The sequence below is a fragment of the Microtus pennsylvanicus genome, chromosome 4 (genome assembly GCF_037038515.1).
Source record: "Microtus pennsylvanicus isolate mMicPen1 chromosome 4, mMicPen1.hap1, whole genome shotgun sequence".
Taxonomy (NCBI): domain Eukaryota; kingdom Metazoa; phylum Chordata; class Mammalia; order Rodentia; family Cricetidae; genus Microtus; species Microtus pennsylvanicus.
This window is the reverse complement of record NC_134582.1, coordinates 24409623-24656379: the sequence shown is the minus strand read 5'-3', so window position 1 is coordinate 24656379 and position 246757 is coordinate 24409623. Positions and strand designations below refer to the sequence as shown.

The 246757-nt window shown below is 50.8% G+C and overlaps 5 protein-coding genes across 10 annotated transcripts; 3 read left to right on the top strand and 2 right to left on the bottom strand.

The window, feature by feature from the left end:
* The first annotated feature begins 56643 nt into the window (after positions 1–56643).
* Arsi (arylsulfatase family member I) lies at positions 56644–63137 on the top strand. Its single transcript, XM_075968551.1, has 2 exons — positions 56644–57281; positions 60930–63137. Exons 1-2 carry the CDS (start codon positions 56971–56973, stop codon positions 62332–62334), a joined length of 1716 nt encoding a protein of 571 aa, XP_075824666.1. The 5' UTR covers positions 56644–56970; the 3' UTR covers positions 62335–63137.
* A 6477-nt stretch (positions 63138–69614) lies between these two features.
* Positions 69615–132157, top strand: Camk2a (calcium/calmodulin dependent protein kinase II alpha). 4 transcript variants are annotated; one of them, XM_075968549.1, is made up of 19 exons: positions 69788–70148; positions 85163–85257; positions 91874–91933; positions 96806–96860; positions 97638–97703; positions 97809–97881; positions 100691–100793; positions 102447–102530; positions 102633–102727; positions 103419–103541; positions 103872–103955; positions 105319–105361; positions 109079–109119; positions 115004–115036; positions 115989–116037; positions 123271–123346; positions 125834–125928; positions 130181–130409; positions 130660–132157. In XM_075968549.1, the coding sequence occupies exons 1-19, from the start codon at positions 70087–70089 to the stop codon at positions 130661–130663; spliced, it is 1470 nt and encodes a 489-aa protein (XP_075824664.1). In that variant the 5' UTR covers positions 69788–70086; the 3' UTR covers positions 130664–132157. The 4 variants fall into 4 exon arrangements, with proteins under 4 accessions (XP_075824665.1, XP_075824664.1, XP_075824662.1 ...); XM_075968550.1 differs by lacking the exon at positions 115004–115036 and having other exon boundaries at positions 69615–70148; XM_075968547.1 differs by having other exon boundaries at positions 69926–70148; positions 102447–102727.
* A 9025-nt stretch (positions 132158–141182) lies between these two features.
* Slc6a7 (solute carrier family 6 member 7) lies at positions 141183–157782 on the bottom strand. Its single transcript, XM_075968546.1, has 14 exons — positions 157561–157782; positions 152963–153146; positions 151251–151382; positions 150897–151131; positions 149802–149940; positions 148516–148650; positions 147570–147673; positions 147323–147447; positions 146558–146670; positions 146355–146486; positions 145965–146064; positions 145709–145809; positions 145057–145224; positions 141183–142636 (listed from the first exon to the last, which is right to left on the bottom strand). Exons 1-14 carry the CDS (start codon positions 157591–157593, stop codon positions 142424–142426), a joined length of 1914 nt encoding a protein of 637 aa, XP_075824661.1. The 5' UTR covers positions 157594–157782; the 3' UTR covers positions 141183–142423.
* A 2170-nt stretch (positions 157783–159952) lies between these two features.
* Cdx1 (caudal type homeobox 1) lies at positions 159953–180669 on the bottom strand. Its single transcript, XM_075968544.1, has 3 exons — positions 180091–180669; positions 164443–164588; positions 159953–163974 (listed from the first exon to the last, which is right to left on the bottom strand). Exons 1-3 carry the CDS (start codon positions 180533–180535, stop codon positions 163759–163761), a joined length of 807 nt encoding a protein of 268 aa, XP_075824659.1. The 5' UTR covers positions 180536–180669; the 3' UTR covers positions 159953–163758.
* Positions 180670–190121: 9452 nt separating this feature from the next.
* On the top strand, positions 190122–228314 carry Pdgfrb (platelet derived growth factor receptor beta). Of its 3 annotated transcripts, none has more exons than XM_075968542.1 (23): positions 190122–190523; positions 204615–204660; positions 205520–205840; positions 207908–208174; positions 208849–208976; positions 209057–209231; positions 209731–209923; positions 210457–210572; positions 211830–211953; positions 212526–212737; positions 215356–215450; positions 216416–216548; positions 217014–217118; positions 217407–217517; positions 219310–219469; positions 220868–221028; positions 221761–221879; positions 222102–222224; positions 222858–222969; positions 223481–223580; positions 224342–224447; positions 225365–225597; positions 226476–228314. In XM_075968542.1, exons 2-23 carry the CDS (start codon positions 204621–204623, stop codon positions 226633–226635), a joined length of 3294 nt encoding a protein of 1097 aa, XP_075824657.1. In that variant the 5' UTR covers positions 190122–190523; positions 204615–204620; the 3' UTR covers positions 226636–228314. The 3 variants fall into 3 exon arrangements, with proteins under 3 accessions (XP_075824657.1, XP_075824656.1, XP_075824658.1); XM_075968541.1 differs by having other exon boundaries at positions 190389–190523; positions 212523–212737; XM_075968543.1 differs by lacking the exons at positions 190122–190523; positions 204615–204660; positions 205520–205840 and adding an exon at positions 208551–208552 and having other exon boundaries at positions 207908–208206; positions 226476–228313.
* Positions 228315–246757: the final 18443 nt, after the last annotated feature.

Below are 246757 nucleotides of genomic sequence, written 5' to 3'. Positions count from 1 at the left end.
AAGCGAGGCAGACACATGCTAAACAAATAACCATAACATACACTGAAGAGCAGGATAGCCTTTTCTTGGGGAAATGGTATAGTATTTGAAAGCCACACTGAAGTCACCCTATCTAGGTTTAAATATTGGCTTCTTTATTAAGTGATCTTGGCCAGTTCTATAACTTCTCTGTACCACCAAGAAGTGGAGACAATTACCCTATCTACCTCATGAGGGGGGATAGAATTCTAAGGAGAAATGTTTAGAAAGCCCCTTAATGATAGAATGGAGTACCTCAGCAATTACTGTAAAATAACAAGAAGGAGAGACGCCTCTCTTCTTAGTGGAGGTAGAAAGATTCCCAGAGAAAGTGATTGTCATGAATATTTCAGTGCGGGTGTGTGGGTTCATGCGGGTCTGAGAAATGAAGACTCAGAGACACTTTGAATGAACATAGCCTCTGCGGCTGCAGGGGGCTCAGTCTCGGTGAACTGAAGCACCTTGCCTTCACCTCCCAGCATCTTTATTTTTGCTCATATTTACACTTTAGCTAAAAGATTTCCATATCTCAAAACAAACTGATAGAAGTTTCCGACAATACAATACCAGGTGCAAATACCTGACTCGTGAGGTACCACGGCTTTCCAGGTTTCCCCTGAACCAAGTTTTGCATAGGCTTTGTATTCATGGGAATCTCCCAGTCAAGATTCACATAGGACAACAAAAGTAACTCAAAAGAAGGCCTAGGGGCTGTGTGAAAACTCCGGAGCCAGGCCAGGTATAACCAAGCTGGGTTTCATGACTAGTGAGGGTTACTTGCTCTCCTTTTGGCACCAGGCCATTGGGATATTCTGCAACAGATACCCTTTTTTTTCTATACAAAATTTAATTTTTTCAAAGGTTATACAGCTTTTTTTCTCTCTATCTGACTTATAATCTTACATAAGTAGGCCAAAACAAGTAAGCCAAGACCACGAGCAAGAGCAACACCTACTACAATAAGAATTCTATTAAAATTATTCATAGGGTTGAATGAAGCTATGGTATCTGCAAGGCTTTCCATAATATCCATTTCCATCATATCAGGTAACTTTTTTAAAGAGAAAGAAGGCAAGAAAGAGGTGGTTTTGAGGCGTGTCCACAGGTTGGAGCTGTTCAAAAGACAAGCCTGCTGAAGCTGAAGAAACGAGCCACAGGGTGGGCTCCTGGGAGGGAGCTGAGTGAGGAGTTTCAGCTTCGTTTGGTGGGGAGTGCTCTGAGATGCCAGAGGAGATGGACCTGAATCCCGCTTGGTGAGAGGACCGTCATGGAAGATTGACTCAGGAGTGCTGCATGCAGAGCAGGGAGGACGGTGGAGCTGCTTGGCTCTTGGGAAGTTTCGCGTGGAGTGGAGAAAAGAAGTGTGTGTGTGTGTGTGTGTGTGTGTGTGTGTGTGCGTGTGTGTGTGATTTGAGGAGGTGTGTTTTGAGTTGGGAGAGACCTAAGTTGGTTTAAAAACTGATGCAGACTCGGGAGAGAGCTGCGGGAGGCGGTTTAGGTGGAAAAGCTGGGGAAGGAACTGGGAAGTGATGTTCAAGGGCAGGTGGGAGGGAGGGATGGGGTGTGGGTGGAGGGTTGGTCTGAGAGAGGGGGAGGGAGGACGTCAATAGAGCCCCAAAGCCGGAGCCTGGATAGAATGGGCGCACACATGTGGATGTAGGTTTGGCAGTGGGATGCTATGGGAGATTTCATCTTGAACTTCTATTTTTTTCTTCAAAGTGGGAGGCGAGGTCTGCTGAGAGTGAAGAAGAGGGGGTGAGGAGTTGGAAGGAGGGAGAACAACCATTCAGAGTGTCAAGAAGCTTGCCCACAAGATCCTTGCTAGCCTGCTGGATCTGATGACCCAATAGGGCCTGAGAGTGGCCAGTGTGCTGTGTCCTAGCCTGTCTTGATGAACGATGTCTGTGGCCAGGGCTCACCTGCCCAGATGCAGGCAAGGAAAGCACTCAGAGAGTTTTTTCAGGGCCGGGGTTTTGTCAAATGGCCAGGAGACAAAAGCACGTGGGAGGGTCTAAGGTGTTCCCAAAAGACCATAGTGCCCTACCCCTAGAGCCCAGGAACTAAGCCAACAGGGGAAGGATGTGAAGGGATTCAGCCTTAAGTTTGGAGAACTAGAGACCAGGATCTAAGAAAGCTGGCAGTGGGTGAATGACAAGCCTGGGATTCTGCTTGCTTGTTCAGCTGGTTGTGTGATGGGCATGAAGAATGAACAGATAAGATCCAAAGACCTGTACTATTTCTTACTACCCTCTCCTCCCATGTTTCTCCTCCTCCAGGGCATTCTCACCCCAAATGATAAAGAAACGGTGATGAGCGGTTCCTCTCTGTATGATGTGAATATCATTGGTTAATAAAGGGACTGCTGGGCCTATAGCAGAGCTGTAGGGGAACAGAGCTGGGGGAGGGGACTAAACTGAATGCTGGGAGAAAGAAGGGCGGAGTCAAGGAGAAGCTATGTAGCCCTGCTGGACACGGACACACCAGAACTTTACCCAGTAAGCCACAGTCTCGTGGCAATACACAGATTACTAGAAATGGTTTAAATTAAGATATAAGAGTTAGCTAATAAGAAGCTAGAGCTATGGGGGCCAAGCAGTGGTTTAAATAATATAGTTTCTCTGTTATTATTTTGGGTCTGAGCTACTGAGCTGGCAGGAACCGACAAGCGGCCTCCCTCCAACAAAACACCGTTGAAAGGGCCTTGTGATGTTGTGTGGCTGTGTACAGTAGGCTCTGGTCAGTAGTGGTGAGAGCCTTGAGAAGAGGTCAGGATGCCTTCCACCAGCAGGAGTGTGAGCAGAGAAGGAGCTGGGCGTGTATCCCCAACTGACCCTGGAAGGAATGGAGAGCTAGTATTAAATTAAAAAAACCAAACCTACCCTAAACCAGAGCGCTCTAATACCTCAGTCTGGCGGCAGGTTGTTTTGTTTTGTCCCTAATAAAATTCATTGTCAGATGCCTCTTTGGTGGACAATTTCTTTATTTCCTGGGTTTTCTAAATCATATCCTTCAGTGAATCGCCTGAGGACCCATGCACAAAATTAAGACCCATAATATATACCATGGCAACAGTTAAGGCGGAAGCAAACAGCGACGCACATTAGAAACATTAGCCTTGGAGCGTTTCTCTACCAGTTAGGAAACGTTGACTTTGTTCATGGAAGAAGCTAGAAGCTTCCAGAGCACTCAACTTTATATCCTTGGGCAAAGCAGCCTGCCTTAGTCACTTCAGGTTCTAGGCAGGTCAGGAAAGAAGGGAAAAACCAGGCTGGTGGGATGGCTCAGTGGGTAAGAGAACTCCCTGCTCTTACAAAGGACCAGTGTTTGGGTCATAGCACCTACATCAGGTGGCTCATAACTGCCTGTCAATTCAGCTCCAGGGAATCCAATAGCCTCTTCTGGCCTCCTTGGGCACCTCTGCTTATGGACACATACCCACATACATAATACGTCATTTAAAATAATAGTAATCATTTCATTTATAATTAATTAATTTGAGACAAGGTCTCACTGTGCGGCACTGGCTATCCTGGAACTCACTATGTATACCAGGCTGACCTCAAGCTCACAGTGATCTGCCTGACTCTGCATCCAAGTGCTGGGATTAAAGGAGTGCACCCCTCTGCTCAGCATAACACTACGTTTTAAGATGAAAGTTCGTTCAGCAGGTGGGTCTTTCTACACTCTTCCTAGCAGGAATGGTTCTGCTGCTCAGGGGGTAGGTAGCAGGACCAGGGACCACTGAAAAGCTTTTATGAGCCAGTTCTGCCGTATGGCCTTGGGCCAGTGTCTCCTGTCCTCTCTGCTCCGAGAGCCGCCCGTCTGGGAAGGTTGCTTCTGTCATTACGCCCACTCAAAAGATAGCCCCGTTTCTCTCCGCCTCAAGTCGCTTTGGCTGTAGTTTTCCAAGTTCCTTCTCTCACAGGGCGATTTCTGTTTGTTGCTCTTCAATCAAAAGTTTTTGAAGGTCATTAAGTTGTTACTAAAGTAGCAGGTTAAGCAACTCCAAGATGTAACTAGACAGTTAACTCCTCTCTCAACACCCCCACCCTCGGAGGCTGCCTTCCAGCTATAGCCCTTCCAGCCCAGCACACCTCTGCCCTGTTCCCTGTTTGTGACGCGGATGCACTGAGCCGGAGTTAGCCGTCCAGGCCGATAAGCATGCATCAGTTCAGCACTGCAGAAAACATCTGAGCTAGTTACTGGCCCTGCTAGTGGATGAGGAAAGAGATGTTTTGAGAGGTGGAGGCCTGGGCCACCGCTGCTGGTATATGGCAGGATTTGGGCAGCTACCAGCTGCCATGGCCTCTTAACCTGACCCAGGCTGGACCATAGGCATAGATGACGGAAGTAGGACACAAGCCATATGATTAGCCTAAAAACCAAGTGCAAGAAATACATACTTATGGACTGGTCTGTCTGTCTTTCTCTCTTTCTTTCTTTTTCTTTTTTTTTTTTTTCTGAGACAAGGTATCTCCCTGTAGCTCTGACTGTCCTGGAACTCATTCTGTATACCAGGCTGGCCTTGAACTTATAGTGATCCACCTGCCTCTGCCTCCCGAATGCTGAGATTAAAAACATGCACCACCACTGCCAGCCTTGGACTGAAGTTTTAATTCTACAAGATGTAATCAGTGGGCAACAGGCAGATACACATTCTATTTTAACAGGTAGAGCCAATTTAATTGCCCAAAGCAAGTTCTCCTCAGCATAATTTCTTGCTTTTTTTCCCTTTTTTTGGTGTGTGTGTGTGTGTGTGTATGTGTGGTTTTTCTTTTGAAGATCATCAGAAAGGGTCCATGGAGAGCACCTAAGCTAGCTCCATCCTTTCATGGTTAAGGAACCTAGGGGCAGGAAGTGAGTGGGTAAGGTCCTTTGCAGGTAAGGAGCAGAAGCAAACCAGTTGGCCTATCCCCAACTGCTGTCCTCTGTTTTTTATTCTTGGTGCTTTCCGTCCTCTTCCATTCCCTCCTCCACATAAGTGACCTCACAGCGTATCTTTGCTTATCAGACTTCCCTAGTGGACCCATTGACCACAGGCTCAGGACCCAGCTGCTGTTTCTTTTTAGAGACAGGGTCTCATGTAGCCCAAACTTGATGCATAGCCAGGGATAATCTTGGGCTTCTAATTTTCCTGCCTCTACCTCCTAAGTGCTAGGATTAGAGACACGTGCTAATTTAGTGTGTGTGTGTGTGTGTGTTGAAAGAGAGAGAGAGAGAGAGAGAGAGAGAGCGCCTCATATGTGTGTCAGAGGATAACTACTTTCTCATTGATACTCTTCCTCCACCATGTAGGTTCTGGTACTTAATTCAGGGTCCTCAAGCTTGGCAGTAAATGCCCTTACTTGCTGAGCTATCTTGTCAGCCCCAAATCCCAGCTGCTGCTGCTGTTGCTTCTTCTCTTCCTTCCCCTCTCCTCCTTCCTTCCCTCTGCTACCTCCTCCCCTTTTTCGTCTTCCCTCCTCCCCTTCTCTTCCTCTTCCTTCTGATTTTTGGTTATATGCTTGTGTGTGTGTGTGTGTGTGTGTGTGTGTGTGTGGTCTGTTTGTTCACATGGGTGCAATGCCCAAGAAGGCCAGAAGAGGGCGTCAGATCCTCTAGACCTGGAGTTACAGGCAGTTGGAGCTGATGATGTGGGTGCAGGGAGCTAAAGTCAGGGCATCTGTAAGAGCAATACATGCTCTTAACCACCGAGTGGTCTCTCCAGCTGGGTCCCAGCTTCTTAACAGTCACTCTCTGTGTTCCTGCCTGAGCCAGAACCCAAATCCTGAGAACATGGGAAGGTGTTGTTCTCAGAACATCTCACTCCCTTCACCCCATTTGGGTAGAATTGCCATTTTCCTTTCTGAAGCTGCACTGTTTCTTCTTTCTGCTTCGAAGCCAAATGTAAATGTCACTTCTTCCACAGTGTTTTCTCTGAGGCCCCAAGCTTCCCACCGTGGCCAGTCATCTCTGCTTGGTCTGGAGAGGAGGCCCCTACCTCTGGGCACTCCTTTCCAGACACGTGCTACCAAAGGACTAGCCAGGAGGGGGCAGTACACAACCAAAGAAAGGTCTTTGAAAGGTCAAGGTCACTAGGGTCTGCCTAGTCAATTGCCTGATGGGGAGGGCGGTGGGCACACGGGGTTCTGCCCCAAGGCCAAGACCTCTGGTAAACTGGGTCTCCTCCCTTGGATCTTGATTTGTTTGTGTCTCTGTGCAGTGGCTGGGTTGGGCTAGTTCAGTGTTTCAGTGTAACTTCAGGAGAGAAATAGATGGACTTATTTAAATGGAAGTCATTATGTATTTATTTTAATGCGTATTAGACAAAAAAGAACCAGCATATCAAACCTGTTATTTTGCAGATATTATTGCTTAGGATGGTGCTAAATAGACATTCAAGTAAAAAAAAATCCAGTGATTCAATGTAAAAGAAAGTACCAATTAAATAATAGTGCACACAGAAAGCCAGCAGTGAATGGCTGTGATCATCATGGGTCTACCTTCAGCTTCTCGATGCTGTGATCCTCTGCAGGGACTGATCTGCAGGGATGTCTGTCTTTGGTGGGGGTGGAACGGGGGAAGGAGTTGCCTGAGGAGCTAGGGATGGTGTAGAAGGGCAGGAGCTTAGCAGCTGTACCTGCTGTGTCCCCCCCCAGACCCTCCTCCACCTGTGTGTGGAGGGGTGAATGCTCGCTCCCCTCCTCCTCCTTTCTCAGCTTCCCTGCGGTTACCAGGGAGTGGGAGGCTCAAAGGGGCTGCATTCTGGAAGCTCATCTGCTCCCTCATTCTCACTCAGCACCCTGCTTGGCATAAAGCTATTCAGGGCGATGATTAGCAGAGCTGCGGAGAAGCACTGGGGCTGAGGGGAGGGAAGAGGTAGACAGCATTTTCCTGAATGCATGCACACCCAACCTGGAACGACCGTCCAATGATTCCCAAGCTTGGCTGTTGGGTGGAATCTCCAAGCTACCCAGTGGAGATGCAGTTTCAAAGTCCCACCGTGGCGGTTCTGATCCCGGGTCCCCTGCATCGGCATATTTAGCAGCTCCCTAGGCAATTTGGAGGCTTCCGGGTTTGGAACCACTACGGATCATCAGCGTATCTCCTTCGTGCACTAGAGAAGGATCAGAGAGGATCCAACTCAGCAAGTCAGGAGCACTTACCCAGACACAGGGCTATCCACTGGCACATGGAGTTTATTTCCATTTTCCTGGCATCTGGCCTGGTCAGGGACTTTCTCAGCCACCTGCTGAAGAGGCCAGAGGGGTAGTGAGAAATGGTGATGGGGAAAGGTGTTTGTGGGGTTGCCAGCAGAGGCGGTAACTAAGAGGTATAGCTTTCTCATAGTGGCTGCCAGGCTACCAAAGGCAAGAGTCAGTGTATCAGTGTGTGTATACCACTCAGGACTGGGTTTCACTTGGGATTTTTACAGTGCAGAATTCAGACTAATAAGTAGGTGGCAAATTCTAGGAGGAACTAACTCTCTCTCTTCCTTCCTTTCTCACTCTTTTTTGTTTGTTTGTTTGTTTGTTTGTTTGTTTGAGACAGGGTCTCACTATGTAGTTCTGGTAGTCCTGGAACTCACTGTGTAGACCATGCTGGCCTGATCCACCTGCCTCTGCCTCCTGAGTGCTGGGATAAAAGGTGTGAGCCACCACTGTCAGCGCTAGGGAACTTTCTAACAATGATCAGCAGCCCAGAAGACAGTTAACCCGGGACAACTGACCTGCTCCCTACCACATATTAAATCATGAGATGATTGACATATTTTGAACCAAACAATAGTAACAAGGAGGCCGCTGACGGATCCCCATGGCCCAGACTATGAAGAAAGATGTTAAAGGTAACGAGGACCTTCTTGCTGATTTCTTTCTCTGTTGCCCAGAGAGGAGCACGGACTCCTTTCTCTGAGGGTGAGGAACCATTCCTATGGGTGGACTCACACTTCTGTGGCTCATGGGTGTGTTCATGAAACAGAGACAGCGTTGCTTTCAGATTCTTTTCTGCTTCTTTGTACACGACATAATGCATAATGAGCCTTCTCATTTTCACCCCACGTTATGTTTGGAATTCATCTGTGATGATGCACAGAGCTCCAGCAAATAATTTATTCCCAGTATCCAGTTGATTGTGTGCTAGCCACAGTTTATTAATCCATCCTCTTGTGGGTGAGCATTGAAGCCGTTTTTAATTCCCCACAATAAGAACCACCCCACTGTGACTACTCCCTACGTGTGTCCTGCATGGGCCCGGAGAGGACTCACGTGAATGTCTTGGGTTCATCCATGTGGCCCAGCTGCTTCTGCTGGTGTGTGACAGGTTTCAAACTGTTTGGCACCCTGATGAGTCAAGTGATTGTGCTTCTTGCGGGTTTTATTTTTTTGAAGCAGGGTTTCAGGTTGGCCTTTGAAATCCCTACTTGCTCCTCCCAAGTGCTGAGATGACAGATGTGGCTCTCATTCACTCACTCATTCATTCATTCATTCAAGTTTTTGCTGTTGTTTGAGACAGAATTTCTCGATGTAACAACACTGGCTGTCCTAGAACTCACTCCATAGACCAAGTTGGCCTCAAACTCACAAAGATCCACCCGCCTCTGCCTTTCAAGTGCTGGGATTAAAGTACCTGTTTGTCTGTCTTTCTTATCAGTCTTTTTGACTAGTAGGAGATCTTATCTTGGGTTCTGTTGCCAGGGTATTCTGCCAGTTTGTGTCTTGACTTTTCTCTTTTTCTTTCCTTTTAAAAATAAAGACAGCCGGGCGGTGGTGGCGCACGCCTTTAATCCTAGCACTCGGGGGGCAGAGACAGGTGGATCTCTGTGAGTTCAAGGCCAGCCTGATCTACAGTGGGCATTTCAGGATAACCATGGCTGTGTCTCACAATAAATAAATAAGGAGAGAAAAAAAGAGGGGGGGGCAGAGAGAAGGAGGAGGGGGAGGGGGAGAGAGAGAGAGAAAGGAAAATGAAGTCTTATGTATTCCAGTCTGGTCTTGAACTTCTAATTATAAGACTGTATCCACCTGTATCCACACACCTCTTTCTTTCTTTCTTTCTTTCTTTCTTTCTTTCTTTCTTTCTTTCTTTCTTCCTTCCTTCCTTCTTTCTTTCTTTCCTTTCTTTTTTCCCTTTTTCTTTTGGTTTTTCAAGACACAGTTTCTCTGTGCAGCCCTGGCTGTTCTAAAACTTGCTTTGTAGGCCAGACTGTCCTCAAACTCAGAGATCCTGTCTGCCTCTCCCTCCTGAGTGCTGGAATTAAAGGGGTGTGCCTCCACTGCCCAGATACTGCTTGTTTTTGTACACAAAGCATTAGTGTCTTCATATATATATATATATATATATATATATATATATATATATATATATTATATGGGTGTTTTGTCTGCATGTATATCTGTACACCACATATATGCCTGGTACCTCAGAGGCCAGAAGAGGGTGTCAGATCTCCTGGAACTGGAGTTATAGATTGTTGTGAATTGCTATGTGACTTCTGGGAATTGAACCTAGGTCCTCTGGGAGAGCAGCCAGTGTTCTTAACTACTGAACCATCTCTTCAGCCCCACGAATGTCCTCTGTTGTGGTGTGAGACATTGTGATCCTCACGAAGCTGGGGCCATCTGACCGTGTGGTATAGTCAGGAGTGGAGCTGAGTTACAGGCAAGTGAGCTTGGGTGAGCTGCTTTTCCTCTGGGTTTTAGCTTCCTGACTAATGAACCAGGGACAGGAACAGCCCCCAGCTCCCAAAGATGCTAAGAGGCTGTAAAGGGGAGGTCGAGGGAGCGCCAACACCTCCACAGAAAGCAGGGTTCACACAAAGCCTTGAGAGGAGTTGCTTGCTGCCTGAGAGCCACCCATGGCAACATCGTCATCTTGATTTGCCCTGATGGGTTCAAGGGTCTCTTCTGAACTCAGTTTAGGAGACACAGACCCATTTGGACAGGCAATGGTGACCTCTCTGGAAAGCAAGGTAGGAGGAAGGTGCGTTCATGACCTCTATATAACCCACTTGCTCAAGCTCCTTAGTCACCTGTGGTGGCATGCTTGAGAGAGTATCAGGTGGCTCCAAGGAAAATATCTGGGGAAAGAAAAGGGCACATATCTGGTCACTTCCATCCTATCCATGCTTGCCCTCACACACCCTTGTCACTTCTGAGCACAGCACACACCGTATTGGGGCAGGAACAAGCTGGGGATAGGGTAGACAGAAGGCTCTAGGGTCAGCAGCCTTGTGGACAATGTTGCAGAACCTATGGTCAATAGGTTTCCTGGACCCAAATTAGACTGCTGCTACCACCTCTGGGTGGTCAGCCTACTCAAAGGGAGGAGAATGCCGTACTTGGTTAGCGAGGAAAGTTGTTTCGAGTGGGATCTATGCACAAACTCATCACAGAGATGAGTGACCTCCTGTCTCTCACGTCGTCCCCTAGCCTCCCAGCAGGAAAGCCGTGCTGCCAGAGATTGTAAATCTGTGCTATATAGCATCCGTGGGGTGTGTTATAGATTCACAGTAAACCTTGCTTATTTTTACCCTCTTGTCTTTTCTCTTCTGAATTTAGTAACTGGAATACAATAGGCATCCAAAAATGAAGCATGGATGAGTGGGATGGGTGGTGAATGGGACCCCTGATGTCCCTCCAGGTTTAAGCTCTTATACCCGGCATTTCTAGACTCATCCCTGCCCTCCAGAGTATCTTTCTCTTTCAGCATGTCACTAGAGATGGATAAATCTAGGCCTTCTTGACCCTGGCGTGGTGCCATCATGGGGAAACTAAAAGAACCAGGCAGCTGAACAGCCTAATTGTCATTTCCACCAGCGATGGTTACCAGGGAAACTTGAAAACTGTTAGATTGAGGAGGGGCCTCTGGGCAATGTGAAGCTGCAAGACAGAATCTCAGAATGGGGAGGGGGAGCTTCCCACAAGTTCTTCAAGAGTTTAATTTTTAAATTTTCTTCAGTGATAATCTGAAACAATTAGGTATTATTTTTGGATCATTTTGACAATCTACCTTATATATAAAACATCTCTTGGTCATGTGATGTGGAAATCATGTTGCTGTTTGTATTACAATCATATTAGCACCAGAGTCTGCAATGGATAGATTTCCCCTCCCACAGTAAACTGAGATATTGATGCTAATCAAATTGAGCAACTTTGTGTGCGTGTGAGACTCTGTGAGTGTGTGCATGTGTGTGTACGTGTGTGTATATGAGTGTATGTATGAGTATATGTGTTTGAGTGTATGTGTGTATGTGAGTATATATGAGTTTGTGTGTGCATGTGTGTGTGTAGAGTGTATGTGCATATGTGTGTGCACCTCTGCTAATGTGTGCAGGGGTCAGAGGTTATCACTCTTTACCTTACTTTTTTGAGGGAGTGTCTCTCCCTGAACCTGGGGCTGCCTCTTTGTTTTGTTTTTGTCCCAGATAGGTTTGTAGGCAGCGAGCTCCACTGATTGTTCGGTCTCTGCTCCTCACAGAGACAGAACATGCCAGGTTTGTTCCCTCGGTGCAGGAGTCCAAACTCAGGATGACTTATAACAGACCACAGTGCTACCTCTCTAGCCACGTTCTTATTTTTTTCTAATTTTATTTATTTATTATTTTATATGCATTGGTGTTTTGCAATGAGTGTCAGGTCCCCTAGAACTGAATTATAGACAGTTGTGAGCTGTCATATGGGTGCTGGGAACTGAACCCAGGTCCTCTGGCAGAGCAGCCAGTGCTCTTAACCACTGAGCCATCTCTCCAGTCCCATTCTTCTTTCTTTTACTGGATACATAACAATGTACAGTTATGCATACTAGTGGGTGTTATGTTACATTAAGTAGGTATTCAGATTTGGGTTCAAGATCTTTAAGATTTCTGAACATACTCTGAAAGAATTCTTCAAAGAGAGTTTTTCTAAGGCTCATGTACATTATTCAAGTTGAGAAATCTAAGAGAGGACAAGAGGCCCCCATGTGAGGGCAGGGGCCTCCATTATAGTTGCTGGGTAGCACATACTTTTCACCCCAGCCCTTGGGAGGCAGAGGTAGGCAGATTTCTGTGAGTTTTAGGATAGCCTGGTCCACATAGTGAGACCCTGTGTGGTGTTTTGAATAAGAATGGCCCCTGTAGGCTCATATATTTGAATGCATAGCTACCAGGGAATGGAAGTGTTTGAAAGGATTAGAAGGATTAGGAGATGTGGGCTTGTTGGAGGAAGTGTGTCATTTGGAGGTGGGCTTTGAGGTTTTAAAAACCCATGCCAGGCCCAGGCTTTCTCTCTGCCTGTGGATCAGGATGTAGCTTTCAGCTACTTCTCCAGCACCGTAAGTGCTGCTATGCTCCACATCATATTAACTGGCAAACCTCTGAAACTGCAAGCATGTCCCCAATTAGATGTTTTCTTTTATAAGAGTTGCCTTGGTCATGGTGTCTCTTCACCACAATAGAACAGTGACTTAGACACCCTGTTTCAGCAAAACAAAACAAAACAAACAAACAAGAACAAAAACCAAACAAAAATCCCCAGGGCTCCAGTTGCCTTCAGTCTAGGATACCATGAGTGTAAAATGGGACTGTGTGTGTGAAAGTTTTCTTTATCAGCACGTTCAGCTCCATTTTCCAAATGCGGATAAGGAGCCTTGCGGAGGGGAACTGATGTCTCCACCGCCATCACCCAGGCTTCTTGTCCTCTGTTGCCAGGGGCAGTGGGTCACTAGCAGTAATGCTGGATTCTATTTCTGGAAAATTAAGAATAACAACCCAGGAAGAGCCTGTCAGCATTTGGGCAAACATATTACATTTTTATTTGTTAAAGAGATTAAATTAGCAAAACCAAACAAATAAATGAGCACCCTGCATTCCCCACGGCCATACCTCTCTTCTTGAGCAAAAATAAATTCGTTCTCAGGTGAAGGGTCAAGGAAGAGGCACACAGTGTCAAGACACCCAAGTCCTTCAGGGCTGAGTACCTGGGCTACATTTTGATATGTGGAAATGCCACTTTATTGCCGCGTACAGTCACTTGGAATGTGGCTTCATGGCCGAGTCACCTAGGGTATGGTGAGGGCTCCAGAAAGCAGGGGCCGTGTCTGGTCACTGCCAATTCTCACAAACTCATCTCTGGCTTTGCAAATACATCTGAACAAAGAACGAAAGGGCAAATTAATGAAGTCGCATTCTTTGCATTTAAATATTTAGAATAGTGAAGTCATTCAAGAGACCAAGGCAGGAGAGTTTGAGGCCAGCGACGTCTATATAGTAAGTCCTAGATTATCCTGGATAATAATAGCACGACCCTGTTACAAAACAACAAACAGATCGGAGGGATATCTCAAAGAAGGTGCATTTCTCACATCCAGGTTTATGTCAGTGAACAAGGGAACTCCAAAGTGATTCCTGGTCCAGATTTCAGGGACCAGGGAGTGGCCACCTGGAAGCCACAGATGGCCTCAAGAGACCGGTGGCCTGATTTGTTAGATCTTCCATAGGTCAGACTCTGTGCTACTTGCTGGGGGGTACCAAGCAAAAACAGTCCTGATCCCCAAGAACTCACAGTAGTGGAGGACTTAGGCTCTAGAGTCACCAGATCCAGTGCCAGCTCCAAACAACATGTGACCTTGGGTGTGCCCTGTCTTCTCTTTGAAGTAATACCAGGAGTAGTTAACTGCTAACCCAAGTGAGAAACAAGATATAACCCTAAAGCACAAAGCACCAGCCCAGAGAGCCCGGGACTGGGCCCCCTGAAAGATAGACTGCACACTTCCATCTGCCCTGAATCCCCAAAGGGGCACGTGTAAGCTGGCTACAGGAAACAGCTGGGGCCCATGCCTCCCATCGGAAGAAGCCAGGTTATTTATAATGGTTTAGCTATTGCGGTTGTTGGAGTTGCTCCCGTGAAAAACACTGAGGCTATGACTAACCTTGTGCACTCCTCTTGTGCTTGTGAGTCAGGGTTCCTCCAGGGTGAACACAACAATAAACAGCAGGAAGTAAGGGATCCAGGGAACCAGGTAATAGCTCTAGCCTGTGTGTGTGGACTTGCACACCTGTGCACACATGCTTTCTGTGGTCATGTTAATCTTATAGAGAATCAAGGGGACCTTGGGAGGATCCCCAGAGAAGCAGGTGAATGAAGGAGACTGAAGGTAACAGTTCTTTGGCAAGTGACAAAGAAGCATTTCGAAGTAGTCACTTTAATGTTGTTTAAATCATGAGCACTAACAAGACGGGATGCGTGGATATTATCTGGGAATGGAGTTACTATGTGTTAGGAAAAGACCACCAATCTACAAGTGGATTGTTTTCCAAGTTACTTGCTCCTTTCCATATTCCTCCCAGCTCTGGATAAGCATCTGCTGAGCTACAAACCCTGCCAGCACTTGGTATTATCTGGTTCCCCACTTTCTTGCCAACCCAGTGGGTGTAAAATGATATTTCATAATTATCTTAATCTTCACCTCCCTGAATCTTAATAGGATTGAACATCTTGAGCCAGACTTGCTAGCACAGGCTCCTGGAACCCTAACATTTGGAAGGTGGAGGCAGGAAGAGCAACAGTTCAAGGCCAGCTTGTGCTACGTTAAGGGGGAAACCAGAAGTCTGGAGAGATGGATGACTCAGTGGTTCAGAGCAATCGCTGCTCTTGCAGAGGACCCAGGTTTGATTCCCAGCACCCACATTGCAGCTCACAGTCATCTATATTGTAATTTCAGTTCGAGGGGATCTGACAACCTCTTCTGCATTCCAAGGGCATTGCATGTATGCATGCATTGGTGCACATACATATATGTTGGGTACTGCACATAAGTTGTACACATACCTGCCAGCAAAGCACTTGTCTTAGTTCGTTTTTTTTTTAATTGCTTTGAAGAGGCATCATGACCACAACAACTCTTATAGAGAAACATTTTATTGTGTGTGTGGGGCTCACTTACAGTTTCAGAGGTTTAGTCCATTATCATTATGACAGGGGCACGTGGTGGCATGCAGACAGATACGGTGCTGGAACTGAGAATGCTACATCTTGCTCAGAGGCAACAGGAAGTCAACTGACTGTCACACTTAAAGAAGCTTGAGTGAAGGATCTCAAAGCCCGCCTCCACACTTCCCCCGACAAAGCCACACCTCCTGATAGTGCCACTCCTTCTGGGGGCCATTTGCTTTCAAACCACCACAGCTCTCCTGTACATAAAATAAAAATAAAATACTGAAAAAGCTCAAGTCAGATGGGCAGTGGTGGCGCACACCTTTAATCCCAGCACTCGGAAGGCAGAGGGAGGTGAATCGCCAAGTCTGAGGCCAGCCTGGTCTACGGAGTGAGTTCCAGGACAGCCAGGGCTACACAGACAAAGCTTGTCACAAAACAAAACAACCCAAATCTACAGAAGCTCAAGTCTCTCGCTCTGCGGAATATTCTGCTGCGTGCTGTAGACCTGTAGTGCCACAGAACAAGAGGAGAGGAGCAAAGAAACAAGGTTTTAGTCACAGCAGAGTCAGACCTCACTCTGGCCTTACTCAAGCAGGTATCTTTTTAAAGCTTCAGTCTACCATTGAGGATCTAAGTTGAGTGCAGTGTTAATCCGTTCATTGGAAGGTATCTAAGGCATCGTCTGAGATAACGGGAGTCAAGAATAAAGACATTTATTTTTTTAAAAGACATTTTTATCTGGGTATGAAGACTCACACCTGTAAACCAGGGCTCAGGAGGCTGTGGCAAGAGGATTGTCATGTATTCGAGGTCAGCCTTGGCAACACAGTGGGACCCAGGATACCCAAGGCTACAGAGTGGGACCCTGTCTCAAGTAAATAAAAAAATTAAGTTAAACAAATGAATGGAGCTGAAGAGATGGTTTAGTGGGTAAAGGGCCTGCTGGGCAACCATGAAATCTAAGTTAGTATCCTAGGTATTCATGTAAAAGCTAGGCATTGTGGTGTAGACTTATAACCCCAACACTGAGGACGGGGCAGAGATAGATCCTCGGAGCTCGCTGGTCAGCCATTGTAACCAAAACAGTGAACTCTAGATTCAGTGACAGACCCTGCTTCAAAGAATAAGGTGGAGAGTAATGGATAAAGAGAACAGATGTCAATTTTTGGCTTCTACACGTACACTCAAGTGAGTACACATACACGCATATGCGCACACACATATATATCACATACACACACACATATATATATCACATACACATAAACGAATAAAAAGATAGATAGGACCAGTGAACTAGATGGCTTATTGGGTGAAGGCACTTGCCACCATGTCTAATGACTTGAATTGAGGACCCACGTGATAGATGAATAGAATTGATTCCTGTAAGCTGTTCTCTGGCAGGCAAGCTAAGACATGTGTCTTCCCCCTACATACAAACCATAAATAAATGTAAAAAATAAATAAACAGGGAATTGAGAGATGGTTCATCAACTAAGAGAACCTGTTATGCTTACAGAAGACCAGGGTTTGGTTATCCTAGCACCTACAAGGTGGCTCACAACCATCTGAAACTCCAGTTCTAGGGGATCTGATTTCTTTTGACCTCTGAGGGCATCATTTCCTCACATGGTACACATGCATACGTGCAAGCAGACACACTTAGGACATATAAAACAAATCTTTAAAAAATTAAACAAACAAAGACCATTAAAGAAGGCTCTGGTGAGTAGGAACAGCCAGCTGACATCCTGGAGGCAGAGAGCATCAGTTCCTAGCTAGGGTGAAGGCTTTCTTCCTTCATCATCTCCCATCAGGCACCTCTCCATTCATTAGCTTCGTACTGATGTCTGTATGCCTTAGGCCACCGCAGTAGTTTCTAGAAATCCAAATTCATGCCCTTTCAGCTCTCAGGGGAAGATGGCGAGTACTCTAGTTTGGGGCTTTCCCTAGAAGGCCTGTCACTGAGACTGCTGGGTCAGCAAGCGACTATGGGCTGGGCTGTCCTGGTCCAGCCATAGTGCCTAATGCTGAGGTTCTCAGTTCTTCTCCCTGGACCTCTAGCATCACATTCTGCTCCTGCTCCAAGGTAAAAGGTCAGCCTGCACAGGATTTCCCTAAGCGCACGCTATGAGGCATTTGCTACATGATAGCGATGGAGTAGAATCTTGGGGCAGGTGCTTGTCAGGTCTGGGAGCGTCAGGCACTGGGCCAGGTGTTTTACAAACAGGATCCGTTGGCTTCCTGTAGTAGCTGTGAAACCAGAGCTGACTGCTACTCACAGGTAAGGAAACTAAGGCTTTGTGAGCTTAGGTCTGTCACCCAAGATCCCTTAACAGGCAAGTGGCAGATCCTTCTTCAAATCCAGGCAACATGTGTATAGAGCCATGTTTGTTGTCAGCTGCAGGAACACTCCTGGTGATGGTTGAGTCACGGGGTCTGGGAAAAAAGAAAGAAGCAGTCTGGCTTCTTTTTCCTTTCCTTTTCTTTCCCCTCTCTCCTTCCCTCCCCCTTCCTTCCTTCCTTCCTTCCTTCCTTCCTTCCTTCCTTCCTTCCTTCCTTCCTTCCTTCCTTTCTTTCTTTTCTTTCTTTGAGACAGGGTCCTTACTTTGTAGTCACGAATGCTTAGAACTCCCCATGTAGACCAGGCTGGCCTTGAATCCTCAGAGATCAACCTGCTTCTACCTTGTACAAGTTAGAATTGAAGGCATGTGTCACCACACCTAGCCAGTCCCACCCCTTGATTCAGATCAGTGCCAATTTGTGTCCTGACAGCTGTTGGAGGATTAGAATGAAGTGAAAGAATCTCTACCCTTCTGGAAGGAACTTTAGAGGGTAATTCACTGTGGTTTAGTAGGTGATGCATGCCAAGATGGGGCTACAGAGACTAGGCTTTCTAGAATGTTCTTCGAGAGAAGCCTTAGGGTACCTGGAGACAAGGCAAGGAGCATAAAACAGAGGCAGTAGTAGGTAGCACACAAGCCACAGTCACAGGGGATGGAGAGGTCAGAACACAGGAAATGGGACCAGACCTGTGTCAATTACCCCAGTCTTCACATTTAGGTTTCTGGGTGAATGAGGCAAAAGGGCGTTGTCAAGAAAATAAATGCCAAGAGCTTAGTGGGGTCGTGCACACTTTTAATCCCAGCACTTGAGAGACAGAGGTAAGCAATTTCTCTGAGTTCCTGGCCAGCCTGGTCTGCATAGCGAATTCCGGATCAACCAGAACTACCACAGTGGGGACACTGGCCGAAACTGGATGGGAGAAGAGATGGGGCAGGTGTGTGAAAGCAGGGGTTGGTCCTGATGAGCTTGTCTTTGGTCTCTCTGGAATTGGAGGTGTTGCTAAGCCCTGACCTTCTCAACTTCCCTGGAAGGAAGGCATATCTTGCTGCTGCAGCCCCTCCGCCCCAAAATATCCTGGGCAGGATGGAGCAGGATCTGTTTTGTCAACGCAGCTTGCAATAACGACTCTCATCCAGAGAAGCAAGCAGCTGCTTGACTATTAATAGGCAGGGGCCTGAGCTGACGCCTGCTGGGAGGGCTTCCTGCAGCTCTACAAAGGTGAATCTCTTCTTCTGCCTGGCTGAGTCTTACTCCCTGCGGTGGGACAACTGGCCTGATGCTTACTTCACAGAAGGCCAGTAGTCACCTCGGGTTTTTCACAGGACAGCTACATGACCTTGCCCAGCTGGAGTGTTGCTTTCTCCCTGACGCTAAGCGTAGCTGAAAAGGGAAGGGAGCATCTCCCCAGTCCTGGCCAGAGACACAGGCGCTCCTGACAGGAATGGGGATGCCTGGTTGGGCTTACCACAGCTGTGCTGAGTGACAGGTCAGGCATTGCCCTCTCTGGAGATCAGAACTGTTGTAAGGTCTAGGAATGGGTTGGCTGGACTTGGTGTACCACGCCTATAATCCCAGCTCTCAGGGGGCAGAGGCAGGTGGATCTCTGAGTTTGAGGCCAGTCTGGTCTATATAGTGAGTTCCAGGACAGCCAGAACTACATAAAGAGTCCCTGTCTAAAAAACAAACAAACAAAAACAAACAACAACAAAACAAAACAACAACAACAACAACAAAACGAGTTGAGGCAGGGATTATTGCGGAAACAGGACGGTCTATCATCAGGGTAAGACAAGAGAAATGGGGCAATCTTGTTCCAGGATTGGGCTGTAGAGAGCCTCTTAGACCAGACCTGAGAGTAAGGTCTAGGGAGGTCCACCGTCTCCTCTTGCCACTGCCATCAGAACACATGGCCTCCCTGGTCAATCTGATGTCCCCTCTGAAGGAGCCTGTGGAGAGAGGGAGCAAGTTAATGGAAACCCACTGGGTGCCCTGAGCCACATCCAGGCCAACTCCTACTGTGCTGAGAGCCCATGGCTCCTGTCCAGGCAGTTTTCAAGATTACAGGCTGGCATTGTTACCTGCTTTCTCAGGTGGTGGCTTTGGATGGTGACCACTTCAAAGAAGCCCCATTTAAAGCAGGGCCTCCCTCAAGTTTCCTAAGGGCCTTGTCCTGGCTAATGAGATCATTTAGAGCCTCCTCGTTAAGTGGGTTTAAATAGAGTTTGCCTGTAAGGCTCGTGGTTGGGCCTTGGCTCTGGCTGCTCTGTAGTTAATGTGTGCTGTGTGCTTTTGTACTATGTGGGCACTCAGAAGGCTGGAGAGCACAGGCTCTGGCTCACACTGCCCAAGGTTCCAGCCCCCAGGTACCCCAGGGTGTGCCTTCACAACTGTTACCTAACTATGCCTCTGTGCCTCAGTTTCCAAACCTGTAAAAGCTGGGTCATTACTGCTGAATCGCGCTGGAGAGCCCGTCCACATCTTCCCAATGTGGTGAGAAAAGTGCTGGCCTGCTCTAGAAGGCTCATAGCCACATTTCTGACACCCATCTCTCAGCGTATGAACTCATCCTCTTGACTACCTTTTTATTTTCCGTTTCCCCAGACAGGGTTTCCCTGGGTAGCCTCTGGCTGTCCTGGGACTCGCTCTGTAGACCAGGTTGGCCTCAGACTCAGAGATCCGCCTGCCTCTGCCTCTGTAGTGCTGGAATTAAAGGTGTGCACCACCATGCCCAGCTACGTCCACTTGACTTTCACACGTGCGCCTTATCTGTCTCGGAATGCCTCACCCTGGGCTCTCACCCCTCCTAACCTCTCTTCTCCTTTGGGTCTCAGACACATCCTTCCCGGCGAGCCCTTGCTATGCTTCATTTCAGGTCTGGTCTGTCAGAACAGTAGAACAACATGGTAGTGCCTAGCACACACATGGCAATGCTGGGCCAACTTGTCAGCGTTCTAGGCTAGACTGTAAATCGCATGAGGCCAGGGATTATGTCAGCTTCTCGCTGCATCCCTAATGCTGCTTGGCAAAGTTTCTTTGTAAATCCGGTGGCTGGCTTGCAGTGAATTTAAGGTGGAGGCTGCCTCTGTGTCTCCTTCCGTGTGCTTCTCCTTACAGTCATTCTTTACCACCTCTCTGTTCTTGACACAGAATCCTGTTCTCTCAAACGCTGTCCTAAGGGCAGGGCAGAGGAGACCCCCGCTCCAGATGCTCTGAGCTTACCCATGGGGCCTTTCCCTAGGAGAAGATGTAGATTTACAGCTGTCCACATTTGTGAAATATTCTGCAGGTTTCCAGGCCCTGGATGCTTCATGTCTCTCGATGTTGGACTGATGGTGTTAAATGGGCCTGGTGGGCAGACACGTAGGGAGGTCTAGAGGTAACACAGAGCTCCATTATTGGGGGGGGGGAGGCTTGATGATCTGCAGGCTTCCTGGCCAGCAGGAGTTGAGCCAGACCATTTCCTAGTAGAACTATAGGGAAAAGGAAGGAGAAATGAGAGGCAGTGTGGGAAAGTCAACCTGGAAACGGCAATTGGGAGAGATCACCACCATGGAGGCCAGCAGTTCAGGATCAAGGCTGTAAGCAGCATGAACAATCTGCCTACCCTGTGCTACTTGGGGAGGGCCTGGTGGCTCAGAGGGGCCACCTGGGATAAATACATGCCTCTTTCCTGGGAGTGATGGATATATACTCTTCATGTCTGTATCCTCTGGATTGAAGAATGAATCCTAAAGTCTTTCAGCAGTCAGTCCTCAGAGGAGGGTTCCATCCCCTGGGTGCTTTGCAACTGAACGATGCTTTGCTACCGCTAATAAAAATAGATATCATTTGTGGGGCAATTCCATGTACCCGGCACCGTGCTAAACACTTCACATCCATCATTTCAAAGACTGTCAGATCCATGGGAGCAGGAACGGGGCCTGTTCTGTCTCGCTGTTACATCCCTAGGGCCTAACACAAGGCTGACACAGTAGATACCTAATGCATATTTATTGCCTAAACAAACAATCCTGCCTATTATCCATGTTTTATAGACTAGGAGCTGAGTCTAAGACAGCAAAGTGACTTAGGTTACTAAGCCATTGGGACAGGAAGGCAGGATTTAGACCCAGGCCGGATTCCAAAGCCTATAAATGTAGTTATGTTCTGCTCTGTCTCCACCTTTGCTATTTGGGCTGGTAAGTGGCATTATTGACATCACCTGGGACACACAGGCTCTCAGATCTATTGAATCTGTGTCTACACAGCAAAAAGGTGACTCAGATATACATTAAAGTGTGAGAAGCACTGGCTCCTGGGCTATTCCACCTCCACAGGCTCCCAGGGAGTCTGTCCTTGGCAGCCAGGCAGGCTCCATGCCTCATTCAAACTGCACTTGATAGTTGAGGCCTTTGTCCTTTGCCACAGACTGCTGAGTGGAATTGGAGGGCTGGTAGCTTTGACTTCAACCTTTAAAATGATTACACTTAAAGATCAATAGTGTATTTCTCCTTCCTTCCTTCCTTCCTTCCTTCCTTCCTTCCTTCCTTCCTTCCTTCCTTCCTTCCTTCCTTCCTTCCTTTTCTTGAGTTTCTCTGTGTAGCCCTCCCTGGCTGTCCTAGAACTCACTTTGTAGACCAGGCTGGCCTCAAACTTAGAGATCCTCCTGCCTCTGCCTCCCAAATGCTGGAATTAAAGGTGTGTACCACCACCGCCCAGTTTATTTTCACCTTTTCAATCATGCATGTCTATCAGGCTTCTGCCACCCACAGGCACACAGTCCTAGGAATTGAAGCAGGGTTTTCTAGCTGGTGGTCTTGTCTCTGAACAGGACCACCTTAGTATGAGATCCTGTGGGGGAGATGTTTTGATTCTCCCTTCTTCTGCATCCAATTACCGAAGGTGTGAGGTTTCAGTCTACACTCTGTTTATTACAGATTATTTAATCCAGTGATTATATTCAGAAACAATTCCCCCGATGACTTAAGAGGCTTTGCCTGCTTGTGTTTTTACAGCTTATGGGTTTTAGTCTTTCAAAACATTGTAAAAACTGCTTATCCAGCAGAAGAAGTCGAGAAAGCGGTTTATTTCACCCAAGTTCCCTTCAGCTTTCTCTGTCCCTGATCAGCTCCCCAGGCTGTTGACCTCATTGTGTCACCATGGCCACTGCATCTCTAGTCTCTTGCTGGAGAATTCAAGTCCCAGTCTGCTCCAGCTGTGCTGGACTTCTGCATATGAGTTTACCTAAGCCAACTGCCAGCTCCCTTCAGCGCACGGAGGTTGTGTATCAGACATGGTCCATTTTGTGTGGAGGGAAGTCAGAAATTTGTGTAGACGCTCATGAGGTCTCTGCTTGCCTTAGTCGCTCCTGTCTCAGAGCTGCCACGGTCACCCTATCTCTCTTGCAGGATCTGAGTTTACTTGGATTTATGTTGTCCGCCAGACAGTGGCCTGTGTTCAAGTCAGGGAGACAACCAGTGGTGCTCACGGCAGACATTCTGCTGTTTGGAGTGTGAGGTCCTTTTACAAATAGCATGGCAAAGAGCTTCTTCGTGCCAACAGACTCCGACGTCACTGTCATTTTGCAGACAGAGCTTGATGCCTGCGCTCTTTTCTAGACCTCTGAAGATGCTCGGGCCCTGCCTGTTTATTCTATGGATCTGCAACTCACGGGTCGGACAAGATCATAAGATAGTAGAAAAGACCCAGACAACAAGAGAAGATGCATCCTTGGAGATGGTTAAGTCTCTGCTCTCCCTCTCTGTTTCCTAGGCTTACAGAAGAGACATGACTGGCCCAAGGAGCTCCTGTCAGCACTGGGACTGTGCAGCAAGGGCTCTGATTCCACGCCTGCCTGCCACAATCCCTCTGTAGCCTCGGCTTTACAGACATTTCGAGAAGTGTTTGCAAAGCCAGAGATCAGGCAGGGCAAACAGCTGAGAAGAAGCAAGGAGGCTTTGGATCTGAAACTTGCTTTATTTACCAAAATAAAATCATAAAACCCTGTCCTCTCTCTTATGGTTATGTTTCTCTGTCTCTGTCTTTCCTCCAGCCCAGTTTCAACCATATTGATGTTACAGTTTGAGCCTGAAAAGACAGAGGACTTTTATTCTTGGAGCAGAAGGCTAAAGAGCATTGATTTGATTGCATTTGACCACAATCTCAAACAGTAATATGGGAATTTCTTACCTCGCCGCTGAAGAATGCATGAATTCATTTGCTTACTAAGATATGTTTGTTTTTATATGTTTGTATATGTATGGATGTTTTGCCTACATGTATGTTTTGTATCACATGCTTGGAAGCCAGAAGAAGGCATAGGATCCCCTTAGAACTGAATTACAGGCAGGTGTTGGCCACCGTATGGGTGCTAGGAATTGAACCTGGGTCCTCTGGATGAGCCTTCAGTGTTTTTAGCCCCGAGCCAGCCCTCCAGCACACTGGCAGTAATTCAGTGAGCCGTGTTTCTGTGTCGGCACTGAGCTGGTCTGAGGAGTGACAGTCAGTATGTATAGGGATGAGTCTGTTCTCTGGCTACGCACAGTCTATGAGGCGAAGGCTTCACCTGCCCCAGGTGGTAGAGCCACCTGCCTCTACTCTCCCAGAGGCAAATCTGGCAGGGTCTTCACTGAACCAAAGCAGCCAGCATGGCGCCCCTCTATATGATCACCTTAGCAGTGGTGGGCATGAGCGCACTCGCGGTTCCCAGTGCCAGCACAGAGAGGAATTTAGAAGTCATGCTATTCAATCGATTTATTCCGTGTGTGCACATATGAAGTATGTAAATGTTTCAAGGCCCAAAGACCCCAAGGGAATGACCCAAAGTATTCAGTGTATCAGGCGCCCAAGTAGGACCTTCATCTGTGTCTCATGATGCCCTTGAGAACTGCATCAGAAAGGGGAGGGGTGGGCAGAATGAAAGATTGGAGGATGGGCGCAGGGGGCAAGGCAGCCCTGGTTTCTATGGCAACAAAGAGAGGCTACCTTGGTGGTGGCTGAGGTTACTGTCATGGAGAGGTCGTGAAGCCAGGTCCTAAAACTGAGCTATGGCCATGCCTGATGCCTGGTCTGATTTCTTGCAGAGAAATGAAAAAGAAATATGGTTGACAAATTTATGGAGTGCTTGTGTGTCTCTCTCAGCCGTCAGCAGGCATCCCGCCTTCTGTGGGAAAATGGTTGCACATCCTGTCCTTCCTTACAGAATCACCAGGTTAAATGGTGACTGCTGTTGTAGCAATCACACAGATGCCATCTGAGAAACATGCTAAATAGAGCTAGGCACCAGACTCAGCTCTTGTTGGGGTCACAGCACACACCACACAGCACAGTGTGTGTCCTTGAAGAGACCTTAAGGAGACTGGGCCACACAGGATTCACTTGCCTGAGGTCATGTAAAGAGCCAGGGCTAGGTGGGATTAGAACCTGGGTCGTCCTGCCTAGAAAGCAGGGTCTGTTCTGATACCATCCTCACTCTGGCTCAGCAGCCAGCTCCATAAGGCCATACACACAGTCTGGAATCTCTAACCTTGTACGGAGTAAGCATGTGCTGTTTCCATAACATTCCATACTTGGCTTGGGGGATCAAGGGTCAGCACTCCAGAGCTCTTTCCTCACAGGCAAAAGTGTCAACCACAGGCCCAGTTGTCTCCTAACTTCGTGCTAACACAGGTGCATTCTTCTTGCGGAGTCCCGGGATGTCTTTAGGGCCACTGCAGTCTCCGGAGTCTTGGCCTTGAAGGTTTTTAGCTTCCTAATGCAGAAGGAGATGAGCAAGGAGAACCCCGAGTTAACCCCAAATCAACAGACGGGTTTTGCCATTGTGCAAAGAAGAAGAGGAACCAGCTGCACTCTTAGGAGGATGTTTGAGAGTTCAAGTTCCTTTGCCTAGACAGCTGAGAAGCACTTTTTCCCTGGTGGAGGGATACACTGTGTAGTGAACACAAACTTGAGCATGCTGGGATGGCACTGAGAAGCACGAAATCACTTCTTGAGAGAAATGAAAAGTTCAGCTCTGTTTTCAGGTCTTTTTTAAAATAATGTTTCCATTTGACTGAATGTGTATAGACATACACACGTATATGCACACATATACATACTTTGTTTTAAAGAGCAAGCCTTGGGCTTGGAGTCTTTGGCAAGCCACAATATCTAGTTAGAATTTAATGGCATTGTTTTATTGTATTTATTTTTACCTTTACCTCTATTTATGGTAGGTGAGACTGGTTTTCCGTTTGCAACACTGACATAAAGTTTCCATTTTAAAGACATGTACTTAAGTTAAAAAGCGTCTATTTAAAGAAAAACCCTAAACGAATAATAATACAGGTGCCATGCAGACATACCTACAAGGTACAGAAATGAGCAGAATTTGCGAAACACGGATACAGGCAATAATGGAACAAAAAAGTCATATAGTCTCCGAATCAAAGACCATTGAGTTTTAGAAGCCCAGGATTCTAGAACCCCAGGACACAAAACCTTAGCACCATAAACCCCAAAATAAACCAAATAATATGTGAGATACTATAAAACAGTCTCACACAAAATGCTGGCATGTGGGGGAAGAGAACCTTGACGCCATCTGTCAATTCAATGCCCACATCTTGAAGTGGGGAAACTGAGGCCCTAAGAGGCTAAGAATAGAATGAATTAGCACACAGAAAAGGGCCTGTCAAACAAGCCACGTTCTTCCAATACTAGATAGTTTGTAAAGCTTCCCCACCCCCCCAAATCACAGTTAGAATTGTGACTGAAATGAAACTGCTTGACCTCTATCCTGTCCTTGTAAATTCCTCAGGCTCCCTGAGTGTGACAGTTTTTGAAGCTCTTGTGTCCTTGGCCTGGCCTCTACTAGGACAGGTGCCAATCTGAGGAGGGTTAGCCTGCTGAGTTCCCACCAGAAGTGGCTGCAGAGGGAGGAGAGGCCTTGCTTGGGGGTCCTCAGAGAGTAAACGAGTTTAGTTCACTGGGTTCTTTTGCAGAACCAATGTATGCCAGGAAGTTTCCAGGGGAATCCAGTCTGCGACTTGAACTCGACTTTTTTGGGACCTCAGATTCTCCTGTACAATCGGTGGACACATAAACAAGTCTTTTTTCTGCCCCGTGGAGCTGCAAGCTGGCTTCCAGGGTCTCTTCTATAAAGCGGGGGGGGGGGGCCTTCATTTCACTGGACTCCTGGTCTATGTCAGGACCATGAGGAGGGCAAAGGTTTGAGAACCATAGGTGTAAAGAAAGGAAAACACATCACATCTTGTTGGCAAAGCATCATCTAGCTCCTTCAGGAGTGAATTTCACTTCTCCACAGACCTGGAACATAAGGCTATTCTTGGTCAGCAACACAGGGCCCAGAAAACTGGGTCTTCAGGGTAGGCACCTGGCTGGGCCGTGCGGCTGTTCTGTTTTGGTACTTCTATGTATTCAACTTTTAGAACTGCTGGTCTATCCAGAGGCACAAACAGGGCCCCCTGTGGGGCTCAGGCCTCATGACACTGTAGGGTCAAAGGCAGGCTGGGCCAACAGTTGCCATTGCGCTCACTCTCTGTAGGTTCTTTCTCTGGCCCTCATCGAGATCTACAGGAGGCCCAAGGACCGGGTGTTGCCCCTTCTCATGGTCTGCGTCTTGTCTGCCAGGCCCAAGTTTTCACACTCACTTCTGCCGTGTGTGCACCCTCTCTCTCCCCCACTAGCCATTTCATGTGGCTCTGGGAAGGGAAATACTGTGGGCAGTTACTTCTCCGTAGCTGCTGAGCTGAGGCTACAGCAGGCCTCTCTCCCTGAGGTTGCCCGCAGCCTGTCTCCACGGCTTCCAAGGGCCCCGGCTGTCTGCAGTGTGGATTCCTGCACAGGTTCCAGGTGGCCTGCCGACATGCTGACCTTTCCCTGCCCACCGGCCCCCAGACAGGCGCCTGGGGAGGAGGGAAGAAAGGACCACTTCTCCTCTACCAGGCCTCTGAAGCATCTCAACCATTCTCTCCGCATTAATCATGGAAAAGACAGCACTCCCTAGCCAGGGAGGGAAAAAGCACCCTTTTCATCTTCCCAAAATACAAGCTCAGCCCCCATCATCTCTGAGCTTACTAGTTATCCCACCATCTCAGACCCTGACAGTCTCTGGTCTTTTTCCCCTGTGGGACTCAGGACTAAGTTGATGCCACTTTTCCGAAAAAAACGGTCCATGGCCCATCTTGCTCCTTGTACTTCTTGGAGGCCAGTTAATGACTCCCTGGCACAGCACCCAACTTCCCACCCACCCTACCTGGCATCACCCTGGACGAGACTAGAACTGTTAAGTATTTCCTCATTAAAGCCCTGGCAGCTGGACGCAGGCCTGCCAGCCAACACCAATAGTTCCCACCGCCCAGGAATGTTTGGACAGATTTCTGCTGTTACGAGTTATGAAGTTGAAAGATTTTTATGGCAAGGGGACCGTGTTGGTGTTAGGGAACCCATTTCTCTGGGGGCTCGAGTCTGCCTTAAGATCCTGGCAGCAGGAAGTGGAAGGGAAAGGCCCAGAAAGAGAAGCTGGAGGCCAACCAAGAAGCAAAACTAATCAAGTTCAGCCCAGCTGCTTGCTGGGCTGTGTTAGGGGCTGAGCTGCGCGAGGGAGGGGATACTGAGTGGGCAGTCGAGGCCCAGGTGAGAAAACACGAACTTCACAAACAGTAACACCAAATTCGGAGAACCCTTTCAAGTCAAAGGAGCCGCTATTTGGTCTCCGTTGTTTTCTGTTTTCCAAGCCGTCAAGCTCAGAGCAAGATCAAGGGCTCCGGAGCAGGCTTGGGGGAACGGAGATTTCGTCTAAATGATGCAAAATGTGACATCTGTGCTTCAGTATGCGGAGGGCCCCTAAGTCGCAGTCGAGTTTAGAGGCATCTGTGCCCAGCAGTACTGAAATTATCAGTCTCTGTGCATATCGATAGGCAAACGGAGGCCCATTCGTTCATTCACTCACGTTCTCGTTCATCAAACAGATGAGCTGTGTATGAAGTAAGGACCTTCTCGGGAGTCAATGAGGCTCCATTGCACAGCGCTGATGACTACGGGGGGCTGGGGAGTAAGCATGGCAGTAAGTAAAGAGGACCAAGCTGAAGGCAAGGGGTTCTGGGCAGGCGCTGGCACGGGCTGGTGGGTAGAGACTGTGGCTGCAGAAAGTGTGACGTTTCAGTTGTGACATCTCACAACTCAAGCAGGCAGCCAGTAGAGGGTCCTGGGAAGAAAGTTCTCCGTGAAGTCTCAGCCAGGGCAAAGATCCCACAGGGAGCAAGCTTGCGGACCAGGCAGGGAGACTGGATGGCAGACGGAGTATGAACAAGATGCAGAGACAGGAGCAGGTGAGGCCAGCAGGCAAATCATATCTGGCCATGGGGATCTCTTCTAGGTCAGCTGGGAGCAAGGGAGAGTGTGATGCTGATGTAAGAGGTCCTGAGAGGACCAGATAGGGTTCACTAGAGCATCTCTTCCCACTATACTGAACTGCATCTTTCCTGTCTGTGTGCTTTCACCCCATCTCTGTTATTTGTCAAAATAAAGGAAAGGATGGGGGTGAATAGAGCTACCTACCTCCTTGGCTGTGGAATTAACAGGGTTATAGATTAATTGCAGTGTACAACAGGACTTAACAAGGCATCAGGCCCAGAGAGGGAAGGGCCTACCCAAGGTCACAGAACACACACATTCAAGGAGGAGCAGGGACCAGTCTCATTTCTCCTCCAGGCTCTTGTCATCTGGCTGGTTCATAATAATAATAATCTGATTGCTGGAACCCGGAGCAGGGTGAGCAGTACAGAGTAGAGGAGATGATGAACAAAGAACCAAATGGCGTTGATATGGAAGCCAGGAGAATGGCCAGGAGTCCCGGAAGTTGTTCACTATCACACAGGTATCAATGGGTACCTACTTTTATTTTAGAGAAATCTGGACTTGGCTGGGCATAGTGGCCTACGCTGAGACCTAAGCTGAGGCAGGGAGATTGTTATGAGTTAGAAGACCATCCCGGGCTACAGAGTAAGACTGTCTCGGGGGCGGGGGCATTATCTATATTCAGAACTGTTCTATAGAGAAGTTGAAAACAACCCAACTATGTCTCACCCTCCCAAACTTAGTCATTGATGAGTGTTTGGTGTAGCTTAGTTCTGACAGACCAAAAGTGAGCACAGCGAAGCTTCCACTAAAGCCATTGTTTTAGGTTTGCTTTCTCTCTAAGGAGAAACAGACTCAGACAAAGGAGGAATTGGCCTTGCAGGCTAAGTCCTAAGTAAGTGATGGAGCAGTTGCACGAGACGCCATGCTTAGAAAGGTTTAAATTTCTTTATAATTTGTGAACAAGAGTGTGCCTTCCTTTTGCACCAGCTCTGCGAATTAGGTAACTGGCCTTCCCAGTAGCATGTATGAGGACCCCTATACTGTGAGCTCTTGCATGTGACTTTATCTCTCTGTGCCTCAGTTTCTTGGGCTGTCAGGTGGGATAACTAGAGCATGCTCCTTGCAGGACAAGCAGATGAGATGGGCTTCTCAGGAGCCCTCAGATAAGCATGGGTCCTCTTGGGTCATTGCATCATTTTTTCACCTGCTTGACTTGCTCCTCTCTGACAAACTCTCCTTCATGCTGGCTAGAAGAGCCCCCAGTGCCAATTTCCCTGTGTACTTTCTCCTGCACCCTAGCACATCTACAAGGCCCTCGTTCCACTTTAGCTTGTGATATGAAGGTTTTCTTCTTCCTTCTGTACTGCGACTTCGGTGAGATTTCATAGGCCAGACACTTTTCAAAAAAGGTTTGGCTTTTTTTTTTCAAGAGCCAAGAGACTGAGATCGGAATGATCTTTGGGTATAGACACTTTTTAAAAGTTCTTGCACCAGTGGATGAAGGACCTGCTTCACAATCATGAGTCCCTGAGCTCAGGTCTTTAGCGCTCACAAATTGAGTACATCAGTGTGTTGCTGTATGTGAGACACTGGGGAGAGACAAGAGGACCCGTGGGCCTTCCTGACTTGCCAGTATAGCTGAATCAAGGTTTTCCCAGGCCAGCGAGAAACCATGTTTCTTCAAAAAGGTGGGGAATGATTGAGGAAGGAACTCAACGTCAACCTCTGGTCTCAATACTCATGTGCACCCCTACTCTCAATACTCATGTGCACCCCTACATACACACAGAGCTATTACAGCTGGACAAGGAGGTGCATGTCTGTCACCCCAGCGCTTGGAAGGCGGATCAGGAGCTCAAAGCTGGCTTTGACTGTATAGCGACGTTGAGGCCAGCTTGGGATACATGAGACCCTACCCCAAATATACAGCAATCGCCACCCCCGAACTCAAAATGCTTCTGTTAACTAGGAAGTAATACAGGCTGATAATCTCAACCATTCAGGAGGCCGGGGCAGGAGGATCATCTCCTGTTGTCTGGGTTTGAGTGGCTGGTGCACTCACCACCTAAAGAAACCTTGCTCAGCTCCCTGCCCTGGTAGGATCCCCCCCCTCCCCCAGCAACTGTGATTTTCAGGTTATTTTTTTTTTAATTTTTATTTTTTTATTTCACCTTGAAAGAACAGAAGTGTCCACAGGTTCCAAAAACTTATTAATCTTCACAAAACTTCTATGTTCCAACCAACATGTGGCCTGCTTCTCGATGTTTGTAATGCTGCCCTGTCCCTCTCGGAGAACTTCAAAGGCTGTTTCTTTGCTGAAATAAACACGGGATGGATGGAGGAGAGAGCAGTGGGGGCCTGTGGAATGGAAACGAAAATCACGTTTTTCTTCTAAGAGGATCCAGGCCCAGTTGCCGTACAGATGGCTTCTGATCTGAAGCACAAACGTTTCAAAGGTTGAGGATAATGACTGGGGGTGTATATGGGCGGTGTTGACAGCTCCCTGCACCCCCATGTATTCCAGGGCTGGCATCTGGATGGCCTTGTGTACAGGTCTGTGTTAGTGGGTAGGAAAGACTATGTCTATATGCCTGAGCTAGGCTTAGGGACTGGCTAGGTCCAACCTCAGCTTCCTCAAAAAGTAGCTGTGTAGCTCAGGCTCTCTCCCATGCCTCAGTCTCCTTGCCTGTAAATTGGGAGAATAGTTTTGGTGAGGATTAAACCAGTTAACACAGGCTCAGCTGCTCAGAACAGCCGCAGACGCATGCGGAAGCCATACAGGTAGCGGCTGCAGTAGTCACTTATGAAAACACACGGACAGCCCCTCACCCCCGTCAAATTCCTTTCCTCAAGGTCTCATCAAACTAGACAAGTTCTACATTCTGGGCCTTCCATTTGGGAAAACAGATTCACTGGAAAGAAAGGAGGCCCTTGGTCCAGGCAAGGCCCTCAGGGGAGAAGAGCAGATGGGCTCCGTGTGGCCTTCTCCTCAGGACAGAAGATGTGAGTGAAGAGTTACAGCATCTTGGGATTTCTGGTGCTGTGATAAAACACCACGGCCAAATACATCTTGGGAAGAAGAGCGTTTATTTCATTTTTCACTTCCAGGTAACAGTCTGTCACCGGGGAGATCAGGGTAGGAACTGAAGCAGACAGGAACTGACGCAGAGGCTGTGGAGGAGTGCTGTTTACGGGCTGGCACAGCCTGCTTTCTGATGGCACCCTGGGCCACCAGCCCGGGAGGGGCACCATCCACAGTGGATTGGGTCCTTCCACGGCAATTAGCTATCAAGAAAATGCGCCACAGGCTTGCTACGGGCTAATCTGGCAGGGACATTTTTTCTCAACTGAGATTCCCTTCTTTCATGTGACTCGAGTTTGTGTCAAGTTGACATGAAACTAGCCAGCACTCACAGAAAACTCCACACCTCCCTCCTCCAGTGTGGAGCTCCTGAGTAGTCTCTAATTAGATAATTATCCCAGGCCTTCATGCATAAAATGGGAAAAAAGGAAGAGTCTTCGGGAAGAATCTGATTTGTACTAAGTAAGATCTTCCTGAAAATGGCTCCCTTAGACGTACTACAACACCTCCTGGCAGGGTTATGCCAGAAGCTCAAGCTGAAGGAGAAGGTGGGTGAGGGGAGAGAGAGTGACCAGGGTCAGGAGGGGGTGACTCTGGGTTGTTGAGGGGAAGCTTCAGAATCTGGGAATAGGGCAGAGCAGTGGTTAGGAGGGACTCCAGAGCAGAGTACATGGTTGGGAGGAAAAGGGAAGGACTCCCCAGGGAAGGGCCAGGCAGCCAGGAATCAGCAGCACGGCAGGGAAGGGACAACTCCCAGAACAAATCTGTGCAGACATGCGCATTATGCAGACATGAGGTGGTCCTGCTTCCGTTGTGTGGTCCACTGGCAACCAGCAATGGAACATTTTGGTGGAAACAGGCAGAGAAGACCAGGTTGAGGAGGCTCAGCCCTACTCCCGAACTGCCCTGGACCTCACCAAAATGACTCAGGACCCTGTGTGGCGCTTCCCAGCTCCTCCCTGCCCTACTTATCTCCTGATCTTCATTTGCTGGCTGCTGACTGCAGAGCAGAGCTGGCTCACTATGTGAGCTGCCTGTTAACTCTGGTCTTCCTCAGGAGATGTAACATCTGGGGAAGAAGCCTGAGGCGTCAGGATCACATGCACAGCCCCTGGGCACAGCACCGTGCCTCAGTAGAACTTGCTGCAACAACGACTGTACAGGTAGATACAAGAGAAAAACAAAAACAAAAACAAAAAAAAACCAAACAAAACAGCCCGTGCCTCAGTGGCGACAGTGAAAGTGAGGGGAAAATAGATGTTTTGGTGACTGCTGGCTCAATTAGTGCATGTTGACACAGTTTCCTACTCCCTTCTAAAATACGTCAAACACGAAAGCATGGAATCCAAGCCTAGTGGTACATGTCTGTAATCTGTGAACTCAGGAGGTAGAGACAGGAAGATCAGGAGTTCAAGATCTTCCTGGGTGTATAGCAAGTTTGAGGTCGATCTGGACTATATGAGACTCTGTCTCCAAAACAAAAATGAATATAAATAAGCAAGATTTAAAAGACACACACCAAAACCCAAGCCAAACAAAACAGACCAAGTACTTGATCAGTGCCTGTCCTACCTTAGGCCCAGGGGCCGCATCCTGAACAAGGCAGAGACGGCATCTGACTTTATGGGTTTGCATTCTACTGAGGGAGCCTGGAAAAAGGTAAACTATAAATGAATATTTATCATGGCTACTCAGGGGAAAGAAAGCACCAGGGCTGTCTATCTACAAATGGTGTCAGGTGGGTGGAAAGGGATGGCCTTGCTGAGTGCCGAGGACCTGAGTAGGCTGGGAAACACATCCTCTGGACTCTGAGAGCCAAGTTCCTGCTAGAGAACCCAGTGTGTACTTGGGTCAGTTGGGAACCTTGACTAGGGTAGGTCAAGGGTTACCTCGACATGTTCTGAAGGAGCTGGCTGTGGAGAAGTAAGTTGGAAGGACGTGCATCCCAGCCAGGCTCTGCCTTCCATCAGAAGCCCAGAGTCTGGGAAGGGAGGAAATTGCCCAGCTTGTTAAAAGGCAGAGCAGGAGACAGACCCAGGGTCCTGGCACTTGTCCAACTCCCATCACGAACCCTGTCTAGTCAAAAGTCAAAAACATCCTAAAAGGCAGCCCCTCAGAGAGATTGTGCAGACTAGAGGCCCCTTGCAAGGTAAAGGACAAAACCAGAAGTGGTGGCAGGACAGGTACTGAATATCAGTGACTCAGGGGTGCCGACGACTAACGCACGCAGGAGGACCAGGAATGAGGAATGGGAAGTGAGATAGTAGCCTTGAGGTACTACTGCTGTCTGACTCCCTGAGGACATCACTTGCTTTCCTACCAAATCAAGATTGATGAAGACTTAATCAAGCTTGCCATGTGTCAGCCACATAATGAATTAATGTGCTGCTTTGAAGTTTCATCTTTGCAGGAGAGGGAGACGGCTCAGTGGATAAAATGCTTGCCAAGTAACTGTCAATACCTGAGCTCAGGTCTTCAGCGCCCACCTCAAAGCCATGTGCCCTGTGCATCTGTGACCCCAGTGCTGCTGGTGGGGGCTGGGAGGGGGAGGATGGACAGGTGAACCCCTGGAGTGTTGGCCACCCAACTTAACTGAACTGATGAACTGCAGGTCCAATGAGACACCCTGTCTCAAAAACAAGGTGGAGCGTGGTTGAGGAAGAGACCTGATGTCCACTCAGGCCTCCACACACATTGCACGTACTTTCACGAACAGATATGCACACGCCCACACACACACATACACACACACACACACACACACACACACACACACACACACACGTCAAAGAATAAATCATCCTTGCAACAACCACATGGAGTGGCAAACCACTGTGCCACTTCACAGAGGAGGAAACTTAGATTTGGGGCACTAAACAACCCTATTACGGGAGGGCAGGAGAAGAGGCGAGTTTATAGAGAAATTCAGGCCCACCTGGGAGGGCAGAGCGTACAGTCTGCGTGAGTTTAAGTTGTATACCTGTGCAGAGCCAGACCGCATGGGCAGTGGCTAAGCCCATCTCACTCAGAAGCATGAGAAGCATGAGGGATGGGCGGTTGGTCTGCAGGCAAGAGTACCTAACTGGGTCTGGCCTTCCACTGCAAAGGCCCTTCCATGGTCCCTGGCTCACACAGGTTTCCCAGGAATATAGCTGTTACTGTTAAAGTGTGTGTGTGTGTGTGCGCGCGCGCACACACACACACACACACACACACACACACACACACACTCTTCTTATTTCATCAGTAGAAAGAGTAAGGCTTAAGAGAAGGAAAGTCCCCATGATCATGGTGGAAGCTGAAGGCTAAGTCCTGGTGGCCTCGTGCCTGGGATGCAGCTTCTCCCCATTTCTGAAGCTTCCATGGAGAAAGTCTGAAGTCAGTGGCCTATGTCTTCTGACTCCTGGTGCTATGGGTTACATTTAGTGTCCCATTGCCAGAATTTCTCCCTGGGGAGATGTAAACATCTACCCCACTTTCAAAAGTTCCCAACAGGGGCTGGAGAAATGGCTCAGCGGTTAAGAACACTAACTGCTCTTCCAGAAGACCAGGTTCAATTCCCAGCATCCACATGACAGCTAACGACTGTCTGTAACTCCAAGATCTCACACCCTCACACATACATGCAGACAAAATACCAATGCAAATAAAATAAAAAAAAATAAATTAAAAAAAAAGGTCCCAACAAAAAAAAATCAACGTAAGATTCTACCAAGTTCTCGCTGGGGAACTGAGGAGTTTATTGGGTTTACTCACATGAGTGAGAATTACTTCCCAGAGTATGGGGAACCCCAAAACAGCTGCACTGGAGAGTCTTGACCCAGGATAGATGATAGCTTCCCTATAGCTGGAGTTCCCCAGCCTATATACTTTTAAACCTCCAGATGCCCTATGCATACTTAGGACAGAATTGCATGCAAATGACTAGGAGAAATGGATGAATCTCAGGTGAGGGTACTTCTCTGAGGGAATGACAGACCCATCGGTGAGGTTCTCTTGCAAGTACGCACAGCTGCATAGCTGGCCTGACAAAGATGGCGGCTGCTTTGCTTAGAGGACTGCATCCCGTCTGTCTCTCTCCCAAGCATCTCTCACAGCGCCAATTCTAGCAGTGTCTGTAATCCTAAGATTATCTGGAAATGATGGAGTCTGGCCTATGAAATGAAAACACTATTTTATTGGATTGGTGGCTGCAGGGGCTAATCTACCGTAACTAGTGTGATTATGATCTTTACAGAGGAGTAAAGCTGTGATACTAGGTCATGGTCTCACGGGAAGGACAGGGCACAACAGCAGAGGCAGACGGAGGAGAGGCAAAGCCAAGGCCTGGATTCCTCGTTCCTTATTGAGTCCCACTGTGTGCAAGCCTGCAAGCCCCCCCCCCACCCCAGCATGCCCAGTGGGAGGCAGGAGATTAGTGAAGACCATAGATGATGGGTGCGCTGTTGCCCAGAGAGGAAGCAGAAAGCGCTGCTATTGGGGAGGAGAGAGCCATGGAAGGCCTCATGGCAATATGAACAGAGCCCCCAAAGATGGGCAGGGCTTTGCTACGCAAAGATAACGCAGGCAGTTAAATCGATAATATCTCACTGCGTGTTCCTATGTGCCATTTGCTGTAGCCTTGTCATAGCTCCGTGTGCAATAGAATTACACTTCTGCTTCCCTTCTATAGCTGAGGAAACAAGCCCAGAGAGGTTAAGGACTGGCCCCAGAGATCAGGGCTGGCAAGGCTCTCATCCAACACAGGAAATCTTCTCATTATAACCCTGGGTCGGGCAGAGAGGGAAGTGCGTGTGGTTCCTGGCAGGTGGGAGTGAGTGTAGAAGCAGAACCCTAGGGGAGGAGTTATCAAGGGCATTTGGGGGAGGTGGGTAGTTTTCCAAGGCAGTGGGTTTGGGGGAAGGAGACAAAGGAGAAGCCAGTTTTCTCCAAGGAGCCGGAAGGCTCTGCTGCAGTCTTGGCTTGGCGGGTGTTTCGTGTTCTAGCACAGTACGGTAATTAAGGCTGTGGGTTGTACTGGGGGGGGGGGGCTGTATCTTCAGTGTGATTCTGGATGGCATGCTGCATTCAGCAGAAGAGCTTCCATTATGCTGCAGTAAATAAACATCTGAACTTCTTAACGGCCCTAGCATCCAGGCTTATGCCTCTCTGGGGTTACATAACCAGCGCAGCTCAGCTGAGGGCTTTTTCTCCTCTGCGCTGGCCTCACTGGGACCCAGTGTCCTGGAAGGAGAGTGCGGGACAATCTCACACTATGAATTACACGTTCTAACCCAGAATCAATGTGCAGTTGAGGAAGGGCTGGACTTCATCATGTGACCTCACCAGTCACAAAAAAAAGCCAGAGATGGTGTCTTTCCAAGAGCCACGGAGGCAAAGAGCTGGAAGAATCCATTGAATAACACTAATGACGCCCATGAGGTCCAGCTACAATAACAAAGAAGCATACAGTAAAACCTCACCTTACCCCGGCTGATTTGGGGCAGGACTTATTCATTGCCCCTGGACCACCAACACCCCTCTCCTACCCAAGCATGTGTGGATGCAAATGGGGGCTGGAGCTCCACAGGGGACAGCTGCTTTGTGCTTTGAGACAGGGTCTCTCACCGGCCTGGAGGTCACCCTGTGAAGCTAAACCGGCTGTCTGTCTTTCCCCAGTGCTGGGATCACAATCAGATGGAACTTAGGTCCTTGTACTTACAAAGCAAACCATCTCCCCAGATCCCCTCTTTCTCTTTCTCCACAGTGGTGAAAGAGCAGCTTGCAGCTCAGTTCTCAGGATAGCAGCAGTTGCTAGCCAGTAGTTACTGGCATAATTAGGTTCTTGTTGTTTTTACTGTCAAACTCCATCTGATAAGGAGCTGTGTTTGCAATAATAATAAGTAACTTCTTTTGACCAAGGGGTTGTAACATAGCCAGGCACAGGGGCAGGTGGATCTCTGAGTTGGAGGCCAGCATGGTCTACAGAGTGAATTCCAGGATAACCAAGGTTACACAGAAAAACCCTGTCTTGAAAACCCCAAAACAAACAAAGAAATAAATAAAAATAAAATGGGCTTTAGTTAGAAGGCCTGGGCTTAAATCCTAAACTCTGACCTTGGGCATAAAATTGAAATTCTTGAATCATCAGTTTTCTATTTGTAAAAATGGCAGTCACCGGAGTAACCGTACCACAGGGTGGTTGGGAAATGCTGGCTGACCTTTTAGCAGATGGCTTGACCCATTAAATTCTCAGGTGGGAGGACCCACCCCTCCCTGGCCTCAGTTTCTCAGTTCCTAGGCAGGGTTCATAGACACAGTAGATTCAGACCCTCAAAGACTGGGACAATTAGACTCCATAGGTAGAAGGGGGTCCCAGAGAACCTGGGAATTCCTCCCTCCCTTGCCCTGTGCCTCCCTGCAGGTGCTGTGCTTGGCTCTGGCTCGCAGCTGTGTTTGCTCTGTTGAGCAAAAGCCTTAATCATAAACAGGAGAAAGGGGGTCACCCACCCCCTTAGCTCCTGAAAGCCTTGTCCTAGAGGTCTAAGCAAGAAAAGGCTCCTTGTGTCTGGGTGGGGTGAGCTATGCATTCCTTAGGTCCATCTGCTTGACAGATTGGCTCCTGGCACGCAGCTCAGGGTCCTTATGAAACAGCGAGGCACAGGGCAGCCTTGGCATGGTCTCTGTTTCTCTAACGCCTTGCTGGGGCTGTGAGGGCTGGGGGACACAGCTGCCTGTGCAGGACACGGGGTTCCACCTTGGGAGGTAGCTAAGCCCTGCCCCGCTTAGTCCTGCTTATGGTGTTTAGGAGCTTGCTCTGGCAGCTCTGGCACCTCAAGCTACAGAGGCATGGAGTTACATTTAGGAAGAAGCATCAAGCGCCTTGCCCTCTTTGACCTTATTCCTATATCATCCTCCCCTCCCATGAGCCTCTGACCCTCTAGGGCAGTGGTTCTCAACCTTCCTAATGCTGAGACCCTTTAATATAGTCCTTCAAGTTGTGGTGACCCCAAACTGTACATTTATTTTCGTTGCCACTTCATAACTGTAATTTTGCTACTGGTATGAATCATAATGTAAATGTCTGATATTCGACCCCCAAAGGGGTCAAGACCCATAGGTTGAGAACTGCTCCTCTAGCGGGCCGGTCTACACCCAGCCTCCTCCTGTTTGTCTTCCTGCCTTGCCATTGTTCCATCTGAAACGCTGCTGCCTCTTCCCAAGGCTGGCTACTGCTTGTCCACCTTCCCATCTCCGCAGAGCTGCCACCGCCTAGCCTCCTAGTTGTTCCATGTACAGCGGCCCACACAGCATTTTCCACCATCTCTGAAATTTCTTCTTATGATCTCTTGATCTGTCCTCCATTTCCTCCTCTGACAAAGTCCACTCTGATGGTTCAGACCATGTCTGTGGGTGTCTGTTAACATCAGCAATTGTTGAATCCTTGATTTCTGGAAAGCTTTGTGCTTGTTGGCACGCACTTAATAAACACACATTAAATGAAGGAGCAAATGACCGAACTAAGAGAGCACAAGAAGAGACCCCGGGCAGCGTGTTCTATTATCTTAATCATAACCACCAATTCCCCAACACTTTCTAGGGGCCCTGTGCTGTGCACATGGCATATAAAGCTTCCAACTAGCTCTGCAATTCTGAGGAGGTGACCCTGGCCACACTCAGCAAGAGGCAGAGTTGAGGCTGCAAGTCCACCAACCACTTTGTCTGTGGCAGCTTGCGCTTTTATTCCCTGCCCCTGACACCCAGAGGTAGGAAACAATTTGTCTAAAGAGGGGTGGTAGGGTGCTAGGGAGGCTTTTTACTACCTCACACTGTCCTTTCCAGTCCGTACAGTGGCTAGAAACGTTTGCTTTGTACGCCCTCGCAGAGAGCGTGCAAGGTTAACAACAGCTGTGCAGACAGTAGAGGTTACTGGGGTCTCTGAGTCATGGAATCCTTAAGACCTAGTAGGTCAGCCCCCAGGCCTTCAGGCCACGACCTGAATCTGCTCATCAGGCTAGGACTTTCATCCCAGCTAGCTGGAGGACACCCCAGGCTTACCAAGACTTACAGGAAGAGCCTGTGGCTGAGCTGTCGGGCTCCAGGCTACCAGGAATGCTGCTGACTCACAGAACAGGACCTCTGTGACTCAGAGGCTGCATAGGCTCAGCCCCCTGGAAGGGGCATGTGAGGGTCTCAGTCCAGTACTAGACATGCCCAAGGGACTGTACACATAGGCAGTACAGTATTGCTAGCTCAGAGACAGCAGGCACCTTGTCCTCCAGGCCTTCATTTCTCTGTGCACAGAGCACATGCATATTCACAAGGTGAGCCCTGGAGTGCTGGTATCCCTGATGAAGGTAATAGAATTGGTGAGAGACAGGCAAGGCAGGACCACAAAAACCAGAATCAAGTCTGGACTTTATAGGTGCCAAATCTCTGAGCTGACAGCCGCAGATTCTAGCTCCATACCCGACAGCCATTCACCGTGAGACCTTGTGTCTGAGTGGAGCGAGCTATGCACTCCTCGGGTCCGCCTGCTTGACAGATTGGCTCCTAGAGTGTAGCTGGGGGTCCTTATGTAACAGTGAGACAGACACAGGGCAGCCTTGGCGTGGGGCTGTGAGGGCTGGGGGGACACAGTAGCCTGGGCAAGACTGTGATATGATGTCATCTTTAGCGCACCTACCCCTCACCCCCTTCCTGCATCTATGAAGGCCAGCTCCTAGTGGACAGAATGTCCTGTCACCACTTGGACTCTTAGCACCCTCTATTCTCTGCCGAGCAGGCCCTGGCCCCCATCCCTGTCTCCGGATTTCTTCAAGGGCCTGTGCAATGCCACACAGCACTTGCAAGCCTTTCTGAAGCTTCCGTTCAGCATTCATCTCCCACAGATATTAAAATGATGGCAAGCATCTACAGCTGATGACATAAGAAACGTCTGAAATACATTGTAAAAAAAAATCAGGAGACAGAATAAAATGCATTTCTCTCCATATATACCTCTCTATAAGTAGAAACGCACAGGGAACAAAGTCTAGTGGGGTATGTATATATACATGCATGTTAATTATGATAATCTCTGAGTCATGAAAATCATGTTGATCTTTACTTTTTTTGAGGTTTTAAAATTTGTGTGCAACAGGAACATTGCTTCTATAAACAAATAATCGAGCTTCTCTTTACTGAAGAATTCTACCTGTCCTTCTCTGACACTGAGATCTGAGCCGGTCTGGTTGCCCCTAAATTTAGTCATATTTAGTCCCTTCTTCTCAGCCGGGCGATGGTGGCGCACGCCTTTAATCCCAGCACTCGGGAGGCAGAGGTAGGCGGATCTCTGTGAGTTCGAGACCAGCCTGGTCTACAGAGCTAGTTCCAGGACAGGCTCCAAAGCCACAGAGAAACCCTGTCTCGAAAAAAACCAAAAAAAAAAAAAAAGTCCCTTCTTCTCACTTCACGGCCCTGACTGAACACCAGAGGTCACTGACTTGAAGGACAGATTTGTTTTAGCTCAGAGTTTCAGAGTTTCAAAGGTCTCAGTCCACCATCACCTGACTCTATTGCTCCTGGGCCTCAGTGAGGCAGTCCATCCTGGCAGAGCAGAGCCACCTACTTCCTGGTGGCCAGGAGGAAGAGAGAAAGATGGGTCAGAGAATAAGCCATGTCCTTCAGAGACCCACTTCCTCCCACCAGGCCACAGAGCCTCATAGGCCATTTAATATGAACTCAGAGTGCTTTCATGATCCAGTCACCCCTCAGTCACACCCTCAGCTGGAGATCAGGGCTTTATCAAGAACATTTTATACACAAACCATTAACGCTAAGTAGGCATCATTATCCAGAGAAGGAAGGAGCTGTGCTCTGAAATGCCTGAGTTAATGCTCTTCCTGATGGGATTTTTACAGTTTGGGGGCTGGCAAGATAGCTCAATGGGTAAAGATGATTGTTGCTGCCAAGTCTGACAACCTTAGTTTTAACCCCAGGACCTACAAGGTGGAATGAGAGAACCAAACTCCCGAGACCTCCACATACGCACCAGGGCATTTTTACACCTGAACATGAGTACACAATAACTTTTTTTTTTTTTTTGAGACAGGGATTCTCTGTGGAACTTTGGAGCCTGTCCTGAAACTCGCTGGCCTCAAACTCAAAGAGATCCAGCTGCCTCTGCCTCCTAAGTGCTGGGATTAAAGGCGTGCACCACCACCGAGCGGCCACAGTAAAATTTTTAAATGAGTGAATAAATGTTTTAAAAGCTAAAAGCAGAGTTATACATCTTTGGTGCCCAGTAAGGTAGCACCAGTTCTTACAAGTGCATCAGCACCATTTATGAGCGAAATGATCTAAATCTAAATAGCCACAGGTAACCAGACCTACCACGCTGATGGAGTCCCGTTAAGCTTCCTATACTCTGTAGTTCATGGAGCCATCTTATTTATAGAGCTCAATTTTCAGTCTCTTTGGGCCTGTGATTCCCCTGAGCCATCTACTTTCAATGAGACCTGCCATCTCATCTCTAAATCCCACCCCTAGGCTGTGTTCATTGATCAGGATGGACACTTGACTCAAATTTGTCCAATCAGAGTTCCTCTCTGGGGAATTTAAATTTTTTACGTGGCAAAATGGATAGAATCTAAAACTCGACATTCTAAGGCAAATAATTCAAGAGCATTTAGTGCGTTTATAACACATAGCTTTCACATTGACCTAATTCCAAAACCTTTCTGCCATCTCAGAGAGAAACCTTGCCTAGCCCTGCTTCCTCCAGCCCTGGGCAATCCCTGATCCACACTCTAGTTCTACGGATTTACAGATCCTGTGTTGTTCACACACTATGTGAACTTTTGTTGTGGTTTCTCTTACTTAGTGTAGTATTTTGGACATTTATCTGTTTTGTAGGTGCAACAAGACTATATTTCTTTTTATAGCCAAGTAATATTCCATTGTATGTATTTACTAATTTGTATATTCACCCACAGAAAGGACATTTGTGCTCTTTTCACCTTTGGGTTATTATAAATAGCTCTGCTATGAATATTCATATAAATGTATCTATTTAAGTCTCTGTTTTCAATTATTTTGGGTGTTTACCCAGGAAGGGTGTTGCAGGATCCTATGCTTACCTTTGGTAAGTACCTATGCTCACTGTCAATCTGTTAAGCACAGTGGTTGCCCTATTTTACGTACTCACCGGCAGTGGGGCATTTGAACTTGGGCTTTCCCGGCACTCTTGAGGGCAATTTACATGCAAGAGTGGAAATTATTCCCAGAGCTGCAAAGGCAAAAGGTAAGCAAGTCCCAGGCACCCCCGAAGTTTGGCTTTGTCCTGTGTCTTGATTACTCTGTTGGAGAATCCCCGTTTGTCTGCCTGCTGGCCGGGTTATTTCTCAGAGTCCTAATGGACTCCCTCCTGGTGTTATGAGGTCTTGATGACTCAGGCTGTGCTTGACGGGGTTCTGGGGAGACCCCAGAACACTGTTGGCTGTGGCGTCTCCGTGAAGACCCCCACAGCTGTATCCTTTTCAGTTCTTCTTACGCCTCCTCAAGCCTGTAGCCAGGACCCCAGGCAGAACCTAGAAGCCAACTTGAGACCTGGCAGTTCATATGACTAGAAGGAAGGCGGAAGAGACTTGTGGTTAAGGTGGGTGGGAGATGCCTGGGGTTCCCCTGAGGACAAGGTGGAACAAGGAAATCAGAGGGAGGCCAGAGGCCAGGCGGAGGTGTAGGGGGGTGTGTTGGGTGGAAAGGAAAACCCAGCAGGAATGCCAATGTTTAGATGGCCTTTTCTGAGGTAATTGAGACAGCCTGGCTGTGGCCAAACATGGTTCTGAGGAGAAGTAACTCCAGTTTCGTTTTCTGGGTGAAGGGAAGGAATGGAGGGTGATGGAGAAAGGCAGCTGTGGAGGTCAAGACCAGGCCACTCTGCCACTTAATTCTCCGTTCTTACCTCTGACCTTCAGCCCCATCCTCTCCTCTTCCAGAAGAGAGCACAGTTGTTTCTCTTAATAGGACTTGGGAAGCACAGAGCCTCAGGAAAAGGGTCCTCAGAATGTGTGAAGGGGCGCCCCGGCTGTAGGGAATGGGGGAAGGGCTTAGAGGGCAGAAGAAGCAACCAGTGTCTGGAGGAAGAGGAGGAGGAGAAGCTTGGGCCTGCCTTTGATAGGAAGTGATTTCAGAATTATCATCTGTAAAGAAAATAGAAAGATAATCTTCTGTTCCCCCTTGCATGGTGAATTGAAATTCTCGCTAGTATTTTTAAACCGTGTGTGTGTGTGTGTGTGTGTGTGTGTGTGTGTGTGTGTGTGTGGACAACTTACTAGATTTGGTTCTCTCTACCATGTGGGCCCAGGCAACTGAACTCAGGAGTCAGGCTTGACAACACGTACCTTTATCTCCTTTACTTACATACACAGCACACCCTACAAGCTACCTCGCAGGTCCTCTTTTTTGACTTTGTGAACCTGAATGCAGAAAAATGGGCTCCACGTGGGGCCGTGCTATGCGGTCTCTCTTGTTTACCCTAGTTCCCTAGGACCACCTTAACCTAGCACCTCCAGGCGGGTGCTTTCCATGACAGAAGCCTGCTGCCTCACGGTGCTGCTGACAGGGTCAGAGGTGAAGACAGCATCGCAGGGTTGAAGCCCTCTCAGGCTGGCCTCTCCACTGGCTGTTGGCAGTTTGCTGGCAGTCTTCCTGTGTTCCTCGTTCCATCGTCACGTGGCGGTCCCCCTCTGCCTCTCTGCTTCTGTGCTTTGGTTTCCTGTTTTTAGAAGGACGTCAGTTGTAGCAGACCAAGGATCTATCCTGAAGGCCTTTTTAAAACCTGGTTACCTCTGAAAACCCCTTGTTTCCTAATAAAGTCCCATTTTCAAGGGCTTCAGGTCCAACGTTTCTATCTCTGTGTAGTCCTGTCTGTCCTGGAACTCGCTCTGTAGACTAAGCTGGCCTTGAACTCACAGAGATCACCCTGCCTCTGCCTCCCGAGTTAAAGGCGTGTGCCACCACTGCCTAGGATATTTAAAAAAGTAATTTATTAATAATTTGCTTTTATTTAATGTTCATTGGTATTTTGCCTGCATGTTGGTCTGTGTGAGGGTGTCGATTCCCTGGAACTGGAGTTACAGACAGGTATGAACTGCCGTGTGGGTGCTGGGAATTGAACCCAGATGCTCTAGAGGAGTAGTCAATACTATTAACTGCTGAGCCATCTCTCTCCATTGCCCCCACACACATATCTTTTATAAGGGAATATAATTTAACCTATAGTATCATATTTATTGTAAAACGCTGTCCTCCAAGCGGAATAGCAGCTATTTTTGTAAGATCAGCTGTATCTGCTTGCAAAGTATCACAGACACTATCACAACAAAACAAACAAATAAATAATTACCACAGTTGGGTCTTGTTGACTTTGGAAATGCCATTCCCTCATAGGAGGTGGTCATTCGATCCTCAACTGAATATCCAGCCACTCCTTCCTTGCAGTTTTGCCCTAATTGTGCATGGTCTTGGGGTCTCAAGGAGGGTCTGGAGTATATAGGCTAGGGGAGACTAGGGGAAGGGGACTTTATCTGTGCAGCCATTAGGAAGCCATCACCCATGCTGGGAAGAGACTGTCCAGGGCATCTGTTTTAGGGTCACCTTGGCTCCTACTGTAACCCCTTACCCATGCTCTATAACTCAGACTAATAGACTCATTGATTACCTAGGGTGAACTTTGGTGGAATCAAACTTTGATTTGTCTTTGGGACATTCTGACGAGGTTGTGAGCATTGCATAGTCCTCCTCTGGGAGAAAATTCTCGAAATCCCATCAGGAAAGAAAAACCCAATTATGGCACATTTGTAACTGTATCCATTCTATTAGAGAGACTCCTTCTGATGGGAAATAGTTGCCACTTTGTCTAAGTAGTATCTCTGAGCACTGAGCCTTCTGCTTCCAATTTTACAGGCCGGATAACTGAAAGAATTTTCCACAGCCTAGTGTCTGTCTCCTCTGATTTCATTTCTCTTCTGTTAACGTGATGGGGCAAGACAGGGCAAAGATTCCCCCATCTTGGATTCTCGCTGAGGCTTTCTATGTTTAGCGAGACTCAAATCTCCTTGATGGAGAATTCCACGGAAAACTACCCAATTCTGTTCTAGGAACTGAAAAGGCCAGAATGTCCTAGTGCATTTATCTTAGCTTCTGTTACAACTGCTCGCTTCAAACTGCCTGCTCTGTGAAGCCCCCGCTGCAGCTGCTGAGTGAGATGCCTGGCTGAGGTCTCTGCCTCTGGACACCAGGGGACACACCTAGGTCCCTGAACACTTACATGTGTTCCCATCCAGCCGGCATAAAGACTTTCAGTTGGCTATACACTGTCTGAATGGTCATCTCTGATGGGTTTGGGTCCTGGGATCTTGGTAGGATCTCCAAATGTTGTGGGTAGACACCAGAGATGACCAGATGAACATTCAGAAAGTCTTTCTTCTTTTCTTCTTCTTCTTCTTCTTCTTCTTCTTCTTCTTCTTCTTCTTCTTCTTCTTCTTCTTCTTCTTCTTCTTCTTCTTCTTCTTCTTCTTCTTTCTTCTTCCCCTTCCCCTTTCTCTTCCTCCTCTTCCTCCTCCTCCTCCTTCTTCTTCACAGAGTTTCTCTATGTAACAGTCCTGGCTGTACTGGAACTTACTCTGTAAACCAGGCTGGCCTCAAACTCAGAGGTCCACCTGCCTCTGCCTCCTGAGAGCTAGGATTAAAGGCATGCACCACCACCCAGTGAAAATCTTTATTCTAACAGGCTGAGACCACACTTAAGTGTTTGGGTATACAAAGGGGTTTGGAGGAGACAGATGGCTAGAATAAAAACTTTCAGTTGGTTCTACACTATGTCTGAGTGGTCATCTCTGGAGAGCTCCCTGTAACATCACTTCTATTACTAGGCATTGAAGGACACACTGGCATCACCATCTAAGCTCAGATCCCGCACCTTTGTGTTGCTGTACAATGTAAGTCATTTTACTGGGCGTCAAGAGTCCCTAGAGGGCTGGAGAGCTTGCTCAGTGGTTAAGAGCACTGGCTTCTCTTCCAGAGGATCCAGGTTCAATTCCCACCATCCACATGGCAGCTTACAACTGCCCCTAACTCCAGTTCCAGGGGATCTGACACCTTCTCATAAACATATATGCAAGCAAAACACCAATGCACGTGGAATAGAAATAAAGCTAAAAAAGCAAAACAAAACAAAAGTTAAAAAGTCCCAAGAGAGAAGAATCAAGCCTTAAGCATACATGGGTGCATTAGTCAAGGTTCTAAAGGAACAGGACTATTTATATATGGGATTTATTATTCAACTATGTCTTCTGACAAAGGCCAAGGGTCATTTGTTCAGCCCATAAGACTGGATATCACAGCAGTACCAGTCTGGGGCTGGAGTCCCGGAGAATCCCTAGAGAGCTGCCAGTTTTCAGTCCATGTTGACATTCTGAAGAATTGGGGTTCCAACACCAGCAAAGGAATGCCTCAGCTTTAAGGTCTGTCTGGACTGCTTATCCAGACCTTCCCCCAAAAGAAGCAAAAAGAGGACTGGGATAAAACTCAGTAAGAGAACACCACCCCCAGGCCCTGGGTTCAGTTCCCAGTGCCACCAAAATTACTTATAACACTTTTAAATGAAAACCCAGAACTGAGCCCCTTTTTGGCAAATTTTGAGTCTTTTTTCCCCCTCTTTCTATCATTCCTAAATTAGTCACTGGGGCCTGGGACAATGATTCTCTGATGGTCCAAGCCTGTTCCTAGAGTTGACCCACCAGTGGAGATTGGAGTAGTTTACCAAGGAAACTCTCTATTCTGTTACCAGGGAAAAGGAAATGTTTGTGACAAACAACAAGTCTAACAAAACTCTGAAGGACTGGGAAAACCTTCCAAGCCTAGGTCTCCTTGCATGTTGCTGATGCTTGGTGACACTAACTAAAAGTTCAGTCAGCTCTTGCTTCCCTCTAGGAGCAACTGTGAGGTCCTAGGGAGATCAAAAGTCATGGTATTAGCTTATACCGAGGTACTGCCAGGCAGGCCCTGCGTGAGGCAAAGCCTTCCCGTCTTTATTTTCACTTGCAGAGCCATCCATCCTGCTGATAAAAGGCAGCCTGGGAGAGGTTACAAGGCTCGAACACTGTCACAGGGCCAGGAAGGGTGGAGCTGGCATTGAAAGCAGTGCCCTCAAGCATGAAGCTATATATAAACTGTAAATAATTTTACAGGCATAAGGGATTATTAGTAACGGCCTGGGCTGTTAATAATAGTAATTTTTTTAAAACCCTGAAAGGGAAATTCAAATAAATTCAAACAAATGTTTGTTTAGCACCTACTATGGGCTCCCCAGGGGCTCTGAAGGAGACACATAACTAACTGGGAAACAGGTTCACTCTAATCTGTAGAACCATAAACAGGCCCCAGGGGGTGTGGAAAAGGAAGGCCAGGAGGGCTTAGAAGGCACTCTTGGAAGAAATGTGTGTGTGTGTGTGTGTGTGTGTGTGTGTGTGTGTGTGTGTGTGTGTGTAGAGGTTCCTTAGACTGATCTAAAGAGTTCTTAGATAAGGGTTCAGTTCAGTCTTTCTATGCAAAACAACTTTCACACCAGCAGGAGCTTCAAAAGTGATTGACTAAGTAGAGAGCAGCAGTTACCATGGGAACAGAGGCATGCTACATCTCTGTCATTTGTGAGCATCCCTGGCTTCTAGCTGTCTAGCCGAGGCAAGGAGGCAGCAGGAGAGGTGGGGTGGGGGTGGGGTGGGGTGGAGAGGGAGGCTGGGCTACAACGTCCCTTAGAAGAAAAGATTGCTGCCCTGGGGCTGTGAGTCTTTAACGGGGAGGCGGGGCTGACACCTGGGCCTGGGAGGATTTAGCAAGTGAAAGTCTCTGTCTCCTAACAAATGCGCTGAAGGAACCCTAGCAGGCCTGGGAACTCAGGGAGGGACTGAAAAGGACAGGCTCAAGAGTGGCTTCCAGGTAAGCAATTGCTCACCGTGAATGTTAGCGTGCAGGGTAGCTTTCCCGGCCTGTATCAGTCAGTCCCAGGCCTAGTCAATCCTCCAATGTCTCAGAGGGGTGTTGGTTTGTCATCCTTCACATGCAGAGGGGACACTGTAAGTGAAACCTCAGTTGACAGGCCTGGCAACAGGAGGCACCGTGAGAGTCTTACAAAGCGGCCCTGGGGATGGGTGAGGCCTAGGGTCAAAGGCGAGCTTTGACACTGTTAGCTGTTTGAGTTGGGATGAACCGCCTACCTTTTTTGTGTTTCTTGATTTGCTTTTCTGGGGGATATAGGTGATAATAATTTTGCCTAGTTCCTAGATCTGTGTGAGGATCAAGTGAGGTGGCTGGTTTATGAAGAGTCATGCAGACATTCAGTTCCTGGCACATTCAACAAATGTTAGCTATTCAATTACCATTGCTTGTGTGTGTGTGTGTGTGTGTGTGTGTGTGTGTGAGAGAGAGAGAGAGAGAGAGAGAGAGAGAGAGAGAGAGAGAGAGAGAGAGAGAGACCGTGTATGCACATGTATGCATGTCTGTGTGAGTGCTTAAAATCTGTGTTGGTATGCTTGCAAGTACATGGGTGTACTTGTACATGTGTGTACCCGTGCATGTGGCGGTCAGAAGACAGCCTCAGGTCTGTTCTCAGGCACCCTCCTTTATGAATGTATGTTTGTACGTCCTCTTGACAGGCTCTCTCACTGGCCTGGAACTTACCGAGTACACTGCCTGGCCAAGAAGCCCCAGGAATCCACATTTCTGCTTCTCCAGTGCTGGGATTCTAAGCATGTGCCGCTATGGGTGGCTTTTTTTTTTTTTTTATAAATAGGTTCTGGAGACCAAGCCCAGGTTCCAGTGCTCGCAAGGCAAGCGCTGTACTGACTGAGCTCTCTCCCCAGCTGGTACTATTGCTTCTGGATGTCAACTGGGTAGGTATTCAGAGTCCTCTGCCCCTTGTAGGACCTCCTTGTAGCTTGTGCTAACAGCCTGCTTCAAGTAAGGTCGGTGACGACAATGAAAACAGAGATGACATCTTCCATGTGCCCAAGAACTGTTCTGTAGGGGGAACGTGGTTTGTACTGAATGCCAGCCTTCAGCATTTAATTATAGGCAGTTCAACCCATTGAAAATTTGGGGGGAGGAAAACAATGGGACCTTGGCAATGCAATACCTTAGTATTCTGTGTGTGTGTATGTGTGTACACACGTGTGCTCATGCACACAGGTCTTTGTTTATGGAGGTCAGTGGTCAATATGAGATTTTTTTGGGGGGGGGTTCTGAGACAGTTTCTCCATGAAACAGCCCTGGCTGTTATGGAACTCACTTTGTAGACCAGGCTGGCCTCGAACTCACTGAGATCTACCTGTCTCTGCCTCCCAAGCGCTGGGATTAAGGGCATGTGCCATCACTCCGGCTCAACATCAGATATTTTGCTCAACTACTTTCTACCCTATTTTTTGAGACAGGGTCTCTCCCCAAGGACCTGGAGCTCCACAGTTTGGCTGGGGAGACCTGGAGATCCTCCTGTCTCTGCCTTGCTAGCACTGAGACCACAGGTATGTGCTAGCATGACAGTTTTCATTTTTTGAAACTATTATTTTTATTTTTTAAAGTGAGTTACCATCTAGTGATAACTTAGGTTCTCATGCTTTATAGACTGAGTCATTTTCCCAGCCTGGTATTCTTTTTCACTTTTCTGAAATTGTGAAGCTTTTGGGCTGGGGGGCTGGGACAGGTTGGGAACTGGGGGACCAGAGGACAGCCTGTCAACCTCTTTTTTTTCTGGGGGAGCCTTTGATTTGTCTTGATAACCCCAGTCTCTGTTTCCCTGGGATTTTACCTTTTTATGAGAGAGAGAGAGAGAGAGAGAGAGAGAGAGAGAGAGAGAGAGAGAATGTGTGTATGTGCACAAGAAAACTTTGGCTGACCATCGAGGATGGTGGCTTCCAGACATCAAAGTGGGCAGAGCCCCGGATGGATGGGCTGGAGGCAGGCCTGAGTCCCTTTAGGCTTTCCTTCCGAGGCTGGCAGAGGCCCCGGCGGCGGGAACTTCTAAGAGTCCAGAGAACAAGTCCTTTCATGTGGCCTCCCTTTGAGCTGGCCTCTGGGTGGGGTCGGGGTCGGTGGGTGGAGGGTGGGGTGCGTTTGGAGAGGTGAGGCCACAGTCAGGTTGGGAAAACAGATTGGGCAGTGGCTGCGAGCACAGGGCGCCCATTGTGCAGTGAGCCTTAGCTTTCAATAACTGGCTCTGAAGAATGTTTCATTGAATACCGGAGAAAGGAGCCATTGAAATGCCTGGGGCTGGGCTCCATGAAGGGTTAAAGACAGGGGCTAAGTAGCTGAAGCTTTTGCTGTTCCTGACTTAGATAGGTGCTCCATACATGGATCCTGACCATTAAGATGGGACTCAGGGAGACCACTCCGAGGGCAGGAAGCAAGGGTCAAGAGAACGTGAATTCCCCCAGAAATGCTAACGGGTGTCTTCTTATAGGGGACGAAGCCCCTTTCTTCCATGAGCCACCTTGTCCAAGTAATATTTAGTAAGCATCTGGCCCCCAAGATGCCCTGTGGGGTTGCCTTCTGGGGACAGTGGCGTGCACACGTACACACGCACACGCACGCACGCATGCACACACATGCACAAGGACTTTTCTGAGAGGCACTTACCAGGTACTCCACCACTCTCTCCATGACACAGCCAACATGGCTTAAACCATCCCTTGTCTTTCTAGTGTTCATTAACTATTGCAATTACCATTGTCCTCCTAGAGAGTGTGGACAGTGTAGTAAGAACAGCAGTCACTAAAGTAGGTGACCCTCTTTGGAGGGTCTTTCTCCAGAAGGAGTTGCTGGTTAGGAGGTCATGGCTGGGCTGACAGAGGGCACCAGAATTGGGGTGCAGTAGCCTTAAACTCAGGACACTATGCATTGTTCCCAGCTCTGGAGGAGTGTATAACCAGAGGTGTGTGGACAGTTTTGAGCTGCGGGCACCTGTATGGAGGCTACGAAGAACAGGAAGAAGGTAGATGACCCGGATGGACGCACAATGCTGGCTTGCTGTGAATAAACGCCATCGCCACAATGGTGCAGCTTCTTGGTGGCCACAGAACCCTCGGAGGACTTTACTGTCCCCAGAGCCCCAGTCTGCCAGGAGGATGCCTCACAACTGAAAGGGAGCTTTGACTTACATATTAAACTTACAATATTAAACATTCTGGATTAAATTCCGTAAAAGAACAGACCAGGGGCCTGGGGGATGTCTTACTTGGTAAAAGTCCTTGCCATACAAGCACGAGGATCTGAACTGGATCTCCAGGACCCGTGTTAAAAAAGCTGGGCATGGCGGTGCACTCGTGATCTGCTAGGAGGCAGAGCCAGCAGGATCCTTGAGGATCACTAGTCAGCAAGCCTAACTGCTTCAAAGAACAAGGTGGATAGTGTCCTGAGGACACACGCCACACACACGCACACAATGAGGCATTTCAAATCCCTGCGCAGTCAGTTCCTCTGTGCTGGGTGGCGACTGGGTGAGGTCCCTGGGTCTCTTTGCTATAGCACCATGGGCTCCAAAATTTCCGGACTTTTGGAACTCACCTGTCTGATTTTGTTTATTCTTGTATTTCTCTCTAATGCATTTCTGGGTGCTTATGTTACTATAAAATAGGCAGTCACCTCCAGCCACTTTTACATATGTCCTCTGACCTGTGTATGATACTCATGGACGGGGAATAAAATGATGTCCTTGCAAGAATTGTGTACAAAGTAAGAGGCAGGGGCTTAGAGCAAGGAAGGCTTGAGGGGTTCCCTTCCCAGGTAAGGGATTGGACTCTGTGATATTTCTGCTGTAAGTCATGTAAGTCTCTGATTAGTCCAGCCTTTCAAATGCCCTTCGGTGAGTCAATGTCAGCATGCATAATTAGTGGATGGTGCCTTTGGCAAGGACCATAACCAGAAAGCTATATCTAGCTGTGTATAAACCAAGATCATTTTGGCTCAAAGGTGGCTAAATATACATATCTATCTATCTATTCACATGCATGCATGCTGTGTATGAGCATGTGTACACACAATGACAGTCACAAAATAGACTCATCTTGTCTTTTACTTTATTACCTCTGCACCCTGAGAAGATGCCTTGGAGACAAGGGACTAGGATAATGACACTATTGAGCTGGAAAGCCCTTTCAAAGCCCATTCATAGGGCTTTCCATTTTGATTCAGGAATCTCACTTCTAGCCAGGTGGGCATCTTACTCCTTTCTTGCTTAGATCCGGGAATGGGGAACTCACTTTTTTTTTCCCCCCGAGTCTAACTTCATGGGTGGAAATGAAATCTCTGACAGCTAGGAAGTAACAGAGCGACACCCCTGCCATGTCTGATCTGCATTTCGTGGGAAGATGTTAAGTTTCTTGCAGTGTTTTGATGTGGATGTCTTGTAGGGGGTAAGGGATAAGAACATGGGAATTATGTGAATGGGAGGCCGCTCTTACCTGAGTGAGGTGGGCATCCATGATGGCAGCCATAGGAAGTAGCTAGGTCTGGAGGCATCAGAAGGTGCCAAGTCTGTCTGGGCGGTGGTGGCGCACGCCTTTAATGCCAGTACTTGGGAGGCAGAAACAGATGGATCTCTGAGTTCGAGGCCAGCCTGCTCTACGAAGTGAGTTCTAGGACAGCCAGAGCTGTTGCACAGAGAAACCCTGTCTCTCAGAAAAGAACAAAAAACCAGCAACAGCAACAAAAAAGAATGTGCAAAGTCTGAATTAAAGATACCTTAATATACTGTGGTGTGTGTGTGTGTGTGTGTGTGAGAGAGAGAGAGAGAGAGAGAGAGAGAGAGAGAGAGAGAGAGAGAGAGAGAGGAGAGAACTGATGGACTTCGTCCCAGGAAAGAGGGCAAGCACCCTGGGAAAGACACAAAAGATAACCAGCTCATCTTGACAGCCACATGACCTGGATCTGCATTATACTCTGTGTTTATTTCCACCCTGTGGTCTCTGAGCGTTTGGAAAAGTCTGCTCGAAATGTTCCAGCCTGGCAGCTTAGTAATGGTAGTCAATGGTATTTATTTCCCCAGAGCTTTGGTGGGGAACGATCACTTCTGAGACACACTCTAGGTTTTAGGGATTACCAAAAGACTCCTAAAAGAAATATGAATATTGAGAAGCAAGAATTGGGCCCTGGCGGTGATCTGCCAGCCTCTCTTCACTGGCCACTCACCCCGTTGCTGGTGTCCTTTTGTTAAGCAAGCGGCCAGCATGCTGAAGAAAGTCATCCCTTAAATTGGCCTGGAATCTGTCTCCTCGTGACTTTACCCACCAAGAGTCAGTTCTCTAGAGCAGGGAGCAGAACTGTTAACCAGCCACAGCCACTGAATGCTGACTCTGAGCAGGACACATCACGGAACGTGGTAGAGTGTCTCATTGGTGTGAGTATCCCATTTCACAGATGGAGAAACTGACAGGCAGGAAAAGCAGATAACTCGTCGAGGCCAGACTTCAAATAAGTGGCAGGATTTGAACTTAAACAGTCTGATGTTAGAGCCACGGTCTTGTCCCCTAAAATACGGTCTTATATGACAGCTCCATGGAGATATGCAATCTGTGATCCTATCCTTTTAGGCCATTTTGTGGGGACAGAATAAAACTTCAGCCTGTTCGCCCTGCCGTCTCTCTTTACGTGTGAGCAGGGGGAAGGCCGCCTTGGCCAGTGGTCTGGGGACAAATGTAGAGACTGCAAAGCCCTGGTCTCTGTGACCTCTAATGACCTGCCTGTCTCACCTTGTCACCCAGGACAACCTCCCTGAAGCCTCCGGAAACACCATTTTAGCAACCCTCCCCTCAGGAGGCTGTACTTTTCCTGTCTGTCTTCAACATTTCTTTTGCCAGAACAACAGGCTGCTTTCCCTTCTGATAAATCTGGTCACCCTAAATATGGGGCTTGGAGCACACAGGAGCGCTGGCCCCACGCAGCCCTCATTTCCAAATGCAGATTCACATTGGGCTGCTATTTTGGAGGTCTGGTTTCCTTCCACACACAGTGGTTTTCAGTAAGAGAGGAGGAATCTTGGCAGGGAAAAGGTGCTAGGCGGGAAGACGTACCTGGGAGTCTTTGTCCCTAAAATCCCGGCCCTCAAGATGATCACATAAAGGTCACACAACAGAGGGAGATTTGGCATTGTACATCCCTTTGTTGGCCAGTGGGGTCCATGTTAAACAGCTGAAGTCCTAGGAACGAAGAAGCAGCCTAAACACCAGCAAGATGGCTCAGCAGGTAAAGACCCTTGTCACCTAGCCACAAGCCCAATGACCTGAGTTTGACTCCCACAAGCTGTCTTCTGCAGCAATCTCCGACCCATCCATATACATACTCATAGACAACTAACTAAATAAACAAATACAAATGAAAAATGGAAACTTATGCCGAGCCACATTAGGGTCCCGGTTCCCCCAAAAGTACATTACCACTGTTGTGTCCAAAATGACAGTCTGTGGCTGTCAGGGAAATAGAAGGATTGCTGGGGGAGACAAAAGCGTTCTCTCAGCATTCCTTAGAAACCTGTGAAATGGGTTTTTGTCTGCCAGGAAGGGCCACTTCCTTCTCTCCCCTGCCTGTGATGAATGGAATGGGGCATCTGGTTCTCTACTGGCATATGCCTCCGGTAATATCAAAACCCTTGTTAACTTTCAGGCTCCTTTGGTCCCTATGAGCGCAGACTGTCATGCATATCAAAGCCACTGGGCTCTTCTGGCCCACAAGCCCCATTCTGGCTCTTCTTACCTCCCTGATTCCTCCTCCACTATGAGAGCTCCCAGGCTGTTCCAGTCCTGCCCCCCCCCCACACCCTCTCCCATCCCAGCAGGCTTCTTTGATAACAAGTAAGGCTTGCTTCTCTTTGCCCCTGAGATGGCCCTGGCAGTCACCCGTCTGCTGGCTTCAGTGCCCCCACCCCCACCCCTGTAGCCATGGAAGCTTTGGACTCCACCAAAGGGCTCTGGCTCTTCTTTTTCTACAACCTGAGAGATAGGCACGCAGGGGTTTCATATTTACAATAAGCCTTTCTTCGCTTCGTCTGTGAAGTGGTCCAGTTCACCGCACCCGCTGGCTTACAAGCCAAAGTTACACACGAGCACATGGTGCTCAGCTGGGTTCGCTGTGGCCTAGACAGGACTTAAATCAGTCGCGCTTAGCAATTGGAACAACTGTCCCTATCTCACCTGAACACTTGGCTTGACTCTGCCAGCTTACCTTCTCAGATGGGAGTTGGCCTAGGTGATCCTCATTCACGCAACAGACAGGGTTGAGCTCCTACTGGGCACGGAGGGAGCTTCTGGGTAGAAGATGCATACAACATCTCTGCCATCTAGACCAGGGAGTGCACCCTACCAAGCACCCTACGACTAACTGGAAAGTGGTGTGAGGAAGGTGAAAAGTGGAGGGAAGGGAAGCTGGCAGAACCTGAAGGGAGCTGCCGCTCAAGCGGTACCTTGTTAGCTCCTGGTCACCTCAGGACCTCGGTCTCTCCATCTCTAGAAATGACCTAGTTGGCTTGGAAAATAAACCCTTCTAGGGGTGGCATTCTTATGCTAAGACTCCATGATCAAGGAATGTCTGGCCGGAATTGTTCCACTGAATTCCAAGCAATCCCCCCCCCTTCTCTGGGTAGTCCTGGCCAGGAGCAGGCCTTGGAGCTGGCGGCCAGCCGCGCGGAGACTGGGCTCTCTGCCCGGGGGCGGGACCCTTTTCGGCGTCCCACCCCTTCACCTGGGGCTCAGCTAGGCAGATGTTACAACTTTTTTGCCCTCTCTTGGGCTGTGTCCCTTCCCAGACCCGCCCAGCCCGTGTCTCCCTCCCCTTCCCTTGTGGGGTCCTGCCCACCTCCCTGTGGGGAGCATTGCTTTGCGGGGACTCCGGGCGGGGTCAGAAGCTAAGCTGGGGGAAATTGGGGGTCGGGGAGGGAGGAGAAAGGGAAAGCAGAAGTGAGAGAAATTAAGAGGCGGGAAGGATCGAGGTAAAAAGGCAGGGAAGAGTCCCGGGATGGTGGAGAGCACTTTTGGGAAGCCGCCACTCCACGACTCGGGCTGGCCGGGCTGAGCTGGGGGAGAGGGAGCGAGGGCTGCGGGAGGCGGCTCGGCGCGAGCTTGACCTTCCCGGGACGCCCAGCTGTTCCACCGCGGATCCCAGAAGAGACCCCCGGGGGCTCTCACTGCGTTCAGGAGGACGGACAAACAGGCGAGTGGGTGGTGCGCCCCTGGCGCGGGAGGCTCTGAGGCCCTGGGAGCCCCGCGTGCCCAGCTAGGCGTCACGATGCATGCCCTCTCTGGATTCTCCCTGGTCAGCCTGCTCAGCTTGGGCTACCTGTCCTGGGATTGGGCCAAGCCCGGCCTCGTGGCCGATGGGCCTGCGGAAGCCAGCGATCAACCTTCGGCCGCTCCACCGCAGCCTCCTCACATCATCTTCATCCTCACCGATGACCAAGGGTACCACGACGTGGGCTACCACGGCTCAGATATCGAGACCCCAACGCTGGACCGGCTGGCAGCTGAGGGTGTCAAGCTGGAGAACTATTACATCCAACCCATATGTACACCTTCTCGGAGCCAGCTCCTCACTGGCAGGTAGGCATGACTCAGACTCTCCGGACTGGGTGCCCAAATCCCCAACTAACCTGGCTGGTAGGTTGCAGACCCAGCGGAACAGCCCTGTGCACGTGTTATAGGCTAGCTTTGCGAGTGACATCCGTTATCAATAAGTCCCTTGCCTTCTTTGGGCCTTAGTTTCCCAACCCTCATATTCAATGCTTCTGATGGTGTTCGAGACCTACTCTGTAGTTCTAGGATAACTCATGTTCCACACGTGTGTTCCTTTCTTTATCAGAGGACTCTTTTACGCTTATTTTGAATACTTAGTGTATTGACAGATGGGGAGTCAGTTAAAATGGAGTGAAGGGCAGTTTCTATCTTGAAAGGGTGAAAGGTAAATGAATTATGTGTAACTTTCCTATCTCTCAATAAACGACAGCCTCTGTCTTTGATCCTGGAAAGATTCTGGTCCCTTGTCATCGATGGCTCCGTTGGGAGAAGATGAAGGAATCATGTGATGCAGACCCCTTAGCCTGAGGCTGTTTGATTGCTTCACTTCTCCAAGTCTCCAAGTTTTTCATTAGAGACTCCTCCCCAGTGCTGAATCCTCTTACAATGAGCTGTTCCCTGATGGGACTGGAGATTACAAGAGCAAAAGAGCTGGGCAACAGGAGGGAGTTGTGGAAGGCAAACTCCCTTCACTTGGGAGAAAATCCTTGGACTGGGCTAAAGTTAATTCTCCTTGGAAGGAAGCAGTGGTATGTTTTGGGATCACTACTGAGATCCCAGGACCGGAGCCCATCTCTCCCTGTTTCCTGGGTGGGACAATGAGGCGTGGAATCAGAGAGAGAGAGAGAGGCCAACTTAGTGTCTCTGCCCAACTTCAGGCTCTTACAAAAGAGAGGGTTGCGAGGTCAGATGCTGGGCTGGCGTCACAGAGCTGGAAATCAGCTGGCGGTGCTTTCCCTCTTTCCATCTGTGTCCCGAGTTTAGATCCGGGGACTGTGAAGAAGAGCAGGAAGAGGGAGAGGGGTAGGCGGTTTTGTTGCAGGTGTCACTTGGTAGTGGGGTAGACCCTGGCACGGGACAGGGACTAACCCCCTAAAGAGGGAGAATAATCTGCCATTGTGCTTCCCTCCCTGGAGCAACAGGACTTTGGGTAGCATCTGAATGGGCAGCCAGGCTCTTATTGGTGAAGTGAACTGAGCATCACAGGGCCAGCTGGTGTCTGCTCTTGTCTTGCAGATGCTTACTCCATGGCTTCTGTAGCCAGTCCTGTTCGGTGGACCTGGAGAGACCCAAAGTTTCTCATGTTACTCCCTGACAAATGAACTTTGGCAAGGCTTAGCTGGCCCACCCACATTACAAACCAGTGCTTCAGGCACCCCGCCCTTATGCAGAAACGCTCAGCTGGGAGTCTGGGCCCCAGGACGCTTTTCCCTCAGCTGGGAGTCTGGGCCCCAGGACGCTTTTCCCGTCAAATCCAATCATTTCTCAGCTTGCCTGAGGCCTGGAGAAACTGTATCACACAGAGATTTTGAGCATGAGTTGGGTAGGCCTGAGTTTAAAACAGTTCTAGTTGCCAGTTGTCTGATTTTGGGTCATATATTGCACTGGTGTGTGTGGGGGATTCAGTTTCATTATTTGTAGGTTGGGGATTGTGATAATGTCCCATGTATATTTCACAAAAGAGGTGTAGGTTGGTGAGATGGCCCAGCAGGTACAAGTGCTTGCTGTGTAAGCCTGGTGACCTGAGTTTGATTCCTGGAGCCCACTGTGGAAGAAAGCTGACTCTGGAGAGTTGTCCTCTGACCTGACGAGTGCATGCCTTGGAATGAGTAGACCCCAACTCATGAACACACACACACACACACACACACACACAGTGAAGGGAGAATTAAATGAGTGTGTGGCACGCAAAGTCTTAAGAATGGTCTTAAGGAAAGACAGGTGTCAAATACCAAGTACTCAGGCTAACTTAGCTGCGTAGGGGTAAGGAAAGGTGTGGGAATTCTAACTGCCTTGTGACATTCCAGTTGGTTTATTGACTTGCAGCTTTTAAGACACCTTAAAGCAGATCACACAGATCTCTAGCCACAGCAGCAGAAGATACAATGTAAACGAATAAGGGAAACCCAGGATTCTGCGACAAACTTACTGCAGTCATCTGCCTGGGTGGCAAGCCTTGGACTCTCATAAAGCCTGGGAGTACCGTGACTCTTAGGGATTTCCCATTCCAGCCAGCTCACTTACACGAGTAAACATCAACTGGTCCCACATGTGAGGAGCTGGGCAGGCGACTTTGCTTGAAAACACTGCTGCTCAGACCTTTTGGACTCATGTTCAAGTCTCAGCGCTGTCCCTGACTGCTGAGTGACCTTGAACAAAAAGCCCTTTCTTCCTCTGACTTTTGTTGTTGCTTTTTTTTTTAAAAAAAGATTTATTTATTTATTATGTATACAACATTCTGCCTCGATGTATGCCTGCTCGCCAGAGAAGGGCACCAGATCTCAGTACAGATGGTTGTGAGCCACCATGTGGTTGCTGGGAATTGAACTCAGGACCTCTGGAAGAGCAGCCAGTGCTCTTAACCTCTGAGCCATCTCTCCAGCCCCTGTTGTTGCTTTTTTTAATTATTTATTTTTATTTTATGTGCATTGGTGTTCTGCCTGCATTGCATGTATATCTGCGTGAGTTACAGACAGTTGTGAGCTGCCATGTGGGTGCTGGGAATTGACTTTAGAAGAGCAGCCAGTGCTCTTAACTACTGACCCATCTCTCTGGGCCCTGTTGTTACTTTTTTCTTTTTCTTTCTATTTTTTTTTTAGAAGATGAAAAACCTAGAAGAGGACTTAGTTCACTCTGGCTCCCATACCATCCGAATTCATTCATTCACTTGCTCAGCCAGCCAGCCATTCCTCAAGTAACTGAGCGAGCTTTACATATCACTGAGGTGCTAGGAATAGAAAGACAACCCTATTCTACATCATTGGGCCCAAAAGCATATACAGCTATAATCCCAGGGCTGAGCAGAGAGCGAAGATGTGCACCAAATCCCTGGTGTGGGGGGAGGAGGAAGACCCACAAACAAAGTACTCGCTCTTTGAGTGAGTTGTAAGAAACTACTGAGGGAATAATACTGCCGTGGGTTTTCAAGGAGTAGGGGTTTGCTTTGGAGAGCAGGACTTGGTGTATCCAGGCTCTGCTCTAAGTTTATAGCTTAGAGCTCAGGGATGGGGTCTGGAGCCTCTGCTGGGATACCCAGCCTACACTTCATAATAGTCATGTCAATCATTGAGCTTCAGTTTCTTTATTTGGGAGGTAGGAATAAAAATGTGTACTTCTTAGTTTGCAGTGAGGATTTGGTGAGCAGGATCCAAAGGGAGCGCAATGCTGAAACACACGGGCAAGAACCTGGTATTAGCTCCTAACTGTTGTCATTAGCGAGCCCGGCTCAACTTTTGGCTGTGTGGTCCTGGGTGGCAGCCTAACTGTTCTGAGCTGCAGTTAGTCCATTCCATCAATAACCTGGCATAGCTACTTCCACTTGTGTGAGGATTTGACAGTATCTGATACTTTTGTTACTGTTCTTGCTGGGGGCACCAGACCAAGGACCATCTCAGGGTTGGGAGCCGTGGTCTACATCTCACTTGTATTTCCCATGTATCCATTCTCTACCACCAGGTACCAGATCCACACAGGATTGCAACACTCCATCATCCGCCCACGGCAGCCCAACTGCCTGCCCCTGGACCAGGTCACACTGCCCCAGAAGCTGCAGGAAGCAGGATATTCCACCCACATGGTGGGCAAGTGGCATCTGGGCTTCTACAGGAAGGAGTGTTTGCCAACCCGCAGGGGCTTTGACACCTTCTTGGGCTCCCTCACAGGCAATGTGGACTACTACACCTATGACAACTGTGACGGCCCAGGGGTCTGTGGCTTCGACCTGCATGAAGGCGAGAGCGTGGCTTGGGGCCTCAGCGGCCAGTACTCCACCCTGCTCTACGCTCAGCGTGCCAGCCACATCCTTGCCAGCCACAGCCCTCAGAAACCCCTGTTCCTCTACGTGGCCTTCCAGGCAGTACACACACCCCTACAGTCACCTCGAGAGTACCTGTACCGCTATCGCACGATGGGCAATGTAGCACGGCGCAAGTACGCGGCCATGGTGACCTGCATGGACGAGGCTGTTCGCAACATCACCTGGGCCCTCAAGCGCTATGGTTTCTATAACAACAGCGTCATTATCTTCTCCAGTGACAACGGTGGCCAGACTTTCTCAGGAGGTAGCAACTGGCCCCTTCGAGGACGCAAGGGTACTTACTGGGAAGGCGGTGTGAGGGGCCTGGGTTTCGTCCACAGCCCCCTGCTCAAGAAAAAGAGACGGACGAGTCGGGCCCTGGTGCATATCACAGACTGGTACCCAACACTGGTGGGTCTGGCGGGTGGTACTACCTCGGCAGCTGACGGACTGGATGGTTACGATGTGTGGCCAGCCATCAGTGAGGGCCAAGCCTCACCACGTACAGAGATCCTACACAACATCGACCCCCTCTACAACCATGCCCAGCATGGCTCCTTGGAAGGTGGATTTGGCATCTGGAATACAGCTGTGCAGGCTGCTATCCGGGTGGGAGAGTGGAAGCTGCTCACTGGAGACCCAGGCTATGGTGACTGGATCCCACCACAGACACTGGCCTCCTTCCCTGGCAGCTGGTGGAACCTAGAGCGGATGGCCAGCATCCGCCAGGCTGTGTGGCTCTTTAACATCAGTGCTGACCCTTATGAGCGAGAGGACCTGGCTGGCCAGCGCCCTGACGTCGTCCGCACCCTGCTGGCTCGCCTTGCTGATTATAACCGGACTGCCATCCCTGTGCGTTACCCAGCTGCGAACCCTCGGGCCCATCCTGACTTTAATGGGGGTGCTTGGGGACCATGGGCCACGGATGAGGAAGAAGAGGAGGAGGAGGAGGAAGGCAGGGCTCGAAGTTTCTCCCGGGGTCGTCGCAAGAAGAAATGCAAGATTTGCAAGCTTCGATCTTTTTTCCGGAAACTCAATACCAGGCTGATGTCCCACCGGATCTGATGGCTGGGGGTGGCAGGGAATCTCAGCTCCTCCTAAGATACTGTCCCGTTGCCACCGGATCTGATGGCTGGGGGTGGCAGGGAATCTCAGCTCCTCCTAAGATACTGTCCCGTTGCTGCTTCTCAGGGAGAAGGCCAAGGTCAAGTCTCCTCTGCAGGCATGTGGAGGGAGGCCACAGAAGGGGCTGAATCATGTGGGGCTTGGGGGAGGGCACCAACCCGGCTGGGATGCCTGGGTCCCAGTCCTGCCTCTCTCCTGATGTGTTTGTTCTGGACCTAAGGTTACCTATAGCAGCCTTCTGCCTCAGTCTCCTCACCTCTAAGACGAGCTCTGGGAACTTTATGGCTCCAGTGTATACATGTGACTGGGCTCGTGGCAGAGTTCCTTGCTGATCTTGCCCCCTTCCGGATGACGTGAGTCCGTGACTTCTTTCCAGGTCTCTGTGGTGCTCTTGGACATCGGCTGGAGAATAGCCAGCTGCTCTGTTAAAGGACCCGATGAGGATGGAGAGTTTAGGGTATGAGAATCTTTACATTCCCAGAGCCCCCAGATGTGGGAGCTAGTGGAACACCCTCTTTTTGTCCCCAGCGTCCAGGAGGACCTGGCTGGGTCCTGAGGAAACAGCTGTGAAAAGAGTCTTTGAACCAATCATCTCCTTTGGCCTTGGGCATGGTCCTTTACCCCAGGGCCTTGATTTCCCTACTTGCAAAGGGGTAGGGAGATGCTAGTCCTGGCTCGGCCTACCTCACAGTGCTGGAGAAAACTGGCCACGCTAATGGTTGTGGAGGAGCCTGTGAACTTGATTAAAGTGCCTTTTCCCACAGGCAAGAGATGCTGGTCTCTGTGTGTGTGCACGCATGTGTGTCCTGGGGGCCTCGTGTGAGCTCTCTGTTAGCAAAGGGAATGGGAAGAAAGGTGGGAAGGGAGTCCTGCCATGGGTTCACTGTGTGGCTGCAGGCAAACCCATGACCCTCTCTGGGCCTCAGTGTTTCTCTGCGTACAGTGGACGATCCAGAAGTCTTTGCTTCTGGTTGTTCTGGGCACCACTGTGCACGTTTGCATCTGGGGGACCCAGGCTCAGTAGTGGTGAGGAGGGGGTGGTGTTTGTAAAGCCTGCTTGCTGCATAACAGCGCTCCATCCGCACACTGCGTTCTGCATATCTCCCTTCAGGTTCCAGTCGGCGCAGTGTGTGTAGGCGAAGGCCCTGCTGTGAATTTTGAAAATAGTTATTTTTGTCACTGGCAAAGGAGGCCTGTTAGGACTCGTCAGCTTGTGGATGAGCGGGATGGGTGGGGTGGGGTGGGGTGGGTGCAGTGCCGTGGGGGTTTGGGTGGCTGGTTGCAGGACTGCATCACCCCAGCAGCGACTGAATTCTGCATGAGGGCCTGGCCTGGGCTGCAGGGAGGAGGTGACCATTGCATTCTAGGCGCCTCCTTCCAGCCCTGTACTTTTTTGCCTTCCTCAAGCGTTATTTTTAATGAAGTGTAGATGTGTGTGTTTGTGTGTGGGTATGTGCGTGTGAGCAAAGTGCCTACAGAGGCTAGAGGCCTCAGATTCTCCTAGAGGCGGAGTTGCGGAAGGTGGGAATTGTCCGACACAGGTACTGGAAGCAACTTCCGCCCCCAGAAAAGCAACGTGTGCCCTTCACTGCTGAGCCATCTTTCCAGCCCAGCCCTGTTCTTTTTGCCTTTTCTCATCTCTCCCCACCTGTATGTTTTCACTTCCTTGGTAATGTTAATGCCCAGATGGTAGACAGGGTCTGGGACTGGCAGAGGTCTCTGGGCTCCTATAGCTGTGTCATTTTTGCCTGTTCAGGAGCTCTGAAGAAGATGCTTACTAAGGTGGTGTCCTAGCCTAGTGTGTCCAAGAAGGGCTATTCATAGTCTGCCCACTGCCCAGGACATTTCAGGCCTGCTGGGGCCTGTTCTAGCCATGCCCGCTGGCTTGTCACACTGGCACCCAGCCTAGGCTTCCCTGTAAATCCAGGATTTAGGAAACTATACGGATGCTTCTTTGAGGACTACTCAAGGTATTTGACAGGGATTTCCAATGTCCAGCCCCATCGTCTATTTCCCTTCTGCGGACCCCTTTGAGGCCACAATAGCAGGACCATACATGGCTCCTAAGCTCTGTTCCCTGTAGACAACCTGGCCCCAAAACATAAGGAATAATTGGTGCTAGGGCTGGTGTCGATTTCTGAAGTCTTGAAGAGCAGGCTTGACTCAAGCCCTCCTCTGCTCAGCCTTATGCTCAATGTAGAACTCAACAAACTCTGGGTTCTCCTCAACCCAGCTGCTGCATAGCCCAGGAGCCACTTGAGCTTCAGTCTGCAACTCGGTCCCCAGGAACTAGCGCCTGAGAGGCTCGGCATAGCAGTCAGTGTGCCTGCTACCTGTTCTCAATATGGTCCGGGCCCCCTCAGTGAGCACACCTGAATCTGTACTATGTCAGTTCCCAGTTGACTACTGTCTTAGACTTACTATTTCTGTGGTAAACACCATGACCAAAAGCCAAACAGGGGCTTTTGAAAAAGAGTGTATTTTTCACTCACAGTTTCTTATAATAGTTCTTCATCATTAATTCAAGCAGCAATTTAAGCAGGGCAGCAACCTGGGGGCCAAAGCTGATGCAGAGGCCACGGAGAGGGGTGCTGCTTACTGGCTTGCTCCTTGTGGCTTATTTGACCTGTTTTCTTATAGAACCCATGACTACCAACTCAGGAATGATGGCACTACCCACAATGGGCTGGGCCCTCCCCCATCAATCACTAATGAGAAAATGCCCTACAGCCTGGTCTCATGGAGGTGTTTTCTTAATTGAGGTTCCCTCCTTTCAAATAACTTTAGTTTGTGTCAAGTTGACTTAAAACTAGCTAACACAGCACCTCTAGGTTTTTGTTTGTGTCACCCAAGCCCCCCTGAAGAGGAGTGGAGAGGCACCCAGAGGCAGTCCCTAGGTCAGGTCTCTTCTGGGGCCTCTGTTTCCCCCTGGGCTGGATTAGATGGAGCAGACCCATTAGCTGGAGGAGGGAGGTTCAGGTGGAAGCCTGTATTAGCTGCATTCTAGTTATGGAGTCCTTGCCTCTCGCAACCAGCTCCTCAGAAGCCAGGAGGAGACTCACACCTACCTGCTGGGGCCAGGGCGGTATCTCCTCTTCTTCTAGGCCCTTCTGACTTCCCTGGAGCACAGGCTAGAATCTTGACAAATGCCAGGAAGGGGCAGCGCTCAGGGAACCTGAAACCAGGCTATTGCCCTGACTGCCACTAACTTGTGCACCCATGAGAAGGCTGCCTCTATTGTCTGTACCTTGGTTCCCAGCTCTAAGGGACATGTGGACCCTAACAGTCTACTCAGCTCTATATGGGACCTAATCACACAAGCCAGGAGTGGTGTGGTCACACAGACCTGGATTTGATTCCTGGGTGTGCAGTAAGTAGTTTCATGGCTCTGCAGAATGGGACCGCTCTACCTGGATTTACCACTTCGCTGCAAGCTCCAAACAGTGTCACGGAAAAATGCTTAGGACAGGGCCTGGCTCTGATGTAGGAGTAACTGCTTCGTGTCTTTGGGTTCCAAGAATGTGTGTTTTGTCCCTGACCTTTCCAGGAGGAAATGAGACCTCTGGGAAAGCTCTGTTTCCAGCTGTCCTGGCATAGGAATGGAACCTCCAGCTGTGGTCTGTGCATCGCTATTCACCTCACGGGGCATGGGACACCTCAGGGAACCCGGCTGCCTCCTTCCCCTTCTCTCTCAGGCCTGGCATTACTGCCCTAACTCAGTCGCTCTCTACCAGACCCTCACAGCATCCCTTCTCTCCTGGCCCACTTTCTACTGAGCCTGCCCCCCACTTTTTGCTGCCCTTAGTGGGACAGGCCCCATGGGGATCCTTCAGATGGCACGCTTTCTGTGGTGCGTGCTCAGGCCCTGCAAGACCCCGTGACATTTAGCATATGCATGAGAAACACACGAGGAGCTGTCACAGTGTCATCAGGGCTGTAAACCTCCCTCCCATCATTCCCCTGTCTCCTGGAACTCAGCCCAGCCCCCTTCTGTCCCTCCCATTGACACAAGGCACTGTCTGTGTACACGGCCAATCTCTCTATGGCATTGTCGTGCTGGCTCAGCAAACTTCAGGGTTCCCACACCTGGCCACCAGCCCACGGCACACAGGCCTGTGCTTGAGTACTGCACACGTGTTGAAGATGGGGGGCACGTGCTAGGCTGTTACGCCTACTGTGGCCCTGGGGAGTGAGAAGTCTGGCATAACCAGTCCCCCACCCCGATGCCATCATCAGCTTAGTCTCATTGCCACGCAGGCATGGCTGACTCCCTGATGCCCGTTGCCACTAGGCACAAATGCCAGCTTTGTGGGCACAGAGAGGAGGAGAATGAGTGGTCGCGCCTCCTCAGCAGAGAGGCAGTTGCATTCGGTATGCAGGTGTCCAGCAAAGCCATGCCTGCAGCCCTGACCTAGTCTCTAGAAGGCCCCAAGAGGTAGGCACACATGCAGTTGTAAGACAGACCTCCATGGCCAGCTTCTCCTGTTCAGCTAGTTTGCCACCATCAGGTGGGCCCAAGGTCCTGGGACCTGCCTCTCCCCTAGCTCTGCATGCATAGGAGAGAAAGGTATCAGTGAGAGAGAAAAGAGGTAGGGAAGGGAGGGTGCTAGGACGGAAGACATGAGGGAGAAAGGGAGGAAAGGGAGCCTGAAGTCGAAGAACAAAGAGACATGGTGACCACAGTGGTGTCAGGACCCGTGGTCCCTGTCAGAGGCAGGCAGGTATCAGGCTGGCCATGCTTCACATGCTCCCTGAGTCCCTGGGGTTTTTCTAAACGCTCTGCTGGCCTCTGACCCAACCTCTGCATTTCATCTGTGGGGAGCGACAGGAGCAATGAGCAGGCCAGCACTGGTCCGAGAGGATGGCCACCTCTGTTCACAGGGATGCATTTCCATGGTTACAGCCTTAGCAATTCCCTTTAGTGTTTTACTGGTTTTAAAGCAGCTGCCATGCCCTTGGGCCCTGATAAGTGAGGGTCCCAGTGGCCTCAGTTTTTTTTTTTTTAGTTCTTGATGCTTGTTTTGCAGGCATTACTGCAAATAAGGCCAGCACCAGGCAATGTCTAACATGAGCTAACCCCCAGCGATGTTTTGGTGAACAGTGTCCCAAAGTGCTTCCATGGTCGAGGGAGGATTTCAAGGAGAAAGGATTTCTAGTTCCTTCTGTAACAGCCGCTGTGCTCATCTCATTTGAACCACAAAATAGCCTTACAGGTGAGGGACATTGTTTACCCAGTTTTGCACTTGAAGAAGTTCAAGGAACCTTAAAAATCACAGCAGTGGCTGGGTGGTCCCAGTGGTTCTCCCGAGAACAGGCTAGAGCAGCCCTTGGGTCAAGACTCCTTTGGGGAGGGGGTCAATCAACCCTTACACAGGAGTCATCTAAGACCATCGGAAACCACAGCGATTTACATTACAGTTCCTAACAGTAGCAAAATTACAGTTAGGAAGTAGCAATGAAAATAATTTTATGGTTGGGGGTCAGCACAGCACGAGGAACTGTATTAAAAGGTTGCAGCCTTAGGAAGGCTGAGACCCACTGGGCTAGAGGATCGGAGGCAGAAGGATGCCAATACAGCTCCACCCCACCTCTGCCTTTCTCCCGTGCCTCTAGCCCTGGCCACGGTGTTCCATGCCTGCTTGCTACCCACCAGCTGTGCGGCCCTGCGAGCACAGGCCTCTCTGCTCTGCCTCCGAATTGCCACGTTGGCGGCAGAAGCGGGAAGCGTATTGTGCACAGAAACAAAACGGAGTGGTTTTTCCTTTTCTGAAGGTGGTAATGGTGCAATTAGTGGATAAGCCATTACCCCCTCCTCCCTGGCTTGCCTCCCTCCTTCCTCTCCACCTCCCCCCTTTTTTTTTTTCCTGAAAAAAGTGGCTGAATTGAAGAGCTCTCCCTCAATCTTCCACTGACTCTCAGGAAGAGGGATAGACCCTTCCATGTCTCCAAGGTCCTCTACCCTCAGTTGGGTCAGGCACTTGTTGGTGTTGGAGAATAATTAAACGTACCACTATGTCTACCAGTGAGGCAAGTAATACAGTGATTTATGGATTGTGAGAGGCAAGTTGGAAACGGAGAGAATTTGCATTTCTCTGCCCTTGTTCACTGGGAACAAATGCTGACCTGAGACCCCTGCACAGCCACCTGTGAGAGAGACCCAGGCACCTTTTCTTTTTCTGGATGGAGGGGTGGGGTGTTAAAGATCCAGCTGCATTATGGGAGTAGCCATGGACTCACTTTAAAACTTCCATTTTTGCTTTCTACAAACTGAAACCCATTCAGGTTTGTCTACTTCCCAGAGCCCATTTACAGCCTAGGCCGTTCCATCTTTATGGGGTTCTTCTGCAAGGATGACTTCCTATTTTCTAGAAAATGATATGGGGGTTCAGAGAGCTTCCTCAGAGACTTGCCTGCCAGGGTTACACAGCTAGTAAGTGGCAGAGCTGGGACTTGAACTCAGATCCCTGGTCTTAAACGCCGTGCCTTGGGGTGTGATTTGGGGCTGCAGGTGTGAAGAGGTGAGGCCATCAGGGAAGATGACTAGAGTGTGGGAAAGAAGGCACCAGGGCAGGATACACCCATGCCGCTGACCCAGCCCTGGGTGAGCCAGGCCATGCTCGCCTCATTCCAGTCGCCTCTCTTCAATCCTACCTTGACGGGAAGCACAAGCAGAAACTGGGACAGTAGCCCCAGGAGACCAAGTCTGCATGGTCCCTCTAGGGGTATGGGTGGGGAGAGCTGGCAGAAGAGGTCTTGGGAGGGTGACAGCTGCACAGTGGTGACAGCTAGGGGTGAGAAAGCAGCCAGAACCATTCCCTCAGAGTCCTGGGTCTGCTCCCTACTTCCCCCCCAAGCTCGAGTGACAGTGTGATACACATAGTGGCTGAAAAGCAGGAAGGGCAGGCACAAAATAGGGACAGAGGCAGAGGCTAAGTCAACCAGACCAGTTCTCAGAGGGAGCAGAGAAACTGCAGAGACTACAAGGGGGAAGGGAAGGAGAGAGAGATGAATTAGCCATCATTCCCCTGTAAACCTTAGAACCCAGCTGTTTCCAGGGCAACGGGGCAATACCTGTCTCTCTAGAGGAGATGAAGTTGCCAGGGTAACTACATCCTGTCTTTCTCAAGGACCATCCCAGAATGTGGCACCCACTAGCCGTTACCATAGCAACTGCCTCTTTGCCCCACTTAATCCCATCCCGTCTGTTAGAAGGGCCCTATAGTTGGAGGTGGGGGAGGTAGGAAGAGAGAAGATCACTTGTGAACTAAGTTTGTTCTCTTCCCCTTCTCCATCCCCCTCAGCACATCAGCCTGGGAAACAGGGTTCACTTACTCCTAGGTCCTCACAGTCCTGCAGTATTGTGTATACGGGGAGGAGGGGGGTGGCCAGGGCAACCCAGGAGCAGGTTTTGAAGTGGAAGGCAGGCAGGTGTTGGGGAGGCAGTTACCGGGGCAACGGGAACAGGGCGTTTCGGAGGTGGTTGCCATGGGGACCTGGATGCTGACGAAGGCTCGCGAGGCTGTGAGCAGCCACAGTGCCCTGCTCAGAAGCCCCAAGCTCGTCAGTCAAGCGGCTTCTCCATTTGCACTCAGGAGCACGGGCAGGCGAGTGGCCCCTAGTTCTGGGAGCAGAGCAGCAGCGTCCCAGACCTAGTTCCCAGCCTAAAGCCTCACTTGCCTGCCCAGTGCCAGGATGGCCACCATCACCTGCACCCGATTCACAGAAGAGTACCAGCTCTTTGAGGAACTAGGAAAGTGAGTCACACCTCAGGGAGTCTTGGAGGGCATGGGGGATCAGCCTCTCGGGCAGGGGGCGTGTGCCTATGTGGCTAGAGTTCTCCCGTGCTTGCAGAGGAAGGTGTACTGCATGATTTGGGGGCACCGTGTGTGCACAGGGTGTCCAGTCAGGCGTTGACACATTTATGTGTCCATCCAGCCTGGGTGTGTGTGTGTGTGTGTGTGTGTGTGCCGAAAGGGTAACAGATTGATGGTATATGCAACTACGTATGTAAGAGCACATGACCTGGGTACACAAAGATTCTTAGAAACTTGGCATTTTAAAGGGATTTTCCCACTTGGCGGTGTCCAAGCTGCGATCTTTTCTGTTGTTGAACTTAGATACCTGCATCAGCAGAGAGTTCATCAGCTCCCACCTGGAGACCCTGACTGTAGACACGGTGCCAAGTGGCACATCCCCTTTCCCTTTCCCAGTCCCCTACCAGGAGCAAGGGCTTTGGTATGGAAGGGGTTAACGTGAAAGCGATTGAGGTGTTGGGAGGAGGGGAGGAACAAGCGGCAAGCTGGGGGGGGATGCCACTGTGGCAGCGTTGTGCACAGAAAACAGTAGGCAAAGTTACCCCTCCTGTCGTCCCTCTGATGTTGAGAGAAGGGTAGGAAGCAGAAAAGAGCAAGGTTTCCGAGAGTAGATCAGCAGGCTGCAGATATAAGGGAAGGTTTCTAGATGTTCCCAGATGGGCTTGTGGGGGTCCTGGGAATGGACGGATCAGGAGTTGGGGAGCAGTTTGGCAGAGTGCCCTACGGACACAGAAGTCTCCCTACTAGCCCTGTTTGGTTCCTGCTGTAGCAGCAGGAACATGAGACGAGGGGCCTGGTGAACAGATGTGTGCCAGTGTGAGATCTGGAGGTACATGTACCAGTGAACATCTTTGGGGAGAGGCTATATATGACTTCCATGGGAAGCAGATGGAGTTGTATAAGAACTGACAGTGGGTGCAGTGTGTGAACTGAAAAGACACACAAATACCGGTGCAAGTAAACCACGAAGAGACGTGCAAGTGTGTTGCGTGTGTGGAAAGTCTAAAAAATGTCAGTGTGCCCTGCAAGAGTGCATGTGCCCAATTATGCAAGGGATGCTCTCGATTAGGTTGCAGCAGAGGTACAGACATGCATCTGCGTGCAGATGTGCGGCAGGACAAAACTGTGTGCCTATCAGTGAACATGAGTGTGCATGAGATGTATAAGGTCACAGATGAGAAGTGTGGACAGAATGTTCTTGAGTGTGCATGTATCTTGAGGAATATATACAGAAAGTGTATGTGTGTGTGTGTGTGCATGCGCACGCGTGTGCCTGTGTGAGGCCTGGGCTCGTGTGGGTGTGTGGGTGCTATGGGCATGTGTGAGCTTATGCTAGTGTCTGCATATGTGTGGGAGGCAGAGCTACGGCTGTGGATAAGCATAGCCCCAGAACACACACACACACGCACACACTCACTCAACTATCTAGAGACCTACACATACCCTAGCTCCCTTGTGCAAATGTGTGTTCTTGCTTGTCTCCAGACTTCCTGCTGTTCTGTGTGTCTTTGTGTTGGAGATGGGGGCAGGAATATACTTTTTAAGGCTGCTCTGGAGGACTGTCTCTTAACTTTATCTGGGACCCCTCTCCAGAGCGTGTCTGGTGTTTACCTGGAACTCAGGGCTTCCTGAATAGACGGGAGCTACCTTTCCGGTGTCCCTGAAGCTGGTTCTGTCAGGAATGCGTCACAGAACACAGTGAAATGGAGTTGCGTTGTGATTCCTCCAGGGAACAGAACCACACCAAAGTGCTCTTTTGCCCTGAGAAGAGATGGGGGATCATTAGCACTGGGCTCATTCGCCTGACTTGGCTTTCTCAGCCCCTCTGCCTGCCTGGATGTGAACAGATTCTAGGGTAGGGGCAGAATTTTAAGGGATAAGGAACAGTGGTATGGCCATGGCAGGAAAACCAAGGGTGGCAGGGATGTCCGGGCCTTGCCCAATCATTTTTAGACCTCTTCCTTCCAGAACTATTGGTGCTCTTAACCTTTTTTAGGTCATTTATTCCTCCAGGAATCCAATGGAAGTCTAAATAGACACTCCCTAGAAAAAACGCACAAACCTTCACAATGTTGCATGCAGTGTCGGAGCTTGTGGGCCCTCAGGGGACCGTGCAGAAACCTGCGCTTGAGGATGCTTGTACGAAGGAGAAGGGGCTGTGGTGGGTCTGTTTTGTGGCTTGGGTATCTCTGTGACCAGGGCCAGGGCACCCTGTGGAGGATGAGCGGGTGGCTTTTGCTCTGCACCTTAGCCTTAGTCTGAACTAACGCAGGGGTGTTCAGGGAGGGGCTGCCCCATATGACCCTCAGCCTGTGACGTTGGGTGGACTGCCACTCCTTCTGGCCTGTACGTTGTGAAGATTAGATAGATGGTGTGTGGAGACACAGTCTCAAGCCTGACACACGATGGGCCTCTGGGGGGCGTTGTTGCAGGGGTGGATGTTACCCTTAAGAATTGGGCAGGCCTAAAGGAGGAACAGAGCCTGCTCCATGTTTATGTTTTGTGTAGAGGGGCTCTTGTTTAGGAAGATATTGATCAAGGTCTCCTTGGGCTTTTCTTATGGGGCAGAAGCGATGAAGAAGTCTGCTTGAAGAGTTCACCGTTTGGTTGATGATCCTGCATCTTCTAGCTAGGATACTGGGTGGCTACCCAGATTCTGAGCCCCCACCCAGAACTCTGCCCACATAACTATCCAGTCACCTTGCTCAGCTGGGCCTGAAAGAGACTTTGGTTGACCTCTGTCAGGGCTCTGTGTTGCCACAGCCTTGAAGAGGGCTAGCACATCTCGAAGACTTACTGGCATTCTGCCCAGCGAAGACTGGCTTGTCACCAGCTGCCTTTGAGGAGGAGCCTAGGGTGCAAGCAGAGATTTCCTCTCCTGCCTGGATGTAGGTTTGAGTCGGGGTTTCTGAAAGTTCTATATGCTATCAGACTGATGATCCCCTCCATGCCTTGTCACGGAAGCATATGCATTCAGATAAGCTAAGACGTTGATTCTGGGTCCCCTAACGGGTTAGGGGGGGCTGTTTCTAGGGACCCAGAGATGGGCTCACTCCCCTCTCTCACCCTGGGATGAAAGAAAGGGAAGTACTTGCTTTGAGTAGACTGAGGTGCTAGCTGCAGGGCCAGGGTGGGCCAGGGTAACCCTCAGTATTCCCTTCCATTCCCTCAGCCTTCTCTGATGTCCAGAGCTGATAGAAAAGCAGAAAGGGTGCTAGTGGTGGGGGGTGGGGTAGAGAGGGACAAGGGAAATTCTAATGAGCTCAGGCAGGCCCGTGGTAGGAAGCTTCTTCTAGCCATTGCCTCCCCAGGCCTCCATCTGCCCAACCTGTACAGGTTAGCGAAGCAGAGCCTTGCTCTGCAGGCCTACGATTGCTGCTCTGGACAGGAGAAGCCCCAGGAGGAGATTTTACTTGAGAGAGAGAGAGAGAGAGAGAGAGAGAGAGAGAGAGAGAGAGAGCGAGGAGGGAGGAGAGAGCAGCGTTCAGCCCACTCTTTTCTCTCTAGAAACAGGGATCTGAAGTTGACTCAGGCGGTGCAGGGTAGGGGAGGCTGGTGGGAGTGTGGGTGGCCACAAGGTTGACAGGGACTTGGGGGCTGGTCTCTGAGCCCAAACTCCTTCCTCCATAGCTTTTCATCCTGTACCACACTGGGGTGGGCTGATCTGTGGGTGGTGGCCTGGCTTCAAGGCAGCTCCCCGTACCGGGCTTTCTAGGTGCTGGATGCTCAAGGCCTCTTTGGGACGCAAGTTCCAATGCTCTGTAGCACGTGTGCGGCCATTCGTCCTTTCCCTGCAGCGCTGGAAGGAGAGTGGACGGTGTCATGGTGAGAGGACACTAAGGCACCAGGGCCGCACTTAGAGTCAGGGTTATTCTACTCCTGAGTCCTCCCACCAGCAGCACTGGGGCTCCTGGTGCCTTTTCATCCATTGGCTTGTGCCTGAAGGAAGTGGGCAGAACCTACACATCCATTTTACAGATGAGCAGACTGGTGCTAAAGGAGGTGGCAGGAGAGCTCAAGGGTCTGGTCCCTGGAGGTTTCTGAGCAAGGCCCCGTCTGGGGCTGTATCTGTGAAGAGCTTTCCTCTTGCCCATGAGCCGGGGAAAGGGGCAGTGGTCTTGGTGGTGGTCTTGGTGGTGGTGAGGGGGGTAAGGATGAGCTGGTGTTCATTTTCTGGCCACGATTCGGCCCGGAGTTTACTGGGATACCTGGGGTGACTCACTCGTTCTTTGTGTGCTTCCGCTTTACTGTCAATAAAATGGGGGTCCTCTCTCGGGAGATGTCTGAAATGCTGCCCTCTGTGACCTCCCTCGGTGGTGGAAATCGGGCTGTGGAGTCTGTCCGTGCATATACAGATGGAGACACCTCATGGAGGGTGGTGTTTGGTCCCAGGCTACAGGAGGCTACAGTGAGAGGGACCGGAGGCCAAAGGATGGGAAATGGGGAGGCAGGGCCTGGACGGCAGGGAGAGGCACAAGGACAGGGGAAGGGACAGCCTTTCCCGGCTTCTCTGCAACATCAGAGCAGCAAGCAGGCACATGTTCTGGTGCATGCCACAGCCCTCCACCCCCACACAGGCGCCCCCACACAGGCTGAGACACACTGACACTCTCCAAGCCTCCTCCCTCCCTCCTGCCTCCCTCTAAAGCACGGTGACACTGCTGTCAGCAGCCCCTGCAGCCTGAAGCCGCAGCCCTCTGTGTGGTGTGAGGGCAGCCCTCTGGGCTGATGTGCACATGCATGCGTGCACACACACACACATGCACACGCACGCACACACTGGCACAGAACATATAGTATGAATTTACCTTCAGTGCAGGGATAGCAAGACAGCACCGTGTGGGCTTCTGGACTCTGCCTTACTACTTACCTTTCCATTTCTCTGGTCTCTATTTCTTTCTCTCCCACTTCCTTGTCTCTGGGCAAACCCTCTGCCCCTGCTCACAGTGTCCCTGAATGCACACTGCCCAAGCCCTGTCCTCTTCTGATCATTTCCAAGAACTAGTAGGAAGAGCCCACATCAGGCAAGCCAAGCGTCACCCACCCTGCTGAGCAGCAGATCCTTGGTGTCCACGCTGCCCATAGTATCCGGCGGTGCTATAAGACCTCTGGGACTACCGAGCCATAGAATGTTGAGGGTCTTTGTACCTTGGGGTCATAGAAGGGAGAAATTTTTCTGTGATCCTTGTGGCCTCTTCCACACATGTTTTTCTGTCCCACCAACTTGAATTATTCTTGTCGTGTGTCACACACAGGACTTGTGTGGCCTCTGCCCTCATAGAGTGTGCAATCTGGTACAAAGCCGAAGTTAAATCTCTCCTGGAATTGATTATTTAGATGCAGCTGGGTGCCGGCTGTGGTGACACATGCCTGTAATCCCAGCACTTGGAAGACAGAGGCAGGTGGATCTCTATGAGTTCCAGCCCAACTTGACCTATATAATGGATTTCAGATCAGCCAAGGCTACATAGTGACACCTTGTCTCAGAATACCCAACAACAACCTAACAAAAAAAAGGGATGGTTACCCCAACCTTCAGTCCTCAAAATACAGTTGAATAAGGACTAGAAGCACAAATAGGGAATTTGAGACTTGAGATTCTGCTAGTAAGGGGCAGGGCTATTGGAGAGGATGCCCAGAGAAGGTGGCACTGGGATCTGGAGGCTAAATAAGAACTCTCCAGAAGGAAGAGGGCGTGAGTGAGTTCCCAACCACAGTGCAGATCAAGCAAAGTCACTGAGGTGGGACAGTGACATGCATCTTCCTGGTGGTGGGGGAAACCTGGGGTTCCACTCTTTTCTGGTCTGCACAGTTCATTCCCAAACTCCTAGATGCTAGGTCCTAGGAGGAGCAGTAAAAGCCTGTGTCCGTAGAAGGGGAGACTGGCAGGGTGGTGGAGATTGGAAGCCATATAAAGCACTGAGAAGGGGGAGAACTTGGTAACAAGAAACAGAGCCCTCTTTAGGACTTGGCCTCTCTTCCTGGCTATCAGAGAATAAGGGGTCCCAGAGGGTAGAGAGTCTGAACGTGCAGAGAGAAACAGGCAGATTTAATCTTAACAGCAGAGAGAACTTCTAAGGATCATAACTGCTCCTGGTGCCAGCATCCTCTGGAGATGATAGCACTAAGGCAGGAAGGCAAGCTCCTATCACAGCCCTTGGCCTCCCTGGTACCCTCCTAACCAGTGCCCCTGCCCTCACTTGGTAACATGCTTGTAAGAATGGTCCGAGGGACAGCAAGGGGCTGGGATACTCTCCATTCTGTTGAGAGTAACACAGGGCCCGAGGATACTGCTCTATAGATAGAAAACTATGGCTCAGAAGGTAGTGTCTCACAGAACTGGGCCTTCCAGTCTCTACTTCCACCAGGACATAACTCTGCCCTGAGCCTCTTTTACATCAGAATAAGTCTCTGGGGTGTGCACCATGGCAGGGGCAGGCCAAGTCAGAAGAGGTGGTGAACAAGAATGCCTCTTTGCCTTTCTCCTGTCTTATTCAACTCTGGTTTGGCCACTAGGCTATATATGTGTATACACACACACACACAGTATTGGGGATATATATATATATATATATATATATATATCCATCCCCATTTTCCCTTTTTGTAACCCATTCAAGAAAAGGCACGTGCAACTAAAACAGGGAATATGTTGGAACTTCTGTTGATTCAATGTTCCCTTCAACAACCAGAATCTTCCGGTTCTGAGGCCTTCTGTGTCCTCCAAGAGACTTCTGCTGGGTTGGTGTTGGAGCTGGGGGGAGGGTGCAGGACAGCTTGTCCCCACAGCATCTTCTGGAGTCTGGGAGTGGGCGGTGCACCGCCAGGGACAGGAGGAGCGAGGCGAGGTTTCGCGGTAGCAGGTCTTGGGATGTTCTGGTTGTATTATGCTGTGGCGGGCGACCATCTGCTCACAGAGGTGCTGTGGAGACAGGGAGAGAGGGCACCCGAAGCCGAGGGCATCCTGGGCCGTATCTCTTCTCATTAGTTTGCCGTCTGGAACTGGCATAGCTCAGTTCTGCTTGCTGATCATTAAGAAAGGATGGCATTGTCAATAAACAAACAAACAAAAAAAATGAAAAGAAAAAGAGGGCTTGGGCATAATTTCATCCACCGTTAGCTTCCCTGGCAGGAAGGATCTGCTTAAGGCTGCCCAGGGCTGAGACCTGTGGAAACACCACCTCACGGAAGATTTCCTCTTTGCTTCCAAATGGCCTCTGCCGGCCACAGTTTTTTAATGATCTTGAGAACTGGAAGATGTTTGCATAAGTTACGGCCACCCTTCCTGCACACTGCTCTCTTTTTCTAAAGAGACTCTTGCCTATTTCTCACTGACTTAAAGCACAGCTGTGGACCTAAAGCCAGCGCTCTCCCCTACCCCAACCATGTAGGGTATCAAAAAGCAGTGGATGGAATCAGAAAGCCTGGTCCAAGTTTTCTCAACTCCGTTTCCTTACCTATTGACCTTTGTAATAAGATACACTGGGCATGCCAGTTTCCCACCTAGCCACATAGGTCCCACACTGTCATCTCACAGGTGACACCAGGCTGGTGGCCAACCGTAACTCTTTGCCAGCCTATAGATATTTTAACTGTACCTGCTCTGAGTGCCACATCCCGGGCAGTCAGATTAGCTTGCCTCGGCTAAGTTACTGAGAACAATAGGACTAGGTTTGAATTCTACCCCAGACAGTAGGTCCATCTGTACTGTATCAGGGTCCTTCTGAGATGACCTCAGCTTGACCCAGAGAGGTGGTAGGTTTGCAGATCTTGACAGAGGAAGGTTTGGAGGAGGGACTGGTCGGAAGACACCTGCCATGTAGCTAGCATTTGAGCAGGAGAACGAAGAGCTCAAAGGATGGTACTAAGATTCTAAAGGCAGGAGGAGTCCATGTTTATAGATCTCAGGGTAATGGTTAGAATGGATCCAACCCTTTGTGGGAGTCATGGGCTCCTTTGTGAAGCTGAAGAAGAATGCAGTCTTTGCCCAGAGCATCCCATACACAGAATCGTTTTAATGACATTGTAAATGGGCTCACCAAAGCCTAGAGCCTTCCTGGCGGCCCAGCTAATAGCCAGGCAGGACCGGAGGAGGAAATGGCAAGCGGACAGAAGCAGAGAGAATAAGGAGTGGCGGTTGGTTGGGAATGGGCAGGAAGAAGTACTGTCGGTGCGGATGAACCATAGAGTCAGGTGTTCAGGGTACCCAGGACCCATAGGGTGGAGCAGGCGAGGCAGATTAGGCCCAGGGGGGGTGCTGCCAGGGCTGGGGGAAGGGGAGGTACTGGGTGGGCGAGCCTGGCATAAGCATTTCTTCCATGGAGCCTTGGGGGCGGTGACCAGATTGCGGTGGGTTCCCGGAGTGTGGGAGGTGGGAAGACAAGGCAGCGGATGTCGGACATTTGTTCTGGAAGTTTGGCAGCATGAAGGAAGGGGGAATCAGGCAACCAGGCTGCTGAGTTGAGAGGACGGTGGTTGCTTTACTTTATCGGGGGAGGGGTATTTGTGAAAGCAGCCAGTGAAGGGAAGTCCCGAGGACTCTGAGGATGCCAGAGTGCAGGGCAAATCCGTGAGAAGGCTGCACCCAGAAAGCCCCCCCGCACAGAAATGGTCCTCTCTGCTGAGACCCCGAAGAGCTCCGTAAGAAGGGAAAGTGACCTGTCTTGGGTTTTCCAGGAGGAAGTTAGTGTTAGGATCCGTCATAGCCCTTTTTCACATAGGGAAACTGAGGCCCGCCAGGATAAGCCAGCTTGTAATCAAGCTGGGCAAGGATTCGGGACTTCTCATTTCCCTTGGCGCTGCCCCCCGGCTGCCATGGCAACCCTTCGAGGGGTTCTAGGCCAGAGATGATTGTAGGCACCTGTGGCTGGCAGTCAGCCACACCCAGGACACCAGGACATCAGCTCGGCTAGTCAGCCAGAAAACAATTTCCCAGTGCGAGCCGCTCTTCACAGCCCGTTAGCACGTTCCCACATTCTCGGCAGTCGGGCAGTCGGCAGTCGAGTAGACCTGCTTTGCTGGGTCTTGGTGCCGAGAACGCAGGGTGCTGGATGAGGCCTCACTCCTGATGAACACACTCAGGGGGGCCTCCTTAGCCCTGGGGAGAGGCCCCTTCCCCCTTTGTCAGGCCCCCCTCCTTTTCCCCCAAGCTCAGCAGACAGGGTCCATTTTGTTTTCGATGAGGCTGTTTTCATCCTCTTGATGTAATGAAGCCCATACAAGGCATCCTTTCTTGAGCATTTACTATACTCCAGGGACTCCTGCTGAACACATTGTCTGCCTCATTATCGCATTGAATCCTTGAAGCAACTGCTCAGGGTGGGGACTCTATTGCCCGCATTTTATGGGGGAGGAGGCAGACAGACCAAGATGACATCACCGGCTAGCAAGGGGCTGAACGGTGATGGTGGTTTGAACTCGGGTTGGACCGCTCTTGCTTAGAACTGCATTTGCCTGCATGATAGGCAGGAGCCCTTGACTAGGGTACAGTACCGAGGTCAGACAGGTCTCTGTGCCATTGAGCCGCAATCTTCCCTTAGCCTTGCGTTGTCAGTGAAGAAACTGAAGCCCGTGGGGCCCACCCCATCCAAGTTCTGAAAGTTCCTCTCTCTGATGCCTGGTGTCTTTGTCTCTCACACACACCTCTCCCTGACTTTATCTCTCGATTAGATGGATAAATTGAGAGTGACACACCTGTGCTGCATCATACCTAGGACCTCGTGGTATCACAGACCCAGCTAGAGCCGGGTGATTGTTAGCACCCGTCTCCTTGTGCCTGGGAGCAATGTTCCACTCCCCCCCCCCCTTTGCACTCAGGGACACTGTCTACCCCTGCCCCTGCACCCAGAACAGTCATGTTCTTGGGCTAACAGCCCCCTCCCCGATCAGGAACCCAGGAACACTTCCATAGGTATTCTCAAGACCTTCCCGCCTCCCCACTCCCGCATCACTTCTTCCTCCTCCGGGACCACTTCTTCCCCCTACCGTCTCCATCTTGGCCTCCTTGATGCTCCTGCTCTGCCTGTCTTTCTGCTGCTAGGCCTTGGCCTGCCTGCCCACCTGCTGGCCTCCACTCAGCTCAGAGCCCTCCTCCATTTGCCAAGGCTTCCGGGGCTGCGGTCACTTCTCATGCAAGATGAGAACGAACAAACACGCTTTTTTCTAAACAAAAGATGAAAGAAGCAGAAATGAGAGCCGCCGGCTGGCTGCCCCGCTCTCAATTTGGCTCCCTGACTCTTGTCTACCCTGTTTGTCTGATCCCCCCCACACACACACACTCTGCGCACGACAGGAAGGGAGCCTTCCTCTGTGTAGATGGAACCCCATTCATCCTCTACTGTGTCTTATGATCTGTGGTTTAAGTGCTCTGAAATGACCACCTCGCCCAGTCTCTGGGAGCACTCAGAGTGATGCTGCCACTGCCCTCTTTAGGGGAGAAAGAGAATCAGAGGCTAAGTTCCAAGTCACACGGTCAGTAGGGGGCAGCCTGGATGGGTCCTCTGTGAGCTATAGTCCCAGCTCTTGAAGGCTCTGCACCCCTCTCTGCCTTTAGAGGAGCCAGGAGGAAAGGCTCGAGAGCCCTATGTTCCCTTCACTGCTGCGCATTCCTTCTCGCGTGGAGCTGCAGTTTCTGGATCTGTATGTGAAGTGGGGTTCATAATTCTGATTCCTTAAGGTTGTTGTGGTATCAAGAGGAGTCTAGCAGTACCTGGACTTGAGAGCATCTTTATCCTGGAGCCAGGAGCTGGGCCCTGACTTGGGGAGTGTACCAGAGGAAGGCTATGCAACTCTGCCCAGGGGCGGCATACTAAGGATGTCCTCTGTGGGGCTCAGCATCCCTGCGTAGCCATTTCTTGGTTCACAGAAAAGCTGTGCTGTTCTTATTCAATAGATCTCACTCCTGGGCCCCTGCTCCTTGGGTTCCGCAAAGCTTCCTGCACCCAGCCCGTTCCATGGCCCTGTCAATCTGATTCCAGGGGGAGAATATGAACTAGGATAGGAGACAACTGCCTGCAGAGGAGAGAGTTAAAATCCCCCCCTCTCGTTTTAATGTTGCAATTGATTGCATCCTCCTGACTCACCCTAATGGAGGTCTAGCTGTGAACCCACCGTGGGCCAGTTACTGGTGAGCAGGGCAAGGCCCTACCATCTCTAGGCAGCTCAGAAGCCTTTCCGGAAGAGGTCACCGAGACACTTACTTCCCTTTAAGACTTCATAGGAGTCAAGGTCTACAGCTGGGCAGGAACCTCGTAATGGCTCTCAGGCCCATTCCCCTGCGTAGGTGAGATGGAAGCCTCTGAAATACCTGTTGTCTCCTCGTCCTCAGATGCCCATTTCTGTCCCCAATGCTCCTGACTTCCTGCCTCATTTCTGTTCCGTTCTCTGTTGTTTAAAATCCCTGCCTGACCTTGCAAGTTCTGTTTATGGAGGTGCTAGTTAGTGGTACTGACACTGGGTACCAAGTGCTACATGTTAGATTCCCGGTGCTGTGTTGGGTACTAAGTGCTAGACATAGGAACTCGTTAGTTGGGTAGGGAAGACAAGAGAGTGGGTAAGCAGCTCCCACAAGGGCCAGGTCAGGGGCGGAGTGGGATCAGTAGGCTGATAGAATAGAGTGCACATTTAGTCTGGTTTTTGGTGCAGGGCTCCTAAAACTCTTGCAGTTTCCCGAGTAACAGGAGTGACTGGAGTATTTGTTGCTGTCTTTGACCCCAGTTCCCGACACAAACCTCTTAATTCCCCCTGGGATTTCCAGATGCTAGAAACATCTTTGGCTCTTATGGGGTGACTCATGGTGGGTTTCAGTATGGAGGTGGCCAGCAGAAAAACCAAGCTCTGATTGGACGCTTGGAATCTTCAGCCTCATTCTCCATTCTCTGGGGAGATGAGACTGGAAATCAAATTACTGACTGGTCACAGTAACATGGCAAAGTCGCCACAAAGACCCTACGTGCAGGGGTAAGGACACTTTCTGGGATAGGGAGCACATCCGAGTGACAGCAGTGGCGTATCTCAGCTCCGGGAGTGGGGGTGGGGTGGCGCTAAGCTCCAATCTCCCAGGCTCTGGCCTCTGTTCCTCTCCCCAGCTGCTCATCTGTATTCTTCACCGTGTCTTAGATTGTATAACAAACGCGCAAACGTGCTTTCCTGAGCTCTTGAAGCTATCATAGAAAATCCTTTAATTTGAGAACAGCAGTAAGAACTTCCAGTTGTTAGCAAAGTTGTACAGGAGCACGGGCGACCTGGGGAACCATTTCCTACAGTTTGCACCTGAAGTGAGGGCATAGTGTTATGGAATGGAGCCCTGAACCTGCAGCTCTGCCCCAACTCTAGATGACAGCCTAAATGACTTGCAAGACTTTCCACGGGCAAAAAAAAAAAAAAAAAAAAAAAAATGGCCGGGCGGTGGTGGCGCACGCCTTTAATCCCAGCACTTGGGAGGCAGAGGCAGGTGGATCTCTGTGAGTTCGAGACCAGTCTGGTCTACAAGAGCTAGTTCCAGGACAGGCTGCAAAACCACAGAGAAACCCTGTCTCGAAAAACCAAAAAAAAAAAAAAAAAGACTTTCCACGGGGGTATAGGCAGCAGGAGGACAGGTTAGCATAAAAGAAGCCACCTTTATTTGGTGGCCAGTATGTGGGGAATGGCTAACAGCAGGTAAGCTTTTCCTATGTGGGGGCTTCATGTAGTATAGTGGAGGCCCTGTAGTAGAGGCAGTGTCTCAAGGAGGTGGCTGGGGTGTCTCTGCTTTCTTATTGGTGATGAGCAGGTAGAATGTGATGTCCCAGGGAAGAACCATTACTGTGTGATGCCTTCGGTATACACGTGATCCTGGCCATTCCTTTCTTCCTTGTCCTTTTCTGCCCACTTACTTCTTGCTGCCCTGTGTTGAGGCAGCTAGAGTGTGCTCATCTGGGATCTATGCCAGGCTGCAGGCTTCCTCGGGGTCCACTCGCCATCGCCCCTGCTTCACATGTTAACGACAAGAAGAGAGACTATGACCCGGCTTTCCAGATAACAGGGTTCACAGGAACCATCTAAGCACCTTGTGGCTTGGGCATGCCCATCATCTTAGGTGTAGGGGTGGAAGTTTGGAGGCTATCAGGAACTGAGCATGGCCAAAAGGAAGCTGGGCGAGTACTCAGTGTCGCATTAAAAATCCAGAAGCTTCTGTGAGGCCCAGGTACAGCTTTGCTTGTGAGTGCAGTGTGAACTCGAGCAATCTACGTGGAGCTGCACCCTGGAGCTCAGCACCTTGATCCGTGCTCCACACAGGAGGCCTCTGGACTGTGGTTTTTGCACTGTATCTAGATGATTTGTCCAGATGACAGCACACTCGCATCTGAGAAGTCGTCCCAGGCTCTTTCTTCTGGTCATTGGTGTGAGGATAGTGATGATGGTGATACTTTTCTGTGGTCTTTTCTGTGGTGTGAGGGGTTGGCAAGATGGCCTTCATTATGCACAAAAATGGTAGCTCAAGCTCAGATCCAGCCCTCAAACTAGTTGTCTTTGGCTCTGTGCTCAAACTCTTTTGAAATAAAGGAGCCAAACACTGCTACATATGCCCAGCACTGGGGGCACAGGAGTGACTTGGGAGACATTCCACGGGTGTACAGACAGCAGGAGGACTGGTTAGTCCTCCTTTATTTGGTGGCCAGTACTGTGGGGGGGATGGCTAATACCAGGTAAGCTTTTTCTACATGGGGCTTCACGGCACCCTGAGAATCTGATGGACAGCCAGCTTAGCTAAAACAGCCAGTCCCCAGTTCATGAGAGACAGTATCTCAAGGCAATAAGGCAAGGAGCGGCAGAAGACTTCTGTCATCCTGGTCCGGCTCCACAGGGCTTGCACGAGCACACACATCACAACATACATGTGCGCACACCACACACACGTACAAAACTGAATCTGTGTCAAATTGGCATTCCCTCTTATCAGCAAATACAAAAAAGCTTGGTAACACACCACATTGACAAAGGCAGAGAAAATTGGTTTCCATATATATATATGTATGTGTGTGTATATTATATATATATCACTAATACAAAAAATCTCTAAAATAGTATATATATTATATTAGAGATTTTATATATATACTATATTAGAGATTATATATAAAATATATATACTATATTAGAGATTTTTTTATATATCTATGACAAAATTGCCTGACAAGCAGCTTCAGGGAGAAAGATTTAATTTGGCTCACAGTTTCAGGGGGTTTTACTGTTTTGTGGCTAGGCCGACACGGCAAAGTGTCTTAGTTTGTGGAAGTAGCACACACAACAGTCTATTCACGTCACAACAGATCAAGAAGCAGAGAACATGTTGGTATACACGTCTGATCCCAGCACTGGGGAGGCAAAGGCGGGTGGATTTGAGTTCTCGGCCAGCCAGGGCTACACAGTCAGACCCTGTCTCAAAGGAAAAACTAAGTTAACAGCAGAAAGGAGAAAACAGAACAGTATACCTACCTGGTGCTGTGTGTGAGGCGAGGTCTGCAAGGAAGGACTCCAGGCCCCAGCAACGGAGGCCATGGTAAAGAGGACAGTTTGCGGGCTGGGGCCTTGGAGCGGAGGCAGGATGTTTCCAGGTCTACATATTTACCTTCTTTGAACCTGTAGCTGTGTGATGTGTTACTTGTTCTAAGAACAAAGTTCTAAAGATTCTCCGAGACCCAGATTCTGTGGTTCTCACTCCAGGCTTCTAACGTTTTATAACTTGGTGACCTAACTTTTATAGACCTGGAGGGCTCATCTTGCATGAGACCAAGGATCTGGGCCCCTCTCTGGATCTTCCTGACCAGTGCTGCTGTAAGCCAGGCCCTGCAGCTCTCGTGACATAGATGGCTCTGATGAAGGGGTCTCGCTTCTTTCACAGTTCAGCCGTAGGAGCTCTTGGTAGCCTGTGGACACAGGTCTCAGGCTGTGCCATACTGTTCTCTGTCTTCCAGGGGAGCTTTCTCCGTGGTGCGCAGGTGTGTGAAGGTGCTGGCTGGCCAGGAGTATGCTGCCAAGATCATCAACACCAAGAAGCTCTCAGCCCGAGGTTGGTTCCGCGCTGCCTGCCCACTGCCTGTTTTCCACTCTGCTATCGCTCTCGCCCTGGACCCGAACCCCGAGCTTGACTTCTGGGAGATGCTGCTGGCAGGCTAGGAAGCTCTTCCTTCTGAGAGTGTGATGAGAATAGATCCTTCCTCAGGAAATCCAGGCTAGGGGTTTCAGTGTCTCTCACATAGGTCAAGCCCTCCATGGTATTCCCTCTCCTTTCCCCTCTACCATGTCCTCCATGGCTTGCTGCCCAACCTCTGCCTTTGCTGTAACTGTTTAGCCTTCTATGAGCAGCCCCTTTGCTCTTCCCAGGTCTCTACTCAGGGTCACATCCTCGGAGCAGTATTCTTGCCTTCTGCTCAGTCTGCATTTTTCTCTTTCCACTGTTTTTGATTTCCACGTAGCTGTCCCCCGGGCTCACTTCACTATGTGCCCCACTTTGGCTCCTTGTTTAATCCCTGGTTGAGTGGACAGGACTCACCCACTGCTCTGGGCTCAGCACCCAGGACAGCGCCCTCGCCAGGCCTCTGTGCTACCTGAGAACTGTCCGTGGCTTTTTTTTTTTTTTTTTCGAGGCACTGGCTTTTGAATAGGTGCTCTGAGGTGCGGCCTGCTTTTGAAAAGAACATCCAGCTAATTGTAGCTTCAGAGGCTTTAGGAACATTGTCTCCCAAACTTTAGAATGACCCTGGCCAGCAGCAGCACCATGCCCTGAGAGATGGCCCGTGTTTCAATCTAAAACAGTTAAAGTTACATCTTTAAGGTGCCTAGAGGCACTGGAGTTTGGGAACTCTGCCCAGAAGAGTTCTGGTCATTCCTGTGTGCTTAGGACAGTAGTTGGTGACCAAGTCAGTGTATTGATAAGCCAACCCCCCCCCGCCGTCCCCCACAATAGATGCCTTGAAGGCCGGTGTAAGGAGAATTCTGTTGGGTGAGATGGGTGCAGAATCTTGGGAGAGAGGCACAGTATGTCTAAGAGTTTAGTAGGCTGCCGCTTTGTCTGGATGAGGGCCCAGCAGGTGCATGGCTTATGAAGGTCCTAGGGATGCTGTACCACGGTGATCACGCTGCTCTCTGCAGGCCTCCCAGCAAGCCCTGGACTGGGCTGTGGTTGCTGCCTTTTGTCTCCAGCTCTGTCGTCTGGCCCACAACGCTCTATTTACTTACTTCTTTGCATCCGGCGAGGAGGAGAGGCTCTGAGGATCCCCAGCTGGCATGACTAGTGTGAAAAGGCCAGGTCTGCAGAAAGTCTGGGGTTGGAGTCAGAGGCAAGGAAGCAGATGGGCAGGAAGTCCGAACAGAGTGCTGCTTCCTGTTGGCAGCCTGCAGGGCACAGCCTTCAACTGTTACGTGCCTAGTTGTGCCCCAGTTCCCGAGACCCTGGGGATAGGGCTTGAGTGGTTCTCAACCTTCCTGACGCCGATACCCTTTAATGCAGTTCCTCGTGTTGTGGTGACCCCCCCCCCCACACACACACAGTTATTTTCGTTGCTACTTTATAACTGTAATTTTGCTACTGTTATGAATCACAACGTAAATGTCTGTGTTTTCTGATGGTCTTAGGCAATCCCCATGAAGGGGTCATTCGACCCCCACAAAGGGATCATGACCCGCGGGTTGAGAACCCTGGGCTATAGTTTAGGCAGGTCAAGTTTTGCCCTCCAGAAGAGCATCAGGAAGGAAGATGAGAGAGGAGCATCATGCTGGCTGCGGCTGCAGTTCTATCTTCTCAGGGGACACAGACATAGAGGCCATCACTCCTGTTTGGGAAGGTGACTAAGCATTCTTGGACAGTAGAGACTGTCACTGTTAGTGACAGGCAGCTACTACCTAGGCCTTCTCTCTCTGACTCTCCGTTGAGACCGTGACCTCCTGGGAGGAAAGGAAGCCTGACTAAGAGGCTAGGAGCAGGGGTATGTAAGGGAACTTTCTCCAGGCTGTCTGCTGCCACCGAACCCTCTCCCCAGCAGGGAGGAGAGCAGAGACTCCTTTAGCAAGTCTCTTTGTGTCACTCGCCTCCACAGGGGGCATTAAAGCTGTCACATTTGGCGCTATTCTCTAAATCTCCCCTGCTGGCTCTTTGGGATGGCTTCCCGCAGCTCCCAGCAGGAGCCGGACCCACCCGGGGCTTCTATCCACCCCTCCCAGCAAGCCCTGGCTTCCCCTAGCACACCCCACATGGCCTCTTCTAGCAAGTAGTTCCCAACTCCGGGAGGTATTTTTATATGTATTTTAAAATTAGTTCTTAAGAACAAAACCTTCATATTCCAAGTGTCATTCAAAGAAACCACAAGCAAATAAAATGAAACGTAGAGATTTTGCCTGTTTACATCCCTGCTGGTCCTGAATTCCAGTCTTGGAAACAAAATGAGCTTCCCCCTGGAGTTGAATTGTCTCAGTGAGGCTTTTGGACCGCAAAAGTCCTGGCATAGTAAATGACAGCCATGCGCTCTGGGCTAGACCCTCCCAGGTGCTCGATGGACCTCTTAGGGACTCTGGGCATAAAGGTGGGGTTGGTGCAGTGCTCAGGGGTGGTCTTCTAAGACTCTAGGCTCAGACTCCTGGCACAGGCTCATGTGCCATGAGGTTCAGTAAGATGCCTGTTACAATGCTTTTGGGAGGCTCTGAGGTTCATGAGTCTGTCTTCCCCATACTCTCCTGACACCTCTGGTCTTCAGATTATTTCTCTCATATCCCAGGATGGGCGGGGAGGGGCCTTTTTTGCTCCCAGTGCCCTCCCCCATTCATCATTCCCTCCTGCTACAAACCTGTGCTCACCTGTTTGCAGGAGCCCTCCTGTGTGCTTGCATGGCTCTTGTCCTGCCTGGCCCGACTGGGACTGTCTGGCTCCTGGCACTAGGCTGTCTCCAATTTGGCCTCAATACCCTGAGGTTGACCCAACCAAAGCGGGATGAAGGTCCCCAAGGTGTCATCGTGGGTCTAGGGGCTATGTTCTCAGGCACCAGGCAGGGTGTGGAGACTCTAAGCTTCCTTGGATGTCTCATCGCTGTGGGCTGGGACTGAGTCATACACCGATTATCAGTGCAGTTATTCGCAGGAACTGACAGGCAGTTCTGCTGCTTGCCTGTGCTAGGGGTTTAGACAAGCCTCTCGGAAACGCCATGCTAGGCCCCTAGAACCTGGCAGTAACCAGTGGGCAAGGTTGTGTTTCCACTAGGCCCATTTTCTTGGGAATGAGATATGAAACACACCTATACACTAGGTAGAGGGAGAACTGAGGTGTGTTACCAAGAGAATCAGAGAGAAATGGGGCACACACCTTTGAGTTCAAGACCAGACTGGTCTATACAGTGAGTTCTAGAACAGCCAGGGCTAAAGCATAGAGAGACAGTCTAAAAGAAAGAAAGGTCAGACCTGGTGAAGGAGAGTGAAGGGCAGACGGACCATTCAGAGAGCTGGGGAAGCTCTCTGAGGAAATGACTTCGTCCTGGGATCTGTCTGAGGAGGAGGAAAGCAGTAGAAGAAGGCCCAGGGGAGGAACACTCTAGGAAGGGGGCACAGCAAGCAAAACACCCTAAGATAAGAAGCATGGTATAGCCAGACGGTAGTGGCACACGTTTTTAATCCCCGCACTTGGAAGGCAGAGACAGACAGATCCCTGTGAGTTTGAGGCCAGCTTTGTCTTCAGAGGGAGTTCCTACAGAGAGAAACCATGTCTTGAAAAACAAACAAACAAACAAACAAACAAACAAAACAGAAATATACGCCAGGCCAGAAAACAAGTCAGTGTAACTGGACTTTGTGGCTCAGATGATATAGCCTCGAGTTGGACCATAACACGTTGGGAAGCTGTTAGTCTGTTGGATACCCAGGAGGAGCAGCGGTTTATTTATATACCCCCCCCAAAGGCCTTAACCACCAGAGTCAAATACCTAGGATGAGGAGTTGCTCAGTCTAGAAGCAAGGTTCTCAGAGCTCTAAGTTCTGAAGAGGGGACTACTCCTTTATCACCAGGTCTCCTTTCTCTTCCTATACCCAACAGAGCAAGAACAATCAAGAGAACGTGGCCCTGTAGCACTGGGCCTCTCGGTGCTTTAGCAAATGAAAACTTTATCAACAGGGCTAGAAAATCCTGAACAACATTCTGTTCCCATGCAGCAGATGGGTATGGCTAACAGGGAAAGGCAGCGTGCAGGGCAGCTGTGCCATGCCTGCGGCTGGCGGGAGTCTTAAAACCAAGGATTTGGCAGTTCCAGCAGGGAGGTCTGGTAATCAGACAGGGTTGACGGGTTTGTGACCAGTGTTTGGTCCCACCCCCTGTCTAGTTTGTCAGGGGGACGTGTCACGTCATGTGCAGGAAGAGGCACAATTCCCCATTTAGACTTGCACCCTATCGCTCTGAATGTGTTGTCTGGGCCAGAAGATCCCATTCCTTCTAATAGGCTGGGCAGTGCCTCTGCAGATCTCTAGTTCTGCTGTGGATGAAGGTGAACTGTGGGGGGGGGGGACAGGGGCTGGTTGGGGTCCTCTCCTCTGCTAGGAATCTGAACGCCACTTCTGAGTGTGCTGAAGGAGACTGGGAGGGAGGGAGGAAGAAGACGGGTCTGTGGAGCTGATCTAGCCTTGCACCCCATCCCTACTCCCTGTAGCCTGCAGCAGGTTGTCAGCTGGGGAGCTGAGCCTATCAAATCAGAATTGGACTTAATTGCATTGCTGATGGGAAAGCCGCATTTCAACATTGATCGTGGCTTCTGCAGTCCGCAGAGGGCAGCCAGCAATTGATCTAGAGGAGCGAGCAGGGGAAAGAAGGGCTTTCTCTGTCCTCGCCACACCTGCTCTGGAGGGGCCATCCTGTGGTGAGGTTTTAGTCCTGGGTCAGCCTTGAACTGTAGCTTAAGTGTCCTTCTATGTGTTCCAACCTCCTCATTGGGGCACAGGCAGGCCAAAGGGAGAGTCCTGAGTCAGGTTACAGAGAACAGTACAACACAGGGTTTAAAGTCCAGCTCCAATCACACCGCCTGGACTGGGTCCTTAGCTTCTTCTTCCTCTGTGAAGTCAGAACAGTGACAGTATCCCCTAAGGAGTGCTTGAAAGGTAAGCAAATGCTTTGCCCTGTGCCTGGCATCAAGTAAATTCAGGTTCAGAGTCTCCAACTAGAAAATGCAAACTTTGAGGATGGATGTAATACTCAAAGTGGAACATTCCAAACTAGGAAAAACTGGGTTTTATGCACAACACCATGAAAAAGTCATATAAAATTGCCTTTAGGTGCCGACTTTGGCAGCACATGTACTGAAGTCAAATTACCCCTAGGATGCATGTATATTTCACATACATGTACTCTGTGCTTAGTTTATAGTCTCTTTTCCAAGACAACTCATTTTGTATATGCAGATAGTCCCAAAAGCCCAAATCTCAAACACTTTTGGTCCCTGTTTCTAAGCATTTTGGACAAAGGGTGCTCAACCTCCATTCCACATTTGCTAGCAATTTCTCTTTAAATGTTTTGTTTCTTCAACGCAAGCATTAATTAATGAATTGTGGACAGACAGCACAAAGGGAACTGAAGACTGCACAATGGCCACGGCAGCCCCAAGACTGCCCCTGGCTTGGGCCACGTGTCCTTATCTGTGAAATGGGGGTGGTGGTGCCACAGACCACCATGGCAGGCACTGACCAGGTGGTAGCTATGATTGTTCTCAGCAGCCTGAGGCTGAAACCACACAGGCTGTTGAGTTTATACAAGCTCTTACAGGTGGCTGGGGGACAGGGAGTTTTGGACAGAGGTCCTGGCAGGTAGGTGTGCAGCTCTGGGCCAGCCCCAAGGGAGGGACACAGCAAATTCTACCTTGTAAGTCTTTGGAGATGCCTGTCCCAGCTTCCAGTGTTCTATGAAATGGAGGGGGCTACTGGGGTACAGCTCTTCTGAAAAAAATTACATTAGGAAGCTTGCCTCATCCATCCCTCCGTCCGTTTGTCCATCATTCATGCATGCACCCATCTATCCGTTCCATCCATCCATCCATCCATCCATCCATCCATCCATCCATCCATTTGTGATTTCTTGAATAATTAGCATGTACCAGACCTTCAAGCAGATACAGGTGGTACAACAGAGACCCGGCCCAAGGATGTAGGTTCTATGAGACATAAACATTGCCTGGCTCTCTGTAGCCTAGAGGAGGGTCCCTACAGGCTTAAAGTCAGGGTAAGCTTCTAGAAACCAATGACATCAAGGAACAGTAGGATTGAGTCATAGCTGGTGATACGGTTTGCCTGCCCAGGGAACTGGTGGTTCCCAGAGGGGACCCAGGAAAGCCAAACTCTGCAGTGCTTGGAGTTAGGGTTTGAGGGCAGGCCTAGGATGTTACAGGGAGTTGTACCCGGGCTCCAGACCTCAGGGTGTTTGGGCCCTACCATACAAGAAGGGGTTGGAGAAGGCTGTCCTTGAAGAGCCCTGGATACTGAGGCCTGGACCGGGAGAGGGACTCATCTAGGTCCCCACCACCTACTTGCCTTTTCTTGGAACTCAGAAGCCCTGGTATGTAGTGTGCATTTTCCAGTTCCTGGGGCCACCCTTTCAGAGGAAAGGATGGTAGAAGCAGGGTGGGAGTCTAACATTTCTGGGATTCATGTGGGAATCTGTATTTCAGATCACCAGAAGCTGGAGCGTGAGGCCCGCATCTGCCGTTTGTTGAAGCACCCCAATATCGGTGAGCCCCGGGAGCGTGAGGGGGTCCTGGTACAGTGTGGGGTAGCGGGGAGCAGCCACTTTCTTCTCTGGGGACGGAGGCTGTGGAGGAAGATGCGAAAGGGGGCGTCTTGTTCAGGACCAGCTTGCTTTGGGGGAAGGTGAAGAAAAAGGACCCTTCCTCCCTCCCACGCTGCCAGCAGCCTCCTTCGGAAAAGCTGTCTCAGGAAAGCTCTTGAAGCTGAAAAAGAAAGATGAAAATAGGACAGGGGGAAGCTTGGCCTTGACCAGCAAGGCCCACGCCCCGACCCACCACATGCAGTATTAGCTTGGATCTGTGGCCCTGTCCAGCTTCTGAGTCCTGCCCCTGTCTGTCTCTTGTCCTTCCAGGAGCTTGGCCCCTGCCCCAGAGTTAGACCGAGGTCAGTCTTCTGGAGATGCTTGGTCCATGGTGGCAGGACCACAGGGAAGGTCCTAAAACACACTTCATTGTCTTATGTTTCACTACCTGTCCCCTCCAATGCATGGATGCATTGGGTCTGCAGATCCCTCCAGTCAGGGAGGAGCAGGGCTGTCAGGTCCTGTTCTATTGGCACAGCTGTGAGACCTTTGTGGGAAAGCTGCATCCAGAGCCACTTCCCTCATCTTCACTGGCGCATGGCCTTGTCTTGTCACCTGGGGGTCCTGTGTCATGGCAGCTTCTGCTTTTATAGGCCTGAGATGGGCTCTCAGAGGGGAAGCTAAGCTGCTGGTTCCCGGGGCTTGTTTCCAGGTGAGCTGCCTCTGAGTTCTCTGAGGGAGCTCCAGTTCCTATAGCTCTGCCCTCTCTCATGGAGGGGAAGCAGATTCCTGCACAGAGCAGGAAGAGTTAACTTTCCCCAGGGAGATTCCTCCACCTGCTATTTCAAGCAGAGGCCCCTCCCCTCCCCTGCACAGCAGCCAGAGGCAGCCAGTAGCAGAGAAGAGGCCAAAGGCCACAGCTGGAGGAGGGCCCTAGCTGGACCCTGCGCTGCTTACCTGGGTCCTCCACCGCTCACTGCTGATGGAAGGTTCCAGGGAGCTCTGACAGAAACCCATGTTCTCAAGGAGGCTGTCAGGTTGGGAGGAGGAGAGTGACATACGTGTGTGTGTTATCTGTGTGTGTTTGTTGTATCTCTGTGTTTGTGCATGTGTCTTTGTCTCTGTATGTGTGTTTGTATCTCTGTGTGTGCATATTTCTGTATGTGTCTCTCTTTGTGCATGTGTATCATCTCTCTTTCTGTTTGTTTCTATATGTGTGTCTCGGTGATGTGTCTCTATATGTGTGTGGTGTCTGCATGTGTGTAATGTCTACATGTGGTTGCTCTGTGTGTGTGTGTGATGTCTATTTGAGGTTTCTCTGTGTGTGTGATGTGCACACACATGTTATCTATATGTCTCTGTATGTGTGTGTGTCTATGTGTGGTATCTCTGTGCATGTATGGTGTCTGTATGTGGTATCTGTGTGTGTGTGATGTGCACACACATGTATCTAGATATTTCTGTATGTGTGTGTGTCTATGTGTGGTATTTCTGTGCATGTGTGGTGTGTGTATGGGATATATGTGTATGTGTGTGATACACACACACATACACATACACACACACACGTATCCAGATGGGTTTGGGCATGCAGCTGCTCTGTCTGAACTCAGTGCTCCAATCTATGTCTCTCTCCCTCCCACTCCAGGCTGTAACAGGAGTACATGGACCGTGGGGTAACAAGCTGTGGCTCAAACACTGCTTTGTTACTATTTAGCCAACCCTAGACACCTTGCCTTACAATTCTGAAATTCAGACTTTTCTGGAAATTCAGAATTACCCTGCCTTGCTAGGTGTGGTAATTCAAGAGAGCATAGTGCAATGCCAGGGTGAACGTGCTTTACACTGCTCAGGACCCCGAGCCCCATCTGCCCATTTTGCAGCACGATCTCCCCAGGAGACAAGTTTCACCTGTGACCCCACACAGCCCTTGCTCTGCACCATTGGCACAGGTAGACACCCTGACATGCTGAGGTGCAAGAGCCCAGAGATGAGTTGCCACCTTTCCACTGTCTCCATGGAGCTGTTTACTCCTCGTTCACACAATGTCAAGTTCGCTGGAGGCTCTAGCACATGCTCAGACCTCTTCTAGGCATTGTGGCTGTCAGGAGAAATGAGGGCGGGAATGCACTTGAGTAAACATGGCTATTTGTGGGGAACAGAGTCAAGCATGATGCCAGAAGAATCTCAGAGGAACAGAAGCCATGGGCTACTGCTGAAGAAGCTGGAAAGGCCCCTATCTTGCCCAACAACTTATCTCAAGCTGATGCCATCTTGCCAGAGAAAACTAACATGGTATAGATATGGTGCAGGAGCCCAGAGGGCATCGTGCCTGGAGAAATCTCACAAGATCTTATTCTGCTTGGCAAGTCCAGGCAAGGCAGATGGGCTGTTATCTGCTTGTGTCCACTGTCCTGTCCAAAGGCGTGGGAGTGGGGATCTCAGTACAGGCTGATCCAGCTGTGTCTGCAGACATTTTACCCCTCCATTCCTGCCTGGCTGAGGGTGGTACCATCACCACTTACGATAGACAGACCTCAGAAGTTCATGCCCATGCCAGAGTATGGGAAACCTTGAGGGGCTATTTGCAACCTGAGAGTTCAGTGAATAGTTTGGGATGGGAAGATATTCATGAACCATGCTCTGCCTGCTGATAGCCCATCCAGCTATGATCAATGGAAACGTCCATCAAATGAGTGGAGGTTAGTATCCCCACGATCCAATCACTCCCCATAGCACTATTCACTGGAGAGCAAGCCTTTAACACTCGAGTCTTGGGAGACACTTCATATCCAAAGCCTTTACAGCTTACAGGCGTCTAGGAATGCTTTCACTGGCGAGATGGCTCAGCAATTAAGAGTCCTTTACTGCTCCTGCAGAGGGACAGACTTGGGTTCCCAACACCCTCATCAGGTGGCTCACAACCACCTGAAACTCCAGTTTCAGGGGACCTGAGGCATTTTGGCCTCTGCTGGCACCTGCGCACTTATGTGCACACACACACACACACACACACACACACACACACACACACACAGAGAGAGAGAGAGAGAGAGAGAGAGAGAGAGAGAGAGAGAGAGAGAGAACTCTAAAAGAGAAAGTATACTTCACACTTGGGTTAACATTCCAGGCACATGACATGCTTGTAATCCCAGCATTTAGGAGGCAGGAGGATTGTGAATTTGAGCTATGTCTCTCTAAAGACAAACAAGCAACAAACATCAACAACAGCCACAGACAAGGTCTGGGGATGCTGCTTAGGGTTAACATCCCTAGATCCCTTTGCTCCGTTTAATCCCCAGCGCTATCAAAAGGGAAAAGCTCTTACCATTTTCATTTAAGATTGTGTAAAACACTTTCCCCTCCATCACCTATCTCTGATGGCCATCTCCCGACCCCTGGAGCATCCATTCAGGAACTGCCTCTCAGTCCACTGAATTTATATATGAGTCTGAAGGCTATGAACCACTCAAAGGCTCCACACTGAGTTGTACTCAAGGCCGCTGTCACACACCCAGTGATGCTAGCTATGGCTTTCAGTGAGAAGGGAGCTTACAACCCTGTCGTCCACTTCTTCATCTTCCCAGACAGACGTGTATCAGACCTGAGCTCAAACATCTTTTTTAGAAAGAACGCCACACAAATGGATGGAACTAGAAAACACCATTTTGAGTGAGGTAACCCAGAAAGACAATTATCACATGTACTCACTCACAAAGCAAAGAAAACCAGCCTACAAATCATAATCCCAGAAAACCTAGAAAACAATGAGGACCCTAAGAGAGACATACACGGATCTAATCTACATGGGAAGTAGAAAAAGACAAATCTCCCGAGTAAATTGGGAGCATGGGGACCTTGGGAGAGAGTTGAAGGGGAGGGGAGAGGCAGGGAGGGGAGCAGAGAAAAATGTAGAGCTCAATAAAAATCAATAAAATAAAAAAGGAAAAAAAATAAAAAAGAAAGAACGCCACAGCTTTACATTTTGCCTTTTCACCAAACGACATAATTTGGAGAAGATTCCAAACCAGCGGGTGAACTTCCGAATCATTTCAACAGCTGTGTGGCTTCTATTGTGTAGGAGGATCCTAATTGTCTCAGTTAGCACCCCCACCCCGACTGTCAATGACACAGAGAAGGATGGGCAACCCTAGGCTTGTGAGAACTGGTCCTTGGCTAACAGGACATAGCTTCCAGAGCCAGTCCTAGGCTGCAGGCCCTTCTTTTAAAAGCTGAGCAATTTAGGGAGCTCTGGGCTCCTGGGAGCTTTGCCTCTCTGTTCCCGGTAAATGAGGTGTGAAGAGATGGCAAATTTGCAGCCTTCAGAGTGCAGAAACCAACTGCTGTCTCTCTCACTCCAGCCCCAGGGAACGCTATTGTCTTAGACTGCAGAGCAGGGATGTCAGTCGGGGGCCAGCACTGAGTGGGCACGGCTGTGCACCTCATGGGACTCCTGTAACGACCTAGCACAGTCTAAATAAGGAAAAAACAGGTTCCGAGAGGCATAGTAACTTGCCCAGGTACCGTCACACAGCCAGTTTGTGGCAGAGACTGGCACCACCGGCTCTTGTAGCACTCTGGTTTGTCCAGCAATGGATGTGAGGGCTGGAACAGGGAGAGGGACCAAGCTGACACACAGAGGTCTTCAGTCTTTACGCCTAGTCCCCTTTCAGGAATGTTGGGGGTCTTGGTGTGGTCAGCCCATTCCCCTTGCTTTTGTTAAAGTCTGTACTCAGGGACTGAGGTTGAGGTGGTGGTTCCAGGAATCCAATAGGGACAGATGGGTGGTGAGCAGTGAACCCCGTGTAACCAGTTGCTTTGGCCCTGTCCACAGTCCGGCTCCATGACAGCATCTCTGAGGAGGGACATCACTACCTTATCTTCGATCTGTGAGTCTTATCCACACACACCCCGTCGTGCCATGGGAGAAGGGTGTCTAGGCAGGGACGGCCCTGATGGACTCAGTCTGAGGACTCAGTCCGAATGCTCTTAGAGTTCCCCTAAATGTCGCCGGCCACTGCCCAAGCTGTGCAAGCTGGTCTTTCTGTTTAAAACACCAGACACATTCAACCAGCATCATCAGTTTATTTTTGATTCTCTATTTGTGGCCAGTGATGCTGCCTTGCCGCTCATGGTAGTGATATCAAGTTCCATTTTGAAATCTGGTTTGTCAAAGCAGGAACAAAATGACAGGCGTCAGTTGTTCTTGGGTGGGCGGTGGCAATCGGTGAGGATGCTGGCCTGGTCTGTAGAACAGTGGTGTTGGGGGGCAGGCATGTTGGGGACAGGAGCACACGAAAAATCTCCATAGCTTCCACGTGATTAAAAAAACAAAAATGGTTTTAAAATAAACAGAGAAGCAAGCTAAGCAAAGCCAAATGGACCATGGGCTTCCAGAAGCCTCATGGACCCAATGATTGCTTCTGCGCTATTGTCCCCAATGGTCTGGACCCAGTGTGAGGAGGAAGAGGCATCAGGAAATCTGGCTATGTCAGAAAACAGGAAGGGGGTGGCAGCAGGGACATTCATGATCCAGTTCTTCCTTTGAGGGCTGGGATTCTAAGGTCCCTGGCCCTGCCCTTCTCAGATGATTTCCAGAAGGTTCCTCCAGGCCAGGTGACACCTGGAGTCTCAGTGGAAGGGTGACTCCATGCCTGTCTCCCCAGGGTCACTGGTGGGGAGCTCTTTGAAGACATCGTGGCCCGGGAGTATTACAGCGAGGCCGATGCCAGGTGAGTATCAGGTGCAGCCTAGCAGCGGCGCCTGGAGGGAGGGGGAGGGTGCCCTTGCCTGCAGCCAGCTTCCCAGGGGGTCTGACCCCTCCCCTTTCTCTCCAGTCACTGCATCCAGCAGATCCTGGAGGCTGTGCTGCATTGTCACCAGATGGGAGTGGTGCACCGAGACTTGAAGGTGAGTAACCCTGGAGAGGCCCAGCCCCTTGGCTCTGCTCTCCCATCCTACTCCCATAAAGAGCACCACCCAAATCCGTTCCAACTGGGGCCTGGGGAGGGAACTCAGTAACTCAGCCAGGTCCTCTGCTCTGTATTCCCCCTGAATTCCTTTAATTTCTCCACCTTGAGGTGGGTGACTGTTTTCCCAGCTGTCAAAGCTGTCAGGTCAGGAAACTGAGTTCAGGGAGGAAGGACTACTAGGCCTAGGCCTCACGCTGCTTGTGCCAGGCAGTTGAAGTGTATCAGACTGAGGCAGCCACGTGGGTTGGAAAGGGGGCAGAACTCAGCCTCCTGCCTTGTAACTACTTGACTTTTTTTTTTAAAGTTTCTTTATTTTATGTATATGCATGACGTGTGTGTGTGCCTATGTGCACCCCATGCATGCCTGGTGACTGTGGAGACCAGAAGAGGGCATCAGACCCCCTAGAACTGGAGTTTCAGACAGTTTCGAAACTCCATGGGGGCACTAGGACTCAAACCCTGGTCCTCTGGAAGACCAAGCAGCCCGCGTTCTTAATCATTGAGCCATCTTTCTAACCCATTAGCTGGACTATCTTCCAGGTGACTCAGCTTCCCTACAGAGGGGTTGTCATGGCAACCTCTGCCCATTGATGAGGGAATCCTGGAATACAGGCATCCTGTTTCTCTTGCTCCTGGGTCTCTGTCAGGCAGAGGAGAAGAAATCAGGGCTTGGAGACCCTCTGTACCCCCTTTCTGCCCACCTGAAGGAAAGGGATAGCATTAAGAAGTCTAGCATTATCAGTCATGGGCTACGTGACCTTACCCAATACGTATGGACCTCACGGATCTCCTTCATCAGCCTTGTGACATCAGCAGTCAGTAACTCACAGAACCCTCATTTTACAAAAGAGGAAACAAACTGAAAGAGTCCGAGGGATTTGTCAAGGGTCTGCATTTCAGTGGAGTCTGAGCAAGGACAAGGATCCCTGGCTTGCTTTCAGCCCAGAGCCTGTGCCCCCCCCTCCCCCACAGTGTAGGTCTAGAAAGCTATTTAATCCAATTCAGCTTCTTCAGTAGCCACTCTGGGACAAGCATGCCAGGTGTCCAGGAATCTTGGACATCAGCAACTTTGCAGACGTCCTCTGGGGTAGCACTGGCAGGAACACTCACTGTGGACACTGCCTGAAGCCCCAGTTTGAAATACAAAAGGACTTGGGAGCCCCAGAGTTATTGAGGAATTCTCAGGCTTCCCGGAGCTGCAACCCCCATTCCCACCAGGAGTGACTCCAGGCCCTTTTGAGCCTGGATAACCTCCCTGGTCAGCCAGTCCCCATCCTTGCTCAGGGGACAGTGCTCTGAAAAGGTTCCCTACCTTTCTCCTACTATCTTAGGCCCTACTTGAGGTCTTACCTGTGCTCCAGGTGAGTTCCCTCTACCTTGGTGACAAAAAGGTAGGCCCAGGGACAAGGTCTCAGTCCAAGGGAAGGGTGGCTTTCCCCAAGGGTCTGTTCTCGTTATGGTAACAGACTACGCTGGGGAAGAGGAAGCCGGAGAGCTGAGAAGTGACCCAGATTTAGGCCACTCTGGAATCACTAATTAGTGGTACATTCATCAAATCAGGGCAGAACACTACTGAGACACAGGACATGTTGGGAACACAGCCCCTGCGGATAAAGGAGGCCTCACCAAGCCAGGGGCAAGGGTCTTATTTCTTTGTGTCGTGCTAGTTTTGGACCGCGAAAGGTCGGGAGGGGGTCCTGGAAGTCCGGCTGGGAAAGAGCAAGAGCCAGAGCAGACACCAGCTGTCTCTACAGAGGGCTTCAGCCCCGCCCCCAGCAGGAAGTTTGAGCACCAGGGCCTGGCACCCATCAAGCAGAACCCGAAGCACTGCTGTTTACACACCTAGACACCGTGCTACAAGGCAGGCATCTGTCCCTTTTCTCTGAAAGGAAGCCAACCATCAGAGCAGGGAAATCATTTGGCCAGGTTCCATCACAGCCCTGGCAGTGCTGGAATTGGAAGCTGAGACAAAATGTGGAACTCCATAGTCTCAGTTCCCCTTTGTCCAGAGTCTCAAGATGGTAGGAAGATTTGGGCACCTAGGCCAGAGGCAGTAGCCTTGATGCCCCAGAGGTCAGCTGTGGGCATCCCCCATGTCCCACATCCAAGCCCCGTTGTCTGTAAGATGGAGTCACGTACTCCTTCAGGGCTCCACTTTCTCCATCTTATGGACGTGATAATATGCACATAAGGAGATAGCACAGACTAGAGAGAGCCCTTTGGAGGGCTGACATGAGTCTGAGGACAGGACAGGTCTTTGGGAGAAGAGCAAGCCATGTAGGGAGCACAGGCAACACAAAGGCCCTGAGCTGGGGACTAGGGGACTGTTGAGAGGGGTGGAAGCAGTCACCATGGGAAGCAAAGACTAATGCCTGTCCTGAGGTCCCTGGGGCCACCGGTGAGAGGTTGATAGTGGACCACAGCACTGAGCTGGTGCTAAAAGATGCAGCTGTTTTCTTAAGGAGGCTGGGCTGTGTCACCCTGGTCCATCTCAGCTCTCCCCAGCCCCAGCTCTCAACCCTGGGGAGGCTGTGGGAGAAAGAATCTTTCTGTTGCAAAAGCTGAGGGTCTTGCCATAGTTGCTTGGGCACAGGAACTCAAGATCCTGGATCCGGAGGTGCGGAAGGGGATGAGACCCTGAACCATTCAGCCACTCATTGGGTATGCCCAGGCTATGGGTGAGGTTCTGAACCTACTGACTATCTCTTGGTCCCTCCTTCTCTCTCTCCCTTCCTGGCCCCGGGAAGCCTGAGAACCTGTTGCTGGCCTCGAAGCTCAAGGGTGCTGCAGTGAAGCTGGCGGACTTCGGCCTGGCCATAGAGGTTGAGGGGGAGCAGCAGGCATGGTTTGGTGAGTGGGGTGTGGAGTGGCGGGGAAGGGAGGGGCATACTCCGGGCAACATGTGTGCTCCTGGGAACCCTCTGTTCAAGATGAGACGGCCTAGAGATGGCTGTTTGGCTGTCTAGAGTTGCCCCTAGTCAGCCTCTGGGCTAGTGGGCAGTGCCTACTTCTTTCCCTCAGGACTAGGTTTAGGCAAAGGGCCATCACTGACAGTGGTACGTCTTGTTTATGAGGGCATGAACTTCAGGGTTGGCAGGAACTCTGTAGGGTTCCCCTGGGTGTTACAGAGAACGGACAAGCTAAGCGGCTTGGGAAAGGTCAGAACTGGATAGGCATAGAAGCCCTGGTGCTTGAGTGCAGATAATCCAGCATGTGTCAGGACTGGAAATAATGGGGCACGTTTCCTCCTTCGGGGTACTTCTTAGTGAGCAATAGTGACCAGTGGTTAAGACCCAGAATGCTTAAACTGGGTGTGACGGCAATGGCCTCTAACCCCAGCACCTGGAACTAGAAGCAGAAAAACAGGGGTTCAAGGCTAGCCTGGGCTACATATGTGAGACCCTGCCTTAAAACTAAACAAAAACAAGTAAGAGCCAGAGTTCTGGGTTCAAATCCTGACTCTGCTACTTACAAGGTGTGTGGTTTTAATCAAGTCTTGTTTTCTTCATCTCTTAGAAGAGGATAGTAGCATGTCCCTCAGGGATCCCAAGACGGTAACTAATAGCAGGCATGTGAAGTGACCAGCCCAATGCTTAGCACACATCTGCAGCAACTAGTAACTACTCCTGAGGTGACTAGTTAAGATATCTAGTTAAGATATCTCGGTGTTCATTATTCCAACAGTCTTCTCAGTATTGAGAGGTATTAAAGGTAAGATCATCTAATCCTTTATCTGACAGAATAGGAAACTAAGGTCTAGAAAGTAAACACACACACACACACACACACATATATATATATATATATACACATCACACACACAACATATATACATGCACATATACACACACACACACCACATACAATACACATAGACACACCAACACAATACATGTACACATGCTCACACACACGCACACACACACCACACACAATACACACACAGGCACACATATACACAGCACACACATACATACATATAGACACAGCACACACACATACGTACATGAACACACATACACACATATACCACACAATGCACGTACACACACACGCTCATGTACACACAGCACACACACACAGAGCTTAGCCAGAGTTAGGACCAAATTTCTGTTATCTCATGAGCATCCCTTGAGCAGGGTGTGGGGTATGGGCACTGGATCAGCTCTTAAAGGCCACCAGCAAGTGGTAGGTAATGGCTACAGGGAAGGTTGGGGCCTATAGTAAAAGGAGCTCTGTGATTGATTATTGTTGTCTACTGAGGCTCTGGATGGCAAGTAGAAGGCAGGTGTGGTATATACCTGTCTGGTCCAGACTGGAGTACAGGCCTCATCAGCTTACCAAGACTCCTGGGTTTGCACAGTACGACCCCAGCTTTGGGGCGGGGCTGTGTTCTCCAGCTCCAGGGCTATCCTCGTCCCCTCTCCTGCAGGGTCTTGCTCCAGGCTACTCACGTGCCAACCTCTGTGTGTGTGTCTGCCTGTCTGTGTGTCTGGGGAGCAGGGTTCGCAGGGACACCTGGATACCTCTCCCCAGAAGTGCTGCGGAAGGACCCGTACGGGAAGCCCGTGGACCTGTGGGCCTGCGGTGAGTCCATCCAAAGGCCTGATTGTCACCCGGACCCAGAGGTCCCTCTCCACTTCCCCTCACTCTCCTGCCTCACCACCCCTCTCCTGCTCCTCTCCCCAGGGGTCATCCTGTACATCTTGCTGGTTGGGTACCCCCCATTCTGGGACGAGGACCAGCACCGCCTGTACCAGCAGATCAAGGCTGGCGCCTATGATGTGAGTGTTGCTCCCCTCTCCCGCTGATGCTCCCCTTCTGGTGAGAACCAGTGGCCTAGGAGGCCAGTGCTCTCACCACTGCAGGGTGGTTAGCTCCAAGACTGACCAGCAGAGTCAGGTTATGATCACATCGTTAGGTTCTAAAAATAACGGAATTTATTCTATGGAACACTAGAAGAAGGTAGAGGCAAGGAACAGGCCCCAAGCATATTTATTTATAATTAATTAATTTAAAAAAGATAATGTCTCATGAGATCAGGGTGGTCTGAGAGTCACGATGTAATCAAGGCTTTCTGATTCTCCTCTCCCCACTTCCCAAGTGCTGAGATAGTCATGTGTCCCACCACACCCGAGTCTGAGACATGCCTTTTTTTTCTTCCATATATTAAAATAACTCAGCACTTCTGTCTCGTTATTCTGAATATTTTACATGTATTATCACATGAAACCATCACCCCAATCTACGACATAGTCATAATCTATTACCCTTCAGTATACACAGAGAGAGGTTGAAGAGGAAGAGGCTTAGTGACTGGGACCCCGGTGTAGCCATCTGTGTCTAAGTACCTTGTGGATGCCTGAGAGGTTGGGCATGAGAACCCCTGCCTGCTCCCCTGCCAGTCAGGGGCTGGAGGATCGCAGGGGTGGCCTGGGGCAGGCTAGGCAAACCTGGCCCCTCTGCCCCTTCCAGTTCCCATCGCCAGAATGGGACACCGTCACCCCCGAAGCCAAGGATCTCATCAATAAGATGCTGACCATCAACCCGTCCAAACGCATCACAGCCGCTGAGGCTCTCAAGCACCCCTGGATCTCGGTGAGCCTTTTTCAGCCCAGCCCACTCAGGAGGTCTTGGTCCCTCAGGTCTTCTCCTTCACCCCCACAGCCCCAGGGTGGGGCTGAAGGGGCCTTATCCGAGGATCTCTGGCTCCCAGTGGGTCTCAGGGACAATATAGAACTGAGGGATATTCTGGGTTGGTTGGCATCATACTGGGGGCTGGCACTGGCACTGACCCACTGGTGCCACCATCCTAACCATCCCACGCCATGTGGCAAGATGAAGGACGATCCTCCTTAAGATGTTGTCATTTCTGCTCAAATGCCATTGGCTCCATCTGCCCTCACACGGTTCTTACCCTTTCTCCAGCACCGCTCCACTGTGGCCTCCTGCATGCACAGACAGGAGACCGTGGACTGCCTGAAGAAGTTCAATGCCAGAAGGAAACTGAAGGTAACTGGTCCCTATCTGTGACATCCCTGAACTCACTACTTCTTTCCTTCATCAGTTTCACATGTGCTTGCTGGACAATCTTGCACGCTGGTCACCAAGGGTTTGGGGGAGTGAGCAGCAGATCTGACCCCATCCCACCCTGTCTGCACTCTGGTTGAGAGGACAGACAAGCAGGACACTGCTGGGGCGTGGTGAGGGTGAGTACTGTGCCTGATGGGGTGGGAAACACAGAAGGGCAGTGGCATTCCCCGGTCTGAAGGATTCCGGGGAGGATTTCAGGAGGCCTTCCTGGAGGCAGGGGCCTTTGCGTTGACTCTTGGGAACAAATGGGTGTAAAGTGGCTAGGGGGAGATGATCCAGATGGAGCGACGGTTTGTACAGATGTCTGCAAGAGGGAGCACTACTCTCTAGGGGACCACAGATGGTTTAAGAGAGGTTGTTTTTGTGTGCGTGGGAGGGGGGCAACATGTGATCAGACATGATACCACACTTGTGTGTGTGAGAGAGAAAACCCCAGCATGGAGGAAGAATGAATGAGTCTATTAGAGATAGGTTGGGGGGCCTGTGACATCCACGGTGGAATCAAAGTGAGTCCTGAGCTGAGCCTTCTCAGCAGGTCTTGTACTCAGTAGGCTAAGAAGGCTTCTCTAGGATAGCTAGCTGTCAGTGTGTCCGACAGGGACAGCGAGGGCAGATGTGGAGGCCTTGACTCACTGGCAACTCCCTTACCTACTGCTCCCAGACCTGGAATGGAAGCCCACGGCGTCATGACCAGCATGATGTCGGGGAAACTGAGTCATTCTCACCCCATTGGCAACTGTCCCCAGAGAAGGAAGCTTCCCAGTGCAGGAATCAGGGATTCTTAACCTGAGGGGCTGTTGGATTCGGAGATGGTCTGAGTCAGGTCTTAAAGAGACACCACGAGGACCAGTCGGGCCCTGGTTTCCAGCCACTCACCAACAAAAATGGCTTCTCCAAGTTGATATCCTCCTGGCTATAGTCCAGGGGCCGTGAAGGGAAGAACTGATTCTAGAGCCAGATTCTCCAAGCCTAGCAGCACAAGAAACTTCTGGAGCCTTTAGGAGCCCTGTTTGAGTGTTCTTGTGTCCACTAGTTTTGTCTAGACCGTGGGACCTATTAATGTCTGCTCCTATCTCAAGAACTGGGCCTGCCAAAGCTGCCCCTCCAGGGAGAGCAAATGGGCTCTGGGCTGGAGGGTGGGGAGGGGTCACATGGAGGGGCAGGGGCTTTGGTTTGTCTCTGAAGGCCACACTGCCTGTTCTTTCCCCAATGTAACTTCTGTTCCTGCCTATGTTCCTCCCCTCACCTGTGCCTCTTCTTGGGCCCATCTTATCTGTTGCAGGGAGCCATCCTCACCACTATGCTGGCCACCAGGAACTTCTCCGGTAGGTGGTGGGGCTAGAGTCCCCGGTACATCCTGCACTGGCCTGCTGGATGCCATTACACCGTTGGGTAGCCGGGTGTCCCAGAGACAGGGCTGCAGAAGATACCGCGGTCCAGGCTTTGTTAACCCATCACAATCGGCATGGAGGAAGGAAAGGAGAGATTAAAAGTCAGCAAACGGAAGCCTGGTTAGAGCTTCAGTCTGGTTTTCCAGCCCACAGCAGTGCTGGGGTTCTCAGGCCGGGCCACTAGAGGAGTGGACAGTTACTGCGGTCTAGTCCAGCAGGAAGGAGTGAGACTTTAGGAGACGCTGATGTTAGAGCCGTATACAACAGGCATTTGGCTTCAGTTCAAGTTGAACACAACACGGCAGTGGGGTGACACCCTTTCCCTTTTATTCCCAGATGGGGTGACAAAAATTTAAATGTGCTCTGTCTCCTAGCAGGTCTCAGAACTCAAGAGAAGCTGACCCTGTCTTCAGTATAGGTCTGACCAACTCAGGGCAGATGCTCCTATCCATGCTGGGTTACCAGCAACCCAGGGCGGGAGATTCCCAGGCAGGGAGTGGCCAAGTCCTGGGCATGTAGCTTCAAACAGGAGGAAAAGGGATTATTGTCGGAGCTTAAGGACTCCTGTTGGCACACGGGTCAGGGGCGGGCCAGCCCCGCTTCAGGCCTCTCCCTAGGGAGTCCTGGGTGCTGACTCAGATACTGACAGTGGAAGCGGCAAAGCTCGCTGGAGGGGCCCTGGCACCGAGGCCGGGCCAGCACAGACAGCTGCACACACAGACAGGCCAACTGCAGCCAGGGGTCACTTCTGAGTAGGGCGCAGGCCTGGGTCCCCTAGGAGGGTTTGCCTGTGTGATGACCCAGGAGAAGACCCAGCTTTAGAAGTGGGCTTGGACCACGCTGAACTCTCTTCACTCATGGACTTGGCCGTTCCTCTCGCTGAACACTGGAAGCTGAGCTGCACAGACAGGGGTTGTTTTGTTTCGCTGTTTTACAATGATAGCACCCTGGAGAACAGCAGTCTCAAGCTCAAGAACAGGGGCCCATGGCTTGGTAAGCCAGGGCTGTGTAAGGGAAGTGGGTTTTGTTTTGTTTTCTTTGAGGGTGGCAGAGGAATGCTGGAGAGATGGCTCAGCAGGTAGGAGCATTTACTGCTCTTGCATAGGGCCCAGGCTTGGCTCCCAGAACCTACATGGAAGCCCACAACTGCCTGTAACTCCAGTTATAGGGGAATCTAATACTCTCTTCTGGCATTCATGGGGGTCCTGTATACATGTGGTACACATAAATTCACACAAACACACACAAATAGCTAAATAAAATTTTGAAGAAGAATTTTTGGACCTGACTTTGGTTTCCAATACAAAAATGAACAGGAGAGAGAAAGAGGAAAGAAAAGAAAAAAGTTTGGGGAAATATATTTCTAATCATTAAGAATCAAAGATTTGGGGGCTGGGAAGATGGCTCCATGGATGAAGTGCTTGCTGGGCAATCATGAGGAACTGAGTTCAGATCCCCAGCACCCATGGAAAGCTAAATGTGTCAGTGCCTGTCTGTAATCCCGACACTGGCAGAGACGAGGTTAGCTGGCCAACTAGTCCCAGATTGATAAGCTACCCCGTCTCAAAACACAAGGGGAACTGGTGGTTTAAAAAGGTTCCCCTTTTAATCCTAGCACTCAGGAGGCAGAGAAGCAGATGGATCTCTGTGAGTTTGAGGTCAGCCTGGTCTAGTCTACATAGCAAGTCCTAGACAGAGCTATGTAATGAGACCCTGTCCAAAAAAAAAAGGAAGAACATGACCAAGGGAGGTATCCAACATTAGCGTCTAGCATCCACATGTGCACACAGACAGACACACATCAGCTTTTTCACACACACAATGAAGAGATTATGGAGAGAGAGAGAGAGAGAGAGAGAGAGAGAGAGAGAGAGAGAGAGAGAGAGAGAGAGAGAAAACAATAATAGAGGTTGTCTACCTTTTCTGGCCTGTTTGGTTGTTTCAAAAGCTGTTTTAGTGGCTTTTACACCTCAGATGCTCTCGCCTGACACTTATGGGGTTGACATTTGCCTACCATGCATGAAGCTTTGAGCTCTTGTTGTTTGTTTGTTTGGTTTGGTTTTTCCAAAACATGGTTTCTCTGTGTAGACCAGACTGGGCTTGAACTCATAGAGATATACTGGTCTCTGTCTCCCCAGTGCTGGGATTAAAGGCGTGTGCCATCATGGTCAGACTGAAGCTTTGAGTTCTTCTCCAGCACCAAATAACAATCAAGAGCAGCCCGGTCTACAGAACGAGTTCCAGAATAGCCAGAACCGCACAGAGAAACCTTGTCTGGAAAAACAAAACAAAACAAACAAAGAAACAAAATCAACATCACATGTGTGTGGTGGCACATGGCTATAATCCAAGGTTCAGGAGATGGAGGCATGAAAAAGGTCACACAGTAAATAAAGGCCAGTCTGGGTCTATTCTGTAAAGAAAATAAAATCAAGGTCTGGCTACACTGGATACAAACCTGTCCAACACTGGGCTGGAGTGGAGTGTCTCCAAGGTGAACACTGTTCCCTGCTGTACATTCTGATCCCACTTGCATAGTCTGGGGAGACAGATGCCATTCCTTTCAGGGTTGGCACACAGAAACGACCTCCACCCCTTAGGAGTTTCGAGAGGTCACAGGGGGAGTTATGGAAGGACTGAGAGCTGGGGCATCTGTGAGTTCATCCCTCAGAGCCCCTGGGGCATCTGTCCTATACCCTTAACGCCCTCACCCCCATCCCTAGTTCACCTTCTAGGGGCTCCCTGGAGAAGGACTAGTCATAAATGTCATAGAGGGCCAACTATATATATCCTGAATGCTGTGCTAAGCACTTCACAAAAACGTGTGTCATTTAAGGCATTTTTGAAAGGTCTGAAGTGACCGAATACTAGTCAGGGCAGGACTGGGCATTCATGTTACCTTCTGGCTCATGCCCACTGCAGTCAGGAAATGAAGTGGGGGAGGGGAATGCATGGTCCAAGCCTCTGTGAGAGCATGGCTACCACCAGGACTCAGCCAGCCCGAGAGTGAGATTCCAGAGGTTGAACTTAGGCCCTGTGCTGCTGAGAAGAAAGGCAGAGAATGAACATTCTGACAGGGGTGGGCCCCAGCAGGGGACGTCTGCTTCTTGTCACCAGCAAAATGCAGTCTGCAGCTGTCCAGAGTGAGTAGGCAGGGCTGACACATGACCTCAGCAGCAGCATGGGACTAAAATTAGAGAGGGCCAGGGCAGGTGGGGGCCAAAGCAGGGAGCTTCCAGCCCTGAATCAGGCTGCAGGCCTCTCTGAGTTGGCCACCAACTGCCCTGGTGACAGGAATCCAGAGGGAATCCCCAGGCTCACACAGCAGCCCGACAGTCCCGAGACACATTGGACACCTCTCCAAGCCCCAAAGTCACAGGGCTATCCCCGAGATCGCTGAGAACTGGGGATCACAGGCCCGCTCTGTTGGACTGTGGAAGAGGGAGTGGAAGGTGGAAGACAAGAGGAAGGAGGAGGAAGTCTCTCCTTGGTGGCCAAGCCAGCTCTGTTCCCAGACAGCCGACCCTCCCTCTGCTACTCTCGGCCAGCCCAGCCGGCGGCTCTGCTGCATGCAAATGCTGCTCTTCCTCACCCTGTGGGCCCTGGTGCCATGCTTGGTGTTACTTACGCTCTACTTTCTCTCCTCCACAGGAGGGAAGAGCGGAGGAAACAAGAAGAACGATGGTGTGAAGGTAAGTCCCCCGGAGCCTGCAGGCCTGTCTCTGGCAGAGACCTGCTGTCAGGCCTTGGGCAAGTCCTAGCTTCACTAACGGTGACATGTCAGGTCCAGGGCCAAGCTCTCCCCAGATCACCTAGTTTGTGCTCTGGTGTCTGCCTCTTACCGTGTTTGCTGGGAGCCGACTGGGAATGGCAGGTGGCCTGGGTTGCGTGGAGCTCAGTAAAGGGAACAGATCTTGAGGAGGCTTCTGGGGCTCTACGGGACTGGACAACTGTGACAAGAGGGTCCAAAAGGGACAGAAATGGTCACTAAGGTGACCTCATCCTGCCCATTGAGGGACTGGTTGGGCTCTGAACTGCGTACACTAACATAGCCTGTAACCCATGGAGAATGGGCAGCTATTTCTCCAGGCTTTGGGATCCAGAAGGCCCTCGTCTCCACCCATGCCTGTCCCCCGTCCCCACCCCTGGTGCCCAACCTACCTCTCTCCTTACCTAACTGGCCCCTCTTTCCTCTTTCTTCTCATTTCTCGCTCTGCTATCGGGGGCGCCTAGCCCCTCTGCTCTCTGCAGCCCCTCCTCCTCAGCTATCTGATTGCCTCACGGGGTCTCATCTCTGGAGACTGCCTTATTGTGAACTCTGCACCCACTTACCCAGGACATTAGATGGTGTGAGGTCCTGAATGGCCACCCAGGCCATTCAGTGTGTGCTGGCGGCTGCACCGCTTTGATTAGAATGGCTATGGACTGCCTGGGACTGCATGGGGGAGACTCTGGGCTGGGTGTCCGGCCAGAATTGGGCTTCCCCTTTGCCCATCGCTTTTTCCACCCGAGGTTCTCTTAGGTGCCTCAGGTGGTATGCGGACTTGGTGATAATTTCTAAGATTTCAGCTCTGAAAACATACCGAAGAGCAGCCTTTCTCCCAAATCTAACCATTCTCCCTTCTCATCTTGTGTGTTTGAGGGCTGTGGCCACATTCTGTGGAATGATGCTTGGTCAGCGACAGACTTTATATGCATTGGCGTTTCTCACAGACCACAGTGGAGCCATGGACTTGCTATTGCCTAGCAGTTTTACTGTACTCTTCCCCCACTCTTTCTTCCCTTTACTTTTTTTGAGGTAGGATCTCACCCATGCAGCCCGAGCCAGATTCAAGCACTCCATCTTTTTGGCCTAGCCTCCCCAGGGCTGGAATTACAGGTGTGCACTGCCATGCCAGGCCCTTGCCATACTTAGACCTGCCTAGATTGGCTTAGGTGCACGGTACTTGCCATGTATTACAGATGCAAACTGGATTTGGTACAGTAACGTGCTGTGTGGATTTGGAGCCTAGAGATATCGTATGCCCTGAGGTCACTGTATGCTGCCTGCATACTGACATGATTTCTCATGATACATTTCTCAGAATATATCCCTGCCATTAAGAAACACATGACTATATATAGTTATTTGGTTATTAGAAAAAAATCAATGCTTTTCAAAATGAATTCTTTGGACCCAAATATTCTGGGGAGATTCCTCTGGCAGCAGATGGAGTTGAGGGGGACTAGAAAGGGGAAGACACAGTTTTTGAGGTTCTGGGATCCCTGCAGTCTCAACAACTTCATGTCAAAAAATAGGGTGGGTTACTGACAGCTGGGGCTTGGCTGGTTCAAGTCCTGGGCTGTGCTTCCTTTCCTCCCTCCCACTTGGCTGGCTGTGAGGATCAGCAGGGCTAACACACATTCAGAGTGTGAACAGTGCTCGTATGCATAAGAAGCCACTGAAACAGAAATACCTTCCCTGTTTTGTGGGTCAGACTTCATTTTCTCTTGAAAACAGAGTATGCTCAAGAAAACCCTTGGACATCTCAGAGAAAAAGTTAACACACGCTTGTCATAGAATTAACCACACATGTGGCGGTTGGCTCTGGCCTGCCGTCTGAGTGTCCTTGAGCCAACTTTTGCTCCCAACCTGAGACGGGTGCTAGAGGGACATACTACATGGGGCTGCAGGCCTAAAGCGGCTGGGGACCCTCTCCACACACATCTAGATGCTGAGATGAGGTGCCCTGGTCTGCCTGGGTCTTGGACTGGCCCTGGCAGATTGCTGAGGAGCCACTGGGTTTGGGGTCAGGAGAGGCTCGTGTTGGGCCAGGGTCAGGACTGAATCTCCAGCTCCAGCTGCTCTTGGACAGAGGCAGCAGGTAGGATTGGCCAAGGCTAGGAACTTACAGCACGATGCTCTGCTTGCCACCAGGGTGCTTTCCAGCGAGCACAGCTGGCAAAAAATGTCTCTGCTTCCTTCAGGGTAAGACACACCCTAAGTGACTTCTTAGGGTGGCCTAGATGCGGACGAAGAGAAACTCAAATGTTGTCCCTGGCCCAATCACTTCTTTATAGCTCAACCTCCTTCCTTTCCTAGAAATGAAAGAGGAGGAGTAATTTGGGTCTGGCCTGTAACTTGGGGAATGGTTGGGGGTGCCCTGCTCCTCCATGGAGTGGGGAGGGCAGCAGGCTTGGGGAAGTGACAGTTCCATTCTCTCAGACCCTCAAGTCTAAAAGCCACGGGGCTGAATGCGGGCCTTGCTGTTCCCTCTTCCCAGGGGTTGGTCCTGGTTCTGCCATCTCTACCAGGAGGGGTAGAGAGCTGTTTCCAAAGGTTGGTGAGATGGCCTCACCAGAGCGACCCCTGGGATTTGCGTCATGTAGACACACACGCAGCTTGAGGGGGAGGGGAATCTGTGCTCTTTCTACAGTTGTGTGCTGAGAGATGAACGGTTCCACGTGGAGCTTAATGGAGAGGCTGTGTGGCCTGTTCTGTCACCGAGGGAAGGGCTGCTCAGCCCGAGTGACAGGAACTTCTTGAGCCTTTACAATCTCTTCAGGGCTGAGACTGACTAGGCTGCTGTTCTGGATCCCTTGCTGATCTTGGAACCAGCTTCCATTTGTGGTTCTAAGAGAGGCGATTCTACCTTTGCTGACAGAGCCCCTTTCCATGCAACTCTCAAGTGCTGGTCAAGCAGGATGATGGTCACCCTCATTTGTCATTCTAGGAGACAGAATCCCTGTCCTTAAGGAGCAGTGTCTAGCCCTGGCCTCCTTTGGGCCTCGGTTTCTGTAGGAGGCGTCCACTGCTCCCTCCCCTCACCGCACTCACTGCCCTGTTGGTGTCCCATCCGTGCTGTTGTTGACCTCTTCCCCATGTCCCATCCTGTCACTGTACGTCCGAATCTGATGCAGTCTCTGCTCTGTGTTTCCTCTACATGTTCCACCTGGAACCTTCTGGCCCATGTGGGTCTCCTTGGGTTTCTGCTGACAGCTGAGCTGTATGGGCCTGTCCCCCTTCCCCACACAGTTTGGCCAAGCTGCAGCCATGGAGGGAGGCCAGCATAGAGGAGAGGAGAGCAGAGCAGAAGAGAGGAGAGCATGGGAGAGGAGAGGAGAGCAGGGAGAGGAGAGGAGAGCAGAGCAGAGGAGAGGAGAGGAGAGCAGAGGAGAGGAGAGCAGAGCAGAGAAGAGGAGAGCAGAGCAGAAGAGAGGAGAGCATGGGAGAGGAGAGGAGAGCAGGGAGAGGAGAGGAGAGCAGAGCAGAGGAGAGGAGAGGAGAGCAGGGAGAGGAGAGCAGAGCAGAGCAGAGAAGAGGAGAGGAGAACAGAGCAGAGGAGAGGAGAGGAGAGCAGAGCAGAGCAGAGGAGAGGAGAGGAGAACAGAGCAGAGGAGAGGAGAGGAGAGCAGAGCAGAGGAGAGGAGAGGAGAGCAGAGGAGAGGAGAGCAGAGCAGAGGAGAGGAGAACAGAGCAGAGGAGAGGAGAACAGAGCAGAGGAGAGCAGAGGAGAGGAGAGCAGAGCAGAGCAGAGGAGAGGAGAGCAGAGGAGAGGCGAGGAGAGGAGAACAGAGGAGAGGAGAGGAGAGCAGAGCAGAGGCGAGGAGAGGAGAACAGAGGAGAGGAGAGGAGAGCAGAGCAGAGGAGAGCAGAGGAGAGGAGAGCAGAGGAGAGCAGAGCAGAGGAGAGGAGAGGAGAACAGAGCAGAGGAGAGGAGAGCAGAGGAGAGGAGAGGAGAGGAGAGCAGAGGAGAGGAGAGCAGAGCAGAGGAGAGGAGAGGAGAACAGAGCAGAGGAGAGGAGAGCAGAGGAGAGGAGAGGAGAGCAGAGGAGAGGAAAGGAGAGCAGAGAAGAGGAGAGGAGAGCAAAGGAGAGGAGAGCAGAGCAGAGGAGAGGAGAACAGAGCAGAGGAGAGGAGAGCAGAGGAGAGCAGAGCAGAGGAGAGGAGAGCAGAGCAGAGGAGAGGAGAGCAGAGGAGAGGAGAGGAGAGGAGAGGAGAGCAGAGCAGAGGAGAGGAGAACAGAGCAGAGGAGAGGAGAGCAGAGGAGAGGAGAGCAGAGGAGAGGAAAGGAGAGCAGAGAAGAGGAGAGGAGAGCAAAGGAGAGGAGAGCAGAGCAGAGGAGAGGAGAGGAGAACAGAGCAGAGGAGAGGAGAGCAGAGCAGAGGAGAGGAGAGCAGAGCAGAGGAGAGGAGAGCAGAGCAGAGGAGAGGAGAGCAGAGGAGAGGAGAGGAGAGGAGAGCAGAGCAGAGGAGAGGAGAGGAGAGCAGAGCAGAGCAGAGGAGAGCAGAGCAGAGCAGAGGAGAGCAGAGCAGAGGAGGAGCAGTTGCAGAGTTTTACAATGAAGCCACACTCCCCAGCCACCTAGGAAGGTGGGCATTTGTGCCTCTTCATACACGAGATAGAAATGTCCAGCAAGGAGGCTCTGGTTAAAAGGCACACATTTAGGGCCTGGCATGCAGATGCCTACTGGACTATAAAAGCAGGAAGCCCCAAATCTAACCTGAGTCTCTTATAGCATATCCAGTGCTTATTGTAAATCAGGCTGACCCTGGAAAGGTCTTAAGTCTCTCCTTTACTTTCTTCTTGGGATCTTAGGCAACGGGCTCCTAACTCCCAGAAGGGAGGTATCTAAGGTAGCACGAGCCTTTAAGAGGAGCCAGTCTGGGGTCCTGGACAGATGCAACCTTGTCCCCCCACCCAGCACCTCTGTTTCCCCTAGCATAGCTATTGACTTCTGAGAGAGCCCTCTCAGGGTCCCCATGCTTCTTCTCTGGATGTAAGTGTCACTCAGGACCTGTATCACTCTATAAGCAAGTCTTCAAATGCCTGGATATGAGAACTGAGTGAAGGAGAAGCAGCCCACATTGTCCGCACCTCCTTCCGGCACCCTAGAGCTAACACAGGGTTGGTATAGTCCACAAAGATTAGATCAGGCCAACCAGCAGATCCACTAGACGCAGGATCCATACTTCCGGTCATGCCTCAGTTCCTCTATCAGCATAAAGGAGCCAAAGAACACACTTATGAGAAGTTATGAACAGAAAGGTGCCCCCAGGGTCACCTGATAATATTCTTGAAAGTGGACATGACCAGTCCCACGAAGACTTAATCAAAGTTCTTAGAGGGGACCTGCTTCTGTGTAGGGCTCAGTGACAGAGAGCTTGCTGGTATAATAAGACTTGGGTTTCAGAAGGAACAAAAACAAGGCAAGTTTCCCCAGTGGCAGGTTGCCTGGAGTTAAGTCTGCTTAAATAGAAATGCATAGAGAATTTGGGGCTCATGTCCAGTTCTGAGCACCCTGCTGTCCCCTAAGACAAACAGACAGTCAGCATCTAAGAGCCAAGACTAACTTCCCTGTCAGAGGAAGGCATAGTAGACAGCCCTAGCTGAAGGCAGACTTGGCCTTGAACTTGGATGATGTTAGATTGGTAGAGACAGGTACAGGCGTTTGAGGACCCAGAATTTGCCAGGCCACATGTTGCTGATCGGAAAGGACCACAGAGGACGGCCCTGAGGCCATCCTGTTTCCTAACCTCCCTGCTGTTTTCATGCGGTGTCTTTTCCTGTCCCATCTCTTCTCCTTGTTTTTCCAGAAAAGAAAGTCCAGTTCCAGCGTTCAGTTAATGGTGAGTGTCCGCCGTCTCCCAAACACCGGTAAATGCTGGGCCTCAGACCCTCGCTCCCTCGCTCCTGCCTCCCTCCTGCAGGCTGCACAGGAACCCGGGGCGGGGAGAGAGTGCTCAGGGCATGTGTGGTATGTGTGCATTGTGTGACAATATGTGTGTGTTGTGTGTGTGTTGTTTGCGTGTTTCTGTTGACACCTCCAATCCCATGGCCCAGACCAGCAGGCCAACAGCAGATCCAAGGCCTTCCTCCAGTCCAAAGGTGGATTTGAACCAAGTCCAGCCCTTGGCTTCTTGCTTCCCCCACCCCTCTGCTCAAGGGCTCATCTCAAGGCTTGGTTTGTGCAATTTGCTGCTAGGGCGAGGCTCGGTTTGGCCGAAGCAGCAGGCATCATGGAGGCTCCTTGAGCTTGTGCAGGCCACTCCAGCAGAAGAACCACAGCCCTGCCTCTGTCAAGAGTGCCAGGGGTGACATGGTGGCCCACGCCCCTCTTCTTCTGGTTCTATGGCTGTCTCAGTTGCGCGGTTTTTCTCCCCTCTGAAAAGCCCACCCTCTCTCCCATTGGGCCTGCCTCTCTCTTTCTTCTTTTTCCTGCCAGTGTGTGTATTCCTCCCCCATTCTGTGGCTCCCATGGTGTCTCTCTGCTCTTCTGTATCCCGTCTTTGCCCCCTGAGCAGAAAGGACCCAGGAAGCCCCTCTCAGCCCTCCTGAGAGGCCAGGGATCTCCTTGCAGGTTACCGCTTCATACGGGCCCTGCCCCAGCCACCTGCTTAGCTGGGTCCCCTCAGATTGAAGGGTCTGGCAGGGTTTGTATTAGCATCTGGACCGCATAGCCTGGGAAGCCACAGAGCTCACCGAATCACCAGGCAGCCAGGCAGCCAGGTCACCAACCCAACCCAACCCCTACTGGCCGCTAGGCCCTCCTCACCACTTCCCTCTTCTTCTCTTTGACAGGAATCTTCCGAGAGCACCAATACCACCATCGAGGATGAAGACACCAAAGGTAGGGATGCCTGGCCTGCTGAGCAGACCCTCACCACTGTTCCACTGCCACAGCCTGGATTTGACTTCCGATAACCAGGACATTTTGTGGGTGTGACTTCCCCAGACAGTGCCCAGCACTGGGGGTACTTAGCTTATGGATTTATCTCACCACCTATCAGAGGAAAAAAAAATAACATTTAAGCCATAGATACACAGGGGTGGCATAAATTTTCCTTTAGAAATAAATTATTTTAGTTTTTTTAAACTGACTTCACTTTTAAAATATGGAGCAATAAGAATAAAGGAACAGAGAACAAAAATCCAGAAAGTTTAGTCAACTGGAGCAAGTGAAGTCAAAACCAAAGACCAGCAAAACTAAGAAGCAGGGGTTTTGCAGCTCTGGGCCTGTTGTTTTCAGAAGCACCCCGATCGCCCCAGATCAGCAGGCAGCTGGGGTGGTGTATCTGTAGTCTCAGTGTGTGAGCGGCCGGCAGAAAAAGCATGAGCTGGGGCCAGCATGCTGAAACCTGGGCTCGTAGCAAAACCTATCAGATGAAAAAGGGAGCAAAGAGCCCCACGTGAGCGGGAGTCTTGAGAAAAGAAATAGCAAGAGCCGTCTTTGGTTCATTGATACTTGCTAAACCTATACATGGACAGATATGTGGGTGTGTCCAACCTGCAGCCTGCAGGGTACTTGTGGCCAAGGCTAACCTTGAACACAGCCCAACATAAAGTCACAAACTTACTTCAAACCTGACATCTTTTAAAAGATCTATGCATTTTAATCTTATGTGTATGAAGATTTTGCTCATATGGATCAGTGCACTAAGTGCATGTCTGGTGTCCTCGGAGGCCAGGAGAGGTCACTGCACTCTCGGAAAATGGAACTATGGCCGATTGTAAGCTGCTGCGTGGGTTCTGGGAACTGAACCTGGGTCTTCAGCCAGTTCTCTTAGCTGCTGAGTCATTACTCCAGCCCCAAAACGTGACCTTTTTTTTTTTTTTTAAGATTTATTTATTATGTGTACAGCATTCCTTCCATGTGTGCCCGCATGCCAGAAGGGGGCGCCAGGTCTCATCATAGATGGCTGTGAGCCACCATGTGGTTTCTGGGAACTGAACTCAGGACCTCTGGAAGAGCAGTCAGTGCTCTCAACCACTGAGCCATCCCTTCAGCCCCCAACGTGACCTTTTTTAAATTTGCATTGTTTTTTAAAAAAACTTTTATGACTGTACTGCATAGCTCTTGTTCAGAACACTGCAGAGATTAACATTACTTCACAGTGGGAAAAGAGAGAACCTAGAGCCGTGGTTCTCAACCTTTCTAACGCTGTGACCCTTTAATACAGTTCCCCGTGCTGTGGTGATCCCCCAACCATAAAATTATTTCACTGCTACTTCATAACTGTAGTTTTGCTGCTGTTATGAATCATGAGGTAAATATCTGATATGCAAGATATCTAATATATGACCCGTAAGGGGGCCAAGGCCCACAGGTTGAGAACTGTTGACCTGAGGTTTTCTGTAGCCTCACACTTACCCTTCCATGAGTCCTCTTCTCTAGGCAAGAATACAGGATCGAGAATTTGGGGAAACTGGCTCAAGGTGGGGTCCGGATCAGAACCCAGGCAGTCTGCACCTGGACCCTGGCGAGCAGACAGTGTACTGGAGGCCTCGGGAAAGTGTTCTGGGAAGGACATGTGTGCCGATTCTGCCTGGGAAACACAGATCCTTGACAGTTAGCAAAGCCCCACGGTTCCACCTGCACCGGCACCCTTACATTTCCCAGGCCAGGGAAACGAGAGCCCTCAGCATCTGCATGCTGGGGAAGGGGCCAGAGATGCCCTTCCGGGAAGGGGTTGCTGAAATATAAAAAAAGATTACTGGTCTGGAGGAATCTCAACGGTACTAGTTGAGACATTTTTTTGAGGGGGGGGGTTAGATATTTTACTGTGAAATAATATACAGTAGGGCAAGAATTATGGCTTGGTGATAGCATTTGCCTAACATGTAGGAGTCCTGGGTTTGATCCCTAACTGGAAAAAAAAAGATTGTGTTTATATGACAAGCATTTTATAATGTCATAATGGGATGTGGGGTGCAATGAAGGCTTGCAGGCAGTTTCCACACAGGATGACCGCCTTCCGATCCTGCAGGCACCTGGAAGAAAGTCTGTCTGCTGATGTCCTTCCTGGCCATTCCCAAATTGATGGGGGATGCAGCCTGGTGCTGGTAAATTGGTGCTCCGTCGTGGCTCTATGGACAGCCTCACCAATGCATTCTCTTAGAGAACTGCAGGCTAGCATCCTCTTAGTCGGCTGCATGAGTCTGTCCTTAGCACATGCCCAGCCCTACCTCAGGTCACAGGTCTCCGGTGGACTGAGTTGCTTCTTAGATGTTTACCATATGGGAGACTCTCGGCCCCAGAGTGAAGAGATGGCTTCTGAGATTCTGAGGTGACTCGATTCTTTTCCTGGCCTCAGGGCAGATAGAGAGCATGGAGGTGATTTCGTTCCTTACTCCATCGGCTGAGTGACCTTTGACAACTTACTCAACCTCTCTGAGTCTCAGTGTCCGTTAGCACCATCTTCTGGTATTCCCGTACAGGTGAAATGGCAGCTGCGTATACAGTCCCCGTGCAGCGTTTGGCATGTGGTGGTTATTGGAAGACATCTTCATTTCTTTTTTTTTTTTCCCAAACTGGAGTTCATGGTTGAGTGACAGTAAGCCCCATGACATTTTCTTGGAGTGTCAATTTGATTCAAAGACTATTTTAAGACAAATATTTATATGTTAAACAGACAGACTATTTGGAATAGAATACAAAATGTGTATGCACTGGTGATGAAAAATAGGGGCTGTCAGTGATATATTCCACCTGGATGGTGGTTCTGGGCTGTGCCGCGAGGCCTCGCTTTTGCCAACAACCTCCTCCGCTTTCAGGGATCCGGGGAACAATTTGTCTCGGATTTTAATTTACTTCTTTCCCTTTATACAGAGGGAGGGAAGGCCCACGTGGGTTATGGTGTTAGCAGTTCTTCCTGTTGCTGTGGCGAGTGGTCTGTCAAAAGCAATTTAAGGAAGGGTTTATATTGGCTCATAGTTTGAGGGCACCGACCATTGTGGTAGGCAGCCATGGCCGTGGGAGCATAAGGCAGCTGGAGATGCTGGATTTGCAGTCGGGAAACAGAGGTAGATACCCATGCTTGGCTCACCTTTTCCTCTCGGTCATCCAGTCATGGAAAGATGCCACCCGCATTCAGGGTGAACCTGCCCTCTTCAGGCGACCCTTTGTGGAAATGTCTTCAGGGACACACTCAAGGGTGTGCTTCTGTGGTAATTCTAAATCCTGTCTGTTCATTTGACGATCAAGATTAGCCATCATGGTTACTAGCTGACGATTTGGAGACCTTGTTCCCTGCCCCAGCGTTTCCTCCTCGTGCACAAAAGGCCCAGTGACACAGTGTTTTGAAAAGCTTGTCCCTGTAAGAGCAGAGCAAAACCTTAAATCCAGCCTCCAGCCACCAGCCCCGCTGGCACAGAGGGAGCTCCCAGAGTGGGATGCTGTTTTCTGGAGTTAGCCTGTAAAGACTTCTTACCAAGTGAGAATAGTAGTCAGTCTGGTGAACTCTGACCCAGGGTTACAGTTAATTGGAAATGCTGTTTGTCAGAACGATATCCCTGGAGGGAAGTAGGGACAGGAACTGTTCAGAGCTTTAGTAGAGCCCCTGATCTATGAGCCATACCAGACTCTACTAGGCTTTACCCCATGCCCTTGCCTCTGCGTGCAACCCATCCTCTCTCCAGGTTAAAGAGCATCTGCCAGAAGCTGGGTAGATACTAGGAAGTACTAGTTAGGAATGCAGGCCCCAACACACATCAGTGTGTTGCGTGAGCTTAAGAGAGTTTCTTTGTTTTTGTTTCATTTTGTTTCTTGAGATAGGGTTTCTCTGTGTAGCCTTGACTGTCCTGGAACTCGCTCTGTAGACCAAGCTGGCCTCAAACTCACAGAGATTCACTTGCCTCTGCCTCCTGAGTACTGGGATTAAAGGTGTGTGCTACCACCACCTGACCAAGAGATTTTCTTAATATCTCTGGGGCCTCAGTTTTCTTGTCTGTAGAGGAATATTATAGAACATCTGGGTGAGGAGACTAGCCAACATCTAGAAAGCGGCTTGCAAAGCAGTCGGGGTTGCTGGAGTCCCGGGAAGGGCCCCTGTCAGAGTGCCCTTCAGGTCTACAGGCACCAGCCTCCAGTCCGGTCTTTTGCCCCAGAGAACAAAGCTAGAGCTGGTAGCTTTGACTTTTAGAAAGCTTGGTGTCCTGGTGCCTGAAGGCATAGCCAAGACAGGCCCACCTAGCACCGAATGTATAGAGGTGCAATGTTCAGTTTGTCTCCAGACCTGATAATGTACCATCTGAGAGTGCGTGTCACACCAAGACATGTTCAGACAGCTTCGGGAGCTTGGAGGACAGATGCCAACTTGCGGTGGATCTGGAAACCACATTCCTGAGAAGAGAAACCTGGCCAGGGAAGGACAGAGACTAGGGAACGGGTGTTTACTTGGGGGCAGAGTTCCTACACATAGGAGTTTTCAGAGGCCGACTTCAGCCTGGAAGTCTGAACCCAAACCCATGAGGTACACATAGTCATCAGACTGGTGGCTACTGCAGCCTCTAACTCCAGCAGGATTGTGTCCCATGACTCAAACTTCCAGAAAGCTCACAGCCCATTGGGAGCCTCAAGGCATTGCTTGGCCAAGCTTCTGTTCCCTAGTGTGCAGATGAAGGTTGGCAGCCGTCTCTCAGTGAGTGCCAGGCCTTGCTCTCTGAATGCTTGGGTACAGACACTATCACTTAAGTGATGCATTGATCTTGGGTGCTCGGAGCACAGGTGCTCCCAGGTAGGGTTGCATGTGATGACTCTTTCTACCGAGCCTCAGAATAACCCTAAAATGTGGGTACTACGATATCTCCATTATTCTTATGGAGAAACTGATCCAAGGTTGCAGCTATGAGGCAATAGAACCGCAGTCCAAGCCTAGAGAGTTTGACCCCAAAGCCCATCTTTCACAACCTGTCAGGAGCATGTGGGTTTGTTTTGCACCCTCCCCTCTGATCCCGTGGTGGTGGTGGGGTGCAGTCCCTGCTGGCAAAGCCCGCTTGTCCCATGACCCGTCTTTGCTTTTACAAAGGATGGAATGGCTGACCAGGAGCCCAGGTTCTGAAACCCCTATACACAGGTATATAGGTAACCTGGGCAATTCTAGAGACAGGGCAGACTCTGGTTTGGAGCCATCTGCTCATTTATTCATTCATTCACTCTACATATGTGTGCTGGGCACAACTTCTGCCCTGGTGGCTCCCTAAAAAGAGGAGAACAACCCTCATGACAGATGACACTCAGGATCTGTTAGATGTTCCCAGCTCGGGAGATTCTAACCAAAGTCAGGGCAAGCTGGCTGAGGGCAACGTGGCGGCTGTATTGCTGGAACACTGTTTCCTCTGCCAAGAACACACTGCATGCCAAAGGCTACGCCGGGTGTAGATGTGGGGAGAGTTCAGTTGTGGCGTGGGTATGAAGCTCTGAAACTCCGCAGGCTAAGTCCCTGATGACGACAGTGTCCACTCACCCATGTGCTTAGTCCGTGCGGTAGCCCGTAGGGTCATGCTAGCTTCAGATTTCAAGGAAGCCCGAGCCCCACCTCCTTTAGCTGGCACCGAATGTAGAGCTAGGTAGTGAGTGCCAAGCAGCCGTGTGGGGTTAGTGTTATGAGAACGTGGGGTGTGTGATCATGTGGGCTGAAGTCCTCGGGTCCTGTAGAAAAGGTTCTGGGCTGTCAGCCAGACTGTACCCTATGTTCCACGTCCTTGGGCAAGTTGTTGACCCTCACTGGGCCTCGGTTTCCTCGGTAGCCCAGAAAGGAGTTTGGATTTCTGGCCTGCAGTAGTTCCCAAGCCTGGATGCCCTAAGAGTCTATCTCCCCTGGGTCTGAGATGAGCGCCTGAGGCAGCCTAGGCAGCTGACAAGAAAAAGGGCGAGTCAGAGATTCACCCAGACTTGGTTCTGAGGCTGGGAGGTGCTGAGAGCTGCTGGGCCCACTTTTTGGACAGTGTGACTTCCGTCCTACCATGGAGTGGTCAGGTTTGGGGGAGAACAGCATCTGAAGGGAGGAGGGAAAGAGGGCCTGCCCTAGACTAAGGCAGTGTCTGTTCAGCTCCACTGGGAACCAGGACACTGCCGATTCCTTGTTTATTGAGGGTCAGTCATCTCCTTGTGGCCTACCTGCCAGGGGTCTGGGAGGAACAGGGAAGTCAAGCTGAAGTGTGGGCTGCAGGCAAAGGCTATGCTTACCATGGACACTTGCTATGGGCAGGGCTTGGGGACACTGCTTCATGCTCACCTCATCGTCCCACCCTCAGACCAGCTCTGGGAGGAGGACACTTTTGTCTCCATCTGACAAGCCAGTCAGTCTTGTGGTCCTCAGCCGCCACAGACCGTAAGGCTCCGAGGTGGTTTTAGGATGAAGATCTGTCTGGAATTGAGACCTGAGTTCTTGGCGCTGCCGTCTAACTCTGAGTGAATCTTATTCCATGGGTGGGAATGCTGAGGGCCAGGCCATTGCCCGTCTAACAAGGGGGCTGGCATTTAACACTCCACCAGAAAAGTAGCTTCTTGGTGTTCTGCATCAGACGGGGGAAAGCGGTTGATTCTAGAAGCTTCTAGGCAACTCTGCCTGAATCTTATAGTCACTCAAATTGAGCAAAAACTACCCAGACAGTAAGAGATGTGTTACCTCCAAGACTTTCCTTTGTGTTCCCATGTTTGCCTGTGGGGGAGCCCTGGTTTGTAACAATTGACAAGCAACATGTAACACTGTTTGAATTCACACAGCAAATCAAGATGGCTATTTTGTAGTCAAAACCTAGCTTCAAACAAGACCTGAACAAGTCTGAACGTCCCCCACTGTGGTGTTTGGAGGTCAAGGTTGCCAGCTGAGGCAATGCCTCTGTCTTTTGTAGCTCAGGGAACTACATTTCCCCCACACCCGGCTTTGAGCCTCAATCTCTTGTGGGAAATGGAGCTAACCACCTCTCTCTCCCAGGGACAGCAAAAGGATGGGTGAGCTCGCCTGTGCACAGTGTCAGGTCGCTACAGAGCCCACTTGGCACGTGTTGGGGACTCGGAAGCTGGTGCTCGGTCCTTCATGACTATCACTGTTGTTATTTGTGTGCCCCCTCTACCTTACAGTGCGCAAGCAGGAAATTATAAAAGTGACAGAACAGCTGATTGAAGCCATAAGCAATGGAGATTTTGAGTCCTACACGTGAGTCAGCCAGGCTCTTTCTGCATGTTCTGCCTGGATCGGGTTCAGGGGTGCTAACCCTGGGTAACTGAGCCTACTCACTCTCTGCATGTGCTGTGAATGAGAATGCAGTTCCCCTCAGCCGGGTGCTCACGACACTACACGTTCCTCTTCCTGCCAGCCTGATCCAGGGAGGCGCTCCAGTAAAACTGCTTTGTTCCCTGCACCCAAAAAAAGAAGGGTGATCTGTGCCTTAGTATGGGAAGGAGGGAATGGAGGCAGGCCCTTCTCCAGCCTGCCCAGTGGGTCTGAGTCCTTTTCCTGGATCTCCAGAGGTCTTCAGCTGAGCAGGAACAGGCAGGGACCCAAAGGGTGTGCACCATTCGTGAGCAAGAGTGAGCAAAGTGAACCTTAAACCCTTTGGGGAAAAAGGCACAGTCTTAAACTGAACATTCTCTGTTCACACACCCGCTCGAGCCCTTAGCCGGGTGACTGTGTGCATAAACTGGGATTCAGCACCCCCTAGTGGTCATTACACATTTGCTGCTCTCTCTGCCTGGCCCAGAGAAATTGGACGTTCTGGGAGTCTAGGCGTTGGCATTTTGACCAGGGCTGATGGGACCTGGACCTGGCAATCCAATACCTGCTTTTTGGTGTGCGAAAACAGCAAGACAGAGTGACCCTTGCCTGTGGGGTTGTGTTAATGTGAGCATGGCTGGTGTGATCTCAGGCCACCTGAAGTTGCATTCTAACCGTGGGAACTGAATTCAGTCACTGGAAAGTCACTGGCTCTCTCTGGAGGGGCAAGGTACTCGAGAGGCATCTGTGAAAGCCCAGGGGCCTCACATACTATACGTAGGCTTGCACACGCACCTGTATGTGCACAAGCTATAGGTCTATGCTCAAAGAATGTGCACAGGAGTGTGTGCCAGAGTGTAGCAGGAAGCTACAGCAAGGCATGGAAGCAGACTCTGTCGCCAGTCTTTCTGGGTAGCCCTAAAGAAGTTAAGTCAGGGCACACCAGGTTGGTGACTCTGAAAAACCACAGCCAGGGAATAAAGAGCTAGTGAGGTGACCTTTCTGGGGGGTCCCTCTAGAATGTTACAGGCGATGATGGCATTTTCATCCTGCTCAAGACTCTGAAACTTACCATGGCCTTGGAGCCTCCCTGACACGCTCCTGAACTAGCCCCTTCATCTCCCTGAGCCTCAGTTTCTACATTTTTTTAAAAAAGATTTATTTATTTATTATGTACACAGTGTTCGGCCTCCATGTATGCCCGCATGCCAGAAGAGGGCACCAGATCTCATTACAGATGGTTGTGAGCCACCATGTGGTTGCTGGGAATTGAACTCAGGACCTCTGGAAGAACAGTCGGTGCTCTTAACCTCTGAGCCATCTCTCCAGCCCCCCAGTTTCTACATTTGTATGATGCACTTAGAGCAGAGAGCCTTTAAGTCCTTGACAGATGCAGAGAGCCCAGACGACCAAGTTCTGCAGCAGGGGTAGACTTGAGGGAACCTCAAAGGCTTTGTTCATCACAGGCAAGGCCTGGCCTGATGTCCTCTTCTGAGATTTCCAGTTCTCCTGTGGACAGGAAGCTTAGCTTGAGTGGGGGCATTTCCTGTCCCTGGTTTCTTTGCTATGGTCATAGGGGTCTATGTTGTACTTGAAAAGACCCTCCAGGTATGTAAATGACTCCCCTGCCTAGCAGTCACTCAGGAAGACTGACACCTGGAAGGGCCAATCAGCTGAAAACACACAGCTTCCTTATGCTGAGGGCCACCCCTGCCACATCCTCTGCTTCCTCTTTGACATCACTTTCTTAAAAATTTATTATTTTATGTATACGGGCATTTTGCCTGCATGAATGTCTATGTACCTGGTACCTATAGAGGCCAGAAGAAGGCCTGAAGTTTCAGATGGTTGTGAGCCACCATGGAACCCAGGCCCTCTGGAAGAACAAGCAATGCCCTTAACTGCTGAGCCATCTCTCCAGCCTCATGGGCATCTCCTTCATTAAGGCTCCTTTACCCCATTTACAGCCGAGGAAACAGTCAGGGTGTTCCAGACATAGGGTAATTTTGTCCAAATTGTTAAAATGCATGTCCTCCATATACACACCTGTCTTGGGGAGCTGAGGTCACTTTATGCAAAGGGAAAGGCACCTCACTCCTACAACTCAAGAGAAAAGCCCCTTTGGGTCACTGCCGGGACTGGGGTACAGTGTGAAGAATAAGGAGCAGGCTGTACAGCATGACCACCTCACACCCTGGCACTCTTGCTGGGGACCTTCTCACCAGGAAGTGGCAGAACCAGAACCTGAACTTGGGCTCCCTGGATGTAGCCAGCACCCTCCAGTTCTGCCCACACTCCACATTGTGTGAACTCCTCCTTTGCTGAGCCCTCAAGGAAGGTGTGGCCATTCCCATTCAGCTGCTGCCATCCAGGGGGGTGATGAGAAGTGGTCTTCTCAGGCCCCTCTTTCCTCTGGTTTCCTTTCCCCAGGAAAATGTGTGATCCCGGAATGACAGCCTTTGAACCTGAGGCCCTGGGGAACCTGGTCGAGGGCCTGGACTTTCATCGATTCTATTTTGAAAACCGTGAGCAATCCCTTCTCTCTGGGGTGCCTGTTGTCTGCTCTCCTTCCATGTCCTGCTGACGGCACAGCAGGGTGACGGGCAGGGCCTCAGGGGCGGCTCAGGAGCCAGTGAAGAGGAAGAGTCCCTGTGGACAGGGGTTGGTACTTTCTTGGTTCCCTCCCCATTGATTGCCCACTGAGCTGGACTGCCAGCTGTCCTTCCTGTGGCTGAGGATGGGGTGAGGCCGGGGTGGGTCCCCAAAGACAAAGGACATATACGATAAGCCTCCCTAGCCCCCTCCTGCCTTCTAGCCTGGGAGAGTTCGTGGCAGGTCTTTGTTCTTTCTGATAAGCAGGGAACCTTCACTAACTCACACCGCTAGCTACAGTCATCTGGAGGCTTGGGGCCACCCCAGCTGTCCAGCGGGTGACACAGCAGCTCCTGGGGTGTGACAAATATGACCTCATAGGTAGGGAGGACCAGGGATTTCACACTGCTGTGCCCTGCCTGTGTGTCCAGGTCTCTGTCCTGCGTGTCTGTCCTTCCTGGGCCTCTCCTCTGCAGGAGAGGTCTCAGAAGCTTGCAACGAGGGTGGGCAGGGTGCCGAGCCTGGGCCTGAGCCAATGAGCTTCCCGCTTGTTTGTGTCTTACCCAGGCCGGGGTCAGACAGGGACCAAGCCAAGGTTAGGATACGGAGGATGGATCTCAGGGATAGTATAGTGATCTTAGCCCCAAATGACAGGTACAAACCACACACAGACTTTCTGGTATTTCTAGGCACCTGGAATTGCATTGACTCGAACGGCAAGAAAGCCCTTCCTGACTAATTCTCATGAATTCTCAGGCACAGGAGGACTCAGCTCACACCTCTCTCACAGTTCCCAGTTCCCTCTTTTTTTCAAAGGGCAGCAAGGGTTCAGATGCCTTGCGGGCAAGAATGTGGGGCAGGAATGGTCTAACTACATTCTCCTCACCAGACTTTCTGCTCCCTGCATGCTCAGTGTGGCTAATCATCCACTAATGAAGGTGCTGGTGCTGGGAAGTCTTATTTACAATATTCACATTAGGGCTGGAGAGATGGCTCAGGGGCTAGGAGTGTGTCCCGATTCTTGCAGAGGACCTGGGTTCAGGTCTCAGCACCCATTGCCCTTTCATAACTGCCTGGAGTTCTAGCTCCAGAAGATCCAGTGCCCTCTTCTGGCTTCTGCAGGCCATTGTGCTCCTTGTATATAACTCACCCCCCTCCCCCGCCCCTCCCTGCCCCCATCAAGCGCACAGACACATTAAAAATAAAATCTTAAAAATAAATACAGTAAACATATCATGAAGCTAACCAGGAAAATCATTTTATGAAATAAGAACAGATGGTGCTCACATATGGTTTAACAAACTCAGTGCAGGTGGTTCTGCGGCCACTCAAGGTGAAGCCCAATTCTGTCATTCGGAAAGGCATTTCCACTGCGGCCAAGAGAGGGGAAGCCACTCGCCCCAAAGAGTGCACAAAGCCAGCTGCAGATTTAGCTCTGTCTCAACCTGGCGCCTTTCTTTTGCTGATAGGGTCCATTCTGTCAGCAAAGCAGCAGGCCTCCCCACCTCCAAGTTTGCACCCCTCTGTTTGTATTTTAGCGAGTACTGAGGTTCCAAGTATTCCCTCCTTTAAAAAAAACAAAGGAAGAAGCTAAATTTCCTTAAAGAATCAGACAGGACCCTCCACGCTGAATGATGGAGACTGAATTCTAGTAAGAGAAGCTGGATCTTGGGCTCTCTCATCCTGTGCACAGGTCCTTACATTTAAGGATTGCCTTGGCTGTCATTATACCTCTGTCCTCTGGGGGCGCTGTTTCCCAGCTGCGGTCCGCTAGTCTTCCCAGAGCTGGGCAGAGACTGAGCTAAGGTTCAACTGCGCAGGTGCAGGTGTGGGGACCACCACTAAGGAGTCCAAATGCAGAAAGAAGTCCATGTTTCTGGTCTGCTCATGCGGCAGATGCTACCTCAGCACTGACTCCTAGACCCTATGCTTAACCCTTTGGTTACCTCTAAGGAGGACTCACAGGGGTGTGACTCAGTACAGCCTCTCACCCCTGCAGAGCTTTCTCCCACTGCCTGCCCTTCCCTGCCCAGCACCTGGCCCTATCTACCACCTTGTCGAGAAAAAGGGTAACCTGGAAAACACTAACCTGGTCAAGTAACACCGTGTCACGTTAGAGTCCCTGGGATCTCAGCCACAATCAACAGCGGCAAAGCTTGTCCCCCACCACTACCAATGCTAAGCTGTTTGTCCCTTCTGGAATGGACCTGGATTGTCCTAATCCAGGCACTGTGAGCTTGATTTCTTCATCCCCCCCCCCCAGGAATTAACAACTTTGACCAAGTCAGATAATGGTTTTGGATTCATTTTCCATACATATTAATGGACACATTGCTTCCAGCCTCATATATGATATTCACATACACTCAGGGAAGTCTCATGCACTTTGGAAAAGAGAAACTTGGTGATCCTTAGCCTCTAAGGTGGTGGTTCTCAGCCTTCCTAATGCTGCAACCCTTTAATACAGTTCCCCGTGTTGTGGTGACCCTCGGCCAAAAAATTACTTTTGTTGCTACTTCATAACTATAATTTTGCTACTTGTTATAAATCATCATGTAAATATCTGTGTTTTCTGATGGTCTTAGGCGACCCCTGTGAAAGGGTCAGCTGACTCAAAGGGGTCATGACCCACAGGTTTGAGAACCACTGTGCTAAGGTTTACATTTTCTGTGTCTGAGAGCTTGTGAATCTGTTATTCTTCTTCTCTGAGACTTGCTTATTGAAGGCTTGAGCACGCAATGATTATAGCACTAAAGGGAGGGACCATCAGGTGCTCTTTTTTTTTTTTTTGGTTTTTCGAGACAGGGTTTCTCTGTGGTTTTGGAGCCTGTCCTGGAACTAGCTCCTGTAGACCAGGCTGGTCTCGAACTCACAGAGATCCGCCTGCCTCTGCCTCCCGAGTGCTGGGATTAAAGGCGTGTGCCACCACCGCCTGGCCCATCAGGTGCTCTTTTCAGACTAAAAAAAAGCCATTTTACATGTTTCAGGGGATATCAGTTTACACATTTTGTTGGGTAATGCAATTAGAGTAAGGGATTGAGAGGAAATTATGGTGTTACAGGGTCTCACACGGGGGCGTCTTGGGTAGCATTGGAGACTTCACATTTGAGGCTAGCTGTTGACACGGTTGTGACCACTATTTGCGCTCCACTAGGGGAGGATACAAGGGTTCTTGTCAGAGTGAGAACCTGAAGGCTTCTGTCTGTCCCTGGGCCACTGTCTTTCTGTGCTTCTGTTTCATATCTTGATAAACAACTTGAGAGTTTCTAAAACACTCTGGTGATGTTGAAACTGGAGGTGAGAACCGTTCCTAGGCACTCCGGTTAGTTGTCATGACAATGAGATCTTCCTGTATCCCCCTAGCCCCCTGAAATTGAAGGTCGGAAGATTCTACAGTTCCTTTCCCCCTGTTTCTATAATTCAGTAAGATCACAATAGAGTTGATAAGCAGGGTGGGGCATGTCTAGATTACAGACATTTCATACGGTTTACAGACAGTGTTACATTTGAATAATAGAACAGCGGTGAAAAGTGAAGACTTTCCATATGAAAATCCAGACAGATTTCCAGACTCCCTTGAGCAATAAGGTGTGACGCACATGGTACCCAGAGGAGATATATATATATATATATATATATATATATATATATATATATGCAGGGTGCCCTCAAGATGGGACAAGGTGTTCTATCCACCACCGTCCCCCTTACTCTCTCCTGTCTCCCTGACCCAGAGATAGAAGCTCAGTTGCTATCCATCATCTTATACCCAGCTCAGCCTCTACCATTTAAGTGCTAGCCTGGTCCCAGTATGAATCTGTGTTGAAGGAAAAAAAAAGCAAACCTTATCTGGCTCAGTAAATTGTCTGGGATTCATGCTTTCGTATGTACAAGATGCTAATTCTAAAATCCCACTTCTCCCATGTTTGAGCAATTTGGCAAGTCTGAAGTTCATTGTACCCTATCTGGGAGGTGGTATCCTGTTTCCTAGGTTACGTGGCAGTTCTGCCTTGACTCTCAGGTAGCTGATCCCTGTCCTAGAGATTCCCCTACTGTGCACGAGTCAGGCAAAGGTGTCTCCCTGGAAAGGGAAGTAGGAAGCTGAGAGCAGGATGAGGCAGGATGAAGAATGAGGCAGGAACCCCTGAGTTGCATCGCCTCAGCCCCTCCCGTCCCTGCCTCCAGTGTGGTCCCGGAACAGCAAACCTGTGCACACCACCATCCTGAACCCCCACATCCACCTGATGGGCGACGAGTCAGCGTGCATCGCCTACATCCGCATCACGCAGTACCTGGATGCGGGTGGCATCCCCCGCACAGCCCAGTCAGAGGAGACCCGTGTCTGGCACCGCAGGGATGGCAAATGGCAGATTGTCCACTTCCACAGATCGGGGGCACCCTCCGTCCTGCCCCAGTAAGAATCCTTTCTTACTAAACCTCTAAGGGGATATTAAGGGTGTTGACCTGGAGTGGGGTGGGGGTGGGGGCAGTGGAGCATGCCCATGGGAGCAGGCTGCTGCCTTCTACCTCTGAATATCTACAAAGAGGGTGACAAGACTCCAGCAAGGAGATTCTGGGTCTACAGATGCTGAGGGAAGGTGAGTGGAAACCCTAGAAGGGAGAGGTGACCGTGTCTAAGGTGGTGGACTTACTGTGTCTTACAGTTGAAGGACCGGGCCGGGGTCCCTGCGTTGTCGCACCGCAGAGATCCACTCTTTGTCCGTGGAATGTGGCTGCTGGCTCTCTCTTGGATTTTGTTGGAATTCTCCCTGTCCCAGTGCCCCCCTGCCATTGTCACCTCTGTACTGGCATCACGAAAAAACGCCATCGCAACATCAAAGCAAATGGCCCGCTCTTCCCAGCTCTCACCCGCACCCTCTTCCTGCCAGTGGAGACCTTCTTCAGGCTTCGGTACCCCCCCAGGAACCCCCACTCCCCAACTACTGTTGTTGGCCTGGCCTAGCTTTGACTGTAGGTGAGGAGGCCCCAGCTGTGTGTTTACCAGGAAGCCAGGAAGAGGAGGACAAGTGTGACATGCGTCCCCCTCTTCGATCTCTCCTCTTCTGGGGTCCCCAGGGAAGCAGAGATGAGCCCCCTCAATCTCCAAGCCAACTGTTTCTGGGGGAGAGTAAGAGAGGAGCCACTGCCAGGAGCTCCTGCCTTCACCTGCCGCTCTCATCTGCTTCCCTCCTATGCTGGCCCTGTGCTCATCAGACCGTCCACTATGGGGAAGGGGGTGGGCTCTACCCTTCAGGCACCCCACTCGCTGCCTCAGTCCTTCTGCAAAGTTTGCCTCCAGTGTTAACCTGCCCAATCTGCCCTCCAACGTCCATGGAGAATTCCAGCCTCTTCCGTCTGAGAGGAGATCGGATGGTGTTTCAGGGGCAAAGCAAACAACACTTAGGTATCATCTTCTACTTGGACGCATGCCTTTTTACAGCCAAACTTCTGTGTATTTCGTAACTGGATTTTGCGTTAACGGATATGTATGTGTAACTAGACCTCAAGAAGAGTTGGATCGGGTCGGGAAGTGGGAAGAGGGGTGAGGGGAATTTTTCACTCCGTTCCAGGGTTTTTTTTTTTGGGGGGGGGAGTCCTTTCTGAGGTGGCCTCACCCCCCAGGGAGCACAGCTGCCTTCCATTCTGGTCCCCACAGTCAGCTGACGGGATTTCTTCCAGGGCCAGCATGACTAATATACAATGAGTAAGTCAGGGCCAGGGAGGCCACCAGGATGAGAAGCTCCAGATTTGACATCTCTGTGACTGGAGCCCTCACTACTGGACTTCCCAAGACTTCTTTCCCTATATCTTTGTGCCACCTCCCCATCCCACCCCCCACTACCTCCTGAGCACGTATCCTCATTGCTTCTCTTAACTTGGACAAAACAGAGCACCAGAAACTTATTTTCCTAAGTCATGCTGAACTTGGGCTGTCCAGCGCTGTAGTGCGCTTGCCTGCCTGCCCTCCCCTACCGTACCCTCCCTCCTCTTCTCTCTCCCTCCTTCCTCTTTCTCTTCCTCTCTCTCCCTCTTCTTGGCTCTGATCTGGAATGCTGTGTCTCATCCACGGGGATCGCCTGTCTGCACTGTTTTCTTTGCATGACTTTATATGCAGTAAGTATGTTGAAAAAAAACAAAAAAGAAGAAAACACTCAGCAAAAATCAAACGACATGTTTTGGACAAAATAATAATACTAATACCATTCGAGGTTGTATTCTCAGTGTCCAACTTGGGATTACGTTGCTGCCTCTCTGTGCTTTTGGTCTCTGTGTGGCTGTGTTTTGCCAGCATGAGACACTGTGCCCTCTGGAGGATCCTAGGGGAGGAAGAGTCATGTGCCCAGGGGTTTGGAGACGACACTGATTCTCTCGGCTTCTCTGAGCGTTGGTTGGAGCAAAAATGGAAGGGATGTTTAATCCAGAACTTTCTGGTGTTCCCCCTTCCCCCATGTAATGAGCTATGTGCTGGGCTCTTCCCTCAAGTCCTGCTGCCCAGGGACAAGTACAGGGCAGGAGAGTGGCTCTATTGTGGAAGCCACCCCATGGTAGTCCTCTTCCCTTGGTAGAGACACTACCGCCTAGGCCCAAGGATGGGCCCTGGCCCTGCCCCAGAACCAGGCTTCCTTATAAGGCCCAGTGAACCCATTGTTCCTAGCTATCCTCAGGCAAAGGTAAAGGAGGGTGTGGCCTTTACCAGGGGATGCTGTAATTACCAATCAAGATCAAATCCCTTATTCAAGCCTCAGTTTCTCCATCAGTGTTCCTACCCAGAATGATGGAGGGTCAAACAAGACAGTGACGTGTCTATGCCACCCCACTTATGAGAACCTGTTGGGTTTGTCGCTGGCCTTCTTATGTGCCAAGCCTGGCCAGTCCCTATCCTTTTCCCTGCCTGACCCTCATTTTCCTCTTTGGTGCCTGTCTGTTGCTTGCCAACAATGGACTGCAGGGAAAAGAAGTGTTTGGGGACTTTGGTGTCTTTGATTCCAGGCTCTGATTAGACCTGCTTTGGGTGAGTCCTTGCCCCTCGTGGGGCCTCGGTTTCCCCAACCAGAAGACGCCTATGCCCTGCCTTCTGTTGGCTAACATGCCCCATGCCCACTGTGCCTCTCCACGTGTGGAAGAAATGGAGGCAGATCCCTACCCCAGTCTGAGATGGCCCGCTCTGCGGAGGCCGCTCCTGTGGGTGGGCAGCCAACAAGTATAGACCTTGGGACACTACAGTGGCCCCAAGGTGGCAGGAGAACTGGCAGAAAAAAACTGCCCAGAGCCCACTCTCACCAGACAAGCTCCATGCTCCTCCCAAATACCCTCTAGATGAAAAAAGAAAGGAAGGAAGGAAGGAAAGAAGGAAGGAAGGAAAGAAGAAAGGAAGGAAGGAAGGAAGGAAAGAAGAAAGGAAGGAAGGAAGAAAGGAAGGAAGGAAGGAAAGAAGAAAGGAAGGAAGGAAGAAAGAAAGGAAGGAAGGAAAGAAGAAAGGAAGGAAGGAAAGAAGAAAGGAAGGAAGGAAGGAAGGAAGGAAGGAAGGAAGGAAGGCCAAATCAAAACTCAGCCTCTCATCAGGTTTATAGGAAAAGCATCTCCAGCCTTATGCGCCATAGCTCAAATCCTGCCCCATGGCTTCCTGGCCCCCTTCAAAGGGCTCGGGGGAGTATGTTTGCTAGGCTCCCATGCTGGTTTCTTTGTTACTATCTGTTTAGGGTTTTGTTTCGATTCTCTCTCTCTCTTTCTTTTTTTAATATGTGGCTGTGAACTTGAATGACCACTGCTCAAACTTTCTGCTACTGGGGGTGAGGGTGGGGGTGGGGGGAGGGGAGAAGAGGTGTCTGTTTTATTCTTGGTGTTTTCAGTGCAATAAATAGCTACAAATTTATTTGGCTCCATGTCTTCTTGAATTGGTCAAGGCACAGAACTCTAGGGGATGTTTTTGTTCCAATTCTCCCGTGTTGCCCTGGTCGGTCTTCAAGTAGGTCAGAATAACTCGGTTCATATGCTCAATGCTGAGCCAATCGGTATGCGATTGTCTGGACCACATGTTTGCACCCTTAGGACCAAGGATGGATTCTGCTCCCTTTCAGGCACTTTGGGGTACCCTTTACAAGAATTAGGGGTGAGTATGGATTGTCACAGCAGTCAAGAATTCAAGTCTCTCTGGGGGGCCTTCAAGTCAAGGTTCATCTTCTGTTAGGGCCTCAGCGTCCCTTGGACGATGAGAAGGGTTGTCTAGAAGAGGCCCGCCCTACCCGTTCTTTTCCTTCTGCATGACCTTGAAGACAATCCCTAAGCTTCGGAGTCGCCAGTGAGCCTTGCGATGATGAGCTAAGGGGAGGAAAGGTCTCCAGACTACACACGTAATCTAGCGAGACTGCTGTCTAGGAGGAGCCTTGTGCCTGCCGCACAGCAGGGTGCCAGTGAGAGGCCCCATGGACTCCAGGGAAATTCTATGTGTTCACACCACTCACCTTCAGCCCAGCAGGGCTGGTGTGACAAGGTGGCGGTGTCTGTGCGCTGTCGTCATTCCCCCCTCCTCTGCTCACAGCAGACACCAGCAAACTCATCTAGTTTGCTTGAGACCGTCCCAGATGTTGACACGAGCTTCTTAGTCCTATAACTAGGACAATTGACCTGGCCTGGTGATGCATAACTTTAATCCCAGCACTATGGAGGCAGAGGCAGGGGGAATCTCTGAGTTTGAGGCCAGCTGGTCTGTGGAGTGAGTTCCAGTACTCTCAGAGCTACACAGAGAAACCCTGTCTCGAAAAACTCAAACCAAACCAAACAAGCAAGGACAGTCTCAGGAAAGCCAGATGAATCAGTCATCCTAAGCTACAACCCCAAAGGCCTGGATTTCACAGGGCCAAGGGGATTGTTTAATGGTGTCCTCTTAAACTGTGGTCCTTGTGCTGGTACCCCAAAGTCCCTGTATCAACTGCTTTCCAGGTCTGTCCGTATGAATGGTACATGGGGGAGCCAAAGGGAGTGTCTAAGAGAAATGTGCCCCTTGCACACAGCTGAGGATCTTCACAGTGAGATTACAGATCAAGGCTCAGAAGAACGTGGGAGAGCACACAAATTCTCTTTAAGCTGTGCATCCACAGCTTCGGGCACCGTGCAGAGGGCACCCACAGCTTCGGGCACCGTGCAGAGGGCCTGAGAGCTTGCTTAGGCTGCAATTGCATATTCTCACCAGCAGGTGGCAGAACATGAGTGGGTTACAGGCTTGTGTCCCGGCGGTGTGTATATAGTCTGGGCAGGTCCTGCTGATCTCAAGGGAGCATTTGAACTCTCTAAGTGTCAGCTCACATTAGAACTGTGTTTTTTTTTTTTTTTTACCTCATACGAGCCTGCAACGCTACAGTTTTCAGGGTGTTTTCACACCACTTTCCCTAGTTACAACAGTTTTGGGGAGCAAGGAAGACAGCAAGACTCAGCTGCTTGGGAACCCTGAGCCCAAGCGCACCCAACTTTTAGGTCCTCTAGGGATCCCTGTTCCTCTGTTCTGTGCCTTTCCAACTCTGGACATCAGCAAATAGTGAGTGGGGATCTGAGAAGCTCCCCAACTTTTGACACCTGATCCCCTTTTAGCCTCATCTTTACTGTCCACTCCTGTGGTTTCTACCTTCTTGGTTAGGACCCAGCCTCCTACAATGCCCTCTCCCTACCCCATCAACAGACCTAAACAAGTGTCCATAAATCCATGTGCTCCTCAAAGGCAGGAGGGCAGCAAGTACCCACTCGGGACGCATGCAGGAGGCATTTCCCCTCTTGCCTGAAGCCGACCCCGGCAAGCACGTCGCTGGGATTAAAGACGCACAGACACGACACAAGCAGACGTGTTATCCCGCCAATCTGCAACAGCAATGGCCATCCCTTATTAGGTGCTGACCAAGTCCACACATCTCCCGTCTTTTTCACTTGGATGCTCTCAGTCATCAGCCCAGCCCCATGGCGGGCCACACGTGAATAGGGCAACTGTGCAGCTGAAGGGTAAGAGAAGCTGCCCAATGAGGCTGGGGTATTGGTGGGGGTGAGTCGGATCCCGAGCCACACCAAACGCTGACTTTTCTGGGCTGTGCTGGGGCCAAGTTGGGGTCTCAAGAAGACTTGAAAATGAGCTATTTCCTGTCTTCCAGAATCCCTGACACTGTGTCGGGCCACAAGAGGCAAGTCTCAGGACAGGCTGGGGGGGGGGGGGAGAGCGGATCTGGGGCTGGGGGAAAGAGGAGAGGCTGACAGGAGACTCTGCGGGGACACTCACAGGAGGGACGGGAGAGAACTAGAGACAAGGCACCAGTCGACAGCCTGGAAGTGTGTGCGTGTGGGAAGCAGGCTTAGGAGGAAGTTGTGGGGAACCAGAAGTATGAGCGGGCCAAGGGAGGCCTGAACCGACTGCAACATGGTTGTGCCGTTTCATGACGTAGGTGGGCCTCCAGCAGTGGAAACGGGCTCCCCGGGCCTGGGATGTAAATCCTTCAGAAAACGCCCCCTACCTAGTGGGTTCTGGGGGTGTTTACTCAGGAAGAGGCAGAACAAATACAAACTCAGAGGGAAATGGCCTCTCTCCTTGTCCTTCCTCCATTCCCCCACCTGGACTACCAAGGCCCCAGAGGCCACTTCCTTGAGGGAAGTCTAACCCAGACACTTCACTTCTCAGACCTAGACGGAAGGAGCTGGAAGTGTTAGCTTCCTAACACTCAGAAGAAGGATAAAGACTGTCCTCTCTTGGTATGGCTCTCAGTGAGACACAGCCCCTCTCTGGACCTCTGTTTCCTCATTATAAGCTTAACCTTGGGGAACTGGAGAGATGACTCAGCAGTTGGGAGTGCCAACAGCTCTTCCAGAGGACGGGGGGGGGGGGGGGGGGGGTGTCAATTCCCAGCACCCACATGGCGGCTCACAACTGTCTGTAACTCCAGTTCCAGGGGACCTGACACCCTCACGCAGGCAGAATACCAAGGCACATAAAATAAAAATAAATAAATTTTAAGAATGACCTTGAATTGTGGTTCTAAAATGTGGGACTGGGGTTGGCTGTTTCAGATTCACTCATGGAGTCCACTAGATACACGAGTGTAGCAGGCCCTACTCTCGGGGAGTAAGATCTATTAGACTGGGCAGGGGCCCAGGCAGCAATGGTTTTAAAAGTCCCTGAGTAAGGGGCTCTGCACTCATTCACCACCCCCTCCCAGTCTCAAATGCTATGCTGGCTGCCCCAAGATGCCGTTAGGGGACGATCTACCCAAGGCTTCCCACTTCAACTTACTTGATTTAGGATGGGAGCACTGAGGGCTGTCGTCACAGTATTGCTAAGTCCTGGGCCCGATGGCAGCTTGTTCCAGGCTCCAGCATTGTGAGACCCTGGCCTCCTCCTCCCTGGGCTTATTGGAGGTGGAAGCTGAGTCTCTTTCTTGCCTGCATGATTTTACCTAACAGGTTTCTAAGTATTCAGTTTTGTGTTAGGCACTTTGATGGTATTTTTTTCCAAGTGTGGTCTAGGGACCTAACAGTAACACATTTAATCTCTTGCAAAAGGAAAAGTAACTCGCCATTTTACAGAGAAGGGGCTTTGGGTTTGGAAACATCAAGTAGCAGATTCTCAGGGCTGTGGAGCCAGGATTTGACTCTGACCATGTTGCGCTGCCTTGGCTCCTACATACAGCAATCCCCTAGGGGCTGTAGCTCCCAGACGCTGTGGACATTAATGGAAAAAACGTTTTTCTCTCTGCCTAACCAAAAAAAAAAAAAAACAAAAAACAAAAACCCAAGCCTGGACGAGGGTACTGGGAGGAGACCTCCCTGTGGATCAGGACTGAGTGGGCGGACTGTTGCCCAGTCCCTTGGAGAGAAGTCCCGGGTTACAGGAAGTCAGGCGGAGACAGGGGGATACAGGCCAAGGACATGCTGTGGGCAGACATCCCTGGACGCCTTTCCAGGCCAGGGCCAGTGTCACTGAGAACTCAGGCCCTGGAAGGAGGGGCCTGAAACTAAAGAAGCCAAACTTTCCATGAGCCACCAGCAAAAAAAAAAAGAGTGTTAAAAACAGCGTACCACAATCCTGAAAGGTGAACAACCCAGGACCCATGGTATTCCCAGGGGCCCACAGTTCTCTTAACGCTAGACGGTTGTCCCCAGAGACACCAGAGAACTGAGTTCAGTTTGCCATTCCACTGTGCATGTCTGAGAAAGACCCGTGGTGTCCAAGGTTGGTCCTGGAGGCCTTCAACCGACAGATGTATGCCTCTGCTTGTGTTGGAGCCTCACAGAATCCCCCCCCCCACACACACACACCCTCAGCCCCACTGAGGTTCCTACTGAAGAACTGTGGCTATCCCTTTACAGGGAAAGAGTCTGAAGCTTGGAGAGGCAGAGCGACTTCTTTTGATCACATGGCTCAGGCAGGCAGAGCTGAGAACAGGCCAAGCCTGTTGGCTGCACAGCCAGAGTCCCCTGCCGCATCCTAGGTCCGAGGAGCATGAGATAAGAATCTCGATGGCATAGAAATAGAATATGCTGTCTCGGAACGACATGAGTGCCACAGACATAAAGGCTTGGCTGTCTGAACTCACCAGATGTGGGGCTGAGTCAGAATCAGGAGTCACATGTGGCTGGGAGCTGAAGAAAGCTCATGTAGTTGGCTAGGAGTCTGATGGCACAGGATCAGGGTAGAGGCATGGTCTAAGCAGAGGATAGCCTGGGTCGGTGTGGACACAGGCAGAGATAAATTTCCTGGGCTGGGGGAGGGCAGCAGGAGTGGGTGGGGCTACTGAGGACCTGCTAAAGTAACCAATGTGCCACCCTCCCCCTCCTCTCTGCTGGTCTTGGGACTATGGCTATCTTTTTTTTTTTTTTTTTTGAGACAGGGTTTCTCCATAGCTTTTGGTTTGACTACGGCTATCTTTAACCCGACTGAAGAAGAGACATTTGGCCCATCCCATCTAGGTTGCTATCCAAAGAGAATAAACTAGACGTGGTTGCGGGGAAGAGTCAGCAGCCTTTTCCGGTACCCAGGAGGACACTCACTCTAACAAACTCTAGGGCAGAAGTGCATGGACTTCTTCCACATCCCTGCCAGGCTGACATGCTGCCTTTTCCGGTACCCAGGAGGACACTCACTCTAACAAACTCTAGGGCAGAAGTGCATGGACTCCTCTACCACATCCCTGCCAGGCTGACATGCTGCCTCTCCGTGCTCCCCAAGAGCACAAAGTTCAGAGACGCATGGATGCAGAGATCAGCTGAGGCTAGAAGCAGATGGCCCAGTAGGAACAGAGACTAGGCCTGGCCTTGCTCCAGCACGGTCCTGAGAGATTTTGGTAAGTGCCAAAATGTCCTCTGAGCTGCTCAGCCCTGAGTCTGCTGAGCTTAGAACCTGCACCCAAAATCCACACCACCAAGTACTCTTTGGAAGCGAGGACACACATCTACCTTCTGAGAGCAGCTAGGACATACTGCAACCAGGCTGCCTGCTGGGACATGGCATAAGTCTCAAGATCAAGACCACGATAGATATGGTTCCTGTTCCGCTTCCCACACCCATCCGCCCTCTTGTCCTGCCAATACCCAAAGAGGATCACTTCCTTTCCTCCCACCCATTTCAAAATTATTGCTCACCTTGCCTCCCTAACCTGGTTCTATGGACCGTTGGGGTTTTATGCAACCAGTACCTTCTAGATTCCAGGCTGGGGTCCTTCCTATTGTGGACAGAGCCAGTGTCTCCTTTGGTTTACATCCTATGCTGTAATGGAGCCCTCCAGACGGGATCTCTGGTTCCCATTTAGCTCCCCAAACTGGCTGGCATCTACCCAAGTCTGTTGTGACTCAGAGAGATCTGAAATCGGTGAAGAGCTGGGTCGGGGCAGTTGGGAGTCGGCACAAGCAAAGGGACACTGTGGCCCAACAGGAAGCGCAGTCAGAAAACATGGGAATGGAAAAGGCATTCTGGGCTAGAAACTGAGTGGAGTTAACACAAGAACTTGCGAGTCCAGGGCCTGGGCTGGAGAGCAGGGCCAGGAAGGTGAAGAAATCGGGTGTGCAAAGGAAAGCTGAAGTTTTGAGGTTGCAGGCATGAAACTGGGGTACCACATAACCTTCCGACCCTTCCACCTCACACTGCAATTTGAGAAAAGTGAGGTCTCAGCTCCAAGTCCTCCAGTCTCAGGCCTTGGTCACCAGCTGCAGCCCTGACTAGGTGCCCAAGGCAAGGCCCTCAACCCCAGTGAGCAGAGTGAGTCAGCTCTCCGTGGGTGTGGCAAGAAGGCTGCAGGCCAGCCTAACCCCCCACCCCCCACCGCCGACAGAAAGTGGAGGCTGTACCTGGTGTGGAAAGGAGAGCCTGCCTTGGGAAAAAGGGGTGCCACATCAACCCTTTCCCACTTGCAGTACCAGCAAAGGGGGGCCTGGCCCTTTGTAAAGGGAAATGTATTAATACCCAACGGCAGCCACCTTCCTTTCTTCCCCATCAAAGCCTTGCAGATACCTGGGTCTGCATTAGAAAGGCTCGGGGCTCTTTCATGTGTTGAGGCCCTGCGGGAAGGGGCTGAGAACACCAGGAGATTCTTCTGCTTAGCAAACCCTAAGACCAATCCATCAGCTCCAGCTCAGACTTTAGGGATGGTGGAGGATGCTGTCATGACCTGCTATCTTCTCCATTTTGGGTAAGTCTCTCCCCTCTGGAGCTCCATTTGTCTTTATGTAAAATGGGGAGACTGAGCATTTTTAGGTGTTGGGACGAACTGAGTCCTGGCCTTCAGCTGCTCTTCCCTGTCTAGAGCCTTCTAATTGAAGTTACTAGAAGCTGTGCCTAGCCTAGAGGATCAGAGGATGGGATTTTCACCTGTTGGCCTTTGACGGCAGGGTATTTAAGCCTCCATGGTGCTATTAAAGAGGGGCTTTTGTACCAGCGATTGGAGGTCCCTGTGTTGGTCTGTCTCTGCGTGTGTTTCCTCAACCTCCAGCCCCTTGCCCGAAGCTCACGAACTAGGTTCTAGTGCACAGAGCGCAGACGAGAGGCACGGTGCACGGCATTTAGGAGCTCAGCATTAATTCACAGAAACATGACAAAGCGAACACCAGAATTCAGGGTTGCAAGGCACAGGTGGCCAGCCTTGGGCTCCTCCTCTGTCCAGTGGGAGCTGCCATGTACTCTGTGATGCCCACTGTGCCCCCCAGTAGCAAAGAGTCAGATAAGGAGGGTGACCTCATTTGGTATTTATTGACAATCAGCCAGCAGAACACAAATGGGCTGGGGAGATGCCAGGAGAATGGTGGGCACAGGGGTCACTCACTATGCTGTATAAAAGTGCCCTGCTCTGTTGGGAAATGCAATGTCAGGACGGACGCCTGGTGGCCACGCCTGAATGCCATCTCTCGGGGACCCAGGACAGAGGCTTCCCTCATGTCAGGTTCCCTGTAGCATCAGGACATATGTCCTATGTGAACCATCTCTGAGTCTTGGGTGTCTCTGTCATTGGAAAGCACAGGGACAGGGGAGCAGGGTCCTGACTGTGGCCTGCATTCCTATTTCCATGGCTGGTGTTCCTCGGGCCTCCTGCCAGTCCATGGCATAAAGTCCACAGGGTGAAGGGTGGGCTCTGCCTACCTACTCCCACCCAAACCTCTCACCTGTCCTTCACCAGCCTCCCGTCTCTATACCTGTCCCTAATCCACACTAAACAGACCTAAAACGATACGCAGCGCCATGCAAGCCCCTCCCACCCCACCTTTCTGGCTCCCCCTCCCTGCTATTCCTCACTCCCTCTCGTAACCTGTGAGAATCGCCATCTCCAGCCATTCTTGGTCTCTGCTCTGGCAGGTTGGCCCCCTCCCGGCTCCCGGACAGCTCTGACCCATAAGCCCTCCCTCCAGCCTGTTCTGCAATCCATCACATCTGCCAGCCCCCTAGGTTCCCACCTCTTCTGGGAAACTTGGCCTTAACACAGGAACCCACAGAGATATTTTACTGCCCAATTCATTTCCTAACTCTATATTCAGGACCTTGGAACCCTCCAGGCTTCTCACTACCTGGAACCCCAGGTCTAAAGTCAGCTTGTATGGAAATGTGTCTTGTCAAAATGTCTGAACAAAGATATCAAATATGTCCCCGCTGAACTTGGGAGAAAGGGAATTAGCTGGCTGGAGGCTTGGGAACAAGCCCTCTTGGCCATGTGACCTTGGACCAGCTCTTCCCTCCCTGGCTTCAACACATCCCTCTGCAAAGTGAGGGCTGAGCTGGACCATTGCACTTTGAATGGACTACGTGGTGTGTGTCCATCTCGATAGAGGTCCCAGGAGAGGCAGAGGCCACAAAGAGGGGCTTATACTGGGGACTGGCACGGATGTAGTAACCTCCATCTGCCTTTCAGAATCCCAGCAGGCATAGTTGCCCCCTGCGAGGCCCCGGCCAGCCCTCCTGTTTGGTGGTCCCCAGTGTCACATCATGGACTCTTCCTCCTCCTCTGCGATCTCACGGTCCACCTCAATGGCCGTATTCTCGAAGCTGGTGATGCCTCCATATTTGCGCATGTGCACCATCAGTGGCTTTGGTGATTGGCTCCCAGCCAGCGTGGCCACATACATTCCTGTCCGGTTCTCTTCCAGGGATGGGCCCCAGTCTATAGCAGGCCGACTGGCCTGCTGAAGCCGCTGTGGCAGAGCAATGACAACGGGCGTTGAGTGTTTCCCATGACCAGGTACCCAACAAAGACCTGCCTGCACCCAGTGGGAATCTGCTCTGCCACTTCTGGACTGGTGGCATCAAGGAACCGTCTGTAAACTCCACACTGGGACATTGCCAGGATATAACCAATCGATGCTGGGAATAACATGGCTTCCGAGGCTATGAGACAAGACGCACACATGCCCTGACAAGCATCTAAGGGTAGACTCAGAGCCCACTTCAGCTCCCTTCTGCTGAAAGCCAAATCCAGACTTTCTGGGGGCTTTTATGGAAGAAGTGGAAGCCAGAACAGAGGCAGAGCCCAGTGTCCAAGAAGGGGGGAACTGATGAAGCCTACAATTCCTGATCCCCTTCATCCCGGAGGAAGAGCCCTGTACCTTGATAAAAAGAAGGGGGCCACTGACAACTGATGAAGCTCATGGGGTGCAGATTCCAAGGGTACAGTCTGAAAGCTCTTGGTCTAGTGCCAAGGCCACTGGCACTCAGACTGTGGTGGCACTCATTGGGCTATTAGAGCCAGCTCCTCGCAAACTCGCCAATGGTTTCTTCTCTTTCTTGGAATGAAATCTGAATGTTTGCCATGATCTCTGTGCCCTGCCCTGCCTACCTTCCTGTACTGATTGGTTTTTGCCAACTTGACACAAACCAAATAAATCCTTTCCACCCCAGCTTGCTTTTGGTCATGCTGTGGTATGCATGTTGTGTGTGTGTGTATTTAAGTTTACTTTTACTTTTAAATACATATATGTGCATGTATCTGTGTGTAGGTGTGTCCACGTCAGTGCAGGTGTCTGGGGAGACCAGAAGAAAGTATCAGACCTTTTGGAGCTGGAGCTACAGACAGTTGTGAGTTACCTGATATAGGAATTGAACTCGTGTCCTCTGCAAGAGCAAGTGAGTGCTCTTAACCACTGAGCCATCTCTCCAGCCCCGAGTTGTGGTGTTTTAAGGACAACAATAGAAAACAAAGTAAGCCACTCTACAACCTTGGACCTGTCGCTCTCCTTCCATTATCTGCTCCAGTCACATGGGCCTCTTTGCTGGCCTCAAACATGCCAGCTGTCCTTCTATCATGGCTTTTGTCTCTGTTGCCTGCTGCGGGAGTGCTCTCTTCCACATCACCTTGTCCATCTTGGCATCTCTCTCTGACTCTGACTGCCCTAGCTAAAATAGCATCTTTTATCACTCTATTTCTGTATTCTGCTTTTCAGTTTGTTCTTTTGAGGGGTAGCGCTTAGCCAGCACTACCAAGTCCTTAATACAAGGTCCCCGAGAGCAAGGATTTAGATGTGTCTGCACACACAAAAAGAAGTCCAAGCCGTGGTTCCTTAGCATCAGCTGTGGGGCTGTCCTGTACATGGGAGGGTGCTAACCACAATCGCAGCCTATAGTTTTTTCAGTTACCCTCCACAACCACCAACAATACCCCTGGAAACTGATCAAGGAAAAACCACCCTCTATAGACACTCCTGGTCTGGAATTGAGCACGTAGAACGCCCAAGCGCTGTGCTAGGTGTTGGCCCTTTTACTCTTTGTGGTACCTGTTCGGTTGGAAGCACCCAATAAAAGGGTCAGTCACACTCCACCCTCTCTGCTCCCACACATACCATCAGAAAGTTAAAGCACAGAGAAGTCACTTAAGTTGCCCAAAGTCACACAGGTGGGAAGTGATGGCACTGGGATTTGAACCTGCACAGGCGCCATCCTGAACTTTTCTAATGCTCTGCTTCTCTGTTCCTTAGTCTGACTGGCTCCTTTTCTCCTCACAGCAGCCTTATTGGCAGTCATCCCTGTCTTTATAGAGAAGGACAGACTAGAGGAATCTGGAGTAGGGCCATTAGCGCTGTTGGGACTCTGGTCATGGGAGGACTTCAGACTCATAATGGCCAGGGTGCCCGGGGCTCAGAGATGGGCAGGATCCCTTTGTGGTCATACAGCATATCTGCTGGTCCACTGTGGGTTGCTATCTGTCTCTTTGGAGCCCTGTTGGCTCCTGTGCCAATTACTCTCTTTAAAATAACCATTCTGTCCTAGTACCTATAAACCCAGCCGGGATCCCGGACACAGAACAAGGGAGACAGCCTACCTTCTGGGGTCTTTCAATGTTGTTCACTGGCTCTGGTCTCCAAGTTCACATCCTGACCCTTACACTATCATCAGTGGTCTTTGGATTCATTCTTCTCTTTAATCCCAGCACCACAGCCCCATGGGATATGAGGTTCAGATCATGATCCCAGTCCCAAGTGAATCTAAACCACACGGGCCTCTGCAGGCTACAAGAATCCTGCCAGGCTCTGGAGAAGATGTCGGTACAGGTGGTTTTATAACACCGAGGGCTCGACCGCAGGGCCGGAAGACTGTAGGTAGGCAGGAAAGGCAGACTCACCTCCCAAAGTGAGCCTTCCTCTCGAAGCACAGCCACCAGCATGCCAGCTGGGATCATGAGGCAGGAGAGCAGGCCCATCAGGATGCCTAGCAGTTCAGCCCAGGCAGGGAAGCGATAGCTGCCATACTCCGAGGGCTGGTACTTGACGATGCTGTACACCAGCAAGGCCTGCAGAGTGGAGACTCCGGCATCACTGGTCCTCAATGGGACTCAGAGTATGGCATGGCCTGGGTCTGGGTCTGGACACCTTAAGGCCTGAGAGAGCCTAACTGGGACTTACCCATAGTTCTAAGCTATACCAGAACCGAAGATGGTTTATCTCTGGGTCCTTTGCCAGACCTGGGCTATTGGCCAGCTTCAAAGCTGACTCAATATGAAAGTTTGTGACAGCCCAGGTTAGACATATCCTAAATCCTGAGACAGGCTCTCTCCCAGTTGCTCCCATCCTATGACGGAGACCCCCTCCCAAGGTCCTAGGAATTAGCAAAGTCCCATCCACTTGCCAGAATAGCTCAGCTCAGAAAACTAGATCCTTATGCTTACTGGTAGAGGCTCCTTCAGAGCAGGGGCAAGCCAGCTGGACTAAGTGCAAAGGGACCTGCCCTTGACCTTGGGGCCCCAGCCAACCACCTTCCCTCCCACCCCTGATTACCAGGAGTGTGGCTGGGGACAGAAACAGCCAGCAAGCCCTGAAGTAGAGGCCTGGCTTGAACCCCAGCATCATGTGAATGTCTCGGCAGAACCTCTGGATGCCTGCACAGGGGAGGAGAAGGAGTGTCCTCATGATGGGTCCCTCCGGTACCTGGGACCCCCTCCTCCACGCCTGTTTCCCTGACTGACCGCTAGCACAGGGCCCACACCCTGTTCTCTCTGAGGCGTGTCAGCCTGCCTCCCCCGGCCCTTCTCACCATATACCCGGGTGACGGCGAGGCATGTGGTGATCACCACCACCATGAGTCCGAAGCTGGCGCTGTAGTCATCCAGAAGGACCAGCCAGTACATGCCCCCCTAGAACACAAAGCACAGGACTGGGCCTCCAGCCTCGGTCTCCTTCTCTGCTGCAGCCTATCTCCTTCCGGTAGGAGGCGAGTGGGAAGCAGCTAGAGCACCGGATCTCCTAACAGAACCCATTTATGGATGAGGAAAAATGGGTTCAGAGAGGGAAATTCCCTTGTCTGGAGTCACTCAGCACGTGCACGGTTGAGGTTTAAAGCAGGTCAGAACTCTGGAGTAACTACTACAGCAAGCACTGCCCTGCCCAGCTCCCCGAGCTTGTGCGCCCCCTGCAGGTCACTCACATCGGTGGTGAGGATCAGCCCCATCAGGTACATGGCTACGCAGATGAGACCTGAGAACACCGCCTTCTTGGGCCGCAGGTAGTATGGGAATTCATCAGTCACTGCGGTCACTATGGTCTCTAGAAAGGCAAACTGCAAAGGGTATTGAGGTTAGCGTTCTACCCACACACATATCGGCGTCCACTCCCATGGGTGAGGCTCACCTGGCTATCCAGGCCAAGAGTCAGAAGCATGAAGAAGAAGAGGAAGGACCAGAAAGGTGACAGGGGCAGCATAGTCATGGCCTGTGGGTAGACAACAAAGGCCAGGCCAGGGCCTGGGCCCAGGACGTGCAGGGTCAGCAGCCTGAAGGACACAGTATGCCCCACTATGCATTCAAATACACAGGTGGCTTGTGTCTGTGTGGAACTGTTCTCATTTACCACACCCAAGTCCAGAGAAAAACACTAACTGAACACTAACATTCACACCTCGTTTCCAGGAGTCAGGCTGGCACACGACAGGTGCCCAGCACATGGGACCCTTGAATACAAATTAGCAGCCATGCACAAACACACGCAGAAACCAAATGTAGCCCCTAATCAGAACACAGGTCTGCACACACTCCTTTGTACAGAGAATCCCACCAGTACACATACTTACTCTCATCCACTGACACAAGACACGCGGATTCACAGACCACTGGCACCTTAGGTTCACTTCCACACATGCATCTCAACCCGGGACGTGACTTGAGTGGGCAAACAAGACCCAAAAGATAAGACAGCCTCATACAGAAACTCTCTCGTCTCTAGCAGATTGTTTCATACTCTTGCACACCCATGCATCTACACACGGATGCTCCCACACACGTGCGTGCGTGCGCGTGAACACAGCTATTCCCTATTTCGCCAGTCTGTGTTGATAGCATGCCCTGTGGCCCAGTCACCAGTCACCCAACCAAACCCTCAAATGCTACCCCCACCTACCTGCTTTGGCCACTTGGTCCACCGGCACACCCAGCTCCTGAGACATGTAGCCCAGCACCGAGAAGATAGCGAAGCCAGCCAGGATACTGGTGATGGCATTGCCCAGAGTAACAATGAACGTGTCTCTGCCGGGAGAGTCCAAACCCAAGCCAGGGTGAGCCGGCCACAACCTCAACCCAAGAGAGCCTCCTGGGCAACTGTCCTCCTGAGTTTGGCCCCTGGCACTGGGAAGCTTGCAGGCACTGACCTGTAGATGTTCTGGTGGAATGTGTTGTAGGAGGCAAAGGTGAGGAGACCCCCAAAACCCACTCCCAGGGAGTAAAAGATCTGAAGAGCAGCTTCAATCCACACCTGTGCCAAGGAAAGAGGGACGGGGAAGGCAGGGAGGGCCCAGGAGAAGAGGAGGAGGGTGAGAGATAGGTTCAGGAATGAGGAATATCTGGGGTCACAAATGAGGGCCAGGAGCAGATTCAGCCCCAGCACTTATGATGCAGGACGTGGGCAAGTCCTTCCCCTTTTCTGAGACTCAGTTTACCACCCAGGGTCTAGCAAATGGTCTCTAAGCCTGGCCCAGTCTTGAGGGAAGGTGTGACTAATGTAGAGTTGGCAACAGACTGGAGCTGAACACAGGCCCATGTAACCACTTTACTCCCTACCTGGAGTCAGAGGTATCTGAACTGGGATCCATCTTTACCAGTTTTTAACTGTACATCCTGGACAAGCCCTGTTACCTCTCTGCGCTCCCTCATCTGTGGTGAAGGACCTAGAATAGTGCCTGCCTTGTGGGGAGGCACAGTGAGGGTTAAATCACTATGAAAGTAGAGCAGTCTCAGGTACAGTCAACGGTCAATAGTGTCAGCTGTCGAACCATGCTGTGGTCATCACTGGTACGAAGTCCCCATCTGGGCTTTGGAGCCAGACAGATCTGAATGGAGCCCCAGCTATGAGACCTTATTATGCCCATCACTAATTCTTGTAAGCGTCTCTCTCTCTCTCTCTCTCTCTCTCTCTCTCTCTCTCTCTCTCTCTCTCTCTCTGTGTGTGTGTGTGTGTGTGTGTGTGTGTGACTGCTTCATAGGATTTTAAAGAATAAACGTTGATACACAAGAAGGGCTGGTAAATTGCTACTGCTGGAGGCTCCCCTTGGAGGGTTTCCACCCCTGCCCCCCTCTCCTTTCATGCTCCCCGCTCACCTTGGAAGACAATAGGTGGTGGAACTGGGGTGTGAGATAGAACTGGATGCCCTTCCAGGCCCCGGGAAGGGTCACTCCTCGCACTAACAACATGAGCAGGATGAGGTAGGGAAAGGTGGCCGTGAAATACACCACCTGGAAGAGGGCAGGTGGGAGTGGCAGAGGATTCCGTACAGCTCTGCCTGACCCAGACTTCATCCCGGACACCCACCTTTTCAACTTTTGGTGGTTCTGAACCAGGAACAGCCATCATTCTGGTCCTGCTCCCTCCATCAGCAGCCCAGTGTTGCTACCCTCCTTCCAAGGCCCCCCAGTCCCGTTTCTACTACTTCCCCTGATACAGGCTAGCACCACTGGTGGTGAGTCTCCTCCTCCTGTGCCTAGCTGGTACCCCTGTAAGCCACCAGACACCCCCAACTTCTTGAACATCTAGTCGGCCACTTCTCTATCTCATCTTCTGCCTTGATGGTGACCGTGGTGGCCCCTCCTGGCTAATATTTCTACCCTATATTGTATAGTGATGTCCTCTTGCTTAGCCAAGGTCATTTATGGCCTTTGACAAACATCCGATTGCCCTTCTCTCTGCCCACCACCTGCAGTGCCTACTGAGTATATCTAGTTTGTCTTCACCTGCTAACAGTAATCCAACTTTCCCTACAAGGGATTCACTTCATGTCCAGCAGCAGGGTGGGCTCATGAACAGGCCAAGTCAAACAGATAATCCTTTCCTGCCACAAAGATCAGGTATGGGGTGGGTGGGTAAGTTGTGGTAAGCCTGCCTTACCCAATAAGGTAAGTTCTACAAGATCTGCAGACTGGAGAAGCAGGTGGAGGAAGGCTTCAGTGAGAGAAAGATCAGAGGAGCATAGTGTGGTAACAGCCATGGAACCCCAGACCTACCCATGCCAAAGTTGTCTCCCACCTGGGAGGGGGGGTGCTTTCCAGTTAGTGTAACATCTGGGTACAGATCACCTGCTGCTCCAAGAGGTCTGATCTATATACCCACCACATAAGCATTCCACACACCCTCACTGAATCTGCAAATTGCCAAGCTCTGAGCAAGGACGCCAACTTGAATAATCTATGGGTATTGCCCAAAGCAGGTACCCAGCCTAGAGAAGCAGGGAGGCCCAGGGTCCCTAGTAACCTCCATGCCCTCTGAGCAGAGCCCTCCCCAGGTACTCTCTTCCCCTCACCAGGTGAATTCTATCACCTTCTCAACCTTGGCCATCACCCTACCTCCTCTCCAGTCCCTGAATTTTGGCCCCCTGCCTCCCAAGCCTCACCTTGCCCGAGGACTTCACCCCTTTGAGGATACAGAGGAACACGATGACCCAGGCCAGCAGGAGGCAGAGGCAGAGGTTCCAGCGAATCTCTCCCGGTTGCCCGATGCCCTGGCTGCCCTGAATGTGCAGGACATAGCGACTGTGGGAGACAACAATCGGAGAATCCTCTGGTCACCCTGCCACACTCCATAGGTATGTGGGGGGCGTCATGTCCAGTAGCTTCCCCCGCCATGTGATGCTTTGGAAATCCCTCCCATTTTTCTCAGACTGGTTGAGCCCAGCTTGCCTCTAGCTCTCCCCACCTCCTTTGGGGCACAAACAGCAGGTGTAGGCTTGATGAACCTGGCATTTGCAAACGTATACACACGGGGGAACCCTTGCGAGTGATCATGAGCAAGGGGAAGGGGGGACTAGTCACCCAGGGTCTGGGCTCCTCTAGAACATCCTGGAACAAGACCCGAGAGTCGGGAATCCTTAGTATCACCATTGCCGCTACTGAGCAAGCTCCTGACCCTTGTTTTTCAGCTGGGATAGGCTAATTAGCCCCAATGTCTTCCCGAAGCCAACATTCCGGGGCTCATGAGAGCCTGGCACTGGAATGATAGCTTTATCCATGTTGCCTGTTTAAACCTCCCAGGCAACCTTCATCTCACCTCTGCTCTTACACTAATCTGAGATGGTTCTAACTCCATAGGGCCCAGGCTCTATGGTAAGTGTTTTACCAAATGACATAGTAGTGAATTCAATAAATGCTCATTCAAAGAACGGATACATGAGAGAGTGGCTTAAATGGACAAAGGTCCTATGAAGCTGGTGTGGTTACCACCCCCACTGCGACAGTGGAAGAAACTGAGACTCTAACATGTCACTTTTGATAATAAACGTCACTCTCATTAATAAACGGGTACCTACTAAACCCCTCACCCTGGAGCTAGACCACAGTTCTGATGTACTCTTTCCTGCACAGTCACCTTCTGAATTAGTCACGGCAGTTGTCCTGTTCTAAAAGTAGCTGGCCAGGAGAGGAGCCTCCACGGGCTGGCACAGCACCCCCTCCTCCTGCCCACCCTCAGAGGCTTCCCCAGTCCCACCAACCTCCAGTACTCCTCGCTGGGGCTGACAGTACTGCTGAGGTTAAGGGGCAGCACCCCATTGCCATCCCTGGGGCCTCTGTGCTCCAGGCAGCGCTCTGTGTTCCACCAGTTGCCACAGTGCTCCCAGGGCAAGTTGCTGGTGAGGGAGGCGAAGAGGTAGAAGAGGACATAGGCAATGATCATGTTGTAGTAGATGGCCACCAGGCCTACGATGAGCAACATGGCCGCTCCTGCACCTGGAGCAGGGGAGGGACAGCGTCACCTCCCTGCTAGAGCCGGAGAGGAGGGCAACTTCTCCCCCAAGGTTCCCGCTGGCTCGCTGGCTCGACAAAGCCAGGAATCACTGCGGCCTTACCTTTGAAGAGGGGGCTGATTTTCCAGACAGCCAGGGGTCCCAGGCTGGAGAACTGGCCCAGGGAGAGCTCAAGAAAGAAGAGGGGGATGCCGCAGATGGCCAACATGAGGAAGTAGGGAACAAGGAAGGCTCCTGCAGAGAGGAAGCAGATGGGGGTGGGAGTCAGGTGAACTCCCCCCAAGGCCCCACCGCTGTCCCTTGACAGCAGCCACCTACCATCCACCTGTGGGGGATGGAGCACGTCTCCCAAGAGTCACTGAGGCCGGGGGAGCTAGTGGGTATTTGCACATTCCTGTAGCAAGAGAGCCCAGGAGTGGCTGGGCACAGAGCAGACACTCCAGAAGCACCTGCTGAGTGAGTGAATTCGTGAAGAGTGGATAAATGAGTTATCTTGCCAAGAGCGCCAGCTCTGCACCTCCAGAATCGGTTCCAGTAGTCCCTTCCTCATGAATGCTGCCTCAGACGAGCTGGCTGACACCTGAGATTTCATGGGCCTTGCAGTTTCCTGGCATCCTTCCCCTTCTCTTCGCACATAGACAGCCACCTCCTTCAGACAGCTGCCTACTACCAGCTGGCTCTGGAAGGGCTGGAGTCGCACAGCTAGCCCTCTGCCCTCCCTCCTGAAGAGATGTGGGTAAATATCCAAGTCACACCCCTCACTTCCCTTGCAATCCTGTATATGGATTCATTCAGGTGATCGTTTTTTGTTGCTTTTGTTTTTGAGACAGGGTTTCTCTGTAGCTTTGGAGCCTGTCCTGGAACTCGTTCTGTAGACCAGGCTGGCCTGCCTCTACCTCCTGAGTGCTGGGATTAAAGGCGTGCGCCACCACCGCCCGGCCAATTCAGGTGATCTTCTAAGAGGTTCTGGATGGCTAAACCCTCCAGAGCAGAGTCATTCCGGAAGTGACTATGTCTGGGCTCCCCACCCCAACTTCATGGATGAGGGCTGCTTGTCTGAGGAAAAAGTGAGATCAACATACAGAAAGGATAGGGAAGCAGGGAGTGGGGGAGGGGAGAGTCCTGAGGTTTTGGAGGCCTATGGTGGGCTCACGATTTTGCTTGCTCTAGTGTTACCTGGGTTTCTCTTTACCAACACACACTTCTTAACAAGTTTGGGAGAGGGATTTGGAGCTATAGTAAGAGCACGTAGCCCTGGGGAAGACAGTTGGAAGGTTGAATCTGCATCATATGACCTTGAACAAATAATTTGGCCTCTCCAGACCCCAATCACCTCAGCATTTCCAAGGTGCCTACCTACAAGGGTTGTTCTCAGGGCATGAGACAGGCACCAAGCCCAGGATCTAGCCCTAGCCATTGTTGATGAGGCTTAGAATGTTAACCTGATGGAGAATCAAGGACAAAGGGAATTGCTTGTAAAATAGCATAGATCTTGTGTCTGCAATCTGAATGGAAAGAATCAGGAGAGGGGACACTGAAGATTCTAGAGCAGGAATAGTGGGTGGGGCAGGGCATTGGAGGAGGTGTGGGAGGGGACAGGAGACAAGGCAAAGTGTATGAGTAGTGACTGTGGGTACTACACTTTACACTGTGAGCTAGTGGGCAGCTCCTCCTGCCCATGAAGAGTCTGGGATGGTGATGAAAAGAGCATCCTTCCTTCTAAGTTTACTTCCAAGGTCACTGTATAGCTCCCCCAACACAAGAAGTCTTGATCTGTCACCCCAGCTACTCCCAAGAGGTCCCCAGACTCATACCGCCTCCATTAGTGTAGGCTCGGTAGGGAAACCGCCAGACATTTCCCAAGCCCACGCAGTAGCCGATACAAGACAGCAAGAAGTCCAGCTTGCCCGTCCAGTTGCCCCTGTCTGCTGCAAAGTCCACATCCAAGTCCACATCACCCTGGTCACTGGGGGTCATCAGCAGGTCTGGGGTGACAGGCTGCCAGGAAAGGGGAACAAAACAAAGAGGGAGGTGGATGAGGCCAGAGTGGAGCTGGGAACTCAAGCCAAGACCGTGGAACTGGACAGGGCTGAGTGGGAGATGCTCTATCAGGTCAGATAATCAAGTGGCTTCACCTGGTTGCAAGAGGCTCTAGTTTGGAGATCTTGAGGGACCAGCAGGGTAGCTCAGGCCTTAGGAAACTGTCTGGCTTCATCTTGGCCAGCAGAAACAGGCCAAGAATGATCCTATTTTAATACCATGGCCAACGATGGCCTTTGTGACGGTCATTGTGTGTTAGTGATCATAGCACTAAACTTTCTACTCATGTCACCTGAGCCAACTACTCACCCACACTGCATTCCGAGCTCAAGGAAAGGCAAGGCTCCGGGAGGGGTCATGACCTACCTGAGGCTTTTGCCTGCTTGGCTGTTAGGAGAGCCACATCTGGCACCCAGCACTCATGAGGCTAATAGTCTGGTGTTTACCCACTTGGAGGTTATCTCCATCAGGATACTAGGACACCCAAGGACAGGTGGACATCCTGCAAGGTGTTCGGGAAAAGAGGCTCCAGGGGTGACAGAGAGAAGAAATCAGGGTACCCTTGGTAGGGGAGGCAAAGAACTTGACTGATGTGGGCTTCCCTGAGGAAGGCATCCAAATTCTGTCTTGTGGCTCAGAGAGCCTAGCAGGGACTGTGGGTTTCGCCTGCACTCAGAAAGAAACCTCTTATGCTCTGTCTCAGAGAGTCAGAGTCCAACTGTCATTAATGGAGAGGAAAATGCAGACAAGAATGAGGTCAAGTGTCCTGACTGGTTCCTTCCAGGATCTGCTGTGGTTGGCGCGGCCCCCTAGGTACTCTCCCTGTGGCTGGGGCTAAGAGGCCGAGGTCAGCTCCAGACGCTTGGGATCTGGGCCCCAAAGAACGCAAGCTGGCCTGTTTGTGAGTTATTCTGGTCTGGGCATCTTGGCCCCAAAGAATGCAAGTTGGCCTGTTTGTGAGTTATTCTGGCTTTAGTACCTGAAGGAGGCTCGGAGGTACCAGGAGGACCATCTGAAATTCAGAGAGCAACTCCCAGGAAGGAACTTGGGAGGGGGTCAGAAGAGGGCAGCCCACATTGCCTCTTTGCTTTTGAAACTCCCTAGTGCCCAGGAGAATGGAAATACAAAGCAGACCAATCGGTAAATATCCAGCCATGGTGTGTACCACAGGAGAAAAGCACATGCCCTCAGCTTCCTATCCTGGGAAATCCTGGGAACCAGGGCACTGATTCTGGCCCCTGGCCTATGCTAATACACTGTGTGACCATAGTCTTCTGAGCCTCAGTTTCCCCATCTACACAATGTGGAGATTGGGGAGATCATTGTTTCCAGAAACATATCCTTTGAGGTGCTCTTAGGCATTCTGTGGAAGAATTCTCCAGTCAAAAGCTGGGTTAATACAATTTAAAATATTTATCTTCACTTGCAGGACCGGACAGCTTATTTAGTGAGCCAGGCCATTCCAAATAGGGACTAGAATAGCAATGTTCCTAATTTCTGTTTAAGAAAAGGGTCTCAAGTGCTGGTACCTGTGAGTCTAGGCAGTGTCAGGGAGCCAAGGTCTTCGCTAGAGGCTCACAATGACTGGGGGCCAGGTAAGAGCCTCCCCAGGGACTCAGCCAAACCACAGACTAGAGGAGTTTTCTTCCTAAAGACTTTCCACCCAAAATAGATAGTGACAGAGGAGGCGTCACCCAGCACTGGCCACATGAGCATTACTGATGAAAGGGGAGCCGGGGTGTGGCTCAGTGGTGAGCATCTGTCCTCATAGACCAGGCCTGGCTTCCATCCCTGGAAGGAGAATAGAGGTGAACGAAGTATCACACAGCTGGAGATGTCTGCTCTAGTGTCAGGCTGGACAGTGGATCCTGCGGCCGCACTGAAATTGCAGGCTTGAGGTGACTCAGTGACAGCAGTGTGGCCATGGCAGCAAGTGTGTTTGTGGTTAGGCAACAGTGTCAGGGACAGCCTGGCATAATTGTGGGTGATGGTGACAGACAAAATGAAAAAGGTGCTTTAAAACTAAGATCCGTAGATGCTGGAGTGGCGGTTTTCCGCTGTGGCCTAGGACAGGCTGTGGTGAGGGTGACAGCAACTCCCAGGCTTAGCTGAGCTCCTCCCTCCCCACCCTCCCCTGCTCTCCGGCTGCTTCTCTAGTTGTGAGAATCAGCCTTTGGGGACCCTCAGGCTTGTACAGGCAGCCTAAAAGCAAGGCGGTGTCAGCCAGCTACCCTTGTCACTAGGGTCCAAGGTAGGCCTGTCACCCACAGACACCCTGCCCCTTTCAGGCGGGCTGACAGGAGGTCCCAGTAATGAGGCTCTTCTGATCCCCTCAGAGACGCTGCCCTTTCCACACTCACAGAGCAGTCCGATCCGTTTCCATGGCGACGAGAGTTCTAAGAGCAGAAGGCTGCCAACTGGTCCCCCACCTCCCCCAATCAGAAGGAAGCTTTTTCCTATTCTAGGGCCAGGGGATAGGGGGTCCCCCAAAGCTGAGCCAATCAGGAACCTACATGACACCCTAGCCTCACCATCAGGTGAATTCCAGGAGGCTTTGGGGATGCTCCAGGAGCTGCAGACAGCAGCCAAGTAAATGGGGCAGGGCAAGAACCTACCTGGCTGGCTTTTCTTTTCCACCTGGTTGGGAGCTCCCGCTCTCCACTCTGAATCATTCAGGAAAACACTTCTGAGCATGCACCTGCACCCCCCCCTTTTAGGAACCAACAAATATGGGTCCCCACTCCCAGACATCAGAAGAAGGGGGCTAGGAGAGAGAGTACTGCCAAGCCTGGGGGGGGGGGTCCTCTACCGTCTTGTAGAGACAAACAGCATTGGGGAATCCCCACTTCACTGCAGAAAACAGAGCTTCAGAAAGGAAAGGGAGGGGCCCAAGGTCAAATGGCAAGTCAAGGGCAGAGCTCTCCTAAGACCAGATCCCCACCCCAGCCCAGCCAGGTGCTACTCTGCTGACCCTTGGCATTGCTCACAAATGCCCTCTTCTCTCTGAGTCATGGGGGTGGGGGGGCGTCAGCTCTGTTCTGCTTGTTCTAGGTAGCTTCTACTTCCAGGTAAGTCGTGAAGCACTTCCTTCTATGCCTCAGCTGCCCCATCTATAAAATGGGCTAGTGGAGTCTAGTGCGTGGCTCAAGGAGAAGAGGCTGGAGAAGCTCCTGTGGAGCACCCAGCAAGAGCTTTCTACCGCGTGCTATCACGTGTGGCTGTGACAGAGAGGGGAAGAGGTTCTAGTGGGAAGGAAGAGCAAAGAAGAGAAAGAAAACCCTCGGGGGAATGGGGACAAGACCCAATATGATCCAAGAGACCATAAACGGCTTTAAGAAGTGACTCCTGTCAGCCAATAGAAAAGACCCAACTATCCCAGCGTTTCCAGGCCTGGGAGCATAAGGACAGAAATCGTGAATGAAGGCGTGTGTGTGTGTGTGTGTGTGTGTGTGTGTGTGTGTGTGTGTGTGTGTTGTGATAACAGCAGCCAGCCCCGGTGAAGTCTTTTCCATTGTAGTGGCCCCTTCCTGTTTATAGCATCTTCACATCTCACACAACCCAGTGGGTGAGGGGTTGTTTTCTCCACACGGGAGATGACTGGCTGGAGAATGAACCTGACCAGTTACCACCTAGTGGCAGCTTCCGAAGCAGTACTCAGTTCTCTTACCCTGTCTAGGGCTGACTCTTTAAAGCTAGTCGCCGGAAAACTTACCTCAGTAGTCCCCCTCCCCCACAAACAACCGGGAGGTCCAGCATGGAAGGTAGAGAGATCGAGGTCTGCCTGATATCTCTACCGGTACCCTACCTCCTATTTTTAGGTACCCAGATCCCACCCTTGCTCCCTTCAGTCCCAATCACGGACTGCCTGGGGTCTCCTCAGGGGAGAAGTCGGCTCAGCAGGAAAGGGAAGGCTGCAGTGAAAATTTACAAGGGAGACAGCAGAGGGACCCGGCCCAAGTCCTTAGGACTGAAGTGAGTGTGCTGGAGGCGGACAGAGGCCCTTGGGTCTATACAGCGTATCCAGGAGAGGTCAGGGCGTGATACTACCTCAGAAGAGCTCTGTAGCGCTTAACGCCCCCACCTTGTCAGGCCCTGGTAGAACAGATGGTGAACTGGAAGAGGGGGCGGTATCTGACCCCAGTCATCCATCCGAGCCCCCTGGGGCTGCAGACACCTGTTTGCAGATGGAGCACAGTGAATCTGGACCCTAGCTCTACACCGCGACCCACCAGTGGAGATCGTGACCCCGCCCCTCCCCGTAATCCATCTTGGGAGGAGGTTCTCTAGCCTTGCTGGTTGGGGTGGGGGGGACATCTTTGGCCCGTCCGATCCTCCCAGCCTCAGGCAGGTGCGCTCCGCCCTCGTGCCCTACCTTGCGAAGGTGAGCTCCCTGGAGCTTCTTCATCTTGGAGAACTGGCGCTGGTGCTTGCTGGAGAGCAGAGAGCCAGCGAGGCGGGCGGAGCGCTGGTCCTACCGCTGCGCCTTTGCCCCCCGCGGCTCCCGCGCACCGGCTGAGGAGGGCGCAGGCGCTGCCGTGAGGCCGCTGCGGGCGTGGGGCGCTGCGAACGCCCTGACTCTCTGTCTCTCTCTCTCTGCTCAGCGCCCTACGCCGGGAAGACACCCAGACAGATCTGATGACGGACAGACGGCGGCGGGGGGATGCGCGCGCCCCCGCACGCAGAGATGCGGATTGGAGCGGCCGGAGCGGGTGGGGAGGGGGGTGCGTGACAGAAACCATCGGCAGCAGCTATGGTCTCCTGCGTGACCTTGGGCAAGTGACTGCCTTCTCTGGGTTTCCCTTTCATTAGATGGGCGAGCAGAGACGCGGGCAGAGTGCTCCTGAACACTAATATTCATGTGTGGAGTTCTAGCACACTACATCTTCATTGCTCATGACCTTAAGTTTCTTACCTTACACTTTACTGGGCCGTAAGGAACTCAGGGAGGCCAAACAAAACAACCAGCATGGAGCTGCCACACAGTAGGCATTCAAGTAAAGCTGCTTGTTACTGACTGTTGTTTCCAGTAGTCTATCAGTACTTCTCCAGTACCTTAAAATGATCCTGGCCTCATCTCGTTTTCTCAACATAGAGAGGCCCGTGTTAGTCCTTCTATTTCACAGGTGAAGAAATTAAAGAACAGGTAAGGCCACACAGTTAGTGTGTGACATCAACAACAGTCAGGCTTCATAGACTTCCCATAGAAATAGTGGCCCCAGCACTACCCCTCTTCATGGGATGAAAGTGCAATTGGGAGGCTTGGGGGAGGAAAAGGACAGGTAGGTCTCACTGTGCTGTGGTGGCTTGTGATGTAATGATAAACCAAGTTCCTGTCTACCAGCACTATGGCCTCAGAGACACGTGTTTTATCTATGACTAGGGCTATCAGCCAGCAGGTATCTGGCTGAGCTCTCTGAGCGCCTGGGCATCTTGTGAGCCTTCTGCTAGGATGGGGAAATAAGAGCTGGGGTGTCTGAGAGATCAGAGCACTAGGAGAAACCAGACATGGCAAATCCCTGGCCGCTAAAGGTGCCCCCTTCAGACATTTGCCATTAACATGTTTGCCAGCTCCAGCAGGGAGAGGACTTCAGGAGATGGCAGGATAGGTCTGCTCTGACCTCTGGGGTTTGAGAAGAGGAGAAAGCTCCAGAGTTCCTGAGCTGGGCAGAGGGCCCACCTCGGATTCCCAACATCTGAGCTATTCCTACCAGAGTCTAACCAGTCAAGGCTTCCCTGACTTAGGAGGAAGGAGCTTCCTCTAGCTGCTTCTGCCCCTAGGAACCTCAGGAGGCCAAGATGGGCAGAGGGCATTTCCTGAGCCCTGCTGTATTATGATGGGCGCTCATGTCTAGTATTCAATTATTAATTCTTCCCAACAGCCCCAGAAAGCAGGTATGTGTAGAACAAATTTTATACATGAGGAAACTTGCTCAAAGGAATGATGTCATATGCCCAAGACCTCAGAGAATCTCTGGGCTTTGGAATAAGCCTGGAGTGATTATGGCCCTGTCTGGGGAGGACCAGAGGCCTGGGGCTCAGGAAGGAGGCTCTTGCAGGTTCCCCCTCCTACTATTCTCCCTTTGCCACTGGAAACTGTCAGGCCTTTGGAAGGTCCAGAGGACTTCGGGACAGGGCTGGGGTGAGGCCATTGACTTTGGATCCCAGAATACTGGCCTCTTTCTGGCCCCTGCATAGCAGCATGTGGTTGGAAGTCGGAGGCCAGACTGAAACTTAGCCTTCCTTGAGCAAGTATGATGACCACTGAGCTTTGGCGATAGTCACTGAGGGCATGGGGTGCAGGGCCCATACTTTCCAGGTGGGGAAACTGAAACTCATAGAGGACAGTACTGGCAAAAATCACTTAGGGTGGGGCAGAGCCACACCTGGAATACCAAATGTGAGCCCACGCAGGCAACACTTCCTGATCACCTCTCTGCCACCATCTCCCTGTCACCAGCCTTGGGTGGGGAAAAAAAGCAAAATACTAAGGTTTTCTGGCAGATGCTGCCCGCATCAGTCATTCTACCCCCTGAAGTTCCAACTTTGCAATTGTGCAATAAGCAAGGGTTCAGTGACCAGACATACTTGACTATTCCCTGTCACCCATCCTGAGGGACTAGGATGCTAACACCCCTTAAATGCTCTTCCCCTGCCCTCTTATCCCTGCCCCTCCCTTTCCTTCTCCAGGCACATCTCCTGGTCTCACCACAAGCCAGAAGTGAAATGGTGATGCGTGCTGATTTAAGGAAAGTGTTAGATGGAAATGTACTTCCTTTATTATATAGGGAGATATTTTTAAGTGCATATAAATAAACATTTTTAATTTGCTTAAACGTTCGGATTTTGTCACCGTAGAGCATGTGTTTTGCTACACGAGGAGTGGGGACTGTGAAAACCGAGGCTCCAGACTGCCAGTCCATCTGGTGCAGAGAGGAGGATGCCCTTCTAGAACAGCCCGGCTGACCAGCTGGCCGGGATTGCCCTCTAGGGTCGCTCTGGTGGGCTGCCCGTCTGTTTCCCCATCGCAGGCCAGGCAGTTTTTCTCAGATAGAAGACCTCTTCCAAGTTTCTGCTGCCATGCACGCATAACCCCTCAGGTGTTGGAGCCCGCCTCTTCCAAAGCTTCCAACCTGGAGTCTCTAGAACATTCCTGGGGCCTCATAGCCCCTGCCATACTTGTGGCAATTGATAGTGACTTAGTGCTTCTACAGGACTAGGGTTCTCAGTGTGGAGCTAGGGTTCTATGGATCCAAGGAAACTATATACAAAACAGTGCTCCTGTGCTCTGTTTTCATTTGCTAGAGCTCGGGCTAGAGAGATGGTTTAGCGGTTAAGAGCACTGGCTGCTCTTCCAGAGGACCCGGGTTCAATTCCCAATATCCATATGGCAGCTCAAAACTGTCTCATTTGCTAGTGCCTTAGAGGACCAGCCTAAGCCAGCTCTACTATTGGATTCTATATCCCCAGCAGCAGCTCAGGCCTGTCACTTAGCAGAAAGGCATGTATAGCTCCCCTGTACAAAATAGCACCTGCTGTCCCCAGAGGATAGCTGGGACACCTCCATCTCTGGGGTGGTTGCAGGGTCTGATGCAACCTGAGGAGGTTTCTTTCCTTAGTCACTGCTACACCCCTCAACCTCTCCTGGAACTTATATTTCGTCTGGACAGGGTGTCAGGTTCTCCAGGCTGATCTTAAACTTACTACGTAGCCAAGGATGACCTTGAATTCTTTATCTTCCTGCCTCCACCATTCAGGTGCTGGGATTACAGGCATGTGCCACCAGACCCACAGTCCTGGAGGTTGAACCCAGGGCTTCATGCACCTCTACCACCTAAGCTATATACCCAGCCCTCCAATGGAGTGCTTTTAGGTGACAGGAAGACCATAGCATGCTTATAAACATATACAGGCCACGTCCCTTCCTCATCGAGTTCAAATACCAAGGGGCAGGTAATCAACATCTAACCTTCCAAGCTCCCATGTGAGTAACCACTGTCTGCTGGGCAGGGTCTTCTAGAGCCAGGACCTCATCTCCTCATGACACCAAGTGACCTCAGGGCTATAGTGGCTGGGACTGCAGTCAGACATGCAAGCATCTCAAGTGGGGTGCAAAGCATATGCCGAGCCTGTACACTTCAGTCCCAGGAATAGCTGCTTTAGCTCCCTCTGTCAGATGAGGAGACCCAGAGAGGCTAAGCACATCTTAGCTTCCAAGTCTCATAACCTAGAGGCTGTCACACTGGAACCCAGTGTGTTACACTCAACTGTCACACTTAACTCCAAAACCTGATGATCCAGTCAGTCATGAGGTCATGGGCCTTCAGCCACGAAGCTTCCAGAACTCCCTTGTATGTGTGTGTGGGAGGGAGTAGAGGGTGGTCACAGGTGCTATTATCAGTTTCCTGGGTTTGAAGCATGAGGAACATTGTAATCCCAGCATTCTGGAGGCCGAGGTAGGAGGATCAATTTTTGTTCAAGGCCACGCTAGACTATATGGTGAGTTTGAGGTCAGCCTGGGCAGTAAAAGGGCTCAACAGGTAAAAGCATTTGCTGCAAAATTCCGTTTACATCCAAAACAACTGGACCGGAGCAGGAAATGGGGGCCCAGAGAGGGGAAGTAGTTACCCTATGGTCATGTGGATCAGAAAGCTAAACTCAGCCGCTACCAGCCTCTCCCCACTCCATTCTTCTGGTGCCACCTGATTTCTGCGGCTCAGATGTCAAACTGCTACAGGAGGCTCTGTTGTCTCCCCCAGAGGATGGCAGGAGAGAGAAGAGGCTGGTGTGTTGGGACTGGAACACCTGTGCACTCTTATCCCAGGCCCAGGAGCAAAGGGCGAAGGCAGGCAGGCTGAGCACACTTTTTATGACCTAGCCACCTCCCAGAACAGTAAACAGAGGGGCAAGCAGCTGGCACCAGAACCCTCTGGGCAGAGAAGGTCCTAGGTAAGTGACTTCTGCCCACCTCTCTGGGAAGAAGGTGAGAAGTCCCCTCCCAGAAGCTTATGGAACACTCTACGTTCCCATTGCGCTGTTCCTCCTTCCCTTCTGGACTTGACCATCACACAGGGTCTTAGCTCAGCACTGCCTTCCCCAGGAAGCCTCCTAGGCCTCTGGATGCACAGGGAGCCCATCTGCATTCCATCCCCACACACCGCACTGGTTCCTGCTGTGTCCAGAGCAAAGTTCTGACTGGCCCTTATCTTTTTATATTAGCACCACTATGCTTGTGGCACTCTTCCCACTGGGCCAGGTACCTCTTGGGGAAAGGACTATGTGCTTCCCGCAAGGCCTGGTGCGCAGAGTGCAGCGTGAATTTTTTCACAATGTTTTTCAACAGTGTTACAAGAAAAGCTAAACTGAAAGCGCCAGGATCAGAAGGATTCTGAAGCGCTCACCTAAGACTGGCGTTCCTTCAGCCTCAGACCTGCCTTGGCAGGGCCCTGTTTGATGGGTCATGGTTTTTTGTTTTGTTTTTTTTTGAGACACGGTTTCTCTGTAGCGTTGGAGCTTGTCCTGGAACTAGCTCTTGTAGACCAGGCTGGCCTTGAACTCACAGAGATTCACCTGCCTCTGCCTCCTGAGCGCTGGGATTAAAGGCATGCACCACCACCGCCCAGCGACTGATCGTGTTTTAAAGGTTGTTGGGGGAACTACAGAATGGGAAGGAGACACAGTCATGAGGAAAGGATGATGGTGATAAAACTTTTTATAAAATTCCTTTAATCCTATGTATGATTTTTATAAATTGTTTAAGGGGGAAAAACTTATTTCTGAACCTGCATTCAAGAGATTCCATTCTCCCTAACCCCTGTCCAGTTATGAGTTCCCCATGGCCTGGGGCCTCCCTGGGTGTGATGGACAGTCAGTCTATGGGGAGGTGGGCATGGGCAGGCGGTAGACTCTGTCTAAGTCTACCCTGAGAGGCTTCCCTTTCATCCATAGACCTTCCTGGGGTGCTAGGGAGGGGACAAGCTCTGTCTCAAGAGCAGGGACCAATTGCCCAGCCTTTACCTCGGGCCCAGTCCTGGTAGCTTTGAGAGCACCTCCAGGCTGGGGAGGGATAGAGCATGGGATGGGGGGGCAGGTGGAGGTGAGGTTTCAGGTGGAGACAGGTGGGACTGGCATCAACCTTACACTTCACATGTGAGTCTAGACCCTTGTGTGCCTCTTCTCTCAACACTGACTCCTCTCCAGGGCCAGTCTGCTCCACGCAGCAGCCTCCCAGGAGGAGGAGGAGGTGGAGCCTCAGTCTTGTCTGGACAGCTTGTTGAGCCCTCTGGATCTTGAGATAGCTCCAGGTGACTGAGACCTCTCAGTGTGCCCCCCCATTACCCCATGGCCTAGGACACAGGAGCTGGAAGAGGTCCTTGTCCAAAAGGCTCATCACATAGCCCAGCCAAGGGAGGCAGGGAGTTGGCAAGTGACTTGTCCTAGGTAGGAAATTTGTCCACAGTGACCTCAAGGGTCAGCAACAGGGCTGGAACTCAAAACAGGCTTCTTTGGCTCCAGCAAAGTCAGGTGCCCAGCATTAGAGTCCCTAGATCCCTGGGCCCCAGGCTGGAAAGGTCTAGGGTAGAAATTCCTCCTTGACAGGCACTGGGGAGGGGGTACCCAGAAGGCCAGCATTGGTGGGGCATAGACTACCCAGGGGTGGCCCTGATGGTGTGGGGTTGTCATCCAGCGGCAGGGGCAGCTGCGAGGGAGGTAGCGGCTGCTGCTGTTGCTGTTTCTTCTTGTTCACTTTGCGCTCCTTGGCTCGACGGTTCTGGAACCAGATTTTTACCTGTGGGATTGCACAGACTTTTTATGGAGCAGGGGTTAGAGGGAGCTGGGTCAGGGTAGGTGGTCTTCATGGTCCACTTCCTGCTGTAGCTACCAGACCTCAGGCACTGATACACATTCTCCTGTGCCCTAGATACCGTTCTTTGTAACCTCCTTCTTCCCCTTCCAAGGCCCGATTACTCCAGAGTCCCTGTGTCCTGTGACCACCCTTTGTCTAGGTCTGAAGAGCACTGTATGGCACTAATGCCCACTGTAGCCTGTGTGTGTATATGTGTGTGTATGTATGTGCACACATGCACAGCAATACTGAGCTTAGGTAACAGTATGGCAGCGTGCATTGTGTAGTACTGTGCCAGTAGTCGGGGAGACAACCTCTCTGTTCTCTTTTTGTGAGCCCTGTATCTTCATGACATCCTGAAAGCCCGACTCTGGGCCCTGTTGCTTGAACTGAGGCGGAGGACCTACATACCTGCCGCTCTGTGAGCCCCAAGTTAGCAGCCAACTCGGACTTGCGTCGGATGGTGATATACCGGCTGTAGTGGAACTCCTTTTCCAGCTCCAGGCGCTGGTGGTCTGTGTAGACCACTCGGTATTTGTCCTTGGTCCGAGTCTTACCTGAGGAGCAGAAGGGGCAGTGAGGGAGGGTGAGTGCAATGGAGCACCCCAAAAGGCCAGGAGGCCCCAGGCAGGCAGCTGGCAGCTAAGACACTGCTAGCTGTGTCAGATCTGTTCACTCAGAAGGGCTCAGTGCTGTGGGAACGAACTCCCCGGATGGTTTTGACTCAAGGGTCCCCAGGGTGTGCGTCTGAACACCAGTGTTATGAAGGGGACACCTGACTGGTGAGGGTAGACTGGGGCTAAGGGAGTTGCCAGACGCTCCCCCTGCCCACCCTGTGCAGGGAAGTCACAATGGTGGAGGATTCACAGGACTCAGAAGTACCCTAGCTTGGGGGGCTCCCCAGATCTACTGAGTGCTAACCCAAAGACTGAAAGGCCGGGGGCTGTTGGTGGACCCCAGGGTCTGCTGGGTACCCAGGACATTCAGGACACCAGGACTGGCTCTAGGTTGCACCAGGGGCCAGGGGCTGATCTACCCGAGCCGTCCACACTCCCTCCCATGTCCAAGCACAGAGCAATGACTCAGCTCCTTCCACTAGACAAACCAAGTCCCTGCCTCAAGTCACACTCTGCGGTGGGCAGGGAAAAAAAATGAGAAGTCCCTACTTGAATGCTAGGGGAAGGAGGCAGACAAAAAGAAAATAAAAATGGAAAACATTGGCATTGTTCACTGGCAATTATTTTGAAGGAAAGAAAGAAGACAGGGCGCCTAAGAATTTGGCGATGGGAAGCTGTGGGAATTTCAGACAGAGTGGAGCTGGCTGAGGAAGGTGGCAGGGCCACCTATAGTCCCAGCTACTCGGTTGGGTCACTTGAATCCAGTGATTCAAGACCAGACTGGGTAACATAGTGGGACCCCTGTTTCAAAAAGAAAAAGGAAAAAGTCAAACATTCAACACCATGGCTCTTGAAGCTGAACCGAGAGAAAGAGCATGCAGGCTACCTAGAGAAACAGAATCTGGTGGAGCGAACAGAGAATGCAGAGGCCTTGAGGTGGGGACATGTCTGAGCATGAGTGAGGAAGCTGGTGGGACAGGGTGTGAGGAGCAGAGGGCATGGGGCAGAGGTCAAGGGGAAGGGCTTAGGTTTTCCTCTGCCTGGAATGGGAGTCACTGCAAAGTTCTAAGCAGAAAGGACATGTCGTCTGCTGCAGGCTTTCATGTTTTTCTGGCTGCTGTGTGAAGAGTAGATTAGGGGCAGGAATAAGAAGGAGGTGCAGGAAGGACTGACATGTCTCAGGAAAAGAGGGTGGTGGCTTGGTTTCCAGATAGTGCAGTCTGGGCCAGGAGCTGGACTTAAGGGTTGTCTGAGGTTATTAATATCAGGGTTGCCTTTGGAGCTGAGTGTGGAGGGTTGTCTGTGGAGAATATTACTGTACGGGGCCTGGATGAACACCAGCTTTCTCTGTAAGAACCTGAACCCATGGCTGAACTAGAAGGTGCACGGCGACAGCAGGCATGCACACACCAGGGCACGACCGGTCCTGGGATAACCCTGGATCTCCCTGCCACCCACGCACCCACAAAAAGCCTGGCCTTTGCCTCCCCACTCTGTGCCTTGGCTATGCCTGTCCCCCCATGCTCCTGCACTAAAGACCTACATCTGGCCCACCTCCACCCATCCATCCCACACGGACTTGGCAGGACAGACTCAGGCTCTTCTCCAGCCAAGTGGTTCTGTGGGGGAATGGGAGACAACAGCTGTTCCTAGGCGGCTTCTCCCTGGGTTATCTGCCAGAATGGCAGAGCCATACTGGCCACTTCCACATGCACCAAGCTCACAGTACCACCTGACAGCAGAGACATAGCCCAGGATGGCCTTCAGTCCTGTGCCAGGCATGGTGAGAGGAGGGGCTGAGGGAGAGGCTGCTAAGGCCAAGGCTCCCGATGAGGCTCCTCCTTGACCTAGAAAAGTCACTCTTGGCTCAGAAACAGCTCTGCCTGAGGCTGCTACCACCACAGCCTAGCTGGGCTCTGAACCCACAGCCCACTACTGGGGTCGCTAGCTAGAGTCAGGAGTCCTGGGATTTTGGTCCCCTGCCAGCTTCAGATGAAGAGACCATGGTTTAAGGAAGTCGTGCGGCTGCTGGAGGTCTAAATAAGAGGCCGGTGAGCTCTTCCAGGAGTGTCCAATTGCAGCTGTGGGGCCCAAGTGTCCCACGACAGCGATGGGCGCTGCCCTACACATCCTTAGATTACTACTGAATAGAATAATGTCAAACTGTTGGCTACTCCTGCTAGATCTAGTCCAACCTCTCTGCAGAGTCAGGGTCACAAGAGGACAAGTGGGCACACATGTACTAATGCCATGCCCTCTAGCCTAGAGTTGCCTCCAACGCATAGCTCCCCATCTCACCATTATTAGGTACCACCAAGCTGCCCAATATCCTGTGTAGGCAATAGAAGCTACAGAGCATACCACGCCTCTATGTCCATTCCCTGGAATAAAAGGTCAGATCATGGCAAAAGTAGACCAGAAAGTCTGGGCCGGCTGGGATTGATGACCTCGGGCTGGGAATTTCAAATGCCAGGAAGACTCCTAGTGGTGGCCAAACGGATAAGCTGAGCAGCAGAGGGGGCTTTGATTGCAAGAGCCCAGTCATGAAGGCAGCTGTTCTTTTAGTACCTAGCTTGCTCACCCTCTCTGTCTCTCTCAGCTCCCTGCCTCTGTCCCCTTATGCTGAACAGCAGGGACCCACAACAGTCATTTATAGCTGGGAGCCAGGGCACAGAAAGCTACTCTCTCTGAGGCCATCAGCCTGGTAATAACAGGAACCAAGATCTCCAGATTAGGGTGTTGGCTGTACTGCAGCACCTCTGTCCCCACCGGGGTCAGTGGAGCCCTAGTCCATAGCCCTGGAGGGGAGTTGATAGAATTAGGAACCTACTGGCCAACTTCTATCTAGCCCAGCTGCTTAAAGTGCACAGGTTGATTGCTAAGAAAACATTCAGCAATGAGCAAAATGTTCAATCCCTTGTATGGTCCAGAAACCAGGGACTTCTATCTACTGTCCAGGGTGAGCACTAGCTGGAGCACCCTCCTAGGAGCCAACTAAGCATCATGTATCCTGATTTTCCACACACAAAACCTTGGCCATAAGCTTGACTCCCAGGAAACAACCTCGCAGAGAACTGCCCACAGCAGTGATTGTTGCTAATAGCACAAGACTAAACACAATGCCCATACCTAAGATCAGGGAGCTGGTGAGCCCCCATGGAGAGGAGCACTGAGCAACTAGACATGTATGAGGGCGCAAGACATGGGCTACTAGAAGAACAGCCTGCTACCAGCCTGGGGAGATGGCTCAGTAGGGAACGTGATGGCTACACAGGTATGGGACCCGAGTTCAGATCCCCAGAACCCATGGAAAGCCAGTTATGGGGGCTCCCTCGCCTGTAATCCCACTTCTGGGGGTGTAGGGTGGAGACAGGTGAAGCCCTGGGGCTCCCTGGCCAGTCAGTCTAGCTGAAACGGTCAGCTCTGGCTTCAGTGAGAAACCCTGCCTCAAAAACTAAGGTGGAGGGCACTAGAGAGAGATACCCAAAGGTACAGGTGAACACATGTTTATGAACACACACACACATAGGCACACGCAAAAATACATAAGAATTAGACATTTGTGAACTTTAAGTAGCATATCATTTTATAGTTTTATGTTATTTTTTCCCTAAAAATATGTACAAGAAGCCAACAACAGAAGCTACCTCATCCAGGAAGGCAGCTGGAGGTGGAGAGACATAGGAACGAGAGTGATTTTAGAGGCTTCCAGTTTCACTATGTTCGGATCCATTGCATTATCTCTGTGTGTGTGTGTGTGTGTGTGTGTGTGTGTGTGTGTGTGTGTGTGTGCATGTCAGTGGAGGTTGACTTCAGGGCTTCATCTGTAGTAGACAAGCATTTGACCATGAATATATATTCCCCCCCAGATCTTTTTGTGCTTTTTAAACTTTGAGATAGAGTTTCCTAGGTGAACCCTGAATTCACTTTGTAGCCCAGGCAATTTTTGAAGTTATAAACTTCCTTACCTCGGCCTCTTGTGAGTGGGGATACAGGCCTCCTTCACCAGACCTGGTTTTATTTTTATTTTATGTATTTACTTTAAAGATAGGGTCTCGAGCTAGCCTTGGGCCACTGTGCAGCTGAGGATAACTTTAGACGCCTGGTCCTCCTGTCCCCATCTCCAAGTACCTGGATTACAGGTGTAGCACAGCCCCTGGTTTATATGCACTGAGAAGGAACCCAGGGTCTTGTGCACGCTAAGACAGCAAGCACTACAGGGAGCTACACTCCCAGCCCCTCAACTCTATTTTTTATTTTTTATTTATTTTTTGTTTCTCTGTGGCTTTGGAGCCTGTCCTAGAACTAGCTCTGGTAGACCAGGCTGGCCTTGAACTTGCAGAGATCCACCTCTTCCCCTACCTCCGAGTGCAGGGATTAAAGGCGTGCGCCACCACCGCCCGGCTTTATTCTTCGAGAATTTCATACATATATATAATGGATTTTGATCATAACCACCACTATGGCCTCCTCCAGCTCCCCTAGGAGCCACCTTCTCCTTCCCAACTTCATCTGCTACCCCCTCCCGCCCTCCTCTTCATCTTCCTTCCCCTCTAACCCAGAATCCACTTAGTGCTGTTTGTATGCGCATGAGGGTGAGGCCATCTGCTGGAGCATGGGACACCTACCAGTGGCCACGCCAAAGAAAAATGACTCTCCTTTCCCCTGTAGCCATCCAGTGCCAAAAGTTCCTTGATAGCCCCTCCCCCATCCTGGGAAACTGTATTTTCAGTGACAGTCAGGAGTCCTGGGTTCCAGCTGCAGCTCTGGACAGAACTCAAACCGGTAACTTTTTTGTGAGCACCTGTGCCCCCTGAAACCCAAAGAGGAAGGGCAAGGTGGTGCATGAGAGGAACAGAGCAAGGGGGTGGCAAGGTGAATGATTTACAGGCCCCTGGGACACTGGGCCTAAGGGGAAGTCCAGGTTCCGGCAACAGGTGTCTGATGAGGGGCCAGACACGCCCAGACTCTGAACGAGTAATTTCTGGGCAAAATGCCAGCGAGAATGGGAAAGGGGAGAGGGTGCAGGTTTTCAGGGCTGAGCATAGTGGAAGAGCCTTGGTTCACTCACCTAAGCGGTGAAAGTTCACCCTCTGCTCTGGCTCTGTCATTCGCAGAATGGCGCATTCCCGTAGAACAGGCTGCCATGAGAGGCATGAATGGACTTCCCCATCTCTAAAGCATGCGCAGTTTAAGGTCCCGGGAAGCCTCAGGCAGATGGTTCCCAGTGACTGGCCCTTAACCTCAGCATTCCTGGTGAGCTGTCCAGAAAATCCTGGTCCCCAAATTTGGAGCAGGTGGGGCTGACACTGGTTCCTGGGGTTTGGTACTTGGCTAGCTCTCCAGGTGTCCGTAGTATGTGGTTGTTTGAACAAGCAGGACCTCTAGAGATGTGCAGGTCACCTACATGCCAGGGTGGCTAAGGACCATCTCCTTACCTCTCTAAGCCCAGTATCTATAATATGGAGATAACCATTAAGAACAGCCACCATGGCCATGGGCCAAACACTTTATATTTGTGCCTCAACAACCCGTGAGATGGTGTAATGTAGTTTGTTTGTTTGTTTTCTGAAACAATGTTTCTTTGTGCAGTCCTGGCTGTCTTGGAACTTGCTTTGTAGAGCAGGCTGGCCTCAAACTCAGAGATCTGCCTGCCTGTGCCTCCTGAGTGCTGGGCTTAAAGGCGTGCACCACCATGCCTGGCTATGTATCCATTTTTACATAAAAGAAATGGGCTCAGTGAGGCTTATATACCAAACAATGGGGCTCAAGACTGTCCAGGTCTGGGGAGATGGTTCAGGTAAGGTGTTTACTGCCAAGCTTGATGGCCTGAATTCCATCCCTGGGACCCATAGGTCCCAAATAAACAAATGTAATTGCACCTGTTTTCAAAGCCAGGTCTAGCCAGGGAGTGGTGGTGGCACACGCCTTTAATTCCAGTACTTGGGAGGCAGAGGTAGGAGAATCTCTGTGAGTTCGAGGCCAGCATGGTCTATACAGCCAATTCCAGGACAGACTCCAAAACTACACAAAGATATTTGTACTTAGAAATTTGTCTGGGCAACCAGGGAAACAAAGGCACAGGCTCCATTTACACACTAGAGCCAGGCATGGTGATGCCTGCCTTTAAGCTTAGCAATTGGCAGGCAGAGGTCAGCATGGTCTACGGAGTGTGTTCTAGGCCAGCCAGGGCTACACAGACAAACCCTGTCTCAAAACAGACAAAAACAAAACAAAAAGAAACACTAGAACCCACCACATAGGGCATGGTTTTTCGCAATCCTTTCCAGGTTTGAGACATACAGGGTTTCACGTGTGATGAGGAGGTCTCTTTGTGTAATACCTGACATTGTAGCAGGTACACGGAGGGAGGGAGGGAGACCACTCTTTCCCGATACTGATGGGGTAGCCCCCCTGTAGAAATGTCAGGAAATGGGGTGGTGTCTAGCGGTATGCTGTATCTGTCAGGTCCCTTCCAACTTGGAAGCTGGAGGCTCTAATGTTTGTTGATTCTTAGACTGTGTTTGTTATTATTGCTGAAAGAACTCTAAGGCTGATTTCCCAGTTTCAGAGTCTAGACACCAGGCCTGCCCAGCTGGAAGACAGGGATAGGGTTGTGGTGGCCTGTATCGGGCCCTCATCCAGCCCAGGACAGACAAGAGGAGCCTTGACTCTGCTCCAAGACAGAGTGACTCTCAGAAGAATCACGTGGTCCCTAGGTCAGATTTGCTTCTGTGTTTGTGGCTCCTAAGGTTGACTTTCAAGACATGGACCTCAAATCCGGTCCCAGGCCCTCTGTGAGCTCTCACTGGGGGGTGGGGACACCTCGGCTGGCTGTACATTAAGATGTCACCCACACCCAGCATGTACACACACACACACACACACACACAGAGAGAGAGGCAAACACACGTGTGTACGGGAGTTTGTTTAAAATAGCTATTGCTGGGCTCTACTCAGGTCTAGGTCTCCACCTCCCTACCATTTTTTTGGGGGGGGGGGCTGACAGCAATACTGAGGACCAAACCAGCTCTGCCTCTGAGCTATACCACATCCCTCTCACCTTTAACGAGATCCAGCTGGAGTGGTTTTTGGGGTTTTTTTGTTTGTTTGTTTGTTTTGGTTTTTAGAGACAGGGTTTCTCTGCAGCTTTGGAGCCTGTCCTGGAACTAGCTCTTGTAGACCAGGCTGGTCTCGAACTCACAGAGGTCTGCCTGCCTCTGCCTCCCGAGTGCTGGGATTAAAGGTGTGTGCCACCACCGCCCGGCTAGCTGGAGTGTTCTTAAACAAGCCCCTCATCTGTGGGTCTCCATCTCTCCTAATGAAGGATGGGTGTCAGCACCAAGGTGTGGAACACAGAAATTCATGTAGGCTAGGTATGTTAGGTATGTACTCTTCCACTCAACTACAAGCCCAGACTACAGGTTTTCTATGCTCAAGTTCTGGACAACTCACTAACAGGGACTCACTGCTCACCCACTCCCCGGCACATGCATAGGGAAAGCACACCCACACACCCTCCAGCCTAGTAGAGCAGGGGGCAATGGCCTGCCCATCTATGTCAATGGTGCCTGCTGGGGGATACAGGGAAGGTGGGAGAGGAAGACATTGGATCCTACTTCAAAATGGAGATGACAGAACAGGCCCAGAAAGGTCATCAGGTCATGTGATGAGGAAGTTGTAGAGGCAAGGAATAAAAAGAAGCAAAGAAAGAATGGGTTCAAAGGTATTTGGAAGACCAGATTCCCTGCCAACACTGGTATCTGGGCACCATTGGCCAACACCTTTCTCAGGCACCAAAGAACAGGTTTTGGCATAGGCAATTTATGCCAGCACTGCCCCTGAGTCTTGGTAGGACCCCCTTCTTCACTCTGTGCCTCCACATCCCCATCTAGCGAGAAAGAGCTGGACAGTGTTATGTCCTGTAAAAAGAGGTAAAACAGGGTGAGCATCTTTTGTCTAGATGTGTGAGAAGAGAGAATTCCAAGTATGCTGAGCATACAAATAACTCACATAGGAGCAGAGTAACATAAGAGGGATGCTAAGGAGTGACAGGGTGTGAGCATCCCTGCGGTATGCACTCTTAAGGGTCTAAGTCTAGCATCAAGGCAGAGAGCTGGGAGGTGGCTCAGTCTAGATCGTTAGTGGAACAACCAGAGATTTCCTGGGTCCCCTCCCTGCCTAGTACACAAAATAGACGTGAAAACAGTTTGTAAGGGCAAAGGACTTTTTACGGAACCAAAAAGCAGAACTGAGCTATTTGCAGAAGCGGATGCTGGAGAGCTCCCTTGGGAGCAGGAGGAATGTTGCCTGATGGGAAGTCACATGTCAAAGAATACCCTGGAGTTTGGAAAGCTGATTAGGTCATCAGTTGCCATGCTGTCTCAATTTGGGCCTGTTTCCCCATCTGTGTCACCTGTGGCAGGGTCTCTGAGCAGAAGCAGTAGCCCCGCCCATCCTCAGGATGATGGAGGCCATTCTGGAGTCATGGGGCCTCCTGCTGAGCCCACTATTCATCCTTGAGGTTCAGGGGCAACTATAGACTAAAATATTAAGGCTCGTCACTCAAGGCCTGGAGGAAGGATGAGGTTGGCAGGGTCGGGTTGAACACAGCCAAGTCTGAGGAAGTCTCATGAGGAAATCAGTAACCTAGGTGAAGGCTCCCCTGAACCACCCCTCTTCCTAGTCAGAGTCATCAATCACAGCTACGCCCTGTTGCTCTGGAGCCACCTGTGTGTTGTTGACCACCATTATCTTCCTCAAAGCCCACAACCAGGCCTGTTTTGGGTGGCAGCAAAAAGGAACTTTAGAGTCTTGGGCTAAAGAGATGGCTCAGAGCATTGGCTACTCTTCCAGAGGGCTGGGTTCAATTCCCAGCACCCACATGGTGACTCACAACCATTTGTAATTCTAGTTCCAGAGAATGTGATGCCCTCTCCTGATCTCCACAGGCACAGTAGACACAAACATGGGTATAGACATAAACACAGGCAAAACATTCATACACATAATTGAATAATTTAGAAGTTTAGAGCTAGACTCCCTGAAAGTCGGCACCTACTGGCCATGGGCTAGTGATGTGTCCCCAGGCAAACCACTAGAGCCTTTTATTTTTGGTTTCTTTGTTGCAGTAACCAGATTCCAAGTGCTCACTGCTGTCTGCACTGTTGGCTGGAGCTGGAGAGTTCAGATCTGTGCATTTCCACAATGACAGGAAGCTCTGTGAGACACCCACCACTGCTGGTTCTCTGCCAACCAGGGACCAGGAGCCAAGTTGCCTAACTCACCTAACTACACGGAGTCTACACTAGCTGCAGCTCCTGTCACCCATTCTCATCCTTCCAAAGTTATTCTACAAGGACCCTCGGTCCAGAGTGTAACTCCATCCCTTCAGCTGATGGCTCAGCCTCCAAAGCAGCCCTACCTGCCTGTGGCTACGGTGTTCTCATCTTCGCTCCGCCGCAATGCCATTCGAGAAGCCCACCATTCTAGGGTCAGTAATGCTGCATTTGAAGAGGGGCTGAGCACACACGCTGAATGCATGGGAGATGCCAGCCCATTTCGCCCTGTGTTAGGTGCTCAGCACTGTTCTGGTCCCTGCTCCTGTGGCAGGCGTGCAGAAAGCAAGCACACCAATTAAGTGATTACCAAGTATGAACAGGAGTGTGAAGGACCAGGAATAAGGAGATGAGGGCTGGGCTAAGTTGGTTGGAGGGTGGACCCCCTTTACTTAGCCTTGGGGAAGTCTCTTAGAGGGATAGCATATAGGCCAAGACCTGCAGGTTGAAAAGGAAGCTTCCGTGTCACAAAATGAGGAACAGTATTCCAGAGAGAGAAAAAGCTGCCGATGAAAGACCCTCTGATGAGGATCAGTGGGGAATCAAGTAGTACACCACCTTTGTTCAGTCATGGTCCCCCACCAGCCAACAGAATCTTCAGCATAGAAGAGAATACTATTGCCTGCCTGTGGGGAGGATGGATAAAGGGAGGAAGATGAAGGGGAGGAAGATGAAGGGGAGGAAGGCAGAAGCTGCAGCTGGAGGACTAACAGAACCTCTGGTTGAGAGGTCTGTGTCTGATTTCCAGAGCCCAGGCAAAGCTGAGGATATCAAGCACGAAGTGGCAACCTCAGACTTTTCCTTTCGGCTCACGCAAAGGAGAATGCTGAGGAAGACAGAGGGGAAAGAGCAAGACATAGCAATGACCCTGACTCCAGACGTTATGGTGGTTTGTCCTGAGAGGCCTGTCCAGGAAGAGGACTTCTTCATAAAACCTGGTCCCTGCTGCTAATAAAGCTGTCTGGATGTCAAAACAACTCCGGAGGCTCTAAATACAAGATCTGCTGGGGGAAGGGGACACATTCCACAACACAAAAATCTCCTGCCACTTTCTAACTAGGTCATTCCCAGCTACATCTGAGAGCCGAGGTGTCAGGTGCGGCTTCTGCTGCAGGGAAAGCCAGCTTTAAAGACATAGTCTTCCTTCTCTCTCTCCCTCTCCTTCCCACCTACCTCACCCAGTTCCTCCCGGCTGGCCTCTCTCTCCTCACCTGGGTGGGCACTGGCTGGGAAGCATGCAGCAGAGGAGAGATCGTGAGCTGGAGATTGTTGCTTTACTTGACAGACCCTCGGCAGGCTGTGGATCCTGGCTAGAACCATATGCCGCCATACCCTAGCTGTGTGAGCTTGGGTAGGCCACATGACCTCTCTCAGCCTCTTCAATTTTATCTGTAAAACGTGTCCAATAATAGACCCTTTCATCTCTTGGGGTAGTTATAAGATCTAAGTGAATTGACCTAAGAGGAGCTCTTTGCATAGTGACTACATGATGAACTCCTACCATGTGCCAGCCTGGGCAGGAGAGGGTTGATTAGTACTAGTCCTTGAAGGCATTACAGATGGCAATTGGCAGGCATAAGCAGAGGTAGATAGTGACAGAGATGGCTAAAACAAGAGGCTGTGAGTAGGCTATAACTGTATGTCACTCCAACTGCTGCACTGGAGTCGGGAGAATCAAGGTTTCCTGGAGGAGGTGGCCTTGGAGAAGGCACAGCATTTGAACTGGTAAAGATGCATTAGAGAGGGCAGGGCAGGAAAAGGGCCCAGGATGTAGAGGCAGGAAGTGTGAGGTTTAGGCCTGCTGTACAATCTGCCAAGAAGTGGCAGTGAGCACCAGTGAGTGACCTGCCCGATGCTGGGCTGTGCTTTACAAACACTGGGCTTCCAGAAATTATCCAAGATAGGGGCCGGTGGAGTGGTTCAGAGGTAAAAAGCACCTGCTACTCAAGTTGACAACTCGAGTTTGAGTCCTAGATCCTACAGGAAGGGGTAAGGAGAGGGCTGACTACACAGCTGTCTTCTGGAATCCACACGGGGTGTGAGCATGCAACTCCCCATGCTAATAAATAAAATTCAAAAGAAAGGAAGGAAGAAAAAAAGAAACGATCCAAGCTAATGAGCCTCTAGCTACATACAACGCAACCCCAGAGGTAAGTCTCCCAAGCTGCACGTTCTAATAAGTCCCTGGGCTCCAAGCAAACTTCCAGGAGAGTGTCAAAACTGAGTGGGATCAGTTTTCCACAGGACTCTAGATGCCTCAGAATCAGGGCACCCAGAAATGGGGGTCCAGGGGCAGTCATGTGCCTGTCCTAATAAGGGAGGTCTGGCAGTGCTTTAGAAGATGGGCGGAGGTCATGAAAGGTCAGAGGGAGAGTCCAGGTTAGTGGCTGTGGCTATGGGGTAAGGGATGGGGGTAGGGGGTTGTGTTCATCCTTTCGTGTGCCTCATTTTCCACATCTGGAGCTGAGGGGCTAGACAGGATGCAAACCCATTACAATAACCCCATCATCTGGGCAGACATCTTCCAGGCCTGTGAATCAGTGTTCAGCCACGAGGGATTAAACAGGGCCTCTGGCAAAGGACAATTATAACCTCCTGACAGAAAGGCTCATAAGTTTTTGTTTTGTTTTGTCTTTTGTTTTTCAAGACAGGAATTCTCTGTGTTGTTTTGTTACCTGTCCTGGAACTAGCTCTTGTAGACCAGACTGGCCTCGAACTCACAGCGATCCGCCTGTCTCTGCCACCCGAGTGCTGGGATTAAAGGCATGTGCTACCGTCGTTGGGCCAAGACTCATATTTTAAACACATGTGGCCAGACAGACATGCAGAACTCCTTGCAATTATCTGCACCCTGGCCTCAGAAGTGACAGCTAACAATTGTTCGTGTAGTATAGCCTAACTGATGCCCCCCACCTCCTCTGTCTGGCACCCTTTCTTAGAATAAAACCAAATCAAATCACAATCTGGCCTTGTGCTTAGAGTCAGGCTCCTATTGCTTAGAGTCAGGAGCTCTGACCCAGTGTGGGGAAGACAGCCAAGCTTCAAACCACTAGCCTGAAGTGCTGCCTGGACCGTCATAGGTCCAACCCCTAGGAAGGGACCCTAGAAACTTGTTGAGATTGAGCTCTTTTCTCCTCTTCTGGTCTCCAGAGGCGTCTCCGCCCCTTCATTTTCCTGGTGTATCCATCTAATGGAATGCATTGAGCACATATCGATGCCAGGCATGGAGCTGGTGCCCCCAGGCAGTTTGGGTCAGACAGGCGTGGCCCTGGAGCTTTTGGGAACAGACAGCGTGTAGGAGAACAAGTTGGAATTTGTTGCTGTTCTAAAAGACACCCAGTAGAAGTCATCAAAGGAGTGGAGGCGGGAAGTCTAATTTGGGAATCACAAAGGGCCTCTCATTCAGCTATGGACTGAAGGTGAGAAGGAGCCAGGTGGGCAAAGAGTCAGAGGGAAGAGAAAAGAACCTGGACATAAGACCTGAAGAAGACTTGGCGGGCACGAAGTTCAAAGTGGGCTGGGTCCTGGAGCTTAGTGGCCAAGGGGAGTGGCTCGGGGTGAGGTCCAGAACAGGGAGTTATAGAGTCTCCTGGAGGAGAGCGCTGTTCATCCTAAACAGGATGGGAAACCACAGAAAAAAATTTAAATGGACTCATCTGCATCTGGAACATTCCTTATAGCCTCGGGACCTCACTTTCCTCGTCAGTGTATCTGCTCTTGTTCAAAGCAGACATTCTAGAATGTCAGGAGCTCAGAGAGAAGGGAGGAAAGCTGAAGACTGTGTGACCAGTGTCACTGGGCACTGCGGGGGGGGGGGGGGGAGGCATGCAGTGAACTTCCCTGAGCTGTCCTAGACAACAGCACTGTACAAGAGTCCCCTCTGGAAACCTGTGCCTTCAGTGCCACAGAGGAAAAACTGAGCAGAAGAGGGGGAGGGGAAGGGATTTTCCCGGGGCGGGGGAAGAGCTCAGACCCCCTCCCCCAGCTTTCTCTCAGTCCTTCTGGAGCATGAGAAAGAAGCCCATGGCTTGAGCAGACTAGAAGGCCAGCCTCTTGCATCCTCAGCCAAATGTCTGGTTCCTCAGAAGTCTTCCTCAAGCCTCCTGGGATCCAAGCCCGAAGTCCTGCCCTCTACTCTCAACACTAAGAGAAAAACACTTTTGCTTCTGGATAGTCACAGCCCTATCTGCATGCAGGGAACAATCTATAAGTGACGGGTGCCTGGGAGTAGAACTGGGCTTGGAGTTCATGCCCAATGGTAAATGAGGTTGGTGGGACCTCAGATCTCACCCAAGTTGGAAGACTACACTCCTTTCCTACCCTACTTGCCCACTCCTTCCTGCTCACACTGCTGCACGATGAGGGCCTTTCTCCAAGGCTCTACCCGACGGGAACCTCCCCATCCTTCTCCAGAGCCACCCGACCCACAGGAAGTGCTAGTGGGAGATTAGAAATTGTGCCTGCCTTCCTAGACTTCCATAGCGGACCACAGGGTGCTGGGGGCCAAGGCCTCTATTCATCCTCCCCTGTCACTCAGTGAGAAGCTCTTCCCCATGCTTTTCATGGACAAGACTTCAGAGGGCCTACACACACACACACACAGAGAGAGAGAGAGAGAGAGAGAGAGAGAGAGAGAGAGAGAGAGAGAGAGAAAGAGAGAGAGAGAGAGAGAGCCCACATTATCTACCAAAGGAGAAACCATCATCTTCTCCATCAGCTTTTTCAAGACTCTTTTTTGCAGCTTGAAGCAGGGTAGAAGTCGCATGTAACTTTCCCCTGCCCCTTGTTAATTGGTCATAAAACGAGACCAAGAAAAGGTGAGCCATCCAGGGAATTGGTTGGACAGAGGATTAGGGCACAGGTAGGGTGTTCAGTCCCCAGCTGGGGCCTTGGACCAGTGTTGACCATCATTGTACCAAAGTGTCTTCGTCTTCCAAATAGGAAGGGACAGCACCCATAGCAGTATCTCATGGAAGACTTCCAAGATGTCCACTGCTATTACTCAGGGCCCAGAAGTGAGTGGTCCAGCCTTGCCCCTCAAACATCCCTGAAGTCAGACAGGAGCTTCTGTGACCCTTGGACTGCTAAGGAGCTGCTACGGATCAAACCCTCCCCGCAGCTGCCCAGAGGAGTGGATGGGTGTGTGGGAAAAATGGAGGGAATGGGGAGGAGGTGGAGGAAGTTCCGGGCCGGCTCCCAGCTGGGGGAAGGGAAGGAGGGGCTGAACATCAAAGAGGAGGCAGGCCAGCTTCCCGCCCTCAAGGCCAGGTGGCCTTTGTCAGGACAGGCCAAACACAATCTGGACAATGAGGTATCCTGTATACCTTCCTGCCAACAGGAGTCACTACTGAGCTAAAGCAAAGCCGGTTACATGACAAAGGGGGGCACCTAGAAAGGTCAGGCTGTCCGTCATTAAGCTGAACCTTTGTCCAGCCCTGTCCCCTGCCTTTGAAGAGGGTGGATCAGAGAGGCCTGCCTGGGGGCAGGAGTTTCACAGGCTAAGGAGCCAAACAGCAGCCACCTTCCCAACTGCTCCTACTGCCCCTCCCCCGGGGTCAAGAGTTCAGGGAGAGTCCTGGGGAGGCTAGGTAGGGACCCCTGTACCAATGCAACCAATGGGGGCTTTGTCAACCAAAGGATAGGCTTCTATCTCTTCACTGTATGGTAGGGAGCCAGTTGGTCCTGCAGAGGTGACCCGTGCACGTTCCCACAGCCGATAGGTGCTTGGGTGTGCGTGTCGCGGGGTTTAGGAGTGGAAGAAGCTACCTACGAAAGAAAGATCACCATTGCCAATGCTGCTGCGGAGATTTGGTGTCTGGCCTTCTAATTCCGGCCTTGCCACTTACACACACCCATGTCCTCTCTTCACGGGGTAGCAGTCTCCCCATCTATACAGAAGGATTCAGTTGTGTTGCTCAAAGCTCGCAAAGCCCCTAGATAAGAAAGGGCGAAACAAAATGACTCTCCAGGGCAGAGGTGGTGGTGGGCCACACTCTTTTGAGAAGTCAGTCAAGGCCAGGACAGAGGTCAAAGAGAGGGCAGCCTGGGCACCTGCCAGGGCCAGGAGCCCGTCAGAAGGTCCAGGGCGGGAGAAGGGTCCTTACCGCTGCCACCGCCGCCTGCGGTCGCCACGCTGCGCCGCATCCATTCGTAGGGCGTCCGTCTCTGCGCTCCTGGCGAGGACGGTGCGCCCGGGCCGCCGAGGGACTGCGCCAGGAGGCCAGGACCAGGCCCGGGAGGCGCTGGCACCGGGCTAAAGTCCGGAGGGGGCCCAAAGGCCAGCGGGGCCGGGCTGGCGGCAGGGGCCGCGGGGCCCGGGCCATAGGCAGCTGCCCAGTCTTCCTTGGGCGCAGGGAAGGGCGCGGCCCAGGTCGGAGGGGGCGCAGGCGCGGGCTCCACGTGCGTGTAACCCGCGAAGTCGGGGTACTGCGGGGGTGCGGGCGCCGGGCCGGGTGGCGCATAGGCCGGAGGGCCCAGACCGAGGCTGGATGGCCTGGCAGGGCCTGGATACACGGGGGAGTCCTTGTCCAGCACATAGCCCACGTACATGGTGACCGCAGGGTCCCCCGCGCATGCTGGGCCCTGGAGCCGCCGCGCCGGCCGGCCGCCCCGACGACCAGCGACTGCTCACCTGGACCCGCGGCCGCCGCCGCGCCCGCCCCACCCCGGCCTTTTATAGCCGCGGGCCGTCCGCGGCCCCAGCCGGGCGGCTTTGCATTTCAAAGCGGGGGGAAGCCTCGGGGCCGCGAATCAAAGGGGGAAGCCCGTCGGGCGAAGGGGTTCAAAAGGAGACAAATTGCCGCCCTAAGCAGGAGGTGGATGGGCCTGGGGGCTGGGGACCCAGAGGGCGCGGCCTGGGTGAGGGTCCAGGCTTTGCTTCAGGTTCCGACTCCTCCTTCGGTGGTCGCGGGGACCTCCCCATCACCGACCCTGGGTTACAGGTGGAGAAACTGGCTCTGAGGGGCGTGGGGGAGGACCCTAGGCCAACCTCACACAGCACAAGGAGCCTGTGGCGCTGTCAGCAGTGACCACCAGTTTGAGGTGAGGGGGGAAGAGCAAGACTGACTTCAAACGGGGTTCCGTCTGTAAGGTAGAGGGCGTCTGGGGGGGCAGGGGTCACGACCTCTCGGGTCCCAGATGAAAGCTGCGGAGAATGTGCATATGCAGATAGCCTGTCTGCTTGCTACTGAGTGTGTTTCCCTTGGTGGCTCCACAGAGAGATTTCTCAAAGGTGTGGGCTATTTCTGGGGACACCTTGGGAAACTTCACAAGCTCTCCCCGGCTCCTTATCTTTCCTTACTATCGTTTTGGTTGAGATGCTTCAACTATACATGAAAACAGAGTTTTATCATGAACCCGCCGTGCAGCTTCCGTAATTATAAGGTTTCTGTCACTCCCCCCCCCCATGGACTGCCTTTTTCCTAAAGCATTTTAAAACAAATTTCAGGCTTCATGTCATTTTACCCCTACACGTGTCAGCCCGATTCTCTAAAATACATGGACAAATTCCTGAGTGTTTATCGTCTAATGCAGTTTATAGCCAACGTACTCCAACTGATTGGGAAAAGTGTGTTTTTACAGTTGACCTGACGGATCCTCATTGGCTACGGGTGGGGCCCCGCTGGCATTTTAAATGTCTGTGTGTGTTCTCTCCTACGCCATTGAAAACAGGCAGACAACCCACAGCTGCTTGAATGGGAAAGGGGATTGTTGAGACTGGTAGTGGGGGGGGGGCATGGCTGAGGAATTGGGGAAGGATTCAGAAAAGATGTCTCTGGGTCAGGAAAGCTAGTGTAGATGAGGACCCCTCCGCATGGCGCTTGGGGCCAGGGAGGGAACAGTGCAAAAGAGTCCTCTGAGAGTTGATCTTCTCTCCTGTCCTAGCGCCACGAGATGCGCAGCGTGAGCCCTCAAAAGAAGGCAGAACCAGGTCTTAGCTGTTAATGCTTTCTCTTCACAGGACCAGGCAGCATCCCTTCAGGGCAGGCAGGTGAGTCAAGGTCACACTGCAACTTGCTGGAGGACCCAGTGCAAAATGAACTTGGCAGGTCTGTTGTTCAAAACTGACCTAGCATTTCATGGTGGTGGGATTCAGCCAAGCACGCTGTCCTTTGAAACTGAACCCTGTGTGACTGTACAGACGACTGGCCGGAGCAGGCATCCCTGATGAGAATCACACTTACACATAGCAGTAAGCCTAGCGGTTCTCTTCCAGCTCCAGGGAAACTGCCCATTGAATGGATGGAAGCAGGGAGGCCCAGGGAGGAGAGGGAAAACTCTGTTCATGCTTCATAACGACGGCTGAGTGTATGACACAGTGGAGCTCACAGCCGTCTCAGCAGGGGAGGCCACCACTTCCCCACATTGGAAGACATCTGACATTCTGGGCTCCACTGAGAGCCCAACCAAGAGATACACGGGGGTGGAAGATGAAGCCTGGGAGGGGGGAATTTTGCTCTCAGCTGGGACAACCAGGGCTGCTTCTATTGTGGGAAGTGAAGGCCTGGCAGGGAGGGTGGGGTCCTGAAGGCGGGAAAACTGCAGGTGTGGAGCCTGACCTACCTGTCCAGAAGGAAGTGCTCACGATAGGTTAGCATGAAGTAGGGGTTGCAGAGAGTGAGTTTGCCACCAAGGGGAAGTGTGCCAGGGATTGCTGGATACCTCCAGCGAGGGATCTCATTCTGGTGAGGGCCTCTAATCCCAAGTATTCTAGTTCACACCTAATGGAGAGGCTTTGCATTTGAAATTAGAAATTCAATGGTTTCTATATTCATTCATTTGACAGGTACAGACTGACCTACATACCTGTGCTGACACCGTGCTCAGAGGGCCTTCAGTGCTGGGGGCCAGGCATGCTAAATGTTCACAGGGAAGGGGATGCTACATCTTATTTCTGGGTAGGAACAGAAGGCTAGAGAACTCTTGAAGAAGGATATGTGGGGGGAGGGCCTGGTGAGTGGGGGAGGGTAATGTCCTCCAAGTACAAACAGAGGCCCTGAGGGTTCCAGGAATATTCCCCTAGTACTGATAACCCAGTCTTGAGTGGGGAGAAGGGGACTGTCTGAGAGCCCCACCCGACCCCTCGTACCTGGAGAGGGATCCTGAGTGGCTGAGGCATAGCCAGGATTTGGTAGTGGCTTAGGGATAGGTCAGTGTAGCAGGGGACGATGGCAGGGAAGAGCAGTCAGTCAGGGAACCCGGGGTGGATGTCCTCACTCTGCAGGAGTCTTCTTTCCTGAGTATTCTGAGTATTCGCTGCCTCTCTCTGAAGCGGCAGGCTGGTTTGTGACAGTGACATTTCTACGTACTGAGCAGGTGCTAAGAGTGAGGTCTCAAACCGCACATCACTTCCACCCATCCTCACCACCTTCCAGGGAAATGGAGGTGTTACCCTTGCTTTCTCTTTCAGATTAACATATGGATTCAGAGAGGTAAAGTCACCTTCCTGGGGTCACACAGCAAGTCAATGACCTATTTGGCAGTTTTTCCCTCCTCTGTAGAGATGGTTGACTGGTAAGCACAGAGAGTGACCCCGAATGTGTGTCTACATCCCCACCCACCCCACGACCTGATAGCTGGATTTTGCTTAAACAAATTGCTGGTTCCTCTTCCTCCTCAGGCTTCTTCATGCAAAAGAGCTTCTAGACTTTCCTCACCCCCACCCCTGGTGGACCCCCTCGTCAATCAGAGGTTTTAGCATCACGGATGTGGCTCCCCCCAGTTCCATAACTAAAGATATCATAACCTTATTTAAAAGCCCCGATTGGAAACTGTAGCGCCCATACCTCCACCTCTGACCTGCCATCTGACCTCGAGACCCTGAACCCCCGCCTCCCATGTGCCCACCGGGACTGGTAGTAGCAGATGGCAAGACCACTGTGCATGGTCCCTGCCTATCCTTAACCAGCCTCTTCCTTTGGGAAGCCCCCTTATCTCTGGGTGTGGCTGTTTATTGGGCCCCTCCTTCTTCCCTCTTCCCTCTGGAAGCTCTCACACCAGGCCGCTCTCACACCAGGGCCTCCTGGGGTGGGGTGCCCTGATGAAGGCCTCATAAAGATCTCACTGATAACTTGGTTTATGGCTCTGAAAGAGAAAGGTTTGGGTCTAGGTTTCTGCTGAAAATATTTTGCTTAAGAGAAACCGGCAGGCACTAGGGTCAGTGTCAGACCCACCGGGCTCCCACCCCTAGCCTCCTGAGCTCCTCTCTAGACAGCAGACCAAGGGCCAACCAAGCTTCAGCCTTGCTCTGTGTCCTTGGGCACGTCAATTCCCTTCTCTGGATCCTTGCTTCACCTTGGAAATGGGGGTGGCTGTCCATGTCTCAGAGGTAGAGGTGAACCTCGATGTGTGGACGGGTTCCCTGGAATTATTTTTGCCATTCAGACCATCCTGTCTACCCTGGCCAGTGCTCCTTCTGCCCCTCTAGAGGTGCGGTCGCCACCTGCTGTCACTCTGGAGCATTACAAGAGGAGTTATCCCTTACTGCCTAGTCTCTGGTGACAGAAACCACTATTATGCTGGGAAACAGAGGCAGCATCCTTCTCCAGACACCCCAGAGACCAAAGGAGACACAAGAGCCAGGGCCCAGGGCAAGCACAGACTGTCTTCATCAGAAGGGGTCCTGCGTCCATGATGTGCCAGAAACAAAAATTGGCAGAGACTCAATGGTCAAAGCTCAGACAGGACCCAGAAGTTTCAACTCCGGCTCCCAGTTGCCCGAAAGCTCCCCAGCAGGCCAGCCTAGCCTCAAACTCTGCTCTGTACCTGGTCGTATCCATCCTTAAGCTGCAGAGACTTACCGGTCTCAGGGTAAAAGCCAGGCTGCCATAAGCCGTCAAGGCCTTCAGGCTGGCCCTCAGCTACCTCCCCATCCTTAATAAGATCTCAGCCTCACCTTTTCTCCCTCTGATATCCCACTTCAAGGTCTTTCTAGCCTCAGAGATTTTGCAAAGGCTGTTCCCTTTGCTTCAAACACTGTTCCCATTCATGTGTGAGCTTTCAACCTCAGGTAGGACCTGAAATATGTCTTCCCCGAAGGAGCTTCTGAGACCCGAACAAGAACTCTCATCTGCCCAACCCAGTATTCTCTGAATCTCTTTTATTGTACCAACCACATATTAGTATCAGTGTTGTTTCCTTGATGTTTGCTGGTGAGCTCTGAGGGATATAGGGACTGGTCACATAGTAGGTAGGTGCCCAGTGAACTTCCTTCATGCAAATGCATGATGGGAGAAACAGGACAGCCTAAGTGTAGTCATGAGAGGCCCCACAAACCTGTTGTGTGCCTTCTAACGGGTTCTGTCCCCCTCTGAACCTTAAGAGCCAGTGTTCCCATGAGGGAGAAACAATATAGTCTTCAAGGGCCCTGCTGCTGTATGTCCTTAAGACGACGACTTCTTCTTCTTCTTCTTCTTCTTCTTCTTCTTCTTCTTCTTCTTCTTCTTCTTCTTCTTCTTCTTCTTCTTCTTCTTCTTCTTCTTCTTCTTCTTCTTCTTTTTGTGGTTTTTCAAGACAGGGTTTCTCTGTAGCTTTGGAGCCTGTCCTGGAACTAGCACTTGTAGTCCAGGCTGGTCTCGAACTCCCAGAGATCTGCCTACCTCAGCCTCCCTAGTGCTGGGATTAAAGGCATGAGCCACCACTGCCCAACTGTCTTTAAGACTTCTGTGTGTGGTAGGAGGATGCACCGTGGTGCCCTGTGGTCCTGGGACACCGCGATGGCGTGGGGGAGTATATGAATCAGGGGTCTGGGGTAAGTGAATGGACATGTCCTGAACTCCAGATCTCCTGCCCTCCTGGCCTGATTCATTTGCTACAGCCTGGACCAGTACAGTCAGAAAAGACCCAAGAGTCTCTGTGGAAGGTGACTGGTGTCCCCACTGCTCCCCTCACCTGCTCAAAGAGTCTCCATACTGTGATTTCTGCTCTAAGTCTCTGGCTTTCCTGCTATGGGTGGAGAATCTACTATCCGCTCACTGCATGTAGTAGGGAAGGATGCTGGGGGTCCTGTAGCTCAGGCATATCCCCATGAAACCCTCCATCCTCCAGACCCGCCCATGGACTTGTGCTGAACACGCCCTTATGACACTTGAGATGGTCTAGCTAAGGTCTGGGACGTGCGCTGCTTCCTCACACCCCATACCTGCCCTGGGAGCTTTCAGGGCAGCTCCAGGAGCGTGGGAGAGCCAGCTGTGGTAGCTGCTGGCCCTGCCTTGTGAATTCTGGGACTTCTCCCATGGGGGCTCCCCTTCCGGCCCCTCGGCTCACCCAACGGAGCGCTGCTTCCTGCTATGACGGTGAGGGAGATGTTGAGGGTTTGCACATAGTCTGGACGCCCTCTCCAAGGCAGAACATGAGTGTAAATGTTGAGAGCCAGCCTTCGCTGCAGTCACATCTGGACCCAGACTGCAGGATCGCATGGCCTGGCATGAGCCGCTTCTGCCACGGCCCCTAACTTCGCTGTAAAATGAGTGTGTGGAGAGGCCTCCCTCCAGCTCTGGTCATGGACTCCTTTGACAGCAGCTCCTGGGAATACCTGAGGATCCCTTATTCTTTGTAGCACTCTTAACTGTTCTGCCTCGGGCTTGCAACAAACTCTGTGGGTCCTGTATGCCTCTCCTAGCATGTGAGCTACGCACTTGTATCCCTATTTTAAAGTCCCGAGGCTGGGGCATTCTGCGGGTCATACAGCTAAGAAGCAACTGGGCTGGTTTGGAACTTTGGACGTAGAGCTCAGCCCTTACCCCCTGAGTATGCCGTCAGACTGTGGGGGTGAGAAGTGTGGTGCCCCAAAACCTCAAGCCCCCTCTGAGCTCTCCCCATCACCCTCACTGTTTGACTGTAGCCAAACTAGCTCCTAGGGTATGGGCAGGGAGTGGATGTGCATGGTTTGCTCTGTCCACAGTGGGGCTAGGACCATGTTTGCCAACCCAGCGTGATGGTGCTACGTCATCCCTACAGCAAGTACAGAAGCACTTAGTGATGGGGTACTCTGAAAGAGAGAAGCCACCTTTGCCCTGTCGCTCTTCCAGGCACCATGCTGCTCTGAAGGACAGTGACGATCTCGGCAGCCCCTGACTGACCTGTGTTCTAAAGCAGGAAACTGAGGCTCATTCAGGTCCTCCAGCCTGGAACGGAGAGGCTAGAATCTGACCCAACTTTAGTCTCTGGGTGCCAAATCTACCCTCAGCTGTGACAGTTTAGCCTCATGATCCTTTGGAAGGACCCGGAGGCACTCTGTGTAGTTCTGGATCTCCTGCCCTCACCACCATCAGTGGTAGGAGAAACAGCTCCTGTGCCCACCAAGGGTTAATGGTGGTAGAGCTAAGTGATTCCAGATGGGCCAGCGGACAGGCTGGGCTGGCCGGAAATGGCAGCCCCCAGCTTCCCCTGGGGAGCCGCCGCCACCACTCCTCCCCTCTGTGCTGCATCTTTGGCCCCCAGCTGTCCCTGTTCCAGCATCTGCCATCCTCCCCTCCCTAGACAATATCCAGCCATGAAGGGGGCCTGCAGAAGAACATCCCAAAGTCCTGTGCAGCAGTGACCCCCAACTGAGAAACTGAGGCTCAGATAAGATAGGGACCCATCCAGTGACTGAAAGTCCAGGGCCAGGTGTCCTCACTTCCTTCGGGACTAAGGAGTGGACACTCCTTGCTTCCTGTATGCTATTCTGGTCCCTGCGATTGGTCTGAGAGTCCAGATGAGCACAACCAAATGAAATTCTAGGGTACAGTTTCCCCCTTCTCTTCACCTCTCTCTTTCTCTCTGTTTTGTGATTTGGGGCTCAAACCCAGGGAGCTGACAATTTCTGGTGGAGTCTTTGGCACAGGAAATTCCTGTGTAGGCTTGACCCTGTGACCTTCGGCATCATCCATGCTCCCCCCGTGACCCTGTGTGGACACCAAGCCCTGGGCCAGGCTCACCTTCTAGAGACTCATTGCCCTACATGGTCTGGGCCAGTCAGAGTCCCCTCTTCCACACAGTCCCGCCCAGTACTCTGTTGAGCAATTGCTATTGAGATAGGGTGGTGGCAAGTTCAAGAATGGAATCTCAGATGCCCCTGATTCCAGACCTTGGTGGGACTGGAGAAGAGATGGGGAAGTTGGGATATAGGGACACAGAAGATAAGGTAAAAAAGAGGACAGAACTTAGTTGTGCATGACCTGGGACACCCTTCTCCACATCTTGGAACTCAGTTTCCCCAGGGCTGGGGAGAGGTGGCTCTATTCAAGGCTCCCAGTGCTTTTGAAACAATACTCAGTGGATCTTTGAGGACTAGGGGTTTAAGACCAGGGAATCGGCCGGGCAGTGGTGGCGCACACCTTTAATCCCAGCACTCGGGAGGCAGAGGCAGGCAGATCTCTGTGAGTTTGAAGCCAGTTTGGTCTACAAAAGCTAGTTTCAGGATAGGCTCCAAAGCTACATAGAAACCCTGCCTTGAAAAACAAAAAAAACAAAACAACAACAACAAAAGACCAGGAATTAGAGAGGTGGGTGGAAGAGAAACAGCCAGGGGCTTCGGGAAGAAGGGCAGTGAGATGGACAGGAACACCATAGGTGGTACCTTATGCTAGGAGAAAGGCAGGTCAGGGTGCCTGTCTCTGTGAGTGTGCTTTCAGACAACCTAGTTCCACCCTTGCTGTTGCTGTGGGAGCTCAAGAAGCTCATTGAACTTGTCCTCGGTTTCCTTGCCCTAAAACAGGGCAAATAATACCTTTCCTGTTTTCTCAGGGACTTTAAGGTGTTAAAAGGAGGTAGGCATGAACACGTGAAGCAATGTGCTGGGTGAACCTGGGCAAGTCTTGTTCCCTCCTGTGCCAGTTCACCTCTGGGCCTTTGTTTCTTCTGGAGGAAACAAGGCTGATGTTATTCTTCTTGGGAGAGTTTCAGGGGCCCCAGGCCAGAGACTTGACACCAGAGCTTAACACACCAGGCTCTGCCAGGGCCGCCTGGAGAGTCCAGTCAGAAACGTGGCAGTGAAGCAAGGAAAGCCTTTGTATCTCCAGGGAGATAGGCACTGTCCTCCTAAGCCCTGTCTGTGGAACTAACAAGAGATAGAGGGGAATAATCTACAGCAGGGACCAGGAGGAGGGGATGCACAAACCAGGCTGTCTCCCACCATCCGGTGCTCCGGCTCCTCGTGCTCGCGGGGCTGGTCCTGTAGGGTCCCACTGGCTCCTGGGAGGTTGCCACAGCTTGCGAGAATCCCATCGCGCTTGGGGTGGTCTGCCTGTAAGACTGTCTGTTTTTGGAATCTAAGAGTATGCTGTTTTTTTTCTGACAGTGTCTCCCTGTGTAGTTAAGACTGGTCTTCTGGTGTGCCTGTCTGGGGTCACAGGCATTCTCCACCACTCTCAGCGGCTTAGTGGCTCTAGTCTCGCATTGAGTGTTTAGTCAGACACTCCTCTGATGATTGACTCATCTGTATGCAGAGATGGACAGGAATCAGACCCAAAGTGTAAGACAGCCTGGAGACAGCTCCAGCCCCAGGTGAAAAGTCAGGACTCCGTGATAGCAGCCTTGAAGGCCCTATGACCAAGTGCTATCTGATCGCCTCCAGCCTCCTTCAGGTATCCTCTATGTCGGCCACTCCTCTAGGGGCTCCCTGCTTGTCTGGGAATGTCTCTCTGACTCAGGTGGTCTCGTACTATAGTACAGTTCCTCACACAAGGCGAATGTTCAGTGGGCTTGTTCACCGAGTCAGAGCTGATCACACAGCTCATCAGTCCTTCCTTTACAGATGGAGAAACTAAGGCATAGAGGGACACTACACCCCCTCCCACCCCAGGTGCTGTGCTGAAGGGAGACTCCTTTTGACAGGCAGCAGGCAAGTAGAACAGGCCACTCTAATACAGTGACTCAGTGGCTGGCGTGGGCAGCGGAATTTCTAAACATCCCCTCACATCCTGAGCAAGCCGGTGGAGGAGGGAGGGAGCAGAGAGAAAGGAGGAAGAAAAACAAGAAACTTGGGGGAAAAGAAAGAGAGAGGGAGAAAAAAAAAACCTGAAATTGAAAACAGACACACGCCGTCCACCCTCCCTACTCCACCTCCCCCCCTTCCCCCAGCTTGGCCAATCAGAATCGGCCCTGCAGCCTTTCCCCCAAAGTGTGTGGTGTTGGGGGGAGGCACGTAAAGCCCACAGTGGTGTGAGCGCTGGGGCTGACTGTGGTCACAGTCCCGGCTGCCCTATCTGAGACTTAAGCTTGCTCTGGGAGTAACTTTGAGAAAGAGGAGAACAGAGAGGAGGCCAGAGCCTGACCGGGCCCAGACCAGTCGTCAGCCTTCTGCCTGCCAGCGAGACCCAGGGCGGCCCCTCCAGGCTGTTCCGCTCCTCCCAAAGGATGCATTTGGAGTGAGGAGGGGCCGGGCTGCAACTCGCCCCTGAGCACCCTCTCCGTTCCCTTGACTCTCCCAGGGCTTGCCGCAATCAGGCCAGCCCTTCTACTGCTGTCCGTTTTGGGTCCAGCAAAATAACAGAGGACAGTGAGGAGGACTTCCTGGAGGGGGTGATAGCCCACAGCAGAAGCCATCTGTAGCCTGGTAAGTTCAGGGAGCAGAAAACCCATCCCATGTCTTCTTGTCGCCTCTCCGCCCCAGCCTGTGCCTCTTTATGCAGGGGGGGGAAAAGGGAAACATTGTAACAAAATCAGAGGGGAGGAGGGCAGGAACTCCCCTTGATAGCAGGGCTGTCCTTCTCCCCCCCACACACACACTTATGGTTACCTGCTGCTCCCTCAATGCTGCTGCCTGGCAGACCTCTTCGGACACCCCCAGAGCTTTCTGGGTGCCAATTGAGCAGGACCTCCAAGGCACAGCAAAGACTGTGGAGGATGGGAGAGATAGCAGGGCCAGGGGAGGGTGATCCAGAGGTGGCTAATAGTTTTCGCAGACGTGGGGACCTCAGGATCCTAGCCCCTATCCCTTGGACCAAGTCTTGTGCCTAAGGCTTAGTCTGGCTTTAGGCCAGTCAATTGCCAGGCCTACTTTAGAGATTTTAAATAGATTTGCAAATTTTCCAGATTCCTAAGACGTCCTTCCAAAACCCTAGCCACTGAGAAAATTCTGGGTCTCAAAGTTTTGGATGGAGGGAAGTTTACCAACTGGCCTAGTGGTGCTGTGGCTGGGGTGGGATCTAGTTCTGGGCTATCAGGTTGGGGGGCTGCTCTGTGAAGGGGGTGGTTGCTGGCCCATTTCCTGCTATTCCAGGTCTGTTTCCCAGTTCGCTCTCTCCCTCAGGACTCTGCTCCTTCCCTTCTACTCTATCCTAAAATCTGAACAGAGTCTCATCACAATTCCCTTTTGCCCAGATCTCTCTGCAGCTTCCTCTTGCAGAAGGAATGTCCCAGCACTCTGAATGTCCTCTGGGATGCAGGGATGGTTTCTTCCTCTACCTTGATGTGATGACCACCGAACCAACCATAGCTCAGCCCATGGGCTGAAGTGACTCTAAACTTCCTCTACCCCACTGCCCCAGACTGGGACCCTTGGTTCCAGCCTGGTTTCTTGGTTCCAGATGGTTAGATTCCAGGATCTGTGAAAGGAATTTGCACCACCCTGCCTGTGGGCATTTGCCCACCCCTCCACCCCTCTTGCTTGGAATGCTCTTCCTCATCACTTCCTTCTCCTGGTCCCTCTAACCATACCTCTTCCAAGGAGCCCTCCCTGCTTCCTCCAGTCTTCAGGCGCTTGCTGTGCCTTTTCTACTAGCAACCCTGACACCCGGCCTCTCTGCTGCTCACAGTTTGCCCACCACAGCCTGTTCGGAACCAGCTCTGGCTGCTTTGCAGCCTCAGTGCCTGACCCTGGGTTGGAAGTGAGAATGTGGTGGCCAGGATTCCCTAACGCCTCTGACAGGCCTTTCTAAAGTGACCAGTCCTCCCCTGTCTCCAGGCAGGTGCCCCTGGAGCCCCAGCATAGGGGTCACACCGTCACAGAGGCACTGGCACAGGCGAGCCGGGTGCACACCCACTTTGTATGCCTTGTAACAAGGCTTCAGAGTCAGTGTTGTTATCCCTGTTTGCAGACGAGGAAACCAAAGCTAAGTGACTCCAGACTCACACATCAGCGCTAGTGTTTAGGCTGAGGGGGAAGCAAACCAAACTCTGTGCCCCATACATCCTGGCATTGCATCATCTGGGCAGTCCCACTCCTCCTGCAGTGCTTCCTCCCGGCCTCCATCATCCCCAACAGAAGCTGTAGCATCAGGCCTAGATGCCCCAAGATCCCCCATCTCTGGTCCTGAGCGAGGAGGGAGGCTGTCTGGGAAGCAGTTCAGACCACAGCATGGCAGTGTTATCAGCAGCCCTCTTTCCTCTGCGGGGGGGGGGGGGGAACGGGACGGGGGGGGGGAGATGGACGGGTAATTGCTAGCAGATGTAGGGAGGCAGCAGGAAGCCCAGGGGATCCAAATCCGAGCCTATTCTTGCATGAGCACCCTGTGGGCGTCCCTGGGCTGCTCAATACCTAGGGATTGTGAGCCATATGGTCAACACCAGGTGTTTGTTTTGAGGCAGGGCCTGGCTGTCCTGGAACTCACTCTGTGGACCAGGTTGGCCTTGAACTTACAGAAATCCCCTGCCTCCGCCTCCCAGAGTTCTGGGATCAAAAGTGTGCATTACCAAGCGTAGCCAGGTGTGGACTTTTGATTCTGCTGTTGCCTCAGTGTGTGGCCCCGGCCAGCACTTTGCCTCTCTTAGCCTCTGTCTTCTCTGTGAACCGGGTTTACCAAGATACAAGGTGTGTGCCTGATCTCTGTAACCTGTCGGGTGGGGCCTGTGACCACAGCTGAGAGCAGAACATGCGCCCTCCACTTTCTGTGCGTGAGCATCCGGCTAGAAAAATGATGTACAACCCTAAAGACCTTTGACTATGGAAAGGACTCGTATCTAATACCTCTTTCTCCAGATCCAGTACACAGGCTGACTCTGAGACTAGATGCCCTCGGGCTGTAAGGGAATCTGGCTTTTGTTCTGGATAGGCCTTGTGATATGGAGAGAAGAGAGAAGAGACAGACAGACACACACACACACACACACACACACACACGCACACGCACACACACACACACACACACACACACACAGAGAGAGAGAGAGAGAGAGAGAGAGAGAGAGAGAGAGAGAGAGAGAGAATCACTAGACATTCAGGAAAGGCCCTTCTATTTCTTCCAGATGGCTCTGGATCCCGAACAGTAGGTCCCTGGAATGGGACTTTTTCCATAGACAACTCACTGTGGAAGCAGGGAGATGGGAGAAGGGCGTGGCACCTCCCCAGGTCCCTCTGTGGCACCTCAGCTAACATGAGCAGAACCAAGTCCTGAACAGTTAGTTATTATGAGTGTTTTAACCATGTTCCTGCCTTGAAGAGACCTTGAAGTTCTCTCTTTGGTCCTCAGTGCTTGGCATTCAGGAATCTGCTAGGTTAACAAAATCTTGCCATCTCGAGGAGTAGATACAAATTCTTCCCATTTTAGAGATGGGGAAGTGCCCAAAGAGGCTAAATCAGTGGCCCCGAGTCCCACAGATAGGAGGTAAGAGGATCTGGGATCAACATTTGGGTTTTCTGATTTCAGAGCCTTGTGAGAAGAGGCTGGGTGGGACCTGGGACCCAGCATAAACTCCGAGGACTGGCCTCCTCTGTCCTCAGCATTCCAGAGCGGGGCCTCAAGTCCCAGAATACCATGTGACCATGGGCCTCAGTCCTCCCTCAGTTGAACAAAGAGGTTGACCTCGATGATCACTAAGCTCCCTGCCACCACAGAACAATCCCAGGATTCCAAGCCCTGCCAGAGCAGATTGGCAGCCGCACAGGCCCTGCTGTGTACTCAGGGATCATGCATATTTAACTTTACAATGAAAGAGTTTTTTCTTACCCTGTCTCTACACATTGCAGAAAGAGGTCTGGATCAATGACTGCTAATGGAAAACCTCAACCTATAATAAGGAGGAGAACTTTCTAAACAGGAGAGGGGCCCTTTAATGTGCTCAGTTTCCCGTCCCAGGACATATTCCTGCAGCCTGTTTTCCTGAGAGCAAGGAGGTCTGGGAAGTAGGGTGTGAGGGCTGTATAAGAAAGATCCTGTATGTCCTTTTCGGGGCTGAGCTTTGGTTTGAAGAGGAAGTAGGCTTGGGCCCCAAAGAAAGAGGGGCATTAGCAGAAGTGGTGGAAATGGATGCCCAGGGACCCACCTCTGTGGGATCAGATATAGAATTCATACACTTGCTACTTTCTGCACAGAAGCCCACCTGGTAACCCCTCTACCACCAAGTCTTAAATCCAAAGACTCAGAAAACAGCTTTCTGAATCCCCAGACTTGGCTCCAAGGCTCTTCTACTCCCAAGCACTTTCTTGGGGGCTCAGATAATGCCTGATGCAGGTGGGTGAAAAATCAAAGTATGTCTGTGTACAGCTTTAATCACATTAATACCCTCACTCCGGCCTCAGCGTACGCCTGTTTGATGTCTTGATGTTTGGCACTTTCATCTCCTAGAGGTCCAGCTTCTCCGCTCTGTGATGGGCAGCACTGTCCCTGGGGAGGGTCAGAGGCTCAAGAATTGCCTGAATGTCAGAGATGAAAAGAGTTTCGGGACTCATTTGGTTTGATTTCACTACGGTATGGGGGTGGACCCAAAGTCAGAAAAAAAAAAGGATCTATCTCAAGCTATGCAGACCACAGGTGCTGGAGCATGCCCGTGTCCATATCATCACCTAAAAAACAGAGGCATCCAGGCACCAGCTGCTGTCTGTGGACCAGGCTCCTCGACCCTTGGGGGTAAGGCTCAGGACAGATACGTACAGAAGACGAACAAAGCTAACCCCCACCCCTACCTTCTCTCAGGGTCTCAGGTATCTGAGGCTGGCCTCAAACTGGATTTGTAGCCATGGCTGACCATGAACTTCTGATCCTCCTGCCTCCACTCCCTGAGTGCTAGGATTATAAGCATGCCCCGCTGTGCCCAGTTTCTTGCAGGGCAAGTGCTCTGCTCACTCAGGCACAACCCAAAGAGCCTGGAGGATGCGAACCCCCGGGTGTGGTTTTCTGGGTCAGAAGGCTTCCAGGCCCATCACTTCTCCATTCTGACCATAGTTTTCTCTTCTACGAAGAGGGAAAGAGGAGGGAAAGGGGTTGCTGCAGAGGCCCTCCCAGCTCTGCTTTTAGCACTCAGTGCCCCTCCCATGTGTCATGGCTGCAGTCTCTTCCTCCTCCTGTATACAACGTCTTCTGTAGCCCACGCTTGCTTGATATATGTACTTGAAGTTAACCATGAATGTCTGACCTTCCTGCCTCCACCTCCTGTGTGGTGGAGGTTCAGACGTGCACCACCATGCCCAATTTATGTGGTGCTGGGGATCGAACTCAGAGTTTTTTACATGTTAGGCAAGCACTCCACCAACTGACCTACACCCCGGCCCTTCTGCCAGGCTTATTATGGCTGTTTGCCACATTCGTTGGTGACCTTGTTATTTTCATTTCCTGGAAAGTGGGTCTCCGAGAACTGTGGTACCACCAGCTCTTCTTCTCCTGAGCATAAAAAGTACAGAGATAGCAGGGATACCCAGACCACTCCAGAGGGACAAGAACCAGCTTTCTAAACTGGCCACAGATGCCCTGGCTCCTCTTAACCCTTAGCATTGGGCTTGAAGGTAAACATTCAAGCTCAATGATATGGGCCATTCTAGTCTTACCTGTATTAAGATTACATTAAGAGTGTATTACCTGCGCCTTTATCAATGCCCAACCTGGGTCTGTCTACTGAACTATAGTGCTATGGTGAATAGGAAATTAGTGGCCGTCAAGAGGGATGGATGGATAGATGGATGATGGGCAGATGACCTTCCCTTTATTCCAGGACCAAAGGTGACTTCATCAGCTCTGGCCCTCATGAGGACCCTGTGCTGAGAAGGGCCCACACTTAGCATAATGCCCTCAAAGCAGCATTTTGAAGCTACAAATAACTTTTAAAAATTACCTCGCCCCCTTACTTTACACCTGCCCCACAAACTACATAGCTGCTCCTGCTGGGGACTTCTGTCTGGGTTTAGCATGGCCTCATTCTGGAAAATGGAGTCTCTGGCTCCACCGTTCTTATGCCAGCTCACAACCCACCCCATATACCTGCTCATGCCTCTCCTACAGGCCCCACCCCCACCCACGCTTACCATTATGACTTTATCAGTGGCTAGTCATTCACCATCTCTGCTGAACCCCTAAAAGTCTGTATATTGATAAACCCAGGGCAAAGCCCAAATTGTCACTCAGTACCCTGAACCTTTCCCAAAGACTTGCCCTCTTTTCCTGCTGGTCACCTATCACTTTGCAGACGAACCCCAGCTCTAGCCTAACAGATTCATCACCGCCCTTTCCCTCAGACGCCTTCCCACTTCCTCAATGTGGCTTACACAAGAGCTCTGTGGAGTAGCCTGCCCTGACATCATCTGTCCTAGAGCCCACGGAATCATAGTTGCTGCCGTGTACTGATTGGGACAGTATGCCACCGGCATCATTTTGAGCAGTCATAGCAATAGCAGAAGGCTGTCATGCCACTCCTCAGAACACACGCTCAGGCAAGCTACACGCAGAGTGGTCACACAACTGTCAGCTGCGAGGACTGGGATGTGGGTGTGGTGAGCTCCCATGCTGTTTCCCTGTCCTGGGTGCCATCAGGGACAGCTCGCTCACTGGCTTTGGGACACTGTAGGTCTGTCTGTCCTGTTCCCACCAGCTGCCAAGAGGAAAGAGTCACCCTCGTCTGCCCAACCCAGTCCCCAGCCTAGAGAGCAGTGTTGCGAGGGGACAGCTGAGGGCAAGGCCTGCGGCATGGAGGAGTTCACTCCATATAGCCGTTCTATCCCATGCTGCGTAAGCATCAATGGAGTACCTACTATAGGCTCAGTCCCATAATGGGAATTTGGAGAGGTCCCACATAATCATTAGGTATGGTCCCTGAACTGTGGGGAGTCAAATTCGAGGGACAGAGAAGACTTAGTTGACAGCCGTAGACTGGGAGACATCATCAGATTTAGGAATAATAGCTGAACAAACTCCTGAGTCTCAACGTAACACACGGGAGAGCTTCCCTGGAGCCTCCTGTGCCATCTGGTTTACCACCTGCATCCTCTCCCTGACCAATCTCGTCTACCAGGTGTCAGCATTCCAGACTGGCCAAGTGACTCCGCTCCCGTGGGTGGAGAGGGAGGGAAAAGGTGGTCTCTGACTTCCTATGGGGTACCAGGCCCTCTGCCAAGCATTGGCTTGTGTGAACTTCATCCACAGGCCCTGTGACTCAGCGCACAGGCCTGGATTCTAGCCTAGAGGACAAGCCACGAGACAGTCTAAGGGAGAGCCAGAGGGCAGAGCCTACAGGAAGGGATAGGGAAGATGCTGAGAAAATGCCGGGGTGATGGAAACGTAGACGCTTTCCCTCCCGGTTCACCACCCAGGAAGGCTCTGAGGGGAATCTCAATGCTCTATAATTGGCACAGCCCTGTGGTGGGCTTTCTCCATAACCAGTGGTTCCTGCCTGGTCTGCAGGTTTATGGGCTGGTGCGGGAAGGCCGCGCGCTGGTGGGTCAGTAGGAGTGGGATTCGAGGCCTGCCCCCTGCCCACTTGGCTCTGAGAATGCATTCTCCCCGAGGCCCCCCAGCCTACGGTTGGTCCCGATGGCAGCGGCCAGGGAAACAGAAGGTTTGCTTGTCTGTGCCTGCTGCACCCTCCCAGCCCCAGCCTGGGACCCCTCTCAGGGGCTCCTTCAGCTGCCAAGGCCTGGTGTTCTCAGTTGCCATGGCATCAGCCCGAGATGAGAGTTGGGGGAAGGGAGAGCAGCCTGGGGAGGTGAAGGCTGGAACTCTGGATTCAGGCTCTGGTGTTCTGTGTCTATGCTAGAGGTGCTAGGCCGGTAGAGGCAGATCCACAGGCCCTGGCAGCACACTGAGCCAGACTGCCGAGATTATCTGTCTCAGAGACCTTAGTGACAAGACCAAACGGGTTTTCTCTGCAAGGTCGTCTCTCTGAGTTTTAGACAGTCTTACTACACAGTCTTGGCCAGCCTAGAACTTGCAGTGTCATAGAGATCCTCCTTCCTCTGCCTCCCGAGTGCTAAGATTAAAGGTTTGTGCCAGTCACTCCTCTCCTGAGTTCTATTGTGATGTCTCCAAAGGGCTTTGATTTCTGTCTCTACTTTGTCTCTCAAATTGTTGGATGAACATGCGGGTCCAGTTCCCTGCACACTGCCCTCAGTGAGGAGAGGGGCAGGGCCCTGACCTTGGAGGATCCTCCTGTCTGGGGGACAGAGTTGCTCTTAGTTCGGAGATCAACTGTCTGGCTCAGAAAACAGGCTTTGGACCCAACCCAGCCTGGGTTTGCACGCTGTTCTAGCTCTTCTGATTATTGGCCACTTGACCTTAGACAAGTCACCAAACCTCCATGAGATTCAGTGTTCCCCTCTGTGAAATGGGTATAATGAGCACATTCCCCAACTACTGCTGTGTTGACATAACAGAATTTCTGGATCACTTCACCGAGCAGAATGTCTGGCTCCAAATTAGTTGGGACTTTTCTTGGTTTTTCAGGTTGAAACAGTGAGTGAGAAGAAAAGTATTGTTCAGTGGTTACGGGAAACTGGTGGACAGAAGCAGGACCAACTGAGAGGAAGGGGACATAGTGAAATGGGCTGTGCTTAGTATAAGACCACGGTGCTAGCCTGGCCTCTGAGGATCCTGGCCGCTGGGTATAAAGGGCCCGGGGGGAAGTGATAAGATTCCTATCACAGGCTGTATGCCATTGCACGGGAGTTGGGGAACAGGGCATGTGTGACCCTTGCTGGTCCTAAGATTGTAGCCCCCGATGACTGTTGACTTCGGTTTGGCCTAGCTCAAAGGGCAGTGTTGAGAAGTCCAGATATGGGAATAAGCAGGCTGCATGTGCCTGGTGCTGCCCGGGCTCCCACTGTCCTTTCTGTAGGCCTGTAGCTGTTAGTCCTGCAAGAGAGGTGGGTGAGAGAGTGGGTGGGTGGGAATCGGCCTGTGTGTTGACAGGGGCAGGGTCAGTCTGCCAAGGGTTTGCACGCTAGCCACAGCTGAGCAAATAATGTGAGCCCTTTCTATACCTCAGTTTCTTCATCTGTGAGACAGGCACGTAGCAGGACCTAGGGGACTGGGCTGAGAACCTGACAAGATCATTCTCAGGAGTAGCCTGGCAAGGCCTTAAACAGGATCCCTGTGACAGTGCCAAGGGTGGTGGGCCCAGTGGGGATGGCCTGAGGTAGAGCTGCTGCCATCCTGCAACTCTCCAAGGCCCTCTACGTCCCCGTTTCTTCTGAACTAACGAGGGAGGGCTGGAGTGAGGCCCTGGGCTCTCAGGGCATCTGCAGAGCCAGGCTATCTGGCCTGGAGTGAAGCAATGGGGGCTGAGCCTGAGGCCAGCAAGGTGCCTGAGGCAGGAGTCAGGAAGGGCTTGCTCTGCAGGGGGCTGGGTTGTGGGCAGGGGCATGACTGGGCCTCCTATCCTCCTCTCTGACCTCCTTCCCAGGCTGCTCCCTCCCTGGGGCCCCTAGCACACACTGAACACTTTCCCACAGGCTGTTCCACCCACCACCCAACCCCAGCACACACACTGTGTGGGTGGGGGGTGCTGTTGCAGGGGGGATCAGTTCGTTCTTTATCTGCCTGGCTCCCTTCCAGACAGATGTTTCGTTTTATTTTGGACTTCCAGAAAATAGGCCATTTCTTTTCCATTGTGTCCCTGGGGAGGCCTCCTGGGGGAGAGGAAGACAGGATGAGTGTGGGACCCTGGGGACACTGTCCACTGAGGGGACGGTGACCTTCCTCCCTCAACAGTGAGGAGCAGTGGCCTGAGTGCGAGAGATGGTTCCTACGATCCTACAGCCATGGCTCAGAAGCCGCCTTTACCTGAGGGCCACAGAGCCTCAGGCAGGTCTCTGGCTCCCAGGATTGGGCTTCCTGACTGGTACTATAAGGCTACACCCACATCAGCTGGCTACGGGAAGGCTAGAAGTGCCAAAGTCTGTCAGGTCCAGAGTAGGCTGTTGTCACTTGCTCACTGTCCAGCCGCTCGCCAAGGATTCTGTCCCTGGCTGCAGATTCTTCTTGCCCCCACACACTCCCAGCTTAGAGCTGGCTGCCTCTTCTGAGCTGAGTCATGGCATCCTGGTCGGGGTTGGGGAGACTCACTCCACCCCCACCCTTAACCCGGCATTCCAAGTCCACAGGGCAAGGGTCCCGAGAGTCACACCACCAGCCTGGAAAGTTCTTCCACTTTCTTGTAGAGAGAAAATAATAACCAGGTTTGGTTCCTCCCACCCAGGGGCTGTGAAGGGCCCCTGATTTGTAAGACAGACAAGACCACGAAGCAAGTTTGTGTTCCCCTTTTGCCAGCAATTGAGCGGCTCACACCCCTGAGTCTGTCACGGGGCTCCCCGTGTCTGGGACAGGTTAAGGAAAGTGACCATTCTGTGGAGGGGCGGAGCCCTGCGGAGCTAGACTCTAGACGGTGAGCAGGTGCTGGGAGTGGGACTCCAGGCAGGTGGGACTTCTCATTTCCCTGCCCCACGCCTCCTTTTCCCCACCTGTACAGTGAGCCTCAGGAAGGGATCAGTTAGATGTTTCCTGGCTGCAGGGCATTGACATTCCAAGATTCCGACCTTGCGACCCCAGGACCGGGCCTCCTGCTTGGGTATCTTGTTTATTCAGAACTTGATGGAACTGAAGCTGGTGACACCAAATGCACCAAGTGCCCCTTTGAGCCACAGCTGGCTTTCCCCCCTCCCATGAGGTTACATTTCTGCCTGGCCTGCTCTCTGCCTCCAGTCCGTGCCAACAGAACCTTGCACATTTGAAACCAGCTCAGCAGCATCTCTTAAGCCTGTGCGGTCTCATTCTTAGAATGCGGCTTTCTCTTCCTGTCATCTACCCTCCTGCCCTCCATAGTTCATCTCTGAAATTTGCCCCTTGGGCCCCTCTGACATGCAGTTACCAAGTCCCATGGACTCTCAGCTACATTAATCTCAAAGCCATCTGTTTCGTCAGGTCCCACCCACTGCCCTCTGCCCAGCTTGCAGGGGGTGGCAGGCAGTGGAAAGACACACTGCTTTATTTTGGTCTCTACTTTCCTCTTGTCTGGTCTGCATTTCTTGGCAATTTGCCAAAGCAGTCTCCACCTTGGTTTTCTTAGCTATAAAATGGGCATAATTATTCCCTGCCCCGAGCTGTCAGAGGATGAAGTGAGACAGTGCATGCCAACTACCACAACAAATGAGGCTTTTAGCTCCTTATGCAATGCTGTGCACAGATACAGGTGACTGTGGTCCTGTGCACACGTGTTCTGTATTTGTCCCATGGGGGGTATACGTGTGACTGTCACAGCTGACTGTGTCTCTGATGGACATGTGGTAAAGCACCCAGGCATTGGTCTGTGCAGTGGGCACATGTGCTGAGCACTGGGGGAGCTGTGTGCATGTGTGTCCTTTGTGGGCATGCACATGGTTTGTGCCTGCCTGAGGGTTGGGCACCCATCCGAATAGCTACACATGTGTATGCTTGAGAAGAGCGTGTGAGAGAGCGTAGGCAGCATCTGAGCTGTGTGCATGTGTTCACCGTGTGCAGGCCTCCCTCTGGCAACAGTGCAGCATCCCCCCTCCTTCCCAGACTACTTGTGTCGTGGGAGCCTTGGGACCCCGAGGGAGGAAAGCTGATGCTGGCGGATGTGGCCAAGATGGGCTGGATTTATTTAGATTAAGTTGGTGGGAAAGGAGTGGGGAGTTGTATGTGCCTGTGAGCGGGAAGGCTGAGGCTCCGGGGATGACTCCCAAGCATGCTTGCTCCCTTGGGCCTCACTCTGATTCCCTAAGGAGTGCTTCAGATCTGTTGGGAGAAGCTGAGCTGACCCCCTCTTGAGACCTTGCCTGAACAGGGGCAATGCTGAGGGTTTTCTGACTGCAAGGAGTGGGATTTAGGAATTTTCTCCACTATAGGGGACTCACTGGGTGGGATAGCATGGCAGGTATGGGATGCCTGCCTCTTGATGTGGTGCCCATGGTGACCTAGGTAACTTTTTCCTGAAGCACAACTCCCTCTCTTGAAGAAAGGAAGTTGTCAGAGGCATGCCATCAGGGCAAGTCAGCTAGCTGCCTGGTCCTTCCTGGGGTTGCTCAAAACACAGCGGCTTCCAGAAGCACAAAATGTTCCATAAAGCACCACATGGAAAGCTAAGATTGCACAGAGACATTGAGATGGCCAGGAGGTTATGCTGGGTGCCTGGGCTCCATTCTGATGAGTCCTCGATGTGTAGTTTGCTGTCCACGCCACCCTGGAGGTACCCCAGGTTCAACTGATGGGAAGTCACCTGAAAAACCATCCAACTCCTGGTTGTACTGAGGAAGAAACTGAGGCCATTTAGACAATGTGTCTGAATCTACACACTAAATCAGTGGGATGTGGGTCATGGACTCCCAGGTACTGTGGCCTCAAACATGTCGTCTGCAATCCTGAACAATCATTACTTCCTCAGGTTACCCCATTGAGATTAATGGTAGTTGGAAGCTTCTCTTTGAGTAATCAAAAATGGTAGAGACAGAGGCAGGTGGACCCTATGAGTTCAAGGCCAGCCTGGTCTACAGAGCGAGTTCCAGGACAACCAGGGCTATACAGAGAGACCCTGTCTCAAAAACCAAAACAAACAAAACAGATGACCATCACAACCTCTCTGAGTGGATATGCAAATGAGTCCCAGAGCAGGCAGGAGACCCAGTCATTGTCACAGCTGGTTCAAGGATCTGGTGAGGGGACCCACTTTGTGTCTATGTGACCTGGTCATGATTCGGGGCTTCTCTGGGTCTCTACTTCCCACTTGGGAAGACTCCTTCCCAGCTTAGAGTCTTTCTTTCAGCTCTCCCAGCCTTCTTCCCTGCAGGAGAGAGCCTGAGAAGAGACGACGGAGTGCTATCAAGTAGTAGGGCTGGGGTCTGCATGCCATGGAGTTTCTAACCTACATGGTGAGCACAGCCTGCCAGAGCCAGGCCAGCCTCCTTGCAGTGACCTCCCATCTCCTGGCCAGCAGGCCAAATTCCTCCTTTAGAATAATAAACAGTGTGGCCAGCCAGGGAGGCTGGGAGAGGAGGGGAAGAAGGCAAGGGTGAACCCTCCCCCAGCCTGGGCTGCTAATGATTTTCTTTGGCCTGCATCTCTGGCAGGAAGTGGGGAGCCAGAGGGGCACCCACCAAGAGGAAGATGGGCTTCTGTAGGGCCTGTTGGCCCTGCCTGGGTACCCGATGCTGTCTGTGCTGCTGAAGAGGGCCTGGTGTCCAGCTGCAGGAGCCAGCCCTGGAGGGATGCGAGGGGAATGACTGTAGAGGGGGCATCAGGAAGGTTTGGACCAGTAATAATTCTAAGAGGGGTGACCCGGAGCCCGAGGGAGCACCCAGGCAGGCTGTCTGGAGAGAGGGTAAAGGAGGAGGGAGGAGAAGCGGTCTACAGAGTGAGTTTGTATTAAACAGAACTTTGGGGAGCTTTGTCTGTGTCTCATGCACCATGTGTGACCATAGCCCTCACTGGTGGCACACTCATCAGCTCCTTGCTGGCTAGCGGCTCTGTCCACAGGCACAGCCTTGGCACAAGAGATGGCAGTGGAGTTCATGAGACCTGACTCCTCAGCCCTGGGGAGGAACCTAGAAAGGGCAACATGGCGGAGCGGAGACAAACTGGGTCCACAATCTCAGGATGCTCCTCGTTGCCTGTCATGTAATTGCCTCCTGGGTTTTTCCATCCTTGACTCTGACCATACCTGAGTATTGGTGATTGATTGCTAGTGAAGGAAGGACCAATCAAAGTTTCACCCATCTGTGTCCCTGCTCCAGCACCCTGGTTCTCAGATCTTCTTCTCTCTGTCTTCCTCAGTTCCCACCATCGAACTCTCTGTTTCCCTCTCAGAGAGGCCCTGCTAGGAACCTTGTGGAAATGTCTTTGCTTCTCAGAGCCTCAGTTTCCTCATATGGATGTTGAAAGTTTGGCTTCAGTGGTCTCCAAGGACCTCAAAACCTGATAAATTAGATGGGACTGAGTACCTGGTTCCTCTCTCTCCCGGGCCTCCTGGGCAGTGCTGTGCTGTGTGTGTGTGGGGGGGGGGGGGTTCAGCCCACTCCCACATTCCTCAGTCCTGACCCTCACCCCCTCCCCACTTCCCTTCCCACAGCCGTCCCATTTCCTGTTGTGCTTGCAGAGGGTGCTGCGGGAGTTCTCCAGGCTCTGGCTCGCCCCCTCCTACTCCCCCAGGCCTTTCATCACACTTTCCCAAATATTTGTCCTGGCAGATAAGTGCCTGGTATTGAAACTGTCACCCGGAGGACAGACTGTCAGAGCTGGCAGTCCCCTAGCTAGCCCAAATTCCCCACCTCCAAGGTAATACATAGGGAACCTAAGGCCCATGGGCGAAGGACACAGCCAAGGCTACGTGAGGGTTGGAAACAGAAGGGAGAAGGCTTGGGGCCCCGGATGTCTTTGCAGCCTTGAGACATGAGGTTAGAAACCCAAGCAGGGCTGACTCTGCAGGAACCAGGTCTTAGGTGGGCCTGGCACTGCCTTTGCCCACCCTGCGCCCTGATCTCCGTTTAATTTTACAGGGCACCATGGGGTTTCCTGGTGTGATGCCAGCTTCAGTCCTCAAAGGTAAGGAGTCTGGGGGGGCAAAGATGAGGATCCTAGGGAGCCGGCGGTGGTGATGCTCGGGAGCACTAAGACTTGAGAATCTGGAAGCTCTGTAGTATGCTCGAGCCTCAGTTTCCCTGTATTTGGAGGTGGTCTGTTAGATCCCCTCAGTAGGTCACTCCTCGTCCAGAACCACCAGCCCAAGTTCCCCACTTATCCCTCTGCACCCACAGCGCCTCTGAGACAGTCCCCCATCCCGTTTCGGTCCAGCTGGATACCTGCCGTAAGCTCTCCAAGATCTGGGCAAATGCCCAGGCAACCAGGGATGAGCCAGTGGCCTGCCCTACTGACCGTGGTTTGATGGCCCTGCTGACTGGCTGCACCTGTCCTGATTTTCATTACCAGGGAACACGAGGGTGTGGCCTTTAAAACCCTCCCTGTGAACAATGATGTATCATGGTGAAGGTGGCTGGTTCTCCTGGTCCTCCACCAGGGGATGTCACGAATCATCTAACATACGTATCTTAACCCCCTACCCTGCCCCATCCTTCAAGCCCCAGGGGCCTCAGCGGCTCACTGAGGAGCTACAGAGAGGTCTAGGGAGTGACCTGAACAGCAATGCAGGAACTGGAGGCCTAGGGATTGCTTCCACAGGATTTCCTGCCCCGTTCTCTTGCTTACCGCCTACACATAGCATAGCTGAATGGCTTAGAGGCCAGAGTCAAAAAAGGCAAAGACCCAGGACAGGAACCCTTGAGGGCCTGACAGTGGTCAAGTGGCCTGTGTTGAATGGGAAGATGTGCAGACAGGCCTCCAGGACAACTCTGGGGGAGTGGCTAAGATCTTTTTCCCCTGACATTTGACCCTTCCTGCCACAAAGGCCAGTTGTTGCTGTCTCTGCTATGGCTCCTGGGACCACCGACCTGCCAAAGCCTAGTCATCACACCCCCTGGGCCAGAGTTCATCCTCAACGTCTCCAGCACCTTTGTTCTGACCTGCTTGGGCTCAGCACCAGTGATATGGGAACAGATGTCCCAGGTGTCCTGGCAAGAGACAGCCGTGAATCAGGACGGCACCTTCTCCAGTGTGCTGACACTCACTAACGTCACCGGGGGTGACACTGGAGAATACTTTTGTGCCTACAACAACTCCTTGGGGCCAGAGCTCGGTGAACGGAAGCGCATCTATATCTTTGTGCCAGGTAAGGACCTTACCTGGGTGCCTACTCCCGCACCCTCATCTCCACGGTGCATAGTACAAAAGGAAGTGTCTCGAGGATACAGTGAGAGGCAGCCATGTGACACAGGCAAAGAGCACATCCAGCCTGGGTCAGTCAGGAGCACAATTGGTCCACTCATTGTCTGCTCCCGCCTGCCTGTCTCTCACTCTTGCCTCCCAAGAGTTCCGCATTCTCAGCTGGTCCCAACCTGTTCCTTTTGGCCCCGTATCCCAGTGCCCTCTTCTCTGAGATCCAGGTGCAGCTACTCTTTAGTTTACGACTTTTTACCCCCTCCCTCCAACGCCAGTACTATCAACATCAAACACAGAGCAGGAAACGGCCTCTGAGAACATCTTCCTGAATACCATTGTGCTACTATAGCAGAAGACAGTTCTGGAGGCAGGGGCCAACATCTGGCAAGAACACTTTCTTTTTCCCCCTTCTTCTCCTCCCCCCCACCCACCCTAGGGGTGAGTCGCCCATGTAGCCCTGGCTGGCATGGAACTAACTCCCTCTGTGATCCAAGTTGGCCTCAAACTTATAGAAATCCATCTCACTCTGCCTCCTGAGAGCTGGGACTGAAGCTGTGCGCCTTCACACTCGGCTTCTTCTCCTTTATTTTTGAGGCAATGTCTATTTGTTATATGGCCAAAGACGACCTTGAACCTCTGATTCTCCTTCCTCTACCACCTGAGTGCTGGAGTCACATGCATGCACTAGAGCACCCCTTAATGCATGCTAGGCAAGCAGTCTGCCCATTGAGCCACACCCCTGGCCCAGCAAAAGCCTTCTTGCAATGTTATACCATGGAAAAAGCAGAAAGGCAAGAGAACACAAGAAGAGCAAGAGGGGCTTGAACTTACACTTCTGTAACGGCATCAATCCATGAAGCCCTCATGGCTAATCACCCCCCCCCCACACACACACACCTTTGTCTTTTGGTGCTGGGGATTGAACCCAAGGTCTTGTGCATACTAAGCAAGGACTTTACCACTGAACTACATGCCCAGACCTCTCTACTGTGATTTTTTAAAAAAATTAATTAGCTATTTTTATTTATGTGTTTGTGAATGCACTGTGTGTCGTGTGTGTGTGTGTGTGTGTGTGTGTGTGTGTGTGTGCCAGCCACATAACAGCCAGAAGAGGGTGTTGAGCTAGAGTTACAGGCAATTGTGAACTACCTAAGAAATAAATTCAAATTCTCTGGAAGAGCAGCGAGTGCTCTCAACCCCTGAGCCATTTCTCCAGTTCCTTACTATTGCTATTTAACTTTTTTGTTTTGAGACGTAATCTCCCTAGGTTGCCATGGCTGGCCCTGAATAGACTCTGTAGCTTCAGCATGCCTCAAGTCAGTCCTCTGACATCTTGCATGAGCTTCACAAGAGGCTGGGAATAATGATGATGATGATGATATATCTTCACTACCCAGCTGACAATTATCATTTTAAAAATCCTACCTGTAAGAACTGTTACAATGACAACTATATTTCAGTGCAGTTTGGAGGGGACCAACATCAGAACTATAGCAGCATCCTTATTCTGTATCGAGGGGACTGAGGCCAGAGAGAGAAGAGACTGCTCAAAGTCAAACAGCAATTCACTAGACAGCTAGAAACTCACTATCCTGGCTGCAATTAAACACCATGACCAAAAGCAATTCAGGAAGGGAAAGGGTTTATTTCATCTTACAGCTCGTAGTCCATCGGGAAGAGAAGTCAGGCCAGGAAGTCAGGCAGGGACTGAACCAGAGACCACGGAGGAACATTGCTTACTCCCCTGCTCCTCATGGCTTGCTCAGCCTGCTTTCTTATATTACCCAAAGGTATTATATTACTTTTCTTATATTACTTGCCCAGGAGGGGTACCACCTACAGTGGGCTGGGCCTTCCCACATCAATCATTAATCAAGAAAATGCCCCACAGACAAACTGATGGGAGCATTCTCTCAGTTGAGCTTCCTTCTTCCCAGATGACTCTAGCTTATGTCAAAGTTGGAAAGAAAAAAAAAAACTAGTCAGGACTTTCATTCCTTGGCTCTACTCCTGACAGATCCCACCATGGGCTTCCTCCCTATGGACTCCGAGGACCTATTCATTTTTGTCACGGATGTCACTGAGACGACAATTCCATGCCGAGTGACAGACCCCCAGCTGGAGGTGACACTGCATGAGAAGAAAGTGGATATCCCCCTACACATACCCTACGACCACCAGCGAGGTTTCATTGGTACATTTGAGGACAAGACTTACATCTGCAAAACCACCATTGGGGACAGGGAAGTGGACTCCGATACCTTCTATGTCTACAGCCTGCAGGGTGAGCTCCCTTTCTGGGGGAACAGCCCCTCGGTTTACTAAGTGCTCGGCCTCATATCTCGTTGGATTTTCCTGTAGTTTTGGGAGGGAGCTAGTTAGCATTTTCTCCCTTTTATGTCTATGGAAACCGAGGCTCAGAGGAAGGATGGAGTTGGTCCACAGTCATAGTTCACTAAAGGCCAGTCTGGGCTTTATAAGGTGGGGACAAAGGCACAGGCTTGCAGACAGCTGGGTTTGGGTCCCAACTTGGTCACTTCCTATTTGGACCACTTTGCACAAGACTCGTGGTCCCCATGAGCCTGATTCCCTCTCCTCCAATAAGATGAAGGTGGCGATGACTGCCTTCCTCGCAGATTTGGGGGAAGGTAAAATAAAAGAGGTTAAGGTGCTAGCATGTGATAGGTGCTTGGTAAATGTCCCTGGGTTCCTAGAGGATTATGGCTTCTGAGACGGTTATCCCGTTGTCAGTGCCATGAAGAAAGAGATTCTGTCTGAGGTGTACACTCCTCTAGCCCTAGTGTATCATAGTGCTTGTATATAGCAGTGTTTAATTACTATTGATAGGACCCATGAATGAATCGTTCACAACAGCTACCCACTCCCATTCCCAAGCTCAGTGCTGGTGGCTGTTGATGATCTCCATGGCCCTAACCTAATCTCCTCGCCCCACTCCAGTGTCATCCATCAATGTCTCTGTGAACGCAGCACAGACGCTGGTCCGCCAGGGTGAGAGCATCACCATCAAGTGCATCGTGATGGGCAATGATGTGGTCAACTTCCAGTGGACATACCCCCGCATGAAGGTACCACTGGGCCAGGGTTGGAAGGCAGGACAGTCGTCCCGGCTCGTACCAGCTTCTGATTTGGAAACTTGTCCTTGCAGAGTGGGCGACTGGTGGAGCCAGTGACAGACTACCTCTTTGGGGTACCCTCCCGAATTGGCTCCATCCTGCACATCCCGGCCGCTGAGCTGAGTGATTCGGGAACCTATACTTGCAATGTCTCCGTGAGCGTGAATGACCATGGAGATGAAAAGGCCATCAACATCACTGTGATCGGTGGGTACCTGGGACTCAGCCCTCTACCCCACCCTGAGCTGACCAGACTCTGGCACAGGCTGGGGGTCTATTTCAGTATCAGATTCAAATAAAATGTAGCGTCAGCCCCAGACTTAGCTCTAAGCCCAACCTAGACTTCTCACCTAGCCAGTTCATCATCAACCCCTTGATGCCGGCCTTGGCAGTCCCATTGCCAAAGTCAACCTTGTACTAGTTTGAAGTTCCGATGTATCCTGTATGTAATATAGAGCCAGAACAGAAAACTTCAACCCTGACCCCAACACTAAGAGCACCAAATTCCACTCCTGCTCCAATTCCAGACCAAGCTTGAACTCCTGGTCTGTTACCTCAAGAAGCCCTGCCCCTAGAAGGTACTTCTCTGACCTCTAGTTGACACAGGCCACCAGGAACACCCCACTAGCTGGATCCATACCCTCACTGGTGTCTGGGCATAGCCCCGCCCACAGGACCCACCCTTGACTGTTGTGTACCTTCACAGAGAACGGCTACGTGAGGCTGCTGGGAACACTGGGTGATGTACAAATTGCTGAGCTGCACCGGAGCCGGACATTGCAGGTGGTGTTTGAGGCTTATCCACCACCCACTGTCCTGTGGCTGAAGGACAACCGTACCTTGGGTGACTCCGGCGCTGGCGAGATGGTTCTGTCCACCCGCAACGTGTCCGAGACCCGGTGAGCACCAGCTAGTCCGCTTGCTTTGCAAGTTTCAAAGCTGCCAGGGGGCCTTCAGATACCACAAACCTTTTTGCCTGAGAATCTGCTGTGTGCTAGGCATATGCCAGCTGCCAGGGATGCTCAGAACCAGAGTAAGCCGCTCTACCCCGCCTGGAGGGGGAAACACACTGGTGGCTCGGCCGCTTAGAGGTTTAGTTACCTTTGCGATGAGAGACAACAGCAGGTGACAGCCAAAAGCAAAATGACTGGACGGAAAGCGGGTGTCCTTGAGGCAGACTGATCAGACTGTGCCCTTCTGTAGGGGGTGGGTTGTGGAAAGAGGAATATGGAGATCCTCCCCAAGTGTTCCTCGTAGCTTAGCGGAACTGCCTGCGGGTAGGGATTCAGGAGACTTTGTGTGAATGCTTACTCTGCTGCCGTCACCCACGTGGTCTTGGCAAGCACATCCCTTCCCTGACAGACTATAGGAAGGCGAGGATGCTGTAGGGATTTCTGAAGTTCTGACTGAAGTCCCCTGGCCTGCTCCACAGGTACATATCCGAACTGACCTTGGTGCGTGTGAAGGTGGCAGAAGCTGGCTACTACACTATGCGGGCCTTCCACGAGGACGCAGAGGCCCAGCTCTCGTTCAAGCTGCAGGTCAACGGTAGACATCACCTCCCTTTCGCTCTCTCCTCCTCCCTCTTCTCCTCCCTCCCCATTCAAACCTTTCCCTTCCTTCTTTGCCCATCCACCCTTGGGAGTGGCTGGAGAAAGGGCCTGGAACCAAGGAGGCTGCATTCTAGACAGCTGATCTGGTGTGTCCCCTTTCTGGGCCTCTGTTTCCCAAGCAGCAAAAGATGGCCACCAGATTGTTTTGGTGTTCCCCCAAATCTGAGTCATTTATCAGTCAACACCACAATTTTACTTTGCTTATACAATTGGTACTTTGATGAGTAATTTCAATATGGTGGTCTGTTCAGAGTTCTACATTTTATAGCTTGCATCCTAGTAGGGGGAAGGAGGAAGGTTAGGGTTAGAAGAGAAGTAACTGTAGGGGGCATGGAAGGAGGGAGAGAGACATAACACACACACATACACAGAGAGAGAGAGAGAGAGAGAGACAGACAGACATACAGACAGACAGAGAGGAGCCTGGTGGTGAGGGTTGTAGTTTCCAGTGTGGCGATCAGGGTTGACCTCATTCTGGAGTCGGCCTTTGTGAGAAGACTTGAGGATGGAGAGCATTAGACAAGTGGATATTTAGGGAAGAGCACTCCAGATCATGCGTCACGATGCCAGAGAAATAGCAGGAAGGTTGGTGTGGCCTGAACAGAGGGCTCTGGCGTATATGGAGGGCATGAGGTCAGGGTAGAAATGGAGGAAGGATGGAGGGGGGTACTTGGGTGAGTGCTTGTGGGCTTGGTACAGCTTTGGCTTCCATTGCCACTGAAATGAAGGATTTGTGCACAGAAATGACAGGATAAAGACGCAACGATTTGTCAATTAGCTTTCTAAAACTAAGTCTATTTTGAAAGACAAAATTTAGCATCTTGGTTGCAGATGTAAACTCGGTGCCATAGGACATAAATATAAAACAACCACTGAAGTAAAACCAGGAAAACAAAACAAAACAAAGCAATGCTGTCAAAGTCTGGCTTCATGAGCCTAGCTGCCCAGGCCCTGGTCTCTGGACCGGTTCTCTCTTTGTTAAGGGAAGAACAAGTCTCAGACTGATGTTAGAGACAGACTCTGAGCCTTGCCCTTTGAAGTCCCAGAGAGGAAGCCATCACTTTTCACACTGTGGCTCCTGGTATATAACATTTTCCCTGTAGTCTCCTGCCTTGGGGAAATTCTGGAGCAAGTCCCCTGAGGTCTGTTCTGATCACCCCACTCCCTGACCCTGTACTCTCTGGCTGTTCAGTTCCTGTCCGTGTGCTGGAGCTGAGTGAGAGCCACCCTGCCAATGGGGAGCAGACAATCCGCTGTCGTGGCCAGGGCATGCCTCAGCCAAACGTCACCTGGTCTACCTGCAGAGACCTCAAAAGGTGAGCATACCTGAGCCTCAGCCTTCCAGAACACCCTCATCTGCCTAGAATGACCCAGTGCACGGTAATCCAGACCAGACTCTTCTCCTGAGAGGTGCAGGCCACATCTTAGACCAGTCCTCTGCTTTCCTGGAGATACTGTGCATAACCTAATTAGCTCCTTTTCTTATCTTGACCCTGAGCCATCCTCAGCCCTGGAAGGTGCAGGGTCTGGCCCCTAGAGGTGTCTAATTCATCCAGTAGTTGTTCTATACCTCTGACCAGAGCTGAGTCTAGTACAGAGACATAGGATGAGTTCAGGGTTTGCCTCTAACCCTGATACAATGGTTAACCTTGAGGGTCAATTGAGTGAATTTTGCCATTTAGGAGTCTCAGTTCTGGAGTACTAGCACCCCCTGCTGGTCCATCTAGACAACACAGTAGGAACCTGCTTAAGGACCAAGCAGTCATAGAAATGAAACATCCTTCTCTATACACCACTCAGTGTACAGCCTGCTTTGAGCCTCGGTTCCCCCATCTTCAGAGGGGAACTAAAAGAGGATGCAAGCTATTGCCCCTGTGTCTCCTAGCAGGTGTCCACGAAAGCTGTCACCCATACCCTTGGGGAACGGTTCCAAGGAGGAGAACCAGCTAGAGACTAACGTGACTTTCTGGGAGGAGGAACGGGTATATGAGGTGGTGAGCACACTGCGCCTGCGTCACGTGGATCAGCCACTGTCAGTACGCTGCATGCTGCAGAACTCGATGGGCAGAGATTCGCAGGAGGTCACCGTGGTACCACATTGTGAGTGTCCCAGCTTTGGGTTGCTCTGATGACCTTTCACCCTTTCCTTGATCCTGCTATGCCGAGCCTGCATGCCCAAAGTGGGTCAAGTCAGCATGCTCACAAAGCCCATAGGAACATAACAAAAGCCACCAGAGTATGTTCCTACACACATCACAACCTATTATGTGGGCACGAGTGCACAAACACAAGTCTATACAGCACAGACATGAAAAGCATTGATTCATGCGTAGGAAATGAACTGGTATGCATGATACATGATGTAAGCATGATGTAAACATGATGTAAACATGAAAGCATGATGTTAACATGAGTGAGCTGATCTTGGGACTTGGGCATACACCCTTCATGTGCACATGCAATCTGTGCTGAGGATGCTTAATCCCTAGAGAACACATATGTTAGCATGTGCTCCTGCAAGCACAATACTGTCCGTGTATATAAAACTGCAGGGTATACTTTTGTAAGCTGTGTATATAAGCCTGCCCAAATCTAAGACTTGTATGTAATCCATGAAATGAATATCTACACACAGGTACATGTGGGAGTACAATCCCCATACATGTGTATAAACCATGCATGTACAAACCTGTGCATGTGTGAAAATTGGCATGGTACATATCTGCACTCACATAGTTGCAACATATAAAACATAAAAAAGCATTGAGCACAAGTCTGTAAATACACACCTCCAGAAAATGTGTACAGCAGGTTCACATATGTGTATGGTTATTGCACATATAAACAGTGCTTGCCAGAGTCCAGATGTATGTGTCCACTCATCCCTGCCCGCACACGTGTGTGCATGCTTCATCACTCACCTATTTCCTGCTCAGTAAGTTATGGGGACCCAAATTCATAGTACACAGGAGGCCTACAAAGGAGTAAACCAGCCTCCAGGAAGCAGCCCCAAGAGAGAAGAAGCTCTATGCTAACCGTCGGGTTGGGGAAGTACCCCAGGAAAAAGAAGCTTTACATCAAATGCTGAACGATGGCTAATGTTAGCCTGGGAGGGGTGGTGTTGCCGTCAAGGAGGCCTGTGGAAAAGCCTAGCGGTAGATTAGTTTCTGAGAAGTTCAAGGAAACAAGACCGTGTGGAAGGCAAGCTGTATGTGGATCTGAGGCAGGGGAAGTAATAGGGAAGGAAGTGGTAAGGAGTGGGGATACAGGATACAGAAGTCAGAAAAATCAGAGCTTCAAAAGGCATTTCACACACACACACACACACACACACGCATGCACGCGTGCGCACACACACACACGCACACACATGCACACACACAGGCTGCTCCACAGCCTTGTGCAAGTTTGTCTATGTACATCCCTGTCACCTGCCCTAGAAGATGAGTGAGCTTTGTAAATATCCTATTGGGTTGGAGAGATATTCAGGGCTTAAGTGTACTCGCTGCTCTTCTAAAGGACCTCAGTTGCATTCCCAGCGCCATGCAAGGGGGCTCACGACCACCTGTGGCTCCAGCGCCCATGGATTTAATGATTTCTTCCATCAGCATCCACACACGTGGCATTCAGGCACACAAATGCACACATATACACGTACATAAAAATAAAACACAGTTATTTTCCCCACACTCTCGTATGTGCACATGCATCCCTGAGCAAGTGGGCAGAGCAGAGTGTGCACAGCCTGACATATAGACCCACTCTAGGCCTGAGTAAAGACAGGAGGAAAGTCATTGTGTGACGCCTGGACAGGACACCGTGTACTATCACACAGAGGATGACTCTGATGGATCCCTGGAGGGTGCAGGCTCCCTTTGCAAGACTAGGACATGGGGCTGTCGGGAAGAGAGGACAAAGATGTCAGCCAGTGACCCTCAGAAGGAAAGGGTGTGGAATGAGCCAGAGGAAGGCTCCTTGGGGAACAGAGGAGGGCAGGAAGGGGACATAAGGAGGAAGAAGCACGTTCCCAGAAGACAACAGCTATTGCTAAGTGGGGATGGACAGAGGTTCAACCAGGGTGCCTGGGTAGCAGCAAAGCTGAAACCTTGGGCTAGAGAAGACTCAGGGCTCAGGGGACCCAGGCAGAGCTGTGTGTTCACCTCAGTGCCCTAGATAGTGCACTCTATGACTGCTCTGTCACACACATCAGCTGTTCCCCAAGGAGGGGCTGGGAGGAACAGACTCTTCAGGGTGTGGATTCTTCAGGCTGCTGAAGTTCAGGGTTGGCTCTTTCGAGCAGTCACTTAGTGAATGCCTCAACCATTTGGTTAGAAATGGCACCTAAATCTATGATCCAGGCGTGACAACCCACCAGGGCATCAGCCTGGAAGAAAGGAGGGCATGGCCTGCTCCTCAGGGTGCCTAATGCTGTGAGAGGCACAGAGAATGACCAGGAACCGGAAGAGGATTTTCAGCAGCCTAACAGGATGATGCAAAGGCCAGCCTGAGCCGGGCCATGATCTGAGAAGGGGGATTATTGAGGGGCACTGGGGTTTGCAGGTAAGGCCAGAGCGAGGGTCCTGAGGCCAGCTATCTAGAGAGTAAGGTCTTCTGTGCTAGGCAGAGCAAGTCCAGTGGATCTGTGATGCCCAGAGCATGGTGGGGAGAGCAACTGCCAGCCGCTGTTTGCTTAAGGCTACTCTGGTCTCTGTCTTTAGCCCTGCCTTTCAAAGTGGTGGTGATCTCAGCCATCCTGGCCTTGGTGGTCCTCACCGTCATCTCGCTCATCATTCTCATCATGCTGTGGCAGAAGGTAAGCGCCTCTAGCCTGTAGGTGCAAAGTGGTACCCCTATTTCCTCATGGTCTGCCCTGAATGTCACACAGTCTGCCACATATGAAGGCCTCCAGCCTGTAGGTGCAAAGTGGTACCCCTATTTCCTCATGGTCTGCCCTGAATGTCACACAGTCTGTCACATATGAAGGAACTAGCATGGAGCTCAGCTGACTCAGAGCAGCACTGGGTCCCCATCTCCCTCCATCCCAGCGGGCTGTGCTGACCCCAGGCCTGCTGCAAGTGGTCCAGGACTGACTCCAGACCCCTGCTCTTTCCTCTGCCTAGGTCTTTCCTGTTCAATCCAGTCGCGGGACAAATGGCACTTTGTGGGTGGACTACCCTGGCCCCATGATTCTTCCAGCTCTTACTCATGAGTCACTAGAATGCAATCTGACCCCACGAATCTAAAGTTGCAATGCTCTGTTTTGACATTTTCCCGTTCTGTAGCTCCAAACGCTTACAATTCCTGAATTGGGACTTTGGTGCCCTTCATCCTGTCATTGTAAGATTCCAATCCTGTGACTCCAGCATCTAAGATTTCCACATTCAAAGGCTGCATCCTTTTGAGATCCCACAGAGGCAGACCCGACATGGGGAGGGCCCCCCACATTTGACATCTGAGGAGTAACTGCGCCTCAGGGAGAAGCTGATAAAGCCATTCTAGTGAGTGAGGGCCACCCTGTCAGCTGCTCTCCAGAGGCAGCATTCTCAGGGTATCTCAGCCACACTTTCCACCTTCTGGGGCACCTTAGTGCCAGTTGCCTCTGAACTCATGGAGACCTTGGTTTTGCTGGTCACTCGCTGTATCCCTTTAAATAAATTCCCGCCCTCTCTTGGTCTCAGAGTCTCCTGTCCCATCTGCCATCTAAGGGCTGGACCTGATAGGCTCAAGACCAAAGATGCCCTCTGACCAACCAGCTCATCTGTTGGTCTTGTCCTGCAGAAACCACGCTATGAGATCCGATGGAAGGTGATTGAGTCTGTGAGCTCTGATGGCCACGAATACATCTACGTGGACCCTGTACAGTTGCCTTATGACTCCACCTGGGAGCTGCCACGGGACCAGCTCGTGCTCGGTCAGTCCTAAGAAGTCTTTGGTGGCAAAGGAGACCCTGAGATCTGCTCCCAGCATGGTTACGACTAGCTGAGGCCCAGAGCTGATATCTTGTCTTCTCTGGCTCTCAGTATCCTCTCTATACGGTGAAGACAAGATGATCCCTGATAGCACGGAAGCCCTAGGAACCTGAGATTGATATGGGGCCCCTCCAGGCCAAAGAGGAAGTACCAGAGATAGGCTGGGGAGTCTGAGGCAGATGCAGGGGAGCTGTGAATTCCTAAGGAGGCAGGAGGTCTTCTAGGGGCTTTAGGGGAGGCAGACAGCAGGCAGGATCTAGAGGAGACCCAAAGAATGGGAAGCTTCCTGAGAGGGAGCACAATGAGGTGGTTGGAAGGATGACCTAAGAGAATAGTCCCCTGTTCTGAGTGGGAAGATGAGGTAAGGATCCTAGTTCCCAAGAGCTGAAAGTTTCTTTCCATCCCAGGACGCACGCTAGGCTCTGGGGCCTTTGGACAAGTGGTGGAGGCCACGGCTCATGGTCTGAGCCATTCACACGCCACCATGAAAGTGGCTGTCAAGATGCTGAAATGTGAGTCTTGAAACATGAGCCAGCTCCCTTCCTCACACCTAGGGTCCCACTCTGCCTTACCCTTCCCTGTACATTTGGTTTCTTCTGAAGAGCCCTGGTCCTGGATTTGTGAGACAGAAAGGCTCCTCACCGTTTCCTCTTTGGATTCCTCTTTCTTCTCTCCCCTCCTTCCACCTTCTTCCTGCTCCAGTGAGATCCTCACCCCCCTGGGACACTAGTCCTACATCAGATTGGGACAGAGTAGGCCCTGGTGGGGCCCACCCAGACTGAGCCCCTTTCTCCCCTCAGCTACAGCCCGAAGCAGTGAGAAGCAAGCCCTCATGTCAGAGCTGAAGATCATGAGTCACCTCGGACCCCACCTGAATGTGGTCAACCTGCTGGGAGCCTGTACCAAAGGAGGTACTCAAGCCACGCCCCAGAGGACTCTGAGGCTCCTCTCTTTCCTGTTCTCAGTCCACCACCAACAGGACACTCTCGTGGGAGTGTCCACACACCTGCTGCCCAGCACACCAACTGGTGACCCACTGGGCTGCTGACAGTGATAATAGTGGTGTTGTTTTACTTTTACTTCACTATCCCAGATTGCTGCGCACCACCACCCTGGTCTGAGCTCTATGCACTAGACCCCAGTTCGCGAGCTTCGGAAAAGGAAGGGGCTGGAGGTTGAGAACACACACACAGAGACAGACCGACACGCAGACCTTTAAACACTGATACCAAAGCACCTCTTTATTAGCACCATGTAGGCTTAAATACCTTACGGTCAATGGCCAACAGGTAAAAATCCCATCCTCTGATCCTCTAGGCTAGGCACAGCTTCTAGTAACTTCAATTAGAAGGCTCTAGCATGGAAGAGCAGCTGAAGTCCAGGACTCATTAGTCCGAATACAAGATGAGTTCAGTTTTTGTTTTTAGAAATTTATTTATTTATTTACTTATTTATTTATTTATTATGCATACAGTGTTCTGCTGTCCTGTATGCTTACTGGCCAAAAGAGGGCACTAGATCTCATTATAGGTGACTGTGAGCCACCATGTGGTTGCTGGAAATTGAACCCAGGACCTCTGGACAAGCAGCCAGTGCTCTTAACCACTGATCCATCTCTCCAGCCACTGGGTTTGGTTTTAGAAACTCAGAATCACGATACCTTCAGGGCAGAGAGATTCTTGGGGCCACTAGCTCCAGCAGCTTCCAAACCCAAGTCTCTCCAGACATTATTTTCTTCAGATTCTGAAGTTTTATGTGAGTCCACGTTTGCCTGTATTATGTCTGTGCACTATGTGTGTGCCAGGTGCCTGAGGCAGCCAGAAGAGGGCATCAGACCCTCTGGCACTGGAGTTACAGATAGTTGTGAGCCATCACGTAGGTGTGGGGTATGGAACCAGGGTCCTCTGTGAGAGCTCTTAACAAGGCTCCTAACTACTGACCATCTCTTCAACCTCCAGTTTTGTATTTTCACAATACATTTTGGAAACCGTGGGAAAGTAACAGCCTCTACGGCTTGGAGACAGCAGAGCCCATCAGCGGGCAAACCAGGAGCTGGCTTTTGTTCACATGGGTGTTGAAAGTCACTTTGGCCGTCATGTTTACTTGAGGGTTTGGTTACCCTTGGGCTGTGGACACAGTAATAATAGTGAAGTCGTTGCCATTCGCAGCTGCCTGTTGTGAGATCTGGGATTTTCCTCGGTATTGTGTAATCTGTCTAAATACAGAAGTACATTGCACACAGAGCGTTGTCTGTGCCTGTACTGGGCATATTTCAAAAGTGTCTTCATCTTTTGGGTGGCTTTAAGTGCGTTGAACTTAAGTGTAACTGGTAAATGGTGCTGACAGAGACGTTTACCTACTTCATGTAGATCAGAATCCAAGAGTCTTGAGAAGAGCAGCAGCAACTGATGTCATAGGCTTGCCCCGTGCCGAGCCCTCAAAAACATCATCTCAGGGGTCTTCATGTCAACCCCAAGGGTGGGTGTTGTTAGCCCCTGGCTAGAAGGGCAAAAGAAAGCCCTGAGAGAGTAATAGCTTACAGTCACAGAAGGCAGAGAGAGGATCCAGGTTTGCAAAGTGCCAGCCCTCTTTGCCATCTTGCCATCTGTGTCTCCACACCCAAGACTCTTGATTGGCCTTGTGGCCATGCTGGGAAGAATGAGGCCTCTCCCAGAATCCATCCCTGAGCCTGTCCTTCTGCAGGGCCCATCTACCTCATCACCGAATACTGCCGCTACGGTGACCTGGTGGACTACCTGCACCGCAACAAGCACACCTTCTTGCAGCGCCATTCCAACAAGCCATGCCCACCCAGTGCTGAGCTCTACAGCAATGCCCTGCCAGTGGGGCTCTCCCCACCCAGGTATGAGGGAGGGAACCCCGAGTGAGGACCTGCCGAGCATATGGGCACTCGTGTTCAGAAGCCCAAAGATGAGGGTGTGAGCGTTGGGACAGAGTCACTTCCCAGAGACAGGGTCGGGGGAAGGAGAGAGGAATCAATTGTTACTCCATGTCATCTCAGTGAGGCAGGCTCCTTCCTAACCCTTCTGAAGATGTGACTCCTTGAACCCACATGCCATTCTCGTGACATGGGTGTCCTTTTTCTTGCCTTAGGGACCTAGGGGCAGAGGCAGTGATAAACTGAGAGCCAGACTCTAAGATGCTATATACTAGGCTCTGGGCCTTAGCTCTCTACCCTCCACAAGCCAGCCTCCCCGGTTCTCTACAGGCAACACAACTCTGTCTTCTGATTATTTCATAAAGAACATTTCTTATTTTGTTTTTCATTTGTTTGTTTAGTTTTTTGTTTTTTAATTTATTTATTTTCATTTTATTGGTGTTCTGCCTGTATGTATGTCTGTGTGAGGGTGTTGGATTCTGGAATTAGAGATAGCTGTGAGCCACCATGTGGGTGCTGGGAATTGAACCTGGGTCCTCTGGAAGAGCAGTCAGTGCTCTTAACCACTGAGCCATATTTTCAGCCCCGCTTACTTTGTTTTGTTGTTGTTGTTTGTTAATTTAAAAAAACAAAGATAATAACTTTGCAAAAGTGTACTCAGGGATATGAAAATGCACGGGGTCCTAACACTGTGACGTGTTCCCGCACTGTGTTTGGTTCCACTATTCCCTGGGGAACTGAGGCTGTACCCGATGGGTCCAGGTGAGGCCTCATTGCCACCCTAGACTGTGCACCTCGCTGCTCTGTAGGCGTAGATAGGTACTGGAAAGGCCCAGAAAGGAACTGCTCTGCAGACCCATGTATGACCCTTTCCCTGGCTGCTGTAATTACTCCTGGGTGTGAACGCTGAGAACATGTGAAATTGAAGTTTGAAATTTATGCCCTGGCAATGCTGAAGCATGCATGGGCATCCCGTATATGGCAGTTCTGTTGAATTTGTCCATATTGGTCCAAGTTGATGATGATGACTGACCAGGTCTCTTCCTCAAGAGGGCGCCAGATGTCATTATAGATGGTTGGGCGCCACCATGTGGTTGCCGGGAATTGAACTCAGGACCTCTGGAACACGCGCTGGGTCTCATATCATCCCTGCAGCCCCAGGGTCCAGCTCAGGGCCACACAGATTAGTTGGAAGGGTTGATTCAGTCATGTGTATTGTGGCAGCAGACCATAGGACAGTGGGTACAGTGGCTGAGGAGATCTACAGATGACCAGGCCACATGGGCTCAGGCTGAGCAAGGGCCAGGAGCAGGAAGGAAGAGAAATCCATGGCTTCTCCTGACTCCATCCTCTCACCTACAGCCATTTGTCCCAGACTGGGGAGAGCGATGGCGGCTACATGGACATGAGCAAGGATGAATCTGTAGACTACGTGCCTATGCTGGACATGAAAGGAGACATCAAATATGCGGACATCGAGCCCTCCAACTACATGGCTCCTTATGACAACTATGTCCCATCTGGTAAGTGGATGTGGTGCTGGCACACGTGTGCAGGCTCACCCCATGTGCACGGTGACGTTTCCTTTCAAAGTCCTTCATGTGCTCAGTCTTGTGACAACCCTGGAAGGCAGAGAGCTCATTTCATGCATGTGGAAACTGAGGCCAGCTGCCTGCCCAGTGCTTCTGTGCAGTGGAGCCCTGACCAGAGTCCTGTAACTGGCTCTAGAAGCATGCACACTCTGGTAAGAGGGGAAGAGCGGGTAGAGGTGGCCTTCTAGGGCCTGGAGGAAGACACATGTGCTCTGGGTTGGTGTGATCATCTAATGTCCTGAGAAAGCCTTAGGTGGTGGTTTCGGGACTAGGGCTTTTCTTGCCAGTAAGGACAGTGAAAGCAGAAGAGGTTTAGGTTAGACACTTAAAAACTCATTCTTGCCAGGTGGTGGTGGTGCACGCCTTTAATCCTGGCACTCGGGAGGCAGAAGCAGGCAGATCTCTGTGAGTTCAAGGCTAGCCTGGTCTACAAGAGTGAGTTCCAGGATAGGCCTCAAAGCTATAATGAAACCCTGCCTGTCAAGACAAAGCCAACCAATCAACCAACCAAACAAACAAAAACAAAACTCATTCTCCTAAGGGAACACTTAGAAAATCAGTAGCCATTTGTATTGAACTCTTAGTCACCTACAAGCCTAAAGACAGGGGTCTTCTAGGCCTGTGGTGTACACAAAGTAACCCATAATCCTCTGTGCTCTCTAGCCCCTGAAAGGACCTATCGGGCTACCTTGATCAATGAGTCTCCAGTGCTTAGTTACACAGACCTCGTGGGCTTCAGCTACCAGGTGGCCAATGGCATGGAGTTCTTGGCATCTAAAAATGTAAGTGTGGTCCTGATGGGGAAGGCAGAATTATGGGGAGAGGGGTCATCTAGCCAACTAGACTCTCCCACATCTATGGGTGAGATAGCTCCCAGCCCTCTGGTGGGCAGGACATTGAGAAACCCCACACCCGGGCAGGCACGGATTTTTCCTAAATCTCTGTCCCAGAGGATCTTCTCCACAGTTGCCCTTTAGCCTCAGCCCCCCTTTTCCCTGACCCAGTGTGTCCATCGAGACCTGGCTGCCAGGAACGTGCTTATCTGCGAGGGCAAGCTGGTCAAGATCTGTGACTTTGGCCTGGCTCGAGACATCATGCGTGACTCAAACTACATCTCCAAAGGCAGTGTGAGTGCCTTCATCATCCGTGGGGTTGTCCCCAGGTGCCTCTCTCCCTAGACATGGTTTTCTCCTGATTCATGTGGCCTCAGCTTGGTAGGGGGCCACTGGTAGCTTATCCTACCAGCAGAGATGTCAATGCTCCCTACCTATGAGCAGGGACAGGACAAGGAGCCTAGCTTTGTGCACAGTGGAGAGAGACTGGGAGAGGGTCAGGACAGTCACAACAGGGGCCAAGGAACCAGCGACAGTGGGCTTGGGGTAAATAGGAAGGGAGTATAGACACCCCTGTTTTAGGAGATGTAAGGTCGAGGAGCATAGAAAGGAGCCCAGAAGATGTGGTAAGATAGGTTGTCTAGAAGCCCAGGGGTAGAAGAACTCCTGGCCATGACCATGGCTGCTCACATCTATGCAAAGCACACCCTAGAGGCTTCCCCCAGGAACACAGGCTGCCATGTCTTTAGCTAGTGAGTTAGAAAACAACTTCGCAGCACTCTAGCCAGGAATGTGCTTAGAGCCGTGGAGTGAGTGAGATGGAATTGGTGTGCGAGATGCTGGGCCTCCTCCTTCCCAGGTGAGGTGGGGCTGAGAGACTGGCCACGAGGACCCTCCATGCACTCAGTACCTGCCTTGCCCTTGCAGACCTTTCTGCCTCTAAAGTGGATGGCCCCAGAGAGCATCTTCAACAGCCTCTACACCACGCTGAGTGACGTGTGGTCTTTCGGGATCCTGCTGTGGGAAATCTTCACACTGGGTGAGCCGCTTCTTCTCCCAGCCCCAAGTTATACCCCAGAGCAGCTACCCTCTTGCTCCTACCTCCCTCCTGACTGCTCCTCAGGCTGGAAGCAGGGGACTGTGGGGCAGACACTGGAACATGAGCAGGGACTCAGGAGCAAGTCCAGGCTGTGCCTCTCTTTCCATTGCATGGGTTTGGCAAGTTCTTGGCCTATTCTGGGTTTCTGTCTTCCCATCTAAGCATCAAAGGAGTTAGACATATCAAAAGGCGTGCTTGAAGCCAGCTGTAATGGTGTACATCTGTAATCCCAATACTTGGAAGTCAAGAAGATGGAAAGTTTCAGGCCAGCTTGGGCTACACCGAGACTCCATAAGCACAGACACAGACCCTGCTTGGGTATCATTGCTTCTCTAGTTCCATCTCTGTCTCCAATGCCAAGGGAATTGTGTTCTTGTATACATCAGGACAGTGTGCCCTGCCACTTCCCACATGCTGAGACACTAATGTCCCTGTCTCTGTTCCATGACAGGTGGCACCCCTTATCCAGAGCTGCCTATGAACGACCAGTTCTACAATGCCATCAAGAGGGGCTACCGCATGGCCCAGCCCGCTCATGCCTCTGACGAGATGTGAGTGGAACCTTGCGCACTTGGGAAGGATCTGAGGGTTCAGAGGGTGTGCATCTCCAACTCAGAGGCTAGACACATCCTGTTAGAACTGCATCAAGCTGTTCAAAATGGAGCCATCAGAAAGTTCTATCCCAGCCTAGGTCTCCACTTTCTCAAGGCTGGTTTCAAATTCAAGCCTGTCCTGTTCATGTGACTGCCGTTAGTACTGCCCTAACATCTTACTGCTTGCAGTGCTCCAGGAAAAGACTCAAAGCTGACTTTATTTTTTTTTAAGTGTATGAATGTTTTGCCTGCATGCCTGTGTGGGCATGGCATCCATGTCTGATGCCCTCGGAGATCAGAAGACGGTGTCAGATCCTCTGAGACCGTGAGCAACATGTGGGTGCTTGGAATCGAACCCAACTACTCTGTAAGAGCAACGAGTGCTCTTAACCATTGAGCCATATCTCCAACCCGACCCAGAGGTGAACTTTAAGAGCTCAGTTTGGTCACATGCCATCAGATCCAGGCCTGTGCTGGGAAGATGAAAATCCCTATTAGACAAATTCGGGTCACGTGCTCACCATGGCATCTTGGACCGCACAGAATCACATGGGTGAGGGAAGCTGGGAAGACTTCCCAAGGGATTGGTGAGAAGCAGTGATGGTGTTACCAATGATGCGGCTCCTTCCCAGCATCTTCTGCCTCCACCTTGCTCTGAACCCTACTGCATGGCCCTGCCTCTAAGGCAGAGACTCTGACCCTCTCTCTGCCTCCCCCAGCTATGAGATCATGCAGAAGTGCTGGGAAGAGAAGTTTGAGACTCGACCCCCCTTCTCCCAGCTGGTGCTGCTCCTGGAGAGGCTGCTGGGCGAGGGTTATAAAAAGGTATGGAGACAAGGTGGGTGGGAGACAGAGTTCTGGTCTCAACCCTGTACGCTGGGCCTGGAGTGATGCGCTGGTATTTGGGAGGAAATATTCTTCACACACACTTGGCCTCAGTTTCCTTGCTGGTACTAGAAAGAGTCATGTCAGAGCCAGGAGTTTATTTTAGTAGAACCAAGATGTGGAAGCCGATGAATTTGACCCAGGGAGGTGCAGACAGTTGATAATCCTGTCAAACCTGCGCACCATGACAACCCAGGGTGCTCCTTCAGAAGTGTGAGCAACCCTAGGCTCTCCTGAGTCCTCACACCGACCACTTAAACCTTGTCCCAGGTTTATACGAGGCCATTGGAGCGAGTCTGTCCTGAACTTGGCTTCTTACTTCTTCCCATCTGGGGAGATCAAAGCAGAACAGACTCACCACTATCTCATAGCAAGGGACGCTGACCCCCAACCCCAACAGACGGCTATGGGAGACCACAACAGGATAAGATTCCATATCAGCAGGATGGAGCGGGGAGGACTTTGGACTTTCCACAGGGCAGGGAACCCTGACTGCTCTTCAGACTGGAGAGGGAGGGGGAGAGGAGTGGGGGGAGGGGGAGAGGAGTGGGAGGAGGGGAAGGGAAATGGGAGGCTGGGAGGAGGCGGAAATTTTTTTTTCAATAAAAAAAAAAGATTCCATATCAGTTACTCTGAAGTGGGGTAGGAGCAAGGGTCATGGTGCTGCCTGACTACCTGCCCTCTCCTCCCTAGGGGACTCTGAGCATGTGCTTTGTCTTGGGATACCAAGCAGGAAGGCAGCTCATAGGTGTGGCTTTGAGCAGAACCCCTTTTCATGTGTACTAGGGGAGAGGGTCTCTAGGATGTTGCCTGTCTCTCACCCAGTTTTTTCCTTCTCTCCCTGTCCTGTGGAGCAGAAATACCAGCAGGTGGATGAGGAGTTTCTGAGAAGTGACCACCCAGCCATCCTGAGGTCTCAAGCCCGCTTGCCAGGGTTCCACAGCCTCCGATCTCCCCTGGACACCAGCTCTGTCCTCTACACGGCCGTGCAGCCCAACGAGGGTGACAATGACTACATCATCCCCTTGCCTGACCCCAAGCCTGATGCTGCTGATGAGGGCCTCCTGGAAGGTTCCCCCAGCCTTGCCAGGTAGCCACCCTAACCCTTTGTTCCCAGACATCATGCGAATAGTGCTTGTGTTTCTCTGTCTGTGTGTGCGCATGTGCACGAGCATGCGTGTGTGCACGAACATGCGTGTGTGTGCACGAGCATGCGTGTGTGTGTGCATGAGCATGCATGTGTGTGAAATAAGATGTTCAAGAACCCATTTGCCAGATAGCTCTTCCTTTTAAAGGTGCACCCAGCGGACTCTTCTCAGGTACTATGTTAGTCCTGAGCACAGAGAGGAAACATTTAACACTTCCTAGCTGCTAGTGTGGGTCATGGCTGCTCTTCACACCATGTCCAGAGGGCTCCAGAGAACTTGGTTGTAGGAGATGGAGGTGTTGCAAATTCAGCTTAGAATTCAGACAGGGGAAAAGACCCATGGTCTGCCTTGGGTTGTGGCAAGTCCATTGTGGGGTGGGCTCTAGGGCTGCCTTATTGCTTCCTAGACGGATGTCAAGCTGGAGTGGGGATTCCCCAAATCAAAATTCAGCCCATGGAGGAGTGGAAGGAGACATGCTGGTTTTCATTTCTAGCCTGTCATTAGGAAAGGTGAACAGGCCTTGCCTCTGTGAGCCTCCGTTTCTCCATAGGAACTCACAGTACATGTAGGCCTTAGCAGGCCTTGAAGGCAGGTGAGGATGAGAAAGGATCTCGAGAGCTTAGTGGTCCTGCCCTCAAGTTCCGGCTTCTGTACTCCATCACTGTGTATTGGGGAATGATGATATAAACTCTAAAAGCTGTGCTTCCCAGTGGTGCAGCCTCTCAGTGTGGAAAGTCAATACACAGAAAGCTCTTAGACAATACTGTTAGTTCTTCCCGGGCTCTCCCCAGCTCCTTTCTGACTTGTTTCCTTCCTCCAGCTCCACCTTGAACGAAGTCAACACTTCCTCGACCATCTCCTGTGACAGTCCCCTGGAGCTCCAAGAAGAGCCACAGGCAGAGCCCGAGGCAGACCCAGAGCAGCCACAGGGTTCGGGCTGCCAGGAACCCCTGGCTGAAGCAGAGGACAGCTTCCTGTAGGGACTGGACCCACCCCACCCTGTCCAAAACTCCCGTATGCCTCCCAGCACCCAACCCTCCTGGCCTGGCCTGGCCACCAAGCTGTTGCACTGCCACCAGCTGCTTGAAGAAGGACCCTGGTGTGCGGACCCAAGGTCCAGGGACCAATTTAGCTTAGGAGGCAAGAGAACTGTGGGGATCGAGTCTCTGCCTCTGGAAGGCCATGAGACTCTGAGCCAGAGCTCCTCCAAGGGATTCAGTTTCCCCAGATATATGAGGAAGCATTGGGCTTGGCTCTCAGACAGGTATGGAGCCTGGATTCCTGGAGAGAGTGCTGGGTGTAAGGCGGTGTGTTCATGATTTCCTCCTGTGTAGCCAGCTGGATCACTCCACTTCGATCTTCACAAGAACTGGGCAAGAACCTGGTGCCTGGCTCCTGGTCAAACAGAGGCCAGCCTCGGTCAAGGTCCTGCCCTGGTGCCAATCTTAGGTATCCTAGGCCCAAGCTGGTCTGGGGCCAGCCATGCTTAATGAACATGGTTAGGGGTGAAGGCAGAGCTGAGTACAGGATGCTCTGGCCTGCATCCCTCAGGGCACAGCTGGCCACAAGAAGTACCCATGCCTTTCGTCCTCCTCAGTGCTGGAGCGTGTCCCTCCTCACTCTCAGCTGACCTGCCCACCAGAGTCTGCAGGCCCTCTAATCCACGCCTAGGATATGCCTCACTGAAGTGAGCTGTATCTCCCTGAAGTGTGCCTCACTGGGAGCCCTGACTCTGCACTAGACTTGCAGTGAGACCTTGGAGGGTGCCTTGTTCTCTCTGGGTACCAGTTTTCTTTCCCCTTTGAAAAATGAACAAGTTGTACTCATTGACTCTGAGTGCCCTGTCAATACTATAATTCCAGAGTGCCACAGGGATTTTCAGTTATCCGGGCAAAGTGGGGTCAAGTCCCTAAGCCACCTCTCTGGGAGTCAGCTGAACTCTGAAAAGACTCCAGAAACACCACATCTGGGGATTCAGGAACTGAGCCTCTTCTTCAGGTCCCCAAGTGTAACTGCCCAGGCCTTGACTTGGCCTAACAGTCAGCGTCCTAGGAAAACCCCCTACAGGACACAGAAGGACCACGAGACACTACTTATGCCATGGTAAACTCTGGAGTCAGCAAGAGTGGCAGAGAAGGCAAACCAGGTCACCTCAGGCCACTGTCACCAGGAGTGTGGACAGATGTGATGGAGAGTGAGTGAGGACAGAGGGAGGCTTGAGGTGGGCATGAGAAGTAGACGCTATAGGGGCTGCCATCTTGACTGGCAGCTGTCCCAGGCCTCAGGCAGCACCACATGGGAATGTTTCCGTCACTGGCTTCTCACTAACCCTGAACCAATGGACACTGGAGGGCCCTGGGGAGTGAGGGGTGGGATGGGACAGTGTAGCAGAAGTCAGCCCTTCTGGGGGCCCTCCCATGCTGGGTTGCTGGCTGGCAGCTCCCTGCCCGGAGCAGCAGAGGTTGCTGGAGGATGGAGCGCACTGCTCACAACGGTACCAAAGATGTAATCACCTAGGTTTACAAGTACTTGTAGGACTCACAATAACCCACATTTAGACACCGGAAGTGCTATTTTATATGCTGTTAAGTTTTTCTATCTGTACTTTTTTTTTTAAGGAAAAAAAATGTAATATTAAACTTGGTGCTTCTCACTGAGAGACTGTTCTCTTGGGTTTCGGTCTATGTGTCCAGGATTGAGGAGACAGTTTGTTCCAGACAGGTCCGTCCCTTTGGCTCCGACTCACAGTTACCTTTTTTAAAAAGCGAGTTTTATTTCCTCCCATCCTGGGAAATGCTTGGGTTTCCAGGTGTGAAGCGAGACTTTTCTGATCGTGGTATCTGGAAGGAGAGCGTGGGCTTACAGAGATGCCCAAGCCTTCTCCACCCTGCCCGCCTCACCATGTGCTCTGGCTTTGGCCACTAAGCTGAGTCACCCTCCCTGTCCCACTTCTTGCTGCCCACAGCCAGATTTGAGCTGGGGTAGCTTATGGAGAGGTGCCTACCAGAGTCCGAATCCTAGGTCCTTGAGAGTCGTCCCTGGAACCCAGGTAGGAGCAGCTCAGACCGAATACTCAGGAGGGCCAGAGAGCAAGAGAGAGAAAGGAAGGATTAGGGGTGGGGGAGAGATGAAGTGCTGAGGGGCAGTGTGGTGGAGTAGGGCCGCAGGAGGGGAAGAACCACGCTGGCTGAGGACAGAGGGGTGCAGACCCAGGTGGTTTCAGCATCCCAGAGATTATGGGGTCAGCATATCTATTGCATCAGATAAGCAATCTGGTTCTCGCTGGGTTATTCTGATCGCAGCCTACAGTACACTGGCCTGTGGGACACTGACAGCAGCTCAGAACCACGGACATTAGAGCTTCCGGGACAGGCAATGGGGAAAGGGTTCCAACTCAGACTGGGGTTCCCAGACCCTCCCACCTCAGCTGTTTGGCGGTGCCACTTGAGATGGGAGCAAGTTTCGCCTGAGGCCTGTCATTCCTTGTTGTCTGTCCGGCCTCCCCTCACTCTGTGTGAACTGAGGGGAGGGCATCTCTGGATTCAGGAGCTTCAGGCCACGGCTCCCAGGGTGAGTAAGAGTGGAGTTATGCTATGCGATAGCCCTGACTCACAGACAGCTGCTGGCTCAGAGGCAGCTGAGACACAGCAGGGGAAACCACCTGACAAGAGAACCTAGCTGCACACTGCTACCTCTCTCGGGACTCCTAGCTTTAGAGGACACCCCAAGGCGGTGACACCCTTCTGCCCTGGCTGTGGTAGGCATGGAATAAAACAATATCCCAATCTGCCTTGCAAAAAGCAAAACTCACATTTCAGACAAGACTCTCTGTGTCTGGGATGCCCTTACCCTGGTCTTGGAAGTCAGGAGCCCCAGCCGCCCATCTCAGACTGATTCTTACAGACTGGAGGTGCACGACACCCCTCAGACCTTAGTTTCTCCATGGTGTATGGAACTGTCAAGGTCACCGAGAGTGAAGTACGCTAGAGCCTTGGCTGCCATTCACCCAACAGCAGGTATGCCAACGTGCGTTATCTTCTCGCCCCCATCTCAGTCCCATGGACACCGTACTTAGTCCAAGTGAGACGAGAATCCCAAGCGACTTTCCCAGTGTGGTTGCTGTGCCAGGCTGACAAGAAACTGTGGTCTGGTTGTCTTCCACCTCAACTTAGGTGGGAAAGGAAACAGATATCTGACAGCTGGGGACCCAATTCTTGTCTCCTGACTCCAGGTCTTTCTGGATCTGTGTGTCCCCTAAAAGAATGAGTTAAAAGTGCTGGGTAGAAAAGGGGGGAGGTGAATGACCTTTAGTGCCACCAGCATCCAAAGGGAACCCAACTAAACACAGCTTGGGAGTGCCCATCAGAGCCCCAGGGGCCTCTACACAGAATGGATTCTTGACTTCCAGAGAGCAATGGGGTTTCAGGACAAGTCAAAATGCAACAAAATCAGAGTGCCCTGACTAGGCAGAAGGGCAGACCCTTGAAGAGCCGTGTGAGCGCCAGAAGAACACACATAAAGGCTCCAGCAGCAGCTATGGAAGGGATCCGAGCTCTTAGAGTTACACTGTTTAAGGCAGGTAGCCCATAACTGAGGCGAGGGGGAAGAAAAGTGTGCTGTCCTCGTCACATCTTTACTGGAAACGTCTTTATATTAACGAATGGAATCGCAGGGCCGCTCATGCAGTTACTTCGTCAGGCATCCACTCCAGGAAGAACTTCAGCTAAGACAAAGACTTAAATTCACCTACTTCTGCCTCTACTGGGATTAAAGGCAGGTACCACAACGCCTACTTTTTTTTTTAACTTAAAAAAAAAAAGATTTATGTATACAGGGTACAGAGTATGGCTATTATTTGCATGCAATACCTACAGAGACCAGAAGATGGCATCAGAAATCCCCTTCCCCCTTCAATAACTGGAATAATGGACCATCTTGAGCTGTTCTGTGGATGCTGGGAAAAAGTAGAAATTCTCTCTCTGTCTCTCTGTCTCTCTCTCTCATATATATATATGTACACACACACACACACACACACACACACACACACACACACACACACACACACACACAATGCCTCATCCTTGCAAGGCTCCCAGGAGTGACCTGACTGGAGAGGCGAGGGAATGAAGAAAAGACAGACAGATGTGCAGAAATACCTGGGATCAGGTGGTCTAAGCTAATTTCAGTAGGAGCAGTCTCTGGATGGAACTGTCTGCAGGTGGTAAACATCCATGGAAGAACGGTGGTCCTTTTCTGCATACATGGTCAACATTCACACAGGAACTAGAGGAAGGCTTTGCCAGGTCTGAAGCTGTAGGGCCTTTGACATGGCTATGCCCATGTCAACAACACACATTCACTCAGACCTTCATATACTCAGGGCTTCCTCTGCTCCCCACGATTTACTTTTTCATTTTATGAGTATGGGTGTTTGGCTTGCCTGTGCGTGCAGTGCCTGCAGAGGCCAGAAGAGGGCGTGAGGTTCCCCTGGACCTGAAGTGACAGACGGTTGTGAGTTACCATGTGGGTGCTGGGAATTGAACTCAGGTCCTCTGCAAGAGCAGCTAGTGCTCTTAACCACTCTCTCCAGCCACGTAGATCAAAATTTAAAAAAAATAAAGGAGTTTTGCTTTACACAGATTCCACCAATAGATGAAGACCTGTGTTTTTATCCCAAGCATGTTCTGTCAGCTGTGTTTATAGCCTTGTTTGTGGTATTCTTAGGAAGAGAGTACAGTTCTGCATATGGTTTCTGTGTAGGGAAGTTTCTAGTCTGTATGTAGAAACTCCTGACTCAGGCCACAAAAGGTCAAAGTGGGGGTGGGTGCGACTCTTCCTTGTGTACGCTTTGCCTTTTTCCGTGTTTCTATCCAGTGCCACTGAGGTTGCGTGAAATTAATGAAAAATATTTGGAGACCGGCTTGAATCTCCGAGGCCTGTTTGGGTTCCTGCTTCTTAGCCTCGCCACACAGGGAAAATAAATGAGCTGGAATTTTCCTTCCAGACAAATGAGCCACCTGGGCTATTCAATTCTTCCAGATTCCACTCTCAGCCAGGAGTCCTTTTTTTCCTGGAAAAAAGATGGAAATACTGAAACACGCTGTGGCTGTGGGGCCCTGTGTGCCCCGATTAAGTGTTTCCAGCCCCTATTAGCACCCCTTCTCCAGGTTAAGGCCCTTTCTCCATAAGGCCTTGTTTATCTGAGTATGTTATTTATGTTTGCATCAATTCATTCATTTTTGTGGATGTGTTTCAAGTTTATAATTATTATATAATTTACACCACCACCCTCGAACCCTCTTATGTGTTCTCATGGTTGAAATTCTGATAACACTGTAAATGCTTACTCTCTCTGCTTACCCAGGAAATAGGAAATTATCTTACGAGAATTCTTTTTTTCTCGTTGCAAAATTTAGTTACATTTATCTAGGATTTTTCCTTCTTTGTATTTATGTTAACATTTTTGCTTTGTAAATAATTAAGTTATAATCATTTTTAAAGCTATTACTAGCATTTTGCACCTTTTTAGTTTTTTTCTTTACAGTATTTTAACTCAGGGAAACATACAGACATAAATTCATCCATCCTTAGAGCTGCATGCGGTTTAAAGCATCCCTGGGCCCTCAAGTAGCTACTGATGAACACTTACGTCATTTCTGATTTTCCACCTATAGATTACACTGCAACAACCCTGACTTGAAACATGCTGCGTTTACACATCTGTGTTTGTTTCTGTAGGATATATCTCCAGCCAGAATTACTGAGTAGAGGATAACCTATTTAAAAATATAGGAGAGGAGGCACACACCAATAATCCCAGAACTCAGGAAGTGGAGGCAGGAGGACCATCATAGTAAGCCCATGTCTTTGTCTGTCTGCCTCTGTCTCTTTCTCTCTGTCTCTCTCTCCTGGCATTGGGTATGGTAGCGCACACCTGTAATTCCAGCACGCAGGAAGTGAGAACAGGATAGCAAATTCTAGACTAGGCTGAGCTTCATAGAAAGACTCCGTCTTCCAGTAAACAACAACATCAAAGAGTTACTGGAACCCAAAGTCTGCCTTCCTAGCACCTGGGCTTTTGAGTTAGGGTCCCAAAGTAGCTCAGGCTGGCCTACAACTTTCAATGTAGCTGAGAATGACCTTGAACTTCTGATTCTTCTGCTGCACGAAGCACCGCACTCCACTGAAAGTTCCCTTTAAAACACACAAAGTTAGAGCTCCAGGAGTGGCTCTGAAGTTAAGAATCCTTTTTGCTCTTACAGAGAGAGGACCCCGTTTTGGCTTCCAGCACCCACATGAGGGCTCACAGCCATGTGTAACTCCAGGTCCAGGGGATCCAACATTCTCTTTTGGCACCCACAGAGCATCGCAATGCACATGGTACACATACAACAAGACATGCGTACATGTAAAATGGAAAATAAATAAGCGTATTTTTAAAAAAAGAATTAAAATGTGCAAAGTCATAGGGCCTCTAGGAAGCATAAGGAAAAAAGTCCACTAGACATGGTGGTGCACACCTTTAATCCCAATTCTTGAGAGGCAGAGGCAGGTAGATTTCTGTGAGTTTGAGGCCAGCCTGGTCTACAGAGTGAGTTCCAGAACACCCAGGGCTGTTACACAGAGAAACCCTGCCTCAAAAAACCAAATAAAATAAAATAAAATTCAACATGAGAACGAGAACAATACTGGATCTAGCAAGGTGTCCTTGCCTTCCTGGAAGTCTGGAACTTGGGCAGGTCAAGCAGCCTTCCCCTCTTCAACTAAAAACTGGTAGTGTCATTTCACTGGGTACTATAGGAGGAAAACGAGTATTGTGTACACCTACACACATGTGCACATGAACATATACATGCAACAGGTTTACTGTAAACAGCCAGAAGCAAGCAGGGAACACAGATCAAGATCTCACTGACCAAAGCCCCAAGGCCACTGCCCAGGCAGATGGCCCCATGCTGCATCTGATGCTCCCCAGGCTGGGCCTCCCTCCCAGGTTTCAGGGGGTACCCCATCTCAGACTTTAAAGTTCTGGGGATACTCAGTCCTCATCATGAGCTGAGGAAAGAAACTGAAGAAAGACGCTCAGATGACCTGGAACCTGGGTCTAGGGCCTGGGTGGGTTGCCCATGTCTTTCTTTGTCATTGCCTTCCTGGCTCGGGCCAAAACTCCTTAAAGACAATGGGTGGAGCCTAGGGTTATAGTGCCGACTGGGATGAAGCTGGGAGGGGGGTTCCTCTATGAGACGGAGTTCTCGGCCCACTCTGGGCTATGAGGGTGTGTTAACAACTGAGAGTATAATTTTCTGGGCACTTCAGAGCCTGGTCGGGGTCTCTGCTCTGGTCAGGGATTTAGTCTTCCAGTGTCATTTTTCTCTCTATGTCCGACGACATGCAGGTCCGTACCCTCCAGTTCCTCCTCGGTGTCCACTTGAGGGTCTGCAGTTTTCCTGGCAGGCGTGGAGCAAGCTGTCCCTTGTTAACTGCTCTGGTTCTATCGTTGCAGCTCCACAGATTCCGGGGTTGGGTTTTGTAGGCAGTCACTGCAAGACATCAGAAAAGTCACACACAGGGGAGTAACAAAGCTTGTGGAAGATCTTCAGCTTGTCAGCGTCCCCTCCCCTCCTCAGAGGCCAGAGGGAGCTCCTAGGGCTGTGTTTCTCCGTTTCCTTGTTGTCTACCTGTAACAGGTAACTCACAGGTAACACCTACTCTTCTTCCTCAGACACCTTCAGTGGCTCCTCACAGCCTGACCCAGTTGGCGTGTGGTATCCAAGGCCCATCCTGGCCATGAGCCCACCCCCTGCTCTTCCCTCTCCCACCTCCGTCCTTTCAAAGTCTATTCTTGCTATGTGAGACACACACTTGCTGACCTCTGCATGTCACCTACCACCTGGCATTCCTAGCCTCTGTGGTAAAGGGTCATCTTGCTTAGGTCCTAAGGCAGCAGAGGCTGCCTCTTCCACAAACTTTCCTGTCTTTGTGCTGAGTGTGGGCCTTCCGAGGGCTGTTTTTGTCGTTGGTGGTGGTGGTTTGTTTTGGTTTTTGTTTTGTTTTTCAGTGACTTTGACCTCTGATGTCCTCAGCACTCTTACTACCAAGCCTCTGTCACGCTTTTTCTCTTTGCTAGAACATTCCACGCTCCTGCTCACTCTCACCACCTGCTTAGCTTTGATTAGCTCTTCCCCAGCACAGTTTCTGGTGCCCTCAGGACCTCCTGCACCACACCCATGCCTCCATCCCAGTTCCATGGCTGTGAGTTCCAGAAGACAGAGACCATGAATGAGCTCAGTCGAGAGACTGGCACCGTTGCATAGTCTCAGAACTCTTTCTTCCTGCATTGGCGCAACGTTCGCGTCACCCTTTCGGTCTCCAAGATCTTCATTTAGGTAAGATGCATCTGTCGCTAGATGTGTTAACACACGTAGGGAGCCCAGCCATATTTACCCCCTTTGGTTCTTGGAACCTTCAGACTTCATGGCAGGGAGTCTATTTCTAGATGCTTATTGGTACCAGCTTATTATCATAACTGCCCCCACCCTAGCCACTTGCTCTTCCATCTCCCAGGCCGGTAAAGGCTCTATATGCAGGGACCAGTGCTGAACCCTGGGCTCCCCAAGCCCCAAGCAAGGCCTAACATATGAAGTATTCATTAAGTGAATTGGTTATTGGAAATGAGGAAGCCTTGTTCTACTTGGCTTATTCACCCTTGATGCATTTACTCATGCAATCTGGCGGGGACTGAGTTCTCCTTTGCCAGGCATGACCAAAGACAAAAGCTGTTGCAGCTCCAACCAGGGAGCTCCTGCTTGGCAGGTGTGTGTCACCTTTGCAGGATATCAGTGACCACCCTCACAACTGTGCTCACCCTGAATGAGAGCTGAAAAGCCTTGGGGATGTCAAAGATGGACACAGAGCTAGAAGATAGAAAGAAAGAGGGGTAGCCACAGTCAAGACAGAGACAGGAGGAAGGCACAGTGGCACAGGAAGAAGCTGCAAATACACTACTCAGGGCTGTGTGTAGGGGGGACGGAGAGGAAGAGGCCATTCAGCAGGGGGTAGGGCATAAAGGTGCTTGTGAGACCCCTTCCAGATTGTCAGGTGGAACCCACTTCACACTCACCCCCAGAGCCAGGTGTGGTTAGCCCTCTCTGGCCTGGAGCTGATACAAACCAGCTGCCAAGCCACCCTGATGTTGGTTGTCTGGTTTCTAGCCCAGAGGGTTCCAGAGTATGGGGCACGTGGCATCTAGAGATTCCAGGAGCCAAACGGAGAGATGAAGGCTGGTCTCTCCACAGGTGCAGAAGCACTGTGTGTCCCTTTACTCTCAGCAGGTTTTCCTAATCCTTGGACTCAGATTCAACTCTACTCTACCTCAGGAAGAACTATTTGGTCCTTGTCTGTCGTCCTCCCGGCAGCATCATTGAGACCTCCTCACCCGGGGCCACCCACTGAGACTTTGTGCCAGGCCCCGTGCAAGGCCCTCTGTGTAATTATCTCACACAGTGATCTCAGCCCACGAGGCTCATTCTTTTCACGATCAGCATTTTGTGAATAATGAAATCCAGACCCAGAGAGGTGTGGTTCCTTACCCAAATTCCTGGGGATGGCAGAGTTAACTGAAACCAGGCAGCCAGCCTGTGCTGATAAACACCAGGAAACACAGTGACCTGGGGTCTTTGAACTAGTGAGTGTGCCAAGTGCCCATAGATGTGGGTGGGCAGTGGCCTCAGCAATAAGAACACCTAGAGATTTGGCTGTGCATGTTATCATCCTCCCCATTCACTTCTAAGGGAGCAGAGCCGGCTGGTCCCAGTGTCTGCTGTATGTGCCTGCGACTTTTGGATTCGTGTTCCCACACTGCTCTTGGAAACCTCTGGGCCATTGAGATGCCATCACTTACGTGATTAGGCCTGATCTCCTAGCTGGGTCAGAAGTCTTTGCACACGGGCCTCACCCTCCTCTTCCTCTCATTACTCTTACTCTGACTAGCCTCTGTCCCAACACGATCCCTTCTCTGAGTCCTCTGAGTCCTTAAGGTCAGCTCGGGCACCGCTGCTCTGGAAACCTCCACAGAATCTCCTGTCTCTGTCACAGCCACACTTGCTGGCCTCCAAGCGTGTCAGACTAAGAAGGGAGCGTGGCACAGATGCATATACTGGAGATGTGATGAGGGGTGCGGAGACCGGATGTGCTGGAGAGCCTGTTCCAAAGGGTCTAAGGACACAGCCAGGACAGCCACAGGGTCTGTCTTTCCAACACTGCAGAGCTGTCTCAGAGCAGGAAACAGTATTTCTGGGGATCCCCAGGACAGCAGCAGGACAGGTGGGTGTCCTGAGGAGGTAGTGTGCCCTCACTAAGGACGTGCAGGCCCACAGCTTTCCAGCAGTAGAAGTTGTGTAGGAGAAATGTACCAGCTATTTCACCTGAATAGCCGGGACAACAACCCCCTACCTGGTTCTGAGACTCAATTCTGCGCCCAAGTCTTCCCAAAGTAGTTGTGGGACCCCAGATAAGATGCCTGCCCTCCCATCTTTCCCTCTCTTATCTATACAGCGGATAAAAGGCAGGACAGCGATCCCCTGTGACCCCAGCCTGCATGGGAAAATGGAAATGAAAGTGTCTCGTAAACAACGCAAGCTCAGCACAGATGAAAAGATGGGGAGGTTTGGCTACAGAGTAGAAAGCCCTACGTGCGTGACACTGTCCAAAGAACACGAAAGAGATGTGGCAGACTGCGAGAAAACGTTTTCAACATCTGCGGCCGCAGGGTTAATAGTCTGGCTTACAAACAGTCCCAGCAAATCAATAAAAGACAAAAGGGGAAAATAGAAAAGTAGACAAAAGATCTCTGTAGAAGGATGGATGGTGAGCACATGGAATCAAGTGTTTATTTCATCACAAATCCAGAAAAACAACATTAAAACACTAGTAAATTAATGCTTGTTTCTAGGAGATTGGTGTGTGTGTGTGTGTGTGTGTGTGTGTGTGTGTGTGTAGTGCTGGGGACAGAACCTAGGATCTCACAATACTAGGCAGATTCTCTAACAATTATCAGCACCCCCAGGCCTGGGAAAAAATGTAAAGACCAGTAATGTTCAGTGTCAGCAAGAACACAGTGATGCTGGTTTCCCACATGGCTGTGGAAGTATACAAGCGTACTGCCTCTTTCAGAGGACAGTATTTCCACATCTCAAGTATCTACGCTGACCAGACATCACTTTTCTAGAACTGGATCCAGCTCAAATAATTGCATTTGTGCCCAGAGGTTCATGTATTCACTGTGGTATTGTTTACAATATATAAAAACCAGAAGGAATAAAAGTGCCCATTGGTTAGAGAGATCTCAAATGCAGCAATGTAAAGAAACTAGTACCCTGAGTGTGCGGTGGTGTGTTCCCATAATTCCAGAATGCCAGAGACAGAGGCAGAATGATCACGGGTTTAACCAGCCTGGCTATCTAGCAGAAAACTTTCTCAAGGAATAAAACCCAAACTGAAGCAATAAGAACAGCAAAGTAAATCTCTGTACTCTTAAGAAATGGGTCCCGTGTCTCAAGAAAATGACCATCACATCCAGAGTACTTTGGCAATGCAAAAGCTTGACTTCTGTAGAAGGTTGTCTAGCTGTGCCAAATCAAGAAGGCAAGAGGGTCCTGATGAGTTTTTATTCCTAACACAAAGGGGTCCTGTGCCCTGTGAGTGATCAGAATCAGCCTCCAATTATTACATGATTTGGTGATTAAATATGCAACAAGTGACAAGCAGAATGCATTCTGAGCACTGAGTGTAACCTTGAACACGCATTTGATTTCAAGACCTCCCGACTGCTGGCTAAACTTGACACAAGTTTGACTCTACTAAACTTGACACAAGCTAGAGTCATTTCCGAAGAGGGAACCTCAGTGGAGAGTATATCCCTGCCAGACTGGCCTGTGGTGCCTTTTCTTGATTAATAATCCACTAATAATTAATAATCAGCTCACATGGGTGGTGTCACCCTGGTGTGGTAGTCCTGGGTGCTGTAAGAAAGTAGGTTGGACAAGCCATGGGGAACAAGTCAGTAATCAGTGTTCCTCCATGGTCTTTGCATCTCCAGGTTCCTGCCTTGAGTTCCTTCCCTGACTGGCAGTGTAAGCAAAATAAAAGCCCCTTCCTCCCCAAGTTGCCTTTGGTCATGGTGTTTCGTCACAGCAAAAGGAGCCTAAGACACTGACCTTGGAGGAATTGGAGCTTCTGCCTAGCATCATTTTACGATCCCTTTTTAAATGAAGCCCTTTGATAGAAAAGACAGGACATTTTCCTCCACATTTTCCACATAATGACATGGAAAGATTTCTAAGATGTGCTGTTGATTGTTGTGTGTGTGTTTGATTCTGGGTTCCATTATGATGAGTTCCTACACGTTTCTGTCTGTTCCTTTGAAAGTGCCACAGGGCAGCTTTCTGGGAGTCTACAAACAGGGCGATATTGAGGCAGGAGAGAAATTAGGGAAAAGTGAGGAGGGCATGGAAAACAAAAAGAGTCATCCTCCTCCCATTCCCCACACGGACCTGGCTTACTTCTTGCTGCCCAGACAGGAGTTTCTTCCTTGCTCCTTCATTTTTCTTTTTTTGTCTTCTCTTGTCTTTCCCTGTCTTCCCTCCCCCTTCCTTTCCCTTCCCTCCCTTCCTTTCTTCCTTTTTTTTTTTTTTTTTTTGATTTTGGTTTTCAAGACAGGGTTTCTTTGTGTAGCCTTGGCTGTCCTGGAACTAGCCCTGTAGACCAGGTTGGCCCTGAACTCACGAAGATCTGCCTACCCACCGTTGCTTCCTGAGTAATGGGATTAAAAGCATGTGCCACCACTTTCTTTCTCTCTTTTTACATGTCTGTGTGTGTGTGTGTGTGTGTGTGTGTGTGTGTGTGTGTGTGTGTGAAATTAAGTTGACATCAGGGCTTTACTAGATCACTCTGTACCTTATATATGGAGGAATGGTCTCTTCACAATGACACGGGGATTGCTGACTTAACGAATCTAGCAGGGATCGCTTGTCTCCACCTTACCTATGCTGAATTAACAGATGAGCCACCATGCCCACTCAGCATCTATGTGAGTGCTAGAAACCTGAACACTGATGTTTACACCTGCACAGCTAGCCCTGCACCTGTGGGGCCATGTCCCCAGCCCTCCTTTGTGTCTATATACATTTTACGGCTTCAAGTGGGATAGAACTGACATGCTTAGCAAAACTAAACTTGCAGTCCACGGACATGGTATGCATCTCAGTGTGTGGTTACGTCTTCTTCAGTGTTTTGTATTTGATCTGCAGACTTCTACATAGTTAAGTTTGACTATGTCTCTGTTAGAAATGGCAGCTTTGGCTGGAAGTAGGTGCCCCTGTTACTTTCCTCAAGCTTCTGTCCCTTGCAGTGTACACTCAGCAAGCTTGTTTCTAGAAAATAAATGAATATATTCATACATAAGTAAAACAGTATTTTTCTAAAAAATAAGTATTAGGGTTTTTATTTTTCTCTGTCTCTACAACCCCTGTTGGCCTAGTTCTTGCTATACAGGGGGGTTTTAATGCAACTGATGTTTCTGCATTGGTTTTGCTTCTGTGCCCTTAATTTTATTAACCTTCCTTATTAGTTTCAGTAGGTTTAAATTTTTTTTGGTAAGGACATTTTATTTTCGTATAGAGATATTTTATTTCTTCTTTTCAAATGTGTGTGCCATTTATTTATTTATTTATTTATTTATTTATTTATTTATTTGGCCTCACTGCAGTGTCTGAGGTGTCTAGTATTTAAAAAGAGAATAGACATCTGGCCTTGTTTCTTATTTTAGGAGTAAAGTATTCATTCTGTCACCATTTGGTTTGATTTTCTTTTTCAGATAGTGGGGGGGGGGGAGGGAGCAGTGTGTAGCTGGCCTTTAAATCTTATAATCCTCCTGCCTCAGCTCTCAAGTGCTGGGATTACAGGTGTGAGCCAGCATGTCTATCTTATGAGAGATTTTAAAGATCAGGAGTAGATGAGTGGACAGGAGCTATTGTCTTTGGTTTGAACTGGTGAATGTGATTAGGGTTGTTTACAGAAGCCTTGGCAACACCCCGGGGGTGGGGGTGGAGACTCTAAAGTGAATTTCTTGTAGACCAAAAAATGGTTTGATTTTTATTTTCTTACCCAAAGAGTACCTGTGCCTTTCGATGAATCTATTCAGACTACTTACACTTGTAGTGATAATTAATACAATGGATTTAAATCTGCCACCTTCTCAGATCTCTCTGGCCCCTCTAGACTTCTTTTTTCTCCGTTTTTTCTGCCTGCCTCCGTGTGTATTAACTGTGTTTTAGTTTCGCCTCACTATTGGCTTACAACATTGGCAGTTTTCAGTGGTTGTCTTAGGTTTAAGACAAGCGTATGACTTTAGTTCAGAATGTCTACCTGAATAATATTATGTTGCATTAAACCCAGCCCCGAAGACCACTCCGCAGTGTGCCCCCTCCACCCTTTGGGACACCGCTGTCATTCATTCCCTTTGCCTGGGCAGAAAAGCCCAGCACCGTGATTGCTGGTTTTGCACTAACAGACATTGGCACGCAGTGGCCTTTGGACCAAATGGAGACTGCTTCCCGTTTTTTGTTTTTGAAAACAGTTGTCAGTTACTCTCAATGGTTTATGCATCATCTGTGCCATGCATGGGCCAAGAGGCCACCGTGGCGAAGTCGCTGTGAGAAGGTTTTTATGGCCAGAAGACGTAAAAGGCTCCAAGGTTTGCTTAAGATAATTGTCTTTACAGCAATTAAACGGTAGTTGTGCTTTTAGCTTCTCTTATTATATTCTTAGCATTTTTCATCTATTCTTTTAGGTAAATAGTGAAGTTTCTGGTTTGTATCCCAGTCTTTTACTTGAGGGGCTCCCCACCACGACCACCACCACGCACTTGTGAGCTTGGCAATAACCACAGTCAACTTTTGTCTAAGATCTTCTTGTTCGTTTTGTTCCTAAGTGGTCACTTTAGGTCTAGCATTTCCACATGGTTCCAAGGCCTTTTCGCCCCTCACACCAACTCAGTGGCCACTGCCCATTTCTCTCTGCGGCCCCTGGCAACCACCAGTTGGCTGCCTGTCTTTATGGACTTATTTATTCTGAGTGTTTCAGATGAATGGGGTTATGTCATACACTGCATTTTATGTCTGGCTTCTTTTACTCGGCTCTGTATTTTCAATATTTAATCATTACTTTTTAAGTTATTTACTGAGAGAGGATGAGAGAAAGTGAGCACATTTGAATGCAGAGGGATCAAAGGACAGCTCCCAGGAGTCTGCCCTCTCCTTCTAACATGTGGGTCCTGGGGACCCAACTTTGTGGCAAGCACCTTTACCAGGGGAGTCATCTTGCCAGCCTGGGAGTCCTTCATCTTGAACATTTATTGGTACTTCATGCCTTTTGTAGCTGAGCAATATTCCGTGCATGATGGTGCCACATTCTGCTATGTATTTCTTAGCTGATTTCACCTTTTGGCTATTGGATATAGTGCTGAGTCGAACATCCATGTGTAAGCATTGGTTTGAGTCCCTGTTTTCAGTTCTGTTGATTATGCCTAAGGGTACAAATGCTGAGTGTATTAATAAAGGTTCTCTAGAAGAACAGAACCAATGGGATGAATACATATAGTCATATATATGTGACTTATTAGTATATATGAATATATATGCTTTATAAAATAAATATTAAAACGGTAACAGCAACCGAACCACACCTGAGAGCTGAGAGCCCTAGTTGCTCAGTCCCAGAGGCTAGGAGCCTCAGCAATCGGAATAGTCCCAGAGTAAACTGTCTCTCGTTGCGGAGGTGGACAACCTGGTACTTACTCAGTTCATAAGGTTGGGTGCCTAGAAGGTTCCTGGAGAATTGCTGGCCATTAGTTCACAATGAAAACCTGGACACACTGGTTCTGATAACATCTTAGAACTCGGGCAGACACAACAACAGAATCAACAACTTGGCAGCCAGAGAGAAGGACAAGGGAGCAAAGGGCGAGGAATCTTCCTCTGTCATGCTCTTTTATCTGAACTGCGACCAGAAGGTGCCAGCCACAGTCAAGGCTATTGTATGATGTTAAGCTCTTTTGACTCTTTTGGGGGGGGGGAGCAGCTCTCAAATAAATCACACACAGAGGCTTATTTTCAGTTATGAATGCCCGGCCTTAGCCTGGTTTGTTTCTTTCCAGTTTTTCTTAACCTAAATTATCCTGACTACCTTTTGCCTCTGGACTTTTATCTTTCTCTATGTCTGTATATCTTTCTTTACCTTTTCCCCATGACTTTGCTGTGTAGCTGGTTGGTTGGCCCCTGATGTCCTCCTCTCCTTGTTCTCTTGCTCCTCTTCTTCCTCAGGTCTCCTTCTATTTATACTTTCTGCCTGCCAGCCCTGCCTATCCTTGCTTCTGCCTCACTATTGGCCATGCGGCTCTTTATTAGGACCAGCAGGTGTGTTAGACAGGCACAGTAACACAGCTTCACAGAGTTAAACAAATTCAAGGTAAACAAAAGTCACACACCTCAAAATAGTATTCCCCAACACAGGTCACATCAATTAAGGCAATTGGTACAACTCTTCTGGTAAGCCTCTCTACTTTGGTGATTCTTTAGTGGCAAGTTGACATTAAAACCAACCATATTACTTGGTCATATGGTAAATCTGTTGCTACTTTGTTGTTGTTCTTTGGGACAGGGTTTCTCTGTGTAGCCCTGACTGTCCTGGAACTTGCTTTGTAGACCAGGCTGGCCTTAAATTCACAAAGATGCACCTGCTCCAGCCTCTCAACGACTGGGATTAAAGGCATGCACCACCATGCTTGTCTTCTGTTGCTAACTTTTTGAGGAACTAGCAAATTAATTTCCATAGAAGCCACACCATGTTACGTTTCCACTAGCAACGTGTGGGTGTTTTGGTTTGTCTGTATCTGCAACAATACTTGTTACTTTCTGAGTTTATTTTGTTTTGTTTTTGAGACAAGTTCCTACCTTGTATCCCTGGCTGGCTTGGAGCTCACAGAGACCTGTCTGCCTCTGCCTCCCTAGCGCTGGGATTAAAAGCATGTGCCACTGTACAACAGGGCTCTCCGAATTTTTTTTTTTTAATGATGACCAAGTAGTAAGGGTGACACATCCTCTCATTGTGGTTTTGGCCTAAACTTCCTTAGTGACTTATGTGGCTGAGTATCTTTCCATGTGAAGTGTTGGCCATTTGTATATAGTCTCTGGAGAAATATTTACTTAATGGTTTTGCCCATTTAAAATTTGAGTTGTTTGTCCTTTTGTCACTGAGTTGTAGTTTACAGCTTTTATTCATATATGTGTGTGTGTGTGTGTGTATCTGTTCATTCTGCATACAGCCTTGTTCAGCATGTGATTTGGCAAGTATTGTCTTCTGTTCCCCACGTCATCTTTTCATTCCCTTGATATTGTCCTTTAGTGTCCCAAAATGTTCAGTTTTGGCGAAGTCCAGTTTATCTAATTTTACTTAGATTGCCTGTGTTTTGAGTGATAGGGCTAAGATAGTGCCGTTTTTTAGTTCGGTGATGAACATTACCCTGAACTCTATTATTTTATTTTATGTATGAGTACTCTGCATGTATACCTGCAGGCCAGAAGATGTCATCAGATTCTCTTACAGATGGTTGTGAGTTACCATGTGGGTGCTGGGAATTGAATTTCAGACCTCTAGAAGAGCAGCCAGTGCTCTTAACCCCTGAGCCATCTCTCCAGCCGCCTTCTGCTCCACGAACTTTATTCTAAGAGTTTTATCATTTGCCTTTGATTTGTTTCATCTCTGGCTAATTTTTGCTTATGGTGACAAGAGTGGACATTTGTTCTTGGAGCCACAGATACCCAGTTTGCTCTGTAGATTTGTTGAAAGAAATACTCTTTCCCCCACTGAATACTCTTGCCACTCTCGTGAGGGTTTACTTCTCAATTCCTGTTTTTTTCTACTGATCTGCGTCTACTCTTAGACCAGTGCCATACAGCTTTGGTTCCAATATGTTTGTAATAAGTTCTGAAATTGACACGTGTGACTCCTCCAACTTAGTTCTTCTTTTCAAAGTGGTTTAATTATTTTATGTCACTTAAAATTCTACATGAATTTCAGTCAGCCTTTCTATTTGAGCAGAAAAATGACTATTAGACCTTGGGTAGGAATTTCACTGATACATAATTTGCCATCTTGACAATATGATTGTCTTATAGTGAAATCTTTCCAGTAAGTCTTCTGAACGTCAGGGCAGCTTCATGATTCAGTTTGTAAGTCCTGCATTTCCTTGGTTACATTTATTTCATGAAGGAGGAGGCAGCCATGATCTAGGAGGATGGGCTTCTTGTCTGGCCACGGAACGAGCTGTACCTTTACACACAAGCCCCAGCTCACACTGAGGCTGTTCCCTTTCGCTCAATCTTTGTTGAAATTTTTAAAAATCTCGAATGCACGTTGGATTTTGTCAAGGATTCTTTCTCTGCAGCCCTGGAGATGCTCAGGTGGGGTTGTGTGTTCGCTCCATCAACGTGCTACCCTGAGTTCTCACATTCTGAGTGAGTTTGGGATTCCCACGCAAATTCACCTTAGCCATGGCATGTCTTGTGCGGTGTGTAGCTGGCATAGCTCCAATAACGTTCGTTATTGGATTTGATTTGCTAGTATTTTCTGCATATACAGTGCATATGTACATTTGCCCCCCCCACCCCTCTCCCTCTTGTTTTTTTTTCTTTTTCATTTTTGAGATAGGGTCTCATTATATAGCTCAGGCTGGCCTTGGGATTGTGATGATCCTCCTGCTTCTCCCTGCTGAGTTCTGGCATCATAGGCATGAACCTCCACACTTAACTTGCAGTTTTGCTTTCTTGCCATTTTTTGGCTAGTCCTTTCCTGAGAAAAGCATATTGCTACATAAATGCCACTTGTGCATATAAAGGAACAATGACCGTTTTCTTGGGTCAGTGTTACATTGAGATTATTTTCAGTTTCAAGGTATAAGTTTATAACTACGGTACTTAGAGATGAGACAGAAAATCATAAAAGAATAAACTAAAACACACAAAATGGATTGCCTTTGAAAAGTGAGGATGTCCCAGGGAGGTGACTCAATGGGTAAAGAGGATCTGACTTCAGATCCCTTGCACCCATATAAAAGCCAGGCCGGGTGACACATTCCTATAATCTCAGCATTGGAGAAGCAAAGACAGGTGGATCCCTGGGGCTTTCTGGTCAGTTAGTCTAGCCAACAAGGTGAAGAGGCACTGGGGCAGACCCCTAGAATTGACCTCTGACCTCCCCTCACACCGTACCCGCACCCATGTGTACAAACATGAACACAGACACATATATATCACACAGACAAAAAGAAGGACAAGAGAATGCTCTTTTTAAATAGAAGAATGTTTAGATGTCTTGTGGAAAAAAAAATCACAGAAAGGTCTACACCCTTATCGCCTTGGAGGCTGTGAGTCCGTGAACAAGCTTAAAGGTATTTGACCTCTCTGAGCTCGGGTTCTCCAGCTGCAGAATGAGAGTGGTAACAGTCCTTATCACTGGGGATTTAGAAACCCGCAGACCCTGGCTCTCCCGTGTTCTCTATCAGCACAGAAGAGTTCTGCGACCAAATGTGTGTGGTGGGAGTGGATTACGTCACACGCCAAACAGACGACCCCTTCTCAGCAGACACGGGCTTGTCTTTTAAGTCTACTTGGTGCTGCCACCATCTGCTTGGAGAGCGCTCAGATCTAGACTCAGGGATTCAGTCTCCACTTTACCCCACTCCTTGACTAGAGCCACCACCACCTCCTCCATGGATTTCTTTAATTCACTAGAGCAGCTCACAGAAAAGTCTGGGAAACATGTTTACTGATTTGTTTATACAGGATATGACAAAGAACTAGAGACTCTGTCCCCCAGACAGAGATCTGGAGTAAGGGGCCATGCCCTCCTTTAGGAACCTCTATTTTAACCAGAAACTTCTGGTTTCTCTTAGTCTTTCAGGTAACCAGACTCTATCTTAAGCTGTCTGAGGGCTGTCAGCTGCTAGTCAACTCAATGGTTCATAAAATGTACAGTCTTGATGCT

Excerpts from the sequence above, each read along its gene's own strand:
- Arsi (XM_075968551.1), top strand. The coding sequence starts at position 56,971 with ATGCATGCCCTCTCTGGATTCTCCCTGGTCAGCCTGCTCAGCTTGGGC. Across the intron at positions 57,282-60,929 it reads AGCCAGCTCCTCACTGGCAG|GTACCAGATCCACACAGGAT; the intron begins GTAGGCATGACT and ends CTCTACCACCAG.
- Camk2a (XM_075968547.1), top strand. The coding sequence starts at position 70,087 with ATGGCCACCATCACCTGCACCCGATTCACAGAAGAGTACCAGCTCTTT. Across the intron at positions 85,258-91,873 it reads CAAGAAGCTCTCAGCCCGAG|ATCACCAGAAGCTGGAGCGT; the intron begins GTTGGTTCCGCG and ends TCTGTATTTCAG. Across the intron at positions 105,362-109,078 it reads GGCCACCAGGAACTTCTCCG|GAGGGAAGAGCGGAGGAAAC; the intron begins GTAGGTGGTGGG and ends TCTCCTCCACAG.
- Slc6a7 (XM_075968546.1), bottom strand. The coding sequence starts at position 157,593 with ATGAAGAAGCTCCAGGGAGCTCACCTTCGCAAG. Across the intron at positions 149,941-150,896 it reads CCCAGCGAGGAGTACTGGAG|TCGCTATGTCCTGCACATTC; the intron begins GTTGGTGGGACT and ends TGTCTCCCACAG. Across the intron at positions 147,448-147,569 it reads TTCCACCAGAACATCTACAG|AGACACGTTCATTGTTACTC; the intron begins GTCAGTGCCTGC and ends CTCTCCCGGCAG.
- Cdx1 (XM_075968544.1), bottom strand. The coding sequence starts at position 180,535 with ATGTACGTGGGCTATGTGCTGGACAAGGACTCCCCCGTGTATCCAGGC. Across the intron at positions 164,589-180,090 it reads CGCAGGCGGCGGTGGCAGCG|GTAAGACTCGGACCAAGGAC; the intron begins GTAAGGACCCTT and ends TCTGCTCCTCAG. Across the intron at positions 163,975-164,442 it reads TGGGGCTCACAGAGCGGCAG|GTAAAAATCTGGTTCCAGAA; the intron begins GTATGTAGGTCC and ends GCAATCCCACAG.
- Pdgfrb (XM_075968541.1), top strand. The coding sequence starts at position 204,621 with ATGGGGTTTCCTGGTGTGATGCCAGCTTCAGTCCTCAAAG. Across the intron at positions 205,841-207,907 it reads CATCTATATCTTTGTGCCAG|ATCCCACCATGGGCTTCCTC; the intron begins GTAAGGACCTTA and ends TACTCCTGACAG. Across the intron at positions 223,581-224,341 it reads GCTCATGCCTCTGACGAGAT|CTATGAGATCATGCAGAAGT; the intron begins GTGAGTGGAACC and ends TGCCTCCCCCAG.